General features: G+C 28.7%; 3 protein-coding genes and 1 long non-coding RNA gene across 4 annotated transcripts; 2 read left to right on the forward strand and 2 right to left on the reverse strand.

Annotated features, from left to right (window-relative positions):
• Positions 1–12,324: 12,324 nt before the first annotated feature.
• LOC148237116 (lachesin-like) lies at positions 12,325–151,915 on the reverse strand. Its single transcript, XM_088182366.1, has 11 exons — positions 151,720–151,915; positions 133,989–134,228; positions 57,855–58,009; positions 52,576–52,783; positions 28,118–28,288; positions 26,358–26,486; positions 23,170–23,308; positions 22,662–22,813; positions 14,375–14,449; positions 14,243–14,299; positions 12,325–12,767 (listed from the first exon to the last, which is right to left on the reverse strand). The coding sequence occupies exons 2-11, from the start codon at positions 134,095–134,097 to the stop codon at positions 12,589–12,591; spliced, it is 1,374 nt and encodes a 457-aa protein (XP_088038492.1). The 5' UTR covers positions 134,098–134,228; positions 151,720–151,915; the 3' UTR covers positions 12,325–12,588.
• Positions 17,337–18,711, forward strand: LOC148237117 (uncharacterized). Its single transcript, XM_088182339.1, has 2 exons — positions 17,337–18,063; positions 18,136–18,711. The coding sequence occupies exons 1-2, from the start codon at positions 17,456–17,458 to the stop codon at positions 18,701–18,703; spliced, it is 1,176 nt and encodes a 391-aa protein (XP_088038465.1). The 5' UTR covers positions 17,337–17,455; the 3' UTR covers positions 18,704–18,711.
• A 16,285-nt stretch (positions 151,916–168,200) lies between the features above and the next one.
• Positions 168,201–170,159, forward strand: LOC148237118 (uncharacterized). The gene is made up of 3 exons (XR_015809109.1): positions 168,201–168,518; positions 168,622–168,873; positions 169,200–170,159. It is a non-coding gene; the product is annotated as an uncharacterized LOC148237118 (long non-coding RNA).
• A 5,701-nt stretch (positions 170,160–175,860) lies between these two features.
• On the reverse strand, positions 175,861–178,279 carry LOC148237119 (odorant receptor 4-like). The gene is made up of 5 exons (XM_088182457.1): positions 178,201–178,279; positions 177,171–177,270; positions 176,996–177,100; positions 176,206–176,361; positions 175,861–176,136 (listed from the first exon to the last, which is right to left on the reverse strand). The coding sequence occupies exons 1-5, from the start codon at positions 178,239–178,241 to the stop codon at positions 176,080–176,082; spliced, it is 459 nt and encodes a 152-aa protein (XP_088038583.1). The 5' UTR covers positions 178,242–178,279; the 3' UTR covers positions 175,861–176,079.
• Positions 178,280–275,434: the final 97,155 nt, after the last annotated feature.

Genomic DNA, 275,434 nt, shown 5'->3' on the forward strand with positions numbered 1-275,434 from the left:
GAGTTATTAAATTTTAAATTTTATATTAAAAATTCGTGCATATTTGCTATTATATTAAAAAAACAGATGTATAACGAATTAAAGACCATAATAAGTATTTCAATATTTGCTTAAACTTATATTATTAGTATATCTGAATCAAAAGTAGTGTACAATCATTTTTACTACTATTTAGTTAAGTACAAATTAGTATTTAAATGTGGGGTCTAATAAACTGTTACCAAAATGATCATCCATCAACTTGGAAACAATACAATAGCGTAAAGGATGAGACCACACAAACGCCCTCGTTACGACCAGAAAGAATCACATAAATAACACGCAAGTGTTCTTACTGTATATATTCTCCGTCATTGAAAGACTATTTTTTGTGTCGAAACGGTCATAGAAAACAAATAATCAACCGATCCACAAGATTTTTATTGCATTATACAACCTTGAACAATGCCCATCGAGCAAATGACACTTTCTTAAGGCGTATACCTATTTCGCTGTTCTAAGAAACGTGTACATCTATTGGCTGGACGATCGCTGCATGATTGTAATTTGTTTCCAAGTTCTGCAGCTCCTTTATGTAAATTAATTCATAGAAAGAAGTTGTAATTAAAAAAAAAACAATTCAAATTATTATAAATAAAAAATGTAGAAGGCTCAAAAAATTACAATAAAAAAATTGGATCCCCATATAATATGCAGCCTAAGTCCCTTGCATCTGTTACACTGCCCTGGTGACCATCTCCGTATGTCCCTGACAGAAATAATAAACATAAAATTGAGAATATGTGTACATAAATTTATATTTTCCCTTAAACAAAAATCGTTTGAGTTAGGCTAGGTTGGGGTACGATAAATCGTAGCCTAACCTAACTCAGCCTAACTCAATTCCTTATAAAAACACATTTTGCCTGAAAATAATAGGTTTATACATGGAATTTACTCAAAATTAAGAAAACGATAACTTTTGCTACTTCGATTATATCATAATTTTTTTGCCAAAAAATATAACTTCTAAGCGTCTCATTTATGTTTGTTAGCCAGCTATATTCACTATTTTGTTTCAAAATGGTGGCTATTTAAAAAATAAAAAAAATCGTATCTTAGTTAAAAAACATTTTACGAAAAAAAGTAGAGAGAGTAAAAATGTTTTATATTTAAAAATAAAGCAAAATTAAAATTAAAAAAAAATACTTTTTTTTTTATTTTTGTCAAATATTTGTTTTTATTACATATCACTGCCGTAGTTTTAAGCATTTTAATTTTTTTTCTAAAAATAATTTTTTTTGCTAAGTTTTTTAACCATGTTAATTTTCACTGCCGGTTATATCGAGTTTTACACCTCGGATTACTTTTTCTATGGCAATATTGAACAAATTACACGCTAGAGAATCGCCCTGTTGTAGGCTGTTGAGTGTTCGCAAAGGTTTTGATAGATCATTTTGTACTCTTACTTGGCATTTGACAATTCTCATTATGAGTTTCAACAAGGAGATCAGTTTTTTTAGTACACGCTACCGTGTACTCTTGCGACGAAAAAAACTACGAATTCCTAAATACCTACAATCGAAAAAAGAGTATCGTGTCAAATATAATATTAGATTACTGTAATTTAAATAATATTTTTAACTCATGTAATGAGTTTTTAAAATAATAATAGGGGGGGAGGGGTAAAAATTTAGTTTTTGCTAGGTTTATACAAAACCATTTACGGTTTAAACTAACCAGCAGCATATCGTTAAGCATGTATACATTACCTTTTTTTACGTAATTAACGTGTAATACTATAATTCCCACCGACACGTGTATAATGAGCTTCGTTGGTGATCTGTGTGAGAAAATTTTGTATGATTACCACGTGAACGTGATGTAAACGTAACGTTTAAATATTATTTATAGCTGCAAAATATAAATTATTAACACAGCGTACGGAATTTTGTGTATAATATAACACACAAAGGTGGTGTAGGTTGGCTCTAAAATAACGCCTTCGTGTTTTCATTAAAAGTTTTCTAGTTTGACCTGAATTCTCAAGGTTTTAGAATAGCTTTGCACATGGTGTTGTGCTAATGAATTATTGTGAATTATTAAATTTTATAAAATTGAGACGTTAATGTGAAAGTTTTTAATAAACTTATGTTCTGATAAAATTTGTTTTTTAATTATATATTGGCCATAGTTTTAAAAGCATTGATTTAAAATAAGAGGAAGTTAATAATCCAATATTTTTTTATTATTAATATTTATTATATTTTTTTACAATATGCATAAAAACCAACATTATTCTAAAATTAAAATATTAGAGCAAAAATATTTTTTATGGCAAATTTTGCAGATGAATTGACATTATATATTATAGTAAAAATAGTACATATTTTGTTGATTGAAATATAAATATATATTATTTACTGAGTTATCGCGATTTCCCAGATAACACCCAGAATTCAGAACATGCTTATAAACATCTCTCGGTTGCAAATATTTTGTCTCGGATCAACATGAAAGCTCATTACACGCCCGCCGGAAGGTATTAAGCTTTTAACGTGAATTACGTAAAAACGTGAAGTGTGTGCTTTACGTCGTGCCGATTAATTAAAAGCGAATGGGTCCGTATTGTTTTAGAGCTTTTCACTCGGACTTGTCCAATCTATGCGGATACACGGGTAACGGCCTCCGCAGGATGCTGGGCCCTTTGTTTCCGCCGGTGCCTCTCTGTGTGTACTTTTAATGTTATTATTCAGGGAGATTGTATCGTCATTATGCAAACGACTGTCGTGTATTATGTCCGGGACGACGGTACTTTCACGCCCCTTTTCCTGCGTTTTTGCCAATGAATTCGATGTACTGTGATGGGCTGAAAAAAACACTGCATTAGAACTGTCTTTCAGTTAACATAAAAAGATTATTCGTTGTTACAGATATGTAATTAGACCTTTATTATCAATTACCGAACTATTTTTCTTAAGCTCTCGTGGTACTGTAGATACTTTTCAATCCGCCACGATCAATACTAATGCATGGAAAACCAAACTAAACTAAATGATTATTTGCAGATTTTTTAAAGTTACAAATAGATAACTGGATCCCATTGTTTCTGCTACTTTGTTACATTACAAATATTATTGATCTGCTTCTTAAGCCTTTAAGCGTCTAGTTTTGAGACAAATTTTCACTTTTCTAAATTGTAGCTGGCAGATCTCTCTTGAGCTTTAAGGTCCAGTGAAGCCGCCCATGCAATCATCTGCAACGCTGCACAGGATATCTTGCGACATGCACAAGTTAATTAAGTGAGAGATGCCCACTGAGCCTTACCTAACCTTTGAAGGACTGCTTTGTTTGATGCGTATGTGGCAATTGATAAAAACATCTTGGCTCTAAAATTCTTACTTCAGAGTTCGCTTAATTATTTCTGTCCTTGTCCCAAGCTGTCTGCTATCTTGTTACTATTTGTGTTGTGTATTCCCATTCATCATATGCAGCTACTGACTACGAAACAGCAGTTGTATATTTCTGTAGGTCGATGAGTTTTTATAGTTTTCAAATGGGTTAAAACCATAACCAGATACTGGGTTTTTAATTAAAAAAACTAACAAAAACGAAAACATTTAATAATTGAAAAAATCGAGTCTGCTGCGGAGACTCTAACTCATGCATTTTGGATTAACAATCTAGACCTTCCGGACTATTTCATGTACATGTAAAAGCATATATTCTCACGTGTACCCGCCTTCTGGGATGATCAGACTTTAGGTTTCGTGGCATCTATGTGTAATAAATAACGAATAGAAAAAAGAATAATTAAAAGTCCTAAAAACCAACCACGACGCTGTTTAAATTGAATATTATATTTTATTTATCGCATATAATTAAAAAAAATGTTTTCGAAAAAAATTTTACGATATTTTTATTTGCTATTTGACTATCTGAAAATATGCACCTTTCACCGAAGTTGTAAAATTCAAGGAAAAAACCTAGACCATCTGCTGGAGAAGATCCATTACGACTAATAGGTACATATGTATATGTATACTAAACACAATAATTGATTAAAATACTAAATTAACCCAACGTCTTGGCTCATTTCTGACCATAGATATGGAAATTTTTGATATACAAATATAAATCATATGTGTAGGTTTAATAATATGTTTATGAATTTTCTTACAGATTAAATGAATAAACCATCAATCGTTTAATTAACAAAAATATATTATATAAAATTCGTTCTAAGCCGACATTCGCGATAAAGTGTAGTTAATAAAAAAAAAGGTCTGATGAGCCATATACTTGCCCTATAACTGTACGCATTTATTGCAAGTCAAGACAAAATTTAATGAACCCTTACAGAACAAATCTAATGATAACTTTAAAATCAGCGTTTTATTTTAGTAAAAATATATGTATATCGTACGTATGGGGATGGCCATACTTTCGTATGTACGTAATAATTAATACATAATAATGTTTTTATTAGCTGATCATATCAATCGTCATTATGCTCTAGCACATAAAATACCAATTTTATCGCTTATATCTCATGAATTTTTATTCTTTGTAAATTTCTCACATTTTACATATATTTTGTATACCTGATTCCTAAAATATTCATTACTTGATTTTCTCTAAGTATTTTTGCGCTCTTATGATGTGTTATCTTTTGTCAAATGCTAATGTAACTGTCTACGCATTTGACGCACGCTATTTTGTTACAGCGCTACTTTGGTAAACGCTCTTATGACGCAGCGCTCTTTTGACGCACGCCCATTTGTCCGCGCTCATTTGTGACGTTGCGATTTCAATCTTATATCAAAAAGTGCATTCTAAAAATGTTCTGGGATTCAGCATAAATGCTGGCATAAATCAACGCATAGTAAATATAAAATATTTAAGTAAAAAAATATGAAATCAGCACGCAAAGGAAGTCATAAAAGCTAAAAAAAAATTGTATTAATATGCGTGTAGCTCATTTCTCACCCATTCCAACCATTATTAATTTGTCAATCTAATCATCTCATTATTGTTAAAATTGCTTACATCCTGAATACCTTACCTTATATCGCTAAACTGAGGTACTGAAGCGGTCCGAGCCGAGCAATGTAAATGAAGGATAATATCGTCAGCCGCAAGGGAACGCGTTTAGTTAAACCGGGAACGCGATTTTGTACTAGAAGTACTAGTACTAGAGCGGCTTAGTCGTCTGACAAAAACTGGTTGCATCCACTTCCCCGACTGGCCTAATGCATTTTCCGTAATAAAGCTAACAACTTCTGCAACGGAAAACCGGCGGATATATGACACAATTATGCATCATTGAGAAACTTTCCATATTACAAGCAGTCAGTCTTTAACAACTACAAATGCATAGCTTACTACTAAATAAATTGCTTATCAAATTTATAAATTACAGTTTTTTTAAATATATATATAAAATTACTCATTCTGCGATTATACTACACATAGTTTCGTAAATAAATATTTTACGTGGAAATATTAAAGACCATTAACCGACCAACGACCGAATGAAAGACAAAGCTAATTATAGCACAGGACAAACGGAAACTGTCTCACAAACAATATACTTTTGTAGAACGATGGTCGAGGTAAAGACCACACTTAAAACGATTATAAAATAGATAATTGAAAAACCCAAAGCAAGAATATGTTATCTAAATTAAATATTTATACATTTTCAAATTTTTCTGTATATTTTGAATTTATAAAAAATATACAAAGTTAAATAGAGAATTTTTTTCAGTCTTAGTTGTAAAAAAAACATCTTACTGATTAATAGAGAAAGAAATAAAAATATTTTAATCGACGGGCAAGGGGGCAAATAATTTACAGTGCCAATTTAAATCCTTGTTGTCGATTAAACTAACATCAACACAAAACGAGAGGAACCTTTCACAGCTGATTTTTTTTAACAAAATAAAAAAAAAACTGGATTTTTGTTTCTAATTTAAATAGCATGTCTTTTTAAAAAGTTGTTTTAATAATAATATATAAATATATATTTGCAATATATTACTGTATTACATACATTTTTCATTTATAAAAAATTCTCGAAAATTATCAATAAATTTGCCATGTCTAGAATTCTCATTTTTCAATAAATGAAAATTATCGAGAATTCAGAATGCCTAACAATAACGAATCATTAAAAACCAATTTTTTTATAGTACCAATAAGCATCAATTTTTTTTAATTGAATCACAACAATAGACTTTTATAACAATATAGTATTTGAGCTCTGAACTTCTTTCAATTAGTAACAATAAATTATACTATTTTTTTTAATTGAAATAATTATAAATATATATAAAAGTAAAGGCTTAGAGCAATGTAATACAATACATTCAAATTACGAACGGTCCGCATTTAAATGCATTGTGTATAATTGGAGCTGCATTGTTATAAATTCTCAGGTGAATTCATCAATTGCATCTTATCGAAGATCCAATTTGTTTATTCAACGTGCAACGACTGGCTCTCTGTCTACCTCTCGGTGTATATAACTTTTATATTTTGTTTTTCCCACTTGTTCTACATGCCCGTGATACGAAACAGTTTTAACAACAGAAAGCTAATAGCCTTTCTTTGTATAAAATCACATAAATAATAAATTTTGTTCTAGTACTACCTTTTCAATTGCTGGTTTTCCAATAAAATATACTTGAGTTGAATTTAAATATTTATTTATTATAAATTCATAAGCGTTGGACTTACTACATATGCTTCAGTTACATACATACATACAACTAGATACAAATAACTATTTTATTATTATGACTATTTGCGTGATGTAGCAGTTACATTGCTTTAGTTATGACGAAATTAAGGTTTGATTAATATTTTTTTATATTTTGTACGTAAAAAAATTGCTGAAAAACAGCAATTATTTTGAAAAATTGAGGCAGTAAAAAACGATAATAATTAGAAGTTGCCATATATTGAAAAAATAAGTTTTATATGATTTTAAGGACCAATATATTTACCTCATAAACAACGACAAAAAGTATCCAGAATTTATTTTCATAAAAATGTCATCAAAGATGCCATAAAATCTATTAAATTCTGATCAGATAATGCATCAAAACAGTGTACTAAGTTAAACGTCACCTTCATGTCAAAAGGATCAAAAAGCTTGTTAAACCATTCCAATACTGCTAATATATGTAGCGCTAAAAGCATACTGACTTCGTGAATATGGGTTGTGTGGTACATACTTCATAAGTTTTCGGTCAATAATGAAAGTCCAACAAGATTACTGGTAACTTCAAGCACATTGTGTATGCAAATTGTATATTCTGAGTTATATGATAACACAAATTTTAAAAATTTAAACTTATAAGAGCTATAATATAGCGTTTTTAGAAAAAAAAATATATCGAAAAGGCTAAAATATAATTTCATATGATTGTTCATATTTTTTAATGTTTTTATTAAGCAACATAAATACATATCAATTTATTTAAATAAGCAGTGTATACTATTTTTTAGAAGTTGTCATTTCTTTTGTTATCTATTCTTCCTTAATGCTTTAAAAATCAATGCATATATGATTTTTATAGATATATGATATATAATTATAAAAAATATCTTCTTAAGCTATTTAAACAAAAATATTCTGTAACTATTCAAACAGTAGGAAAAATATTACTGATTTTTAAAAACTTTGGATTTGACTGTTCATAGCAAATCCTTTTTAATTTTAATTTTGAACTATAAACGTCATCATTTCAACCACCTGCACGTTTTTTTATAATTAAAATGACATTTTTAACAAGCAAAAATACGTCCCGAGAGTAAGCACACAACAGTATTTTTCATAACAATGGAAGAGAGACCTCTTGACCAAACAATTACGGTAATAATTTTAAATATTACACAAGACGTTATACCACTAAAAACCTATTCTATGTAAAAAGAATTTTTTTAAAAAACTACGTTGTTTGAAAAGAATGCACGTGAGATAATACTAATCTATATCTGGACCGTTTAAGTGTAGCTAAGAAGCGATTTTGGCAAACATTCTCATCTACATTCCAACAAAGCTGTCTTGTACTAGAATTATAAAATAGATGATGCTCATGGTCACAGAGGCAGAGACGCAGTGAGATAGGTGGAAGACAGGCGAGAAGAGACATCACGGATTCACAGCAACAGAGACGAACCAAAAGACACCAAGAGATAGAATCACGAAAATACATCACGACAATTTCAGCCGCTCTATCAAAATCACAGCCAACAATAATACAACTCGGCACGCCAGGAAAAACTTTCTGAATTCCAAGACCTGGAATTTTTAATCGACATCTACATGTTGTTTATATATATAACCTAAAAATAAAATAATCTCAGCTTGTATTTAATTATTTAAAAAAATGTTGAAATTATACCTTTGGATCCCACGTTCACCATTGCTCACTTCTACTGTTTATTTTTAGGATTATTATAAGCAAGAGGTGTATATATCTAAGCCAATCAATAAAAACGAGTTTAAAGTCACCATAATGGTAGTTATTGAAACAATACCCGACAATCAATAATAAGGTCAGCTTTAGAAATAATAATAATTATGGTAAATAAAGTAAATTTATGTTACAACGGAAGATAAAATTATTTTTTAAAAATAAGCTTATATATATTTAAACTAAATATTTTTATTACCGTCTATAAAACATTTATTTATATAGCTTTGAAGAGAAAAGTATTTATCTTTAGTTTAATGTTCACAAATATAAAATGAAGCTTCCTTCCGCTCTCTTATTTACCAGCTGTAGTATCTTTGCATAAAAAACCCAGTTGCAGCGGCACGGCATTAGGGCGCTTCCGGAAGTGCATCCGCATGGGACTTCCGACATCCGCTTTTGATTCGTATACGATCGAAACAACTCGAATTTAAGAACTTTATGCAAATCAATTGGAGCGACTCGGGTATAAACTATTTTATATGAGTCAACTTTCAGATACAACAAAGAGTCAATACTTATTTATTAATATTGAACTTTCAACAATTAGGTAATTTAATATATATAATGCCTAGTTCGTAAATATTAGTATTTATCTCATAAATCATTTAATACAATATGTATTTATTTATTTTATAAATATAATATGAGGCGCTAAGATTAAGGGTGAACTAAACGAGTGCCTATTTTAGAGTATCAATAAACGTATGAGCTCTATTACCGTAAGTGGTTGTAGTAGTCTACAACTACTTTTATATCGTTGTAGTTTACAACTACTTTTTATATCCATCGGAAAATTATTTTATATTTTTAAGCTTTTATGGATTAATTTTAAAATCGATTGATCGTTATTTTATTTGTTAAAATGCAAGACTTAATTTGTTATAATTCCTTGATAAAAACATAATAAAACTACTTGATATAGTTATGTCGATTATCAAAAGATGTTTAATTGTCACGCCGGTAGTATATAAGCGCATGTGCTGATCACATATTTTGTTGGATTAGAACCACTCGTAAATGCACCTTACATATAGACCTTAACAATGTAATTTAATAGAATGTGCCTAAAAGGTATTTAAATGGCAAGTGCTTAGTGTCTTGCCTTGTCTGATCTGTTAGATCTTCTAAGGGTTTTTATTAATAGTAACAAAAATAACATAATCTGTTTCCAACCCAAAACATCGCTTTGGCATAAAGTTTGAGAAACAGAGCAGCTTCTCAATCTCCAAAAGAATATTTAAGCGTGTAACGAAACTTTCAGTGTATAATTCTAATTGTAATGTGTTTCTTATGAGAATATTTTAAAAGCTAGAACTTCACTTTTCTTTCACTTCGCTTTCGACTTGAAACACACGATCAAAGAGTTTTGACCGAAACTTTAAAAGAAGATCGTGAAAGCAAATCTAAGAAAAATCATGAGTTCAACTCAATCTTTGCAGACGATTTAGAGACTTCGTGAAGCACATAATATTAAAAAAATAATACGTACCTATTATATAAACATAAATTCCCTCTTGCAGCTTTAAGGAATACAACTATCAAATAATAATAAATGAATCTTTGTTGAGTTCACTCTTACTATTCTCAATGCCTCTAAAGTGTATAAGCTCCTCATTAAAAAAAATATGGCACTTTATATTATGAATCCTCCAAAGTTGAAAAATCATCAAACAACATGAATTTGTGGCATAAATAAATCTTTGATAACATACAACAAGATGTACTATAAAGATTAGATATATGTTTTCTGCTTTAATTATGTTTTTTGCAATATTTATTGCTTTATATTTGTATTACTAGTTCTTATAAATTATTTTAAATTCTATTTTTAACACGAATTTTTGTGTTTTAGTTTATATTCATAGATTTTTAAAATAAAAGAAGTTTCACTTAAAATAATACCAAAAATACGTAACTGGATAAGTTAATACAATAATAATCGGATATTTGTAGCGAAAAATATATAATAAAAAATTTAAAAGTTAATATAGGAATGTATCTCTTGATTCATCATTTTTTTATTACATCATCACAAAAAATGACAACTTACATGTCACGAGTCAGTTGCTCCATTTATCTTTTATCACCCTATAAACTACATTAACATAATTAATTTATTCTTAATAGTGAAAAAAATAGTAAAAAACAAAGATGTATATGGTACTTAAAATAATATTTTTTTATTATTTAACGTTTAAAAATTAAATTTAAAATGCACTTTTTTGATATTTATTTTTTAAATTAGTAAACCTTGAACTGTGAATTGTGTAGCAATAAAATAAAAATGTTTTTAAAAAATGATGAAAAACACTAAACAACTTTAAACTGAGTGAGATATTTTCAGGATTAAATATAAGCGAAAAAAATTTAAGATAATTGTGGAAATAGCTAATTTGCGTACAAAGGCCAATGTATAATATACAATTGTAGTTGAAATTAAACAAAATTTTAACAATTTAAGGGTTAAATATTAGATAAAGCAATTAAAATAAGGATGGAATTAGTGAATATGCCTAGGAAGATATAAGATGACAGGGTGTAAGTAGCAAAGAAAATGTTTTTGTTACATAGAGACACAAATATGATTTCACTACTTTAGTAAAATATTAGTGACATCTTTAGCTTTATGGAAAAATAAATATAATACAGTAAATACGCAGTATAACGAGTGTTTTTGCATGTATTTTAAATAAGGAAATGCACAAATTTTTACACACAGTTCTTGTAATAAATAATATTTTAAAAAAAAACATAATAACATAAATTTTTTATAGGCATACACGTTGATGCGACTATAAGGATTCATATCCCAGCTCATATTTAACTTAAAAAACTATAATATCTTTATTCAAACAGAGTTTGAATAATGTTTGAAAGCAAAAATGAAATGCATCATTGATAAATGTTTCTACGAGGTGCACAAGACTCTTAAGCTACATGTCACAATTTACTTAAAACGAAGTAAAATAAAAACATAAATCAGCAGCTTAATCTGTTTTATATTTTTAATAATAATATGTACCCATATTATATCATATTTTCAAAAGCTTACAACCTAGAATAATTTTGGCGCATCTAAATTTTGCACTGAAATTATTTTAGATTTTTATTTTAGAGCAATTTAACAGCAAGATTAAATTTACTCTAAATTTAACACGTTGTTCTTTATATCCATATACTGTTGAAAGTTATTATATGTAATAATATTTTATTTATTAAAACATTTATTTATTATAGAGTAAATTAATAATATAATTTATTACTTCTTTCAGGCTTAGATTACAAATTATAATATTTAATTCATAAGCATACAAATACTTTTTGTGATCAAATCTGTATGTATTAAAAATATGTTATTTTACATGATATGTTAACTTATTTTCATGTTAATATTTCACAATTACCTTTGTACATAATAAAACACGTTTAATAAATTACTACTGTATAACGTAACAAATAAATTTTAATTTTCTACCGGGAGGGATAAAGGATCTCTGAAGATACTACAATGTAAAAAACAACAACAAAAAGGTTAATTTTCGAAAAACTACTCTTCTCTTAGCACTTTGCCTTTGCAGTCACTATTAAACGTAACGAAGAGCCCGAGCACTAGTTAAACACAAAGCGACGTTGCTGATAGGTTTTAATTAAAAACAGTGCCTTTAGTAAATTATGTCAAATAGTAAAATATGTCATGACAGTATAAGATCTTATTTTAATTGAAATAAAACAACTTTGTATTTAATATCGATATGTTATTCAATTAACAACATCATAACAAATACAAACCGTGGAAGGATATGTCTTTCATACATTGTTTTACAATATATATTCAATAATCTAAATATTACACCTTATGTACATTTTCATATTCATTGTAAATATAAACATCCATTATATAAATTAAATAATAATTATTAAATTACTTATTAATATGCGTTAGAATTTTCATCGTACATTTATTACAACTATCATTTTATAAATAGTATTACGTATATAATACATAATATAATATAGCATTATATTTAAGCACTTTTTATATAATAATGTATCACTAGCACTATTTTTTCAGTCACGTATTTAGTAGCAGTCATTGTATTTATGTATTTTTATTAGTTTATCAGCTGATATTGATACGCAATATTGAAGCCAATATCATTGAGGTTAAGGTTTGCGTTATTGAATATCTACTAACACCATTCGATTGCGAATAGACGTATTCTTTTGGTGAGCTGCGGTCTATTGAAATAATTAGGTTGTTTTCCACTGGATCTTCTGTCGTTGTAGTTCTTCTTGAACCTTAAAAATAAAAAATAAAGATTAGCTATCATTAAAATTTATTTTAAAGATTATTGCTTAAAAATATGTGATTTTAAATATTTTATCGAAATAATTGTGGACTGCTATTTGTATAAATAATGCTTAAAAAATATGCTCAAATTTTAATACATAAAATATTTTAAACTAGACAATTTTTTTTAATAATTCAATGAAACCGTAATAGCTTTTTATTTTTTTTTAAATATTTGACAAACTGTTTTTTTATTAATTTAATTACTAATTGTAACGTATTGGGCTAACGCCAGCCACATTGCAATTAACAAATACTAGGTGTCAGTCTCTCACTATCGTGAGGTACCGTAGCTAGTAGTGTGCGTAAATGCCGGACCCCCAACTTTACGGGTTTTATATTTTATATTTTATTTCTGATTCGTTCTGATTTTTTTTATTATATACATATTTTTATTATTTACATATATTATCGATATTCACTGATTAAGATTTATTAATTATTTTATTTTTATTAAATGATTTTTGCAGCGTTATAAATTTCTTTGAAACGATATTTAATAATATAAATTAAAATAAATGTTATCTAAAAAATAAGTCTAGGGTAGAGCTATAACTTATTTTAAATATATAACCGGTCGTATCATTACTAATAAATTCGTTAAAATAATATATTGCAGATACTGTTACGTGTAATAAAATAAATAATCTTACAAAGAAAGGTTAAAAAAATAATAAATGAGTTAAAGTGCAATTTAATATACATAAGTAATTACTTAGATTATAAAAAAACGATGCAAATATGTATGTACTTTTAAACTTATGATTAACAGCAAAGTCACAAAGCCTATTTGCTCAAAAAAATTAAAGCCAAATCAGTCTTTTACAAAATAAATTTATTTAAAATAAAACTAAACCAAAAAGTTTAATCATCATTTTTTACAAATATTTTACAGTTCATTATATTATTGTATTCTTTACAAATATATATTTTACCCTACAAATCTATTTATTATATAATTGTAACCTCTTGAAATTATTATTTTAATAGTTTACATATTTATGTGGCTTACAATTATTTAGAGATCATAGAGAAATATTTTTTTCAAAAAAGAGATGCATTTTTTTTCTATACTTGAAACTTCGTATATATGTATTTTGAAATGTACGATTTAGATTTTTTTTTAGCCATACTCGAGCGAAAATATATTTTTATTTATTTATATTTAACACCCTGTATACAATTTCGAATCTGAAAGCGTGCACGAGAGATATAATATGATATATACGTAATACTTTGCCGCAAATGGCGCATTTCCGAGATGGGTACGAAAAGATAGATTTGTTGGTTTATCGAATACGAGCTGCGAAATCGTACATACACATATACAGGGTGTTATGCGCTCATTTATCAGCCGGAAAGTGCATTTTGAACGCATTTAAAATCGATTTAGAATTTTTCCAACTCAAAAAATTCGACTCACCAGGCGTCGTCGGCGACGGGAAAACTTTTCTCCTGGTGAATTGAGTTGTGGAAATAGCTGGAATAAATATATACTTTTAATATACCTTAAATTAATTATAATATAATTATTTAATGATGATTAAATACTGACTTGTAGTTGTTGTAGGGGTTGTCATTGTAGTCGTGGTAGTGGTTGTCGGTGGTTTCGTAGGCAGTACTTTTATTTCTAAAAAGAATATAGTACACATAAATAATTGTCATATAAGCATTTATTTTATTAGAATATATGGTTTAGGGTCGTAAAAACAAAAATCAGCACAATAAAAGTAGTTATCAAGACACATTGTTCATGTTTATTACTGTGTACATTAAATAGACTATTACGGTTTTATTCCTGATATATGACGGTAATATACGAATGTAAGTATGTATATATCTTAAATATACATTTTTTTTTAAATATTCTACAACTGAGTGTAAAAATAATCATTTGCTCATTTAGCATCATAAAATGAATTATATAACTGGGCATACAAGGTGTAATAAAAAAATTACAACCATTTTTATTTATTTCAAAAAGTATTTATTCATTATTCAACGTTGAGATTTCCACCTTTTAAAGTGTTTTTTATTTTACTATCGTTTCTTTAAATCAGCAAAACATTTGTACTTTTATTTTACGACATTAGTTTTCTCCCGAATAAAAATAAAAATTAGTAGTAAATTTTGAGCCGGCGTGGTGATGCAAAATCCAATTATTGTTTGTCCAAAATTCTGGTCCCTTTCTTGAAACGGTGTCACGCAAATTGTATAAATATTACAATAAAAAAAAACATAATGAACCATACCGCGTTAAAGTTAAAGAAATCAGTAAAAATAACCTAGACATTCGACCAAACTTAGCGTGTTTTTTTTTGTATTGATTCTTCAGTGCACTTCCATTGAGACCAAATATGCACGCCAAACTGTTCTTGCTAATAATTTAATTTTTTTGTACATTTTATTGTCAATAAATTTTACTTTTTTTATTATAAGGCGTCATGTTCTTTATTGAACCTATTCTAAATCTTATATTTCACTGATAATATTTTTTTAAGTTGAATAATGATATTGGTTTTTAATGTTATTATTTTTTTAATTGTTAAGACTGTGAGTTATTAATTTATTGCTTTCTAAATTTCTTAGCTTATTTTAATATATTTTAATAGTTATTTATCCTGTAATACTTCTTTTATGGTTATCATTTTTAATTAACAGCTTACTTCATAGCGATATAGACTGATAAATAAATAATAGTTCTTACTACACGTCTTTATCCTTTAATTATATTTTTCAAATATTATTAAACAAACTTTAAACATGGCTGTAATGCAAAAATATATATTTAAATATTTGGGCTATTGAACAAACATATCAAAATGTCAGTATAAAGAGCTTGCTGCCATTGCGGCCCTTAGGCTAATACTTAATGGATAAAGCGCACTTACTACAAAAAATAAAATCTTAACATACAAACAATTAATCAGACTATAAAAACACTATAAAAACACCAGTAATACTAAGTTTTGTTAATTATATAAATAATATATAATACATCTTTTTATAATAATTTAAAAAACACAAACTCCAAAAATATTTATTTTAAACCAGATAAAACTATAAAAAAATAGTCTCGTGTACCAGGGAGTGCCATAGAAACAATCGTAAATTTCAATATTAATTTAGAAGGAACGAATAAGTTTAGAACATATAATGGTAATAGAACGTTGAGGAATCCGCCCCCGCATATTAAATTACATAAGCTACATACGACAGACCAAATTAGTGATACAGTATTTATTTGTAATTTAACCTAATATAATTTTAGAAGTAAAATCGTATGAATGTTGGTACAAATGTATATTTGATATTAACCAAGCTTGTACTTAAAAAGACATAAACGGCAGCTTTGAAAGCAAAAGTCAGATACAAATTGTTTAAATATACGTTGCTGATTTACATATTTTAATTTTACTCTAGTGTCTTATTATTTGCTTATAGTGTGAATAAGCCGCGTTTTATTGTATGGAATTTTATAAACTAGATTATAAGTCACTCATTCTTTGAATATTATCTTGTTACAACTGACATCATCTCTCAAAACTTTTATGCCTGCACTACACTCTCTGGAAGTTTGCCATGGTTGGCCAAGGATGGAGAATATAGTGGGTTACTTCGGTCGAGTTCAGTCTAAAATATCTCGGAAGTTGTCCGAGGTTACCGAAAACAGGGGGTAAAGTGGGGGTAATTCAGTCGACTTGACTAGCTTCGAGCTCTTCCTAACATTGTCGGCAAACGGATCGAAGTCAAAGAAACCGAAGTCGAAGCTGCTCTTTCGCTCTCTCGCGTGTTAAGTGATGAAAGTGTGAGAGATAATGATATAGTTTTTCGCAAACTGAGATAGAACGAGTAGCTCCATTCAATTTCAGTATGCACGTAGGCGTCCTATGGTTAACACGCACGTCGAGCGCTGCATCGTGGTCATGTGGTCAAGTTATAATACCACATCCTTATCGGGGACTTCAACAGACTTACTGACATCTTTGAATATTTGAGGGCACCAAAAGCGATTAATTATATTTTTGACAGTATATTATTCTAACAGATATTGTTATTATATTTTTTTTTATATAAAATTAAATAATTAGTGGACTTGATTTTGTTAAAAAAAATCGTTTCGAATATCCTTATGGATTTTCCTAGATCGGTTTATATAGATGTCACACCATAACGAATTTTTATTCAGAATTGTTGGCGACAAATTCTAGGATAGTCACAGATGTGGTGTTCGTATTCTGAAGTATCATTTTTATGCGTTATAGCATTTTGCAAAAGCCGACAAAGATTTTGCGTAAATTGAATATTTACGACCGAAAAGTTTTCATTGATATTGTATTGGTGAGTGCCCACACAAACTTTTATAATTATCAGTAGCGTAATTTTAATAATATGACAATTTAAAAATTGCGATTATTTGGCACATGTTTCGATCGCGCGCAAAAATGCCAGCTGTACATGACAGCAACCGCCGTGCGTACGTCATATGAAATTTGTGGCAGTGTGGCAGTCCACTCTGTGCTGTTGACGCGAGCGGTCGCATTCGCGCTTCGCTCCGTTATCGTACGAAGGACACCCCCGCTACCGTTCTGCAACGATAGACACGCCCACTGCAATTAGCTACAAAGACAGCGCCATGAAGAAGGCGCAGACGCGCAAGCGTTCTCTTGGAACGTTGAAGGCGTACCTAAACGCCTCACAATCAACTTCAGGCCTGCCAGACCACGAGTGGCAGGTACCCAAAAAGACATCGAAAGTTTCCCAGGATGCTAAGATGCCTCCGACCACGAGCCAAAACAGGTATGAAAAGCTTCCCGAAGTAATCGAAAGGAAGCAGCAGAGGATACCGCCTGTGATCGTAGAGATCACGGGAACACACCTCCAGACGATCGACTTAATTAAGTCGATCACAAAAACATCGAACTTCTCGTTGCGATACACGGGAAGTGGCAATGTGTCAGTACTTTGCGCGTCGTTTGAAGCACGCGCGTTGTTAATGGATGGACTGAAGGGCCAACGCGCCTTTCACACATTCACCGCCGACGACGATAAAACAGTGAAATCCGTGCTGAGAGGGCTCCCAGAGGTCCCCACCGAAGACATTGCCGCAGATCTCGAACGTCAAGGACTTAGCGTCGTCAAGGTGACGGCAATGAAGACCAAGACCGAGAAACAAGGAGACTCCAGGCTCTACCTTGTCCAGTTTCCGGCTAATACAACAACGAGCACTATAAGAAGCATCCGGTACGTTTGCTTCACCAAGGCCACGCTTGAAAAGTACAAGCGTAATAAGTTGCATTTAACGCAATGTTTCAGGTGTCAACAATTCGGCCACGCTGCAAGAAATTGTCAACGAGCTCCCAGGTGCGTCAAATGCCCCGAAAACCACGCCACGAACGAGTGCTCTAAGAAGGACCGAGAAGCACCCGCCATCTGCACTGGTTGTGGAGGAGACCATCCGGCCAATTTTAAGGAGTGCCCTCGTAGGTTAGAATACCTACAGAAAACTCAGAAGAGACAACAGAGACCGACTCCCACTGTTCACTCGTCGCAGCCGAACAACATATTCAACCTCGAGCAAGCGCAATTTCCTGCACTGAAACCAACGAAACCAGCGTTGGTAAAAACCTCAACCACCCCAGCAGTGATCTCATCAGCCACTTCATGGAACGCCCAGGTTGGCGCCGCACCAGCACCAATAAACAAGGCGCCACAACGTCCCCAAACCAGGCAGCCTGAGGAGCCCCTCTCAGACACAATGCCAACTTCAGAGCTACGCAGGATGTTGCTCGTCCTTCAAGAAATCAGGACCAAGGCTGGAAAGTGTGCCAGCAAAATGGAGATCGCCTTGATGATGGTCGAATATCTCGATGTGCTCTTCTAAGGTGGGGCTCAACGTTTTGACGTGGAATTCACGCGGATTCCGAAATAAAACTGGAGAACTGGAACTGCTGATCAGTGAGTACAAAATTGATATTGTCGTAATCACCGAATCTTACCTCAAACCACACGTCAACGTTTTTATACCGAACTTTGTCTGCCTCCGGAGGGACCGTCTCTCAAGGCCAGGCGGAGGGGTCGCGATATTTGTAAAAAAATCAATTAAACACGCGCGCATTACAACAAACACGACTAATCTTGAAACTGTCGCGATACAAATTAAACACGATAATAAATTAATAATAATTGTCGCGGGGTATAATTCTCCCGGTGACAGGTTGCTTCGAGGTGACCTAGATGATGTGTTTCGTCTTGGAGAATCCGTGATATTAACTGGAGACTTTAACGCGAGACACATGCATTGGGATTGCCCCGGTGCGAATCGATCCGGTAAATTAATATTTGATTATTTACACGATACGGACACTACTGTAAATTTTCCGAAATCCCCAACGCATTATCCTACCAACCACACGACTCCGTCAATTCTGGACATAACGTTGGTCAAGGGTAATTCCCGGATTTCAAACATGCACTGCATCCAGGCTCTGTCCTCGGACCACCTTCCAGTATTCTTTACGTTGGACGGTGAGGTCGAGATGGTGTCTGAGGTCGTTTTCAATTATGCAAAGGCTGATTGGAAGCGATTCAGAAGCATAGTAGAGTCTCGGGTATTGATTAAACGACAGAATTATACCTCAAATGACACTAAAACTATTGACGATGATATTCATTACTTAACATCCGTGATCGAGCAGGCCAAAATATCATCAATTCCGTCGCGTAAAAATATTTGGAATAACATAGAACTCACCCCAGAAATAATTAAACGTATTAAAATTAAAAATAATATGAGAAAGCAATGGCACAAAAATAAATCGCCCCAACTTAAAACTCTAATTAACAAACTAACTGATGAAATTCGCGTTCAAATTCAAAACATCAAAAACGCTTCGTGGTCGCGTAAACTAAAAGCTTTGAAACCGGGAGATAATTCCTTATGGAGAATGACGAAATCGCTTAAAAATAAAAACTCAAATATACCACCTTTAAAAACCGGAAACAACGTAGCTAACACGACTCAGGAGAAGGTCGAGATTTTAGCTGAGACATTTTCTACATCTTATCAACTTACGCAAAATTACATTGACCAAAAAACCCAAAATAAAGTAGACCGGGCAATTAAAGATATCAGTAAAACTCCAATAGATAAAAAATCCATTAACCAAGTCGGCATATCAGAAATTCTTAGTATTGTTAAACGATTATCAAATAGAAAGGCTCCAGGTATAGATAAATTAGAGAATATATTGATTAAAAACCTTCCTTTTGTTTGCTTTAAGTACTTAAATAACATTTTTAATTCATGCTTATCCTTTGGATATTTCCCAATAATCTGGAAAACGGCAAAAATTCATCCGATAAAAAAACCTGGCAAAGCAGATAACATACCAATTAACTACCGCCCGATAAGTTTACTTCCCTCATTTAGCAAATTATTTGAAAAAATTATATTATCTCGATTAAAGGAATCTCTTAATAGCAAACTCATTAATGAGCAATTTGGTTTCCGCGAAAATCACTCGACTACGCATCAACTTAATAGATTAACAGAGCACATATCTGCCGATTTTAATATGAAAAAAAGTTCTGGTCTTTTATTATTAGATATGGAAAAGGCTTTTGATACAGTATGGCATGATGGATTAATGTATAAACTTTTAAAATATGAAACTCCCTATTACATTATTCACATGTTACGGTCTTACCTGAAGAATCGAAGCTATGTTGTTTCGCTAAATAATACATTTTCGACACCGCGTAAAATACCAGCTGGTGTTCCTCAAGGAAGTATACTTGGCCCGTTTCTCTTCATTCTATATACTAATGATATTCCAATGTTAAAAAATACTAAACTCTCAATGTACGCTGACGACACTGCAATCCTTACTAGTTCTTATGGTCTTAAACCTATTGCAGTTAAACTTCAAAAATCCCTTGAAAACTTAAAAAAATATTTTATGAAATGGAGAATTAAAATTAATCAAGACAAAACAGAAGCAATAATATTCACTAAACGTAGACAACCCTTGCCTGCACCCATTAAAAGTGAACAAGGGCATAACATTGAATGGAGAGCGAGCGTTAAATATCTGGGAATACACCTGGACTCCAGACTAAAATTCAATAAACATATAACTGAACTCCGGTCGAAAGGGCTCGGCGCCATTGCGGCTCTAAAATCAATATTTAATAGAAAAAGTGCGCTTACAATAAAAAATAAAATTCTAGTCTATAGACAATTAATCAGACCTGTTTTAACTTACGCTTGTTCAGTGTGGAGTAACGCGAGTAATAGTAATTTTAATAAACTTCAAGTAATTCAAAATAAAGCCATAAAAATAATTTATAATACACCGTTTTATACTAACCTTAAAAAACTCCACACCAAACATTTAATTCCTACCATTAAAGAATACTGTTATTATCAAACCGAAAAATACTATAAAAAAATCTCGCGAGACCACGCAAACCCACTAATTTCAAGAATCGGTGATTACGACAAAGCAAAACTTAAATTTAAATACAAACATAAAATGCCTAAGCACATATTGCTTTGATGCAGTTAAGCTCATCACAGTGTCATCAGTTTCAGGTCTACAGGGCTAGGTTTATTTACCTTTGTATGTGTTTTATTTTGTATATTATGTATTTTGTATAATTTGTTTTTCTCATCTGCTTCATTCTTTTCCAAAATTTTTTTTTTTTTTTTTGGATTTTTTTTTAAATTTGTAAAAGGTTTTATGTATTTTTCCTTTAATTTAGTATATTCTCGTATAATTTATTATTCTTTTTATGTTATTGTATAACTTAACAATTTGTAAACAATGTAAATGGTTATGAACCAGTATTGTGCATTTAATATATCTGTATGCTATTTTACCTATGTCTATTTAAGAAATAAACTTTTATAAAAAAAAAAAATAAAAAAGTGGCAGTGTGGCCGCTACTCGGAAGTCGGCGACATCGGCCGACTTCAGTTGAACTTCGGTTCGGACAACTTCCTGAGAGTGTAGTGCAAGCATTAAATATGTTTTTATTACCTACATAAACCCGTAAATAAATAAATGACCGTTCGTTAAGAAATCATATGCTTTGCGTGCTTTTTTATATAAATGGAAAGAACAAATTTGAGAATTATAGTATAAACTAAGACACAATTGTAAAAATATAATTTGTACAATACCTAATTTTTTTTTATATGCTTACTGGCTGTAAAATAAATCAGCGTCATTATTTACTAACAATAAAAATAAATATTTTGATAAAAATATACGTCTTACAAAAAATTAATGAGCAAACACTTGTACATGCATATTACATAATCGTACCTTTGTTGCAAACAAATTGTTCACTGTAACAATTTAATATTTAACATTTTGAATTATAAATGCGTAGGCGTCCAATGAGAAATTAATACCTTGTATAAAATTCTTCGAAAATAATCTTTGACAGAATAGCCAAATTCTAGAGTTTGTTTACGCTCGAACGGAATACTTTGTTGTCTTGCCAAAGATTACTTTTTCTTGATCAAAAAGTCGACTTCCGCGCGAGCCGATACGAATCGCGTTTTAATATTTTATTATAAAACACCTTTAACTTTGTTAAATTAAATTCTTAAACAAGATTTACGAGTCCCCTGCTTAATGTCCTTCGTTCCCCCGTTCCTGTAAGACGAATGTAAAGAGGAGCGAGGCAAATGAATTAAAAAACAAAGTCCTTTGTCGACTTGAAAGCTTGTTTCCACCCGAGGGAATTTATCACGCGACTCACCCACTTCTCTTCTCTTTTGCCCCTTTGAATATTTTCGTCGAACGATCAACGATGAAAAACCAACTCACCGTACAATCGCACCGTGCCGTCCGTTTTCCCTAAAGAGTTCGTAGCTACGCACATGTAGGTGCCCAGATCTCGCTTGCCAAAGTTGACTATAGTCAGTTGTAGATGGACTTTGTAAGGACCCATCTTGATCTCGCTGATGGTGTGCTTCTTTCTGTAAATTTAATAAAATATGTACTCTGTAAAAAAAGAAGATAATCAAAATCATGGAAGAACTTCAAATAAATCTTATATTTATTTCAACTTTTATATTTAATATCTGAAAGACTTGACGAGAATGTTAAGACTAATATCAATTCAGAAATTTCTAGGATTCAAGTAGTTTATATTCAATTATTTATATAGTCTTGTGATTTCTCGAACTCTAGACATTTTCGCCTCGTCTTACAGCATCAAAAACACCACGTCTCTCTGCGTCAATTTAGCAGATTGGTTCTTGTGCCATTTATTGCAGTACGTAGCTAGTGGACGCACTTAGCGAGAAATGAGATTGTCTTTATCCTCACTGACCCGGATAGAAGCATGTCTCCTCTATTCTTGACCCAGTAGTTAATAGTATTGGGGAAAGCTTCCACGTAGCACTCCAGCTGTACGTCCGTCCCCAGGGGCGCTCCTAGCAATTGGTTTGGTACCTTGATTACCGGTGCAACTGCCAACAAATAATACAATATTGCACTAAGACGTTCGTTTTTGTAACATTAGACAATAACCGTAATTATAAAAATCAGTAATTATATCTTTCAGTTGTGTTAAAAATTTCTCGAGATAAACAATGACACTATATGTATCAAGGATTTGTAAAAATATCATTACTACTCTTATCATGTAATATAATTATGTTACACAAAAAATCATATTTTTTTAATTTATTCGCTTTTTATTATTTAAGATCGTTTATAGTGTTAAAATATTAAATATCTGTATTTTTACGTAGCTTAATTTTAAATAATCATCACAATATTCATCCGTGAGATTAGAAAAATCTAGTTAAATCTAATATGTGATAATTGATTGAAATTATATTTATACAATAATTATTAATTTAAATCTTGCTGATTTTATTAGGCGGTTTTATATTTTTTATTTAATATATTTGATACATATTTGATTAAATTACTAAATTGCTCTATATTTGTATTTTTTATACATTATTTGTTAACCCTTTTATGTTTCGTGATAGCGACTTTGATGAATGGTGAACGTGTTTATCTCGACCAAATAAGTTGTATAATCAAAGTCATAATGTACGCCCTTGGCATCCGGCCCGTTAGTTTTTTACATGGTAGAAATACGTAAAAGAGTTTATAATATACTATTATAGTTTCAGGGACAATCTAAGCAAATATAAATTTTGCAAAATATTAATGCTTCATCTTTCTTTGTATGGTCTTATAAACGTTGTTTGTTTACGTTACCAATTTTCTGTGGTTCTGTTCTTATTTCGCATTATTTTTTGAAATTAATTTATTTAAAAAGCTTTTCATTTAATATTTTTAACGAAAAATTATGTAAAATAATTACGCTCGATTAATTAATTGGAAATTTACATAATTTTAGAGGCAGAAGCCTGCGTTTTTAGCAGTTTTAAAAATCTTATAGTGGTTTTGAGAAATCCACATTAATTCCAGATGGTTTCGTTAAGGTTTTATAAAAAGTCCAGAGTGCTTCATAAATATTTTATAAAAAGTTTCGTAATTTTTTTTCTAGAAAGATTACGTTTTCTGTCGCTATTCATATTTCTTACTAATTTTATCTTACACGTTGATCTAATACTGATTTTTTTATTGGTTTGATTAAAAAAACGAAGATCTATAAAGAATCTTTGCACTTCTGTACTTAATTTGTACGTCTCTTTTTTACGTGTCCAGTAAATATAATTTACATATAAAAGCTTATAGCAATTTACATTTCTAACTGTTCTCGTCTCGTGTTTTGTTTCAATAGCCATTTCTTCAATGATTCAATCTATAAAACGCACTTCTTTAGAATAAGATTTCCAATGTGATTTTTTTATTATAGTAGTTTAAATAAAACTGCGGAACGTTTCGAAGAGTTTCGTAAACGTTCTTATCTTACGTTTCGACAAGTCTGTAGCGATTTCTATTTCTGGTTTTTCTCATTTTTTATATAGTTTAAATTGCGTTTTTCCTCAAGTGCTAAATTATAATATGTATTTCTTCGAATGACGATTTCAAGCGCAATATTATTAAAAATCCTCATATTTTTACTTTTTTAGTAGTAATTTACACAGTTTTAATTGCAGAAGCACACATTTTAATTGTTACATTTTTTAGTCAAATATATTTTAGTGGTTTGAAAAAACTGCATCGCTTTCTGAAGGTAAGCATCCTTTACTTTTATTTTTCTCGATGGTTTTTGTCATCTTTCGTTTAGCTCTAATTGCAGTTTCTATTGAGGTTTAATTTATTAAACACGTTTGTTCAAATTACGCATTTTAACGCAGACTTGTAAATAATTTTCTACTGAATATTTAGAGAAGCACCTAATTGTGTTTATATTTTTTTTTACCACAAAGTTTTTTGTATTTTTCGAAACCTTTACTTTAACAAAATATTCAATTCAGCTATAAAAATTGCAGTATTTTTAAAAAAAAACATTTCTGTTGCAAGTTTTTTTTTGCAATAAAAAATATAATATTTAGACTTATATTTGAAGTTATGCACTATATTTTAAAAATGTATTTAACTTTATTTCAACACAGGTTATAAATAATAAAATCGATTTTAGAAAAATTAAATGAAAAGTATGAAAAAATATATATCATATTTTTTTTTTCTTATTTTAAAACATATAATTTAAAAAGGCATGTTCTTTAAAAAAATTTTAGTACAATATACATAAATAAGCAATTTTAATAGTTATTTTAATACCGAATTGTTAATTAGTTTTTTGATTTTTATACTATAAAAATTAATAGTTTTATTGCAGACATTAATATTGACTAAAAATATATTACAATATATTTGCATAATAAATACCAATTAATACTAAAAACTGATAAAAAATAGTAATTTTTTGAGTCACAACCTAATTAAAAATCTGATAATTTTACATACAACATTGATTCGAGGTACACTGTTTTAAAGCTAAGAACTGACCTCTCCTACTAAAATAAGTTAAAATCATAAGTTGTTTATTTGATTATATGATTTTACATACTATATGTATATTCATTTATATTATAAGTCGTAAACGTCACATGACGTTTTATGGTACAAGTTAACGGCGCAAAGTCGTTAATTCAAACGTTGCGGCGAATTTAACTGTCGGAATGATAAAATATATATTTTATACATATATTATATAATAATATATAATATAAACGCGCCTCTTGAACGAGCGGCAATTAAAACCATTTTTGACGAATTAATTATTTGGGGATTGCTGAAATTTAACTGCGATTTGATTATTGCGCATTTTTTATGACTAGGCGATTACCGCTTAATAATTTATTTAATAGATATAATTAACGCTGAACCATGACGTAAATGTAACTAAAGACATTTTATATTAAATTGTAATTAAGGGATATCTGGAAAGAGGACTGACCTTTTCAAGTAAATATTAATAAGCTTCTAAGATTTCTTGAAAAGGTCAAACGATGCTCTGAATATCTTGAAGCAATTATTATATTTATATATTTTGAGATAGTTAAGACTAATATGTGTAATACTTACAATTGACATTTAAAGTTATCCTTTTACTGACAGCCGGAGGCACGTCGTTAGAAGCTATGCAAAGATAAGCGCCCATTTGTTTCCTGTCCAACTTTACCAAAGTCAAACTATCTCCAGCGAAAGTGTCAACTAAAACATGTAAAAATAAAGTTGTAAATAATACAAAATGGCATAAACCTTCCGTTGAGCTACAACGTCAGTCACAGACTAATTTATTGCATGCGTCAGTGGCGACAAACATTTTTAATTATTTCATTGTCAAATGCATTCGCTTTGTTCGAACAATTAAATCGTGCACAACAGGTAATGTGTATTTATTGTTCGCATTAGCGTAGCGTGATGAATGTTTTAGTAGTGCGATCCAAAAGTGTCGTGATTGATTTATTTTATTTAACTATTTGCACGTGAGAGGTATGCTCATGATAAATCGGAGTCAACATTAAAACTAGATAATGAAATAAAATATAGTGATACGTCATTGTCTATTTTTATAAAGGAAAGAAAATATATTTTTTGGCGTTTATTTTCTACTGAAATTTTTAATTACACTTCCTTATATTATACAACAATACCATAATTAAAAGATTGTAATTTTTGAGCTGATCTTTGAAAAAAATCTTTGTAAATAAAATTAAAGTTATAATAATTATTTTTTTAAATACGTCTTTTACGTCAAAAACTGTAGCCTTTTAATGTTTTTTTATGACTTATTAAAAAATAAATTATTAAGTGATTCATTTTTAACATTTTTTACATTATATTTATGTTTATTGCAGTTTTTTATACCAAGATTGTCATATCAAAAAAATAATTTTTTAACATTTTATTTAGTCAAAAAGCACTTAATAAAGTATACATTATTTTTTAACCAAATATATGTCATGTTAAATAATCAAGTTAATACAGTTTTTGATTCGTCAAAAAATTTTTTTTTAATCTTTTAACTTGCTGTCTATTATTTAATTAAAATTATGGTAAGTCAAAATTGATATCGAAAAAAACTTTGCTTACCTAAAAAATTACAAACTCTTGTACTTTATTTTATTTACTATCTTTATTTAATTTAAGGTGCAAATAAATTTTGTACTGATATTTATTTACCGCAATAACTCCTTGATTACTTGAATGCAATTTAGATTTATAGTTTTGGTACACAAAAATTAAAGTTAAAGTGGTTTTGGACTAAAATAAAAATGATAAAACCTTACATTTTTTATTTAAATAATATAATAAAATTTGCGTATTTTGCAGTGAAATATATTTCTTAATAAAAGTTAAATTTTACAATGTTATACATTAAATCTAGAGATATTTTTTATTGCATTTAATCAATATTACAATATTAATTATTTATGTATAAGAATAAAAAATTATTGCTAGCATATATTTAGTAATTAATATTAAGACTATAAATGATTTTCTTATTCTAATAATTAATTACAATAAAAAAGCTACTCAGTATGAAAGCTCAAGACTTTGTTAATTTCTACTTGTCTTATTTATTATATTAGAGCTGCCATATACACTTATCTTTTTAGGACTATTTGCATGAAAAATAATTCTAATACTATAAAGGATATCTTATAAAACTGTCTAAACCACTTTCAACCACTTAATTTTCCTATGTATGTAGGTATATTACATTGAATGTGTAGATTGAAACATATTATTTCGCCGTAGTGTATTTTCATTTAATTGGAATATCTTGTACGTGCTAGAGCGACACGCGCTTATGGGGTAGTAATTGAAAAATAACAAACCTTTGACAATCTCCCTGGGCCCCTTCTTGAGCAGCAAATGCTCCCCATCTTCCCTCCTCCACAAAATTCTAGGTTGTGGTCTGCCGGTCGCATGGCAAACCATGGTAGCATTGTCACCTTCTTGAGCTGTGACATCCCCTGAGGTTTCACTATCAGAAATGTCTGGAGGTACTGTAAAAAAATCAAATAATCTAATTAATTAAACGGTATATTGAGTCACAGCATTTACTAAATCAATTCCTTTTAAAGTTTGGACATATCTACATACATGATTTTTTTTTATTTGGATTATTCATTAACACATTTTTATGAATATTGATTTTGAGCAGTGCTATTAAAAATTGTACATATAAAAACATACAATAAAAATCCGAATTAATATATTAAAAATATAATTAGCATTTTTAATCTAACTAAATTTAATTGCTAACATTAAGTTTATTTTTAAAACTTTGAATAAAAAAATGTGCGATGCATTTTTATGTTTTAATGAATTGTGAAAATTATTTTTAGCGCAAGATTTCGAAGACAATTGTTTATAAAAATTATCTCACTCAACAAACACAAATTTAAGAAAAACCTACCGACGCAACTAAAGATCTTCAGTTGGGATCGAATCATTTACAATAGCTATAAATATTTTCACGCTAGGCGTAAGCTGAAGTAATATATATTATAAAAACAAATATTAGAAACACAACTGCATTTTGATATAAATCAATGTTTCATAAAAATAGTTTCGAATGAAGATGTAAGCTAATGAATTTTTATAAAGATGTAAATATTAAATTACAGAGTGTCACCCATAATATATTATATTTAAATATAAATTTCTAGCATACGCCATTTATATTTATATATTATAATAGTATATAATACCCATGTAACCGCAGAGGGTGTATTAAATTTAATCACATAAACCCACAACGGTTTTCGCAGGTCATCGCGTCATTGTGCGGTCATTTTTTATCTGACAAACTTCCCCATTGATTCTCCGATGCAAAAGTTATCAATATGGCGGCGCCTTTACGTCAAAAGCATAATGAATAGTGTCGTTTGAAAGGAAAACGCTTCGTCACAATATGATCCATGAGCCAAAAACTTTTGAATCTTGTACATGCTTGACAGTACCCAAACACTGTTGATATGAGAACTTTTAGTTATTTATCATTGAATTTTGAATATTAAAAATTATGTATTAAAGTTGTGATGGAATTAGCATGTTAATATTATATTAAAACCAAACTTAATTCCAGTAGAACGGATATAGCAATATTTTTTTAATAACTACATGGTCACTGATATTAAAGTAAATCAAAGTTACAAAATATATTTTTAAATTCTTTTGAAAGTTTAACCTTTAGAAGCCCAAAGGGATGAACATATGTCATGACTAAAATGATTTTACCATTACAGTCTAAAGACATCTATATTGTGCCAACTATATTTTTCATTCTTACAGCCATTTTAAACAACTTGATGATGAAGTTTCCAGTATTTTATTTTAATAATTACTCGGAGATACTTATATCTGGAGAAAATATTTTAAGAGCAATAAGTTAATGTTGACGAATCAATTGTCATATATTTATTATTTTTTATCCTATTATGGGTCTACAAATTCACGAGGACTAATTACCCTGAATGTTTTATTTTAATTAATAGTCCTTCACTTGTACGATAGATTTTTCATGCTAAAGGATATCATAGATAAAAAGTAATCCAACTTTAGTTTTTGAACTTTGTTTAAAAAACACACACAAATTTAAAGACATGTATTTTCGGAATTTTTTTAATAATCAAACATATGATGTTCTTTAAAAATGCTAAAAAAATATCAATTAAATGACCGCTTTTGGACCTTTTACAGCAGCTGATTTTTTCAATGACTTTTTCGAACATTTCAGGCGCTTGTTTCTGAATGTTGGGTTTTATGTGCTTCAACAGCAATAAATCGCATTTAGTTGTCCCTTCTTTAATTTGGCCAGAAAATGCATGTCATTTAATAAAAAAAACATGAATATCAATGTAATCGAAATATTAAAAAAAAACATTTTAATGCAATTATATCAGAATAAATTTTCACCGGTAAATATATATAATATAAATATTTACCAGTGAAAATATAATTTATATGGCAGGTGCTAGTAAAATTATATGATTTCAACTTTTTCATACGCAGTAATAGATACATTTATTTATTTAAATGCAATGTATAAATGTTACAGTTAATGTATTTTTTTCGGTGAAAATATATTATCACTAGTAAAGTCCAAATACATTTTCACCAGTAGATATATATCTTTCACCAGTATATGGGCACTATGCTGCTCTAAAATTTTATAAAACTCTATTTGACAGTTGCGAAACGTTCATTTTAGATTCAAACCCTAAAATTAATTATATTCTTAGAAATTTCATTAGGTCAAGTCTAAAATATTTCTCTCATGGAAAAATGAGCGGAAGAATAAGTAAAGACAGATCTTGCATATTGCTCCATAGTTTATCTGTACTTCGAAATTACAATATATTTAAAGAATATGATATCCTTACCAATATTACTACGAAATTCTGATATAAGAGTGTTGGTCAAAATATATTCAAATCAAATTTTGGTCAATAGGAGGGCGCAAAAACAATTATCACTTCTCAGAAGTCAAAAATTCACGTCAAAAGGAATAAAATCGTGTTGGCGCTGTTGCAGTGGGAACGCTCGGTAACGAGCGTTCCCACTGCGACGGCGACGGCACGATTTTATTGCTTTTGACGTGGATTTTTGACTTCTGAGAAGAGATAATTGTTTTTTGCGCCCTCATATTGGGCAAAATTTGGTTTAAATATGCTATATTTAATTCTCACTTATTGTAAGTCGTAATATTGTTATGAAAAGATTTAATATGAACACTATAAAACCAATTTTATTTATTTCATTGTGAACGCCTCTTGAATTTAGCTTAAAAAATGCATGTCATTCAATGAAATACTATAAATATAAATGAAATCGAAATATTGAAAAAAGGACTATTGACAAAACAACTTTTGCCCTCTCCCCTGGAAAAAGTTGAAATAACGTTGCATTTGACTCTTTGAACACGCGTGATTATTGACATCTGTCTGATTTACAGCGCTGCCAAATTGGATTACTCTGTATTTATTTTTCTTAAAATTATATTTAACTAATACAATTAGGTCTAACACAAGCAATAAAAAATACGCAAGGGAGAAGTTGTAACATATAAATGAAAGAACAATAATATTATAGTACATATTTGCAAAAAAGCACAAAAAAAATCGGCACGATGTGGACTAAACATGTCTTATCAAATATATATAAAATCCTATTTATGTAAAAAAAAAAAATAGTGAAAAAAAAACAATGGAGATGTTTGAAAACGTAGTTTAAAATCATTCAGAAAATATCATATGATTGACAAATATAACCAAACATTAAATATGTAAATATGTAAGTATTGGTAATGTATATTTATAAATATATTTAGTGTTTCATATTAATATATGAAAATTAAAAATAAAACTTCTTACATATTATTTACATATATCATTTATTTTGTGTATACCCTGTACCCGTTCTTGATGTTGGGACCACTACCAAAAACGGATCCCCAAAGAATCCAATGATAAAAGAAAAAATTTTTGTTTGTTTACTATTATTATAATTCACCTAACACCAATATTTTAAATCACACGGAATTTATTTTTGTTTTTTTTTTAATTTGTTAAATAAAAAAAAACAATAGTTAATTCCGTGCGATTAATAATATGTTTCTAACCATTGGCGTTAAGTTAATTTATAACAGTGAATAAGCAATTGCTTTTTTTAAATTTTTTTCCGGTAGTAGACCCAACATCTGAAACTGGTACAGGGTATACACTTAATAAATGATAAATAAATAAAAGCCAGAAAGCTTTATTTTTTTAATTAAATTGGATCATAGTAGATGCAATAATAAAAAAGTTTTGTAATTAATAGAAAGATATTATTATAAACTACTTTTTTAACGCTATATACTTGAGAAATAAAATAATGTTTTAAAAATACTCGGCAATGAATTATAATTAACAAGTTTTACAGTATACGTATTTAATAATATATTAAAATATTCTTTCGCTATTTTATATGCTCTGGTGTTTTAAATTTAATGTTCATATAAATAATAATAAAATGTTTCATTAATGATAAAATATGCGATAGCTCAAAACTCCGCGTAATATATTTCACAAATTTAAATTTATATAAAAAATATTATAAAATAAACCTGTTCTTAAAATTACATAAAATTCAAAGAAAATATAGCGACAAGTTCGTAAGAACGATATATTTTAGGAATTATAATAATATATTTAATGTAATTCTCAGTTTTTGAATTAACATCATTAAAAAAAACATTTATAAATTTTTATTTTTATAATATTATGTATAATGAATATAAGTTAAATATAAATACTTTATTTAAATCATATTATTAATAATATCAAATAGAATAATATTGTTGATAAATGTGAAAATAGCATTTGCATAATTACGACATAGTGGTTTTTATATAAATTTGCCCAAACCACATTTTTCACAGTATTCTCTAATTAATCATTTGCGGCAAATCTGTTTTTTTTTGGGTTAATATCTTAAATGCTTTAAGTTATTTTTTACGTTTATGTAGTTCATGCTATATGTATGTTTATTTAAACCAAATACATAGATATTTATATAATGAATTTTATATATATATATATATATATATATATATATATATATATATATATATATATATATATATATATATATATATATATATATATATATATATATATATATATATATATATATATATATATATATATATATATACAAATAAAATTATGTAAATTAAAAAAAAAAATTTTAATTATCTACAGCTCATGAGCTTATAAGAAAATAAGAAAAATATTTAATTTGTATTGATCTTTGAAGTTTAATAACTTTTTCTTAGACATTATTTTTTTATTTGATTTTTGCATATATATAATAAATATTAAAAATATAAAAGCAAACAGACATAATAAATGTATTTTTACCCAAAAGTAGGGTAAGCTAAATTATACGTCATCTATTTTTATATATTTTAATGTGCCCACCCTAATTTTAAGAAGTACTTATTTTTATTTAGAACATGGATATCTAAATATAGCTAAATTTTGGGCTACACTTAAGCGCGCCTTTCTCGATATTTTTTACTGTCGCATTTTATGGCCTCCGATATAACGTCTCGCGCGAATTTATCTTTCTTTCCCGAATTCGCAATCGGTTCAAAGTCTTCGCGCCTGCCTTTGTTGCGATCGAAAAAATGGCTACCGAAGTAAAAAAAAACACCAGTATCAGTATGTCTTCCGTTTTTTTTAAACGTCAACGATGCTTGAAATCTGTTTAATGGCGCCTGAAAGAGGCCCGTTCGCTTCGCTACAGTCAAATTTTCTGTGAAGAAGTGATAAAAATTTATCGAAAATATCATTACGGAGCCCCTCTATATACCGATATAATGCTTATATTAAAATTATGCCTATCTTCATGGTACATAATCCTGTGCGAAGAAAAATTAATATCGAAAAGATCGATGTTAATGGGAAACACCACCACAAGTTAATATTTTTATACTTTCTAAAAACGACTTTTATTTTAATAAATTACACCTAAATCCAATAAAAATAAATTTATAAAATCAATTCATATTTACTCATGTGTGTATTTAGAACCAACACATATTTAGAAATGTTATTTTAAATTTTAATTCAATCAATATTTGTCAGTAAAAGAAAAATAATTCTTCAAAGAAAAGCTTCTAATAATATTTTTTTTATAATACTGAAAAAAAAATGTAATATTATTTTTATGATAGAATTAAACACATGTTTTGGTATATTCTCAACCGTTTGATTTATAAAGAAAGCACTCCAGTTTCTATGAAAATAATTTAAATAAAGCTATAAATAATTGTAAGGAAAATAATATTCTAAAAATAAACGATTAGGAAATAAACCTTTGCTCTGAAAAATTATTAATATAACTCGAATGAATTAATGTGAAATTTTCGTATATCAAAGGAGTTAAAATGTAAAGCAATATATTAACAATTTTTACTATATTATTATTTATTCTATTCTTAATTTTAGTTTAATATCTTTATGTATTATATGTTCCTTATCTAATTGAAAATGTTGATTCTAACGATTTCACTTTATTTTAAGACAAAACTTATAGAATATCTTCAATATTTTTAAAACAATTTTTTGTATTATAAATACAGTGTTTAAAAAAATATATAACTGTTTATTGAATATTTATATTTGTCAGTATTTATTAAAATTAAAATGATTTGTCAGTATTCATTAAAATTAAAATGACGTTTAAAGAATCTTAATTGCATAACCAAATAAATCTTACTTTCTTCAACAATAATTATATTAGATTTAATATTTTCTAAATATTAGAAATGTACTGATTGTTTAGATTAGGTAATTTAAATACATTTCTACAGCTATATAATTATTTAATATAACTAATATAAAAGATTAGATTTCTAAATAGTGGCTTTTAAAATAAAAATATAATAATATTTTAATTATGCATAACTAAAATATATAATTTCCTAAATATAGTACTATAAATTAGTTATATATGACAGTATCTATGAGTTGAAGTAGCTCATAGAGCTCATAGAATCATTCCAACATTTATTTGTAAGATTATGAAAGTCTAGGAAAAGCATATTCATGATGCTTGATTAGAATTATATGTATATTTTATTGACTAACAATATCACATACACAATAGAAGTTAAAAAACAGAGATTTTATTTGAGATTCGAACGCAGGTCTTTCGTGAATTAATCGTTGACCATAGTACTTGTCTATCGTTCTGATAAATACATAGTTATGAGTAAAAATATGCAAGTTTATGAAATAAATATTTATTTTCAATAAAAAATAAAAAATATTCAATTAAAATTCTATATACAAAAACCGTATTTTTTATTAAAGAAAAATCTTTAATTAAAATAGTTTTTAATAATTTAAAATAAATATTGTGTAACATAAAAGTTGTAGCTCAGTTAAGAGATATCTTTTAAAAAATATTTAATATAAAAAAAGAATATTGGATTAAAAAAATAAAATTAGGAAAAATATTTCTTAAAATTCACTAAATGAAATTGAAAAAATTGTAGTTCTACTTAAAATAATTGTAGAAAAAAAGTAAATGACCAAAATTGTATATAGTAGTACTAAAGTGCAAAACTTTTTTCGATCGTTAATGTTTTTTTTTCTTCAAAACTTTTTTGGATATCGTCAATGTCATTTATAAAATCTACTTTTTCAACCATCATAACATTTTGTCTAAACTTGTTTTTGGCTCTAGATTATACTTTTGATTTTTTTAAATAGAAGCAGGTTTTATACATATACTATATTATAACACATACAATTACATACTAAATTAAAAAAAGTGTTTAAGAAGTCCATAGACATAAAAGTAAATTTAAAGCTTAAAAAAAGATCTAAAAACATACATAATATAAAATAAAATAGAACTGAAATTTTACTTAGTTTATAAACATGAAATAAAGCCTAAACGTCGGTACTGTAAAATTACCTTCATTGCAATATTATTAGTGAGCAACCCTCTTTCGTGTAATTTTATGTCGTTTATACATATATGTACATATTGTGTATATACAAAATATATGCCCAATATTCTTAGTCATATCTGTGCCATATTGTCAATTTTGAAGTTAGCGATGAGCGAAAGGACACGAATATTAAGTTGTCAACCTTTGTCAAGTGAATAATATCGCAAGGGTCTAAATGCCAATCCCTCAGGTTTGTCGGTCAATTCTGGAGACCCAAAGCCGCTAAACTGTTCCTTTGACGATTGCCTAGACACACTCGAGACTGGTAAAAGTTTAAACCTTTGTCCGTAAGACACGTTCGACATTTGCGGGTTTATCGATATATGTTTGGTTCGAGTATGTAATTTTGAGCTCTATATTGTTGAATCAATGATTAGGACTTATCAATGTCACAAACATTCCAAACTGAATTATATATGTATATTTATCGTAGAATTTTAGTATGAGGCTAAACGAAAAATATTAGTGAGGAACATTGACAAATATATTCATAAAGATCTGGAGAGCAAAGATAAAATAAACTTACAATTTATATAAAATATTATCTTTAGCAATAAGGAGACTAGAAGGTTTATAACATTTTGTAAAAATAGTTCAATATATATAAAATATATTTTAAATGTTGTTAAAGAATAGTAGAATAACAATTTTATGACAGTATAAAATTTATTTGATAAAGTTGTCGTTTTATTTAATTTTTGTTTTTGACTCAAATGTATTTAATTTGCTTCTAACAAAAATAATCTTAGAGAGTGATGGGTCTTTTGACTGATAATTTGAAAAATGCATTGATAAAATCGATAATTTTGTTCTCAGAAACATTCCTTGTTTATTTAAGCCAGGGTTTCCCAAACTTTTTCAGCGACGGAACACTTGGCAAATCCGAAAATTTTGGCGGAACACTTAGCTTATTTTTTAGGTTGGGTAATTCATAATAGTATAAATAAAAATTTAAGAAGTGTTATTAAATTTATTTAATAAACATAAAAATACAAATAAATAAAACTCTTAATGACTTTGATGATTTTGGGTTCTTAAATTACAATTTTTTTATATCAGGCACAATATATGCAGTTATATTCTCATATCTGCCGTGGCCTCGAGTATATTTTGTATTTTGTGTTTTTGTTGCAATATATTTAAAAAATCCCACTTCGCATAAATACGTTGTGAAAAATGTAAGTAAACAAACCAGAGCTTATTTTGACACATTGTGAAAGTCTTCAGTCAGACTCGCCCAGAATCATTTAATGGCTGATCTTTATATTTTTATTTCAAACCAGAGTCATAAATTAAATTAACTAAATTCTCATTATCCCTTGCACTTAAGCCCACTGATTTAACTGTCACGGAAAATGGATTCCGAACCCAGATCGTCCTTACTAGTTTTCGGAAAATATTCTGAAAGAGTTATTTTCAAGTTATATAGGTGTTCTAAGAATACTTGTGAAACTTTTATATCAACTTGAAAATTCAATTCATTTAAATATTCATACAAGACAGGAAAACAATTAAAATTATTAGATTCAACCGATAAAATCCAAAATTGTAATTTTTAATCAAAAGATTCAATTTTATCCCTCATATTAAAAATTGTAATGCTTCCTCTACACTCTCTGGAAGTTACCGAACCAAAGGTCTACCGAATACGGTCGAGGTCGCCGAGACATTAGAGCGGGCAGACCTGAGCTCGACCGAAGTAGCCCCGAATTAACACATTATATTTTCCGTCCTTGCCCAACCATGGTCTACTTCCAGAGAGTGTGGAGGAAGCATAATACTTTTTCCTTGTAATGATAAGTTTACATCATTGCACTTTGTAAAAATATCCGCCAGATATGCAAGATGTATCAACCAGGAAGGATTTGTTAAAAATTTGATAAAATGATGTTGCAAATTATTTTGTGCCTTCAAGAAGACTAATAATTAATTTCGAAGTTCATAAAGTCTTAATAGTGCTTTTCCTCTGGATAGCCATCTCACTTCAGTATGTAATAAAAGTGCTTTATGTTCACTACCCATTTCATCGCACAAAATTTTAAATAATCTGGATTGTTGTGGTCTAGATTTTACATAGCTTATCATTTTCACGGCTTCTTCGTAACATTTTTTAAATTTGTGAAAATTTTTTTAGTCAATAGTGAATGCCTATGCAAAATACAGTGACTGCTAGTAGCTCTTGTAGCTACTTTCAGGATACGTGATACAACACCTTTCATTTTTCCTACAATTACACGAGCACCATCTGTACAAATATCAATACACTTTTTCCAGCATATCTCTTGTTTTGTAATGTAATCATTAATACAGTTGAATATATCTTCTCCTGTAGTTTTTCCATGTATATATGCACACGTGAGTAAGTATTCTTCAATACTTTTATCATATGTGTGACGAACAAATACCAATAGCACAGCTAGTCCTGCGACATCTGTAGATTCATCCATTTGCAATGCATATTCACTGCAAAGTCCAAGTCGACGAATTACCTCTAGTAGAAATATCTTAATGCGTCGTAAACCATTTCATTTTCAGTTTTAGCCATTGTAATCATTTGATATTTGGACTTTTCTAATGAGTCACGTTGTCTCTTAAAAAATTGCATGTCTTTCCTTTGTAATCAGAGTGTGTCGTTTCGAAGTGCCTGCGAAGTTTAGCTGGAGCCAAAGAACTGTTTGCGAGTATTTTTTGACACAAAACACACATTGCATCAGGAGCATCTGAATTGCCAATATACGTAAATCCAAAATTTACATAACTTTTACCGTACTTCCGTTTTGGTCTGTTCATAGATGACACTTGTTCTTTAATATTCGATTTTGAAGAAATCACAGTTTTTGGATTATTTTCTTCTTCGATGTAGACGTATCAGTAAAAGTATTTGGCCTTTCTTTCGTCAAATTTCCTGTTTTCAATCAAAGATCCATGGGTAGTTTTTGAATAATATGTAAATTCTGTAATATTTTTTTTTGTCAAAATGTAAAAAAATCTGTAGCAATCAGACTAAATTAATGTATAAGAAAATCGATTTATTTTTATGCAAACTTTATTTAATTCATTTACATTTCCAAAAGTATACACCAAATCTTGTTTTAACGCAATAAATTAGTTTCAGGAATTAACACGTAGAATTAAAACGCGTAAAAAATTATCCGCAATAACTTTTTGTAAATTTGACAGATTGGATCCCAAGATTGAAAAATCTTGTATAAAAATCACGTATCACATAAGTGAATTTGCGTAAATTAATCGTGTAAAAAGTGGCATTCGTAGCACCAAAAAATTGCATAAAAGTGACATCACATAAATAAAATTCTCATAACAAGCACTAATCAAAGCACTAAGTGACATCACATAAATAAAATTCTCATAACAAGCACTAATATTGTGTGATTAATTAACAAAAAAATATTGTTTAAATTCGGTCAAATTTTAAAGTTAAAAAAAAACAACACTGACATATGAAACTTTTCCCTCCAGAATTTATACACATCAATGTTGAATATTTAACACATATTTTTAAGTTTCTTTATCAGATTTATGAACAATTTTTATGTATTAGCGAGACTAACGATATTTTTAATCTACTCTAATTTTTTGTGAAATATCTATTTAGGCTCCGCGGAACACCTATTTTGGATCCGCGGAACACCAGTGTTCCGCGGAACATAGTTTGGGAAACCATGATTTAAGCAATTTATAATAATTATGGAAGGCTTGAAATGATCTTAATATAATTTATCAGCACTGAATTGTGATAAAAAAAACCTAGACGTACGAATTATTATATTACAAAAAATATAAATTATTTTAAAATACAACAGTGACAATTCTGGCCGTAAATTTTTATAAAGTTGTTGTGTGTCGATTTGGCTTTTACTGGATACGAGTTCAGGTCCAAACTTTCATATATTTTAAAGTCAAAAGTGCAGTGGAAGTGAGACCTTTTCACGACCGTATTCCGGTTTATATGTACTTAAGAAACTGGAAGGAGATCAGTGGTTATCCTTTTTCCAGATCCTTAATAAATTATATTTTTTTTGGGTTTGATAAAAATTTATGTTTTCTCTGATATTATATTATTAGACTGTTTTAGCCGTTTAAATAAACATTTCATCCCGAGAAATAAAAGGAGATGAAAAATCTTCTTCTTTTCTAACATTTGTGATTTAAGTAGTAATACAATAGAATCTCTGTTTTTAACTGTTACCAAATTCATTAAATTCTGGGTTGCATTAATCTGGCTACGAATAAAGTACCTCTTAAAAACAATATTGTACTAGCCCATTTTTTTGTTTAACAAATTGTGATTAATTTTATAAGGGGCGTATTCTTTTTTCATTTGTGACGTTCACATTAAATCCCGTTTTAGCATTAATTGTGGCGTACAGAAAATAAATCGTTTCATTGTCATTTAAAATTATTTTTTTTATAGGCCGCTAAAATGCAGTTTTTAACTGTACTAAAATAAATATTTAAAGAATCCTGTACAAAAATTAATTATGTACACTTTTTGGACCATAATCAAACATGTTTTGCAATCATTAATAACAATAATAAATTTAAGGCATCAATGGCAGATCACAAAAGTTGTAGGAGACAAACAAAAACTAAATATAAGACAGTTATTTAAGAATTATCAAATTATTTTATAGCAAAAATACAGTATCTGCGACAGAACCAACAAACTACCCTCTTTGAAAAGCAGTAAAAAAGTCACTGCGAGAATCACGCGAGAAAAAATTAATGCTAAAAGATGGAAAACTATTGCTCACTTTTTATATTATTCCGATAATGCAACATCAGATTACCTATTATTTAGGTCTCTTAGGTAAAAAAGTAATAGTGTAAGTGAAGATTTAATATTTATTTCTGAATATTTAAACTCACAGCTAATCAACTTTTAAAATTGTGAGATTAAAAACTGTGTGGCGACCACACATATAGGCACATTTAGAAGAGCGATTGTCTCATTGTTAATGACCGTGACCAAAAACGTTCATTTATTGTCCTTTTTATAAAAATCTTACTATTTTATAAAATCTGCGTATTTTAAATATAAAATAAAACTAAAAACAATTTGAATTCAAACTCATTTACAACGCTAGATAAAATTCATCGAAAGCCTTAAAATCTTTACGGTCGGTCGTAAAGACAGATTGTGGGTTATTCTTAGACTATAACGACTCATAATTATTCATACGTTTCGAGCGTCTTAGTATTTTATTAGGCGGTCGTTACGCAATTTATTTACGGTACGTAACGAAACGTAACTCCGGTACGTGAAAAATTGATTCGAAGTCAAAAGCGCATTCATAAAATTACGATTGTAATAATGTCCCGCCCTCTTGCTTGATTTACGACTACATCATCGGATATTAAACGGTGTATTCATATTCGCTTAATAATCGTGGCCCGAAACGAAAGCCGTAAAATAAATACACATTTCTGGCGGGGTAGATTCGTGAGGGTTGTTATAGCAATAAACTTTGCTGGAAATAGTTTTTTATTGATGGAGCACGGTCCTCGGCGAAACATTTGCCGTTTGTCTTTATTGGATATCACTCTTTATGTATGCATGCATATAAAACGGCAACATGGCCACCATCCAATATGGACGACGATAACATCTTTCCGAAATTATACGTTTTCCAATAAAGCGGTTATTTATCGGCAACTGGCAGGCGTTTGCTACGCGCGACAAACGTTCGACGGAAGAAAATGAAATAAAACATATTTTTTTCTAGATAAAGTAGATAGAAATAGTTTACAATAGAAACTACTCATTTAATTGTGTTATTTTTCATTCGAATACTATATGTGCCAGTTTTATATTTAGCATTTAAATTATATCTACCTGAGCTCTTAAAACTCATATTAAATTTAAAAAACTAAAGCAGTGTATTTTAAACTCAATGATAATGCTCTACTAAAGAGTTTATCTGTGTAAATTAAGAATCCTAAAAATATTGTTTTTATTCTACTATAAACTACTACTCATTCGCTATTATGGTAAAGAGATATTATAATTTTTTTACCATATTCAAATAAGCTGAAAATCTCTAAATGGTTTGCTTTACATAGAGGTTTCTTAAAATTGAACTGCTTTATATTTTTTTAATTTAAAATATCGAATAAATTATTAATTGCACGTATGAAGGTTACAGTCCCTATACAATCATTAAGACTTTCTAAGCAATATTTTTTACAAAATTCTAACGCGTCTGCTACACTATTACTATTATTATGTTGAGTAGCTAATTTCACATTCATTTTTTGATTGTGAAAGTGAATGTGTTTTTGCAATAATTTGTTGGCAAAGTGCAAGTTTTTCATCCTGTAATTGATGATGGTATATTATAAAATTATATTTAATATTATTACTTAAACTATCCCTAAATATTTGTATGCATGTGACACAAATCTAAAAAAAGTGCATGGATGCTGAAAAGTAGTTTCAAGATTATTATGTTGTGAATTACAGCCTAAATTTTTAATCATAGAAAAGTGAGCAGGACAACTGTTACACAAACCACATATGTATTGAATTCATGTACTTTTCTTACAAAATAACTGTAATAAATAATCCTTTTATGTGTCTGATATTCCATCTAATAAAAAATATGCTACCGTTTAAGCACACAATCATAAAAACTAGTGCTTCTTTTGCAATCGCTAAGCAATCGCCGTCTATGCCTGTACAGTCCGTCCAAGATATGAACGCTCATCGTCACAGTATTGGTGAAAAAATATAATAAGGTGACCATGTGAAATTACAAGTGCAATTAATTTTTACTTTTTTAATTTAATTTCTTGAGGAAAGTGTAAAATTTCACTTTCAAACTTATTTTGTTTATATTTAACTAAAAAATATTGAAGCAGTTTTGGTATTACTCTCTAGGTTTAATATCTGTTCAATAAAATATTTTTAAAAATACCAATAGAATATTACAGGAATTGTTTTATTGATTGCAAAATTACATACCATGACAATAATTTATAATAAATATATGACACAATATAATTTTGAATTCAATTTCCAACGTATGGTCGACCTACCCTTAAAACAGCCCGGATTTAGTATTGGTAACGTTCTTCTATCGGTGTAAACAAATTCGCGAAAAACTGTGTATGTATGCATGCATGCGTACACGCACCCTTATTTCCAGCGCTAACATCTTGAATGGACTATACTCATGTCTATGTAACCATGAAAACGTTTTTCATCCCACTCGGTAAGTTTTTAAATCACGATTTCATCTATAACTAAATTGAGATTTTATTTTTATTGCTTTAAATGCTTCAAACGTAAACCCTGAATCTCCGTTTAAGTTCTGATACCATTAACCGATGGTTCCTAAGTGAGGCAGGTTAAAATTTAAAGTTTTTCGAACATATTGATAAGCTTCAGAAGAATAAAAACTTAGTTAATGAAAACGATCGAACTCGAACTGAATACTTCGCTACTTTTGAATTGTTCTTTCTATTTAAAAAAGTTGACAACTTTTTGAATCTTGACATTGATGGGAGTTGAGATAATGGTTGGTTTTTAGAGTTTTGTTTTGACTTTTAATGAAAAAAAAACACAATCTGACTTCAAACGGTCCAAACAGACGACGCATTTTACAAAAGGCTTCCACGAAGGACGTAAAATATTTTCAAGCCATATTCTCCGCAATTTTGGTTCTAATGCCTGCACTATACTCTCTGTAAGTTGTCCAAATCGAAGTTACAACTGAAGTCAGCCGAGACCTACGACTTCGAGTAAGCGATCACACTGCCACAAATTTCATATTTCATTCACGGCGGCCGTGAATGACGTCCGGAAGGCGGCTTCTGTCACCTACAGCTGGCATATTTGCGCGCGATCGAAAAATGTACCAAATAATCGCAATTTTTAAATTGTCATTTTATTAAGTTTGTGTGGGCACTCACCAATACAATATTAGTGAAAACTTTTCGGTCGTATATATTTAATTTACGGAAAATCTTTGTCGGCTTTTGCAAAATGCTATAAGGCATAAAAATAATACTTCAGAATACGAACATCACATTTGTACTATCTTAGAATTTGTCACCATCGAATCTAAATAAGAATTGGTTATGGTGTGACATTTATATAAACCGATATAGGAAAATACATAAGGATATTCGAAACGATTTTTTTTAACAAAATCAAGTACCACTAATTATTTAATTTTATATGAAAAAAATAACCCACTATATTCTCCGTCTTTGGCTAACCTTGGCCAACTTCCAGAAAGTGTAGTGCAGGCATAAAGGAAATCCAAAAAACGTGTAATCTTGTGACAAAATATGTGACAAAAATATTTACTAATGAAATACTATTTTCATCATTTATATATTTAATTTACTATTAAATATAAATGCGAAGTATGGAATGCGCAGCTCTAGTCAAATGTGCGGTTACAAGCACTGCCGACCTCGTAGGCGCACAAACGAGGTGACTGACCGAGATTTTTTAGTACGCGTCGCCGCCTCTATTTATTTTATTACTCTATGGGTATGACGGTTTGATTTATAAACTATACAGAAACAAAACCCCTAACTATCTGCTTCGTTAAATACGCTTATATCTGAAAAGTAGAAGCTATGTTGTTTTAACTGAATAATAAACACTTGATCCCGCGTAAAATTCTAGCTAAAATTTTTCAGGGAAGTTCCTCTATTTCTTGTAAAAGAACCATACCGCAAAAAATTAAAATACAGTTATTTTAACTAATTTTCTTAAACTTATCATGAATAAATTACAAAATCTTCCGATATCAACCGAAAATCAACCGAATCAAAACAAAAGCAATTATTTTTACAAAACGTAGGCAAAGTACGCCACTACCTCTTCTAAATTAAAAAGACAATAGCGTAAAATGAAAAACAAGCGGTAAATACTTTGTCTTATACCTATACTTTAAGCTAAAATTTAATAATCATGTTTTGGAACGTCACTCTAAAAGGCTTGCTGCCATTGCGGCCCTTAGAACGATATATAATATAATAGAAAAAGTACGCTAACTATAAAAAATCAAATAATTAGACACATTTTTACATTTGTCTGTCTGATGTGAAGCAACACCAGAAATACTATTTTTTTTCTTAAATACAAGTCATTAAAAAAATATGTAATACACATTTTCATTCATTAGACCTTAAGCACCAACAATTTAAGAACAATGTCATTTTCATACCAGAAAATATTATAAAAAAATCCCGCAAAACCACACTAACGCACAAATCTTGTATATCAGTGACTACGATAAAAACAACCCTTAATTTAAATACACACACAAAATTCCAAAGCATATTTTGCTTTAGAAGAGACAACATATTAATTATTCTAGTTTCTCGATAAATTTACTCAAATTATCACATAATTTTTTTTTTTCATAGTTTTTGAATTTTTCTTTTTCTTTCGCCTAAATTGTGAAAGGATTTTTAATCAATTATTTTATATTCTATTTTTTATCAAATTGTTGCTAATGGCTAATTGTAAATATAAAAAAGGTTATAAACCAGTAACATGTATATTAAATATAATTAATATGTCTCTAAAAATATTTATTTTATTAAAATAAGCAAAAAAAGTCCAACTAGTACTATTTGTTACGCGGTTAATATTGAATAAAAATCAACATTTAATTTTGCAAATTAATTATGCTTCGTTTGGCAAACTAGTATTTTTTTCGTTATTTTTTGCGATTAAGTGAATTTTGCAAATAAAACATTATTTTTTTTATATTAAATTATATTTTCGACATACTTATAAAATGCCATACTCCGCAATATTTTTTATACCTTTTTTGTAGTCAATATAATAACAAAAATACGTTAAATGCTGTGAGATAATAACATTGAGTTCGGTAAATGAGTTTTACTGTATCATAATAAAAAAGAGGCTTTTTATAATTAGGTTTTAAAAATATTTAGTAATTGATTTCTTCTTTTCGAGACTGTGTTAAAAAGTTTTAACTCACTTAAATATATTAAACATATATATATGAATTTCTCTGTTTAAATAAATAAAACTAGCACAATATAGGTACAAGTTATATAAGTTGCTGACTATTGATCTACAATATAAGATCTGGGTTTAAATCTCTTATGAAATTGAATATTTTTTAATTTCTTTTATTTTCGGGAGATTGGAATTAGTGATTATTTTATAATTTTAATTTAGATCGATCATTACAGATTAGGTCAATCTAGATTTTTCTCATGAATAAATATCATATTGAATTATTAAAATCGAGCTAAGTTCTACAATATATATAAGGTATCAAACGTTATTTAATAATGAGCTAAAAAAATAATATGCTTCCAGAAAAATTTGTTTTGAAATTCGTGTCTGAAAATCCTTTTAAAATACATATAGACTTTGTATAGTAGTGATTTATTTAATTAAATAAAATAATCTATACAAAAATAATTCAGATTTAGAGGTAATCTTTTGACTCTTTAATGAAGCTTCCAAATATAACAAATTATTTGTTTTGGTTTTTAATCTTTATTATTTACTTCTCTGCAATTAACTTTCAAATGTAATCATCAGCGATTATATTGAATATACACATACTACGTCTAATTATTGCACTCTCAATTAATTAAATTGATATAGCATTCAGCCAATATGCGAGCGATTCGAGATCAAAGTAAAATCTTGAAATTTTCCCAGTACTCGATTCCAAACTATTCTACCGAACAACCTCATAATATTGCACAAAGACACTAAGTGGTTTGAACATGCCAATTCAATTAAACATCTTTGCAATCACGAGCGAAGATAGCGTCTCCATTCGTACTCTTAAAGTTAATATTGTTGAATGAATTTCAATAACAAAACCGATAATGCACGATAATTCGTCCATGAATATATTATATGATACGTATATATATGTGTGTTTTATGCTTATAAATTATAATTACTTAACGTGCGTCATTATGGAATTTGATGTATAACTCCATAACGAAGTTACAGTGCATACGTTAAATTGGCAATTAACCCATTAACGCGTTTTCGGGTCATTAACGCCGAAGGAAGTCGTAATCGTAATAATAAAACGATACTCTTTGAAGCTTATGATAAAATAACTAAAAATATATTTCGCAGCTTAGCACGTGTCTCGTAAAATATTATACGATGTACATATGTATACATATTGCATATTTTGACTAAGAAACATATATATTTAATTTATATATTTTGAGTTTCTAATATTTTGCATAAATTTATATAATATAAATTTGCAAAAAAATTGCTTACAAAAAGTTCTATACAAAATTATTAGTATATAAAAATACTGATTTATTTAGTATTTTTAAACTTTTTGCTCAGACAATATACTCAAAGTATTTTTTTTCAAAATCGGATAATTGCTATCAAAGAAAAAAATGTTATCTGGTGTTTATTAAGAAATAATAATATTAAAACAGATAATTTAGTAGTATTTACTAAAATACATAGATAGCTGCGAATTTATTTATTATTTTATGTTTATTTTTAACTTCATTTAAAAGTCTTGCACGAGTAAGAATAAATGTCACACTTTTTTCATTATGATTCTAGACATCTAGTCAACTCATTTTATTAGGCATTAATTCCGCATTCAACGAATTCACTAAGACTATAAATTTAAAAAAACATTACGGTCCGTTCACGCATTTTTGCGTGATAGCAAAACTTTGCGTACGTTCATTAAAAATAATGTATCTTAAATTTGTCAAAAAATATTGTAAAAACGTAACATAGATTAAAGTTTTTATCGAGAGATTGCAATATATACATTAATAGTTATTTCAGAAGCTTGAAAAAATTGTCCAAAAATTCCACAAAAATAGCGGACCGTAACCCAAAACAATATGTTGGACTGATGCTTTCCTTACTTATACATATCATGAACTATGCTTTGACAACATTACATAAATTTCTTCCAGGATATAAATTTCAACCTTGAGCCATCTTTCCTTTTTTTAAATATTTTCATATTCATTTTCTTACTTCGTTTAACAGCCACGACGTATGTAGTTTTATTCTCACGTTCCGCGCGCACCATTTGTTTAGGAAATGTTTGAAACCACATTTCGCATTTACCATCTTTCACTGTAGATTTGTCACATTTTTACGGCTACTTTTATGTGACACGGTTGCGTTTTTACGGATTTTTATGTATCGCCTACGCGAGTTTACGGGAATTCACATCCCGTATAAATACTACGTTACGTGAAAACGTACTATATATTACATTATAAGCCAAAGTCGCTCTTTACTTATTACGAACTTCAATGTATCAACACTCGTAAATTTTTGTGCTGACCTAGCTGTCAGCTTTATTTTTTATATCTTGAATTGCCAACAATGTTTAAGTCACGTACAATTTATCTGAGTCTCTTCAGCTCCAGGTATCTTTAAAAATTAGAACCAGGAATAACGTGAAGAGAGAAGCGGCTGTTTTTTTGAGCTTTTTAGTCTCTCTCGATTGTCGGCGAAGCTCCACTTGGTGTAAATATGGTTTGAATCTCCTTTGTTTCAAGTCCGTTCCAAATAAAAGTAAAGTATGTACGCTATGTATGAGCTAATTTTAGCTGTGATTTCTTGTTAACCGGTGGGTCAAATTGAATTTGTACAATTTTGTCTGCTCCCTTATTAGAATATGTGCATTACTGTTTGAATTGTTAAAAATTTGGCAACCTTGCACTTGCTATTTTTCATTCAAGCAGTTTTTTAGTGTTATACATTACATACCCTCAACAATAATACTCATCTGTTCTATCATAAAGAAATAACAGATTCTTCTTTCATACAAAATAGCCTATAATAATTAGATGTACGAGCCCTAGTAATTTTTTAAATGTTTATGCTAATGCTACTATATAATATAGTATTTTTTTGCTTATTTTACTATTTTTGAAGAATTAATGTACAGAGAATATTACAAAATATATTTATATTTAATGAATAATAATTTTTTTGTATGAATATCTAAGTAATTTCTCATTAACGCACCTGAGTTCCTGTATAAATGTTTATGCTTTCATGAATGTACGTTATGCTGAATAACGCCAGTCTTCTAAAGGGTGTAAATATAAGCGGGCTTTGTTGGGGGGCAGGCTCTCTGGTGGTCTAAACAGCCACGAAGGTAGCTGGCGCAGCTATAGATGCCAAATGTCGGTGGACAACGGCTTTTCATTCTTAGTATACAGGCAGAATTTTTTAGGGTGGATAGAACGAGGTAGGAGCTCGTTCAAGTTCAGATGATTTTCTTCCATCAGTGATGGAAGAAAAAAACTTCATAAAAGTACTGAAAAATCAATAGAGCTTTATCGTGAGTCAGGAGATCGTAGAAAGGAAGAAACATTTACAGATGGTGACAATAGAAAAAGTTGTTTTATAAATACATCTAAAAAATTTTTTCGGAATTTTAAAAACCAAGCAAAAATTCTTAAAAAAATTTGCTAAAGCTAAAGCATTGAAAGATTAAATTCGGTAAATATCTTTAAATGTAACAAATCAGTCTCCTTCTCTTTAAATTGCTGTAAATTAGTCTTGCGACATAAAATACCCTTTATATCCACAATATATACATCTGGGGGTCCTAAATAAGAACTTTTAGGATTATTGTTACTTGAAGAGAATGACATAGATAAATCTGTCATTAAATTCATGGATAAAATCACTTTATTTATTAACATTGGGTGAAGAAAAATTATCACGATCTAATAAAATAATATTCAATATATGTAGTACTAACGTTTTATTGTGTAATCCACTAAATAGCGCTTTATGCACAGACATTTCCAGAAAAAAATGTAAAAGTTATGGAATTGGTAATTGAGATTACCAAGAAGATTATGATAGTTACGCTTTAAAAAGTTTTAAAGCGAAATAGATAGCGAATATTATGAACTACTCCTTGACAAAAAAGTGAGTTGGCTTTCAATAGATGAAGTTTCAAAGCGTTTTGATTTTCAGCTAAATAAAATTAGAATATTCAGAATTGATAGAAGATCAGTGATTGCAAAACATATATTTCATATTAGATATCACATCAGAACTAAATTTCCTAAATTATAAATTATAAGGAAAATAAAACATTACGTTCTAGATGCTCATAAAAATAATCTCATTCGAAAATAAATTTTTATTTTTCCCTTAAGATTTGGAGAAGAGATTATTGAATCATTTCAAAGAATTGTATAAATATCATTTAAAAACAATGCCTACATTAGCACTGATTAATTTTGGACAACAATATTAAATATTAAGAAATCTTTCTTAATTCTAGCATTTGTATTTAATGCGCTAATTGCAAAAGTCAACAAATTAAATTTTTCCCAAATTGATATTGACACGAGCATTTTTGAAATACAATTAGTGAATTTAACAAGTAGAGTTATGGAGCTTTAAATTTGTTTTAAATTATGTTTTGGCAGTGATGATGAGTGCTTAACATCATGATAACCAGGGACTTGCAAGGTCTGGCGCGTAACTTCTAATTTAAAGAGCTATTTTTACGTTACTGGCATTTCTCTTATGTTATGAAATATATCGACTAATTTTTTGAAACGGCTAGATAATGATCTAGTGTCCAAACTTCTCTTTTTGTTATTCAAGTGGTCGTTATTGTGACCACTAAATTGTGACAAATGGGTCCAGTGGTTAAAATCCCCTACACATCTAACTTTATAATCTTTTTAATATATGTACATACATATGTATATAAAGATGATTGTAACAAAAAAAATACTTGGCGTTAAAAAATCTTATTGGTCTAAAAAAACACTATTAATTTTGAAATATTATCATCGTCACCTTGAAATATTAGTTAAATATTAAATGTTTATAATATTTTATAAACTTAATCAATTTTTTTTATAAATTCATATAGATAAAAACAAGAATTGTGAAAAAGTTATTATTTACAGCAAATAAAATATTATATTTTTACTATTCGCTGAAATATTTTTCTGCGTGTATCATATTACCCACATGATTGACAGCGTGTGAAAAAATATATATAAAATATATGGAATCAGACCAATTAAATAATCCAATCGCTTTAACGATTCACTTGCACAAACAACGAAAAAAGGGACCAACTGTCGCAATCCGCCCAACATGCCACTAACGAAAAATGTCGACAATTCACGGCGTCAACGTTTTTTGACAGCTGTTGCTGTCAAAATCGACGCAAAAAATATATACATGAGCTGGACCGTTTCAGCATGTAATTTTTCCAGGGAGCAAAAATACGAAAAGTTAATTTAAAATAGGACGTACAAGTATATATATAAATATATAAATAATATATATAATCCTTTTCAATTAACAATTTAAAGGATTAACTTGTGATTCTAATATCAATCGTTTTAACCGCTTAATTTTTCAATTAAAATCGAACACCACCGTAAGATTTATTTTACCAGTACAAAGTCACAAGGTACACGCTATAAACCAAAAATGATTGAAATGTTCGTCGCCTTGATAAAAGATAACACGTGTCCCTCAACTATTGCAATTGGCCGTCCTACTGAAAGTGGCCGAAAAACAAAATCTATAAAAATACTGGAACGCGGTCAACTAAGAATCACTTCCCTTTAGACACTTTCAAACACATAATCTGAGAACTTCCTAACTACTGACACCCACACTTGAACTTTCATATCGGTGTTTAAGGCATCCGAATTTTAAAAACCATCTAATCTGTGCTTAAATGAAGAGGAAACCGATTTAACTTTAGACAAACAAAGATCACACAAGCCGCTTCTCTCTTCACATCCATAGCTCCAACTTCTTGCGCAACATGCTTAAAATTTAATCACAAACCTTGTTTTATTTTTTATTTAATAAATAAACCCCCTAACGCGAAAACTGAATTCTAGCAGACCGCTTGGAAGACCGCGACTATGCAATATAATGTCTGTCCAAAGTACCAAATACCAATTCTAAATGCACGTACAGCTCTGCAATATTAAATTTATTACAAAATCAAGTTGTGTTATTTAAGCATAAAACGGTTCTGTACACTTAGCGTACGTCACATGGCATAAAAATATATAACGCCCTGTACGTGTCGCCCCTGCAAAATTAATAACGAATAATTAACAACTCTGTTTTTACGATTAACGCCATCACGCCCTGCATCGGCGATACTTTCGTTAGGTGCAGTCAAAAGTTTACTGCCGTCGATTATGAGCTTTTTTTATAGCGTCCGGTACATGTTTAGGTACAGCGGCGCCTCGTTACACAGACTGTTAAGCGTAAACCTTATTGTGATTTGTGCCGTTTTACGATGACATTAATCAAACATTTGCCATAGAAAAAATAATCAAATCGCATTAGATAATTTACGGCTAGATTGGTGATCCATAGTTAATCATCGATCGTGAAAGCTATATGATAACTACATATTGTAGTTATGATGAAGTTAAGCGGAAATAGTTTAATAATAATAATAATAATAAGTCAATCAAATTTACTTAGTGTATTACGTGCTTTACACACTTACAGAAAAACATTTAATTTAATATTATTTTAATATAGCTTTTTGCTTTTTAAAATATTTATATAAAAACTTATAAATAAGAGTAATAAATAAAAATTTATGGCGAAAAGCAAAAGTTTGTGTTTTAAACCTATATTTTTTTAAATGATATTTTACTATAAATTTGTTGTCAAGTGCAGACGAGTATATATTAACAATTTATTAGAATATTGGAAGGCTAGGAACGCTTTAGTTAAGACGGAAAGTGCAATTTTCCACTTACCATGAACGTCTATGCATCCCAGCTGCTTTTTCATGTTGCTCGTGTTTATCTGGCACATGTAACATCCGCGATCGTTCTCCTTTAGCTGCCTTATCCTCAGCTGCCATGTGTCAGCGCCGTCCTGAGCCACGCTGATCCTCGAATTATGAGTGACGACCCTAGTGTGTAGGGTCAGAATCGTCTGGTCCTCGGCTTTCATCCATCCAACCTGAAAACAGAGCAAAATACAATTAGACCATCGCTTCAAATAAGCTCCATGCTACGTTGATAACAAGCTTTCGTTTCGAAAATTTTCCATTTTGCCATTCGGTTACAATTCCATTTCCGGTTTAGAGTTGCATCGCGTGGCAGTGAGCTAACTAGATTGTGCTAAGTTCATTATCAAACGCTCGGGATTTTATAAATAAAATTCTATTACTGTTTTAAATATTTAATATCAGTGCATATTTAATTTTTGGGTTTATTTAAAAGGTATGAGCCAATTGCTGCGGTATGCGACACGGCACAATACAGTAAAATAAAATTTTCATAGCACTTTTACTTGTTATTATATTTATTAATAAATTTTCTCTTGAATATTTTGCCACAACAAAATTTAATTTTTAAATATTTTTTACATATGGTTTTACTCTAATGAAGTGCTTACAATTTATTATTTTAATAAAGTTCGGGAATGTAAAATGAAAATGAAAATTTTATAATTTAGAAACAATTTTATACAGAAAATACTTTGGGGTAAAAAATTTTAGAAAAATTTTTAGAGCAATTTTAAATATAAGAATTTGTTTTTTTTTATTTAAAATATAAATTTTATTTCATTTTTAAAAATTTAATTGATAATAATTAAACAGGCAATAAACCATTTTTTGATTAATAATTGAAAGTTAATAATATATATGATATTTAGTGAATAAATTTATATATATAATTAGCAACATATTAATTGTTTTTTTAATATAGAAATACACTAGTGCAATTTATTAAAAGTAAATTTATTAACAAGTTTCGTAGAAAATTAATAATAAACTCAACTTAAATAAATATTTTTCTCTATTTAAAACAGAAAAATATGAATTAATATTTATTATTATTAAACAAAAAAAAGAAATCGTTTACAAAAAAAAATACGAACGTCTTTCGTACATTACTTTGTGAGAAAAGAAAATGTACTGTTTATTATGAATCTGTATAAAAATTAAGAAAATTATATTTTTAAAAATGAGACCTACTATCTAGAATTATCTTTTTAAAAATACAATAAATACAAATTAAATAATAAATCTAACAGTTTTAACATTTTAGTCAAAACCTCTAAATATAATTTTATATGTTATAAATTATAAAAATACAAATCTGTGAAAATTTATTTTTTATGAACTACTTTTTAGGAACATAATAAATTATTTTGCACAGTGACAATCTTTCTCTAAGAACTTTTTATTTGTTTAATAGTTCTTTCTTAAATTTTTTCTAATGTAACGCTACTGAATAAGGTACAAACTCATCAAACAATTCTAATTCTGCCTATCCCTCGCTTCCGCTAGTTTTCGTAAGGAGCACAACTCAACGGTCCCTAATTAATTCGCTCTCGTTTCGCTCACTGAATTTATGATGGTTATGCGAAACACGTCTGCTATGCGTTCAACATATTCTATGTATGTATAATACACAATATGGTTAGGTTATGTACTGCTCTCAACTAAGTTTTGACACACATTGCTCACATTGGAGGGTGCAGAAGGTTCGTTTCGGGACGTTGTTTTGAATTTCAAATCGCGTGCATACAAATTGAATATATCAACGGGAATACAGTCATTCGGAAAAATGTATGCCCACAGAGTTTCCAACCCTCTTTCACCTATAAATATTTTCCTATGGGAAGGAGGCAGAAAAAGTTTTCCCCTTGCAGAATTTTTGCAGACGCTTTCGCGGAAAACGGGCGGAGAACGCGAAATGACTTGTTTGTTTGATTGCCTTTACGCGATGCCGTAAATATTTCGATTTAATCTATTTTTTTATTGAATTGTTTTTTCACTAATACAAAAACGTATCAACACTAGCAAAAACATATTATTTATAAAAGTTTCAGGAAAACATACATGTTCTATTTATATACATCTATTCCCCTAAATTCATATATTTTTTATCAAAATAATATTAAATGGGAAAAAATGTATAGTTGTTTTAACATATAAGTTGCAACACATACATTTTAATTTAAAATACTGCTTATTAATAAATATTCTTGTTTTTATCTCCGCTACTTTATTTAATTGCTTCTAAGAATATTTTAGTAATAAAAAAAGGAATATCTTGAGCTTAAAACCAGTCATTTCATAATAAGCAAATAATCCCCAAAAATACAAGCATAAGCAGGACTAAAAGTAAATCTCTTCAAAAACAACCCAACGACTCAATCAACTAAAATGCTTCAATATTTAATTTTTCATTGTTTCTTACATTTATTAGTTATACATATTATGTATGTACATATTGAATAATCCCGAAAGTAAGCAATCGCCTGCCATATTTATTGTGTCAACATAATTTCATTTCGCCTGGAGCGCTATTTCCTTTCAATTATATTATGTACGTCCTTCCAGCATCCAAACAAGACTTCGGTAGACCGAGTGTGTCAACACCACCCTACACCCTTGTATTGAGATAAGCTCTGGTGCACCAGGTGAGCGTGTGGTGTTCTTGATTTATTACAATACGGTAACACAATATATGGCACGGTCAGTCATAGGATGACGCGTTTAAATACTTTACAAAAATTAAGCATCTATAATTATATTCAATTTAATATGGAAACACGTTTATTTATATGTTTATTTAACAATTCCTTGAAATACTGTAGTTTTGGATTTTAAAAATGTTTGAGAGACACGATTGTGACCTTTCCTGATGACCGTTAAATCCGACTCGCATAGGACTGTCGCCATCCAGCTCCCTAATATGCTTTCATTGCACATTGATCTATTCAGTTAACTACAAGGAGCTGGTCTGGTTTATTTTATTTAATTTAAATATCATATGATTATTTTTAAGTTACATCAAAATCACGTTGATCATAAATTAAATTTATTAAATCAACGTATTTTTAAGATTCTCTACTGTCTATAGTCTCCTTACTAAGATGAACAGAAACCCATCTTGCCGCCATTGCGACATTTAGACTGATATTTATTAAAAAAAAATCGCACCAACTATAAAAAAATAAGTTTTAATCTGTTGTTGAGTACCACCAGTAATAATATTATTTTTTAAATTACAAGTCGTGCAAAACAAAGCAATGAAAAATTTATACTAATCTTTAAAAACTGCATATTAGCCTTAAATTAACAATAATTTAAAAACACGGTCATTTTCCGACCATTAAATACTATAAAAGTATCTTGAAAAATCAAATTAACCCATTAATTTGGTGTATCAGTGACTACAATAAAAACAACCTTAAATTAAAATACAACCACAAAATGCCAAGCACATATTGATTTAACCCTTTGAGTAGTAAGTTAATTTATACATCTTTTTTAATTTATTAGTCAGTTAATTTGATGCATTTTTTTATAGCTATTTCTGTTCTTGTTATTTTACTATAGGCAGCCCTCGACTTTCGAACGTTCGACTTTCGCACAATTCGCTATTTCGCACATTTAAAAAAAACAAATTTTTTTAATTTTTTTTTTTTTTAAAAACGTTCTTATAGCGGTGAATCTTTTGCTTTAATCGAACGATCGTATGATACAAACAGGTATACGATAAGTTCAATTTTGAAAAATAAAAATTTAATTAAAGAATACGTTCAAAATCGTGGAAAATCAAAATATATTTTCACAATCTTTAATGATATATTTCCAAAAAAACACAGCAAAAAAAAACATGGATGAAATGGAAAATCTTTGTCATCGTAGATCGATGACCAACATCAAAAAGATGTCCCTCTGAGTATTTCAATTATTCAAGCAAAAGCTCTTAGTTTGCACAAAGATTGGAAGGATAGATTAAAAAAATATTTTAACACGGTTTTTCAAGCAAGTAACGGTTGGTTTTACAATTTTAAAATGAGGTATTCTTTTTATAATATTAAATTTACTAGAGAATCGACTGATGCGGATAAAGATGCTGCAAAAGAATTTATTTCCTAATTATCCAAAATTATTGAAGATGTAGAATATTCCTCTAGCCAAATATTTAATGTAGATGAGACAGGTTTATTTTGGAAAACACTTTAACAATGAAAAAGATTAATGAAGCCTTCACGCGCCTTGACAAATTTTTAAATATTATGGTAGATTGTGATCCTAATAGAGAACGCATATCTCAAGTGCGTGGGGCGATCAATAAAAACATAGCATGTTATAAAATACTATATGAAGAAAAGAAAAATAATGGTGGAAAACAGTTAACTTTTGATAACTTTTCAAAGGAAACACCCGCAAACCCGACTTAAACGTGTCTCTTAAACGCCTCTATAACATATTATATTTACTTGATAAGTAAATATTTAAAATACACACAATTTCAATTTTTTTTACTTCCCTCGACTTTCGTACATTCAACATTCGCACACATTTTCAGGAACCAATTATGTGCGAAAGTCGAGGGCCGCCTGTATTATTTTATATTGCATTTATAGAAAATTATTAGAAAAAAATCAATGATTTTTAACTTTTTATTGCTTTTATTTATTTTACTAGTCCCTGTAATATTATGTGTTATTACTTTATTTTACATTATATATTACTTATTATATATTATTTAGCTATTGTGTATTTTTTTATAAAATTAATATGTTAATTTATTTTGTACTCTTTTCTATAAAAGTCATTTAAATAAAATTAAAGTGAATAAAAAAAAATGTTGCAAAAGTTGAATGTTTTTTTTATATATCTTCAGTTATATATGTAAATATATAGCTATCTGGGGTACCTCACAGCAGTAAAAGGTCGACCACCGTACATGTACGGCGATAGCGCTCAAAGAGTTAAAGGCAACAAAATATCAATAATTCCATTTCCTCAACGAAATTTTTCCAAAATATCACTTAATTTTTTTTTTTTTTCTGTATTTCCATTTTTTGCTTAAATTTTTAAATATTTGTTAATTTTTTTCCTTAATTTTTTACCAGAAATGTTCTATTTTATATTTTTATAAAATTGTAGCTAATAACTGATTGTAAACATGAAAATGTTTATAAACCAGTAACATGAATATTATATATAATTAGTATGTCTATGAAATTTTAAATGGTAATATAGATGATAAAAACTTACCCTGTAAGCTCCTAAATTTGTAACAGAACAACTTAGAACAGCTTCCCTACCCACAGCCACTGTTACGTTATAGATAGGTCCTAGAAAGTCTGGATCGACTTCTGGAGCTGGCGTTATTGGAGAATTTCCAGACGATGGTGTCGGTCTGAGCTCAACTGAAAATAAAACATGTTATTTTTAGTGTCGATAGAAAAATCAATTGTGGGTGAATTCGATAAAATGAGATCCATATATTGCAAAATTGTTTTACATGATCTTATTATGTTAAACATATGTATAAGCAAATATCATATAATACAAAATCTGCTCACGTGTAAAATTTAATTTGCAACAAATAAGAGACACGCGAATCTCAAATAAAAGCAGCAGAAAAAATTTTTTTTTAATAATAATTCGATGGAGCGTGTAATGATTATATGAAAATTGCTAACTGCGAAATCAAAACGCATCCAAATTGAATTACGATTCGGACCAAAAATCGGAGCAATAATTCGCGCAGTCAGGCAATAACGGTTAATCGGCTTGTATCGCCCAAATTGGTCTGCGGCCGTAATTTAGTAATGGGAAAATAATGTTGGACACTGTGGGATAATTGTGAGCTTATTTTGAAGTACGGACTGTGATTAAATGTAATTTTACAATTTTGTACGGTAGCAAACTCAGATATATTGCATTAATATTTTGCATCTCAAATGCATCTCGAAAACAGCTCTTTAATAATAATATTAATATTACTAATTCTGGGTACTTGAAATATTTATAAAAATATTATATTATATATAAACATATATAAAATACTAGGAGTTGTACTTTTTTGTTTAATCAGCTCGCGCATGCAACAAAAATGCGCGTACTTCTCCATAGTTTTAATAATTCTGAAGCAACAGAAGATGCAATTAATTTACAAAAGTACTAATTAAACGGTAATACAAAAATATCTAGCAAATGCGCAATGTTACTTGATCCTTAAATATAAGAGTGTCTTGAATGCCTATTAAATGTCTATTATATCAGCTGTTACACATTTACTCAAATAAAGAGTCATATAAATAGACTATGACCTTCAAGGATAAGGAAAAATACAGCGAAAATTTTATTTTAACAAGTAAACACAGTCCAATTTCGATTCGGAAACGCGGCAAAAGTTCGACACGAGCCATTTGCGCTTTTACAGAAGCTCATTGCGCAAAAAAAACACCGACTGAGACGAAGGGAAATAATTACGCGAAGCTCTACGAAGCTTTAGCTGTGCTACGGATCGTTTTGCGGTCCGCAAAGTTTCGACATCAAAATTAGTTTTGCCGCGGTGTTATTCGCTAATTAAAACGTATCTGGATCGATTTTTTCACGTAGTTTTTAGTGACTAGTGATGTGACGGTTTGTGAAATTTGATTGGATTGCACTCGGCTTGTTTGCCTTTTGAGCGTTGATTGCATTACACATAGCCGACAAATATTTACTATCAAAATATGCAATTAACCTATGGTTACTGATTGGCGTATTGCGAGAGACGTCTTTGTTTAATTAAGACAGCAATTTTACAGTTGCCTAAACGGCGGTGCATAATTTAAACGCGGTCTTAATCCAAACTCCTATTACATTTTATATAAACAAGCCTCTGTTCGATTGTTAGTAAAGACATTAAGTAAAAATATATTAAATTTATATTCGAATTAATATAGCAGACCTTTAAAAGCTGTGAACGCACCATCGCGTTAAATCAGGTGACTTTTAGTATAATACAAACTGTCAAATTAACGAAGCAATATGCTTTAAATCTTATATATGTGAAAAAACAATAGATAATAAAAAAAAAATATTTCAAATAATATGTTTCATTTGTTTCAAAAAAAACATTATTCAAAGTTATTTTGTAAGTCACAAGGTACGTTACATAGTTACCATTTAATGTTTAACTTTAGTTAGATGTATTGTATATATTGTATATACCGGAAAATTTTGCTTTTTCTTCACTCAATTCTAAAGATGAGTGAGTAACATTTTCATTATTGTATTGTCTCAGTCTATCTCATTTACTTTACACATCTAAAACTTGTCTATAAAAGAGTTTCTTGAGTTAATTTTGTCTGACAAATATTGTGTATAAATAATGTAATGAATTGAGTTTTATAGGAACAAAACAAACTAAATTGGCCCAATCATTTTATATGTATATTGTTTGCATTACATATGTTTGCTTACTTTAGATGTTTCTAAGAAAAGAGCTAGTGAATATCAACAAGATTTTTAAAAAATCTTGACATTGATTGGTATCGCGATTTTACGACAGGAAATACTTATATTAAATATTACTATGAAAAAATACTAATATATGCAAAATAAAAATATTAAACCATAGATTAACAAATAATATGTTATTCGTATTACTAATATAAAAACATAATCATATTAACTTATTAAATAAATCATGAAAGACGAAAATTATTGATGGAATAGCGTTCTCCGTAATGTCTTGAACTAGTAACTTAGGTTGCGCGTTCGAGCCCCGGCAGCGGAACTCGAATTTGTATTTATAAAATTGCGCTATTATTAAAAAAAAACTGACTCCTAGTATGTAACATCTATTGATTATAAATTGTGTAGTACATAATAATTTATAATTAATAATATAGATGTCACCGATTTCTATATTATTAATTACTACTTGTAGGTATAAATTATGTCTGATTGACTTACTCAGTTAGTGTAGATTTGCCTGTTGTAACGCATTGGGCTACGCCTGTCAGGTTACAACGGAAGATTTTATAAAACTAATTTGGCATGAAAAATAAATTAAAGAAAAATTTTATTTAGGCACCTTAACACTAAATAGTAATTAAAGATAGAAAGTTTTTCAAGATAAAAAGATTACAACCAAAATGTCTGTTATTTCTTAACCCTTTGAACGCGTTAATCAAAAATAAAATTTTATTGTTTTTTTTGAAATATGCAAATTTCACCTTGATACTGTGTTTAAATGTTCTGATTTTTTAATTTTTATTCATTTAAAATGATATTTTATGTTTATTCACAAAAAAAAGTTTTTCTTGAAAAGCATTTTTTTTTACTGATTTTTGCGTAAAGAGATAAAAAAATCAATTGGGCGACTTTAATCGCTTTCCGCGTTCAAAGGGTTAAAGTAATATTTTTATTAAGATAATTTTATTTCAAAGATAAATTCATTGTTGAGTTATTTTTTTTAATAATTGCTTATAAATCCTTACTAAATATTAGGCGCGTACGGTGATGTACATTTCCTTTCGCTCGCTCGAGTGTTAAGTGATGAGAGCGAGTGAGAGATAAGCGTGCGTTACATGCGGAACGCATGTCATACACGCTTATCGCACGCACGCATGACCTTGAAGGAATGTATCTCACCGTACGTGCCTGCTAAATATATAATAGATATGTTTCATAATAATATTTTTTTTAATATTTGTAGAGTAATAAACATTAATCATTGAACATAAATAGTTGTACATACATCTTGTAAATTTCTATTTTGTGAATTCTTATCTTAAAAATCAGCAAATTTCTCTAGAAAATTATCATAGCCTTTTTTTGGTAAAAATTAAATTTGGACGAATATTTTTTTTTAAACGGCTGCATTTTTTGTACCACTGCATAGAAAAGGGTTAAAATGTTAATCTGTATATTAAAATATATATTATTTTAATTTGTCGGGATATTGATCTTTCACAGTCGGGCGAAGCATCGAGCAATAAAAACATTTATGCATAGCTTTGCTTAAAACTAGCCTGAAATTATTTAATATATTAGTTTTGCATTTTAATTTGTGCTCGTATTCTCAAAGAAATAGGAACATAGAAGAGAAGACCCAAGAGCGGCACTTCCGGCCTCTGTCCTTCGAAAGTCATCAACAATGCGAGTCTTTGTTCGCCTCGCCGGCCCAAAGGGAAAACTTTCTCGCCGCCCAAAGGGAATCTAATGAACCGGCGAATTAGTGTTTTACATCTTGGCTCGTTTTCGCGAAAATTTTTGAAAAACGGCCTTACGATTACACGCCCCCACTTCCTTTGAGAAAACCAAGGGAAGAAATTTCCCTTCTGTTACTTAATTCGCCAACTTTGCAAACCAGATGCGCCTGCTTTTAATTCTATAACTTGACTAACTAATTTTCTTGCCTAAACGATAGAGGAATAGCCGCCACAGTAATATGTAATAAATTACCATCGATCAACTCTAATGCTCTGCAATTATTACATATAAAAATATTAATTTAATTCTTACGTATTTTTAGATTTTATAAGATGCAATATTTGTTGAACATTTATTTAACGAACGTTAGAAATACCCTTATTTTATTTTTAAAATTAACTTAGAACAAAATTAAATCTGTCAATCATTTGATAATTTATTTACTTACAATAAAATCCTGTTTTTATATATATTTTTTCAAAAATGATTAATTCAGTCTGACGTTATTTGCATATTTTATCAATTCGAATCTGTTATAAATGTATTCATAAAACGTATTATTATTAAGCTTCTAAACACTTTTTGCATACGACATTTTTCAGTAGGATTTCATTTTGCAAAGTTATGACACTTTTAATTTTTACATTTGCCGCCATTTTATAAAAAAAAATATATATTTTTTATACAAACGTAAAGGGGGTGCTCTGTCGTTCTATACTACACTAAAAATTGAATTTTTATTCTTTAAAACCAAGCAGTTAAGAGCGTTAACTCTTCTAAAAGTCTTGAAATGCCTCGTATGGGGGTCCGATCGAACTGATACATCGCTTGTTTTGAAGCAAAAAGCTATTTTTTTTATATTTTATTTTGATGTAGTTTAAGCTTTTAAACGTTTCATGTATAGCGATCTTTTCGTTAAAGTTTAAACCTACTGAGTTACGAGTATTTAAATTTTTATACTTATCGCCATTTTGCAAAAAATTGACACATTGGATTTTGCTTACAAACATACACAGGATGCTTAAGAATTCTACACTGTCACAAAAATTCAACTTTTAATATGTATAAATAAGCTCACACTGACCTTAACTATATTGCAAGTCTTATGAGCGTATGTATGGTGGGTCGATCGACTCATAACACTAAACGTGTTTTGGAAAAAAAATAACTTTTTTTTTTAATTTTTAATTTTTTTAAACGGTATCGTAAGTATATTCGAAAGCTCTATTTCGTATCAAAAATTCAAGTCTTTATCTTTAAAAGAAATCAATTACAAGCGTTAACTATATGCCAAGTCGCATAAAAGCTCGTTCGGGGGCCCGGTCAATTTACCGTAAGACTCGTTTTTTAATAAAAAAAATAAAAACAAATTGTTTTTGAATGCAAATTAATAAACTTTACTTATGAAAATAATGTAATTGCTTTTTTTAAATACCATTTCAACAAACTAGAATTCGAAATCTTTAAAATTTATTGCAAATAATCATGTTTTAATGCAGACCAGAATCGTGAATTTATGTACTTCGTCTTGAAAAGGTACTGCCAAATACAAACATAAATCCCCAAGCATATGATTTTAATTGACTATATTTGTCACCAGAAATATACGTTGGATATTTAAAATAAATTTAAGAATATCGGTATAATATTTATTATCAAAAGATTTATCTCTCATTTAAATTTTTGTTCATGTTAACCCTTTGCGTAGTATCGCCGTACATCTACGGCGGTCGAACTTTTACTGTTTTGAGGTACTCCAGATAGTTATATATTTACGTATATAACCAAACAAATAATAATTAAAAAACATTATAATTATATAATATTTTTATTAAAATATTATTTTTTTGTAATTTTAAAAATTACAAAAATATTATTTTTTATAATTTTATTTAATGGAAATGATTTTTATGAATATTAATATTAATAAATTATAGAGTATTTTAAAAAATGTATACTAGTATATTATTTTGTAATACCGGTAGTACCGTACGTCAATTTTTATCCCAATACCGATATTATCGGTATCGCTACTACCGGTATTGCAATCCCTATACACGACTTGTGAACTGACTATAGTTACAGACTCATTTTCTTCATTTATTTTTGTGAAAAAATGAGCTTTTATGAATAAATCAGATTTAAGTTCTTCCACTTTTCTTACCGTTGCGTTTTTGGAAGTTATAATGACGAAGTATACCGTATTTTTTAGTAGACATAATGCCATCGCACAATAAACATAATGCTTATTTAAATTGTTACCAAAACAATTTACATTATTCTTTGCTTTAAAAGCGCTACATTTGAGTCATCTTTTCTGAAATTAAAATAAAAAAAAAATATCGCAAAAAGCGTTATACTCTATCGATTAATTACTGCTAAAGTCACAGTGGAATGCGAAGAAATATTCTTAGCTTTTGAGCCAAAATAAAATAGTTTGCCGATCTTTGATGTCTAAAATTTTTTTTTTATAGTTTAAATATAATATTTTTGCTTGCTTTACCTACTTAGTAGTTGTTGAGAATAGTGGATAATAAATTACAGCACTTTGAATCCTTGACTGCTTATATTATCTACATTTGAATGGTTTCTGTAATTAGCTTGAAATATAATACGCAAATCGGTTAAGAAATGTATTACGAATATTCCGGTTAAGCTAGTTTAATTAAATCAGATACCCGACACCATAAAGTCATATGCCACGCGCACACCTTACATAATCTTGTAATATGTAAAGACAGGTAATTTTAAACGTACTTTTACGACTAGGGCTTATTGGGCTGGAAGAAAGGTCGCAAATCCCTTTAGTTTTGTATCAAATATACGGCGGGTGGCATAAAGCAAGTCAGAGCCAGGGAATAATCTGTGATGTTTTCGGGCACCGGTCAAAGGGACGTTAGGTCTCTATTGTCCTATTTCCGAAACGGCCTTTCTAATGCCCAGACGACATAAAACGGAGAGACCCGCCGAAATAAACTTCAATATTGCGGACGATATTCCGCGTTTTTCATCTTTATGACCGTCCGTGGATGATTTCGATGCGAGACAAGCGGCATGAGTTAACTTGTGCTTTTGGAAAATGAAAATTTATATTATTTTTAAGCAGCTCAATAGAGCAGTATTCGAATCTTATGCCTTAAAAGTCATAAACAATGACAATTTGATAGTCCGCACGAATATCCTTACATAACATCTTATAGAACATCACATCCGAAATAAAAACATTTTCCACAAAAACATTTTATTCGATATTATTTTTTTGTAAGTGAGAAGCTTTACTATTTTAGGCCTCTACTTGTTTATATGTACATATTTTTTTAAATCTTTCTTTGACCTATATTTCTGAGAAGAAAACCTATCCCCTCGTAAATCGATTCTTTGCTCACTCTCGCGATTTATCGAATTAAAGGCATTCCGCCAGAGCATTTGTATTTATATAGTACATTTGAAAGAAAAAAATAAGCAAGGGTTTCTCTCGGCCCTCAGAGCCTTATGGCACGAAAGGGCCGAAAGGATCCGTGACGATAATACGATCCGGGTCGTATTAATATGTAGAGGATCGCGACGCCTCGGCCATTTGCGATGTGGCCTCGGTTCAGGCAAATTGCCTCGTTTTCCACAGAGGGTTGCAAATTTTTCTCGTTTTATTATATTGATTCATACATTGTGATCTTGCAGAGAGATTTTTTGTGCATTTTAGCTTGAGATATATTGAAAAGGGTTCATTCGATATTAGGTATTATGCTTATAAAGCATGATTGGATTGTGCCGTCATAACCATGAATTAGAATTCTATATAAATTTATAAGACACTCTTTTGAAATATATTGTTATTACTATGGATCAGTATAACTTAAAAAATAATATATATAATAACATTCTCAATTTATTATATTTATTTTATGATTTTGATCTTATTGCTCGACTGGTTATATATTTATGACTACACATCTTTTAACATAAAACGTTGATAATACTGATATTCTAAATAAAATACATAAATCTGTTTTATGCTTATCTCACCCAATGCAATTAAAAATTACAGTTTTTTCAGCAGTTAAGATTTATGGATGTATATAAAATGTGATAAAATACATTGCATTTCATATCTAAATATAATTAGTCATTCATAAAAACCGATAAAAACTTAAATAAAATATTTCGATTTTGATACTATTTTTTCTATAATAACAACAGTTTAATAATTATTTTTTTTTACAATAAAATAAATTAAACATAATTGCCTTATACGATTTGTTTTAAAATTAATTATAATTGCAAATTTGTCTTTCGAAATGAAGGGTTCTACGTTTTTAATGGTTATGTTAAGTTTTTTTACTGTAACGTAAAAATTATGTTACACTTTTTTAATTGCTTTAATAAAAAAATGTTATGGCTATATTAAAAGGATAATATAATCAAGATAAATTTTATTCAAGCAGAATAAAATATTTTTAAGGTCACAATATTTTAAAATGGTTTACAGGTACTTAACAATTTTTCAACTTTGTTAATCATAAAGTTAATAATATTATATCATCTAAATATTTTTATATAATATATATTTCTTTGAAAGGTATTTTTTTAATTTGATTGTATATCAATGAATTTAAATTTACAATTACATAATACACTTTCCGATCAGTAGTAAAGTAATTTTAAATAATTATAATTTAATACTAAAATCAATGAGGTACAACATATTTCCAGGATTCTAACCCTAAGGGGTGTAACGAAGGTGGAAACTAGTGAGACAGACTATGATAGGCTATATCGTTATTTTCCGAGTGGTGGTAGAGAAGCTGGCGCAGGGATGATGTCCGTGTAAGATTGGTATGGAAGTTCTGAATGGGGTGGCAGCGATAGTATGGCGGAAATTGATCCCTCTGCTGCGGTGCTCGTATGATAAAGTCCCTCTTAAGATGTGAGCGTCCATGACGGTATGTCGTCCGCAGGCGGGTGTAAGTCTAATAGTCTTTTCGAGTGTCTGCCTGTGAAGACCAGCCTCATGTATTCATGCCTGCGAAGCTTACATATCAATTACAATCATGCGGCGATTATCCAATCAATCGTTACGCTCGCTTCTTAGTACAACGAAGTATACAATTTGAAAAAGTGACATATGTTTGATGAACATCTATGAGGTAAAATTGTGCAACGGGAATATTATGGCTTCATTATGCTTTTTTTCTTCCGGTGATATATTGTTTCCCGTGACTATTTCATAATAAAGAAATATTCATTCAATGAACTGAAGAATCCTTGCGTGTTATTAATAGGGAAAACCTTTAATTCTAGTCGTAACGAGAGTCTTTATGTAATTCCACTATTGTCTGGTTTATCCTTATTGATGAAAAATCACTTATTTTTGAGAAGTTAATAAAGCCTTGCAGCTTAGATGTGTTCTTAAACCACTCAAAATTAAGAGGATGTATGGTTTTTAAACGACACCATTCGGAAAAAAAATATAGCTATCGATAATGACGTTCGCAGGTGTAAAGAGGTTAAGAAACACCGATTTAAACTACAACGGTAACAGTTTGGTTATAAAAAAGCTTTTAATATTTTTTTATTGCGTTTAGAACAAATCACAAACATAATTTATTTATCCTTTATTAAAGCTTATTGTCATACGCGTTAAAAGCACAATAAATAAAATACTATTAGACTTTACGACCCGCTGATAAATATCTTTGTTATACAGAGAAGTGCTTTTTTGTATGTGACGATTAGATGTCTAAATGATTAGTTAAATGCCTGTTTACAAATATAAATAAGGTCAGTTAGTGGCAAGTCCAAAGATACCGAATCTCTTCTGGTTATGCAAATATTCTAATAAATAATCTGATAAAAATAAATAAATACAAATACTACCCCAAATCTCCTAAATTGATCGTCGCGTCCAGAGTAGGCAAAAAAATTCTTCAGTAAGTGCATATTATGCACTTCCATTCGGTACTCGCTTCCGCCAGCACTTTTTTTACCTGATATATATAATCCTTACTAGCATATAAGTTTTTATTAAATAAATGATAGAAGAAGAGTTTCGCAGTCTAGCGAGCAAATCAAGAACAATAGAGCTTATGTAAAATCAATATTTGTTATAGGAAACTGTATATTTTCGAGTCTCAATTTGGGACTTGATTTTCTTCAAGAGGTCGCAAAAACAGGGGTGGGGCAACTTGTAACAATAATGTATCAAACATTATACCAGTCAAATAAATCATATACATACACTATAATTCATCGGAGTATAAATTGCTTAAGACACCCTCGCGCCTACGAGAGCGACCCAAAGAGCAGTTAACGCCCTCACGGGACTCGAACCCTCTCCGCCGCGTCCGAAGATTATTATTACTTTGTTTACAAATTAATTCCGAGTTGGCGAGCCGCGCCCGAATCCCGTCGCCGTTTTTGCGCGACATTTGCGGTCCGAATGGAATTTTCACACTAATTACCCGAGAAGAAAAGCTGACAAGTCGGTCGGGCGCGAGTCTTCTGTCAACGCCAGACAATTTCTCGAGAAAATCTTCCCTCGCAGCCGAGTGAAGTGAAGCGAAATGCCAAAAAGCGAAACGTTTTTAACACATGCACTCGTTCATGAAATATTGCGTTAATTCCTGCCCGAAGAGAGCTCTATCTCTCTCTGCCTTCGTCTCAAGAAAGTTCTTTGTCTTGGCGAAGAAACTTTCGTGTAAATTATTTTCCGTAATTAAAGTCAACTGAAGGCGCAATCTCATTAGAATTATGTCACACAAAACAATAAATTTGCTCGATACTTATCGTTAGCTAAAATATTATTTTAAGCCAAGGTTATATAATAAATATTGATTGACGTTTGATCAATTTTAAAATATTATTGATGATATTAAAAAGTTTATTACAACACCAAAGGATAGGAACAAGAATGATTAAATAAATATAGCTTTTGCTGTTTTATATGATGAATTGCAATTAATTCAATCGGTAAAATAAATATTTTAAATTAGCAAAGATTTTAATTATGAAGACTTTACCACGTATTAAAATTTGCATACTCAATTAAATGTAATTAGGGCAATTAATATTTCTTAAAACATTTTTGTGCTTTTTATATTTAAATTAAAGTTTTTTACTCATTCAATATCTGATTCGCCTTTCTTGCTACGTTAACTTTAATAAAGACACATAAAAAAACAGCTAAAAACTGAGATTTTTATATATAATAAATAGAAACTGTAAGAAAATAAATGATTTGTCTACAAATATGAATACTATGTATCGTGCTACTTTGAAGAAAATCTTTTAAATATACACATATATTTCTGTATGTATCAGTGTATATAAAATACCTGTCTTTTCTCAGTTTTTTTAAAGTTAAAATGAAGATGTAAAAACACCACAGTGGTCACATTCTATAAATTAAATATTATTTTAATGCTTTGCTATAAACAAAAAAAAATATTTTATCGCAAATAGATTATTAAAAGCAAGGTAATTTCACATTTACCCCTTTAACTTTAAGCGATCGTCCCTGAGATTTATTTATGTTCTGAATATGAAAAATTAAAACATCTTAGTTTCTGGGAAACTTAATTAGCAGTTTTTAGATTAATTTAACTAATTAGTGTGGAAAGTAAATAAATTATTTAATTAAATAACAACTATTGGTTAATAATAAATATTTTAATTATTCGTTAATTACTTTCATAATCACAAGCCTTTTTAATTATATAAAATATATAACATAACACTGTGCGAATTACTGATCAATGAAGGCATCAAAACAATGCTTAAAGTATTACCTAATACATAATCTTAAGCGTTTTTAAATGACCAAAACTAAAATTTTATCGAATTTATTGTATATTTTTTGGAACGAATTTGGTATATGAGAAAACGGTGATTGTGCGGATTTGTATTTAAATTAAATAACTCAAATTAAATTAACCATGATCAAATTATTTAACTGATTGAAATAAAATCTATGGGTCGTAAAACAACAAATACAAAATGGAAATATAAACAGTTTTTGAGATAATCGTTAAACGATAATAAAAGGTGGATCTTTCGAACATTTTGATTCATTTCGCGAATTTCAGTCATAGTAATAAAATCTTTGTGTCTTAAAACAACAAATACAAAAGCGTTAAATGATAATAAGGGTGGGCTTTTTCAACATTCAACGAATGAATTCTGCGAATTTCAGTCATAGTAGATACAGCCGATAAACAATATATTTACAAATGTTTTTCAAATTTTTTTTGAGAAAAACTGCCTCATTATCTCGTTTTTAGAAGCAAAATAAATTTTGGAGCAGCACTAATAAGCTATGTATACTGAGAGAAAAATATTTTGCTTAAATATACAAATTATTTTATTGCGATTTTGTTAGTCTTTTCAACGTTTTGTTTCGTTCAACGAACGAATTCTGTGAATTTCAGTCATAGTAGATACGGCCGATAAACATTATATTTACAAATGTTTTGTCGAGAACAAGCGCCACATTTTCACACATTTCGAAACAAAATACACATTGGAACAGCACTAATCAATCGAGTATACCTACTGAGAGAAAAATGTATCGTAAGTATACAAATTATTTGATTCAGATTTTTTTAATTTTTATTCGAGATAGTATAGACAAATATTTGATCAATTATTCGAATATTCATATAGTTGAAAATCAGGCGAAAAATTCGTATATACGAATATTATAATATTTGATTGAGAATCCTAATATTTTATTCTTAATTTAAAAATCTATTTTTTTATCCTAATGCTTTTTTAGGAATTGGGATATGATTTGCTGAGTTCTAGAAGAAAGTTGTATGTAATATTTAAGCTACTGAAGGGTTCTGTTGACAATTTAACTACATTCGGGGAATTCTAGTTTAGGGTTCCGGAACTTCTACGAGAAACACGATCGCATCCTCTTTGATGTCCATTTTGTTTAACTTGTTTATATTATATTTTGTATGTATTGTAATAAAACAACATTTTTTTTGTAACTAAGTAACCTCTTAGGTTATGTTAGTCTCAATTTAATTAAAATAAAATATTTAATAAGAAGTAATTCCAATCTCATATACACGATAAAAATTTGAAAACAATATGGTCCATATAGGATTCGTCTATCGTGCTAGTTATTTTTTTTAAAGACAGAAAAATAACACATTAAAAATTACACATTGATGTAATAACACTTTTGTTCCGAATGCTTATTTTTAGTAGCAGGAACCTGTGAATAAGTTATAATGTAGGAATACTAAGTTTGTTAGCTCTATGAACACACGACATATGCATCAACATTATTAAAATGTTTTTGTAATTAAGAGAGAAAGTTTTTAATTAAAAATCACATCAGTCACTTCTCTAATACACCATATATTACATTCCAAAGTCTACCGTTAAAAATCAACACCAAAGAATCGCAAATCAAATTGAACACAACCTCGACCCGCTTCACGCTCCTTTGAGCAAACATTCCCATTTAACGAACCGTTTTTTTCAATTAAAATGCACGTCCGTCGTTCGATTCACGGTTATTCCTTTTTATTTTTTCCCGCCCCATAGGAAACCGTTTGCAAATTTCGCCCCGGCGATAAGATCCAAAAAGGGCAAAAAAAGCGAAGTTGTAGGGGGCGGCGCGGTCGCCCGTTATCTGTGCATTTATCACGCCCCAGTGTTCGTAGCTGTCTCGCTGATTTACAGATAACCGACCCCCTGGAACACCCTGAAAACCCCTCGACAGCATCTCGGTGGTGTGAACCGTGGTATGACCCACATCCGAAGGGGTTAAATGCACCGGGCATTAGACGCCGCGCCAATCCACTTAGCTCGTCGGCGCGGGACTTGCAATTCCACAAATTTAAGCGAATTCGAAGGATCTCGTTAACGGACCTCGACAGTGTTATATACAGAAGATAATATCGTAAAATTTAAATTTTTATATTCCTACCTATTTTTTTTAATTAATAGATTCATTTTTAGACCACAAAAGTAACCCCGTACAATTAATTTGAACAAGGCAAAATCAGAGTGGTGGAAAATATTTTTAAACATAACCCATAAATATTGACCCCCAGCATAGTTTTTATTTATTTATAATTTTTGAAGCACCAAAACCAAATATCTATTAATTATAAATAGTATTCTGCTACAGAAAAAGCAAAAAATATTAGTAACAACTGCTGACTGATACACAAATCAATATTACCTTTTTTTAAATTTAATTAAAGTAATAATTAGTATTTTTAAAAATAGTTATAAGTTCGCTAATTATGTAAATTAAGTTTAAAAGCATAACTACTTTTCATATGTTATACTAATAAAAGTTATTTTTTTTATAAATTAAAATCCATATATTTTATTGCTGCTATATAATACTTATTTTATTATTACTAATAAAGATTGTTACTACTCATTTATTGATTTGTTTTTGTCGTATTTTTTGAAAATATACTTTTTATATTTAATATTGGTCTAAGGGTCGCAATAGCTAAGTTGATTTGAATAAAAAAATCATCATCAACAGATTTATATTTTGTAAAAATAAATAAAAATATTTTATATTATCTTTATATTATTACTATTATTTTATATTTTATTTTACCCTAACATTTTTTAAATTTACTTGATTTATAGTTTCAATGTTGAATGATTTTTAAAATGCTTATTAAAATGCAATTTACCATTTATAGGCTTAAAACATAACAGATATATACAATATTTAATTAATTTATAGCTTAGTTATTAAATGTAGAATATAATAATGACTTTACAATTAAATATAAAAGCCTAATTAAGGTTTAAAATCGCAACGAGTTATTGTAGTGAAGTGGTTAATATTTACTATTGAAGTTATAATTTCACTGACGTTTCAGTGGAATCATATAAAAATACATTATTACTACACATATAATTTAAATAAAATATGCTGCTCTGAAATTTCAATAATTTTTTTTTATCAAAACGTCTATTTGATAATCAAATCTAAGTCTTACCACAACAGATTAATCAAACCCAACTTATAATTAAATTATGTTTGAGTAATTTTTTTTAAATAATCAAACCCGACATTGGATTATTTCGTTCAGGGTTATTTTATTATTTTTTAACAAAATAATGACACGATTCTGTAAATATTTAATTAAGTGGTAGGTTTTAAACAAATACAGTTTAACGGTTACTGAGCAGTGAAATTGTAAATCATTTAAATAATTAATTTTTACTTGAGTTAGTTAACATATATTTTAGCTAGTGAAAATATAACTTCACTGGTAATACATATTTACTTTAACATGTATATACAAATTTTATTTACTATATAATATTTTTGTGGACAATTTTTTATGACGCGTAATTAAATGCAATATTTTTGCTTTTATTTGCTTTATAAAAAAATAATAAATAAATTAGTTTTTTCTTGACATATCAACAAACATAAAAATGTCCAAAAAACGTTATATGCAATAAGAAAACACTGACAATGTATATTTAATGTTGCAAAAAAATTAAATCATGTCTGACAAAGTTTTGTACACATTTTTATACATCTGGTTTTTTGCCTTTATTGGGAAAATAATTAAAAATTACAATAATAAATAAGCTCTAAGGCTAGCAAAAAAATAACTGCTTTTTTAGACCAATATATAATATTTTTTTATCGGGTAAAAATACATAAAGTATATTACCGAAAATTTAACTTTGATACACTCAAAATCATTTATCAGCTAATTTTACATACATAAATTAATTATTTTATACTGTTATTTGTTTAATAAAAAAATTAGCTACTGCTTATTAAATATACGTCAAAATCAATACTCCCTTTAATAAATAATAAGTGATTCCAAGAATTGTAATTAATGTACTTAAAATTAATCCGTTTTATTAAGATCCTTTGAACGAAAATTGTGTGGTATTTAATTAACGTGCCTAAGTGATCAATAACTAAAAATCAGAAAGTCGATAATTTATAAATAAGTTTATGTATAATATCTTGATTTATTTTCGTTACACCGCATTATGTGGTATAATTAAATTACTTTGCGCTATGTTAAGTATCGCGGTTAACCTTATGACCCATTCCCAAGAGGCTAGTGTAGAATGACTAACGTAAAAGGAAATTTTTGAGGGTTGTTAGAAAAGTTGAGCTTGTGTTTTTATATGTTTTAAAATTGTCTTCGAAATGTAAGTGTTTTCTAGCTAAATACAATGTAAAAAATAAAGGGAGTATATATTATATAATAGTATTACTTTTTTGTTTACACGTGTTGATATATTCTGGAACACTGTTATACCTACACACAATCATAACATTGTTTCAAAATACATGAACTGTATTTTAATTATTGTTTTGCATACCGCAACAAAAAATATATCTAAAGTCAGTCACGGCAAAAAATCCTGACTTCTGCGCGATACAGCGTTTATATTACAATACGTGTAAAGATAACTAAAACACAATTTATGCCCGTTTTATTTATGAACGAACCCTTTGGGGCCCAGAAGGGCACGCACGACGGGCAAGAAAAAAATAATTACACGGAATTACAAAACAAAGAAAGGTCTGAATCGAATCGCGTATATATTTCATCTCATGCCGTGATTTATTGCCAAAGAAATAAACAAAAGGGTGCCTTTCTCTGCCCCTTTAAACGGGATAAGTTATTAATGAAAATATCAATACAATAACAAAGCGATTACGTCTTGTAAAATTTCAGAATACTGATAAATATATTGTAGATTTTTTTTAATTAAAATAGTTTTTATTGCTGCTTAGCTGTAGCTCATTAATTATTATGGTAATCCGGATGAAGGTGGTTTCCGGCCTGCGGAAATTTCGTTAATAATGCATAACCGCGGGAGTATTTCGATTGCATAGAGAGTGATGAAAACGATTAAAATATTTATTTAAATCTAGAGGAAAACTTTTTTAATAAATTATTCATTAATTTAAAAGTTAGAAAGTTAATTAAAAACACTATTTTTTTAGTAAATCTGTAAAACTATTTTTTGTGGAAGCGAATCTAAAATATATGTAGTATATTTATTTATTTTTAATGATTTTTTAATTTTCTAAATTGCGGTTAACACTATAAATTTTTATTTTCTTAACATTTTTAGTGCCAGTGGGTGATTAATCAGTCTTCCATGCATATGCGAAAAGTGTCATAAACCGATTATATTTGATCACTGATATAATTGTTAATTTTACTACGACTCGCGTGAATAAAATCAGGTAGCAAAATGCACTAAATTCGATTTTTGTCGACGGTATAGTACTAAAAAATAGATGCGTGAACTCCCGTAAGCATAAAAGTACTTCCTAGCTATTTTTAAAATAATAAATTAAAATTTGTAAAAACATTTGATACAATCTCAAAATTAGTTTTTTGTGAATAATTTTTATTTTTTTTATCTATGTTAAATTATATTAAATGTGTTTTTTTTTAATATAACAGTATTTTGTATTAAAAAAATAATAAATAAAAAAATCTTTAAAATTATTTATATTTGTCAACCAAGTATTTGACATTGTTAGCGTATACCACCCAAATAAGTGCGGCATCAAAAGGGTTAAATAATCGACAGGTGTTATATATAGCTTTGCTAGTTATTTTAATAGACATTTTGCATTGAGATAATATTATCATTATTGAATTCAATGAGATCCTTATTTTAGTAATATTAGAGTATATAGAAAAAAATATGAAATATGGTAAATTTTTTTTAATTTTTATTTTTTTAAATAAATTAAGACCATCGTGGCCTAACAGGTTACCCTAATGCGCCACGATGGTCGAAAACAAATTTTAAATTTATAAAACATAAAAAAACGTATATATACATAAATATAACAATACTTAAGCATAACAAAAAATTATAAAATAATAAAATTAAATGATACAAACTGGATCAGATCCTCGTAGCTAACATTAAATAAGTCAATATGTAATGCCAGCGTATTAAGGAGCTGGATGGCCACAGCTATAGGCGAGTCGGCAAGTGTGGATGTCCTAGCCCTAACGGTCATCAAAAGAGGTCTCGATCGTAATTCTCGAAAATGTTCCGGAACCCAAAACTGGAATTCCTCGAGAATAGCTGGATTGTCGACAGCACCTTTTAGTTCTTTGAAAAAATGCTTAGCGACATACAGCTTTCTGCGAGAACTCAGCGAATCATATCCCAGCGCTCCTAAAAGAAAGGCGCTGGGATATAAGTATGGATAATAACCAAATGTCCTTTTGTAAAGGTATCTTAAATACATTTTTTAAATTTTTTCACTAAAAGTGAATATTTGGCTATTCGGGGATTCCAAATTATAGATCCCGATTCAAGAATGCTACGAACTAAGGTGTCATAGAGGATGCGAATAACTGACGGATCGTCAAAGTGAAAGGCATTCCTCATAACAAAGCCGAGCATCTTGGAAGATTTATCACAGACGTCGTGTATGTGTAGAGAGAACATCCATTTGCTCTCTAAAGTGATTACGAGATCTTTAATGGAAGTTTCGCTAGTCAAAATGTTACCACCGAGATGGTAGAAATAAGCTGATGGCGAACGGGATCGAGAAAATGACACAGTATGGCACTTTCCGACACTAAAGGGCAGACGGTTAATGGAAGCCCATCTCCACAAAGAGTCTAAATCACTTTGTAGAGAGAAGGAGTCCACAACAGATCGAATGCATTTATATAATTTTAAATCATCTGCGTACAGAAGGAAACTTGAATTTTTAATTGCTGTATTTATGTCATTAATAAATAACCTAAAAAGCAGTTGTAGCAGATTGGATCCTTGAGCAACCCACGAAGGGGTAAAATATTCTTTTGACAATCGTCCACCATAGGTTACAAACTGTCTACGATTGCTTAAATAACTCGAGAATAACCGAGTTAAATTATCCGAGCAACCGAGGTTCGACAATTTTTTTAATAATAACCTATGACAAACTTTGTCAAAGGCTTTCTCAAAATCTGTATACACGACGTCTACTTGAATAATAAAAGTTATATCAGAAGTACTGTTTGCGTATTATTTTCGCTTTGTAAAAATCTTAAAGTTACCAAATATTTTTAATATAATACCAAATATTGATAAACTTGAACAAAAATAATACAGTTTCATGAAAATATTTTTTTTTTATATTTATAACTATCTTATATAAAATTAAATTTACTATTTTTTTAATTTATAAAGATTATTAGATACGATTTTCTTTGTCTATGATTTTGTTCAATATAATAATGTATACTCTGAACGAAAAACAAAACATATTGTAATTTATGGAAATGACGTGACGTGAGTTTCAACCTTTTATGTGCCAAAGTACCTTGCTAGCCATTGCTATTAAAAATTACAAAGGCACAAGTTGCTGGTGACAGTCCTGGCGACAATGAAAATTCAACATTTAATTTTCGTCATTTTATGAGTGTAATAATTTTAAACGTTTCTCCATAGATGACTTGTACCATCATTTCAGAGTATAAATGCAATTTTTTGCGAGAGTTTCGTAGGAAGCTCGTGGTGATTCGAGCCTTCGTACGGTGCCCGTGGCATACAAACGGTTAAAACGCTTTAGACAAATAGTATAATTAGTTATAAATTCAATAATGTTGAAAAAAAATAGTAAATCAAAAAATATGTACAAAAAGGTCTTTGAGTGCTGGCATAAGGGACGTGATCGCGACTCTCTAGGGCAGCTGAAAGTTACTGAGCATTGACAGATTGTCGACACTGCCCTTTATTGATGCTGTTGGTTCAAAAAGTAATACTCTATTAATAAACATTGTTTACTAAATTTTCTAATTAAAAAATCAGTGTTTGTCGTTCGCGGTTTAAACGCACAATGAAGAGAATGCTGCTCGTCGTGCCATTGAGTAATTTCCGTACCAAATCGGATAAGGACCCGAACGCCTGCCAAGCGGGGACCATACGAGACCATTAAGGGGCCAATTACGCCAACGATATATTGTCAATTTTCTGCTACATAAATGCCATTACTTAAGGCAATAAAGTGGAAAAGTGCAGAAGGCACCCCTGGAGGCGTTTTCTTGGGCCAAGCGTCTGTTTGTCATCAGATGGTTAACGCAGCTACATAAAGTAGAGACGTAATTTGGAACCTATTAAAAAAGTCTTTAATAAAAATATATTACTGTTTATAACAACTTTACATATTTATTTAATACTATGATTATCAAAATTTATTGCACGGCTAAATAAACATTTTAGAAAGATTTGCTCGTATTAGAAAATACAAATAAAAATATTCAATATAATAAAAAAGCGAGTATCAATTTGTAAGAAATTCTATTATAAGAAATATCGATTTCAGCCATAGCAGTTCGAAATCAAATTCAACGGGAAATTGATACAAATTAGCGGAACAGCCTAATTACAATTAAGACTTTTCGAGGTAGTTTCCAAAGTTTTTTCATTAACTCACCCCCTCTACCACCCTTCTCCTACTCCATTTGCTGCTCGGCGAGTTTGTCTGACTAATTTATCGGCTTAGCATTGTTTGATAATTGTTTGAATAATAAAGAGATATTTTAAAAGGGCTCGTTTTTGTAATTTGTCCCTTCTCGCGAGATATCTCACTTTCAACGCAACGCGCAAAAACAACAGAGGCCCTCTCTTGTTGCCGCGAGATATTCATGAATTAAAAATCGAGAGATGAAAAGCTTGGGGATGTTGAGAAGTTGTTATCGTGTTTTTTTGTGTTTTTTTAAGCATAAACATGATAAGACTAAGTGGTTTTATAATTGATGTTTTTGGTATATTTTCTGTTGTCTTTTAAGGGATAATTAACTTAAGACTTTAGGTGATTGATTTTAATATCTGGTTTATATTTTGTTGCTTAGATAAATGTTTATATATAAATAGACGCATTTTAAAATAAAATTATAATAAAAAGGGAAAACCTTTTATGATATATGTATATATAATATTTTACAGATAATTTAAGCTAATCATTAGGATCACATTTTATATCAAATATTTTATTACCAGCTGCTCATGATAGTTGACATTGTTTATTTACTATGTAAATGAGATAATAATCAAAATATTGTAACCGTAAAAATATTATTTTATTATTATCTAAAAGTCAAAGATTTACATTTATATCTATCACATTTTTATACTACATACAGAATTTGTAAATATTTTTTTTGGGTTAAAAATAATTTAATTTTCTCCCTGAGTTAATTTAGTCTGTATTGCAAGCACTTGCTCTTTAACCAGGTCACTGAATAGCCTTTGGTGTTCACTTTTCTAGGAATAAACTTTTTTTTAAATACAAAAGAAATTGAACAACTGATTATGTTTTACTTCAATAAACAAACTAGAAGGTTATCCCAGAAAAAATCATATTAAATATGCCCAATCTCATGGAAAATATATATTAGATGTTGATGTTTTTTTAACCTATGCATATGTGTATAATACAGTGTTAAAAGTCTGTAATAAATAAGATATTAATAGAACAAATTATATATATCAATGTAACCTACTACATACATATTTATTAAAAAATAAATTTTTAATATAGATTTAAAGTAGCTAAAGATATTTAATTTTGCTTAAATATAAACCTAATAAATAAATAATATAATGATTTTAATTAATGTTATACTGTATAATGCTTTGTATATAATCTATGATATTATATTATTGTACCAATATATCATAAACAAATTTCGAAACAATTAAGGTAAAATTTGTATTAAAAATATAATGGTATTTATGGTCTCCCTGATTAATATTATATATTTAATACATATCTCTCTGATATGTTATGAATATATAATGGTCTTAATGGTCTCCCTGATAACTTTATGTTAAATACTCTCAAATATTTTTTTTTTAACTTGCATTAATTATAAAAATAGCTTTGATCTTAAAATATGCGCTTAACCCTATGAGTTTGTGATTTTTTAGTATTGATTGGGATTGAGTTAATTTCACGTATATTTCCATAATAAAATCTGCTGTTATTTATTTATTATTATTAATTTTGGCATTCATAGTAATTAATATTAAAAAAACAGTGATTCTATTTCTTTTATTGTTTTAATTTATTTACTACTTTTTTTCTATTATTACTTTTTGTTAATTTATTATTTATAATTTGGCTTTTGTAGTTTTATTCATATCAATACAGAGGCTTTCAATATTTTTTAATAAAATCAATATGAAATTTTTTTTGTTATGCTAATTCATTTCATAATGCTATTATTTTGTATAAAAATCATTTGCAATAATTTTATTAAAAAAAAATATTATATAATTATATTTTTTTTATTTCTTATTTCTATAGTTATATATAGGGCATTCGAACCGGGTTGAACCGGAACCGGGCACCCGGTTACCCGCCATGTTTTTGATGAAACCGAAAACCGGGTAATTTTTGACGGGTATCCGGTTAATTTCATTTAAATAATTTTTTCCATTATTTCAAATTAAATGGAAGAGCCGAATCGGCGTTCTTAAGCGACTAACGTCTTTGAACGACAAAAAAGGGACAACACTCAGCGACCTATAGATTTCGAGATAAACGAATGCATAGATAATAATTATTTTGAAAGGATGCAGTTATAAATAAAAATAAATTTTAATGCGTTGTAGGGTGAAAATATAACACATTAGATTCGTTAGTGTTTTTAAAATATAACTTTTTACAAAAAGAACATCACTAAAACTTTGTTTCTCTACCTACATATAATACATATAATAAATACAATCATCTAATTTCTTTTATAATTTTAATAAAATTTATTTCCTTAGTATTTTTCATGTGCAATTTGTATTATTATTGCCAAATATGTGTTAAAATAAATATTTCGGTTTTGTACTGTTACACATGTATGTAGTATGTAAGTATATGTATATATGTACCTACCGATGGATTGTAAAATAACTCGATTGAATAAAGTATTAATAATTACATGATATATTGATTTTATTTCAATACTCTATTTTTAAAAAAATGATAATAATTATTAAAGTTAAATTAAATATATCACGTGATATTTAATCAAAGATTCAAATAAAACAAAAATTGGACTTTTAAAGGCTTATAAAAAATACCCGGAACCGAACCGGGTACCCGGTTATTTTCTGGGAAATACCCGTAGAACCAGGTAATGAATTAGTCCGGGTAATTGGATGCCCTAGTTATATTTATACTAAATATAATTTATTTAAATACATAACCAACTGGCGTACCTCAAAACAATAAAAGATCGACCGCCGTACATGTACGGCGATACTCCACAAATGGTTAAAGATAATATTACTATAATATTACAAGTAGTTGTCAAAAAAACGTTTGGTGAGATATCCTTTCTTTGCCTCGGTCATACATAAAGTAACGGGTGCGAGTGAGAGAGAAGAGTATGTCTTATATGGGTGACAAGACGTCATTATGCTTTTCGGCATTTACAGTAGGCTTTTCTGGTTTGTATCATTTCATTTAAATATCTTATATTTTTTTATTATTATATACTATGTATTTTACTATTGTTACACATATGTGTAATTTAGTTCTAATTTAATATTTAATATAAATTTAAACATTAGAAACTGAGCTTTTATCGACAAACGTATTTAATGAAATTTCTACAATACAATATATATTAACGAAATCTCACACAAAGCGCTTCACATTTGACATTTAACAATTTTAACATCGGTCCGGTTATCTTTTCAGGTTTACCGCCCGCGGTTATTGTGTCCGCCGATAAAGGAACTGTAGTTTGAACCGTGTGTAGTCCGCTGTGCGATTAACCACGCCAGATTAACCGCTTCACAAAGGGTATCGCACGTTAATCGGACATAATTATTTTCACTGTATTTGCATTTGACTGTCGTCGTTACGATAAACGGATTAGTCCTCCATACGCTATCCCGTATGTGTGTGTGTGTGTGCTTACTAAATTTAGGGACCTCCGGATACGCTCTGGGAACGGTCGGTTTGACCACAATTAGCAAATGCTCATTACATACGACCACTGGTGTTTGCATAAGAGACCTACGGATTGTACTGCGTATTAACGTAGTACGTGCACGTGATCGGACCCGTGAAAAATGCGCACGTAATTATTGCGTGAGAACCGTAGAAAACTAAAACTCTAAATCGGATTAGTGGCTAATTGGAAACGGGAACCTGTTCCGGTTCCGGTCATAGACAAAGACAACGGACTGATAAATTATTAGCGTGTTCGTGTTGTTCATTTGCTGATTGTCTCGGCGATGTGTAATTAGATTGCTGAACAAAAATGAATGGCATTACATTCTAAAAATAACAAGTAGTATATATTAAAAAATATTTTTTTATGGTTTTAAATTTTAGAGTAAAAAAAATAATGACAAGTTGCATAATATTTAATGGATCACTTGTGTAATATGTGTAATTAGTAACTCAACATTTTTCGAAAGCATTTAATTGCCTATTGATGTTACTCACAATGTGCTCAACATTTCTAGCAACCGTTCTCGCCGAAATCCAGATAAATTGAAACAAGGCCGCAACAATCAAACACGACTCTATTGATTCTAAATTATTAAAAAGATATTTTTAAAGGTTATTAAATTAACCACTCATTTTTCTTATTTTATTTTTATTAAAAGAATACTTTATGATGTAAAACCCCGTTTTATCTGGTCATTGTGAATATTGTGTCAAGTTCTCAGCTTGTTTAGGACGATGTATATTTAATTATTTTAGTACAGATTAAAGGTCATTGTACAATAAACATATATGTTATCATATTTGATAACAAAATATTTTACACTTAATTATGCTTTAAAAGCACGACATTTGAAGTTCACTAGTTACTTTTTTCTAGCTACTATAAAAAATTGAGGACAAAATATCGCAAAAAACGTTATGGTGGTATGAAGTAATAAGGGCACTATATATCATATTTTAAAATTAAAAAAAAATTGAAATGTCAAATCTAGCTTGCATATCGTTATTTGCGGGCCCTTGTTATATGTTATTATTTAATAAACCTTTAAATTGATTTTATTTAAAACTTATAAATACCTATTAACATATCAAATATATTTAGAGTCAACCCTCAAAAAAAATTATTTTATATATATTATATTCTCTATGTTTTTGCTTAAAATATAATTTCAATCTCTCCTTAATCATGACACCATTTTCCCGCAATATAAATTTGCTTGTACTCTAGTGCGCTAAAGAAAATAATACGAATTCCTGATTATTTTTTTATTCAAAGACACTTTTGCAACCCCATTGCGTTTATTGAAAGCTCAACGGAAGCATATCTATTACGCCCTTAATCCAATACAGATTTTCCGATTTGTAATTTTCAAAAGTCCCTCCTCTTCCTTGCATGAATAGGAAAAGGAAATCTAAATCATAACCCATCGCGGATAAGCAATCTAAACAAATCTAACCTAACCGAGTCGTTAATTTAATTTCACAGCTAGGAAGGTTTTTGTGTCCGCGGCGCACTTAGCCATTTTTTCATCATAATTAGAATTCCGTCCCGGTTCTCTTTTGCGATACAAAAAAACCTTTTATACAAAGGGGCAAATTAGATTATCCGAATTCATTCCCCGGCCAACTTTTCCAAATCCAATTAGAAACATTGAATTCTTTGTCACGCGACTGTCCCGTTCCATCTTTCGGCGGATGCTGTGTGTGGATATTCACGACACGAAAAACTATTATCCGCCATCTCAATTTCTTTTGTGGGAGCGATCGGGAATACACAAAAAATAAATAATGTGTATATAGACGGGATATAAAATCACGTGAAATATTTATCGGGTGGCGATGTTAGGCACGCGCTTGGAACTTTTGGAAAGTTTGAAAATATCGAAGGGAAAAAAACCTCTAGTTTTGAGAGCGTGCTTTTGTCGGTGGATCTTTATTGAGGAAGGAGTTAAAATTTGTTGAGAAAACTTAAAGCAATATTCGCGTTGAGATTTTTAAATCATCAATAATTTATTCTATAGTCAAGATTTATGTATTAAAGCTATCGTATATTGAATTTTATACAAATGTATACAAATATGATATTTGATTATTTTACAATAAACTTCTACTTTATTTTATTATTCAAATATATATTATTAAATATAGCGAAAAATCATGCGTTGGTTAAAATACAAGAAGCAACGGCGAAACCTAAATAGTGATATGACGCAAAAAAAAAATCGGTGCAATTTATGCTATATTGTATATATTGTACAAGTTTAATTAACAAAACAACGAAAAAATTCGTATTTTTAAAACAGCTGATCATTTTACATAAACACTAAAACAAATAGCATTAAATGACTTAACTTTGTGGTACCTCTATTGTTGCAAAACCTTTCATCAAACCACTCCACGAATAGGTAGTAAAAACTACAAAAGCGACAGTTATATGTTTACATAAACATTCTTGACGTTATACAACTGCAATCCCAAAAAAAACAGTACCGTGAACCATCTATAAATATTGACAAAAAATATAATGAGTATAGAAGGGAGAATTGCTAAGCTTCTTTTATTTATTTGATAATATATAATGCTGAAAGCTGCCGCAAGGAAATATGTTACTTTCTGCTTAAAACTCAACTAGCTATTTGACCTTGAACTTGTAACCAGTGAAGCTCACACCAAGTATTACATCAATTTTTGTATGACTCCCGTCAAATATTGGTGAAAAATATTATACAGTGACTGCATTACAATTTTCAGTATTAATAAATTTTAAAAGAGCTTTTAAAAATGTGAATAAAAATGCATTATATTATAGTGAAAATTTTGTTAAAAACAGACAGTCGTTGTTTTTGAAAAAATCATCCCCAGGATTTAGACTTATTGGGAACAATTGATTAGTACTGAAAAAATTTGATTGGGGCAGTGCTTTTAAACTAACAAATAAATATATAAATACATAATAATGAGAGTATTTTGTAAAGTCTTATTGGAAAAAAAAAGTTTTGCTAAAAACATATTTAATAATAAATGCTTCTAGAATTAGTTAACTTATTATTTCAGTGATTCTTGTTGCAAATAGTTGTTTTAATCGATTTTTAATATTATATTATATAAATAAATTAGCTTATTTTAAGCTAATATTTAAACCTAATTTGAAGTAAAATAAATCAATGATTAATAATTCAGAAAATGCTATATATTGATAGGAGTATAGATAAAAGTAGCTCAAAAGATAGAAAGTAATTCAAGAATAAAAAAAATTATTAAGAATATTAAAAATTCACATTATGTATTATTAAATTGCTTAATAAAAATCTACTGTAAAATATGTATACATAAAATCACACATATTTTTTTAGTATTAATTTTAATTATACAGTATTAATAAAGTTATGAAAAAATAATTTATTATATAAAAAAATTACTGACTTTTTATGAAAATGAAACTAAAAATAATTTCACTGTTTTTATAAAAAAAAAATATTGACGATAAAAATTTTTAATTATTTAATTTGTGTTATTTTCAAATAAGTCAGATATAAGAAACATAGCTTAGTTAAACTGGTATCAAAAAAGGTGTCGGTTTCTGCAATATTACCCATAAGATAATTAACTTAATATTTATAGAGTATTTAATAAAATTTATCAAAAATAAATACACATATAGTTTTAAAAACAAATTGATAAGTATCTAACTGAAGTTTTTAATAATATTATATATATACGAGTATTATTTATTTATTAAAGAAAAGTTAGTAAAAATCTCTTTGACCTAAATACATTTGTAGATACATTTGATATCTTAATTTAACTTAAATAATTCATGACTTTTTTCTATTAGAGAGTACTTTTTTTTAATACTAATATTTACCTAGTATAAGTGGTAAAACTTTACGAGTTGCTTTCATTGAATTTAGTCATCGTTAATAGGGCGATCCATAGTCAAAAGGAATGCCGTCTCGGCGATAATTTTACATTAAAGCGTCGACTATTTCCGAGTAACGGGAGAGTGCTTAAAAAGAAAGTTCCACGAGGCAAATACTTAAACAAGGCGTAATGAAGTTCACTTAAAACTTTACCTCTGCCAAGGACTTGTCAGGTTTCGGTTTTATTTTTCACAGTAAAGTAATATCGTTCATAAATAATAATAAAAAAACGATATAAATACGTGATAATGTAGTAATAACTCTCATCATGCATAATCAAACCCTTTTGTGCAAAATTTTCGCAGTCCGTTCAAACTTTTAAATGAAAACTTGTTAACTGACTATACACAAGTAAAGTTTGATGAATTTTTAAGTGCTTATCCACCGAAGCTCTCGTGTAAAAAACGACGTTTCTCTCATGCGAAAAAACTCTATTGCATCATGCCTTTGTAAAAAATTAAAAATATTTTATTATACAATATTAAAAAAAAAAACACGATTCTTATACGTAATACGTTTTTGATGGAACAACTTTTCGGCATGATTTAATACAATTATTTTCGTACGTAAAATTTGTCGTATAAAAGTTTACATTATAATTAAATGTGTTAGAATAGCCGAACATAACGTTTAACGTGAGAATTTACGTTGTGCGTGATGAAAATAATTAAATTAAATTTTTAATAATAAGACTTTTATGCGCCTAATTTGAGCTAAAAAGATGTAAACGTAAAATATTTACTTACATAGTCCTATACATGTAATATTGCTATTTTGTATAATTTTACAAACGGTCTATGATATAATTGTTTTTTTTTATCGTCTTTGGGATATTGAATATCATTTTATCAGAAACAAAGTTATTTCATTAACGAGATATGCTAAATTTAATTTTAGTAAGAAGAGATATTCTATAATTTATTTTTATTTCAATAATACCGTTGACTATATTACGCGTCCATGCATGTACATAACAACGTTAATCATATTAAGTTTATATCAATTTCTCGTTTACATAATAACATTTAACCGATGCTCGTAGCTTCGCAGCAATTTGCACAAATGTATGTATGCGCATTTAAGTGCAAATTTGCGACGCGACGACAGTTTGCAACATTTCGTTTCGCATAACTAAACTCAAACACACAACACATACGTATGATTATTATTTATTTTTCATAACTAGACATTACAAAATCCCGAGCTTTGCTCTTGACAGCTAAGGTTATTTTTTGAACGGTTAGCTTTTATGTGAGCACAAGTTTCGTCAGGCTGAAATTTGATTTTCAGAATTTTCACGCACAGTCGAGTTGCACATATATTAAGTTTAAATTTTCTACTATAACGAATATATACAATATAAAATATAAATTTAAAAAAAATTAGAGTTTATAAAATATATTATTTTAATTTTTACTCTTTAACTACGTAATTACATTATTGTTTCATAAATATTTAAATTTCTGATGAACACTGTGAATAGAATGCATATAGGATAAATAACATTTAAAATATTTTTTTTACATTTAAATTAATTAATACTTAAATATGTAAATAAACATATAAATTGATTATATAAAAAATATAATAATAAATATATTTACGAGTATAATATGAAACCATAAGAGCTATATTTTCTGCTCGATCCTTTTTTAATTAAAATTTGTTTATTCATATGTAATTTAAAAACACAAGTCAAAATAAGGTACAAATAAATCTTACGTGACTGGTTTTATGGCTAGCTAATCGCTTAGTAAACTCTCTAAAAATGCTTATTGTTTTTATAAGATTTTAAGAATGAATACTTTCTCTTATAATAATGTAAAAAAATATAAAATGCAAACATAATATTTTATTTGCTTAAACTATTATATATAGATAAGATAAATATTAATATTATAATGCATAAATTTACATCAGTCTATATAATTATTTCGATAAGATTATGAAATATATTATAATATTTTTAAAATAAAAAAAATGAATACCATAATTCTGATAAATCTGAATTGTAGTTTAAAATTATAAATAACTACTAAATTACAGAAACGTCATGAAATAATAAAAAATATAGGTTTGAATGATTCGCCAAAATTTCTATTGCTGAGTCATGCCTTATCTTGCCACTAGAGCTATTATAATTTAAATTATGTTTTTACAATGGTCTTGGATATTATTTTAAAATAAAAAATATGCTATTATTTTAATAAAGGCTTTACAATATTTAAATGTAGGGACTATGACCGTTAAAATATTTTTATGTTTTATTTTTTTCGTATTATTGTATTGTGGCTATTTGATCGTTGCAAGAACTCTTTAAAAATGTTTTTTTTTGATAAATCATATCATGACATTTATACTGGCTACTGTGTATTAAAAATTGTGCAAAGGGTACAATATACTATGTATTATCATTATACAAAAAAGCATATAATGCTAACATAATATAAATAAATAATACTCCAATAAGTTAAGCAATAGTTTCCTGGATAAAATGAATTGTGACTAATAAAATATTGCCTTATAAAACTATTCCAGAATTTACATTAATAAGTCAATCCTTATCTCGCTACTAAAGCTATTCAAATTAAAATTAAATTTTTGTGGAGATCTTATAGTAAATTTTAAAATAGTAAATATGTCATTATTTCAATTGGGTTATACAATAAAGTAAATGTGGTAACTATAACTCTAGAAACATTTTTATGTTAAGTTTTAATTGTTTTTAAAAAGTAGTTTATCATTTAGAAAACTATCTTTAAATGTTTATTTTTGAGTTCATAAATATATTTATACTGAATACTATGTATTTTTATAGTGTAAAAAAAATGTAAAAAATATGTAAAATAAACGTAGTACATAGAACAAATACTTTAATAAATTATACTATATTTTTATGAATAATATTAGTAGTTAAAATATAAAAAAATAAACTATAATTTTAATATATCTTAATTAAATTGACAGTTAATAATAACATGAAATAATATTTAAAAAATCATGAGATAATTTTAATTTTTAAGTCACCCCTTATCTCTATTTTAGGGCTAATAAAATTTAAATAATATTTATACTGAGATTTTAAATTTAATTATGATATATCAAATGTATGACTATTTTAATAAAGCAATATAATTAAGTGAATATTGTAAGTATAACCCTTGAAATATTTTTATGTTTTACTGTAATTGCTTTTATTTATGTCTGAGTGATAATTTTAAAAACACTATAAATATGCATTTTTTTTAATTATTAACTATAATTATCAAAACATTTTTATACCATATACTATATCTTATTTTTTATTGAAAAAGCATTGAAATACTACATTACATAGGTGTATTATTATAATGCTAAACCACAAATTTTATTCATTAAAATATAATTTCAGTAGACCATATTAATGTCACTATGAAATACATACATTTACATTTATGAGTCATCCCTTATCTCGCTACTAAGGCTATCATAATTTTAATTATGTTTTAACAGAGCTCTAAATATAATTTAAAAAATATATATACACAGTGAAATCTCAGAATAGAAATAGAATTTGCAATGTTTTTGATAAAAACTATAAAAAAATAATTAAATAACAGTAAATTAATCAAAACAATTTTAATTTTTTGCTTGAAATTTATGTTAAATCATAGCAAAAAAATATAACGAACTGTCACAAAAATTCAGATTAAGATAAAATCAATTACAAGCAAAACAATTATCATATTAGCAAACTAACTATACAAATATCTTAGATTCAATATCACGAAAGTAGCAAAAAGCAATTAAAGCAATAACACAAATATAAACTTGAATAATAATTATTGGAATCTCGTAGCGTCGTTTTTAAATTTGCATCAAAATATTTCGTTATACTGAGATCAGTGTTCGTACCAATGAAAACATTTTGTATAAAAGTTTTTTGGGGACAAATTTAAAATGCGTTTGTGAATTTCGTTATTTCGGTATTCGTAACAAAGAGATTTCACTGTATTATCTTGTAAAATGGCTATGCTATAAAGCTACTGAAGCTAAATCATGTATTTACTGAAAGAATAAATTAAATTTTAAAATGCATATTATAAATTTACTTTAATGGGTCTATAAAATAAAGTGAATATGGTGACACTTTAAGTTTTTTTATATGTTTTATTGTAAGCCCAATTTATTTAATATTTTTCGTCGAATTTAATGACTCACATATACTTATATATTATTTTCAGAACCGATTTAAATATTTTAATTAAGACAGATTGTAAAAATATTGCTCTTGAATTTTATATTATAACATTTTTTCTGTAAGAATGTAATTCATTTAATAGCTAAACCAAAAATCGATTTGATTTTTGTATAGATGATTTTAATTACAATATTTATCTTTAAAACATTTTACTTTGTGTGTTGTTGATTAAATTACCCATAAATTTATCTAGATATCCTAAAATCTTTCACATCCTATTATTCAGCTAAGTTGTACACGGATAAAAATATGATTTTTATATTGCTATACCTTTGCTGATTTTAGGATTAATTAGATCAACAATATTTAAAATAAAATATTTACAACAACAAAAAAATAAATAAAATAATGAAAATCGTTTATACAAAGAGCGAATTTTTTTGGTTTAAATATTTAAAGAAATTCATTTTTAAGTTTAATAGCTTACTAAGAATTAGTTAAATTTGTTCATCATGTCATCGTTGTGTTTCAAAATAAAAGTATTATTCAAAAAAATAGTTAAATTAATATGTAAATTATTAAAAAGTAGTGTGTTACGCGTGTTACTAGTTTTTTTCATTACTATTTGGAAATTTTTTAAACATATTTTTTAAAAACATTTTGTAATCTTAATATTTTATAAACTTTATATATAATACAGTAACTGCATTTTTTGCTAATTTATTTTAAATCAATTATCTTACTACAATGAATACTTAAGTTATACACATATGCTTGTACACAAATAAATTTAAGCTAAATTGAAACCACATATGTACGTTTACAATGCATTAAACTTTCCGGTATTTTATAGCTTTTCAAATGTGTTACTTTCACATAACTTGAGCACATACTACAACACCATAAACAATCTCGCTAGTGTTAAACGGTTCAGCATCCAACAACTATTTCACACTTTAATAGCGATTTCGACACACACACAAACTTCGCATAGACACATCAAAGGCGACAAACTTAAAACTCCATAACCGAGAATTGCTCCAACTTTTGACTTTAATTGTGAACATAAACAGTTTTGTAGTATTTCGACAAATTTGATTCGCTCACAATTAATTTATACTTATAAGATTGATTTTATTTTGTCTAAATATGCTCATAAATTAGATTATTTTAATGCATTGTTAGCTAGTTAAAATATAACTTTAATAAAAAAAATATTTTATAGTATAATTAATCAAATAGATTTTTTTAATATAATGTATTTAAATGTGCACATTTACGCAAGATTTCCTCTTTTTTAATAATACAATACAAAATAGTTTAGCTGACTCGAAAAAATAACCATTCGCGTGATGCGGCGTGTAAGAACGACTGAAGCTCGAATTCAGCCTTTGAAAGCTCTTCAATGGGAAAAAGTATATTATAAACAATGGACCACTTCAGACAAAACGGAAATAGGATCATAAGTTTACAATTTTTGTTCAAAATACTTTATACGACTTCAACGCAGCTCTGTTGTATATTTTTTAAGGCGTCATTGTTTAAGGTTGCTTCGTGCGCGCTAATAATAATGATTCCTTCTGTAATATTTATTTTTGTAATTTTTCTGACGCAAATTTTGTTTACGTGGTTTGCCTGTTTATGCTGAAAAATTGTAGGAAATTTGAAAAACGTACACGTAAAAATCACACGTAGGTTTGATTGACTGTTTCGACGTGCGACCGATATTGAAAATTTAAGCTTTGCCTTTTTGATAAATTGAAATTGAAATATAATTTTTGTAAAATAAATACGGGACTTTAAATACTAAAATAAACATTTTGACGTTAAATCTTATGCTTTGAAATTAAAAAAAAATATATTTTTACCATCATTTGCTGCGTAAAATTTTTTTTGTCGTCAAAAATATACATATATTAATGTCTTAGTTATTCTAATAATGTATCGCTTTTATAAAATTGTCAAAAATTTAATATAATATTTTTTAACCCCAATATTTATTACAAACCCTCATTTTAATATTTACGCCACCTTTGGTGCCTGCCATATTTTACAATAATTCCCAATACCATCTGACATTAAAACATAAATTCTCTTTGCAGATTATTGAACTCATGTTTGAAGTCTATAAATAGGCGGTGGACTTTATGTTGTATTCATACGCTTTCTCCATGGTTTGTCACATGAGGTGTATGTGGATCTGATCGACCGGAAACCACATTGACACTCACTCATTACTGTATTTGCTCAATGTGCTATATAGGACGGTTGAGAAAGCTTTGCCATTTCAATATAAAATACCTTGTTTAATAATAGTATTAACATATCACTGACTATTGAATTTTAATTTTAATTGATTTACTTATATGCCTAAGAAAAGACAAAAATCAATTTAAGTTTAACTTTATGCAAATATTCTGTACTTTTTATATATGTAAAATACATTATAATGGGCAGCAAAATATATTTAAAAGTAGTGCACGTTAAAATATATAAACTATGAGGAGAAAATTCACAAAGAAAATGTACTTTTAATTTATTTATCAATTAACTACAACAAAATATGAAAAAACTGTTAAGGTATTCATTGCATAAAACTAGAAAGTTAAAAAAGCTTAAACGCAAAAAATAAATACGTTAGAATAATGTTTCGTTTAATATTGTATTATGCATTATTTGGGTAATTTTTTTTGCAACTTAAGCAAAATAAATATTTTTTGCTAAAAAAAAAATTATTAATTGACATTAAAAAATAGTCTAAATTTAAAAAAAAAACATCTTCTTTCAAATTTAGACCTTATTATATTTTTGAGATTTTAATATATTTTAGATTTAATTAAATTTCCAAAAAAAAAATTGTATTTTAATTGCTTTAAATTGCTACATTTCAACCGTGCAGGTTTTACTTTTAATTCATTTATATCGGCTATGATTGCCATGGAAATTGTAGGTACTGAGATACAATAGGTACAAAAAATACCAATACCAGAGAGATGACCTCTCGAAACCAATTCCACCGACGCCGCTCATTGCTTAAATGAATCGAATTGAAACCGTTCGCGGAAAATCCAATTTGCATATGCGATTTTATCTTTTTTCGTCCAACTTTTGCCGTAGGCCCCAAAATTAAAGCTTTCGACGCAGGGTGGGAGCTTTCGCCGCCACTTGCCGTTCGGTTCCGTTCCATTAAATTAATTCAAGTTTCTTGCAATCCTGATCCTTTGGGGGTCTCGAGGTGGATTATTGGGCGAAATCAATCTGGTAGACCTGGCCGATTCAGACGTCTGATTTGGCGAAAAAATTTATACATCTAAAGCTTTTTTTCGACGGAAAGTTTAATGGTATCTACGCTTATCTCGACCGCCGTTTGTTATATCCACTTTATGTAGTATTATGGAGCTTCGTTTAATTTGAAGAAAAAGTTTTGGATAGTCACACGTTCTAGGTGAAGTTTCGGAAATTGTTGGAACGATAAGGGTTTTTTTTTAATTAACGTGATCGAACGTATTTAACGTGAAAGATAAATTCAGTACGTATTTTTTATTAAAAAAGTTAGAGTTTAAATCATTATAATTGTAATAATATAAATACTTTGCTCACTAAGCTACGTAGCATAATAATTATAAGAAGATCAAGAAGGTTGCTTTATTTTCAGCGTAGGTAAAAAATATGTGAATATAATATTATATAATATATCAACACATATACAACAATATAAATAAATATTAAATAGGTTTAAATTATTAATTCTAAATAATAATACATATAATTTTTTAGAGAAAAAACGAAAAAAAAATGCGAATGTTGACCAAATCAAAAGGTGAATTTTCCTATTCAATTTTTTTTTTAGGAAATAACTGACGTTAAATATAGTTTTAAAATTTTCTATAATAATATATCCGTTTCATATATTTCTAACTTTAAAAAGTCTTACTCAAACATATAAACTCAATTAATAGTTGAACTTTTCGTTCAATTTTTGATTATGCAAATATTCAATTAATTGAATATATAATTCGACCAGCTTTCACAATTTCCCAAACTGCCGAAAGTGTCTTATTTATACTGCGAAAACACACATTTAGACAATCTCTCAGCTAAGCTTGCCTCTTTGGTATAATCACATCATACGTATTCCCCGAGTCTACGATATTAAAACAGGCTCGTTACTGAAAATGCTTCTCCGTCTCTAAGTCGCCTCGGATTTATTTCTCTTGGCGTTTATGCAAATGTCAAACTGTTTTTACAACCTTTTGCGCATATTGTTTGATTACGACATAAATCGCCCTTGCAAAATGAAATTGTCATTGTTTACACCCTTTAAGATAGGGCTCTCAGAAAACATTACATTGTGACATTTTAAGAGGGAAACTTGAATTATGAAACATTTTTTATGGAATAATTTGTTCAAAGTTATTATATTAACAGCTAAAGAGCTATTTAATTTTAAACTGTAAAGGCCTATAGAATTCTGCTGCAAGGCTTAAATAATTTGTAGATATAACTCATCAAAATTATTTAGTATATAACATAGCTTGCTTATTATTATTATTTTAAAAATAATAAACATAGATTTTAGATCAATTTAATTAATACTAAATAATTTGAAAATAGTCATTAAAAAAATAATACAGAACAATTTATGTATTTATAAAAAATCACTATAGCTAATTGGATTATGGGTTTTACGAAAATTTAACTTAGAAAAAAGATTTAAGCAAATGTTAAATATAAAATTATATAAATTATGAAAAAATTCCTTTCCTGTCTAAAAAACAAGTTTTTAAAGAATAAAAAATCAGTATAAAAACATTTTTTAGTATTTTTTTTTATTTTTATCGAATAACTAGTCTCTGAGAATTTTTTACATTCTTTACCGTATTTATTATTAGACTTTTGTCTTCAAACATCATTCACAAAAAATATGCAAGTTAATCAAATTTAAAACTAAAAGTTCGCAAAGAACCACTAAAATCGGGCAAAATACTGAATCTTCATAATTTAAAGAATAACATCTGGCATGTTAATCCAAAAATATTTATTCAATTTATATAAAACAAATAAAATATTTATGCATTTATATATACAAGGGGCAAATAAAAGTCAACATGGCTGGTTCAGAAAAATATATACGCTTCTTAGCCTAAGCACTTTGAAGGACTTATCCTTAATCTTGTGACGTCACGAAAATCCGCAACATAACTGTTTGGCCTTCATATAAATTACATTAAAAAAATGTTTAGGATATGAAACGAAATGTTAAATATATAGATATTTAATGTTATATTAGTCTTAACATGTTTGGCAACTTAACTCATTTGGCAGTGGCATTGTGGCAGACTCTTGAGCGCGCGTCACAATGGCTTTCTCGCTTATTTCCTCTTATAAGGCCGAGAAGTTAGTTCAAATAGTTATTCGGCCTTTTTGGGCCGGAAGTGCGCAGCCAGTCAGGAAAATGCATTTCCATAAATTTCCGCCGAGTCGACTTCCGGCGGTGTCGGCGTTTATTGTAAACTTTCGCACTCGCGCGCGCCGCTTGCGAACCCCTGGCTGAAGCAGGAAGTAGAGACTTTGCTTTGCGTGTCAATAGGTTTTGGGCCAAGTGTTGGAATTTCGACGCGGGCCCTTTGCAATCGAAGGAACCCTACAAACAAAAGACGACGAGTGTCGCAGGACAATGGTTTTTGATGTCCATGGAATTTTGTAAATTAACATTTTTGTACCTTTTGCCCATGAAAAATAGGGTTAGCAAATATTATCAGATTTCAGCAGAAAATATTGAGGTATCGTTTCTAGATATTTTGTTACATTATTTATAATAATATACCTAATTTTGTAATTTAATATTGCTAAACAATGAGCTATCTTATTTTTAAGTCAACACTCGTTTAAATATCACCAGTTTTTTTGGCACAGCTTTATTATGTATTTATATAATGTCTCTTAGATAGCTAAATATATAATTTTCAACCCTATGCTTCATATTTTGATACAAATTGGTTTGATGAGTCATGTATCTAAATCCCAACAGGAAAATTCAATGAAATTAATTAGTAATTAAACACCTTTTGTCAGAAATATATCTCTTTGAACGCCACACACACGACAAAATCAAATTAATTACTCGGTAGTACTTTCAATTAGTTATGTAATTAATTAGACACTATCAAATGTGCGCATATGTGGTATGGTAGTCAGACATGTGGATATGTCTGAAACACTTAATATAATGAAAACTGAAAGTTATGCTATCGCACGTCGTGACCCCTGGACATCAAAGCGATATCGTGTTTGCTTTCCATTCACAAGAGCCATCTAGCAAAAGGGACCCTGTCACCGAGAGGTTTACAGGGGTCCACCTGAAAAGATAGAGGACAAAGGGCTCTGGAAATAACCGACTGTCTTCACGATCCTGGCAAAGAATACCAATAGATTGTGAAAAGAGTGCGCACGGAAAAATATATGCGAAATTCCGCCCTCGAATAAAATGGGCCGTTAAATAAACAAGGCGGACCAGAAAAAAGATTTGAGGTCATAATTTTGTTACGAACAAAATCGACTCAAAGAATTTCGATTAAAATATTTTTCAAGTATCATTTCTCTGAATACAATACATCAATCAATAGAATACTATACGTTCTTTGAATTTTAAGTCACATAAAAGCATTCTATAATGTATTTATTTTTCCTAAGTGATAAAAACCCTTGAATAAAAAATATTTAATGTAAAAAAGTACAAGTTCTTAGCCAAATTCATTGAGCAAAACCTGTTTTTAATTGCTTTCCAGTTATTATATATTATATATAGAAATGCATAGTTCATATTAAGATGGATATGATATTTTTTAAATCGTGTTTTTCTTATGAACGACAGTTTGAAAAACACATGTTTTTTATAACAAAGTTTTAGCTAAATTTATTAATTTTCTTTTGCAATATCAAAATTGCATTTTCGCTATAAATTGTGATAATAAGTATATATTTTATTAATTAATCTCAAAACCTTTTAATTAAATACTCAAATATATTATATACAGATTTCGCGAAGGTTTTTAATAACGTAAACGATTCAATCTTAATTCACAAGCTGTCGATCTTGAGGTTTTAGATTTTCTAGAGAATACATTTTTTCACATGCTAAACGTAATAATAACCTTTAAAAATCTAGTTTTACAATGTAACAATATTTTTATATTACTATATTTTCTGTTACCAATTAAATAAAAACTTTTCTAAAGACTAATTATCAAACGCTGTCGCTTGAGTAGTATATAAATCCACTAAAAATTCAGGTTCATAACTAAGTAAAAGTCACATTGTTAGTTAATGAAATGCTAGAGGTATATATGCATTATTTAAATTGACCATCAAAATAAAAGTAAGTCTCATGTCATTAGTCTATTTCTACCGACAACTGTAATTGTAAATATTATACCATTCTATCAAAAAGTATGAGAGGTTTTCTAAAATCATTCATACTGACAGCACATTGGAATGACAATTACCAAGTGCAAGGAAGTCAAATTTTCATACGGTCACGTATTAAAAATGTCCCATAAAAAAAAACAAATATAGTTACAATTAAACCATTGTGACTAAAATTGAGTCAGGATAGCATAGTCCATCTTGGATCTTAGCAAAAAAAATTTTTTTTAATAAAATGCACTATCAATAAAAAATGATTATAACTGCTCATATATTAAGTGTACATTATATTATATATAATATTATTATAATATACATTAAATTTATGTCCTCAATTTTAAGCGACTACTTACTTCTAGATTATATTTAATAGTCAGTATTTATTTATGTCTTAATGAAACTCTTAGTTGCGTATTAGACCTACGCCTGCCAGGTTATAACAAAAAAATTTAAAAAATGGCAGCAAGAGATATTTAGTTAGGCAGGTTAAATGTATAAAAACGCATATTCGGAATTCGCTTCCGACAGTACTTCTAGAAACCCTTCCAAATAATTACTCTCACTCAAGTCCCAAGAGATTCATCCAAACTCATATCAAGTGTAGCTACGCTGGCAGAAAATACAAAAAAGCAACCGCTTCCCTCTTTACGTCAACCCTGAAGGGTGACTTAAAATTATTGCACAATAATATTAATTAATAAATAAATTACTTTGTCTTTTGTAAAAATAAAACACTGACTCCTAGCCTATGACAAAATAATAGATCTAAATATAATGTCGTTATTCAATGGATTGAAGCAATTTTTCGAGCTAATGGTTTTGAGTCAAAAATCGCAAAAATATTTTTTATATGATAAATATCAAGGGATTTATTTTAATTAATTAGACGGGATGAAAAATTGATGCTTTATTTAGAACGTCTATGAGTCAAAACTGCATGTGTCGATTAATAATTGTTTGATATTTGTAGGGGTGACCACCATGAATAATAGTATTGTCTATTGAGTATTTTCTACCTGTTAAAATTTTTATTTACTAGAAAAATTATGATAATATATAATAAAACAATTCACTAAGCTCTCATAAAAATGTTTATCAAAATCAAACATTATTTTAAGGTACTTAAAAACATCATACATTAACCTTTTATACTTTCTAAGCTTTAATCTTGTTCAATGGTACAATTAATTATTGCGAAATCATCACATATTTTTTTATCTAAAACAAGAAGGTTTTGACTTTCTAATAAAATATTTATAAAGATAGGTAAAGTAAAAAAATGTTTTGCATTGTTCGCATGTAAATATATTTGTTTAATTTTACTTATAATATATAATTTTTAACTGCAGACCGCATTGCCGTTAAGTTATATATCTTAATAAATAATAAAATCTCTCATAATTGATATTTTTATCTTAAAATTAAAAGTATTGAATCATTCGTACACTTAAAAAAATCAAAATCAATGGTTTTGTCCCTTTCTATATCTATTAAACAAGATATTAAATATAGAAACACCAAGGTGAAAATAAAATATATTTTCAGATATGAAGAGGCTAAGGGTCCGGGTCAAAGTTGTATGGTAATATAAAGCACTAATATAAAAGTCCGTATCTAACAAGGGTTAACCGCACTCGCAAACATAACCGTAAGTTCACGTGCAGAGAGTATCGGTTAAACCTGAAACCTAAACCCACGCATAATTAATTTGTTAGTCTACGTTGATCGTTCAGTCGGAATCGTTGTTGTTTTTTTATAACCATATGAAAATAATGTTTTTAATTAAAATAAATAAACGTACTAATTAAGCGAAAACCTTAACTAATTGACAATTTACACAACTGAATTACTCGTTAGAGTTTAATATTGAATTGAGCAAAATAAGTCGTCGTATTTTTTTAAATTAGAACCATCGCTGAATACTAATGCTAATCTTTTCCTAATTAATGTTTTACTTAAACTGTCTTCTTGTAAAGTTTTAGCATATAATATATTCATTTAGAGTACTAAACTATTATGATGAAGTCTTTATGTATTTTTTATCACAACTTTGATAATCATTAATTTAATTAATTAGTCTAAGTTAATAAATCTAGCAACACGGCTTGCACAGACATCGCCAGATTCGTCCTTATCCCCTGGCAACACAACTCCAGTAATCCCTTATATAGGCGGGGTAGTTTTGGCAAGTGTGTACAAGGGTTGTAGCTCTCGACGCCGACGGTGTCGTAATTTAAAATTGTGCATGCTGCATAAACACAGTTAGATCGTTACTGTAAAGTGTGATCAAACCACTAATTTGCGTTTACTGAAAACACTGACTCGACTCTGCCAAATTTAAACTTTACCGAGAGTCGTCATAAAATTTCCACGTATATGATAATAAAACTACCCTAATTTAGCAAAATTTCTCGCTTAGATTGAAATAAACCGCAAGGTTTAATGTTGATAGTGTCTATAAAAATGTTGAAGTTTAACTAGATTACAAGTGCTTTAATAACATTTAACTATGACGTGTAATTATTTATGTAGTAAATTATCGATGGCAATTTCTTCCTTGTACATTATTAATATCCATTGTCAGAAATTATGTTTGCTCAACGCGAGATTATCTCCATAATTCTACATTGTACAACCGCTTATTGAATCGAATAACCGTAGAACAACAAAACGAGAACCAATCAGGACGAAATGTGAGACGGTCGGTTTATACAATGAAAAATATATTATAGTTAATGTATGTACTATAAATACTGATTACATATTTACTCTCATTTCTTGTTTATATAAAGTTTATAAAATTTATCAATAAAGTTTTTGAATATTGTTCCCAAAAAATCATGGATTTATCTAATGTATGTACAATGATTGTATATTATTAGAGAATATGTATTTTCTTATTAATATGTAATCAAAATTCATCTCGCTAACAAGCTTGGTTATTATTATAGCATCAAAGTAGATGCAAAATTTAATTATATCATAAATGACAAAACTTTCCACGGAAGATACTGGAAATTTGTCTTTGCTGCGTTGAATGTAACATAATGTAACGTGTGTATTTATTTTTTATATATAACTACAAGATTTTGTATGGTTAAAAATTACTAAAATCAAATATTATTATAAAATTAATTAATAAGTCATTCTTTAGACCATTTCTAATAAATAAAACGACAAATCAACTCGTATCCTAAGTAAGCTTAAACAACAAAAGAGATATCTCGGGAATAAACAAATACGTTAATAATTGTCAATATTTCACAGAACAACTATTAGCACATCCTTTCTGAGACGTAAATCACTCGTAATCACCCATATGTAACAAAAAAAAACTACTAGTTGTGTTAAAACGACAGGCAATGCGTTCTTCCTTGCACAAAAGACTATTGTTATTTTACCCCTTTGTTAACGATGGCCGGAGTGGGCATCTGGTCGTTTACTTTTAAGGAGTAAACACATTTCGTGCAAGATAAAGTGTAATTTCCCCGTGAATATCCTCAAATGTAATTTTCCAAACTGTTTCAAACCAGCAATATAAAAATGTCTGACACTTGGTCACTAGAGGCAGACGGGCAGATAGAGCAAGACGCAACCAGAGATGCCAGCGCTAATTATAAAAACACATCACGGCAAATCACAGCTGACAATAATACAACTCGACAACGATTTTAAATACCAGCCAGATAATAGCATTTACATTTTCAAATATATTATATATGTAATAATTAATATAACCCGAATGTATTTCAAAAATTAATTCCATTTTAAAAAAGCTTAGAATGAAAGTAAGGAGATAAAATAAGAAATAAACATATTTCTATATCCAAGCGAAATTTTTAAGATAAAAATATTTTTTTAAGTAAGGATCAGGTATATTTAGTCCCGTCTCTTTAGTTAACAATTTTTTAAGGTTGAGGATATTGTTTTGTTTGTGAACATTATCAAAATAATTTCGAATGTCAACCAATCTGCTTATTGCACCATTGTAAAACAATTGCTCCTGTTACGTGTCTGAATTGATAGTAAGCGATATTTTTTTCCCAGTAAATTGATCCGATTAAATTTTTTAAATCTACCCTTAACATTTAATCAACAGTTTTTTTTACTTCCACTAAGTTGTGAGTTACCATTAATTGAAAATAAACGTTTGATTGTAGCTTTTAATTATTTTATTGCTGATTTAAGAATATTTTTTATTAATTTATTTTACTTTGATTTTTTATAAATAAATCGAAAGTTTAGTGCAATTTTCAAAAAGTTAAAGAAAACAAAGCATGCTGCAAACAATACAATGAAATGTTAATCTGCAAAAGATCAGTCTCCATAATGATTTTAAAGCAGTTCATAAAATTATAAATTAAAAAAAAAATTTTGTATAAGCCCTAGTTGCTACCAATAGCACCATAATATGGTCCGAATACACATTAAATGATTAGAAAGAAACATAGAAAACATGTATTATTAAATTAGTTGAAACATATTTATATTTAACCCTAGATTTTTTTAATCAAAGGCATTGATTTTTGTGTGCATTCGTTTCTTAACCAAATTTTAGTACAGCGCAAACAAAATATCAGATCTACAACTTTCGTTTCTCAAGACTTACGCACCATTTCCAATCTCGGCAAAAGTCCACTAAGTTATTAAAATTTACAAGTATAGATTAACTTCGTCGAAACACAATGAATTAATTGTGGTAACCGTTCATGTCCGCGGTCCGCAGATTCTCTCTCCCTGAGCTAATTTGGGCTATGTCCGGCGTTTCGTGAGCAAGATGGTGCGGGATTCCCTTATTTCCACCTGGCCACGCTCGGCTGATCCAGAAGGGTTCGGAGTCGGGAGTTTTCCGTGACAGGGGCGGATTGGGGGAGCACTAAATAAATTAGTCACTATCGCGAGGAGAGAGGGAAGAGGGAGTTAAATTCCCAAGCCGGTTGAAACTTGCGCAAACGGATTGCGGCTCGGCCGATTGTTGTTGTGAGATTTGTGGATTTCACATAATTAGAGTTTCGAAAGTGAATCTAGCTTTAGAGCCATTCTCGGACACCATCTCGTCTGATGAGTTTAAACGGAGTTTTAAAATTACCAATAACAAATTGTCTCATTAGTGTTGAGCCTCTAACAAATCTACTTTTAATTCTGCTGATTTAACCAAAGAAAATAAATATATAAGGTAGTCCAAAAGACACTTTTTGGCGCAAAAACAAATTGATACTTAATTTTGAACATCTAGAACCGTGACATATATAAATAGTAAAAAAAATATTAAATTGTAGCGAAAAAATGTGTATGGCTTAAGTAATCTGTATAGTCCATCCAAGATGTTAACGCTCATCATCATTATGTTGGAAATAAGGGTGCGTATACGCATGCATGCATACATATATAGTTTTCCGCAAATTTGTTTACTCCGATAGAAAAACGTTACCAATACTAAATCAGGTATGTTTTAAGGGTGAGACCATACGTTAGAAATTATTATAAATTATATTTTGATTATAAATTATTGTCATGTTGTGGTATTTTGCAATTAATAAAATAATTCCTGTAATACTCTATTTAAATATGTATTAAACAGATACTCAACCTGGAGAGTGATTTCAAAACCGATCTCATGTTTTTGAGTTAAATATGTGTATAAATAAACAAAATAAGCAGAAAAGTGATGTTTTACATTTTCCTCAATAAATTAAATTAAAGAAGAAAAAATTAATTTAACGTGTAATTTTACATAGTCACCCTAAAATATTTCTCACCAATACTATATCGATGAGCGTTCACATCTTGGACGGACTGTATATGTTACACTGTAATAATAAAACATATTACTTATATTAAATAATAAAGCAAAATGTTAAAGTTAAATATAATATTTTTATGCATACATCACTATCTGCAATCATCATTCTTTTTTAATATCTATAATATATCCTAAAACCGTCCCATTAAGCGAGTTAATATGGAGATTTGAATATAAAAAGCCGGTCGTAAAATTTCACCATAAGCGAGAAAGAGAGAGAAATTCAAAGGCTTTAAATAAGAATATAAAGGTCGGTGGTCGTTTGTGTATTTATGGCTATTATTTCGCCCATTCTATCTGAGGGTGTTAAATTAAAATTTTAAAAACGTTCCGAAGAATGTGAATGCTTCGGCTACCTCGGGACATATTGCGCGACGGCTAATGTGTTTCTTTGCTTGCAGTTTGGCAATTAGCCGCGGTCCAAACTTTTCTAATCTAAATCGCTAGAGAACACAGGAACAGAGAGAGAAGGGAAGAGAGAGAGAGCAGGAAAATCCACACAGAGCAATGCTAACTTTTAACTGACTGCGAACTTTCTTGATTTATAGATAGCCGTAACTCAAACTAGCTCCGGTTGGTAAGGGAGTGGGAAGCGAGCTCCGAGCCGCTGTTTACCGGCGGAGGTCTCAAAGTGAAATTTTAACGGTTATAAATTTATTTCGCTTTATTGCATCACACCGCCTGCTAGTGAGTAGCATGTAAAGTTGTCAAGAACAAGATTTTAACCAAAATACATTAGATCGAATAACAAAATGTACATTATTCCTGTATAATTTTATTACTTACTAGCATTTGCTTTGTTTCTATGCTGACTGTATTTTTTTACATTTTACCTAAATATTTAAAAAAAAAGTTTTGCCTTTATGATAGTTTATTATTTTTATTATTATGTTTTGCATTAAGTTAAGCTATTACTGTAAATATTTAATTTTAATAAGTAAAATAGTTAGTATTGTTGGTTTGTGTACTGTTACTAAGAAAGGTACGGTGCAATGTTAACTCTAAAAAAAATATTAAGGATTTTTTGATCTTATTTTTCAGTGGATCAGACGCAATTTAATTATTTATAAATATATATAGTTCACAAAAATATAGCACTGGCTAAACACAATTAAAAAGTCTTCTGTAAACGTTTACGGAGCACATTATCTAGGGGTGCAAACCCTCGGCGATGCGTCATATAAAGGCGGTTGTTTGTAAGATGCGTTTTTTAAAATCTAATCTCTAAATAATGTCTCAATCTATGAAAGCAGTATCTGTTGTTTCAGGGGGCCTTGATTGAAACCCTTCTCCGGAATACCCAACAAGTGTTGAGCTATCTGCGGTAGGAGTATTCAAAAAAAGTAATAATGTCAGCCCTATGTATATCTGGCTAGTTCTTCCGTCTCGGGTTGACGATTACTGGCGCGTTTTAAAAAGAACTGACTACTAGGGTTATTTTAATATTATTCTTGATTCTATCATATTAAATATATATCTCACACAATTTTCAAGATGCAAAATTCTCCGGCTAATAATATATTTTTCAAAACCAATTTTAAGATTAAGTGGGTAGTGAGAGTTGTGTATCAAAAAGAAACAGAAAATTCCTATTTAACAATCCGATAGTATTGTTTCACAATGTAAGTTTTATGGCACATTTCGTTTCAGCATTCTCAAACACTTGCCATTTAACAAGAACATTAGAGTATTTGCTTAAAATACATACGGCATACTCGGGAGATGATCGTACATAAAAAAACAGTTATTGTTATTATTTACCGTCAATGATTTATATGAAAGATGTGGGAAGAGATTTTTTTTATTACTCAATATCAATTACACAAAAAAATATTTAATTAGGTAGTTATTATTTAGTATTGATTAAAAAGTAGCAATAAATATTTATTGTTAACTTTTGAAAATAAGAGAAAGGCAAATTCTACTTTTACAATTAGGTGATTCATAAATAGAAGATTATACAATTTTCATTCAAAATTTCACGATGCTCTCAAGTTTATAATCCGCGAAAGTTGACATCGATCGGAACTTTAAAAAGTTTCTGTTAATTCTTTGATTCATAGTCAAAACACATTTTTCCTGTTAAAAATATATTGAGACGGGTGAGCCCTTTCACGTGTTTTTACGATAAGCAAATTCATATATTTTATTTAAAATATTTTAAAGAGCAATAAATAGGTATAAAACATGCCGCACAAACTTAATAAACAATAAAACCTAAAAAATCTGATTTGCGCTTATTTTACAAAAAAAAAAATCTTTTAATAAATCATTGTACATTCGATCAAAGTTTATGGCTTTTGGGTAATATCGCATTAATAAATAAGCATATTATGCATTATTATATACTATTACTTTTAAAATAAGAAATATTTAGTAGGAAGTTATTAAATTTAAATTAGTTTATTAATCTTAACAGTTTTACAGGATGCAATTACTTTTCTAAATTAAAATCCTATAGTATTTTGCTAAGTGCATAAATAATGCATATAACTTTACTTAAAAGAAAAACCATTGAATTTGTCGCAGCGTGCTTAAAATAAACTGACAACATTTTACTAAAAGTAAACGTTTTCCTTTTGCAGGATATTTAAAAAAATCTTGCTTCACACATTCTTTTATTGAAAAAGCCATAAAACTCAACACATTTTTTATTATAAAACACGTGTTTGAAAGCAATGTTTTTTGCACTCACTGCTAGAGATATAAATGTGCTAAAACGTAATGAATAATTGAATTGCGATATGACGCTAAAAATTTTTTTTGTAAGCAGTCGATTCAAAGACAATATTGTTGAGCACTAAAAATGAAATTTAGATAAAGAAATTAATCAAAATCATCCCTGATTGTTACAATGTTTAGACAAAACCTCAAGAGTTCTGTATGATTGTGTGTTTCTAAACAAATAAGAGCAATCAAAGTCAACATGCGAATCAAATTTTAAAAGACCTAGAAAGTGATTATGAGAACAATAAAAATAATTATCTGCTACTATTTTTCGAAACAAAAATAATAATTGGCCTCTCTTTCGTGAATCTAAATAAAAGACGCGAATCACTAATCGATTGACAGATTTAAACGCGTCTTATATAACAAAGCAGAGCATCTTAAAATATTGAGATTTGGATAGATTTTTAAATTTATATTGAACATTATTTAAATACTTTTAGTTAATAAGAGAAGTCTACTGGCAGTAAGGATCTGTAGAATGACATGACGTAATTTTTTTATTGAAAGGGTTGTCAGAAATCACATTCACAAGTAATCGAGATCGGTCTGCAAGGATAAGTCGGAAATAATTTTGATACTTCTGAACTCTTTCAAGTCATTTTTACAAGTTTTATGTATATCGACAAAAACCTAAAAACTCAATCAAAATAGTATCTACTTGAACTCACGTATCAAGGGATTAAGTCGGAAAGGTTGGTGACAAAAACCATGCTGTTGGTCTGCGAAGATTTTTTAAAGAAGCAGTATCAACAACAGTCGTGTCTCTTAAAAGCTGCGCCCCCAGAGGGGCCATTTAAGACCTAAGCCGATGAAGACTGAGCAATGTACAGTTTTAAATACTGCTGCACTTTTCAAATTTTTTTACTTTAAACAAAGAACGCGAAATTATTAAATCACAATAATAATTTATAAAACACAGAAATTACATAAACATACAATTATGTGATCGTTCTTGCTATAATAATTATTTAAAATGTTTGAACTGCATTTATTTAAAGATAAAAACTCATAGGTTATAATATAAATTTAGTCTTATAAATCACTGTAAATATAGGTAATATAATAATTGTGCAAAAATTTTGTACAAAAAAAATACTAGAAACCATTTTAATGTGTATCTTGTTAAATTAATAAAGGCTGACTTTAATTTCGTGCTGCTCATACGTTTTAGTACGAATGCACAAAAGCTTCGTCGAGAGCTTTTCACGCAAGCACATACACATACATACATACACACATTTTCATTTAATAAATTGTACCATTACACCGAAAGTGCTCCATTCATCCAACTAGGCCCCCACGCGAATTCTATCGCTCATTGTCCTTATAAATAGTGGCCGTGGAAGTTGCAACCGGGCGATTTTTCTCTGAATCGAAGACTTCAACCCAGATTTATGTCCTGGCGCCCTTTGTGTTGGGCAACATCGAACCTCAAAAAGCCCTCGGAGCAGTCTTATAGGAATAAGCGTTGATGTAGCGCAGCCGAGGCTCAAACGTAATGTACACCATCAATTCGTCTTAATTGCGTAAATATATTACAGGGCTTCGAATGTGGCGGTGCAATTTGTAATTCGGCGGTGGATTAATGAACGATATTCGAAAATAATAGGGTGGCAACAAGAGGCGTCTTTCAAAATATATTGTGGGTGAAAAGCAACCCTCTACCAACGACGGAGAGATGAGATGGATCTTGCAAACAATCCATCTGTTTGTTATAATACTTAGTCATGTTTTTGGTAGACGAGAGACTATCAATCATTCTTATTTTACACATTTTTTTTAATTTCTAAAGTGGAGCAGGGCGTGTTAAAAACATTGAATGTAGCACGTGTAGATGAGTAATTTTAATAATTTTATTTACAATTAGTATTGTTTTAAATTATATATATGAAATAAAAATGTCATCATAAACATAATTGCTAATTGAAAAAAACTTGTTGTAATGGCCAAAATTTCATAAAATACACATTTCTGAATCAATATTGTGCAATTGTGGACTTTCCTAAAGGTTAGTATTATTTTTCCTATCTTAATCTTTCTGAAGGAATTTATTATAATAATATTTCTGAGCATACCAAGTTATTATTCTTTTCGGTATAATTAAAATACAACTTCGTAATAAAGTTTATACATTCAATGTTCTATTTTTTTAACATTCAAAGTCTCGATACTTTCTATATGCTTTTTTTACCATATAATTATGTATGCCTGAACCTGTTTTTATAATTTTTAACTTTTCATTGATATATTGATATTCGAATATTATATCATATATTTATTATATTATATATTCGAATATTATATCGTTTAATATTCGATATTTGCATAGTTAAAAATAACGAATATTTAGAAACTCTATTGGTTATGCATATATGGTATAAAAATTGGGTACAGAGAATATCACATTAGTTTAAGAACATTGGAACATATTTTTTACGCATAATCAGTTATTCATCATGGATTTATAATAAATTTTTTCATTAAATAAATTTTATTGAAAAATAAATTATTTTAATAAAAATCGCTTAAAACTCAACAATAAAATATTTTAAAATATATTATATTTATATATGTTTAAAATGCAGTAAAATTAAAATAATACTTTGGACGCTAACTTAAAATCATATTTTTTAATTTAAAAAAATTCTTGCTGTTAGAAATTGATCATATGTTTGAATTAAATAAAGTGTAATATTATGAATTAATATGTACAGTACCTTCATTGCAATTTACTAAAAAAATGTTCCTTTTAGTGTAAAAACGATAATTAAACATCTAGTTTCATTATTATTATTTTTTCTAAAATTAATCAAATATTTTTAAGCGATGCTGATGCAATCAAAAAGCTAATAACAATATTATATAGTATGTACAATTTAATATTATTAAATCGAAATTCAATACTATATTTATTTAAACTAGCGAGTGTGCGAATACCCGACCCTCAACGTTATGGGTTTTAAATATTATTTTTGCTTCGATCTGATTTTTTTTAAATTCAATGGTGAAAAATAGACATTAATATTTAGGATTTTCAATGAAAGTCAAACTGGTTCAATCTATAAAAAACTACTTAACACATTCAATTCATTTGAAAATAGGTTTACAACTTAACTAAATATTTTCATAAGAAAAAATTTTATATTATTTAACGTTAAATTTAATGATAAAACTCAATTTTGTATGTCATTTAAGATTAGATTAAAAAAATAGCATGATAACAATAAAACTTAACATTCTACAGTGAAATTTCAGTATAGCAAAGCTCACGGGACCGAAGAAAAAATTTCGGTATACTGAAAATTCGTTGCATTGAATGTGAGGAAGATGATATATTTTTATTTTATTTTTAATATCATATTACTGCAGCATCAAAATACCCTCTAATTAGATTGACAGATCGTTTTTTGTCTATTTTTAAGGATACTTTAATGAACACAATAAAATTTAATAAAAAAATATTTTATAAAAAATATATAATCACAAGTGTTAATTTAAGATGATTTAAAGTGATGTAGCAATTGAAATTATAGATAATATAATAAAAATTATAAAATATGAGTATGCCAGTAAGTGTTTGGTTATATGAATAATATATCACGGTTATTCTTACAAAATTACTATTGACTTTCTAGGATCAAAAATTAAAAGACAAACAGCAGTGATTTGGCAATTAAAGATATACTAGCCAAAGTTAATTAAACATATTACAATGATAATAATAATGAAAAATTTCATATTAGTACAGAAAAATCTCATCTCTACAGTTTTCGCGCGATTGTCGTGAAAGATAGTATCCCCCAAATATCAATAAATAAAAATACATTTTGTTATCATTTATATGATTTGATTGACATTAACATCAATCCTCATACGTACTAAGTATATATTTGCAATTTGAGTAATTATATTCAGTCAAACCTAACGAATATGTGCATTAAATCAGGAGCAATGATAATTTTTATATATTGTAAAAGGAAAAACTCACTTTTTGGTCTCGGAACTCAAAATTTGAAGATTTCAACACGAGTATTGTTTTATGATCGTATTCTTCTAATCCACACACACACACACACACATATATTCACAATTATAACACAACTAGTTAATTTGCAATCCGAATATTCATATTAAGTTAAATCAAACAACGCACATCACAAAATAATGAAAATTATTGTCTATTAGAAAAATTATACAACGCACATCACAAAATACCGTCGCGTAGCAAAATTGTTTAAAACTGTTGTTACGTTACTGTCAGCCATCTTGTTTTATATTTTAATGTTTATTTTTCATTGGTCGAAACAAGAGAATTCATTACCGAGAAAATTTAATTTTTATTTTTGATATTATAATTAAATACATTTCTTTTGTTTACGTGTAATATTTTATACACCGCTCATTCAAATCGATATTTTTTAATTTTAAAATGAGCGCGTCCGGATGTGGCTTAGAATAATTATATATTAGATCTAGGCAGATTTAATAGTATAGACATTGATCTAAAATAAGCATTAAAATTGCATCAACCATTGATTTGTAGAGCACGATTTGCGCCACAAGCGCCACAAGGATTAGAGACCAGAGAGAATCCATACATTCAAAACTTCACAACTACAAGAATTTTACTACCCTATCTACCTTAACTAGCAGTGAAATTAATTTTTGTTTCAACGTCAATTTTTTTTCGTTTGATACTATCGCCTGATACTAATACTTTAAATTTAACTATCCAAATTAGTCACGCCACTCTGCATACAATGTGTAAATAGGTTTAAAAATCACAAGATCAGATTGCTTCATAAGATTCCCATGTCATCTGGACGAAGTACCGTTACACGAAAGAGCATGCTTTATCTCTTTCTTCGTTGCATGCGACACCACTCCCACTTTTATTTCTAGGGGATCGGCGTCAGTTCTGGATTGTTAAATGAATAAATTTGATTAACCTACAATACCACTAACTTCATTCCATAATTTTACTATTTATGTATCTGATTTTTTTTAATTTTGTGCAGAATTTTAACGATATTTTAAATAAATATAATTATTATAGTCATTATTAAATGTATTCCTACTATTTTTATTTCCAAAAGCAATAAAATATTTATATTTATTATAAGAAAAGAGCATTATTATATTTATTTATTTATTTTATTTTATTAATTTATTTAGCTTAATAGCTAATCTTTACATCTAACAAATTTTAAATGAAAATAAAATGGTAAATATTTCTTTAGAAGCGCAGGGTAACACCCCCACGGTGTATGGCTGAGAGGCAAATAGTAATGGATTCTAATTAGAATGTAACGGTAAACCGTCGAGCTCGATAGGGAATCTTATGATACGATCCGATTGGCTTGTCAGGCAATCGGATCTTGTGATTTTGGTCGTCATAAAATCATACTTAACCACTCAAACGCCAGCAACTCATCGGTTCTTTGATGATTATTTTTTTTTAAACAATTTTTTTTTTAAATAAGTTTACGAATTATTTAAAAAATATTTTTTAATAATTGTATTTTATATTTATTAAAAAAAAATATACAGACGCATGAAGAGAAAAAACTGGTGACTCACTAAAAAGTCGCTGGCATTTATAGGGTTAAACAAATACACCTCAAATTCCAATAAAAAGTACAATGCGCATTGACATCTATACTTAAGAAGACAGAAATGATAAAAAATATATGAAGGAAGCTAATAATAAGTCCCGCTCCGCATATCAATATCATGATACAATTTCAATAATTTAAATTGCTAGAAACACTAGTATAAGTAATACTTTTTTTGTAAGTACACAGGGCAGTATTGTTTTATTGTTCTAAAGGAACGGTTGTATAGTTTACACTTTTATATACGTCATCTTTTTTAACTTTATTTATTTCTATTTAATAAAAAAAATATAAGCGATCAAAATTTTTTGCGTGTATTTGTTATTGTGCACTGAATTTTAAAACATTTAATTTTAATCATAAAACATTTCCAAAAATAACCGATTATATTCAATGGTTTGCCGTTTAGTATTTAATATTGAAATTCAATTTTGAACCAATAGAATTTTTAATACTTTTAAGTCACCTTACTATTAAAGTCACTTTAATGAATAGTATTTTTAAAACATATGCTTATGATTAAATAATATAAATACAGTGAAATCTCAGTATAGCGAAGCTCACGGGATCAAAGAAAAAATTTGGTTATACTGAAAATTGGTTATATTGAAATATTTTTGTTTTATTTTTAATTACCATAATACTTCAGCATCAAAATAACCTTTTACAAGGTCATTTCTTGTCCATTTTTAAAGATACTGTAATGAACAGAATAAAATTTGTTCAAAAAATGTTTTATTAAAAAAGTTTGAGGTTCGGCGAAACACATTTAATATCGCTTGTGAACACATCCGGCACACGCCAAATCAAGGACGAGCTGAATTTGGATCGTAGCGTTATTTTTAAATACGGATCAAAATAATTCGTTATACTGAGATTAGCTTTCGTTACAATGAAAACATTTTGTATGAAAGATTTTTGGGGGCAAATTGAAAATTCGTTACATCGGTATTCGTTACAAAGAGATTTCACTGTTTTAATTTATTACTAAAAATTAAAGCAAAAACGTAAAAACTAAAGCAAATCTAAATTATAATTTAAACAAAAAAACTCATTTTTTTGCATTAATTTACATATGTTTTAACCTTTGAGACCAAAGATTTATAACATATTTAAAAAAAATATTTTCTATGATCAAATTTAACAAAAAATAATTTGATTATATTAATAGAAATAAATTAACACGTAAAGACAAATATTTTTATATAATAAAATATTACAAAGTAGATAAACAATTGTTTGATTAATTGTTTAAAAATAAAATTTTAAGATGCAATTTTGCTTCAAAAAATATTATTATGAATAAATTTGATCTGGTTCTATGGAAGCTATAAAGCTATTTTTCCCAATTTATATTGTATTTAAATCGAGAAGAATGCATAAACGATAATATTAGAGTTAATAAAAATATGTCTAATATCCGTTTTTATATACACATAATTTCTGCCCTGTTATTGGTCAATTGCCTTGAGGGACGATTAAATAGTGCTTAATTTAAAATGATTAAGATTACCTTCACATTAAAAATCCAATGCAAGAAAATTATTATATGTATGTGCTATAGAGTAAAAAACATATCTGTCGAGAGAATAAGAAAAACGCCATTGCCTCAATTATCATGTGATGTGAATCGATGATTCTGAAAATAAACAGAAGTCGAGTAAGCGAAGTAGCGTTGTGAGAATAGAACAAAGATCTCGCTTTTAATAATAAAAAAAACATAGCTTGAGCTTATTTAGAATTCTGAGAAAATTATAATTTTATCTAGAACATATAATTCTTTTCTTCTGCATATGGAACAATTACATAAAAAAGACGCAGTGCAACGTTGTTTCACCATAATTGGCTGGTTCATATTGCAATGTCACTATTCGTGATTGTAGTTTTACTTACATTTACTCCGTAGTAGAAAATTTGAATATGATAATGATTTTCTTTCATTTTAAAACCGTACCACAATAAAAAGCAATATAAAACCTTAATTAAATCTTGACACTATTCGTTAATATAAATGAAATATTACTCCCCAACATATCCTCAGAAATGCTAAAAATATCCAACAACCGCCTCCATTAACGAATCATTCATAAAAACCGCTCTCTTCGAATAATGTAATACAATCTTGAATCTCGATTTACGCGATTTCAATGCGAACCTTCCTCGCTTATAAATTAGAGTATTTGTATGTGAACGTATACCTATACACATGCATAGGTATCCGGCGCCATTTGGGGCCCTTTGAACGGTGTTCACGTGTTATTAAAATACAATTAAGGGCGTGATATATCTGCAACTTTGCCCATTAAACTTGAACTATTAATTATTCGGCGCGAATTAGGCCCCGAGACGTTTTTTGCGTTCCGAAGCACGCTAAACGGTTCGGGGGTCTTCCGAGGAGCAGGAAGGGGAGTAATACAGTTTTTGGTGTTTTCAGTGAAAGCTATCGATTCGTCTTGAGCATTGGATGTTTTACCCCGAAGCCCGGATGTTTTTACTGTATAAAATAGCACAACACCATTTGCGGCGCGGCGAGCTTTCGAAAAAAGCTCGCGCAAACACAAGATCTTCTGTCGGAGGGGTGCTTCGGGCAAAGATAACATTTTATTTTTGGCGACCAAAATGTATTCGAATGTATATTTATATTGATACTCTTTATTTGTTTTAATGACTTGGATAAAAAATGTATTTGTTTTAATTAATATAGAATTAAATAAATACTATTGAATATATTTTATGAAAAATTGAAAAACAATCAATATTTAATTATATTATTGTATTAACCATAAGCATCAAAGTAAATAGGATGAGATGCAGAAACATTTTCTTTAAAGTTTGTAATTGTAAAAAGCTCTTATTTAAATTAAAATATATTCTCTGTATATATTATAAAAACGATTAATGTCAGATCGCTTATTTTATTATTATTATGAATCTTTCTTAGTATTATTTTGCTGAATTAATACATGAATCAAGCGTTTGTTATGCAATTTAATATCTATCTCACTGAACTTCTGTCCTTGTGATTAATTTATTAAGGCAAATTAGAAACATTTAAATCGTAAAGATAAGATTATTAGAATTAAAACACAGTATTGTATTTAAATGTGCGATAAAGGATCGTTTAAATAATTAATCACATGTGAACCTTAAGAAATATAAAGAGGTGTTTTAATATAATATGTTAACTACACTGTAAGTCATATATACAGTATCATAAATTGTAAATAGACTTTATCATTGTCGTTCTTTAGGAAGACTATTCCTTCGCCGACGACAAAGTTAAGTTATTTCAAGCATGAAGCGCTTTCATAATGGCACTAACGACGCGAGCCAAGTGATGTAATGTGTTTTGTTCCCACCTATTTAAAGGGATTTCTCTCCGTACAGCATCGCCGCTGAAATATAATAAAATCTTTCGCCAAAACCAAGTTTAAAACGTTACAATGTATCACGGTCGAATTGAACCCGGACACAATGCTCGGAGAAATTGATGAGTTCTTTCGGGCGAAAGCGGAGAACTTTGTAACCGAGACTTTGTGCTGCGAATCGAAAATGTTAATTTCGCTATTGTTGTTTTTTTAGAAGCGTGTCTGATTTGATATTTTTATTATTATTATTTTGTAAGAATAAATACAAATATATACAATTCGCTGTCATTCATTGTATTGTTGGCAAGTTCTTAATTGATTAGATTGATTCGATTCGGCGAAGCTCCCTTTGGTGCAAGTTTAACCGAACTCTCTCTATTTTAATTTAGAATAAATATGTTAGTTCAGTGATCAAGTCATGACTAAAGTTCGTATCTTAGGTTCTTGACAAAAATAATGAGGGTTTATACACCCTTACAAAATGGGGAAGGGAATATTACGTCACTTACAGTTTCTGATCTTTTGAGCAATGCCGATGATTTGGGGCGGAATCAGACTATTTTTATATTAACCAGATTGTATTACTATTTGGTGTATAATAGCGTTTAATTAGATTTAAAATCGGTACATTTGCTTTCTCATCGGTTTATTCTCTGGATTTTTTAATTCGGGAATGCTGTACGTACACAGCAGAAATATATAGCAAGAACTATTTTTATTTATAGTATTATACATTTAAATAATTTTGCTGCAAGTGCTTTGAAACGATACTCAGCCGAAAAAACTCTGATTCTTTATAAATACAAGAAACAAATTAATTTGGATGCAACAATTACAAGAAGTCCCAACAGGTTTAATCTTAAAAATAAAATCAAATACAACAAAAAAAATACGTAGCAAAAAAAACTGATTACATCTTTGAAATAAGCGCAAGTGTATATATAAATATATTAATTTATTTCATTTTTTTAAGCTTCCGGGGTAAATCTGTACCAACTAGATTAATCAATTAGACATGATTTTTATTTTTAAGTATGCATTAACCACAAGACTTTTTAATCTATGAATCAGTGACATCTAATAAAATTGATTAATAATTTATATATGCATTAAATTTTATATTCAATGGGTGTCACTTTAAGTATTGTAAGATAATAATTATTAAAGTAAAATTTTAGGACGGAATAGCGTGGTCCGTAACGTGTCAGACTAGTAACTCTGAGGTTTAGGGTTCGATACCCGACAGCGGCACTTGAATTTTTATTTATAAAAAATGCGCTAATATGAAAAAAAAATAGCCCCAGCTTCAGTGCCCTATTAGTTATAAATTATATTACACATATTAATTTATAATTATTAATATTAATGTCACTAATTCCCAACTTGTAGGTATTTTACAGATTTACCCCGTTGTAACGCATTGGGCTTACGCCCGTTAGGTTACAACAGAAGATTTCTTAAGAAAAATAATAGATGTGATACTATTTAAACGACTAAAACAAAAACTTCATATATCATATAATCAAAATTATTCACCACAAAAATATAAATATTTTTTTTATGAATTATAGCAATTTAAAATGTTACTACTAATTTAGATTATCCCATTTTTAGCAATTAAATTGAAATATATGTCACAATAATCATCATATAAACTGTATCATATAAGTTAAGCGCTAAAAAATTAAGACAATGGGTTAGCGATATGACGCTAAAAAAATTCTTTGGCACAATTAATACTTTTAAAACAAGTGTATATTGGTAAATCAAAATAACAAGGAAATGCGCATTTTTCTAAAAAGTCGAATATTTTTCAACAACACAAATAATTATATTGTTTATTAAACCTAAGTAGGTATTAAAATATATTGAAAAAATACTGGTACATATTTTAATAAAATATTTTGACATTGTATATAGTACATTCAATAGGTAAAACAATATTAAAAGACAAGAACGGAATTATAGCACTTATAAAATCGCTTAGTATTGATCGTAGGAAGCAAGAAAGATGTTTGAAAGGGATTGTTTTCATCTCTTCGATTTCCAGACTTTAATTAATTGCTAAATTCAGACCTTAAGCTCACTGTGTCGACTTAGTGTGAGCTATAGTGTCACATTAAATTGACACAAATTAACCTAGATCTTAAGACTAACACTGTCGAAGAATAGAGAAAGGCAGCGAAGCAGCCTTTCCTCTTCAATCAGTCAGATTTGGTTCTGTCATCTAAGTCACCATGAGTAAACTTGAGCCTTGATTTGACTTGAAGATACACAGCAGAGAGCCATGATATAAACAACTTATTTTCATATTATCCAAATAATTTAAATTAATAACAATGTTACGTCAAAATAATTTATAATATGAGCTTTAATAAACGTCAAGGATTGTATCAAACACTTTACATTTTTTTAATTTTTATTTTAGTTATAATAAATATAATTTATAAACAATATTATAATAAATTACTGTATAAAACATAATAATATTATATATTGTATATAACATATGCAATTAAATTGATTTTTTTAGTTTTTTCCCAGACCCAAAATTTGATAAAAAAAACTATACTTGACTAAAAAAAATCTAAAACATATATTTATTGCATTCAAATTCACACAATAATTGCGTACCTCATATATATTTTTAGTATACAAAAAAAACATAATATACTTAATAATATTTTAATTATTAAAAGAGTATGTTTGATTTCCGAAGCGAAATGAAATAATAAAATTTATAATATACAAAAAAAATTCATGTAATTACTAATCCCTAATGTATTAAAAGTATGTGAAATACAATTAAAATCCATAAAAGCAAACATTTACAATTACTGAGCATTAGCTTTTTGTCTGAGTATTGTTACACACCCGCTGTTAAACCCTCAGGCTCACATCTGTTGTAACAGCGATATATATATACAACAAAAATAATATCTTAAGAACCATTGTAAATAAATTTAATTGATATAAAACATAGTAAATTAAATATTTACAATAAAATAATAATATTGTAAATATTATTAATCAATACTATAAACAAAAAAAGTAATGAATATATTTCGTTTTTCTCTCATGTGAAAATAAATAATTACATAAATAATTGCGAACAATTGACTTTGATCTAGCAAATGTTACTTTTTAGTGTATCACCCTATTTATTAATTTTACAAATTGTATTTTTACAAATATAGCTGTAGTAGATAATCTATAATAATATTTTTATATTCTTAGAAATTTATTCATAAATATAAAAATATAAGAATTTTCTTAATATGTATGTTTACAATATTTGCTGTAACGAGAAATTTCATACACGGAACAGTAGTTTTATTATTATTTTCTTTATGGTAATAATATATACAAACAAAACACCTAATGCTACCATTATATACGTTTATAACAAGCACAACATTTACGTAAACGCATATACATTATCTTTTAATATCAAACGTGTAACAAAAAAAAGAACGTATTAAACGTATATTTTCATTCCATGTTTCGCATTCTTGGAATCGCTCATTCCTTTTTACCTCTCGTTTATACTACACATAATACAACATATCCCCAAGCCAAATCCCTACGATCGAACTAACGCGGATAGTGCGTAGATTGGATATAGAAAAAAAGGTTATACACTATTTCAGGAATATATACAACCATAATGGAAAAATGGTTTGTTTGTAAAGTTCACGAACTACCACATTCCACATTAAGTTGATGTGGTAGACATAAAAAGCATATATTTTATCTAGTGTTTATGCATAATAATTAATCGTATCTTACTCTCTACTAGGCTAAGTTACGAATTTGAAGAGTCGCGTTCACGTGTATACCTAGAAATTACCTTAATAAACCCAAAGATTTTAAAAACACTATTTATCAGTGAAAATATATTTTCAATAAAATCATATCAAAACACACTTTCACTGGTCGATATATATTTCTACCGGTGAGAATATAATTTATCTAACGAGTGCTAGCAATTTTTTTTTTGTTTTTAACCGTATTTTGCCAGGCGTAAAACATGTATAAAAGAAAAATTAATGGTGGTCTTTAACTAACAGTTAAAAATATCACTTGTTAACTCATGTACGTTACCAAAAAATTTTGTTTCGAAAAATAATCATAGGGACATCTGTTAAAGGCAAAGTTTTCTCATCATCTGCGTAGTAAATAACAAACTTCTTTTGGTTAGGTTTAGATTTAAACAGAAAATTGCCGTATTGTGTCAAATTAGGTTTTTTTTACATATTTTAAGGTAGCAAATAATTTCACTAGTGTCTATCATTTAAATTAAATATTTTTATATTGTAAAAATAATGTTCCAACAGATATGATTTCACTGTAACAGTTAGTAAAATTATATTTATATAAGTAAAAAAATAGCATCACCGAAAAATACACATTTACTTTAACATACATATATACTATTTAATAACATATTTATTTATTTTTAAATACAGTTAAGTTTTAACATGTTACTCTTGTTAATTGCTCATTCATAATTTTAAGTTTTAACATGTTACTCTTGTTAATTGCTCATTCATAATTTTAACTACAATATTTTATATGAAAAAAAAATCAACGTGTGATCTTACATAAACATATATCTAATTCTCTCATATGGGTAATAAGCTTTTCATTAATGTGAAATATAATATTAATTTATCGTTTAAATTAATAAAATTAAGCAAGTTATGTTTTTTTCGTACTCTATTTACTCAAATTATTTAAAAAAAAAAACTATTTTGCTTTAGTTTTTTATATAAATATTGTGAGTTTTTAATATAAATATTGTAATAGTACTGAAGATATTGGTATAAAAATTTAATTATTAATAATTTTGCCTTAAAAATTTAAGTTATCTCATTTATCAATATCAGGACTATTTAAATTGCTCGATTTAGTAAAATGTATCGATTATAAAAAAAATTATTTTAAATATATTTGTGGAATTTTAAAACCAGTTTTATATACCAGAATTAATATAATTTTATTTAATCAAAATAATTGCAATATTCACTTAATATAACACTATTGGGTTATTGCTTAAAAAAATCTGATAATAAATAAACGGATTAACTTATTATTGGGGCAATGCTTTAAAAGGAACTATGACAAAATTAATTTAAATATTTTCTCGGTAACACAAAATAAATTATCATATCTGATTTTTCTGATTTTTTTTTATATCAAAATACCAAAAATAAAATATTATTTAAAGCCGCTAAACTATAATAATAAGTTGAGTAACATGCAAAAAATTATTGTATATTATAGAAAAATTTGTATATATAATTAAACTATGAAAAAATAATTGTTTAATGTTTAAAAATAATATTTTTATATTATAATATCGTAATAAAATTTTAAATTTCAATATAAAACACAAAATTAACTAATAAATTGTGATAAAAAATAAATAAATAAAGATTTTTTTTGTATTCTCATATAACACAATAAGAAAAAATCATTAGAATTTAACTTATTGTGTTATATGAAAATTTAAATCTTTTAAAATAAAAGTCAAATATAAATTCTATTTTTTCCAGTAAAAAATTAAAAATAAAATTTTTGTATTAATTTATATATGTATTTAAATACGGAATAACGTCTCCGACTAGTAAACCTAAGGTTGCGGGTTCGAGCCACGGCAGCGGCACTCGAATTTTTATTTATAAAAAATGCGCTATTATTAAAATAACCGGCCTCATCTGCAGTGACATATATTGATTATAAATTGTATAGCACATAATAATTTTTAATTTATAATATAGATGTCACCGATTTCCAGACTTTCATTTTGGTGGTTAATACTTATTTGTAAGTATTTATTATGTTTGATTGACTTAATCAGTTAGTACAGATAATTTAATAAAAATAAAATAAATAAATATATGTAATTGAGTGTCACTTATTATGAGAATATTTATAAGTCGTTTATGCAATTTTTAATTTGAAATTCAATAACTCTGTAAGCTTTTGAAGCATTATTTTGTATTCTATGTATGAAAATTGCTATCGAAATATAAGTTGTTTAAGACTAATAAAATATTTTTGTCCCTCAAATTTTTTACGAATCGTAGCGACCATTTCAATCAGAACGCAAAACAATACACACTAAAAACACCACAAATATTGTCTCTGAACAAGCAATTTACCACCATAAAGCAACTTAAGATGCCAAATACATTCTCAAATAAAACAAGATTTTTTCGGTGCAGTGATAGTTAAAAAACATTTATAGTTAGTTACATTTCAGTATACTAAAAGATATGAAAGACCGGCGGACGAGGCACCACCGGTCATCGCCGCCACCACATCAGTTTTTCCAGAGTGCCGCCTAGTTTAAAGTCAAATAAATTGACTCCCACAAGTATAGTAATATAATAATCATACAAAAATAAAGATTAAAGTTCCACCCTAAATCACCTACATTTCTTAAATTTGGAATTAAATATAAGTCCGCTTTCCTCACTTTGACTCTTCGCTTCACTGATTTGAAATATAAGAACTCAAACTCAAATCAAGGTAAGATCAAATTAACACAAAAGCTCGAGAAGTAGCACCTTATAGACTTTTCCAACTAAGAATATTTATACATGTTAAAATAGAAATGTATCAGATTTGAAGATTACCCAAAATTAACTAAATTGCTTAGAATATCATTTCTAAAACGCTGTTATAACAAATCACTTTTTACGTATCACTAGAACTTCATTACTGCCACCAGAACTTATCATTTCACACACAATTAGGTATATAAGAGAATTTGACAACAAGTCCATATAAATAACTGCTTTCACTACAGGTGTATGATCTGATCCAACCAAATTTTAACTTTACGGGACTTTTAGGCATTTTTTTAACTACTGTAACAAATAATAGCGAGAGTAGTGTAGCGAGCGATGTAGTTGCTATTCTGACTATATTAAACCACACATATTAGAGCTAATACAAAAACTTTAAATGGCATTAGAAGTGTTATATATATAGAAGAGGGTAATACTTCAAAGGCGACAAGGTTAAGTAAGTTGTAAGTAACCCCGAAAAACATTGACTCGTAGCGCATTAAGATGAACACGAGCTAGGGGAATCTGATTGAAAGCGTTGACATTTTACGTTTTGTCAAATCTTAAAAAATAAGATTGATGGTTAATGTGGTGATTTTCTCAGAATAAGATCTCTAGATCACATTGGGTTGTATCGCCACAACAACTATAATACCCAAATAAATGTTCAGAAACTTTTTGAGCAACCTATGTATATAGAAATCGATTTGAATCGCAAGTAGATTGAAAAGGTTCAAATTATACTGTGAACGAATTAAGCCCTTCGCTTTACGCACAATGGCCGCGATGATTTTTCCATAACGGATTATTTATTTCGGGAAAAAATCAGTTTTCCATCTTACTCGACTGCTGATTGATGGCACTTGGAAATAAATGAACATCGATTTTTTCAAATTACAACACACCTCTCTCGGGAGTCCTTTGTGTCCCTTTTTTACGCCGCTTTGAATAACAAAGCGGTTCTTTTTTAATATTTCAGTGGTCCCTTTTCCATCTTTTCGCTCAGATGGGAACAATCGTCGTGTGGTGTGAACGACAGAGTGATTATCGAAATTTGATTGATGTTTTTAAATCGACAATATAATAACATCGGCAATTTAGTGTCGAGCCTGCGACTTAAACGATGTTTAATATTCAATTACACCATTAAATGAGTTCAGTAAAGCTTTACATTTTAATTATTTCGATTTAAGAATAGCGCTACTATTATTACATTATTCTTCTCTGGTATGTTTATTTTACATAAATAGTATTACATGAGTATTACTATGAAAATATTTAAAAGTGGTAAAAAAATTCTAGCATAATACTATTTAAATAAAATACTTATTACATAAAAAAACTTATTTATGAATAAACTTTCGCAAGAGCGAAAGCTTCATTAAGTACCGTTTGATATTCAAAGTGTCGATCTGTAATTGTATAATGTTTTTTGCTCTTCATTTCCTTGAATTTAAAAAATTCAGGCGATTCGCACGAGTAAATTCACAATCTTTGACAAATCATCCAGAAGCGACTCTCGCAGATTTAATGAGATTATGTGGTCGCTGTTTGAAGTCTTAATTTTATAGATTTCAACTCAGGCACCATGAAAAACGCTGACCGAGCTCTTTTATTTCGATAATCTCCTATGGGGGGTTTTATGAGTGTGTTAGTGAATTTGAGGCGAAAGCTCGGAAATGTGACTGTGTTTCCCCGTAGACTTGAACCGTCAAACTTGTTACGTTATCGCCCTGTTTTTCGCTTAAAGGAAAAAGATAAAGCTGGCACATATTTGTAAATTTTATCACTTTATCGTTTACGAGCGAGATTGACGCCGGTTTATAGTCTTTAAATGAGGTTTACTTTTCAAAAAAATGTCGTTAAAATAACCGACTTTGTATCGAGAATAATAAAAATAAATCAAGCAGAGGAACGTATTCGAATATCACTTCAATAATCATCATAATACTCAAAATAATGAGTACTTAATAATATAATATATGTAGATTCTTTTTTTTACTATGAAATGAATTTATCGAGAACTATAATTTCAATCAAAGTCAATTGTATCGATTCAAAGTATAAAAATATTTTTAAAAGCAAAAATAAAAAATATATATTGATACATTGTTAATAAAACTGTCATCGGTCCCTTGTCGCCGACGATAAAGCTCAAAAATACCCCAATTGATACTGATAAAGTACATACACCGGTTAATAATCAAACATAAATGTTCGATCATCCATAAAAAGCCATAAATCTAATCTGAAGAGGAAATTGATTTTTATATCAATCAAAACGGGCCCAAGCACACTTTTTAGGGCACATAAAATATATTGGAAATCCATACGCATTCGGCATATTTATCTATCATCTCTCGTAAATAATACTTTCGATTCTGATCAACAAGCCACCAGGGGTTCGAACATGTTTACCCATTGCTGGGTGATTTTAATACAAATATTTATGTATAAAAAATAACATCAACTACCTATTGTGAAAGACCTGTATTTAAAAAAAACTTAATTGACAAAGTGGGTTTTTAAAGTGGCAAAGTATTAACGCTTTCGAAATAAAAATTAGCTGCAAGAAAATCTTATTAATAAATATTTGATCCGACTTTTAGGCTTAGCCACAAATCAAATAAAAATAAAATAAACATTATTCTTTATTTTTTCTACCAAAAAAAAAGTTGTTTTTGTAAGTGTGATATATTACTTTATTTTTTTAATACACTTTATTAAAAGCACTCAACTAAGAAGTCTAAAAAAATAGCAAAATATTCGCTCATCGAATATAATATTGTCTTGATTTATGGTGGCGTTATTAAATTTTTAATTGGTGAAATACCCTTCGGGTACCATACCTGTGACCCACGTGTCGCCGTTTATGGTCCCACTTTTATGACACTATAACTTTCCAGATTTTCAATATAGATAATGAATTCGGCTCCTCTTGCGAATATAACCGGCCTATATGCCCATTCATATTGTTTCAAGACATTTATACTACAATTATATGTATTTATGGCACATATTATAAACCTATAAACTAGTCTGTTATTTCGAATAATGTTTTCCTTTTTAAAGTGTGCTACAATTTCATTGTGTATACTATGTATAATATGTATTTTATTTAGAAATTTCGTACTAGGGTAACATTGAGTATAAAATACTATACTATATTTGCATTAACACAGTCAGTTCCGGAGGTATCCATTTTATCATTATTCATAATTGAAAAATAAATGGCGTTTTGGTTTACTATTAGCTCTAAAGAACACGGTACGTTTGCTATATTATACTTATTATTACTCAGGCTAAAATTATTTAATTTAAAGCGATTAAACAATTCATAAATTTATTTGCGACAAAGTTTAGTATATAATCAGCACTGCTGCTACTAGCGGCTTAACAAATAAAATCATAGTGACAAATAAAACATGTAAACAACTCATTGTATAACCGTATATTAAAAAATAAGTTGCGAGAATTCTCTGTACTAATCAAAGTGAACGTCTCGAATCTATGAATTTAAACAAGTGCTGAAAACCGTAATCTTTAATAGATAATAATTTATTCAATGAACGTTATCATTATGCCAACATCATAAACACGATTCACACCCACCACTCTAACCCCAATTCTTTACATCACCATAAATCAAACCTCGCACACAATTGCCCATTGAAATATTAATCCCAAACGTGTACGCTAAATGCTAGGTAGTGGTGAGCATACAAACCTCACGACCCCGCGGACTCAAAGATTTCTAGAGCTAAGGGTTGAGTCAGGGGTGGTTAATTCGGGGGCAACGTGTGTGTCTTACACGTGCCGCGTCACGCCTCCCCTACACTTCCAGCTGTCAATGTGATCGCTAACACATTCCGCTAAACACGGATCGGTTGTTGAAACTCCGCCGGAAACCGTCAACCATTTACATTTACTAACACACGCTCTATACCTCCTAGAACATATTAATTCAATCAGAGGGTGTGTGCGTATGGAAGTGAAATGAAAATAAACCTGCGTAATTAGCGACACCTCTTAAGGTGTCACTTTGGTTTACGTCACAGGGAATCGACTACGGTTCAATGGCGTTGTATATTCAATTCAGAGAATTGCCGTTTGGTGGTTGTTACCTGACTGCTTACTGATTTACCAACGCACCCTGGCGAAACAGCAATCTCTGCGGTCTTGATTAATTGCTATTAAATTACAAAAGTCAGTTCAGAATTTTAATATTGTATTTAAGAAATTTCAAATCAAGATGAAACAGAGAAATTAAATAACACTTTAACGACATCTTTATTTTGTATATGTATTATATATAGAATCGCTGCGTTAAGAATGGACTGAAAATCATTCATAAAAATTTAAATAAAATTTATATCTAGAATGCAAACCAAAGGTAAAAAAACAACTCAACAAAAGGTAAGAACATATGTCGCAGAATTCGACAAAAATTATCATTTATTAATAAGGATGAACTAGATAATAGTGGGATCACACAAAACCCTCGTTACGACGCAAGGATTCTCCGGTGCATTGAATAAATATTTCTTTGTTACGTACCGGTCACGAGAAACAATATATCACCGGAAGACAAAAGCACCGTAAAGCCACAACATTCCCGTTGCACAATTCGACTTCGGAGATGTCCATCAAGCAAAAGTAATTTTCTATAATATATAAGTTCAACAACTACAGTAATAATATACACAAAATATTTTTTTAAACTTAAGATAAAACAAGTATTTTAAAAACATATATTATTTTTTTATTAAAATAATATTAACGAAAATATTAATTTGAAGAATTAAAACCCATCTAATGAATCAATATCAAAACTAAATTTGCTTTTGAATTTAACTCAAAAATATTACAAAACATAAATCTAAATAAATAAATTTATTAAAATTAAATAATAAGACAAAAAAATATATATAAGGTCGGAATAGCTTAGTCCATAAGATCTAGACTAGTAACCCAGAGGTCACGGATTCTAGCCACGACAACCGACTCAAATTTTGTATTAATAAAAAAGGTGTGCTATTAATGAAAACTGCTCTTAGCTACAAAGTGAAAAGTAATATTTTAATATATATATTTATTTATTTAAATGTCACTTATTCTCAAACTGAAAAGTCTAGAGGTTAATACTTATCTGTAAGTATTCCTAATTTATCCCGTTCTAACGCATTGGGCTTACACCTGTCAGTTTACAACATAGAAAATAATAATATAAGCATATTGAAATTCCAATTAGAAAACAACCAAAACTAGTTTTATATTTTTTTTAATTTTAAGTAACAAAAATTTCTGATAAAAATATATATTACCTAATACACATTTTTATAGTATGATCAAAAAAATATATTTCGTGTAAATATTTTCAAATTTACATAATAAAATATATTGGACAAACTCTTTTGTAACTTATTTTATTTGTTATATGTGTTTTTAAACATACAAATAAATTTTGATAAATAAAAAAAATATTTTCTGCAGAAATGGCAACTGCAAAAACGATGAAGTACATATAAAATAACATTCAAGTTACATCCGATTATGCAAATATATATTCTCAAAAAAAAGTCCGTGTTACCATCACTCATTTTTTTGCGAATCTAAACACACCAAAGCGCCATATTGCTATTACAAAATCAGATTAAATCAAACACGGGAATATCAAATTGTGTTAACATACACACGCATCCAATTGAAATCCTGATTCCCGAATCCCCGTGACATTACAATATCGCGAAATTTATTTTTCGCTTTAAAAATCCTACCCCGGCTCGGCCACGGATAAAAATACAATATTCAGTTGTCATCCCGTGGAATACCCGTGGCTCTGGGCTTGTCAAGTTATGTCAACACGCCGCGAGTTATGTCAAAAAGTTTCCTCTGCGATATTTCAAATATCTCCACGGCGAAGATAGATACGTAGTATATATTCTCGCGTATTTTTTTCTCTTTCATTTCGTCTTAGATTTCGCATATAATCTTTTGCCTTCCTGAGGGACAAGACGCAAATAATATTCGTTTGAGAATATATGATCAGAGGTATGTGGTGAAATTGTGCGACATGTTGTGATTTGCACGGGATCGCAATTAACGACGAAAAACGTGTCGGGTGTGTATTGAAATGTCGCTCTTTGAAGATTTATAATAATGGTGGATAAAAAATATGGGAAAATATTTTATTTTTCACACAAAAAATGCCAATTGTTATTCTGTATCTTTTACGCTTTTTATTGCTCTTAAATATCAAAGATGAATAAAAAAAAAAATCCTTGATTATTGTGAAGCAGATGTATTTTTATTTTAATTTATATTTTAACAAAATACGAGAATTATTTTATAATAAATAAGAAATGCTACTATATTTAAAGCATATGATCAGATACTTAAACAATATTCAATAATAAAACTCACATTGTTCTGCGTTGGCAGAGTTTAAAGTTATCGAACCTAGCGAGTGGGCGAATACCGGACCCTCAACTTTTTGGGTTTTAAATATTATTTTTGCTTCGTTCGGATATATTAGAATCTATTTTTGACATTTTAGGACAAATATAAAATTAATTTAAATATTTGCATCCCTGCCAAATTATTATGTCATTTTTAGAAGCCATGAGCGAGAAATAAGATGACGCAAGCGAACAATAAGGTACGCAAAAATGTAACCTAACTTCTCCAAATAAATAACCGATTGCATCACAATCATTTTCACGCGTAAAAGATAGTATCCCCAAATATCAATAGATAAAAATACATTTCTTAGCATTTATATGGTTTGATCAACTGTACTAAGTATATATTACATGTTCACGTTTAAGACGTACCTGGTTTATTTGCAATTCGAGTATTTTTATTCAGCAAAATCTAACGTATATATGCATTAAATCGGAAGCAATGTTTATAAAAAGATAGAAACTCACTTTTCGACCTCGGAACTAACAATTTGAAGACTTCAACACAAAAATTGTTTTATGATTGTTTATCTAGTTCAATAAATATATTCTTTTAATCGTCACACACATTATGTATATATTGAATTTATAACACACACAGTTAATTTGCTATTAGAATATTTAAATTTAGTCTAATGGAACAAAGCACATAACGAATTAATGAAAATTATTGTCGCGTAGCAACATTTTTCTAATTAATAATAATTATTTAAAACGGTTGTCACGTTACTGACGGCCATTTTGTTTTATATTCGAATGCTAATTTTTTATCGGTCGAAACAATAGAATACATTACCGATGGCTAAAATATCAATGGAGCAAATTAAATTTTTATTTTTATTATTATAAATAAATATATTTCATTTGTTTACGTGTATTATTATATACACCGTTCATACAAAACAATACGATTTACAAAGTAGAAGATTTAGCATAGAATGTTTTATTTTAAACCGCAAATAAATAAAATACAAAAAAAAATTACTTATTTTAGAGTATCTCTACAAAATAATTGTTATAATAAAAATAGGATTTGTATGTATTTATGTAGTCCTTATATTAAAAAAAACTTTAAATAATGATATTTATACACCCTATCAAATGTAAGTCATGTATTAATAATTTATATAAAAAATTTTGTCATTTTTATTCTTTAAAAAAATTGAAAGTTATAGATATATTATTTCAGTATTATTGTTGAATTTTGACAAAGGTTAAAATATTGTATTATATATTATATTTATAATTTAAATATTTTACTGCAAAGAATTGGGTCATTAAAAGTAATGCCTTCGAAGCAAAAAAATTCCCTATAAAAATTAAGACGTAAAATCTGTACAGTGTATACTTTGCTTGACTTTCAGGTGATATTATTATATTTTATAATACATCAGTATTCATAACCATCCTATACTTCATTAAACAAACCACTACAATGTAACATCCGATAATTTCGAATTAATAATCAAAGCTATCAAATCTGAAGTGTCTTGATGCGTAATCAAGTGTTTCTCTGTTTTAATTAAATTATTCATAAACTTGGAAAACACATTTATCACGATTAACATCGTTTCCCTTGCACAGTATCAAATCGGAAGAAGGCTTATTATAATTAATTATTGCTAAAATTATTTTTAAACATATTTCTGCTGATTTGGTTGTATACGTGAGCTACCCAATAATTCAGTAATTGATGTTAATAATAATTTATATGAAAGTAATTTTATTGGAGAATAATTAAGGTAGTTAATATAAATATTATTGTAAAAAAATTATATGAATATTCATAATTATACTGGACATAAAATGAAAACTAATACACCCCGAGTTCATCACATAAAACTTTCGTCATTAAATTCTTTTGCTGTATATTTTTGAGCTTTGAAGTAGATTATTAATCATTCACACATTTATACATACAGACTGAATTTTCTGTATTTTCAAATTTTTTTAATAATACGTTAATATTTGCATATAAATATACTGAAATTAGCTTAGCAAACTTTACTGAGATTCAATGTAGATATATTAGTGCTTACGTTTAGTGATATTACATCTGGATGAATTGTCCTGAATGAATATAAAAAATATTATTATAGATATATATCGTTTCTCTTGCGACAAAGTTTAAAAAGGTAAATACGAACCTGAGACTGGTGCAAAGGGGATGGATTTGCATTGGACGCATGAAAGAGCGCACAAAGGCAAGCTGACAAAGCAAATTTTAGTTAGACTTAGCAGAGTCTGAGCAGGAAAAAATTCAAAAACACAGATGCCAAAGAACGCGCATATTTGAATTGTAAAGTGCATGGTGACAAAAAGTTTGGCAAATAATGGTATAAACGGCAAATGTAGAAAGTTTCGCGTAATGAGACGTGGCGGCATACGGGGAGACCAAAGCAAATATTTAACTCGCGAAAGTAAACCAGCAGCTTAAACCGACGTCATGTTAAGGTTATTTTCTTATTTTTTTAGAAAAAAATATACATTTTCTTAAAGAATATCTGTATATCTGATTTGCCCATAAATCTTATTGATAATGATTTTATTAAATTAAATAAAATTAAAACCATTGTAACATTATATCACGATACTCAAAAAAACATAGTATTATTTAAATACACAAAAAAAAATGTAATAATAGTAAGATTAAAAATAATAAGAAATAAATAAAAAACAACATAAAATAATCATCTGCATACAGAAGAAACCCTGAATTTATAACCGCCGTGATTATGTCATTAATAAATAACGTGAAAAGCAGAGAGCCTAGGCTAGCCCTTGAGGAGCTCCCAAAGGAGTGAAATATTTTTTCGATAATCGGCTGCATATAAAAAAAATTAAATTCAAAACAGGTAAAATATATATTATTTTTTGAATAAAAATATAAAAATAAAACGATTGTATAGTACAGTAGATAGCATTGTATCTAATTTTATAAAATGCAATATTAGTATTATCGCGCGTCTCAATTAAATATGCCTAATAATTATAAAATATTAAGAATAAATGTTACACTCTTTAAATTCAATAACATGTTATGAATAAAATATTTTTCCGTGAATAATAAACATAAAAATATAATTTAATGTAATATTATTTGCTTTTTCATTTTAACGATTTTACTTTCAATATAAGTGCCAATGTCTATATATTATATAATATAACGTTACCGTTTGAAATGGTTCATTTTTCGTTTCAACTTACTACTTATTATTACTTTATGAAGACCGATTCGCGTACTTTAATTTATATATTTTTCCTCCTTTAGCCTTCAGCGATTTTAATATTTATATTTCATAAAAATATGGAATGAATGAAAGACCGCAAATTTATAAGAAAATTATGGACATATAAAATTTTCCTTCCCGCACACATCTGTAGAAAACTAAACATATTTTAATAAACTACGATAAAGACAGAATTAATGGCATAATCGATAATTGCATTTATTCAGACAAGTTGTCGGCTCTTCACTGCCGTGAGGTACCGCAGCTAGTGAGTGTACAAATACCGGAGCCTCAGCTTTTTTAGTTAAAATATATTTTTTTTATTCGTTTTGATTTTTTTTTACTGTCATTATATATAATTAAATTACTGTGTAGCTGTTCCTTATATTGTAGAGTATAAATTTGACTAAAAAATATACTAGACTGCATGTATTTATTGTTAAATACTGGTTGTTTTAGTTAAAATATTAAAATATAGTAGTTGCTCAATTGATTCCATCTTATTAAATTGATATTTCTGCTATGTTTGCATTCCATAGATATGCGGTTGATCTAAGCATTTTCAACCGTTCCCGCGTTACTGTGTTATTTACGTAGTATGTGAACGACTATTTGACAACTATTAGATAATGTAGATTTTTTTATGGACAAACCACGTGATATTTTTTATTTTTTTATTTATTTTTTTTAAAAATAGGTTTGCAACATAGGTGAATATGAATTAAACAAAACAATTTATATAACAAAAAAGTTAATAAATAGCATCTGTTACACACCCTTTTAAAAATTTAACATTAAAAAATATTTCATCGCACCCTTGTATATTTTTTTATTTTTAAATAATTTTCCGTTGTAACCACCAAACTAAAAATCTGGGAATCAGGGACATTTTTATTAATAATTATAAATTATTATATGTAATATAATTTAAAACCAATAAAAAAAAATATTATTATATTAGCGCATTTTTTATAAATAAAAATTCGAGTTCCGCTGCCGAGGCTCGAACCCGCAACCTCAGAGTTATTAGTCTGATAAGCTACGGACTAAGCTATTCCATTTATTGCAATGAAATTACCCCTTAATAATTTCCATACACCGTCTGTGCGCGGCGCTTTTTTTTAAGGAATTAATAAATGAGTTTTTGATACATATACTTGTCCGGTTACTTCATAAAATATATTGAACATGTTAATTTATACCTGAAGCTTTTTTTTAATTCATAAAACATAGCATATATGTCGAAAATTTCGTGTAAAATTGAAAAAACGTTCTGCTATACAAAATATGGTGATTTACATTATATTGTACAAAATTATGATAAGTGGCAAACAATAATTTTTTGAAAAATATATAATTTGTATATAGCTACAACTGTTTTTAAGCAAACCTGAAGAGATGTTCATATTTAGACAAAGGTTTTAATATTCCGTTAGAGTAATTATTTAAACAACTGTAATATATGGCTCAAAAGTTAATGACAGCTAGATCCGTCCCGGCTGGAGCTATCAAACGCGGTGAAAGGGTTAATTATATGTCATTGATTGTATTGAAGCGCATTTTCAGTATTTGAATACCCGCTTTGTTGAAATCTAAATGTATCTATATCAACCTAATATAACTTGCTATATTGTTATGTTATATAAATTTAAAAAAAATTAAATATATAAATTAAATTTTACACCTTGAAACACAAATTAATTATTAAATATTTTTTTATAGTGACAATTAACAGTTACACTATAAGTGAATTTATAATAAAAAAAATGTTTTTTTTATTTGCTGATGAAAACGTGAAAAAATTTAGAAAAAATAATAACATTAAATCTCAAACACTCAATCTGTTACTCAAAATCACTCGAAAATAAAGGTTTTATGTAATTTAAAAACTAAATAATTTAGGGAGCATTGTATTTTTTGCGTTAATTCATACACCTTTTTTAATCAAATGTGTGCAGCAAAATATTTTTTAACTAATATAAAAAAACTTTAAAAGTTTTCAAAAATAATAAATTTTTAGTCCCCAATATAATAAAAACTATTTTTTATGTTAAAGAACATATTTTTACTAAATCTAATTTTATTATAATAAATTGTGTAGTATTGTTTTAAATATAATAGTAAAAGAGATGAAGAAAAAAGTGCTACAGTTGGTTTCTTATCTTGGTGGTTTTTAATAGCAATACTTCTGAATTTTAATCGTTAAAGCGAGCTATTACTATAATTTTTAAAGAAAGTAGAAAACTACATTTATTATTACCTGTAAAAATATCGTTTTATAAAAATATACAATTTTGACCATATCAAAACTAAGTCCAAATATTGTAGGAGAAACAACGGTAATGTGATTTTTATACTCAACATTAATCTATCTGCCGGTTAACGTGTATAAACCGATATGGTTAACAGAGTAACAATTTGAACGTAGAGCCTTTCAACTTTGAAGCGAACGCGTCTGGAAACGTAAGCGACGTTTTAGAACATTTATTTATACGATTCATGATATCAAAAATGTTGGTGATCGTTTTCTATGTTCACCTAAATTTTATTTAAATGTTTTAGTTGACGTTAATAATGGTTTTTGCTGATCTCTTAATGAGTAGGAATGATCTAACAATTTAAATGCAATTTATAACATTTGAGTATTTGTTTCGATACATCGAATGTCACTCTTACGCCGCCCCCTCATACTCAATCAGAAATATATGAAATATTTATTTCAATCGTAAATTTTCACGCCAAAAAATAATAAAAAAACAAACCGAATCACATAGGCAGTTTATCGTCAGTTGGATCTGAAAAAAAGCCCAGCGTTTCCCTTCAGGAGGGTTCCGATGATATTTACGAGCGGTACATTTGCATTGGCAGAAAAAAACAGTACTACACAAAAATACGCGTCGGCACATAAAATAGATTACTCACCGTGGACGCTGGCCACCAGTCCTATCGTGATCCACAAGAAGTGTACGACCACCCTGGCCATTACTCCGAGGGTGTTGAACGATGTCCAATCTCCGCCGTGGCACACCATGTTTTTTTCGCTATTTTATTTTATGACTACACCACAAAAGTCACCTTCGATCCTCCTGTTGCGGCACAGCTCCTTGTTTTATTGTCCGGGTTGAGATTTTTACACATAGCAATTGAACCGCCCCGCGCTAGCTATAACCGAACAACAGATTTATGGTCCGGGCTGTAGTAATTCCATCGAATATCTCGCGCGCCAGATCGACAATAAATAACTATAAATTCGGAAAGGGTTGCCGACCTATATTTTCAATTTTGCCATTGTCGATATGCTGTATGAACGTGTATATATATGTCTGTGTGAGAATGTGTGTAACAAGCAGTTTATCATTATCAGCACACTGATTGGATTCTATTCATTACGCGCTAGTAAGGTAATTAATAAAAACAAATATTAACATTGATGATATTTTGCCGTCGGCAAAAATTGAGGTATTTGTTCCCGCTAATGAGCTAAAGTTAAATTATGTTATCTACTATTCATAGTTCAGCAACACATTTTTAATTTAGTTCCTGTGTGTATAGATGTTAACTAACGAGATTTTCAAAGTATTTTTATTTCATTACAAATATACATTTCTTTAACATAGTAATTAAAATGTCAAAAAAACAGACGAAAGACTATAGTAAAATATTAAGATTAAATTATATAACCCGGACTCGTAGCCGACATCCAATAGATCAATGTGCAATGCTTACGGTCTTAAACCAATCGCGATTAAATTACAAAGCTCTTTTTCTATCTTAAATAAATATTTTGAGAGATGGAAAATTAAAATCAACCGAATTAAAACAGAAGCAATTATTTTCACAAAACGTAGAGAAACTCTGCTGCCACCTTTTCAAAAGGAACAAGGCAATAACGTAAAATGTGAAACAAATGTTAAATAACTAGACTTACACCTGGACTCCAAGCTTAAATTTAATTATATATTTTAATCTTCGCTCAAAATGGCTTGCCGCTATCGCGACTCTTAGACTGTATTTATTAAAAAAATATAAAATTTTAAAATATAAAAATGAATCAGTAATACTATTTTTTCTAAATAACAAGTCATTTAAAAAAAAGTTACAAAAATAATATATAATATAACTATTTATTACTTATTATAAAGAAATGCATAATTGCCTTCAAATATCAACAATTAAAGAACACTATTATTTTCATAAATATTTTGCGAAATCGCACTAATCCACTAATCTTGTATATTAGTGACTACGATAAAAGAGAATCTAAACCACTCTGTAGAAAAAGACTGCAACAGATCGAATACAGCTAAACAATTTTAAATCATTTGCATACAGAAAAAATTGAAATTCGTAACTGGCATATTAATGTTATTAATAAATTGAGTAACCGCTGAAAGAATGAAATATTTTTTCCACAATCGGCCATTATATGTTATAAACCGTCTACAACACATTAGCCGAGTTATATCATCTGAGTAACCGACGCACGGTAGGGTATTTGCTCGATCAGGGTGGCCAAAAGTCGATTATGAAAATTTAAGGGCAGGTAAAATAAAAGTTGCCAAACACACAATATTGTTTTGACTAAGTACCATTTTTTAGTACTTTTTTCTATTTTTTTTTCTTATTTTGAGTTCATTAGTTATATTTTTTAATGTAGATTTTATATACAATATAAAGCTAAGGTCTTTCTCTTTATGATACATGTAAAATTGGCTGCGGATTTTTGCGGTTTTTAACACATTGCATACCATTATTCTTAAAAATGAGACGGGCGTTGGCCGCGAAAGTTAGGACCTAAACGTTTTAAGCTATTATAACTTTTTAATTAGGTGACGTGTTAATGTCAAATTAAAAAAACAGTTTTATAATAATTGTTATTTTTTAATAATATGATCACCATGGTAAAATCAGTAAACCTCAAATTGTGGATCGCTTACTAATAAAATAAAATAAAAATTTGTGTAGAATCACCAAATATACACAGAATTAAAAATGAAAACAATACCAAGTACGATAAAATACTAGTAAAATACTTTTTCTTGTTAAAAAAACAGCAAATATCAAACTTTGTGATATATACAATTTATTTTTTTATTTTTAACACTTGACGCGGCGAAATTCTCACGACCGTTCAACACGGAATTACTCTTCTTCGGGCCTATAATTTAGGAAATACTTTAAATACTTATTAAAATAAAATTGCATAAATTATTTCATGAAAAATAAAAAAAAAAGTTTTTTTTAATTTTTTTTTTGAAAAAAAAGTTTTTTTTTCTATAAAGTATTTTTTAACACCTATAATATTATATATTTGACTAGGAGCACTTATGGAATCAATTAAAACCGCCTGAATCGGGCAAATACCCCACAGTGCGACGCCCAAATTTGTTTTTATCAATAACCATTACAACATAAGGAGCTCGTGTATACCAACTTCCTATTGCTCAATGTTTTTAATACGCTTTTTTTAATTTTTTAAATTTGAGCTACACTGTTTTTTACTGCATATGCTGTGTATAGTTTATTTGCGATCATTAAAGGTTGCATACACATTTTTCAGTCATATAATAAAATCACGTCCGAGCATAAAGTAAGTCGGTTCGGTTCGGATTTACGCCCAGCTTCCGTATAATAAAAGAAGCGCTAAACACGTGGAAATGGTGCGGAGGACTGTAATAAAAAAATGTTACTTTTTTCGAATTAAGAAGAAACAAGTTACAAACAAACGCATACATATACAACAAAAGCGCAAAATTGTGTATGTAAATATATGCGAATTAATGGACCGCATCCTCCCGCCGGGTTTTAACCGGAAAACCCCATTAAAGAACGATATTTTTAAAACTCTTCACCAGCTGCCTCCAAGGGGATGTTATGATATAATTTATTATGTTTGCGCTATGGCTGTTGGCTCAAACTTTTTAGCACCTTGTATTTTTTTTTAGGGATTAACCAGTTACTGGAAAGTCTTCTATTGGTGAAAGCATTATTTTAATTTATGTAAATGCTTTGAAGAAATATAAATTATAATTTTTGATTATATATCATCATATTATCAAAAAACTTGATATTTTTGTATTATTATTTAAAGCTCATAGAGAATATCTTATATGTATTAAAAATAAAAAGCAGTAAAACTTGCAACATATCAAAGAAGTGGTCACCAATATTTGAAATCGGACATGACACCGGAATAAGGATATGTACTGATTTATATAAATTATTTAATCACAACACTTGGTTCTGCAAAATATAAGGCACCTTAACAATGCTTTAATTATCTGTATCTCAAAAAATATTCAAAGCCTTTAGCTTTGGCCATAAAACCGATTCAACCTATCGTTTCAAAATCACATTGCTAAAATTATATTTATTAGAAACAATCCGGCTGCTTAATGAAGTAGTAGTAGAAATACAGAGCAATCACTTTTATCGAAAAAGAGTTAAATTATTGTTAGATTCTGTCAGAAAAATATTTGAGTAATACATTGAAATAATGCGCGAGAATAATTAATAATTATTTCAGCTATATAGCTCTTATAGATGTGCTTTCTAGTTCATCTAACATTAGGAATATTGTAAGGAATACGATCATGTACTATTATACTATTAGCGTGCAAGGTTCAATTTGATTTTCAATTAACAAGTGTCGCGTTAAACCCTTACGACGCATTGCTACCACTCGAATTTGATATTCAAATATTTGTAAATCGATTTGCTACACATATGTATTAATGGCATTTGCTATACAAACATAATTTAATGATTTTAATACAACTACTCCGGCAGAAATTCCGAAACTTATTTATATTTTACTTAACTCAATTAATATACCCGTGTCGCTTAAAGTTGAAATAGCGAGTTAGCTATTGTATTTCAACGTAAATTAATTATTTAAAACGTCTATCGAGTTCACGGAGAATTGAAAGTCTAGACCCAGCTTCATAAATAAGCTCGCAAGTATAAATCTTGGCATCAAATTAATCTCTATTTTAACGTGGCGTTGTCAGCAATAGCAGTTTCCGTCCCTGTTTGAATACCCTTTCGCCACAATTTTCCTTTTAGCGGCCATAAATCGTCACCGTGATAAGTAATCAGAGCCAAAACAGTTCCGGCGGAAGTACCTTCACCAGGATATCCTAAATTTGTTACACGACCGCGGCGGCTGGATGGCAGTCGTAAAACGTTTGTCGTTTTATATATATTTTTTTAAAACTCCTTGCATATTTTTTGCAATGTAATAAAATCCGCTTAACAGGATCTTATTCACGACTATAATTTACAGTTAGTTTTAAATTATAATACATTATAAACGCCCTACATCTTTTCAAAAGCATATATAAATTTATATGTTTGGAATTATTAGAGTTATTAAACTTAATATCAATTTTATCCATAGTGTCAGATTTTTTAGTGTTATTTGTTTTAAAATAAATAGAATTAAAAATGAAGCAGTATCGACTATCAAAGAGCATTCTTCATTGCGTTTCAGTATTGACAGTATTGTCAAACTGACTTGATATTAATATTGAATTTAAACGTGTAACAAAATCGTCATACCCTTGGTTATATAAAATACAAAAAAATATAAAAAGAAAAGGGCATTAATAAAGTAGTATCATTTTTGAATTTTCATTTTAAAAAGTACAAAATATTTCTATATTTAGGTATTAATTAACTTGGCATTAAAGATCATCACAGCTATCAAAATATATCGTATGACGTAAAAGAGCAATTTTATTAATATAATTTAATAATTTATTAAAAATATTTTTTATATTATTATTTATTAAAAATGCTTTTTTATAAGAAAAACTAATATCGTACTAATTAACAAAAAGTTTTCCGTATTTATTACTCATTGAAAATATTTGTTTTGCATATTGTTAAATTAAATTTAAAACGTATTATTGTTAACTAAAATCTACGTAATTTAAAACCAAATATTGTTGTACTTTATAGAAACTCTTTTTTATTAAAAAATCAGCAGTAATTAGTATATTATATATGCAGACTTCAGAAAAAATATGAATTTGAATAATGATAAGATAATAGCATATTAGTGAATCATAGTTTAAAAATTTCATATTTATTTTAAATAATCTTTTGCAATATTGCAGGCTTTAGCTAGCCAAATGCGATACAACCTAATCTATAACTACTTAGTAAGTCTTGAGATATTTAATTCATATGTCATTACTTAAAAATCATTTTTTATTTTCATTTTCGAGGTTATAAAATATTTATGCATTTTGCTATTTTATTTTGGGTGATAAAATAATAACCTCAAGTCAAGATCATAATAATAACCTAAACCTTAAAGTAGTGAGTTAATTTATATACATTTGTTAATTTATTAGTATACATATGGAAGTGAGTTAATTTTACGTATTTTTCCATAATTTTTTTATATCAAATCAGAAGCTCATAATATTTTTTATAAAATTAATATATAATATTTTTTGGTAAATTAATTTATTTTATACTCTTGAATTTATTAGTATTATTTTCTATAAAAATCAATTAAATTAAATCTAAATGAAAAAATGCTATAAATATTTAACTATATAAGATAAATGAGTAAATATATAACTATCTATGATACCTTTAAACAGTAAACGATCGACCACCGTACATGTACGGCGATACCGCTCTAAGTGTTAATCAAAACAATTTGCACTAATAATAAACATACTTCAAGTCAAATAAATTATTCCACTACAAATAAATAAAGAAATATAAGGCATACATAAAAAACATTTTCACTTGTATTATTACTTTCCACTATAAAACAGATACTTTCCACCATAAAAAGATACTCGATCCTTACATCTGTTATAGTTGCGTAACGTAAATTTTCTGTTCAAACCAAAACCTAACCTAAAAGAACCCAAAAATTTCGCTTCCTTTAGGTTGTATCAAAAGTAATAAATTTAAAATGAAAACTTTCTTTATTATATGCTCATGTACCTAGAGGAGTTATTTCAGCTTTTTCAAGGGAGGGGCAAAAGTTGGCTATGTCAGTGGTTGTTTTTAAAATATTTAGATTTCATTAGAATTTATAGTATAACATTAAATGATGCATTTTTCTGTCCTAGTTCAAAAGGGAGAACCACGGTGGAAATAAAAATACACTAAAGATTAAAATAAATAATTATAATCTATGTTTTTCGTGTATTAGTTACCGATTTTTACCACTGGTATATCGTTCTGGTAAATAGAGGTTATGGGAATCTTATATCAATCTTGTTTAGTAATAAAAAAATAGGATTGTCAAAAAAACCTTCTGACGGATAATCAGTTATGCATTAGTTTTTTAGACCTAATAAGATTTACTGCTTCTGAAAGTATTTTTACTACTAGAGAGACTTTGATTCACCACTTTCAGCCTGAATTAAAGCAATACATGAAACAGTGAATGATTAAAGAGTTCACTGATTAGATAAATATTTTTTAAAAAAACACTCTTGTATAGCTTTAAAAATAAAATATAAAGATTTCTACAGGTTTTAGATAATAAATGCGATTAACGATAGACTCATTTCAAATTAAATCTTGGAAAAAAAGTTTTGGTGTCTCTTAAAGAGAAAAAATCAACGTATAAAAATAATTTCAAAGTTCTTTAGAGATATATTACAAAGAAAGTAATACTTTAAAAATTATTTCATTCATTAGGAAAGATTTTACCTCCTAATATTAAAAGCACTTATCTATAATATGATAATGCACAAGGATATATTTAATGACTCAATATAAAAATATCTAAAAGTGTGGTTGGAAGTTTAAAAGAACAAAATAACTATTTATTTACAAATTAGATAAATAAAAATGAGCAAAAAAAAATATTAAATAAATTTAAAACACAATAATAGAGACCAAATAAAACATACAACGAAATGATAAACAACCTCGACGAATTTGATAACCACCCTAATTTTTATAATTCACGTAAATAATTACGTTAATTCTTTTGAGCAAACAACCCAAGCGACAAACGCCTTTGTCAAAAAAATATGATATACGACTTGAGGCATTGTCACAATACGATTACAGGCATTAGTGTAAGTAAAAAGTTTATCCTCTCAACTTGGAGGCTGCGTCATAAAAAATACACGTCCAAGCTTATTGTGGTGGAGCCGTAACTCATATGGGGCCCCGCTTATGCTTAAGGTGCGTTTCCTTCTTCTCTCCCGAATGTAAAGTCGCGACAGCAAAAAAACTTTTACGGCCCGAGAGTTATCGACGCCATTACATGGCCCCTCCAGGACACTATATAAAGCCATTGTGTCCTTTGGCTGCCTGAGAATGGGGAAGAGAGTGGAGAAGGAATCGCCCGGGAAAAGGGCAATGATGATAATGTGCAATTAATGCTACTACGTTCGCTCTCGGCTCTTCTTTATCGCGAAAAAACGTAATCACGTGATCGATGCCCGGGCAAATGGGCCGTGAAATCATGCGTGCAAATATCAAAATACTATGTGTTTATTTGTGAGATTGTGATTCAGCTCATAAATATAAATATATGCAACTTAGTAATTGTAAGAGAATGACCTCAAAGGGATGTACAACAACAATAAAGCATACAATAAATAATGGACATCTCAGAGTCAAAATTAACTGCCTGAGATTGTTTGTTCTCTGAGACTCTCTCTGACTGTCTGATGTAACAAGATGTCATATTTTTTATATTCTTTATTTGAGACAGCTCTGACGAATTACAGATGCGGATGTTGGTGGGCCAATTGCATTGTTTGCTGCTCTTACCAACGAAATATATTTACGCTTTGAAGTAAAACTGAAAATGTATAACAAAATAAAATCAAAACACTTTCAAAGACCGTTAATAATATTGCAAGATGACAATAGTTGTTTTTGGGCAAGATATACGCTAGATTGTTTTTGGGCAAGATATCACTAGATCTTGCGAGTGATTAACGCCACAGAACGGATGTGCTAACAGGTGTTCCGTGAAATCTTTAACACAATTGCTCAACACTGAATTATCTCCTCTATTATTAGACCCTCTGTCAATGCGAGTTAGTATTTCCTTTCCATAATTCCATAATGTTTGAAATAGCAGTTTTAATGACCTCAGTTCTAAGAATGAGTACAGCACAACATACTGAATAGATTCAAGCTTAGAAAAAAAATGGTAATGAAAAACCAAAGTTTTTACCTAAAAAAATCATCAAAACATTCGCATCATATAATGCCAGTGACCCACCGGTTAGTAACTTGTTGATTTTTTTAAAACAAATTAATGTTCTATTAATTACAAATTATTTTTTATTAATAAAGATTATTGTAGTAACTTCATATATTAATAAACCAAGTATTTTATATGTAGTTTTAGAAAGAGATACCGTCGCGTTAAGAGAAATACTAGGTGTCTCATAAAAATTGGCTGGCGTGTAAAGGGTTAAAGCAAAATAATAGCAAAGGTAGATTTGCTGCACAACAGCGATAAAATATTATGTTTTTTCATATTCCACTGTATTTGTGTGATTTTTATGTTTTATTGTATATACGAATATATTACGTATAAATAAAAACATGATCTATAAGTAATACCAGAATACCTTAAATACAAAAATTATTGAGTACTTGTGCAAAATAGGGATTTATCTTTCTTGAATAATAATAAAACAATTATTTTAAATAATAATTGAGATTTTTTAGAATAAATTAAATTATATAGATTAATGCATATCAATCAAAAATTACACAGAACACCTCATAAGCTCCAGAAAAACTACCCTCTTACGCGTAAATAATAGCGATAAACAAGGCGTCTAACTTGCGTAAAAACCACTATTGTCATTTACCTCTTGCATTAATCATTTTAAAAGTTCTACTTTTAGTTGCTACATAATATAAATAAACTGTTATCAGATTTTCCGGCGACTATTTTGTTTAACAAACCTTACTGGTCTTACATACAACCGGAAGCGCTTATTCATATAATGAAAAACTAATACATAAAATTGTATAAATAATAAAATAATCATCTGATTTTTAACTAAATATATCTTAGATCAATAGCTTAGAAAAAATGTATGTTTTGATTATTAAAGCGATAACATTTAAACAAACTTTATTGTGAGAAGCATTTTTTTAATTTAATTTTTGAAAACAAAATATTTATAGAATATGTGAAAAGATTAAGACAAATTGGTTATTAAATAAAACATTTAAAATATATTGAAAAATATGCATAAATCTTAAATTAATTCAGCTACAAGATATTTTTTTTTTTAAATATAATATTAGGATTTTATTTTTAATAACACTAATGCACTAATTAGTGAAAACACTCAAGTCTCATAACTAGATGGATATTTAATACATATGACAATAAAACTTAGCAAATAATAAAATTTTCAAACGCTATACACAAGTATGTACAAATATAAACAATTTTTATACTAGAAATGAAGAAACAAATTTAATGAAAAAATATTCAACGACATGAAAAAATTATTAATATAAGATAAATAAGTCGCTGACTATTGACCTGAAAACCCATGGTTCGAATTTCATAAACACTTTAGTGAGGTTTCTTAATTTTTAATGTATCTAAGAGATCAGAATTAGTGGTTATTACATAATTTTAATTCTAATCGATCATCACAGATAATGTTTACTTTTCTAAACTCACATATGAATATCGTAATGAATAATGAAAAAATGTAGTTAGGTCGTACATTTAGTTCATAGGAAATGCTTTATACGTATTAAAAAAATATAAAATGAATTTTTAGAAATAATAATAGAGTGAAATTGAAAGCAAAATTTCTTTTTCAAAAAATTATATATTTCAGGAATCGAAAAAACAGTAACATAGTATTTAATAATGATGTGTTAATACTAATACTATTTTTAATCAAAAATTAATATGTTAATATTACGTAAATAATTTACTACTGGTTAAGATACCTATCCGTTAATAATTCAATCGTACTATTCTGGTATTGAATATTAGTTAAAGTAAGGTGTATTGATATGACTTAATTGAATTTTCACACCCCATCTCTTCTTTTCAAATACAATATTGAATTTTATTATTACGTACCTTATTTGGAGGGTGAAGCCCTGTTTAAGGAGGCAGATTCATAATTCAGAAAAGCGAAAGCCCATGTGGGGCCATGCCTTATTTTGGGTTTAACTTACCTTGCGTTCATATAGATATTTATTAACACACACGGCGTTTTATATTTATTTAGTTTATATTCCGGGCGCAAAAGGTGGAATTTACAAACATTGAGATTAACTTTATCTAACTAATTTTACTATGAAAATTATGGCACATAAAAGGTTTTGTTACACTATGTATATTTATATAAACCGCGATTCTCGTTGTTTTAATAATAATTATCATTGTGAACATCGCATAGGATAGCAATCAAATTAAACAGTAAGCAACAAACAAAAAGCGCGATTTAATTATGTCGCGAACTTTTAATCAAAAGCTTAAAGCGAAACCAGTGACTGCGCGTGACTTATATTTATATTTTATACAATAATATTCAACTATCATAGCTAGTCAAGAAACCCGTTGTTATTGTTCTAAGGTCGCATAAGTTTCACAAACGAGTTCTAGACTATAAATAAGGCCAAAGATAACATCTCGCTGACGCGCAAAATTCATACCGAATTCAAACGATTCTCAGCGCTTCTCAATCTGGTCAAGGGAATGGGTGAAAAAGCAATACGAGCAACGAAAAGAAAATTAAAATGGGAATACACCCACGGAAATACGCGAAACGGGACGTGTAGCTTATATTTTATTCAAGACAATCGGATACCGATGTTTTGGTGCGTCTGTGTATTTGTGGTTATGTGTATGTGTCTGCCTTATAATTTTGTATCAATCAGTGGGATACGACCGTTTTTGAGATAATTAGAGAAGTTGAAATTGTCGTTCGTTACTGCTGATTGTGCGTTTTAAGAACCTGTTAAATATTGAATTTCTTCGGATGAATATTAAATTGAAATTAAAGAGCGTAAAATTACAGAGAATTGTGGAATGTTATTTAGGATGAAATCGTTTATAATGGACAAACCTTATATTTAAAAATATATAAAATAATATTCATAAAATAATATACGGTTATGAATTGTATTTTGTGAAACTTTTTTTATTTTCTAAATTAAAGTTTGTTTTTCTCTAAAAACACATAACAACCTAAATTATTTAAACAATCTGTATTTACTAAAAAAATATATCACAAGTTGCCTAAATCGTTTTAAAAATGATCCCAAAGTGTTCTGGAAATACATTAACACTAAACACGCTGCTCAGTCAACGCCCAAAGTGATGAACTTCGACAGAAAAATTCGAAAGCCGAGAAATCTTTCGAAAGCCGAGAAATTCCTTCCAGAGCTTCCAAACCGATTTAGCAGTTTTTCGGTTAAATCTAAAACAAACCCGGCTAATTTGACTCGGTTTACTGTTTTATTAGAGTTATTTTTAAATTAAATAAATAATAAGAATTTTTCTTGAATATTATAAATAATGCAAAAAAACCATGAATAAATTATTCAGCGAAGCGACAACAATAATATTACATTTTCTCAGAAAAACCAATCCAAAAAGTTTTATGTCATAATGGTACACCCTAAAGGCGGTGCTATTTTTTGGAGCTTAATAAATTCATTTAGTTAAGGTTTTGGTTTGAACAGAATATTTTAGGTTTTGGTTTGAAAATAGATAATTGATTTTTGCGCTCTCCTATTGGTTGAATTTTGGTTTAGATAGTTTTTATTTAATTCTCACTTATTATAAGCCGTAATATGGATAAAAAGGGGATAGATATAAACATAAATACATAAAAGCTGATCATTTTAAAAATAAGTAAATGCAATATAAAGATTTTTTTAGAGGTTCGTATTTTGAATTAGCAACACTTTTTCTAGCGACTGCCAATTTGCCAGCTAACAGCTGATTTGTGCTCGGTTTGGTTTGCTATTTCACTATGAATAAAGTTGCAGCAGAACAACGCTTGCAAATTATGCAAATTTATTTCAAAAATCGTGGCATAGTTCACAAAATTTGCACTACGTCCATTTTACTGTCGACATAAATGTCTATCCGAGCAAGTAATTTAAATAAAAATAGACCGTTTTCGCACAAGGCATACTCTAATTGATAATACGCATCCGCAGAGACGTCGTACAGTGCACACAAAAGTTGTTTCTGCTGTAGAGCGTGGTATTGAGGAGTAGCCGAATGAGTCGATTCGCCAGCAGTTGGATTTGTGTCCATACACTTAATGGAAGATTTTACGGAAAGATATTAGTTTACGAGCATACAAGATCGAGTTCGTGCAAGAATTAAAGCGGCTTTTTAATTGTGAATAAGCCGAAAACGAGATTGTTTTTGATCCTCATTTTCAACAAAAAATGTTGTTCAGCGATCAAGCTCATTTTTGTTTGAATGGCTACGTCACAAGCAAAATTGCTGAATTTGGAGTGAATAAAATCTACAAGATATTATTAATATGCAATTACATCCACAAAAAGTCACTGTTTGGTGTACTTTATGAGCTAGTGGAATCGTTTGTCCATATTTTTTAAAAAAGAATGCTGACCAGAACGTTACAGTTAATGAAGAGCGCTATAGATCTATTATTACTGACTTTTTCGTTCCCCAATTAAATAGCATTAATGTGGAAAAGCTTTGGTTTCAACAAGATGGCACAATAAGCCACACAGCGCGCGCCATAATCAATTTATTTAAGGAAACATTTGATGAACTCCTAATATCGCGTAATGAGCCTCCAAGATCGTGTGATTTAACACCTTTGGATTATTTTCTGTATAGATATGTGTAGTCGCTATTCTACGCCGATAAATCAAAAACGCTAGACATCCCAGAAGCCAACATTCGCCGCGTTATTTCCGATATACAGCCACAAATTGTGCTTCAATCGAGCGAGCCGCGGCGCTAATCATATTTAAAAACTAATGGTATAAAATTATCTTTCCATTATCGTGGCGATTACCACGATTTTTATGTGTTTTATCAAAAAAATACACTCTTTATAACTGGGAATAAAAAGTAAATTTTCTGTTATCGATTAAATAAATTAAGTAAAAATATAAATATTTCACTTAGACGTTAAAAAATATTACATTCCGAATATATGATAATAATATCACTTTTTTAATGTTTAATTATTATAATACAATTTCCGTTTAACCGCCCATATTTGACGCTCCTCCCCCGCACAGCTAGCGCACATATGAACGAAACAAATTTACAACGATATTAAGTGTGCCATACGTGATAAATTTTTACGTGTACACTCGCAATTGTAAATTCGAGGAAAATACACCTGAGAGCTCTTAGGTACGATCGAGTACTCTGTGTATGAAATTGCAAAGTTATTTTATATAGCTACGTGTACGTAACCGTAAACGTTGATACGCAGCAACAACGCGAAATGACGACGACGAATTTCCCTCTCAGACGACGAAATAATAAATTCGCATAGTTTATGCTTTTACAGTGTGGATATATAAAAAGTCGTTCTTTTTTCGCCGTGCTGGCGACCGCTTGTCGTAAATTTTGATTTTGGACCGAGCTCGCATCTTCTCGTTCGAATATCTCATAAAGCATTGTTAAATAAAGTTCGGTGGAGAAGAAGAGAATGCTTCTTAATAGACTTATTGTTTTGAAATTGTAAATAAATGCGAAACTCTCTCAAATATCACTTTTTGCCTGAACTTTGCGTAGAATGCTTAGCAACAGTTGTTTATTATTGTCTCATTTAATCGCAAAAGAATATATTATTATATTAACATAATAACTGTTTTTGGCGAAACGCTCATTTTGTTGCATTTTGCGCTCGTAATTTTGCGCTTTACTTTACAAAAACAAATGAAAATAGTATTCATGAATACTGATAAATATTAACAAGCAACTTATTACCAATATCTGACAACAGTAAAATCTGCCTACAAGTACATCTTTATATTTGATATTCAATCAGTTTACAATAAAATAAAATTAAGACCTAATAAATTTTAGTTAAATTGAAAAAAATAGAATAAAATTACAAATGTAGTTGTTATAATTCTCATCTGTTCTATCGCAGAAAAGTGCCAAAAACAATCATGAAAATGTGTGAATTAACTTCCACTGTGGCTTTCTATTGTTCTTTGATTACAATAGTTTTAGGCCTTCCTCGAAATTAATTTTCGAGGTTTATATTCCCAGAGCGAATATTTTTAAGCCATAATTGAATTGTTCTCTGTCTATCACACTCTTCCTAAAACTTTTTTTTTATCACCACTGCGTTATATCCCAACTTTAATTTATATTTATAAAAAATAAGTCATGATTATTTCAAACTGATTAACTAACTGTAACTATATCTAAACGATATCATATAACATATAGTTGAACATACATATTGAATGGTCGATAAGCTTATCTTGTATATATGGTAAATTTTGAACGAGCTCGATTCCGAAAAGTTTTTAGATAACCGAAGTACTGATATTAAATATTAAACTTTTATCCTACTTGAAATGTCTTTGTTTCATGTTTCAAGAACAAAAAATACAAAATCTAAATAATGCTATATTTTAATAATTAAATTTATTAAAATAAAGATATAATTTAAGAATGATTAAAAGACACTAAGCTATTGAGTTACAGGTCTATACTTTAAATACAAATCGTAAATTTTATAGTTGGCTCTTCTGTACACCTAAATAATAATAATATATTCCAATCGCGATCACAAAATATGCATTTACTACGGTACATAAAAAAACACAATTTAAGCCCTATTGCGATAGGAATATAAAATGTTTTAAATAACAAGAAATATTTCTAAGAATAATTTAATAAAAAATTATATTGAAATGTCTTTTAAAATACACTATCAAAAATGTATTATAATATTAAACATTACATATACATACTTATATAGTACATACAGATGTACATATATATTATATGTCATCCAAACATTCATAAATACACACTTGAACATAGATTTATTTTTATTTGCTCAACTCAATGTCTAACCCTAATTTAAAGTCAATATAGACAAAATCGATGTAGATTTTAAAATCGAGAGATTTTTTACCGCGTTTTGTAGGCGCCATGGAACGACGCAGACGAAAACCGTGTTGCTATATATTTATAAACCATATGTTATTGACACACGATTTATGACTTTTGCACATATTCACGAATCTAAAAAAGGTGAAGTTTTAATTAATAAATTGATATACTAAAAAGAATAAAGGAAAATAACCTAAAAATATTATAATATGAAGCTTAAAATACAGTTTTTTTATTAAAAAAATGCTTATATTCTGTGCACAATTATTTCTAGAAACTTTTACTAAAAGCACGATTCAAGACCTTTTTAGTGAAGTATACTTATTACGAAATGCGACGCAAAATGTGACTTATGAAATATTTTTTAAAGTTTTTCTAATGATACATATTTTTATATATTTATAATTGGAAATAAATGTTTTCCTATTTAAAAAAAAAATATTTATTTTTCATTAAAACTTCCGTTTTAATCTAACAGGCGTAAGTCCAATGCGTTACAACGGACAAATCTGTACAAACTGAGTTAGTCAATCAGACATAATTGATACACCAAAATCTGGGAATCGGTGACATCTTTATTATTAATTATAAATTTTATGTGCTATAGAATAATCAATATATGTTACTGCAGCTGGGGCGGTTTTTTTTTAAATTAGCGCATTTTTTATAAACAAAAAATTTAGTGCCGCTCAAGCTCGGAGTTACTAGTTTAAGACGCTACGAATTACGCTATTCCTTCGTACCTATTAGTATTTCAATAATACACCTATATACCAGGCGCGATCGGCGAGATACTCTCGCTCGCGCTCGCTCATGTGATAAATGATGAGAGTGAGTGAGAGATAAAACTGTGCGTTACATGCGTTCCGCATGCCCTTATCTCTCACTCACTCTCGTCACTTAACACGCGAGCGAACGAGAGAGAAAGTAGATAACCGCCCGAGCCTGCTATATACATGTTACAAGTCCGTTAAATAAATTAATGCAATCTTGAGAGCATCTACCTTATCTTTATTATTTTGAAAAATTGTGATTAATATGTAATTTACAATAAATTCATGTATCGTTGGAAGTGAGTAAAACAGCTGTTCTGAGAATTAATGTTGTTTTAAAGCCGATATTGAAATATAAGATCAGATGTTTTTATTTTTCATTTGCTTAAGGGCAAAAATTATATAATTTTGTATTGAATTATAAGAATCAGAATTTCAATGGTTCCAATGAAATTAAAAAGATTTTGAAAAAATACGTGTATGCTACTTCGTTGCCTGTGCGTGCCGCATACCGTCGTCGTCGGCGAAAAATGTTTTTATATATATTTATAAACGTGGTTTTATTGTAATGTATGCACGCTTGGTTATGGAATTTTTAAATTCTTTAACATATTGCATCAAAGTCAACGCGTTCATTAGCTTATCAAACTGTGTACATATATTAATCACTATACAAAAAACTCAAATATTATATAATTTAAGCTATTATATAATATTTTATTAAATATGTTCATAAAAAAAATAATGAGCTGTCGTAGGATATAACTGTTGTAAATTGAAAAGCAGTACAATAGATTAGTGGTATAAGTCGATGACTAATACCTAAAGGATCTGGGTTTAAATTCTATATCAACCCCTAGTTGGTTTCTATCATATCTGTGAGATAAGAGTTACTGATTATTATATAATTAAACTTCCCATTATGGCGGATTATAGTTATGCATATATGGTTTAAAATATATGCAAAAATCAACATAGCCATAAAAATTACAAACACTTAAGCCAATAAAAAAAACAATAAGAATGTATTCAAAATAATGTAAAAAAAAGCTTTGAAAAAATATAAAATACACTAACATTAATAAACTTGTTAATTTGTTATTTTTTTTTAATGCACTGCAATTGACAGAAAAGATATATTTTAATATACATAGAAGAAAATTAGTGTATCTTTAAAAGTTCACACTTTAAATCTTAATTAACTAAGTTGAAGCTATGATTAAATAACGTATATATATATTTATGCTATTACCTATTAATAAAACTATTGCTTTTAAAATATTATATATCATAAACCTAACATAATTTATGTAAAAAAAATGTTTTTTTCAAAAAAAATTTCTACGTTTTCACTTTACATCTTTTTTATATAACTTATACCGATTCCATTTCAAATATTAAGCCCTTGTAAATTGTTAATAAGAAATTAAGTTTAAGTTTGAATATTTCAAAAAGCAAACATGTGTTGGTAAAAAATAAATTTATAAAGGCATAAGTGTATCATAAATATATGGCACTTATGCCATTACATAAGCAATTACCAAATAATTTATTTTAAACTTAAGTGATGTGTAAGTCTTATGTATAAGAAAAACCTTTCGAGATATATATAAACAATACAGAGGGGATATATTTATTCCATTAAAGATATCTACTTTAATATCAACACAAACACAATACTTCTAGACAGTCAATTAAAAAAAAATTAAATACAAATTGATAAGTATTACTCAATATACATTGCTTCAGTCAATTTAATAGCATCATATTCCCTCTATATGTTACATTTTAATATTAAAACCTGAATCACTGGCGCGAAAATATTTGATAGTATTGATAAAACACAAATCTAGCACAAAACACGCGTTAATCAATCGGCGAAATTCAACTTGAAAGTTAGGGTGGAGCGCCCAATAGTTTTTCCATATTTTTCCCGAGATTTTTTTATTGTTTACGTTTACGTGTTTACGTGACGCGCTGCGGCCGGCGAAAGCCTCCGCTCAGTCGCGGGGCCCAGAGGCTACTGGCTCAAGCTTTTGCGGCTTTCCCGGTTTTCCCGGCTCGTCAGGAGCGCATATCGGGGGTCGCGGTCCCGTTACATCCATCATCGTCTCGACCCCACCGTCCATTTTTATTTAAATTAATCACACGACTGTCATAACTCATCCTTTTATAATTAATTACGTCTCCTCTTTTGCGGTGAGTGGGGGGGGGGGATTCACGTATTTGCATTTTTAAATTAAGACCGCTTCGAGATTTCTTTTTTCACTCCGAGTGAAATATTATGTGAAGATTGGGGTTTTTTTGCTGGAAAATCTGCGAGAATTTGATAATTATGGGTGTAATTTTATTTTATTTTAAATTGAAAAAGTTTAGCTATTCATTAATATTAAAAAAAGCGTTTAAATTTCATATCAGGTAGTTGTTTTTAGTTGATTATTAAAATTGGTAAGGTTTGAAACATACTTTACGTCCACAATTTTTCGATAACTAATATGCTATGAAAGTGTAAATAAAATCGTTTTTTTATTGATCTTATTAAATACATTAATATATATGATATTATTTTTATACCTAATATGTACAACCTAGCTTTATTTAAATTGATCACCAGAATAACAATATGTATAATCAGAATAATCGTAATCGATCGATCGTAATTATAAGTATTTAATATTCGCTAATTTCGATCTCTTAAATACATATCAAACTTTATAGAAATTTAAAAACACAAAGGTTCATATTAGATTAAAAATTATTTATACTTAAAAGAACCGCTTTTAGTATAAATCAGCTATCTTAATACATTTTTAAATATAATTAAAAATATTTTTTTAGTGAGCCTAAATCTATATTATTTCACGTTTTATATTATTAAATGTCTAAAATTACATTAATCAATAATAATAATGGTAATATACAATATCTCTCGTCATATTTTATCAAAAAATTATATTGTTTATATTTTCAGAATATATACTTTTGAGAAAATAGTCTTAAGGACATGATTTAATTCTAAGAATTTATATATTAATATTATCATAAAATCGTATCTCGCATCCGCTGCTTGTTTTCAACCTTACGTTGAAAATATTTTTTTCTATATCTATGGGAAGTTACAAAAGTGATTTTCATTTATTTATAAACTATAATAAAATATATTTGATATGTTCGTTATATATAATATATTAATATATATATATTATATATTATTACATTTGTTATATATTAATATATTTGATATGTCTGTGTATATTCGTTAGCAAAATCCAATGTGTCGATTTTTTGTAAAATGGCGACAAATATAAAAATGTAAACACTTGTAACTCAGTAGGTTTGATTTTTAACGAAAAGATTGCTACACATGAAACGTTTAGAAGCCTAAACTACATACAAATAAAATATAAAAAAAATAGTTTTTTGCTTCAAAACAAGCGATGTATCAGTTCGATCGGACCCAATACGAGCCATTTTGAGACTTTCAGAAGATTTAACGTTTTGGTTTTACAGATTTAAAATTAATTTTTTAGTATCGTATAGAACTAGCAAGCACCCCCTATACGTTTTGTATGAAAAAAATATATAAATTTTTTTTACAAAATGGCGGCCAATGTAAAAATTAAAAGTGTTATAACTTTGCAAAATGAAATCTGACTGAAAAATGTTGTACTTAAAAAGTGTTAAGCAACTTAATTTGCATTTAAAAATAATTTTTAATTATTTTTTTTTATTAAAAAACGAGTCTTACGGTATATTGACCGGGCCCCCGAACGAGCTTTTATGCGACTTGGCATATAGTTAACGCTCGTATTTGGTTCCTTTTAAAGATATAGACTTGAATTTTTGATACGAAATAGAGCTTTCAAATATACTTACGATACTGCTTAAAAAAATTAAAAATTAAAAAAAAAAGTTTTTTTTTCCAAAACACGTTTAATGTTATGAGTCGATCGACCCGCCATACATACGCTCATAAGACTTGCAAAATAGTTAAGGTCAGTGTGAGCTTATTTTTACATATTTAAAGTTCAATTTTTTTGACAGTATAGAACTCTTAAGCATCCTGTGTATGTTTGTTAGCAAAATACAATGTGTCAATTTTTTGCAAAATGGCGACAAGTATAAAAATTTAAACACTCGTTGCTCAGTAGGTTTGAATTTTAACGAAAAGATTGCTATACATGAAACGTATAGAAGCCTAAACTACATCCAAATAAAATATAAAAAAAATAGTTTTTGCTTCAAAACAAGCGATGTTTTCGATCGGACCCCCATACGAGCCATTTTGAGACTTTCAGAAGAGTTAACGCTCTTAACTGCTTGGTTTTCAAGAATAAAAATAAATTTTTTAGTATCGTATAGAACTACCAAGCACCCTTTATACGTTTTTTTTACAAAATGACGGCCAATTTAAAAATTATAAGTGTCATAACTTTGCAAAATGAAATCCAACTGAAAAATGTCATATGCAAAAAGTTTTTAGAAACCTAATTTGCATTTAAAAACAATTTTGTAAATATTTTTTTTTATTAAAAAACGAGTCTCACGGTATATTGACTGGGCCCTTATGCGACTTGACATAAAGTTAAAAATGTTTTGCCTTAATTCTTAAAATATTATTTTTCTCTCATATTGTTATTAATATGTTATATTTTATCATTTAAGATAAATAATAAAAATAATAAGATATACTTTAATTAATTTAATAATAAGTATTCTTGTATAAAATTTTTAAATGTAAAACCTATACACAATTGTATATTATTATATTAAAAATGATTTTTGTGCTTTAAATATATAATTTCTTATTTATAATATTTGTATTATTATTATTTTGATACTTTGGCGGCCAACATGTGTCACAAATACAAAAATAAGTAGTAATAAATTTTAATTCTGATGAGTCATCCATATAGGGTCAGAATAGCGTAGTCCAAAAAGCCTTAAATAACAACACAGATACCATCTACAGCACACAATTTTATATTAATAAAAATTCACTAATAATAAAAACTAGCCCCAACTACAATGCGACAAATATTGAATGCAAATTTTTGAACTTGATAGTTTATAATTAATTATATAGATATCAGATTTTCATGCCTTCAGTCTAGTGGTTAATACTCATTTGTGAGTATTGTTTGTTTCTGATTAACTTTACCCCATTTATTATAAAGCATAAGGCATACAGATTTAAATCTCTAAAGAAGCCGCTCTAACAGGCATTTTAAGCAACAAGCAACACGCAGTTGAGTCACGCTCACCACTAAGGCTTATCTTTGCGTTAGTTAAAACCATACAAGCCCCACATAGAACCTCAGAGTACTCGCAAAAGGTTCGCCGTCTGGGCTTTGCCCTTAGCAATGCAGCCTTTAAACGATAATCCTTAAAACTTTGCCACATAAATTATGCTCACAGACCTTTCATATTATCATGGTCACTCAACGGTTGTTTCGCCGCCAGTTCAACATTAACCGTGTAGCATCATAATAAATAATTTAAATATTTTTAAATCTAAAAGCCTAAATATTATCTTAAAACGGTAATTTAAATGCTATTTTAATATTTTATCTATGTTTTGCCAAATTAAAAAAAAAAATTGCAAAACTGTACAGCAAAGAATTTATAAATACAACTAAAAATGTTATTTAATATACTAATCTTATTTTTTATTATTAAATATTGTTATACAGTGTTAGAAATGTTACTGCGAATCATCCATTTAGTACACACTCGCATTGTTGCCACGGTGCTAATCCGCACCGATTAAATCTCACAATCCGAAAGGGTTGCCAACACAACCATACACCCCGATCGATATATTCGGCCGGCGATCGCAAAGGGAAAAGTTGTGCGAGACTACACGACGAGTGTCTGAAGTGGCTGTCATCACTTCTTATCGGGTCTATGGCAGTTCGTCGTAAAATTATCTCCATCCTCATGGCGGTTATCAACGTTTCCCTTCTCGGCTTGTTTGCTAACGGTACACCATTCAAATACGAAGTCAGAATAACGACCGACACGCAGAATACGAGAAAACGACCCGATATCGTTATAAATGTGAAGGCGGAGCTCTATGCGTCTAATTTAATATGGAGTCGCATGAATTACACTACAACTAGTGATTCTGAGAAAAGAAATAAAATATTTTATCTCTACATCATTATAAACTGAGTCATTGTTTTTTTAATCCATTCGATACATTTTTACGCGTTCTGCACAATACGTTAGTTTGCAGTGTTATTAATTACTGTATTACGCTAACATATTTAATTACATGACTGATTTTATCTACATTCAATTAAAATTATGGAAGAACAGATAATAGATATGAAAGTATTTTTAAATAATTTAAGCTTACTGAAAGTTTTTAGACGAAGCAGTAGAAACGAAAAGAATAAATTAGAAATATGAATATGACTGAAAAGTAGATTTATAGTTTCATTATTTTGTTCTAAATTACCCATGCAAAATTTTACCACGAAAATAAAATAATTTAAATTATAAATTAACAAGATTTTAGATTATTATTAAATATAAAAAAAATCTTGCTCAATTGCAAAAAGGGACGCTTCATACGACCTTAAATGAGTTTTGTCAGCAAGTAAAGTGCTATTGTGAGCGTAAAATTTTCGGAACCCAAAGCGTTATTTTTGATTAATAATAACCCTCGTCATGCTGAAAACTTACTTTTGAATTGCGCTATCCTTTGAATGGCTTTGTACATTTAATATAATGGTTCTATTTCAGTCAATAGATTGAATCGCATTGTATTTAATATTAAAATATTGTGATAATATCTTATCACATCATCATAAATATTGTATATAATCAATAGCTTTGTGGAGCCAAATCTAATATTTACTACATATTTAATACAAGTATTTACATCACAGATGTACAGATAATAATGTAAAATATTTTTTATAAATAATATTACGTATGGTAAAATATCAATTAAATTTATATTTTTGCTATCGTAAAAGTCATGTGTGTATATTGTATATAAAACAATATTTTATATGGAATCAATGAAAAATAATTTCCATTACCTGATATGAAATAATTTATATCGCATAAAACTTATTTTTTTATATTATTTTTTTTACATACCACTATGTATTATTTAATAAATTAATGACACTTCCGTTATATTTTTAATAGATATAATTTCATATTTTTTTTTAAAAATATATATTCTGGCGCAGTTTTCTCATTTATAATAAAAATATAATAGTGTCGCTAAGAGTGCTCCAAATCCGTTGAATTTAAGAAAAATGTTTTCGCTTTAAAATTAAAAAGCTCCTAAGGGTGTTTTCTTTCGATTAAATTAATCTCAAGTGAGCCCGAATCCAAAGGAGTCTTAGAATTCGAGACAAAACTGCAACGAAAGAATTCCAACTAAAATATAATAAATCATATCTTTAAAGCTGGAGTTGGCAAAGGGGCAGGACGGAAGAGGGGCGGGGTAAGAAAACTTTTTTACCATTTCATCTAGAATAGCATCTCTGGTAAAAGTTTACATTTGTATTACTTGCGGAAAATATTTCTGACTGGAATGTACGCGAGAAACTGACGAAGTTTCTGACGTTTAACAAACATTTTTATCTTTCACTATTTAATTGTTTCCATTTCTTAAGTAAAAATATATATAATACACATATTATATGATGAAATGTATTTGTATTATAAAACTAAATCTAAGATTAAAACTTTTTTATTTAATAGGTTATGCCAGACCATCATTAATTTTCTTTAATTTATTTATATTTTAAGAATTTCTCAAAGGTGAAAATCACTATAGATAATACAAAGTATCATTTGTGAATATATGAATTAAAATATCGCTTATTTATTATTATGACAATTCGCTCGGTTAGGTTTACCATACTTTATGTGAGATCGTCAGCCATTTATGAGGTTCCTACAGATTACTCCACGTATATTATATGTACAATTCAAAAGCGGTTTTACTTTATATTCAAAAACAAAATTAGCAGTATTTCATCTTTCAAATCGAAAACGTTTGACAAGCACTGTGGTAATTTTTCATATTCAGCAACGCAGATGTTTGTCGCGAAATTGAATTCGGTTTCGATTGAATTCGTATGAAGGTGCGGATGCAGTTGTCGCTCGTAACATACGACGATATTACTCGACCGCAAAGCACTCACCTCAGACGTGTTAGTGTGTAGTCTTACTCAAATGTAGATGTAGCTTTGGCAAAAGTGTAGACTGATGTATGGCCCGCGTCGTAGACTATTGATCTACGTATATGTATGTATGTGCCAGTCGCGATTCGTATGTAATGACAAAATGCGCTTGAGCACCTGAATTTTTTTTATTTTTATCCGTTATAAATAATAAAAAAATATTTACTTAATTTGTGTATTTAATAAAAAATGTATTTTGAGATACCTTACTCACATCTTCACTAGTCAAATAACAGAAAAAAACATAGCCAATACAAATCAAGAGAAGACGGAAATGCTAGCTTGTGCATTTTCAAACAAAATATCATCGTATGAGAATAATCCTTGAAGTTAAATTAGAGTATTGTACTGATTTTTTAAATGACTACTCTCAATGAAAAAAGTCTTAAAGCAACATAAGTTTATTTTATTTAAGATCATTTGTTGTAGAATTCATAAGTTCTACCTGCATTATTGCACTAATCTTAAGTATCCCCAAGTGGAAACCATATTTTTTAACCAATGAGAGACTGTAGTTAATTCAAGAATGAAATTTAATTTAAAAAAATATATATATATAATATTAATAAAATAGACTGCGTAATAAGAATGTCCATTTTTTAGTATGCTACAATTTAAATGAAATGACTTTTATTAATAACTTTGCTGATGTGCTTGAACATCACTTTTTAGCAATACTTTTAGCAGTTCATACGATATTAAATAAATAATAACAAAAAATCTAGTTCCACTCTAAATCACTAAAATTAACTGGATGATAAAGGACTGGAAAATACATTGGACCCTCCAATTTTAAATTATTGTTTTATTGGCCACTAAGTCACTTATTTTAGGCACATTAGTAAGAAACTTAACCTAGAACTCACACTTCGCCTTTGGTTTTTAATAAACAAAAAATTTTCTGTATTGCAATAAGTGGAGCTACAATAAATCGACCAATATGACTTATAGTCCGGATGAAACAGTAGATTTTGCATTACCTTTTGCTCTAGTTCAGCTAAGCATTAAATAAAAAAAATGTTTCATTAAGTAGACGCTACGCCAAGAATGCAATCAATGTTCCTATCAAAAACGCACTATACCATATTTGCATTAACACAGTCAGTTCAAAAGCTATCCATTTCATCATTATTCATAATTGAGAAAAGAGGTGGCAAGTTTGGATTAACGTACTATTAGATCTAAAGCACACGATATACGTTCGATATGCTTATCATTACTCCTGATTATATAATATTTAAAACAAAATAATAGGAATTAAAATCATTACTATATTTTTTATATTTATCAATCAATCGGATTTTTAGAAAAATATTATATATAAGTCTGTAAATTTTATTTGATTATAGACTTTTTGTCGAATATGACGTTATCTTTTCGAAATTTATTTTTATCACTGTCCCTTTGTTTCAGTATCAAAGTGCGTAGCTTTTTCAGCATTGCCCTTTGAAATATGTATTTTATTTAATACATTGAAATGCACTATTTGTATAAAAGGTAACTTTTTAAGTATAGCTTTGAAAAATAATATTTACATTAAAAATATTTATTTTCTGATATTTTTGTGGGTTGCTTAAAATTAAAATCACATGCGCTTCTTAATTAAATCATCTCACAATTAAATATATAAGTACAAGTTTCAGATAAAAATTCTACATTTCTCATAAATTTATATAAATCTGAATGAAACATATTTTAATAAAGACGTCTGCGCACAGCGTGTTTTATTACTGAACAATTGTGAAACCAATTGGCTCAGAACTAATGCATATTAAATCAGAGAAATTAACTTGAGTGAATTTTATATTTCATCTCAATAGTCTCGTGTTAATCGAATTTCATATACACGTTAGTCGTACTGAATTAAATGGATTAAATCTAATTGAATCTAGGCAAGACAAGTTAAGACAGTTAGCGTTAGATTTATATATACAATGTATTATTATAGATCGTTTTAATTTATATTATAAATAATAATAAATATTTTGTATATATTAAAGTATTAATTTAATACTAATTTAGAATGCATTGTTGCAAATGACTAATTATTGCAGAACGTCTAACATGCAAATCCGCTGGCTTGTTAACTGATACAATTACATTAACTTCCGATATATGCATTGATGCGTCTTCCTCAAGTGACATATAATATTGAGTAATACAATATGAAGTTAGTTATTGTGTATAAAATATTTGTAATAACGTCTTTATAATTTATAAAACTTGAGATATCACACTTTTTCAAAACTATTTAATCGCACTTAAATTTATATTTTAAAAGTTACTTCTTTGCTAATGAAATTTGGATAAAAGATGTTACTGTGAATTTGTTCTTTTGTATACAGTGCTTCGCTTCAATTGAAACTTTTGACTACCGATCCTCGATTGATTTTGTCAGAAGTTTTTCAGAAATTATTGATAGTATTATCTCTTTTGCGAATGCACTTTCATTGATTTTATTGTAAGCTATATATAGTATACGATATCTTGAAACATAAAAATTGATTTCAAATTTTGTTCGAAAGTCACGTAACGAGTTAAATCAAACGTTCAACTGTAAAGTCCAGGTTTTTTTAAACGGTAGTTATTCAGTGAAATATTTCAGTTTGTTGGCAACGTAACACGGTTTTTTACACGACCAAACCGTGTTGGAAAATTTTGTTGTGCCCTAATTACCCCCAACGTACCAACACCGGCTACCAGACATTTTAATTTTTGTCCCTAATGCGAATTGTTCGCAGTTTGTTTTCGTACTAGCGAAACTTTAAATACGATGTACATACACAGGATGTTGCAAAAGTACACCATCAATTCGCATAAACATCTATATTAAACATTTAGTGGCATGTCGGCTTACCTTTGTGTGTATGCATGTTTACACCGTAAACACGACAGTTAATGCAATAATGAGTGCAAATTTATTCTGAATACATTAACTCACGTGAGTCTTGACGCGATTGTGTACCGAACTGGATATTGACTAAACAGACCTCTCAATATCACTAATTCCTGTCAACAAACATTTGAAAATTTGCATACATGGAAATGAAACCCGAGAAGCGTGCATATTGCCTGCTAACAATTTTAAACGTGCGACCTACTAAGTGTATTATATTACTAACTTCATCTATGAATACACCACTTGGTGAAATAATTTATCTCTCAAAGTTTAATAATAATCAAATAACAGAAAACCAGAAACATAAGAAGTGTCAAGTTCGTACAAGTAAATAATCCAGATAGAAGCTCCTTGTTGAAAGTGAATTGATTATGGTATGTTCTAAGCTTACATATGTACCTTCTTAGAGTTTTTAGTTGCTAAAAATTAAAAAAAAAAATTTTTAAATATTGTGTTTAGTTAAAATATAATTTAAAATTAATTTTTTTGTCTAGTTAAGAAAAAAAAAATTGTAAACTTAAATATTATTAAGAAAAATTAAAACCGACCTTTAATAATGAATCTGAACTAAACAACTATTGATATATTTCAGGTATAAGTTTTTTTTAGTCCTTTTTATACATACAATAAGCAGCGGAACATTGCCTTCAAATGCACCCACTTTCTAAGTAGTACTTTCACAATAAACATTAATATTCAAAAGGACAGATTGTAATTTTTTGACGCTGCTCCGTTTGTGTTAAATTTTATTTGCAAATTATTGTTGACTTTATTGCTTTTAAATTATTTAAAAAATATTAGATATGAGAGGAAATATTTAACGAATGTAAATTAGTAGTAGTAAAATTAGGTATTCGATATGAAAATTCAGATCAAATAAGCAAAGAAATAACGAAAAATCAACAACAGCACAAACTGAATTCTATAAATTTAATGTTTTATCGGTAATTTGCCAATTAGATTTAATGCAGCAAAATAAATAATACAGTCAGCTTCATGTTGTTATGTCTCGAATCTATCCCGAAAATATTTTTTTTAAATATGTAATTTCAGTAAAATTATAGCGAAATACGTTTTCACCAATAGATATATATTTTTACTAGTGAAAGTAAAAATTATCTGATAGGTGCTAGTAAAATTACATGATTTTAAATTTTTTTTATGTAGTAAAATACATATATATTTACATATTATTTATTTACATCCGATGTATAAATTTTGCAGCAAATGTGTATTTTTAGTAAAGTTATATTTTCATTATTAAGTCCAAATATATTTTCACTAGTAGATATATAAATTCAACTGAAAAGCGATAATATGCTGCTCCAAATGTCTATGAAACTCAATTTGACAGCTGCGAAACGTCCATTCGCTGTTCAAACCCAAATCTATCAAGCCCAAAATACAAACTAAGCCAACTCATATCTCAGGGGAAAATAAGCAGAATAATAAGAACAGACATTGTATTTTACATATTGTTCCACAGTTTGTCTACATATCGATATTACGCTATATTTTTAAAATACGATATCTATCCTTACCGATATTACTATGGACGTATAATATAAGAGGGCTGATCTAAGTATATTCAAAGTAAATTTTGGTCAATGGGAGAGCGCATAAACAATTATTACTTCTCAGAAGTCAAAAATTCACGGCAAAAGCAATAAAATGGTGTCGGTGCCGTCGCAGTGGGAACGCTCGGTAACGAGCGTCGCACTGCGACAAAAAAATTATTTAAAAAGTAGTGTATGTGTAGTAGTGAAAAAAATCAACAATAATGATTGTTTGCTAAAAAATTGATAAAATTGTTTTAAAAATGAATCATTATTTAATATTAAAAAAAATCTGTGGAAAAGTATCAGTTGTAAGTGTTGCAATTTTTTTTTTAATTTTTATACCAAATCATTCCACTAAAATATATTCCTATATTACTTATCATTCCAAAATAATTCTATGAGAAAAAGTACGTATAAAATATTAAATCTGTTGTTTGAATTACAACATATTTTTTTGTGATTATTATATGTGCTAGGGATGTAATTTATTTTTATTATTGCTCATTTAATATTTATTTGAGAATATGGTAAAAACAAATATTCATTTAGCAAGATCCCTAATATTCTTCATGTATCTTTATGCGTCTAAAACATAGACCATAAAGTCAGCAAATGTATGTTAAGAATATCCTGGATGGCATGACGCACGAATGTTTCCATTCTAGGACCTTTGAATATTAAAAGAAAGACTTTCAACAACGTGCATGAAGCGAATTCTCCGTTTTTGACATGTTACTTGTGGAGGATACAACCGAGGATAACTAGTGGTTGGCAGCGTAGAAGGGAGAAGCGGTAGAGGAAGATCCCGATGCGCTAATCTAACCAAATAAAAAACAATGGACTCCGGGCAGCTGAGTCAATGGAAAATATAAGGAACGCATTTTGTAATGTACATCTATCATAGCATATCCTTATTATTTTTAAATTTCTGTGCATTACAATAGTAAATTTGAAATAGTTATTTTAAATTATTCACAAAATTTTAAACATCGATTGTTTAGGAACATATTGTAAATAAAGGTCTATTGCACGACAAAAAACAACGTTTACATCATAATATAAATAAATATTATAGCAAAACATTTTCCGAAAATATCAAATTGCTAATTTGATTACCGTTGACCCTGGAGCGAAATTTTCCGGCTGCTTTCACGCCACATTTTCCCGGAAGCGTTATTCCCTTACACATTGCAAGAACAAGGAGATACGCGTGCCCTATTTTCTCGCCACACCGGAGGGAATATTTCTTGCTGCTTCAATAATCCCGCAATGAAATAATACCCGGATTGGGTTACTGTTACTTTTTGGCGCCACTGGTCTGCGCGTCTGATGACGCAATCACTAGGATGGGTCCCTAGGGATAGGGGCAATTTCATACTCTATCGGTCACCGCCGGCGACATACCTACACACGCCGGATGATAAGACAATGTGGACATGTGCTGGCGAGATTGCGAGCACAATTCGAGAACCTCGCCTTTGCACCTTTGTCACCTCTTGGCAGCATGTGTCTAGAATTTGGGTATAAATTTATATCTCTGGGATATTTTATGAGATATTTTATGTTGTGGTTAAATTTTATTAAAGCTTTATCATCCGAAGTATTTTGAAGTATATTTTAATTAAATTAGATTTCGCTGCAATTTGAGTTTCGTCGAATGATGAAATTTTCTCACTTTGCTATCATAATTAAAAATGATGATAAAATACTGTTGTTTATAATAAAAACCGAAAATATCTAATTTTGTGACCTATACAATCAATTCCAAATTTTTACACTTGACGGTCAAGTTACGCAGCGATATTTGCACGACACCCAACTGTTCAATTTCGAACAAACGTAACGTTTGCCTATGGCTAAATGCAATCTTTTATTGTTTATGTATTATTATTTTATATTTCTGTTATAATTTATGTATTATTATTTTATATAGTATATTTAATATAATTAAAAATTATCAGTGATTCTAAACATTTTATTGCGTTAATATTATATATTTACCACTTTTTGTATTTTTACCACACGTTACGCAATGTGTTAAAATAATGAAAAACGCACACTTACTGTATACTTCGCATCCAATAAAGACTCGAACCACCAATGTGCTTGGATAGTTACACAAATTAATTGAAGTTCTAATTTTCGCAAATAATCCCCGTCGCACGCTCCATTTTTAGGAATAATGCCCGGTATTCAATGTGTTGGTAATTGAAAACATGTTGAGAACAGTTTATTTACTTTGAACAGATCGGGATCATTTCAGGTCTAAATATTATAATATTATAAAATATCACATTTGGGATTGATGAATCTGCATTTAAATGCCCACGATACCTCTACATACATATATATAACAGAAAATAATGATAAATAAAAAACATTATATTTTATATTATAAAAATATAAATTTGATTTACTGTAATTTATTTCTTAGAAAAAAGTATCAATAAATGAAGGAGTACGAAATAAATAAGCATTACAAAAATATATTGTAAACCTAACAAAATATAATAATGCAAAAAGTTGTAAAATAAATTAACGCAATTAAAAGTTGAGAATCACTGATTATTTTGTTATAATGCTTCGGGTTGATAATATGTACTTAGATATTAGGTCTGGCTCAACATTTCGTTTTTTTATGCGGTTACCTTTGAATATTTTGGGTTTTTTGTAATTTTGTAGATAAGAATTTCAAGAAACATCTCTAAAAAAATTACCATCTTTACCTGAATCAACCCGATAATGTGGGGTTTTTCGTTAACATTTTTAAAACAGCGTGCGTTTAACCTAACGGAAACGTTACATTTGTTCGAAATTGGACGGTTGGGTGTCTTGCGAATATCGCCGCGTAAATCGACCGTTAAGTGTTAAAAATTAATTAAATATATTTATATATTATTGATACGTGATTCGCAATTTGGTGTTGAGTGATTTCACTATTTCTAATAAATAATATGTGAGATAATTCTATAGAAAAAATTATATATATATATGTAAACATACATCTTGAAATGAATTTATTTTACCTGAGTTTTGAGCCTCTGGAATTTAGAATTTCTACTTTTTTGAACTATTTTTAGTTAATATGATATTAGTAACATCTGTAGGTAAATCCCTAAATAAATACGTTACAGTAAATACACAGTTTACGTGGGTTTTTTTCGTATGAAGTTAAAATGACGAAACGCACAAATTTGTGCACACCGACGCAACGGAAGGTTTCTGAAACGCACAAATTTGTGCACACCGTACGCAATGTGTTAAACAATATTTTACTCTTTATACTAATCTTAAAATAATTTAATAACAATATAAAGCAATGACAAAATAACACTATTTTCTTATTTTATTAACTTTGAATAACGTATGTTTGCAAAACTGAATGTGTAGAAAAAAATAAGTTTAACACTTCGCGGTTCTAAAAAAACTTCTAAGATAAACTAATATTTTGAACTATTTTTTTAAATAAAAATATGTGTTGACAAAGCCATTTTATTTTATTGTACTTAAATAAACACAAAACCCTTATATTCTACACCTTATATTTTTCTAATGTATAATATAGTAACAATTTTTTTGCTATTAATAATAAGTTTAAAAATGTCGAATGAGATTCGACAAAGGATTGGAAAGGGTTAATATAATATATTATATTTTATATATGCGGCTTAATCTTTAATATATCTGTCTATCTATATGATATGATTGTTAATGACCATCATAAAATACGAATGGTATAAGTCGCTGACTATTAACTTGAAAGACCTGGGTTCGAATATCATATGGACTTATGTGTTTTTCAATTACTATCGTCTCTGAGATATCAAATTTAGTGATTACGTTAGTCGATCATTACAGATTAGGTTTACCTAAATCTCACGAATAAATGTTATGATTATTAAAAATAGAGCTAGGTCGTACATATTAGATATTTAAAATTCTCTAATAACGAACTACTTCAGCTCGTAGAGAATATCTTTATTTTTATTTAACCCTTCTGTTGTAACCTGACAGACGTAAGTCCAATGCGTTACAACGGGGTAAATCTGTATTAACTGAGTGAGTCAATCAGATATAATAAATACCTACAAGTATTAACCACCAGACTGAAAGTCAAAAAATCGGTGACATCAATATTATTAATTATAAATTATTATGTGTAATATAATTTAAAACCAATAGATGTCACTGCATATGGAGCCGAATTTTAATAATAGCGCATTTTTTATAAATAAAAATTCGAGTGCCGCTGCCGGGGCTCGAACCCGCAACCTCAGAGTTACTAGTCTGAGACGTTACAGACTTTATACAACAAAAATAATGCAAAAATATAAGATAAAATATACTCATGAATATTCATTATTAATGCTTTCTACTTTAAACTAATTTTTCAAAATAAAATAAAAACATGAAAACTAATCTTTTGTATCAACTAAAACAAATTTTCAAAGATTGACTTATCGTTTATAATTAAAATTTATAAGCAATTGATATCTAAGAAAATTATAATCATGAACCAATGTATTAAATTAAGGTACCTGATATTATTTGCATATTTAAGGCTATATGTAAAACTACAAGATGATTCAATTCAAGCTTTTTATGTTGGCAGCACTGTAAATCAGATAGCTGTAATAAAAAATATTTTGAATATATTTTAAAATTTTATTTTGTGTAATTTTCTTTGGAACGCGTCAGTAAATGGGATTTTTACAAACACTATATCAATTGTTAATGACAGTGCGAATAGTACTTATTTTGAGACCCCCCTTTTTTTGTGGAAATGTTTTATTTTTAAGTTAAATTTTGAAAAATTCTATAATATAAAAAATATAACTTTGAATTGTTTTAAATTACCAGCGTTTGCGAAAATTTAATTACACCTTTTTCTGTGTGGAGAAACTAATACAAATCCATATTATTTATATTATATTTAAAATCCTTTATAAACTAAATATATTTTTCTTAAGATAAGAAATTATATTTTTTTTACATATTTAAAATCAATTTCTCCCGCGCCAAAACCGGGACGTATGACAACTCTCTGTCATCTGTCAAGCGCGCGTCGCACACAGTTTTGTGCAATTAAATATACAGTGAAATATGTTACAATCACATCATTTTTTTACAAAGTGTTAATTAAAGATGATTCAAAATAATCTAGCATTGGAATTATAGACAATATAAACAAAACTTTAAATTACGAGTGTGCCAGTAAGTGCTTGGTTAATGAATAATATATATTAAATTAATTTTAATTTTTTTCTGTATGGAGAAGTTAATACAAATCTACATTATTTATATTTTTTGAACTAAATATATTTTACTTAAGTTATAAAAATATTTTTTTTTAAACTTCATGATTTTTCTACATATTTTGATATGTATTTTACAATTTAAATCGATAAAATCAATTGCGTCGTTCGTTCTCAAGCGCTCTCAAAACCGGGACTTTCCCGAATTCTTAAATTTGTTTATATATGACAACTCTTGCCATCTGTCAAACGCACGACACGCGCAGGTTAGTACAATTAAATAAACAGTGAAATATGCTATAATCACAAAGTGTTAATTGAAGTTGATTCAAAATACTGTCGCACTTGAAGTTTTAGACAATATATACAAAATTTTAAATTATGAGTGTGCCAGTAAGTGTTTGGTTATTGAATAATATATCACTATTATTATAACAAAATTACTATTGATTTTCTAGAATCAAATACTAAAATATAAACAGCAGTGATTTGGCAATTAAAGATATGCATAACATATTACAATGATAGTAATAATGAAAAATCTCATATTAGTGTAAACAAAAAGTTACATTTAAACCACTATATGGTTCATTTTCAGAAGCAATGAATGATTTAATAACATTTACGTATAGCAAACAATTAAAATATGATATCCGTTAAAGAAAAGATCTACGGTAAATTGTCGTTTAAATTTAATTTATGGATTATATTAGTAGTAATAATGTATTCAATGTATAACTCCTTATAAAGGTCTAATTGATAATAATTTTTTTTTAGAAGCAACGATAGAACAATTTGACGACCTATATTGCAACAACGTAGAATTGGTATATATAAACAAAAAGTGAATCATCCCACGTTGAAGTTAACGTCAGCAAATATTATCTTTTATAAGGAACATACAACATAAAATTATGTTACTGAAAGAAAAATGATTGCAGAAAAAAAAAATTGATAAAAAACCAAAATTTGCCACGTCGGAATTTAAAATAAGCTACTCTTTGATATTTTGGCTATTGATTATTCTAGGTATGCAATTACATATTTATAATCATTGTGAAATGTTGTCTATTAGATAACGTCCAAGAAACTGGACATTTATAAGCTGGCCGTCGCTCGGAACGGAACGATCTATGTAATTTTTTAGATGCAATAATGATTTTAATTTATTTTTTTTATATACTTTTGTGTATTTAACAACTCACTTACTACCCTAAATATTATCACTAATTATTAAATTAATTTAAAAATTCAAATATTTGCATCCTCGACAAATTTATTAAGTCATATTGTCAGTATAGTGTTTAGATTTTAATTATTGTACATAATTTTGATTATTTATAATTATTTTTTAGAAGCCATAAGCGAGCAATATGATGACTATGCAAAAATGGAACTTCTTCAGCTAAATAACCGACTGCATCACAATCATTGTCACGCGATCGTCATGAAAGATAGTATCCCCAAATGTCAATAGATAAAAAATACGTTTTAATATCATTTATATGATATTTGACCGACATTAACATCAATCCTCATATGTACTAAGTATATATTTACAACTCGAGTAATTATATTCAGTTAAACCTAACGAATATGTGCATTAAATCAGAAGCAATAAGAATTTTTATATATTGTAAAAGGAAAAACTCACTTTTTGGCCTCGGAACTCAAAATTTGAAGATTTCAACACGAGTACTGTTTAATGATTGTATTCTTCTAATCCACACACACACATTATATATATATATATTCACAATTATAACACACATAGTTAATTTGCAATCCGAACATTTATATTCAGTAAAATCGAACATTGCACATGACAAATTAATGATACCGTCGCGTAGCAAAACTATTTAAAACTGTTGTCACGTTACTGTCGGCCATCTTGTTTTACATTTTAATGCTTATTTTTAATTGGTCGAAACAAGAGAATTCATTACCGAGCAAATTCAATTTTTATTATTATAATTAAATACATTTCCTTTGTTTACGTGTATTATTATATACACCGTTCATTCAAAGCGATACGATTTACGAGTACAAAATTTTAAAATGAGCGCGTCTGAAAGCGGTTTAGAATAATTATATAAGATGATAGTGACTTATTCAAAGAACCTAAAATCTGAGCAATTACATGTACCCTAAGGCCAGTTTCACACGTGCCGGATAGATTTGCCCGGCACCGGGCCAGCGTTGTGTAGTGGGGTAGTACCTTTAATTGACTTTATTAAAGATTAGCTTATATGACTTATCTTGTTTTTTTTAATAACATTGATCTATTACACTATTTTTATTAAATTATTAGTTTATATAGATAAAGCAAAGAAAAGTAATATTAGTTTTCACTATGTTACCAAAAAGATACGTGTAGAAATTGTGAAAAATAATTGTAAAATTTGACTAAAAAAATAATCAATAGTTCTATTAAAAAATCCAGGAATGTTAACCACATCATGTTTAAAATATTTTGTCAATAATTGTCATTTATTTTAGAAAGTATCTGAAAAACCAAACCTTATCAAAAAATGTAGCGACTTCAACTGATGTTATACATTTCATAAAAGTATTTTTTCTCCATATATAAATTTAATATATTATACGTGAAATATAAATAACTGAATAAATTTACAAAGAAAAACACATAAACCCCAATAAGAGTTTTCCGATTTTGGAGCACCACTCTGAATATATGTACATAAATAAAAAATATATAATTTCATTTTCTGATACAAATTCACAATTACCACTTGAGTGTAGGGTCAGACCACAACAAATGTTTCGAGGCCATGTAGGGGCACTTATAAAAGCAGCCCTGTGGGCTGGCAGCAGGTATAGCCCCACAAGTACTCAAAAGTGAAACCCGGTTTATTCTATTATCTGACCCAATTTTCAATATTTCAGAATTTGTTGGTGTACTCTTAATCCTTACATTTTAATTTGACGGCATTTGGAAGAACGTACATATACATAAGCATTGTATTTGTATTATTTAATTAAAAAATATTTTATTAATGCAACAAGCTTTTATCATTTTTTTAGCAATCAAAATTATGTGACTTGCTTTTTAATTTAAATTATATTGTAATATATTATTTATAATTAAAGATTTTTTAACTATTATAGATATTGTAAAACTATTTTATCAAATAAAAATCACTTTATCTTACATGTTGTTTTGAGACAGGTAGTCCAGTTGTATAATACAAATATCCTTATTAAACCGAGATAATAAATAAAAAATGTATATATGTAATATATGCGTTTGATTTAAATAAAAAAAATGTGAATTTTTTTTTAATTTTTATCTTTACTGATGTATTTTAGCATTTAATTTAAAGGTTTATATTTTTCTCTGCAAAATTAAGCGATTGAGATACATAAACAAAAATATGCATATGTACCTAATTTGAGTAGTTTACGTATAATTAAGGAATAATAAATAATGGCGAGTTATTTATGTTTAGATTTGCACGTTTGACGCTCTTTCTTGAACCCAAGACTGCAGTAAACACTTGGATGCAGATCATTAAATTTCTAGAGTGGTTCATCTTTTAATTTTATATAAATAGTAATTCGCACAGATAGTATCTGTCATGATCAATGAGACATTTGCTGAACCTCTATTTGTTTATATTTATAATAAGTTAAACCACTTTTTTGGTTTAACTTATTACAAATATAACGAAATAAATAAAGGCACCGATAAATATATAAGCAAATAATTAATCGCGTCGACACGGTTTTATTGCTTTTGACGTAAATTTTTGAATTCTGGGAAGTAATAATTGTTTTTGCGCCCTCCTATTGACCATAATTCGATTTGAATACACTTTGACTAATACTCTCATATCAGAAGTTCGTTGTAATATCGGTATGAATAGCTATCATATTCTTGAAACATAGTGTAATATCGAAGTGCAGACAAACTATGGAGAACAAGATATTTTTCTGCTTATGATCCCTTATGATTTATATTTTGGACTTGATTTAATGAAAGTTCTAAAACTATAATTATTTTTAGAACTTTCTTTAGGTTTAGGTTAGAACAGTAAATGGACGTTTCGCAACGGTCAAATTGCGTTTCAGAGATATTTTAGAACATCATATGAGTTCACTAGCGCCTGTCAATAAAATTATATTTTCGCTAGTAGAAATATATATGTATCTACTAGTAACAATGTATTTGGACTTGACTGAAAAATATATTGCAACAATAAATATGTATGAAAAAGTTTAAATCACCTGCCAGATAAATTATATTTTCACTAGTAAAAATATATATCTACCGGTAAATGTATTCCAATATGATTTCACTGAAATGACTTGAATATTTCTGGGATAAATTCAAGACTGTTTTTTTAGATTTTCTTTGAGAGATAACCCAATAATTTATGGTTCGTAATCAGGGACGTCATTTCAGCTTTCTCCAGGGAGAGGGGGGCAAAAGTTGACAGTTTTTTTTAATATATTGATTTTATTAAAATGCATAGTATTTCATTAAATGACATGCATTTATAGATTTGCACTTTGGCAGCCGTAGATCACTCTTAGTCGAGCTTTAGAAGACAAGCAGCACTCCAGCTTCAATATTTAAATTAGTTTGCAAGCCATGTAATTACCATAGAGTAACCAGGAGCTTAACTCAATATATAAGGCGATTCTACAACACAAAGACATACCAGAGATACATACGTGGTCAAATAAGCCTTAGTATCGCATATATTAACTATATAATAAACAAGAAAATGGATACATAAAGCCTTAATATTTTTTTATTATTTATTGCCACTCAAATGTTACCATTTGAAAACCTCTGAAGGTACTCCAAGAATATCTTATTTTTTAGTGCATTTCAATACTAGAATAACAATGTATCTAGCAAACAGTCTTACTAAGAAAACCACAAAAGGGAAATCTAATAGGACTGTTTTTAACTCCCACTCCCTTTTCGAATACCTGAACGCTATTGAATTAAAATAAATTTACAACCCCCTCTTTCCATAGGACCTAGGAGCACCACCGCACCCGTTTACTCTCATCCCCGCCTTCGATATTTATACGGTGTGTTCCGGCTGCGGTTTTGAGTATACCAATTAGGGTTTGTGTAGGAGTGATTAGGGTGAGAGGCGTAAATCAAGAGCGCGGGGCTTCCGCACGTTATTAACCGTGGAAGGAAACCCGTTGACTTTATGATTTCAGGCCGGGATCATCATTTTGTGCGTGGATATCGCAATTCGTGGAGATGATAATTAATTTCGCAAAGCACAAGATAAGATATCGAAGATAATACACAAAACGACCTCGATTGCTTTTGTCTTCGTATATAATATGCATAATACATTTTATATGTACACATACGTATGAAGATGAATCGATAACCCAATTTCTCCATGTTTGATGCAAATTCCTTTTTCGGAGCTTCGTATAGATTATGCATCTATCTTGTGAGAGAATTTCATTGACGTATTTATTGAATATCTATCATTAATAAAATATGTTACTGATTTACAGAATTTGATTTCAGTCTATAATTTAAAATATATTAAATTTGTGTTGTGGTGCTTCCGAGCACTTCCAAACACGTCTAACAATTATTTTAAACATAAAAAAGTAAATACTAAATCATTTTAAAAGTGTGCTAGCATCATCACGACAGATCACACCGACAATAATTCAACTTGACACTCCAGCTAAAACTCCCTGACTTTCACCATTTGATATTTTCAGCTACATTTTCATATATATGTGGTATTGTATTTATGCCTAATAAAATCTATTATGGCTACAAATTCAAATTTCACAAACAAATCTACAAACTGCCCTAAAATCTTCTGATCACCCTGCTACATCCTACATATAATCAATAGCATTTATATATAAAATAAATCTAGCATCATCCTTTATTATTTTAACCACAATGTAATGCAAAAATGTTCATCTCCGAGTGTCGGCACATTCTCCAGTATCCGCCAAAGCCGTTATATTGAAATGTAATATGTCTGTCTGCTTTGGATGCTAGTATTATACCAACCCTCGGCGTTGGACCCATATTTGGTTCACCATGCCACACATTCGCACAAACATACACACATACGCCGCGAAGTTTTCCGCCACAGAACAACATTTGGAACCGCATTGTTTTATTAAAGGTCACCCTTAACACGCTTTGCGTTTTATGAGCGCTCATAAAATAGCGAGATTTACGCTCGCCGTCCGCCTTACTTGGCGCTTTTTAACATTTTTGCGTAATAGATTATAGCCAAATGAAGACTTACGGTAATTGCTGGGTAATTTTATAGGCCACTTCGAGAAATTGCAGGTGAGAAAATTGAATTTATCGCCGGCGACCGAGTGAAATATTGTGTGTATCGGGTTGGTTCTGGTGAGTTTATGCGCGCGTTAAAAACGAAAACAATTTTATTTGCTTTTATATTATACTAGGACAGCTTCAGCAAACCTTTTTCAAAATATGGGTTAGTTGCACCGAATCGTGATCAAAGATTTCCACCGCATCAGACTGTAACATTAAATATTAATTATATGCATATAATAGTCATTTTTTAAGTACATTAGCCCCCCTAATAACACGGTAAATTAGGGTCGTGTTATTTGGGGGCGTGTAGTTGGGGAACTTGAAAATACTTTTTTGCAATACGTAGAATCAGGTGCGTGTGGTGAAATATCCTTCCTTTTTCTCGCTCACACATAAAGTAACGGGTGCGAGTGAGAGAGGAGAACATGCTATTTTATGGATAACCAGACGTCCGAATTCACTGTCGTTGAGACAGTTAAGTGTGAGGTATTTAAGTAATTGTCTGTCGGTACAAAATTATTTGAGAAAACTTTATTCCAATAAATATTAAAAAATCATTCAGTATAGTAGGTGTGTACTGTGAGAAACACTTCCTTTTGCTCGCTCGCGTGTTCAGAGACGAGAGTGAGTGAGAAGAAGTGGGCGTGCGGAACGCATGTAACGCACGCTCTTATCTCTCACTCACTCTCGTCACTTAACACGCGAGCGAACGAATGGGAATGTATCTCACCGTACGCGCCTGCAAGATAGTAGTATTTTTGAAAAGCAAAAAAACATGTTTTTTGCTTAAATTATAATATTTGCTTGGCATATTTGAGGAACTGGAGTGAACCTTTAAACAAATATAAAGTTTTTATTTGGATGTTATTGAAAAACCACCACACTATAAAAAAGTTCAAAAAACGGCTGAGTATCTATCTGATTTAGGAATCGAAATAAATGAAAATGACCTTTGAATCAGAATTCTGTTCTAAAACAATATATTACTAAACAAATAGAAGATGACCAAACAAAGTGAATAAAAACAGCATGCAATGATAAATGAACCAAATTTTCTTCATTGTCAAAGTAGAAGAACAAAAAAATTAATTAATTTTTTTTTTTTTATTAGCATTTTCTGCACATAATGCAAGTACAGATAAACTCAATAATTTACAAACAAACTATATCTTGACTCACACAAATAAAAGTAATATCCAAAATCAATTAACGGAAATTATTTTAAATTTTTTTATTTTAAAAATATATGATAATTGTCTAGACTTAAAACACAGGTGTCGTGAGTTCGAGCCACAGCAGCAAGCTCGTATTTATATTTATAAAAATGCGATAATATTAAAAACTGGCCCTAATAATCATTGTCAAATACAGTCTGGTGGGACCACTGCTTCAAGTAATACTGCGTATTTACAAAATCAGTTATCTCTGAAAACTTTGACCAGACTAAGAGGATAGTGAGCATCAGTACGTACTCTTAATTGGGTGAATGATTATAAGATAAAGCTTATCTAGTACAGCATGATCTTGTTAAGAGGCTCAAACGTCTATTTTATTTTTTTATATTTTTTTGTTGATGCTGTTTTAAAATCATACAAGCATTTAAAATATAGTTTCTAAAAAAAATAATATTACAAGATACCGATAAAAATATGGTTATTTAAAACTTTTTTCTATGATAGTTATTGAAATAAGAACCATTAAATACTACATGATTTATTACTAGCACTACCATCAATGTTACACAATGTATTCTATTTGAGTATAATAATTTATTATTCATCACCAATTTTCATCGCAAATTTATATGCATATTTTATATTTATTCATTATCTTTCAAAGTTTTAGACCTGTCATTGTAATTTAACTCATAATTCGTCAAGAAGACTCCTTCGAAACTTTAAGAGAAATTTTATAAACTAGTTATTCGCAACCGTTCTCAGGAACGCATAATAGGAATACGACGCTTTGAGCACCTAAAAATTAAAAAAATCATAAGAACACTTTAATATTAAAATAAAATATTAAATTAAAGATATTCACACCTTAATGAAAGTGCCTAAGGAGAGCGGAACAAATCTACCAGCCGTGAAGACAATCGGTCTTTGCGCTCTGGACATCATAATTAACATATTTGTTTTTATCATCTTGTTCATCTCTACCCAGTCGCTCATGTAGATTGATTGTGAAAGTCGATTACTCTAAAAACAGATTAAAAGTTACGCTAGTAAGTTTAATCAATTCATATAGCTGTTCTTAAGCTTGATGAATAGATTTTTTAACTAGTAATGTGCTTCTGTAAACCGACTTGCTTTGAACATACCCCCCACCATGAAAAAAAATACTTTAAAAGATGCTTATTTTAATTTAATTATTAAATCAAGCATTTTATGAACTCAGATTAATAAAGGAAGAATATAAAAATAAGTGTCATACTTCTGATCTCTAAAAATACAAACTCTTACACCTTTTCATTCAAGGCAAGAGAATGCGAATGAGCCCTCTGTTCTTATTCAAGACAGCAGTAAATATGATACTTATACATATATAAAATGATTGTCAAGATCTAATAACGGATTAAGCAAAAATTAATAATCAAGGCACAAAAAGTGGATATTCTCAAACCCTCTAATGAAAGTGTTCCTCAGAAAATATATTGATAAGATTTAAAGTGATTTTTATTTAATTCAAAAATAATTCATCGATTTTCGTGTGAACATTTTCTTAAAAATATTAGTAGCGAGTTTATGACTCTGTTTAATCTTGGAACAGCTTACAGCCCGCCCTATTTATTGTACATATAAATAAACATATTGCGTAGGTTTATTTGTTCACCTCGGTAATAATTTCGTTGCCAAAATAACAATATACCGAGAGTTCCCACATGGTACACAGTAGAATTATTGAAGACGTAATGCGGCTGGATACAGGAGAATTTATCTGAAAATATTATAACATTTCCGTATAGTATTAAAATTTATAACTTCATATATATTCACGACTCGCGTACGTTTGTCACTATCAAAATTGAGAAGCACACCATCAGACAGCTGATGAAAAATTGGAAGAAAATCATAGTTGAGAATATCCCCTGGATTTCAGTGTTTTGCCTGTAAGTATATTATTTGTGGTTAACATAATTATTAATGACATATAGCAAAGCTTGTGTATTGGTTACAGTTGCTCAACCCTTTGTGTGCTTACACAAAATTAATTTGTCAATGCTCCATCAAATTTGCAAGCAGCAATTTGTTCTGTTTGTCGTAATAATAACGGAGCTTCTAAGCAGCAATTTCGGTAAATTGTTTTCGATGCCAGACGCCTTTCAATATGATTCCATCACCTTTGATGCTCCCACACTCTTGGAAATAACAAATTAACAATAATTGCCAATCTTGTTACGATCCGCAAATCACTCGTATGAGAGGCGACTTAATTAAATAATTATTCAAAGACTTCCAAAGATGACGAGACGGATTGTTCAAAGCACTAAAAACCACCATGTTTTGTGACGGCCTGCCATTGTAAAATTATTAATATATTGCAAATCAATTAATTTATACAATAATAGTATCTAGAATATAACTAAAATAGCTTATTAGTAAAAATCAAAAAATCCTACTGCTTGGCAAATATTTTATTTATTTTACTTTTATATTTATGCATGAGTTGCCAAAAAAAATCTGGGGGTATTATTTGCATTAAAAATATTTATATTTGTTTAAAAGAATATGTATGTTAATACTAGACACAAATAAAAAAATATAGAAAAAGGACTTAACTACTTCCTTTTAATTTTTTTAAGATTTATTTTCTGTAAATTATTAATAAAAAATATTTTTAATAAGCAAAATAATATTTTATCTCTCTGCTGCTAAGCTTTATTTATTTTTAATTTAAAAAGAGCGCCATTATTATTTTGTACAATAAAATAAGCGAGTTATTTAAAAGTTAATAACCACTTAGTTTTAGATGAGTTTAACCTATTTTAAAACATAAAGCAACTAAGACTTTTTAATAAATCAAATAAACAAACAAACCTGATTATTGCCTGGTGATGTAAGGCACACTTCTTAAACATGATCAAGGAATTTATTTTTACTTCTTCTTCTGTAGGTTTTTTACCTAAAAATCAAGTCCCATTAAATCGTATTTTTTATTGTCATCTATTTGAAACACTAACCATCCAAGTAAATTTTTTCCAATACTCTTAAACGTATTGTTTCAAGAGCTTTTCTCAAAATTTTCAACTGTCCACCCGTGTGTATCATTAGACCCATGCATATCTAAAAAATATTATCACTTAACTAGTATTCCATTAAAATCAGTATTTTATTGACTTACAGTGTCATAGACAAATATAGCATTAGCCGACACGAAAAACCAAAAGTTAGTCAAGGCATACGAAAATTCATAAAGGGGTGATTTAGAAAAATCATAAGGCAGCCAATTCACAAACGGTAAAGCTGGCATGCTTACATTACCAATGTATTCGATCTAAAATTGTAATGAATGTTTAAAAAATTGAAAAATTGATATTTAAAATGGTTAAAAATTACATACTTCTCCTCTCATCACAGCATCAATATCGGACATTACTAATATCAAAATCAATCCAAAGCAAACAGCGACTTGTATATTGTATAAGAATATGCATTTCTTTATTATTACGTTTGGACGAAAGAATGACGAAGATTTGTATCTAAAAATATTTATTAATCAAAAAAAAGAGATGAGATATACAAAATTAAAATATGTAAATATTAATAAAAAAAATATGTTGAAAAAGAGGTGTAATAAATATAATAAAAATAAAATGTAATTAGTTGTCACGCTATAAATCTGACTAATCATTGAAATCTTTGAATGATTAACTGGATTTATCTATTGTATATATTAACTGGATCTATAATGTATTATTTTGCAATATTATATTAGTTAAGTTAAAATAATAAATAAAAAGACACGCATTGAAAATTTAAAAAAAAAACAAAATATATGTATAATTATTAATCATTATACTAACGTGAAAATCTCAGATTCATAAGCCACCATTAAATTTTCTATGGTTTTATTGTAAAAAACATAAACGACTAGTTTTACACATCCCATTATCATTGCTAATGCCACGGAAAATCTTGGTAGCATATCCATCCATCTTCCTAACTGAAATTGGACTATTGTGTCGACTATGAAGCAGATGTTGTAAGGTACAATAGTAGTAAAAACAATCTAAAAAATAGAACAAAAGAAGATCATTTCATTAAGGTATTATATGTATATATTTTAATATAAATATTTAAATATATATACAAGCTTATACTTTTATTTATTAAACATCACTACACAAAATTTCACTTGTATGTTTATTTTTATATGTTACTTACAAACGTGCCGTAAGCTTTGTAAAGCACGTTCAATTTCGGGGAAAGCTTTCGGTTTGGCCACAAACCCCAGAATCTCAGCATGGATTTTCCGAATTTGAAGTAATCCGTCGGCTGTAAAGTATCTTCTGCGTTTTTCTTGACCTCTTCTTTCATTATTTCTAACTTACCCTTCTGTGCGGTTTCTAGTATAGGCTCTTTAGCGTCCATGGTGTTCGAGCGAATGATGACGAGCTTAGGACATGTGGCTGTTTTAAAACGTACTTACGAAAGGAGTACAATCAACCTATATGACGGTGATACAATTTTAAAGAAAAATTATAATAAAATATATTTAAAGCCTATAACAATTTTATTAAGTTTTTTATTTAAATTAAAATGACAAAATTTAATTTTGAATATATGGTATTTATAAAATAAAATATTTAAAAATCAATTAATATATATAAACAGATTTTTTATTAGTGTATATATATATATATAATAAAACATAGTTTTAATTAATTTATAAACTTATTCTAATCGTTATTATAAAAATGTCTTAGGTGCTTGTTATGAGGAGCTGGTCCGATTAATGCAGGATGATACACTATTTTTGTATGTATATGCTACTTTCACATTAATATATTTTTAAATATTTATTTTTACTATTTTTTTTGGGTAAAAAACAATATTTATATAACTACAACCAAACTGTCAATACCACCACCATATGGTTTTAATATTAAAACAAAATTTTCACAATATAAGCTCGGCGCTTAATCTACATCATCCGGCAAACACACCTACAGCGCTTTTTGTGTAAACAAAATTTATATACGTATTAATGCTCAATATTCTACTCATGTTTTTACATATGCACACAGATATGTACTCATATTTTGCATGAGAATTGATACGTTAACGCAGCGCTTTCCGAACTTTTTTTATTTAATTTCTGCAAAACAACTCTTTTAAGCAATTAATTAACATTTTTGTGCGCGATTTTGTTTTTTTATGTTCAAAGTTTTTAAATATAAATTGTTAATAAATTCACAATTAAGTGTTTAAATTAAATTTTAATTTCTGTAATATTAGTATATCTGTACATAGGTTGAATTATTTCATTTATGTGACTTCTTAGCTAGACCAAGTCCGACGTAAAGTGGGAAGCGGCTGCTTTCTTGGTCTTTTAAGGATCATATTGATTGATATTTGTCATTATTGATACAAGTACGTTTGAATTCTCGTGTTTTTCAATTCAAAAATGATGTTATTTTTAATTGCCAGTTGAATTTTCGAGCTTAAATCAGAATTGTTGTAACAATAATTATAAGGCTCCTTCGGCTGTTATTAATAATCGTGAGACAAATGTCAATAACAGCTGTTGCTACTTTACATGAACAATATAAAAAAAAAACATTTTGAATTATCGAAAAATAAAAAAATCTCTAAATCGTTTTGCATTCTGCGGATTCCCATGCGTAATTTATTCCTATAGAAGCTGGATTTTAGAACATCAATGTAAAGATAAAGTTGAGCAATAGAAAAATTTTTGGTCATTCAAATACTTTCGATCTTCCGAGAAAGTATGAATATTTTCAAACATCTGTCACGAACACCTTTTTTATCTGAGAGTAAGCAAAACTATTTCGAGTTTGAGTGTTAAAAATTTGTGAATAATTATTATTATTCCCAGAACCATATTTAAATCTTACAAGTATGCATATTAAGCATGAACCCACCTTTACTTATGCAGTGTTACAAAAAAAGGCAGTTGTTGTAAACATTTTGAAAATATTTGTACAACTTTAATTTTATACAATAAAAAAGCTTTATAAAATTTCTTGAAAAATAAGAATTCTCAATTTTATATTTTTCTCAAAAAAACTACTAATCTGAATACTCTGAATCAAATATATTTAATATTCAAACAAAGTTCTCTCAAGACGCGTTTTTAAGTCCACGGACATTAAGCTGTTATTGCAATATAAATTATGCATAATGCAGCTCATGAACAAAATTTTATAAACTAAAATTACTCAAATAATGAGCTTTTTTAACTTACATAGAAAACCAAATATGTATAATAATATTAAAAAATACATAAATATTATTTTTTTTATTTTTTGTTATGGTATTTTATAATTACTAATATTTTTTCTTTAAACTGCTACTGGGGTGCGAAGTTTTTGAAGCACTGCGTTAAAGCTTTGTAATCGTTTAGGAGCCCAAAGCATAACGCACACACCCAAGGGTATTTTTTTATCGCTTTTGATGTTGTTACATTTCATTTGCAGAACGTACACGAGGATTTAAATTAAATAAACCGATGAATGCCACGCGAGAGAGCGGTATCGAATAAATAATTTTTCTAACGCCCTTTGATCGCGGTCGCAAAACGAAATTAACGCCCATGAGAGATACACTAAACATACGTATCATATATGTGTATGTCTATAATATTAAATTATATAACATTCGTTTATATATCAAACAATTCTTATGTTTGTTAAATACTGTAACGAAATCTTTCAACGCCAATATTCAGGTTGATGTTATCTATACTGACATTGAGAAAGCGTTTGACAAAGTTTCATGAGTGACATTGATTTTTCAAACGGTCTCTTATGCTTCTATGCAAGAATTTGTTCGAGAGTAGTTTTCTGATTTTCATTAAATTCTTGGAAAATTGATTATATCATGTCTTTTTAGTGAGTGTTTTAGATCCTCGGCTTTTAAGTCAGTCTTAATAAAATGAACACTTTAAAGACAAAACTATTAGAAGTATTTCACAATATAGGAAAAATGTTTTCCTTAGAATAATGTTATTAATTATTATTTTCTAATTATCTTAAAATACTAGGAGTTAATTTACATTCACTTACATATGTATTTGTATATTAATTTTATTTTAGCAATTAAAAAGCGGTCATAATATGTGTAACCAGTCTTTGAGTGAATTAAGGCATTCCGCTTAAATGAATGGCACAAAGGAATTAATTTTTATATTTTTATTTCTCAAAGACCAGAGAATGTATAATATAGATGTACATATAAAAAATATACATATTTTTTTTAATTTCTTATTTCAAAGAGATTTCTTGTATTTCTATGTAGATTTCGAAAATGCTACATTTATATTTTTTCTAATATATTAAATGGAGTTAATCGTATAAATTTATGTTAAAGATTTGTATACATAATTATTTTGTTTTATGTAAATTTATTTTTTATATACTTTTTTAATATTTTTAACACATAGATAACTAATATATAAATAGCATAAAAGTTTTAAATTGTGTTTTCCCTTTCAATCGCCTGTTAATAAAGTGAAGCACATTTATTCACATACATAATGTATCCATTGGTTCAGTGATTAGTTCAAAAATTATTACCCTACATTGTTTGTAATGAGACAAAGGGTCCAAATTACCGAATTCCAATTTGATTACAGCCGATAATGCCCGCGTGTACTAATACTTGTCATCAGCGCGAATAATTAAATCGAATAAATTTTATAAACCAGTCGTTTTCAAACATTGCGAGTGTATGACCATAATAATGGTAATGATACGTTGTCAGCAGCAGGTGTTTTTGCAAGGGTGTCATTTGGAACTAAAAAATCCTTCTTGAAAAGAAGCTTATGTAATTAGAGACGCTGCTTTTTAAAAGGGCTCAGGCTGTTCTACGAATAATGTATTTTTTAATAGACCGTAATTAACGGCTTACGTTAGAGAGCTTTACTATCCCACGGTTAAAATACAGCTGTATAATTATAACGTAAAAAATAATAACTTCTTTATAAACGTACTCTGTGTTTGTTTATAAATATAGTATATCATTAATTAAGAAAAATTTTATAAATGGGTTTTTTATTATTTTTTTGTAATATACAAAAACATACTAAAAAAAGTTAAATGTCTAAATTTATAACATTAATTAAATTTAATTTATCAAATGTTATTAAACAAAACAGACAATGTGTTTTTCTTTGTATCTCGCTTTTACCTGAAACTCATTGTCGGTTAGATAAGGTTAATTTATATAATACATAACTAAATAGTATCATATACGTTAATAATCTAAAAAAGTAATTTATTAAGATAATACATTATTGAACCCATTTAAAAATAGAAATGAAATAAAAGCTTTTTACATATAGGAAAAGCAGAAAAAGCGGAAAGTAATGTATTATAAGTATTTTTTTTAATAATTTTTTTTCACATACAAAAAAATTATTAAAAAAAATATATATACAATTTTAATCAGTAAAATAATTTCCATTGCTTTTTATTACTTTTCTCCAGCGATTAGGCAGCTTTTCAATCCTTTTCTTATAGAACTCTGCAGGTTTTTCTCTGCAGAATGATTCTATGTGAATATCGATACTGTCAAATGAATTAAAATTTTTATTTTTAAGGGTATGTTCTAAAGATCTGAAAAGATAGTAGTCAGATGGTACGATATCGGGGGAATATGGGGGATGCTGTAAAACTTTAAAATCAAGCTCCCTGATTTTTTCCTGCGTGATCCGTGCCGCGTGTGGTCTGGCATTGTCGTGCTGCAAAATTCGTCTTTGATTGTTGACCAAAACTGAACGTTTTTTCAACAGCTCCGCTTTCATTCTGACTAATTTACCACAGTTTACCTCTGCGGTAATTGTTTGACCAGGTTTTAATAAATCGTAATGGATGACGCCAATAATGTCCCACCAAACACAAAGAAGGAACTTTTTTAAGGTCAATGAGGGTTTAGGGGTAGGTATGGGTACTTCGTTTTTTGAAAGCCATTGATTTTTTTCTTTGGATTGTTGTATAGGACCCACTTCTCATCGCTTGTAACGATCCTTCTCAGAAATGATGCCGTTTCGTGCCTAGACATGAGCGACGAACAGATGGTAATTCGCTGCTCAATGGCCGTTTGTGAAAGTTCGTGCGGTACCTGTGTTTTTTTCCAATGCGCGGTCGTCCAAGGGCAGCCAAGCTCCTCTGACAATTCTTTGATGGTTTTTTATTTAAAATAAAAATAAAAAAAGTTTTATATTTATTTATTTTTTAAAATCATTTAAATGTTGGAATAGCGTAGACCGTATAATCAGTCTGGTAAATGTTAATAAAAAATACGCTAATAAGCAAAGCTGCAAAGTGGTATGTATTAATAATAATTTAAAATATAGATAATACTTTTTAAGTATTTATACATATGTCACTGGTTCTTAGACTGAAAATTCTAGTTAAATAATACTTACTTGCAAGTAATCATTATATCGAAACGAAATGTTTGATTTTCGTTATTCCTATACACGGTCATAAAACTTATATAGTCAGGCAATATTTTTGAAATGGCAATCAAACTTTTGTCCCTTTTTAAATGCAGCTGCGAGCTTAAATTTTTACTAATATTCTTCAGTCTTCTTCAAAGATTCGTTTGTCAGCTTAATGTAACAAGAGTCAATGTTTTTATTTAAATACTATAAATCAAATGATGAGATATTGTCATTTTTTGCAAAATACGAATAAAACTGAGTATAATACATCATTTAATAACACATTTTTTTGTTTTTTTAAAATTTGGCATTATTGATTATTGTAAATAAAATATTTTTTTAATAAATACCGCAAATCACACTATTGGTCTAATCATAATTACAACTGCCCTATCGATTTCAATTATTAATAATCTATTTATTCGTTAGTATTTGATTAAAGTGTTAACCATTTTTATGAATAATGTTTACATTCCAACTGTTGTAGTTCTCGCACATCTGCGTAAGACGATTTCCATATTCATACATTTTTTCAACTTTGTGTGAAAAAAAGTCCGTTTTATTTTGTCGCGTCGGCTGGAGGCTGATTTGCATATATTTAATTCGGGGTTCGAGTCCGGCCAAATCCTTTGGCCGCGTCTGTAAGCTCGCTAATCCCGTTATAAGTCAGCGTTAATCGGCCGAATCAGATCCAAAGCTCGATGGCAAAAAGCTCGTTTGGTACACAGACAGAACACGTCCAATGTTTCGCATGTGGGCGAAAGTTGATCAAACGAATGTGGAAATTCAAGTGCATACCTAAAATTATATTGCTTGATATTTTTTTCTTTATTTATATTAAAATTTTAGCCTTAAACTCGTTTATCTATTTATACATATTATTATTAACTTTAATTTGTATAATATAATCTAGTTTTTATAGTATTTGCTGATCTTCGCTCGGTATACAACTAAGAGCTATTGTCAAAACAACGATCAAATGCACCAAGAGCTTTGATGTCCGGTTTCTGCATGGTCAATTTAAAAGGTCCAATTATATTGCACGACAAAGCGCGACTACATATCGCACGAATGACCCTTCAAATGTTGAACAAGTTGGACAATGACATATTGCCTCATCCAAATATACAATATAACATATATTCCAAAGGTGCGATATTTTTTATTTTTTATTCTAGTACAAAACTCGATAATTAAAACAAATATTATTTACAAACTTTTAGAACCGCCATACCCTGCCAAAGAATTTTTATGAACTTTTTGGAAATATTTTAATATTCTCTATGCATATTTACGACATTTCCATACGTCATAAATAATAACGAGAGCCTTCAACAATACGCCGCATACTTCGAATTCGCTATATACACATTCGCGTTAGGTCGCGTTATTTTTCGTCGTTAAACCCAAAGTCGTAATTCAGTCTCGGTTGTCCGGATTTATAATCCGTCTAAGTGGAAAAGTTATCTGGAGCGAGAATGTATGTACCCACACATCCTTCTACATTCATACCATATACGTATATAATAGCTTCGAAGTTCGAGGCCCGCACGTCGGCGACGATTTCACGTTTGAAACTCACAAAAGACGCCATTTACTCGGATGCCGAAAGTTGAGGTCCGGACGTGCTTCCGCGAGAGACCCTATAAATTCGACCCTTGCCGATTATTTTTGTGTACACGCCCCGGGCTAACCGTTATAACGGCGAATTACGGCGTTAATCGCCGTTCGAGGGTTTGGATTGGAGAGACCGTACCTGTATCGACTACAGGCCAAGATTTATGAGCGTTAAAAGATTGTTTTCAGTGAAAGCATATATTTGAATACATGCTTATTGACCTTGTATGACAACGGCATGTTACGATCTTTATGTTCGCTCACGTATTAAGTGACGAGAGTGAATGAGAGATATGGGCGTGCGGAACGCATGTAATTAAATAAATTACCAGAATAAAGATTTCATCCGAAAAAAATATGTTTTTTCTTCACTGTCGTGAGATACCGAAGCTAGCGAGTGTGCGAATACCGGACGATTAACTTTTTGAATATAAATAAATATTATTTTTGAATCGTTCTCATGTTTATTTAAATGTAATATTTAAACCACTGTGTAGCTGTGCGTTATATTGTATAAATGAAATGAAAATCGCACATGCGCTTTTGAGAGATAGGCGGTTGCTTCTATACTATATTTGCGTTAATACAGTCAGTTTCATCATTATTCATAATTGAGAAAAAGATGGTAAGTTTATGTTTACGCCCCTAAAACTTATTATACGGATATATGTTCGACATACTTATCATTACTTTGATTGATTGATGAATATAAAAAACATACTAATGTTTTTATATCTATAAATTTGCTTAAAATATAAACAGGAGTAATGATACGTGCTTTAGAGTTATAGTAGGGGCGTAAACCTAACTTGCCATCTTTATCTCAATTATGAATTATGATAAAATGGTTAACTCTCGAACTGACTGTGTTAACGCAAATATATTATATTACAGTTTTGTCCGTTACTGCGTAAATTTGTGCACTACATAAACCACTACTTCTGAAATAATAAACTATTGGTCAACATAGTTTTATATGTAGACAAACTACTTAACATTTTGAATTTATTTGAAAATAGTGTTACAATTTATCTATAAAATGACAAAACTTATTATTGCATATTATTTAAAAATAAGTTTTCTACTTAAAAAACAATATTAAAACGTATTATTATTTTAAACAGTTTGAAGCTTAGTTAAATATATAAAAGAAATATCATCTGTTATTATATATTACATTAAAAAATATATTTTAAAAAGTTTATTATATTTTTATCCTATTGACGCTACAACACAATCAATGACCTATATTTGTTGCATTGTGATCAAGTATAGGTAATTGATTGAGTTTAAATTTCCGCTTTCCTGCAATCCTCTTTATTTTTAATATAAATATAAAAGTTATATAGATGCTTTATTGCTATGTTATATAGTTGATCTAAGATATACAACTTACAATACTCATAAAATAAAATTTTAACCATAAAAACATTTTTTTAGTAACACTAAATAGTTACACCATAACTTTAATGTTATATTTATTTATTTGTTGTAACCTTACAAGCGTAAGCCCAATGCGTTACAACGGGTATCTGTACCAACTAAGCTAGTTAATCAGACATAATAAATACCTACAAGTAAGTTTTAACCACCAGACTGAAAATCCTGGGAATCTGTGACATCTATATTATTAATTATAAATTATTATGTGATATACAATTTATAATCAATTTATGTTTTTTTAATAATAGCGCATTTTTATAAATAAAAATTGAGTGCATCCGCAACCTCAGAGTATTCTCATATTTAATATGTTATTCAAATCATTTTAGAAACTGCTTGAACTACCCCCTGTATTTCCCATAAGAAAGAAAAGTTAATATTTAAGCAGCATTTTATAAATATAATAAATTAAACACTTTTATTTAAAATACAAAAAATAAATAAACTACCAAAATGAAAAAATTTCAATGAATGAAAATTTATTTATAAAAGTTAAACTTAAAAACATGAATATATGAAAAAACAAATACATTTAGATGCATTAAGATTTTAAAAATATTTTTTCATACATCCGTACAAGGTGCAAAATTACCAATCAATCTTTATTTATTTTGCTCTTTACTGATAATATTTTTTTCCAAGATTGTTATACCAGAAAAATGTAGATCTAAAATATTACAACTGTTGCGATTGCTTGCCAAACAAGATAACAACGTTTTTCGGTCCCACTTTAAATATAACCTTAATAAATATAGAAAGCGTATTTTCTACGTTTATACGTTTCTATATGCTTCCAAGAAACTCCCTCTATTGTCCATGCATTAGTGATAGTTTTAAGTCAAACTAGACAGTTGATCTTGGGGTCGTCAACCAGAACAGAAAGACAGCGTACTTTTACATATTTTTTACTTTTCTTTGAATGTCATTTATTAGACCTACACCTCAATGAACCACCATTTGAAAAGCTTTTATCAGTCTAGACCTATTAAAAACCCCACCATAGGTGGCCCATCGCTGAGCTTTAGACTTCAGCCGATCGGGCTCCAATTTAAGCATTCTTCAGTGAGAGAGTACAATTGTGGTTCTTTGAAACTGCACCCTCCATGCTGCATCCACGGAACAAGGTCTTAAAATGACAGTCAGAAATCTGTGCCACTAGTTTTTTATAAGAACGATGACACCAAAACAAACACTAGACAGTGTTCTAGAAAATATGTTCCACCAGTGCATTATTTTTGTATGCTATATATATATTATACAAATATTATTTTAATTTTAAAATAATTTTTTTTTTGTAATCTGCGTAAACCCTGTGCGTTATAACGAGGTAAATGAACTATACTATTTCATAAGTAAATCAGACATAATTAAAACCTAAAATAAGTATGAATTTTAATTATAGTGTATTTATTGAGTCTATTGCCGTAGCCTGAACTCTGCCTCTGGAATATCAGTCAAGACTAAATGGACTAGGCTATTCCAATGTGTTAAATTATATCAATGGATTAAAATGCGCGTTCACCGATAACTCAAGATCCTCATATACTTAAATATACTAGCGAAATATATGACAGTATTATCACATTGCTGAGTATGTGAAAAAAGTACTAAATATATCAATCTTTATATCTTACTTTTTTTATTTGTATTTAATCTTATAAAATAGTATACAGTTAAAAATCAAATGTATTTTCACAATTGTGTTAAAATATGTAGTGTTATGGAGACATTGATTTTATTTTCACTGAAAGAGACAACATCCTTTTCCGGCATTACATTTCGAATGCGTCTATTCTTAGACGCTCTCTAGGCATATGGGAATATCGAGAAAACCAATAATTTAATTAGACGCATTTTGGTTTTCCCTCTTACCTGAGAGCTTTTTTCTTAACAACAAGAAGTACTTCGCTCTCTGGCCCATAAATGATGAAGCTAAATTCGAGGACGCCACAAACTAGCGCGGTATAGATAATTTAATTTATATACCTAAATATTTATTTAAAAAAGAGTTGTTTCAAGATGTATTATTATATTTTTCTAGAGCTTAAGAGTTACCAGGTTAAACTTAAGTGTTCTCTTTAACTGGAAACTTTAAGAAAAAAAATGTAAATTTGGATTTATATACTTTTTTTATTCGTAGCGTAAAAAAACAAATAATAATATTTCTTCTCGTTTCGTATGGCGTGGTATAACTTGTCTCGGAGTTTGTTTCGAAATTTCACCGGCAAAAAGGGCAATGGCGTAGTCTGGTGAGGAGGAACAGCAAATAATTTGCATCTGTTTACCCTATAAATATTATAATTAGCTACCGGATGAAACTTCTTGCCGGCGTTTAGTCGGAACTGAGCATTTCTTCTCTTCTATGCTATTTATGTACCGATCTTATTTATGTGCTCGCAAAAAAATACGCTCATGGTGAAAAATAACGACGCACAAAATTGTCTCGTAACCAAACTTAATTGAATAAAACGAGGATGCATACTGACGAAAGCTCAGATTTTTTTTAAATTTTCCAACGATAGGATTTTCAAATTTAAACTTGCCGCAAAATAATTTCTGAGAGAAAACATATATAAATAATATAATATATGTAATAAATTGATTTATTTATTATTATTTTCTAAGTAATCAAAAATAGAATCAACCTATGTGAAATCAGCGTGCGGTCTTATTTTTGCTACTAAAGTTTTGTTGTTTAATATAAATAAGACATCAAGAGAAAAATAAATAAACGCTTATTTTTTTTACAAAAATCCATCCATCAAATATTTAATGTTTACCTTTATAAAGGTCATATTTATTTCAATGTCAATAATAAAATCGATAATGTTACTTTCGCGATTAATTTGTATGTATTTAATTAAAAATATATTAAATTTATACAATGAAAATAAACTTTTATCGCAGCTTTCCTCGCTTTTCTTCATTACGATTTTTTAAATTTTTAATCATCTTAATTAGTATCCAACCGTGAAAAAAAAAACGAAAAAAGTTAACGAGAGTTCGACACGAATGTTAATGTTACGGTTCTACTTTTTTTAGAAAAAGTACTACTACTGCACTACATAGTAGTTATATAGTTGTTTTTCACCGTCCACCGCTCATTGTTTCCGGCCAAGATTGCAACCAGGTTTAATTACCAAAAAGAGATGAGAAAACTCGTTACAAAGTTGGAGCCAATGCATTGTTGGTTTTATTGGTACTTTTTTGAATGGCGCCCCAACAAAACGGGGAAATGACCTCTATTGTAAAATACGAAAAAACTTCAATGGTTTATGCATCGGAAACTTTTATATAGAATTGACAAAAAATATGGCAAAAACCTTATAATTTAATAACTGAAAAAATAATATTTTTCAACTTATTTAAAAGTTACTATAAATATATATTTTTGTAATCAAGAAAATGGCAGTTGTCAATTTTTATAATATATTTTTATTTGTATTTTCTTATACTTTTGCTTTTACCAATATATTTTTTACGTCAATATAATCTCTGCAAAATATTATTTATAAACATTTGTATCATAATTTTGGCATAATTCCAATAATGGTTGTGTAATATTTTGCTCCATAATTCTCACAATAACTTGGCGTTTCATACCGATTCTTATTTTATTTTGTATTTCTGTGTCGTAAATCTAATAAAGTAAAATATCACTCAGAAATAATGTAGCATTTTTTAATATCGCGCATACAATAAATATATTTTAGTCAAGCAAATGTAGCGGTAAAGAAATAATCTTCAGCTACATTCGTGTCTGCTATGACACTTCTTGTTTTGTAATTGGCATCGTAGAACGAAATGGTCTCGGGGCATTTATGTAAATGGATACAAAAGTTTGAGCGCGACTGCAAACGTAATATGCAAAGCAACACTATATAAATATTAGAATATAATACACGAAGCTTTCGAGAGTAAAACAACACTTTGTACAGAAAATCAATTATGCAAGATACAATAAAAATATCATACATATTTTTACTTATTAAAATAGTGATCAAATACAAAATTATTTATTAGTTAATTTAGCAAACTAAAAATAAAGTTTTTTAAAATCACTTAGCTACTAATTGAAACAATTAAAGTATTAGTATTAAAAAATATTTAAACCTAAGTTTTAAAGCAATAAATAAAAAAACAATAACATACTTTATTTAAATCTAAAATTAATATGTATTTTTTTAATGAGATTGATATGTAATCCAGACATTTAGAAGAAAGAAACTATAGCTTTTAAAATCTCTTTACTCTTGACAAGAATAAAACGACTCTCGCAAAGTTTCATTTGAAGGTTAAATTTAAATTTAATGTCGAAGTCGTTAAAGCTTCGAGCTTGTTGCAAATATGATATTTATTCAAGTTGCAAGTCAGACGTCGAATTGAAATCTAACCTTTTGTTCTGCATACTTTGCAGTTTTAAGTGTATATATATATTATTTTAAAGAATACATTTAACTGAAAATTTAATAAAATAGTATTCTACTACTTATCTTACATATAATTATTCTAATCTGCTTCCGGACGTGCATATTTTAAAATTAAACATTCCCTATGTATATTTAAATTGTATATCTTTGTATGAACGGCGTATAATATTACAAGTAAACAAATGAAATATATTTAATTATAATTAATAAAACTAAAAATAGAGTTGGCACGATGATTTTCAAGCCTCCGCTAATGAATTCTTTTGTTGTCAACCAATGAAAATTAAGCATTCAAATATAAAACAAGATGGCTGACAGTAACGTGACAACAGTTGTAAATAATTTTGCTAAGTGACAATAATTTTCATTATTTTGGTATGTGCGTCCAATGTTCCATTTGACGGATTGAAAATTAACTAGGTATGTTATAACTATGAAAATGAAATATATACATAATGTGTGTAAGGATTATAAGAATACATTGATTAAACTAGATAAACAAGCATAAAACAACCTTCGAAATGAGATCTTCAAATTTTGAATTCCCGTCGACGGGCTCCGAGGCCGAAAAGTGAGTTTTTGCTTTTACAATACATAAAAATCATTGCTTCTGATTTAATGCACATGAATTCCATAAAAACTATATATGTTTTAAAAGTGAACGTGTAATATATCCTTAGTATGTATGAGGATTGAATGTTAATGTCGATCAAATCGGCGCCGTCGTCGTGAGAACATTATATATATCAGCCAACGGACAGCTTATAAATGTGTACTTTTTTGGATGTTATCTAATAGACGACATCTTACAATGATTATAAATATACGATTGCATACCTGAAATAATCGATAGCCAAAATAACTAAGAGTGGGTTATTTTTAATTCCGATGTGGCAAAATATGTATCTACGTCATGGTTGTTTATCAATTTTTCTTCTGTGCAATCATTTCTCTTTTGGAACAGCCAAATTCAGGATATTCTGTTACATCAAACTTATGTTGTATGTTCCTTATAAAAAGATAATACTTGCTGACAGTGACTTATGTTTATATATTCCAATTCTACGTTGTCGTCGTATAGGTCATCAAATTGTTCCTTCATTGCTTCTGAAAAATAATTAGATCTTTATTAAGAGTAAAATATTGAACATATTATTACTACTAATATAATCCATTCATTAAATTTAAACAACAACTGAAGAACAAAACAAAACTATATAGTGGGTAAAATGTAACTTTTTCTTTACACTAATATGAGATTTCTCATTATTACTACCATTGTAATATGTTTTATTAACTTTGGTATGTATATCTTTAATTGCCAAATCACTGCTGTATATCTTTTAATATTTGATCCTAGAAAGTCAAATAGTGATTTTATTATAATAACCGTGATATATTATTCATATAACCAAACACTTACTGACACACTTTACCGTAGATTCTTCAACTGATAAGTCATATTTTAATGGTTTGCCATACGTAAATGTTATTAAATCATTCATTGCTTCTGAAAATGAACTATAAACTATACCATATGGTGGTTTAAATGTAACTTTTTGTTTACACTAATATTAGATTTTTCATTATTACTATCATTGCAATATGTTATGTATATCTTTAATTGCCAAATCACTGCTGTTTATTTTTTAGTATTTGATCCTAGAAAGTCAATAGTAATTTTGTTAGAATAATAGTGATATATTATTCAATATCCAAACACTTACTTGCACACTCATAATTTAAAGTTTTGTTTATATTGTCTATTTTATTTTATTTATTTATTTTTTATTTTCATTTTATTATTTTAATTTCAATGCTACAGCATTTTGAATCATCTTCAAGAAACACTATATAAGAAAAATGCTGTGATTGTAACATATTTCACTGTTTATTTAATTGTACTAACCTGCACGTGTCGTGCGCTTGACAGATGGCAAGAGTTGTCATATATAAACAAACTTAAGAATTCGGGAAAGTCCCGGTTTTGAGCGCGCTTGAGAACGAACGACGCAATTGATTTTATCGATTCAAATTGTAAAATACATATCAAAATATGTAGAAAAATCATGAAGTTCTAAAAAAAATATTTTTATAACTTAAGAAATATATATTTAGTGCAAAAGGGATTTTAAATATAATATAAATAATGTGGATTTGTATTAACTTCTCCATACAGAAAAAAAAATTAAATTTTGGCAAACGTTGGCAATTTAAATTTATATTTTTTAAATTATAAGATTTTATGATTTATTCAAAATATGTTTTCAACCCTTAAAATATATATTTTTTTTTGGATTTTAAATATTTTTAGTTTATTATAGATTTTAAATATGTTTAGTATATTTTACATTTTAAATACAGTGAAAACATTTCTTGCAGTTAATATATTATATATTAAAATTTATAATGCTGCGCAGAAAAAACCTATACTTTAAAAAATATATAAATCATAATGCATATTTCTTTATAAAAATAGACAGAGGTCCCAAAATTATTAATATTTTTAAAGAACATATTTTGCTTACTGTCTACTTTTGGTCTAAAGCAACTGATTAGGTGGTCGATATTTTCAGTTTATTGTTCTTACTAATTAGTAAATGTGATTATAAACTGGCTTTTATATTTACATATAAAACATATAAAAATCTTTTTTAGTTATAAAATAACTTATGGTTAACTAAAAAACGTTATTATTGCCTTAACGCTGCCACCATTCACTATTTAGGGTACTAATAATTATTATTCAACATTTTATATTTGAGCTCACGCATAGTTTGGGTGATTATTATACATGTATGTTACAGTGAATATGCATTTTACAGTGAAGTTATATTTTTACTAGTATACATTTATATACACTTTAAGAAATATATGTGTATCTATCAGTAAAAATGTATTCTGATGTAATTTTACTTAAACGTGTTGAAAAATATTTTATCTTACAATATATATATTCACTGCAACTGTATAAAAAATATAGCTGCCTTCAAAGATCAAGTTAAACTTTGAATTTCAGACGTCGTATCTGGGTTGACGTGAAGTGAGAAGCTGCTGCTTTATCTAGCATCTTAGTTTTGTCGGTAGTAAGATAATAAAATTGCATTAACTCAAAAATAAAATTTTGAATAATAATTATAAACACCCTGAATAGTGAATAATGGCAGCAAATACGCAACTTTATTGCAACAACGATAGATGGTACGATAGTAATTTGTTTATATAATATATATTTATTGCTATATATAAATAAATATATACATAAAATTACATTGAGCAAAATCCAAAACTAAAGTGGACCGGACCATTAAAGTATATGAAAACCGCAAATAGATAAAAAAAATCCATTAACAAAGTCGGCTTATCAGAAATTCTCAGTATTGTTAAGCGATTATCAAATAAAAAAAGCTCCAGGAATAGATAAATTAGATAAACCTTTAAAAAAGCTTTTAAAAAACTTTCTCTTGTATTTTATATGTACTTAACTAAAATATTTCATTGATGCTTATCTTTTGGGTTTTTCCAATTATCTGTAAAACAGAAAAAATCCTCCGATATGAAAACCTGGCAAAGTAGTTAACATATCAATTCACTATTGCCTGATAGTGTAAATGCGTAAGATGCAAATTATTTTAAAAAATCATATTATCTAGATTAAAGAAATATCTTAATAGTAAACTCAATTATGAACAATTTGCTTTCCGTGAACATCATTCGACTACGCATCATCTTAAAAGACTAGCTGTTTTTTTATTGCTAGATATAGAAAAGGCCATTGACACAGTATGGCATGACGGTTTAATGTATAAACTTTTAAAATACGGAACTCTCTATTATATTATTTATATTTTACGGTCTTAACTAAAGAATCGCTACGCTAGGTACGTCTTCGTTACCTTATAAAATACCGGCTGATGTACCTCAGGGAAGTATACTTGGGCCGTTTCTCTTTATTCTATATAGTAATGATATGTAAAATTTAAAAAATACTAAGCTATCAATGTACGCTGACAATACTGCAACCCTAACTAGTTCTTATGGTACCTAAAATAGATGCTAAAAACATGTATCTCTAATGCTAGATTTTAATGCATTAATTAGGTTTTGAAACAATTTTTTTTAAAACGAAGGCTTACGCTTGTTCTGCTTTTTAGGCCCCAAATTGCGAAAAAGAAACCTCAAGTAATTCTTCCTATATGTTCTTTCTTTTTTTCAAAACGGTTTCGGCAAAAAGGAAGGTGTTTTGACGTTGGTCAATTTATTAATTGATACATTTTTTAATTTTTAAATAATAAAGCCAAATACATGAGTCGACAGCAAAGTTGTCGTTTACATACCTCTTTAATTTTTTGCAATATACCTTGTTTATTTCAGTGTTAATATTATTTTCTTTGCGATAATGGATTGAATCTGTGTATACATGACTAGCGTACACATTCGATTTTTTTTTCGCAGGCTCTCAAAAATGTCAAATCAACAGCAAGGAACTTTAAATAGAGATAGCAAAAGTCAAATAAAACAAAGCTTGAAACTCGAGCGCACATTTCTAGCCGATCGATGTGTTCATCTCAAAGTTTCCAGATAAAAATCCGATCCGGTAGAGTGTTTAACAAGAGTCGGTCTCTGCCACAGGCATCCGTCTGGTTGTAGTAGGAATCGTCGACATGTTAGTAAGAAAACTTTCGCATAGTTCCCCGTCCCATCGTGTGCTCTTTTTGCGAATCGCGGCAGTGGAAGTTGCAGTTTTTAGTTTTGCACAAGCCTCAGACTCACAAACGCAAAAAGGTCCCGACCTCCGCGGATTAACGACCCACAAAATGGGGTCACATCCTTCGGCCCGACTTTGCATTGTTCTCGCGACGGTGACCCGTGACCGACCACCGATGCATTGTCGTATGTATGTGCGACCCATAATAAAAATGCTCTTTTAGGATACCTTTGCGAAAATCTTTTCTGAACTATGCATGCATAAATGGACGAGTAATGAATGAAGCAACGTTTAAAAATACAAAAAATATTGTGATTTACGTTGTACCATAAAAAATGTAATGATATTAAAAAAAATCAACGCCATCTACTGATATGAAAAGTGATTTACAGTCACCGCTTTATAATTGAATGCCTGATCTAGCCAAATAGAGCCTAATATAATTTATTTCTTCTTGAGGGGCCCGACTCTTTCACCTACTCTTTTAAATTAATACTCTGAAACCATAGTAAAAATTTCACTCCAGTGACAAAGAGAAATAAAAATCAACGGCAAGAAAATTAACAATATTTGTTATGCTCAGGTCTGCAGAGATTGGAAAGGTACAAATTCCCAGGGCCCGTTCTCCTTGAGGGACCCGACTCTAAAAAATATCTTATATTATAATATAAGATATTTTTTATATTATCATTTCATGCAACTTTCAAATAACTTTTAGCTATTTTGTTGTATATATTGAATTATTTTAGTAAAGGTGACTTATTGAAAAAAATAATATTTTATACATTTGTGTATAGTCTATGTATTAGATATTAAACAATAATCTCATTTTTTTAAAGCTTTCCAGTTTTCTTCTTTTATATTTGGTATAGATTTTTTTTATATTATATATGATACTTCTTCTTCCACTTATTAGTAATTAAAGCAAAATCTCACATATTGCTCTATAGTTAGTCTGCACTTCGATATTACACTATGTTTTAAAAATATTATAGCTATCTTTACCGATATTTGTCGAAGTGTATTCAAACAGAATTTTTGTCAAAATTCGGTTTAGATGTGCTTCACATTGCGATGGCACGATTTTATTATTTTTTCCATGGATTTTTTAGTCATATATTAAAATACTACGAATACTTATAAATTTTAAATATTAAAAAAACAATCACTGAACCTTAGAAAAAAGTACGAAATGTAAAAACAATATTCTGTTTATTTTATGGTAAAATCGTTACGAAAAACACTGTTTTTTTGTCGATGGTTTCATCACAATTAGCTCACTTTTTATCATTTTTTTAATTCACTTTTACAATTTGATACATATGCTCTTCATAAAAGATCGGCACATAGTAAATCACTGAACATTTAAATATATTTTGTAATTCACTCGTTAAATTTCTTCAGTTGACTTTGAGTCACATTTTCACAGTTTCTTTAATGAAGTTGGATTGATCTTTAACTTAGCTTTTATAATGTCTGCAATTATAAATTGCATGATGGTACTTTTAGAAGCCGTGTAAATTTTATTTCTGATGCTTTTTAATTTTGTCCTTCTTGGACCAATCATTAAAATTGTATCACTCATTTAAATTCCAATGGGTTTTAATATATAAAAAATAATATAACAATTTAGCCAGTAGCCATAGATAACGCCATAAAGAACATTGACAACGCTATTGTCATATTAATATTTTACTGCGATTATTAGGATCTATTCTGAACTGTACGGATTTATTAGCATATATTTAGATTTTTTGCATCCATTTAGCAATAATCATAAAACACCTATATTATCAATAAGTTAAAGAAAATATATTTTTTTACAAATCAATCCTAATCAAAAAAATTGCATCCTTATTTTCTAAATATCTTTTGTATAATAATATTTTTTTTAATTAAAGAACTATAATATATTTTACGAATAAGGAATTATCAATAGAAATATATTTAAAATGGTCATGATAATCTTTACATATTTACCTTAATTATTTACTTAAAATTTATCAAATTGTAAAAAAATATGTGTTTCTTTAAACATTATTAATAAATAATAAATCGGGATTTAAATAAAACCATTATTAATACAAAAAAACGTTTATTTACAAATTAAAGCTTATTGAGTCTTGTACATCACAAAGTCTTAAAAATACATATTCAACAATACAATTAATACAAAATTAAAATAATTATAAAAAATAGTTTTCACTGATCTAAGTGCTTAGTACGAATTTCACTACAAGTATTATTTTAACTGCGACTTTTTATTTTATATAATATAAAAATTGCTTCATTGTAAAATATCCCAAATACTTTAACAATGCTCAAAAATAGTATCAGTGAAACTTTTAAATATTTATTATATAAATAAAAAATATATATTCAAGTCATAAATAAAAAAAAACTGTTTGTAAATCTAAACAAAATTGCTGCAAAAACATTTAATTATACAAACTAAAATTATTATTGGACGTTCAAAATATTATTTTTTGCTATTAATATTATTATGCTTGGTAACTATAAAATTTAAACTAAATCACAAATTAACTCTAACATATTATACATAATTTATAAAGCTTTCTTCGACTTTTAATATACACAACCCTTACGCTTATATTAATTATTTAAAGCTTTTTTAGTCTTGTACATCACAAAGTATTAACAATATATGTTATAACAATACAAACAATACAAAAGTAAAAAAAAATTAATTAATAACTTATTAACTATTATTATTATCTCAACCAAAGCTTTTTCTACATATTAAAAAAATATATAGAATAAAAATAGCTTCATTGTAAAATATCAAAAATATGCATACCATTCTCAAAAATAGTATCAGTAAAATGATTTTTTTTATTGTTGTTTTCTTTATTTTTTAATTTTTTTTATTAGTATATACGTAAAAAATTGAAAATATATTCAAGCTCACTGGTCCACAAAACCTATCAAAACTTTTAGTTTGTGAATTCAAACATTATTAATATTATACAAAAGCATTTAATTTATCATACTAGAAATACCTTTGCACGTTCGAATTATTCTATAAAATTTAAACTGGATCACAGAATTGCTCAAAAACATTATACAATTATTAAACATATTATATATTATAAAGCTGTTCTTCGACTGTTATTACATACAACCCTTACGCTCAAAATATCCCTCCACCCAAAAACCTATATTACTTACTTAAAGCTAAATTAGTCTTGTAAATCACAAAGCCTTAATTTTACAAGTTAAAACAATACAAATAATACAAGAGTAATAACTTTTAAAAAATGTAAATTGTCAGCACGAATTTTGCTACAATTATTATTAGAATCACCTTGACTATTTTTTTTTATTCTATATTAAAAAAACATATATAAAAAATAGGTTCATTGTAGAATATCAAAAATATGCATACCATTCTCAAAAATAATATTAGTAAAATGTTTTTTTTTATTTTTGTTTTCTTTATTTTTTTATTTTTTTTTTTAGTTTATACGTAAAATATTGAAAATATATTTAAGCTCACTGGTCCACAAAACCAATCAAAACTAATAAAATTTAAACTGGATCACAGAATTGCCTAAAAACATTATACAATTAATACATATATTATATATTATAAAGCTGTTCTTCGACTGTTATTATATACAACCCTTACACTCGAAATATTCCTCCACCCAAAAACCTATATTACTAACTTAAAGCTAAATTAGTCTTGTAAATCACAAAGCCTTAACTTTACAAGTTAAAACAATACAAATAATACAAGAGTAATAACTTTTAAAAAATGTAAATTGTCAGCACGAATTTTGCTACAATTATTATTGGGTTCACCTTGACTAAAACTTTTTAATATATATTAAAAATACATATATAAAAAATTGGTTCATTGTAGAATATCAAAAATATGCATACCATTCTCAAGAATAGTATCAGTAAAATGTTTTATATTAAATAGATAAGTTAAAAATTTTGAAAATATATTCAAGCTCATTATTTTAATTTCAAAAAAAATTATCAAAACTTTCAGTTTGTAATTTTAAAAATTATTAATACAAAATCACATATTTATACAAACTAGAAATACTTTTGCACATCAAAAAAATTATTGCCAAAAATACGATTATACTATAAAATTTAAACCCGTATCACAAATTTACTAAAAAATGTTTTATTATTAACATACATATTATAAAGCTATTCTTCGACTGTTAAGGTTCACAACCTTATGCTTGAAATATGCCTATACCCAATAACATGACTTAAATAAAATGTTATATATTTAGTCTTGTACATCACAAAGTCTTAACATTACATGTTACACAAAAATGAAATAGTTATAAAAAATTGTTTCAACTGAAGTTTTAAAAAATCTAAATGACCAGTAAAAAATTTGCTTCAATTATTATTATTTAAACTAAAACTGATTAATAAATAATAAAAATAGCATGATTTTAAAATATTTTATATAAATGATGTTTACTAAAAATAGTTTCAGATTTAAAAACAATATTTATCGATATAATGCTGGTCTCGTACGTGATAAAATTGAAGCTGGATCATAAATTTACTAAAAAAACATTATATAATTGATGGTGCACAATATAAAGCCGTTCTTAGACTGTTAATATCTTATCCTTCGACTGTTATTTTCTTATTTTTTACCATACGCTTGAGATGTTCCTCCATTTTGCGCTTAGCTATTCTAGTTTTTGCTCGGCACTTTCTCGAAGCGAATGTATTCTTCCTTCTCGCGTCGTTTTGGTCAACGTTAAGGAAGTTCCTAATCATATTAGGATTATATTTAGCCATTTCTTTTTTAATTTCTTCTTCGGTCACCTCTCCCTTGAAGTCTTTAAGAGTTCTCATTTTATTGCATGCGTTTGCAGTATCGTTTGAAACAGGTAGATTTCTTCTCTCAGAAACATCTTGAGAAGACAATTCTTCGACATGTTGCTCGACGCTTTGTTGTACGGTCTCTAGCGTTACAGAGTAGAATCTGGTTCCATTTAAATTCTCCTTATTTTGTTCCTCATCTATTTTTTGTATCTCATAGTTTGTCTCATTCAAATTTTCCAGTTTTTCTTCTAATTCTTCGGTAACGAATTCATTGAGGGGAGGCAAATTTTGCACCTCTACCAAAATTGAACAATTGTCAGCGTGATGTTTATTCAGCTGAGAAAAAATAATAAATAAATAATTAGATAATGGTGAAATATTGAATTGAGTATTTTAAAAATAAAACTAACCAAAGCAATCTGATCAGTAAGATGATTATTTGCGGTATCTGTAACTTTGTTAATTTCGACATTTTCATGCAAGAAATATTGCTTAAGAATACGTTTTTTCCAATGAACATGAACCTAAAAATAAAACACGTATTATTAAAACGATTTACATAAAAGTTTACTATTTTAAATAAATATTTGCAACTTTAACAGTGATTTTTTTATATATTATGTATACCTCAATATCAAAATTCTCTGTGATTAATGATTTAGAAGTTGTAGCTTTAAACAAACTGGATTGTGACTCAGAAATACGGTTTTTCACTATATCATTCTGGGTCAACTTCTGTTGGTATTTTATCTGTAAATATGTAAATTTAAAATTTAGTTATTAATAATGGCATAATAAAATTGAACAGATTTTTTTTCATTATCACAAAAATACGAACCACTGTGCTATCAGCTTGGCTTAGATTTTTGCTGCCCATTTTAGAAGAACTAGATTTATTATTAAAAACTTGTTCTTTAATTGTCATTTTTACATTCAATAGCTGAGATTCTTCCATCTTAAAATAAAAACAAAAACATATTAAATTAGCTTTGGGATTAAAAATAAATACACAGATTATTATAACGATTTACACAAAAGTCTAATATTTTTAATAAATATTTGCAACTTTAATATTGGTTTTTTTTTTATATTTATACCTGAATATCAAAATTCTCTGTGATTAATGATTTAGAAGTTGTAGCTTTAAACAAACTGGATTGTGACTCAGAAATACGGTTTTTCACTTTATCATTCTGGGTCAACTTTTGTTGGTATTTTATCTGTAAATATGTAAATTTAAAATTTAGTTATTAATAATGGCATAATAAAATTGAACAGATTTTTTTTCATTATCACAAAAATACGAACCACTGTGCTATCAGCTTGGCTTAGATTTTTGCTGCCCATTTTAGAAGAACTAGATTTATTATTAAAAACTTGTTCTTTAATTGTCATTTTTACATTCAATAGCTGAGATTCTTCCATCTTAAAATAAAAACAAAAACATATTAAATTAGCTTTGGGATTAAAAATAAATACACAGATTATTATAACGATTTACACAAAAGTCTAATATTTTTAATAAATATTTGCAACTTTAATATTGGTTTTTTTTTTATATTTATACCTGAATATCAAAATTCTCTGTGATTAATGATTTAGAAGTTGTAGCTTTAAACAAACTGGATTGTGACTCAGAAATACGGTTTTTCACTTTATCATTCTGGGTCAACTTTTGTTGGTATTTTATCTGTAAATATGTCAATTTTAAATTTAGTTATTAATAATGGCATAATAAAATTAAACAGATTTTTTCATTATCACAAAAATACAAACCACTGTGCTATCAGCTTGGCTCGGATTTTTGCTGCCCATTTTAGAAGAACTAGATTCATTATGAGAAACTTGATCTTTAATTGTCATTTTTACATTCAATAGCTTAGATTCTTTCATCTTAAAATAAATATAAAAACATATTAAATTAGCTAATGCAGAGACGTGTGTTGTGATTAAATTTATAATATTGTACCTCAATATCACAACGATCAGGTTCTGTAGTTACTGATCTGGAACTATGGCAGCTTTTTTTAGTTGCAGAAACAATATTTTTAATTATTCTGGTGGCTTTTTGTGTAGTATTTGGTTGACAAGTAACCTAAAAAATATATAAATCTTACAATGTGTTTCAATAAATTTAACTAAAGATTTATTCAGTTAATTGGTGCTAAATTACAAACCGTAGTGCTAGCTTGGCTATTAACTAGCAAAGAATTAGCATGGTTTTCAATAAACCTTTTGCTAATTTGTACCACTGCTTCTGAACGCGATTTCCTTATCGATCGCGTTTGAATACTTGTACCCTTTTGATTTTCTTCCTGTTGTGCTATAATTTCTTCAGAAAGTGCTTTCGGCATTAAACCAAAATTAAATAGGAAAGCCATCTTGGCCTGCTGATCGTTCAGATTGCTGCTAGTGGCCATCGCAATATTGAATGGTATCTGAAAATTTAAAGTTAAAAATATATGTGGAAAAGCAATCAAATATAAAAACATATTTTTATATACACATCTGCGAATTTAATTTTATTATATAAAATAAATTATTAAATGATAGAATTCTGCACGAAATAATAGAATCATATTAACATATAATGCTGATACAATACACTGAAGCGTACCTTTGTTCTATTTGTAAATATGTAAAAAATATAGACTTATTCATAATAAACGAATATTTTTTTAAACATATATTTTAAATAAATACCTGTATAATCAGTAATGTGATCCACGAATTCACTTGACACTTTATCACTAATCAAATTTCACAAAATACACACAAGATTAGGTAGCCCCATACAAGAGCGTCACTCTTCGACCGAGCTAATTTATGACCAGGGCGCAACTGATTGCAATTTCCGCCCGGGGTGCTATTACCGCCAATGCTCTTCGGATTTGGACAGTGGTGGGGGAATACTACAAGATAACCACGCCTTTTAAAATTTAATCTACTTTCAAACATAAGCAGAATTTGTTAAATTATAATTTGGAAATAACTTGTATTGGGTCTAATTAAATTATAATAAGCAAATATTACTTGTGTTTTTAAAATACTTTGTTATTGCCATAAACTAATGATTGTAGTATTATTTTTCATTCTGTTTATGTAATTTTAAATATATAACATATATTATTAAGTAATAATTTTAATCTAAAATAATTGATTTGGTCAGCATATAACGCATACGGCAACCTCACTATCGCCTCTGCTTTATTTCTTGTTTATTTAATTAATATATTTTATTCATCAAAGATTTTTTTCTTAATATAATTTAATTTTTAAATTACGGCATAACATATACGATTTTTTATTGTATTAAAATAATTTACAAAATACACTATTGCATTCGAATGAAATTGAATATGCTTTGCTATGTAGTATGTATTTCAATATACATGTTATTATAAAACAATCCATACAAATAAATAAAATGCTATTATTTTATCGAGCAACAATAACAAAATCCCGTACAAAATGGAAAGTTTGTGTTATCTTGTGCTATTCCGGCTAAAGTCAATTACCAAGAATATTCTCCCGTCATTGGTTAAATTGTATCGCGAAATCTAAGATAAGAGAAATGGGCGGGTCTAAACAGCGACTAAGTAACCGCAACCTCGCAGTCGCTTCTGCTGTATGTTTTTTCCTGATAATATAATTATTTATATGCCACTTTCTAAACACTAATAACACATAAATATGTATGTAATTTTAGTATATGAAATATATGAATATGAAAAGTTTATGTTATAGTAGGGTTAATGGTTAAAATGTATTACTAAATCTAAAATGAGAAAACGGATGAGCCTAGCGGCTACCTCGCGTTCGCCTCTGCTCATTTTTGTTGTTAAATAAAATTCTTTTTTTTTTAAATCAAAAGCTACTATTTGTAATTTTTTTAATATAGTTTAAGTAATTTGCAATATATACACTCATTGTAAAATAAAAAGTATTTCATAATACTTTTTTGAGCTAGATGGAATATATTTTTAATGAATTTATTATTTTTTACTATAAATTATGTAGTATGTGTTTGAGCAATAATTTAATGATAGATAATATGCAGGCCTGCCAAAAGGGGGGAAGGGACAAATTCCTATGGCCCGTTCTCATAGAGGGGCCTGACTTTGGAAAAAAGCATAGTATGAATATATGAATAAAAAATCTGATTTGAAATGTATGTGCTGATGTATTTATAAACTAAATTTTGATTAATAGGATAATGCAAAAAACAATTATCGCTTCTCAGAAGGCAAAAATCCACGTCAAAAGCAATAAAATCGTGCCGTCGCCGTTTATTTTATTGCTTTTGACGTGAATTTTTGCCTTCTGAGAAGCGATAATTGTTTTTAGCACTCTCCTATTGAGCAAAATTCTATTTAGATGTGCTTTATACGATTCTTTCTCGTAATATTGTCATAAAAATTCTTCATATAAACGCTTGATAATCGAATGTTTTTACTGCAATGGCACGATTTTATTGCTTTTGACTATAACTTCACTATATGGCAAAACTGAGCAGCAAATAAAACACAACTAATTAATAAGTAAATATTATGAGTAGACATTTTTAATACCAAATTAAAATATTTCGCATAAAATATGTTTTATTTGTAGCATAGAAAGTGTTAACTCGTACCTATTATTATTTATTCTATAAATTATATTACGATGTTAAAAAATATATGAAATGCCATTTTTGTCATGAGGCCCGGAATCATTGTTTTCGCAGGGCCCGGGTAAACTCTCGACGGCCCTGATAGTATATAATCACGGTATTAAAAATAAGTTTGTATAAAAAGTGTAAGTTTTTGCGACAGGGTTGTTATCGGTTTAATTGCATTGCCAAATCTAAGACGAGCTAAAGCGTGGTAACCCTATGGTCGCTTCGGCTAAATGTTTTTTTATAAATAATTTTAATAACAGTAATGAAATCGACAAATGCATATGGAATAAGAACTATAATATTATCCACTATATTTAATTAATATTAAGCCCTAGATTTTATTTTTATAAAAACAAATTTTAAAAGGAAGCAAAATTTTCTGAATTTATTTTGTCATATTCTGTGCTAAAATATCATAAGATTTATAAGAACAAAGTAGTAATTTAAAAAAATCTTTATCTGCGTTTAAATCAGCAGTAAAAAATAGTTTTGATGTTTTTTTATCATATAAAAAACACAGCTTAATGGATTCTGCTTAATCTATTTTTTAGTGTTATCTGTTACACCTTAAATTACCTTAAATAATATATAATAATACTCCTTAGAATAAAACTTAAAATAAACATTTGCAAACAGTAAACGTCTGTGAAATGTATTTCAGCTTTATATAGTTCCGTTTTTCTTTTCTGCGGTTAGTCTTAATAAAATATCTTAACTTTCGGAATATTATAAACCTATAAACTTTCTATTTCTTTCACCAAATGCGATTCTAATATGTCACATTACGCGCGTTCTGCTCATAACAAAACCACTTTGCCACGCCCGGCCGCAACTTTCACACCGAATAAATCCAAATATGATGAATTTTTTCCCATTGGAAAAATCGGTCATAAATCGTGCATGTCCTTATGCGCAGCCGTTGGCCCTATATAATATAACGGCTCGGGCAAATTACGTGCGAAACGGTCAAATTGATTTTTGATCGAGTGCAGGTCCGGTCTTTTCTATTTGTCTCCTCTTCCGCAGGACCTGGCGCGTCCTTCCGTGCATATTATTCCTTCCATCTGTTCTAAATCGCAGTTTGATGACCTGGCAAGGATACGCCGTAAAGTATTACCCGCTGTCGGTAAATTTATATTCCGGTCGGGCGCTGCGCCCCCTTGTCCCTTGCATTTTAAACGTGGAGGGCCCCACGGCGACGTACGTGGATCCGTTGATCGTTTTTGGACACTTGTGATTATGAGTGATAATTTGAGATAAAAAATGTGAGTAAATGGAAAGACAATTTAAAAGATCTAAATTTCAGTATATAATAATGTTTTATGCAAGATTTCACTGTGTGATCTTTGAGGATGATATATATACAATATTGATTTTTGATTATTTTGTGGAATGTTCACTTCTCTTTTATTAATAAAAAAATAGTAATATACAGTAAAAAAATATACATAAATCAAAAAATATTATTATAGTTTTTATATGATAATCTTTCTCGGTGCTTGCTTTTTTATCGAATATATATATATTTTTAAATCCCGATAGATAATCAAATTTGTCGCCATTTATCACAAGATGTGTTTTTCCATACTATCTCTGATCTGGGTAGGAATATTTTAATACATCAGTTGATCGGTACATTTTTTTTTTAAAAACAATAGTTTTTATTATGTTATTACATAATATCATAAATAAAAAAAATATAAAATAATATTATATATAATTGTCTTAATACGTCGCTTCTTCTTCCAGACGCGCTCGATCCAAAATTGAAACGCTCTACGTTCAAATTGTTACTCTGTAAATCGTATTGCTTTGTATGAACGGTCTATATAATAATACACGAAAATATTTATTTTAATTAATAAAAATAAAATTTAGTTTGATCGATGCATTTCCATGTCCACGGTATTGAATTATTATGTTTTTGATTAGAGACTGACGGTCGATCAATGTAAAAATCAGCATTTTCAAACATAAAACAAGTTGGTCGGCAGCAACGTGACGGTTGTTTATAAAAATAATTTTCATTAATTTTCCATTTTAATTTGACTACATAAATATTTAGATTGCAAATTAATTAGGCACATTTAAACTATAAAAGTGAAATATATACATAGTGCGTGTTAAGCTTAGAACTATACTCTGATAAAAATATATAAACAATTAAAAAAAAAATTTCAAATTTTGAGTTTAGTCAAAAATTAATATGGCGTAATATTATATCAAAAAAACCATTACAGTCGTTTCATTTCTAGGGCATCTAAATATTATATCTACGTTAAGGTGCTTTATCATTTTTTGTTCTTTGCTATCATTTTTCTTACAGAAATTCACTTAGAGCAAATTTAGTATGTTCCTTATAAAACAAAATACCTGCCGGTAATATGAGAAATAAAGTAAATAGTTAATACATAGCATATATTTTTTCTTATATCCCAGTGTCTTTCTTGATTTTAGAAAATATTCTGCAACCCAAAATTAGAATTCCTCGAGAATAGCTGAATTGCTGACAGCACCCTTCAGTAGTTTAAATAAAACGACATACAACTTTCTGCAAGAACTCTGCGAATCGTATCGCAACGCTTCTAAAATAAAAGTGTTGGGATATAAGAACAAATAATAACCAAATATCCATTTATAAAGGTATCTTAAAATTTTTTTTTTAGCTTTTTGGGGTAAAATGAAGTATTTAGTTATTCGCGAACTCCAAATTATTGACCCATTGTTCCAAAAGGAAGAAAGATTTGCCGCCCGCATTTTTTAACTCAATTTAATGCATGAATAAAAGTAAATAAATAAATTGGATACGGTCTTATTGTTTAAACGATTATTGTAGTTTAAAATACGAAATATTCGTAATAGGACGGATAATTAAATATCAGCCACTTAAGTCAAAATTCAACCTGCTTGTTTATATTGTATCCAAAAATAATATAGACAATAATAATTTTAACATCTTAATTCAATACCTTAAACGAATATGTTCCAACTCTTGAATCCTTGGACTTTTTTTTCAACAATATATTACACCATAAACTTTTAATTAGATTGAATGAACGTCTATCAGAGAAGCTGACTAAACAACGTTTAAATATATACTAAATATGACAATTTGGTCCTTCCCGTTTTATACGAAAAGAAAGTTATTGGACAGGGCGGTTATCGGTTAATGTGCATTGCTAAATCTAAGATAAGGAAATGAACGAGCTTAAACGTCGGATAATTAGAGGTCCCTTTATGGTAGTTTCGGCTAAATGTTTTTTTCTAAATAATTTTAATAATAGTAAGGAAATCGACGAATGCATATGAAAGAATAACTTATACATTATTTACCATATATAATTAATATTGAACCTTAGATTATCTTCTTATAAAATCAAATTCTAATATAAAGCAAAGTTTTTTGAGTTCACTTTGTTATATTCTATACTAAAAGATCATAAGAGCTTAAAGAGCAAAATAGGAATTAAAAAATCATTATCTGCGTTTAAAACATCAGTAAAAAAAATCTTGCTAATATAGTTTAATTTTTGTTCCTTTTTATAGTATAAAAGACACAACTTAAATGATTCTGCTTCATCTATCTTTTAGAGTCATCTGTTACACCTTAAATTACCTTGAATGATGAACTTAAAATAAAACTCAAATAAAAAAATTGCAAAGCATAAGCGTGCGCTTATTCTATTTGTATATATGTAAAATTTGGACGTATCCAAATTTAACAAATATTTTTTTTAATACAATTTTTTATTAAATAACAATTTAATCAGCTATATTTCCCGGTTTCACTGTACACTTTATTACTAATTAAATTTCACAAGCGCGCGTTACTCGTCAACTGAGCAAAAATAATCTGGGCGCAGTAATGCTTGGGCGAACTGATTTGAAGTTTCGCCCAGGTCCCATTGCCGGCAATCTGCTTCAACCCAGTACAGTGGAACTAATACTATTTTAAGTCCAGGCCCCTAATATTTTTTTTTACTGAAAAAACACAGGCTCACAGCAATTTAAATATATAATTTTAATAAGCCAATAATAAATTACAACGAAACAAAAAATATTTATAACCCAAAAAGTTGAGGGTCCGGGATTTGTACACTCACTAACTGTGGTATCTCACGTTAGTGAAAGACCGACGGCTAGTACAAATATATCTATATTAAGCGATCCACGCCCCTAATGATTTTAATTTACTTTATAACATAAGCAAAAATTGTTGAATTATAATTTTAAAATAGCTTGTATTAGATATAATTATTTTTTTAGCAAATATATAATAAATTAGTCTAATTATAAAAACTAGCTGTCGGTACCTCACGACCGTGAGGTACCGCAGCTAGTAAGTGTGTGTGAATACCGGACCCTTGACTTTTTAAAATTTATTTTGCTTTGCTCTGATTTTTTTAAATAAATTTCACTATTTGGTTGTTGATATTCAAAAAATAATTTAATTTATAACTATTCTCTACAATGTATAAATAAATGTAATAAAATGTATTTTTTTTTTGCATATTTTATTGATATTCATCGGATAAGTTAGTTCAGTTAATAATTTAAGGCTTGTATTTTTCGATTCAAAATTCATTTCGTATTCATCTCGATATACATCTGTAATGATTAGTCTTTATTCAAAAATGAATATATCTTGTATCAGAAATAATTATTTTTAAGCAAAAATATAATAAATTAATCTAATTACAAAAACTAGATGTCGGTACCTCACTACCGTGAGATACCGCAGCTAGTTAGTGTAGTGTGTGTGATACAGGAATAAAATATTTTCTACGTACGCCAAATTTTGCTATATTTAAACATAAATTGCAAAATCTTAAGATGAGGTTTTGTTGACAATTATTTAATTTTGCAGAATTCAGAATTTTTAACGCTTTATCTAGCACAGAAATTAAGAAACGGCTAAAAACGAAAATCATTTTTTTTTCGCAAAAATTAGGAATTAAATTTTTTTACGGTAGCTCAAAAATTAGACGAATTAAAAGTTTAAACTTTGTAAGTTAATCAAATTTTTCGGTAGTCCTTCAGTTAGGCTTCAATATGCAATAAAAATCATATTATTTGTATCGATGTACCATGTAATTTTAAGATTTTTAATTATTTAATAAACTTTTTTCAATAATTATGATTTTAACTTGTATCTTAATTTATTAATAATTATTTCAGTGATTGAAGGAACACATTAGTATTTTTTTATTAGATCATACAAAAAAATATTTGTGGTAACTATATGAAAATTATTACTATTTTGAAGATATTTTAAGCTTGTTTAAAAAATAACATGTAATTTAATATTGCTAATACTCTTTTTGTAAAATGTTTTTAAATATTATATGAGAGATATTTGGAAAATAAAAGTGTTCGTTACTTTTTAACATAATAACGATACACCTTAATGCAGTTAATAAACCTGAAAACGAAATTTTCTAAATCGTAGTCTTACAAATTTTATATTTATAAGTTATACTTTCAGTAACTCTAACAAAAATAACAGTTCTGGATACTGCAGGAGAATCTTAAAAATGTTATTAAATTACACTAGTTGCGCTTTTAATCCTATATTTATAATTAACCACAGCAGCAGTTTTTTCTTTTGCACAGAATGAACGGTTCGCTGAACTATCCTCTCGGGATTAAAAAACACTAAGTACAACATTTCTGCGACAACGGAAATAAATATTTGATTTAATTTTCATTAGTATTGTATATTTTTATGTGAAATGTCTAGTAGTGGAATAGTTGATATTTAATATAACAATTGCAAAATAATTTTATAGTTTTTCAAATTACTTACGCTTCTCTTCTAAAAATGTACTCACGATTGCAAAATTCAATATACTGGTCCATAAATTAATATCTTGGACGTAGTTCTCGTCCGCAATACGATCTCGGAATGGTTAATCCTTGAGCCATTAGCCGAATTAATATTCCGCGGCCCAATCGACGAAAAATTTGCGAATCCATTAAGAATTCAACCCATCGGCGAATTTTCCGCACTAATGAAGATGGATCGGCAGTATGCAAAAATTTTACCTGCCCGGTGAAAAATTTCATCAAAACTTCTATCTGTTTACTAGAGGTGTGTGTGTGTGTATGCATGACGTGCCACATCTGCACTCCAGTTTATAATCTTAAGAGCGCTCGCAAAAATATGAAGAGGGAACGAGCGGAGTGCTTTCTTGTATTATAAAATTTTCAGTCAACCTTTTGTGTATTAGCACGAGAGCCCGCTTTTACTGTCCGTGCCTGGGCACACGTGGCTATAGTGTGCGGACCTTAACCCTGGAATGACCGTCCCGAAAAGACCCGTGCTTTGTCACGCGGCGTGATGGAGATAGCCACTTTAGATGCATTTTTAAAGTGCTCTAAGGCAGTACTACTCAAAAAGTGTATTACTGAATAAAATTATTTTAAAAATTTGTATAATAATATATTACTACATATTTTATATAGAATAGCTAATAAATTAACCAAAACCTAACTACAAAATATTTAATAAATTTGTTAAGCAAAAATATTATTTTTATATTAAAATTTTAATATTTCACATCAAAACAAAATGTAATATTAATCCGCTGAAACTTTGTTTTGCTTCGTGCCGATTACCTTACGCAAAACTAATCAAAGTTCAGACAAACTTGTACCAAGATTTAACAATACAATATTGTTTAAAGCTTTCCGAAATGTGCGCAAATACAATACGTGCTCTTGCAAATTTGATACATTCCCTTTCTAGACTAGAGAAATTCAATGCGAATTTTCGGCAACTTCAAGCTTAATATGCGCAAAGTTCAGACTGACCAGAGTTTATGCAAATTGGTCTCCGCTGTAAATCTTATTAAACACTTATATTTAAATTATGTTAAAAATAATCTTAAACTTATAGATTGTTAACTTTCTTCTTAAGTTACTATCTACCGATCTTCAATATTAGCTAATATAATATGATGAAATATAGAGATACAATAACCTTAATTTTTGTTAGCAAGTTTTCAAATATTTACATATATAATTTACGAAGAACAAAGAGTAAGTTTAGTCAGTTGTTGTTATCTCTTGCTTGTGAAGTATAAAATATGTATTATATTTGTAGATTTCAATCAATCAAAACTTTGTTTATGTTATGTATATATTATATATGTAAATACCGTTAGTAAATAAAAATTATGAATATGTATAATATTGTTCTAAAACCAATGTGTAAAAAACACTGATGACAACTTTTAAATAATTGTGAAATATTAATAGCATATTTTAAAAAACATTAATGCGACTTTTGCAGACAGTTAGACACCGTAAATCTAATAACAGTTTATTGTACAGAATATATAATTTATTAAAAGTCTGTGTAAAAAAATATAGTAATTATCTGGCGGCGAAGTCGAATTTGTGAGTCTTGAAAATCGAGAGATAACAGTAATTTAAATTTCACCGAATGTCACATCTTTTAAAATGGTCCAATAGCAATTTAGAGCCAATCGCAATAAGGTTTTATTTTACTTCCAAATCACCCTCTTAAGTGAAAACTGTTTAAAGGCGACCATCCAATAATTACAAAGAATAAATTAAGCAGTGCTTTTTAACCAAATATATTTTATTGTTTTCAAACTATTCGTTATACAGATATTTGTCAAGCTATTCATAAACTAGTTCTTAATAATGGTGAAATATTTTGAAATTTTAAAGTTCTTAAAACACCAAAAAGAAAATTTAATGACACATTAGTGTATTATTTTCTTAGTATTTTTGTATTATAACAACGCTTATATTTTTTTTATTAAAGCCTAATTTTTCTTTTTATGCTTTTGTGAAAATAACCTTTTTATTTTTATGTTATTTATATCAACCATGGATATAAAAAACAAAATAGTAATAAATAAAAACTTTGTTATTGCTTAAATTTCAGAAGTTACTCAAATTTCTGAGCTAATATTTTGCAGCTGAGGACTTTCCTAATTGTTGGTATTATTTTTTTATCTTTTTCAAACAATATAAATATAATTAAGTTTAAGTGTGTAAACTAATTTTTGGACATACGTCTTGTAGAATTTTTGGCAAAAAATATAAATAAAATTAAGCTTCTAAACACTTTTTGCATACGACATTTTTCAGTAGGATTTCATTTTGCAAGGTACATTGGCGGCCATTTTGTAGAAAAAAAACAAATTTTTTTCATACAGAACGTATAGGGGGTGCTCAGTAGTTCTTTACGATACTAAAAATATAATTTTTAATCTTTAAAACCAAGCAGTTAAGTGCGTTAACTTTTTTGAAGGTCTCAAAATGGTTCGTATGGGGGTCCGATTGTACTGACAAATCGCTTGTTTTGAAGCAAAAAACTATTTTTTTATATTTTATTAAGATGAAGTTTGGGCTTTTAAACGTTTCATGTATAGCGATCTTTTCGTTAAAATACAACCTACTGAGTTACAAGTGTTTAAGTTTTTATACTTGTCGCCATTTTGCAAAAAATTGACACATTGGATTTTGCTAGCAAACATATACAGGATGCTTAAGAATTCTATACTATCACCAAAATTCAATTTTAAATATGTATAAATAAGCTTACACTGACCTTAACTATATTGCAAGTCCTATAAGCGTATGTATGGTGGGTCGATCGACTCATAACACTAAACGTGTTTTGGAAAAAAACTTTTTTTTTAATTTTTTTAAACGATAATATAAGTATATTCGAAAGCTCTGTTTTGTATTAAAAATTCAAGTCTATATCTTTAAAAGGAACCAAATACTAGCATTAACTATATGCCAAGTCGCATAAAAGCTCGTATGGGGGCCCGGTCAATTTACCATAAGACACGTTTTTAAAAAAAAAAATTTTCAAATGCAAATTAAGCTTCTATTTTCTTTTTTTTCGTACAGAACGTATAGGGTGCTTAGTAGTTTTATACGATACTAAATATTTAATTTTTAATCTTTAAAACCAAGCAGTTAAAAGCGTTAACTCTTCTGAAAGTCTCAAAATGGCTCGTATGGGGGTCCGATCGTACTGATAAATCGCTTGTTTTGAAGCAAAAAACTATTTTTTTATATTTTATTAAGATGAAGTTTAGGCTTTCAAACGTTTCATGTATAGCGATCTTTTTGTTAAAATTTAAACCTACTGAGTTACTGAGATAGATCGACTCATAACACTAAACGTGTTTTGGAAAAAATTATAAATACTTTTAAACACTTAAATAGTCTTGATACTTTGACCTAGACAGTAAGTTTACTTTATGGCAACACTTAGCAGCAAATAAAATATGTCTAATTATCAAGTAGATATTTTTAATAATTTTTAATGGCAAATTAAAATATTTAGCTTTAAATATGACTTAAGAAAATATGTTACAACGGTGTCAAATTTTTATATTTATTTCTAACATAGAAAGGGTTAACTTGTATCTATTATTATTTATTCAAGAAATTATATTACGATGTTAAAAAATATATAAAAATGCTATTTTTCTCATGAGGCCCGGAATCCATGTTTTCCCAGAACTCGGGTTTGGTTCTGACAACCGATTACGTGCTACTGTAATACGCGAAGAAAGAGAGTAAAAATATTGTATATATTTAGACAAGTAGTGAAATAAATTTGTAATTGGAAAATGAATAAAATTAAAAATGATGATGATTATGAATGAGTTTGAACTATCCTGGACGAAACCAGATAATATAGTTAGTTATACACCTATCTTGTTGTCGTTGTTGAATTATTTTTTTGCTTCTAGTCTGTATTTTTTCTTGTATATTTAAATTATATTCAACCAAATATATTTCCAGGATAACACACGTTAACAGTATTAACTATAAGAGTAGCGCGCTTGCATATAGAACCAAATTAAATCGGTCTAATGCGATATATTCATGTGAAATATTTATTTTTCCGCATCGCACCACCAAATCCCAGCTCGCTTCTTCGTCCCGTCGTTACGGCGCATAACAAAAAATAAAAATAAAAAAGGCACACCGTTGACCGAATAAAACTATGAATTTTTCACGTGGCCGAAAACGAGTACAAAACGCAAACCTTGTTCCATCTAACAAACCGTACCTTTGCATATTTACATAGGCAACAACGGTTTTATTAAATGTACACAAAGATGCATCTCGTTATAATACTACGGGCTGTCGTCGTCTGTCGTAAATTTTGCAGACCCAGGCGCTGACCCAGATTTTATTATGCCGCCCCTATGTTATGAGCTTTTGATCGTAAAACGGCAATTGTAACAGACGTTATTAGGCTACTTATTAAATTTTAATACAGCTACGGGACAAAAACTCAGGGTTTAGCAAGTTAATATAATTTCATATATGTTCATTGCTTTGATACACATACATCGGGAGTTTCACGTTTATTTGGGTGCTACTTACGTTAACTTTATTTCCAGTTACAAGTAAAATTTTATTTATCATTCATGCCAGACCGTAAAACGTACTAATTTTGTCCCTTGAATTTATTAAGATTTAAAATATATATATTGAAATACTACAGCTACACAATAATTTTAATATTTTATTTCAACCATTAAATTTGAAACTAGATGAAAATAAATTAGAACGAAGCAAAAATAATATTTAAAACCCAAAAAGTTCATGGTCCAGTAACCGCACACTTGCTAGCTTTGGTACCTCACGATAGTGAGATACCGACAGCAGTCATACTTAATTATTTCGAAAAAATCTTTGCATCTAGAACTTGTCTACAAGATTACTACTTCCGACTTGAAATATCGTTGAAATACCATAGTCCGTAAGCTCTAGACTGATAAATTAAAGGCTGCGGGTTCGAGTCACAGCAGCAAACTCAAATTTTTAATAACAGCAATAGCGGCAAAGTGGCATTTTTGTTTATAAAAAATATTTTATTTATTTTATTCGATTGATTTACTCAGTTGCTACAGTTTTACTCCGTCATAATGTTTTGAGTTTACGTTTGTCAGGTTAAAATGTGTTTAGCTAAACTACGCTTTATCATCTGAGATAACTTTTAGAAGCCCGGTAAAATAATTAAGTTATATATTCATAATTTGTTCATTTTAAGTTTACCAATTTTATAATTTCATTAATAAAAATGAATACCAATAATGTTAATCCAAACGTTTTTAGTTAAAATATATTCTAGCTCTAATATCATATAAACATATTCTCGCTTTAAAATGTCAAATTATTACACAGGTGCAGTAGCACGATAAACTGGTCATAAAACTCTTTACAGTGCTATTTTACTGAAATTTTTCTCGAAAATATCACAGCATTCAAATTACTTTGTTAATAAATTGTGCTTTAATCACAACCACCGCACATTATTAACAAATACCGAATAAAGCAAAATAAAATAATTTTAAATCACTAATAATTGGTTTTACTCAATAAATTGCGCCGATGGTTTATCACCGAAGCGTTCATTGTTTTTTTTTATTATTCTTTTAATCAATACATTTTTTTTAATTAACAAATCAAACACTGGCTACGTTTTTCGCATTTTTAAAACAAGCTCGCATAAAACACTCACCGACTGAGGTATTTTAAAAAAATATCCGTTTACAGACGAAGAACAGCGCATTCGTAAAATAAAAATCCCACCCCATGGTAGCAGCGGTGCTTTGGCCGAATAATGAAAAGAAAAGAAATTAAAAATCTCCCGTCGTTCCGACGCTTTATAAGCTCGGAAGATGGCAGAATAAAAAGCTTAGCCCGTGTTAAACTACATTATATTCTATGTAATAAATATACCTGCTTTCTTCGTCGTTACTATTATTGAACCCGTATTAATTAACTAGAATCACACCCGTTCCTTAATTTACAATAAACTAACCGAATAATATGCTTTTCAAATACCACCTAAAATAAGGTTATTTTATTTTTATTAGATTTCTATTAAAAATAATTCGATTTGTATGTATTATACATACAAATTCATTATCGTTAGTTTTTAATATTTTTTCTAAATAAATTATTTTAAAATCAATAATAATTAATAACATTATTACATTCTATTAGGATATTTTGATACATAATATATATACCACAACTAAAGCTTAAGTTATTATTACATATGTACGTATTTTTATTAAATAGAAAATGTAAATATTTTTGTAATAATACGCTATCTATAATATCAAAAAAATATATGCTCCGTTTTATTAATAGGCTTACCATAAATATTTTTTATATAATATACATGCTGTATTTCCTAAAATTGAAAATATTTTACATTTTGTTTTACCAATAATAATTATTTTAGAAGCCCAATCAGACACTTATATTAGGAGCAACAGTGTGAAAAGCTTATTGCAATTGTAAAAGCTATTAATTAATTTACCAGTGCGATCGATGTATGGTATATGTCGCTGACTACTGACTTGAAAGACCTGTGTTCGAGTTCCATATGGACCTTAGTGTTTTTTTCAATGTATATTCTGAATTAAATATTATATAATATAAATCCTGATGTATTATCACAGATTAGTTTTACCTATATTTTATTATTCTGACGGATAAATATCGTGATTACTATTTAAAATCGAGCTAGGTCGCACATATTAGGTATTTTGAAGATTATTTAATAATAAGGTTTTTTGGCTCATAAAGAATATTTTAAAAAACAACAAAAATTACAACAATCCAATTCAGCTAAACTGTAATAGGTGTATGCATTAAACACTTGAAATGGTCTTTTATATCAGAAATCCTATAATAACTATCAACTTTATTATACCCTATTGTTAAATATGTACATAAATACTTTCTTTAAATAAATAAATTTTAAAAATAATTTTACTACTACATTAAATTATAAATATTATTAGAAATGATATGCATAATATATTGATATTATTAGTTATTCTTAAGCAAGTATATTTTTAGTTAAATTGTTGTGAATTTTTTTTTATTGATTAAAATATAAAGTGAATTCAGAAATTTTTATTTAAAAATGCCTTACATTTGAGGAACACAATAAATTACAGTGCAAATCAACTATTCAAAAATATTGTGTAAAATGGATAGTTCATACAAATATCAATTATTATTTTCAATAAAAATAATTTAATATTTTTAATAAATATAAAAATACAAAACAATCACAAATTAAGCTTTTTTTTAATCTTACTTATACATTTACACAATCGTGTTTTAATATCCAATAAAAAGTATTTGCAATCTAGAAAAATATTTTATCACAAATTAGTTTTATTCTAATACCTTTTTCACACATCTTAATAATTGCTTTGAATACATCTTAAGAAAATAATCCCTTAAATTAAAATTTTATAGCACATATAGTTTGGTATATATTATATGTAATAGGTGTCGGTATCTCACTATCGTAAGATACCGCAGCTAGCAAGTGTGCATATACCGGACGCTCTATTTTTTCGATTAAAATATTTTTTTAAATCCGATTTTAGTATTCATTTGTTAAAATAAATATTTAAATTATTGTGTAGCTGTGCGTTATAAAGTATAAATATAATAAAAATATACACTGCATATTTTATTGTTATTTACTGGTTGGGTAAGTTTTTAAATATTGTCATTTTTAATTTAAGCGTTATTCAAATAAAGTATATACTAATTATTAGTTGGTTAAACTATCTAAAACAATATTTATTTAAAAATTAAGATGATTTTATGGTAATTTTTTTTTATAATAGATTCTGTTTTTTTTACTGTATGCATATTTTATCATTTCTATTTAAATGAAATATACTCTACATACATAAAATAATATAGCACACACTATATCTACAAATATTTTATACAAAAGATAAACATTTGTCTTTAGTACAACTTTTGAAAAACATATTGTTAATAGCAAATTTTAGTAATATAAAAATTGCGGTAAAAATATGAATTTCTTCGATTTTAATTCTTAATTCCATAATATTAGGGCATTTAAAATATTGGTATCTCTTTTACTTAAAACATCAAGAGCATTTTAATATTTAATTTAATACAAAAATATCTGTTTCTTTCCATATATATTTTTAAATAAATATTTACTAGCAATTTTTATACAACTTTTTCATAAGTAATAATAACCCATATCTAAATTCTTAATTAGCATTATTTTGAAATTGTATCTTTTTCCATCACTTTTTAAAAATAATGTTTTAATTTTTCATTTTGCTATAAGGACATTTCTAAATTTCAGTTTTAAACTAAAAATCCCAGACAAGCTATCAACATGGTTTTACTATAAAATCTTATATGCCTAGCTAGTATTTATTTTAAAGATATTTTTTTCGCATTTTATTTTTACACTTTTCCGGGTATTTCTAGAAATAGATTCCAGGTCAATTCAGATCAGAAACACTATTTTAGCCACTAGAGAGATTTTTAAAGCTTCAGATTATTTATTTTTTAAAACAGAAAAGCATTCACCTTGAAATATTAATGATTCAATGATTACATGAATTGAACAAATAAATATTAACTTTTACATTTTTTGGATTTTTTTAGTAAAATAAATCGTTGACGTCTTTTCTTATAAGTATATCTGGTATAATAAATAATTGTTATTTTACTATAATCATTTATTTAATATTAATAAATACATTATTTTAAATATTAAATGTTGACTTGACATTAAGGAAGGCTTATTTAAAAAAATTATCGCATAGTTAAAAAGCATTTTTTGTATTAGTAAACCGCATAATACTAGGAAGAGCTTTTAAATGATATGGACTAAAAAATAAGATAACGCTTTTTTATATATAAAAGCAACTATAGGAAAAAAACACATTCTATAAAAAAAAAAGAGAAATCTATATGGCAAATAAAGGTTATCAACTTCTATAAAAACGAAAATATAATTGTTAAATATTTTTAAACATTTTTTAATATAAATATAATTTTCATTAGAAAATATAAATTTGAATATAAAATATTCTAAAAAGTTTTTGTTATAACACAGCTGTAATTTTACAAATACATTTTCTTTAAAAAAAACAGTGACAAATCTTTCTCCTTACAAATATTTTAAATTAGCATATCTTCTTTTACATTGTTATTCATAGCTTTAAATAAATATATTATAGTATCAGAATCGTTTTTGTTACTCTCATTTAATCCGGCATGGAATCAAAAATAGTAGCCAGAGCTTTCTATAATTAGCAAAGCATGCAAAATCACACTGTATACGGATTAATAATAATCCGCCCGAAGCAAATCTCAAGTAATCCGCCCAAGCGGAATAATTGAAACACAACGAAGTAAAAAGCAAACTACTGGCCAGGGAATAGAATAAAAAGTTGCCGATTTAATTGAACGAAAAAGAAAAGGAGCTTGCATAAAAAAAAAGCCTTTCGTCGATGTTGACTTTAAATTTGGCGAAATGCTGCTTAAATCTGCTTCGTAGATTGCAAGGCTTGCATTGTTTTTAAATGCGATTATGCAACGAGCAGAACAAGCGTCGGAATAATATCCGAAATGAGGACTTTTGGGCATCTCTGCTAAACCGGATTACCGGAAAACACTAGAGCGCTGAAAACTACGGTCTACGTCCGTTGCGAAAAGGAACACTCGGAAATTAACGAATTAACAATAATTCTTTGTAGAAATGAAATAATGTAGTTTTAAATAATTTGACAATGACTTTACTCTCATATGATTATTAATTCCTAATTTTAAAAGTACGATACGATGGTTTTAATCATGAGGGTTGAGTATACAAAATTACAAAATTTTACATTTCAACTTTCTTGCTCTATCACTAGATATCTAGTCACCTTGAAAAATCATTAAAACAATTTAATTTATGTAAGTCAGGATCAGCAAAAAATAACCGTAAAACAAGGATCATATTTTTTAAGCATACCCTAAAAATATACGTATTGCATAATACATAAATATTATTCGTAACATGAAAATATAGATTATTTATTGAATTTAATATAAATTTACAGTTTATATATTTCATTAAACTCTACCACATTTCTTATTTTGAATACAGCAGCTATTTTATAATTTAGTTCAAATTGAAAAAACTGTGTAACCTCTTTGACATTAAAATGTATTCTATTGTATGTTTTTTTACCAAAGCTCAATACAAAATATTCAAGAGCGGGTATATTTTTTTTATTTACCACATAAATAAATACTTTTATTACTTCTTTCCCTTAGAAATTCAGACGCTCCGTCAAGTCCAGCGATTAAAGGCAAACATTTATATTTAATTTGCACCCAGGGGTGACTTCGATATGATTCGACTGCATCCAGCAAGCGAATTGCTCGGCTGACTTTGTGCTCTTTCCGAAAATAAAAAAATAAAACAGACACACTTAGACTTTAAAATTAAATGTTAAATTTGCATAGTGCTTCGCCTCCTCTCCAGACGGGACGTAAAAAAGTCTCTATTTAACGTTTGAGTATATTTTTTATCCATATTTATTAAGACGGACCCTCGACTTCTCGATCCCGGGATTTATACATTTTCCACTTTTTTTCCTACCCCACTTGTATAACCATCAGAGGGGTTCTTGAAAAAATTAGATTTGCGACTTACAACACACGATGGTCGGCGGTAACGAATGTAAATTGTGTCATTCGTTACAGCGCGAATTTTGCTGGAATGCCTCTCCGGAAAATCGCATTATGAATCTACTTTACGTAAAGGATAACGTAATATTTGAATTCGTACGAAAAACTAATGTTCAAAAGCTAAAATGTAGGATTTTAATTTTATTAATTTTGCAAAATTTTATCATAGTAATAATGTCAGTTTTTAAGTGTATGTTATGCTATGTTATGTTAGGTTGAGTTGGGCTAAGTAAATTTGTTAATTTGTAATTTTTTTCTGGCAACAATATACTGGGATGAGTGAACCATTTATAATTCTTAAATAATAAAACAAATCTTTTATATGTGCACTAAAAATAAATAAAAAATAATAATTCAGACAGTCAATATTAAATTAAAAAGATTAAAAATTACCGAAGAAATAGACAGATTCAAAATGTTAACCGCAGCAATGGTTGATGGCGAGCGATCGTAAATACGATGACGTGTTCTTGTGCACATGCGCAACAAATTTCACTCGCCACTAGCATGGCGCACGCGTATCGACTACGCGAGCCCGCTCTTCAGTCGGCATATGCCGTTCTATCGAAGAGGGTGTGTTTGCGTTTCATCGTATTACAATCTTAAGGCATGCGCTGCATCTATCGCATGTATGGACAGCACGTCAATAATATATATGCACATTATTATTTCGATTAAATAAAATAATAACAAATATACATCGCTTTTAAATTCCTAATAAAACATTTTTTTATTTTTATAATTAAATACTATTTAACCATATTACGAAAATCAAATATTTTAGTTTAAAATATACGTATATAATATAAATTATAACTCTACATAATAATGGACAAAAAATAATTTATTAAGAACCGGGTATTGAATTTGGGCTGATATTTGGATGCCCAAGTATAAGTCAACCTCACATTATCGTCACATATCTTTACTAAACATCGTTATTTTATCATATTAGCAATATGTGTACAACATATAAGTATTATATTATATCGCATGTTTCGTAAAGTCGTAAAGCATTTTCCGGAGCATATTCTGCACTAGCCGCGAACACATCCGGTGAAATGTCGACACTTGGAAAGTAAAGCTTCCGAAAATGAACGTGCTTTGAATATAAGACGCCCGAAATACCTGGAAGAGAACCGACTGTCAAAAAAGCCCCGAGAAAGGACCATATATTATAGGTGCGCCCCGAGAGAGTAAAAAAAACGCACATCGGCAAATGTCGAGCGTAAAAACACACAACGGAAAAGGATATCGAACCCACTTTCAAAAAGAAGAGGCTATAAAGCGAAAAGATTTTTGCATGATAACTTAGCAACTATAAAAAATATAAATATAATAAAGTGTAAATTTGCTAGCTCCACTTTTGGGTAAAAATGACTATACGATGTTATCTTTTGTTATAATTTGTTAACCAAACCAGAGAATCTTTTTAAAAAATAATTCTCACTTAGTGATTATACAAGGCACACAATATCTTTGAGCTCTTAAATTAATATTTTTTTACAGTCTTTATTGCATATGTTTTGACACTTAAATCAATTACCACTTATGTGCAATAAAAACGCCGCGCCCTTCATAAGATGTTATTCCACTTACACAATTGTATCAAAAATTTAATTGTACGGTGATAATTAAGATATCTAATTACTAAAGTGTATGTTTCATAACAGGATAATATATATACGACTTCAAACTATTTACTAAAAGCATATTTATGGACTTACTTGATATATATATATATATAAAAGTATCGCCGAAGTGGGCTTCATTTACCGTTTCAGTCAAGCATTTCCAAGATTAATGGGAATATATTTGAAAAGTATCTCGAAAGCATCATATCGCTGAATGAACGCAAACTGTATACTTCATAAAGCTCACTCTACGTGTTATGACGGCGTGCATGAATAGTAAAGCTTACCTTAGGGCAACGGAAATGGTCATTAATTAAGCACCGTGTACACGTGTACATTTTACACTCTGTTGTGTTTGGGCTTAAATGCATAAAACAACAACACCACATAGTATATCTCATTCCTAGGTACATAATGTACATAGGTACATACGCTTCGGCAATATTTCGAAATTGAGTTCAAGATTTGTTTCGGGGTAAAGTGTAAAACGAATCATCATTGTGAGCTCATCTGCTCCCTTTTTTACACCTTTGCCTATCACCGGTTTATAGTAGGCGTCGAATCGTTGAATAAATTGGACTCTAGCATAGGAACAAAGATCTTGCTTTGTGTGAGAAAATGAGATAAAGTCTAATAGAGAAACGGGTTTTCAAAAGCGCATTGCTTTAAGGTAAGATGAGGTGAATCGTAAATCTGTTTCAGCTCTGAGCATTAATTTGTTAATTTAGTAATGTATTTTGAGCTTACAGTGTATTAATGTTAGCATAGCAATAACTTATTCAAATTTAATGTTTATATCATAATGTGAAAAAATACAAATAGATTTATGTTTCAACTAGTCTAAGTTAAAAATATTTACTCTATATAAATATGTTTATTTTGCTTTATAAGTACAATATTAAAATTTTTTTTATTTATACAAATTTATTTATTATATAAGAAAATATTTTTTGGCCTTTAGTGCATGGGTTTAGTAATTTATTTAATTTTCTATACAACAATTAAGTGATGTTGTTCATAGATGCGTGTGGGCTCAACTCTCGATTACATCCGTCGAACTAAACCAGTGAATACGAAGAGAGAAGCGGCGGCTTCTGCGTTTTTCGCTGATCTAAATTAAAGTCGGTCCACTCTTGGTCCAAGTAGAAGGGCTCTTTAAGATCCGATACCTTGAATGTAAAAGTGTATTTGAGAATATTTTAGAAAAAATTTTGTATGAAGTATCTGAAAGAAAATGATTCTTAGTTGTCTGTGTTCTTGTAATTTTATATAGTATGTCCTCTTCGTGTAAGGTTTTGTTGTTCGTCCGTTTTTGGTGGGATGACAAATTATAAAAGGGTAGCAAATTTTTATTTAAAATAATTTTCTAAAGGTCGATAAACAGATAAACGACGGTCGTTTTAATGGTTAACCTGTTACCTTATCTAAAAACGACGGATAAATTGTTTTTTTATTCATAGCACATACCGTATGATTTAAGCCGCCAAATGTTTCTCATGGTAGTGTTCCGTTTTAACAAAGATATTTTTATTATACAGTTAAAACGCTTTATCACAATCCATACCTACCTTTTTATGTCTTAATAGCCTAATTTAATCCCTAGAATATTTAAAAAATGAACCAGACATAATAATAGAACAATGGCATATATGCAAAGCATAATCTTTACTTATCTGTTTTTTACTTTTTTTATTTTGTATATTTGTGTTTTATTTTTATAAAATCGTAAAAAGAGCAGTTTTTTATAATATATTATTATATATTCGTGCATTGGTAAAAAAATATCCATATGCGAATAATATTATTTTTAACGCTATTCTAAACAAAAATAGACAATTTTACTAAAAGTATATTTAAGCCATATTGCGATAGTTTTTGCATTAATTACAATTTTTTTATAAATGAATTTATATAAGTATTATTTTATTTTTATTTGAGCAATATATAGTATGTACTTTATTTTGGTTAAATTTTCACATTTTTTTATCAGACGTATAAAGTATCACAAATATTTAATACATTTTAGATGTTTCACGATTGGTACTAAATAGTGTGACTTTTACAGTCAATAAAAAAGTACAAAAATAATAAAAGTTAATTGTATAAAATCTGAGAGTCTTTGCAGGAGTCGTCAATGATTGTCGGTGATTCGTCAGTGATTGGTGATATGATTCGGCTTCACACGTTTTATTATTGTTTTTCGAGGATGCTTGGACGAATAAGAGACCACAGTAAATAATAGCGGTAAACATTCTAAAACTAAACTTCTTGAATAAGGCAGTTAAAAGTGGCCCGTGATTTGAACAATCGTCCAATAATTACAAAAATGCGTGTGTCTTGAAATTCAGTATCTAACTATCACTTTATAAATATTGTTAAAATATATTTATTTATTTAGTGAAAATATTTTATAAGTAACAGTTTTTTCAATTTTTATGTATTTTTCTTTCCCCCCTTTCTTAGCAAAATCCTATCAACGCCACTGTTAAAACCCATAAACGTAAGATTTTAATGCCTACTTTCATTTTTTTAATATTTGTGAGATATTTAGTATTTTTTGATTTATGTTTTTTTTTAACGTCTAACCGTCCTTGTTTACATGACTTCTAAATATGATTGCTAATAGTCCCACAGATGTACTATTTTAAAGGTTAAACTAGACTACGAAGAACATTGTAGCGCATGTAGATTCTGATGACTATTTAATTAAACGACCTTTTTTGGAGAGCTGGCGGGGACGCTGCGTTCTTATCCTTGGCCATGGCGAGAGAGAGTGTGTGTTTCCAGTTGTTAAAAATAGTAGCTTTTCAAGTTAAGCGGTGGTGTGGCAACACTGGGAACTGTCAGAACGCCGCCACAGTATATTCAAGTAAATAGTGTATGGCTCCACGTAAACTGCTAATTCAATCGTCGCTGATCGTCTCAAATATTTAGTTCTTAACCAAAAAACAATTTAAAAGCTGTATTTTTTCTCACGTCTTCTTATGTATAATTGTTCCAAGGCGTCGCTTTCGCTTCTTAAATTCGAAACATTCTATTTAATTTTTTACTTTGTAAATCGCATCGCTTTGTATGAACGGTGTTTAAAAAATAATACACGTAAACAAAGGAAATGTATTTAATTATAATAATAAAAATAAAATTTGAATTTGGTCGGTAATGAATTCTGTTGTTTCGACCAATGAAAAATAAGCATTCAAATATAAAACAAGATGGCCGACAGTTTTAAATAATTTTGCTTCGCGACGGTAATTTTCATTAATTTGTCAAGTGCATTGTTCGATTTGGCTGACTGACTGACCAGGTGTGTTATAACTGTGAAAATATAAACATAGTGTGTGTGTGTGTGAGGATTTGTGAGGATTAGAAGATACATCTTCAAATTTTGTTCTCCGTCGACGAGCTTCCGAGGCCGGAAAGTGAGTTTTTTATTTTACAATACATTTTCATTGCTTCTAATTGAATCCACATATTCGTTAGATTTGATTGAATATAACAACTCGAATTATAAATATATACTTTTTTTTTATCTATTGATATTTGGGGATACTATTTTTCACGACGATCGCGTGACAAAAATAGATATTTTCAGTCGCTTTAATATAAAGTTAAACCCAATATATAGTTTATCTACTTGTCACTGTATAAATAGTCAAAAATTGCATAACGGATATTTTACTATTTTATACCTCGTCTCCTTTGCTTATCTGTGTGCGGCATTTATACGAATTTGTTTTTAATCAAAATATGGGTGGTTTTGTTGTTATATTTTTTTTTTTTTTTTTTTAATTTATTAACATAATACCGCATGAGTATAAGATTACTCATTCTACGGTTACATTTATTTTACAGTTTCATGTCTACATACACATATACATATATCCATACATATGCATATATACATACAAATATACAAACAATAAACATATATATACATTTTTTTTTTTTTTTTTTTTTTTTTTTTTTTTTTTTTTTTTTTTTTATAGTTCTATGAATTTTTTTAAAAAATAATTTTTAATTTCTTTAAAGTTATTTTTGATTGATGTTGGTAAATCATTATATGTTTTGAAAGCTATATATTTTAGAGAATTTGTTCCAAACTTAACAGAAAATGGTTGAGGGATGTGTAGATCATATGCAGATCTAATTTCATATTTGTGTAATTCTTTTCTAATATTAAATTTAGTATTTATAATTGAATTTCCCTCTATCATTTTTTTTGTTATAATTATTAATTCATATTTTGGAAGGATAGTTATAGGTAAAATTTTTGTTTTTATATATATGTCTTTAGTGTGAGTGTCAAACGGTAAATTTAATAAATTTTTTATGGCACTATTTTGAATCACCTGAAGTGATTTTATTTTAAACTTACTTGTAAACCCCCAGACGCAAGACATATATGTTAGATGACTATGAATGTGTGAAAAATAAATGCTTAATCTAGTTTTATATGATAAAATATTTTGAAACCTGTATAAAATTTTTGACATTGGTAAAATTTTTTTTATTATATAATCAATATGATTATAAAAATTTAAATTTTTATCTAACAGCAGACCTAAGAATCTTATATTATCACTTTTTGTAATTAGAGAGTTATTTACATTAAGAGAAATGTTAACATCATCATTAAATATCATATAATTTGTTTTTTTTTCATTAATTGTTAATTTGTTTAGTCTCATCCATTCATTAATATGGATCAAATCATTCTGCATGTTGTTTTGCATGTCTTTATATGTTTTAGAGTTATATATTAACACTGTATCATCAGCATACAGTTGAATCCTTCCTGTAAGTTTGCATAGAGTTAAATCATTAATGTACAAATTAAATAGTAATGGACCTAAAATAGAACCCTGTGGAATTCCACATTTGACCACCTCATATTCACTTTGGATACCATTTATTACTACTACTTGTTGTCTATTATTTAAATAGCTTTTTAATAAATTTAGTGTTGGTCCAACTATTCCAATATGGTTTAATTTCTTTAATAGTATGTTATGATCTACTGTATCAAAAGCTTTTTTTAAATCTATAAATATTGCTGAAGTTTTATTTTTATCATTAAGGTGAACATGACGTATTTTTTGGCTAATGTTTAAATCTATTAACGGTCGTTTTATTGTCGAATATGAGTTTACCTTTTAGCGAAAACCGCTTTGTATTATCTAAAGAATATATACATTTTACGGCATTGATATTTTAGGACAGCGTTTCCCAACCTTTTTTGGCTCGCGTACCACTTGGTAATACATCACGCTTAATTGTACCACTTCGTAAAAATGATTGTATTTCAAGAAATTTGTTATTCTATTTGCATTATAAATTTTATAGGGTGACTATTTCCCAGAACTCAATTTATTTAAGTTATAAAAAATACCATAGGTTTTATTTTTTCTGATAACAATGAGACATTTGAACTTAGGATATCAAATTTTTTTTAAATAAAAGTTGCCGAAACCAGTACATTTAAAGAAGTATTTTTTAACATCTAATATTTATTAAAAAAAAATTACATAGAATTAAATTAAATTATTTGTTTAAAAAAAGATATGCGCCGCAGGCAATTTTTTTCAAAAATTATCGATATTAATAGAAAATATATATATAAAATAAATTAAACACGTTAATGTAAAAATTCTTCTGATGAAAACAATTTACGAAATTTTTTTGCGAAATTTTTGTTTTAAATATAATAATATTAATGCAATTGTATTTAAAAATATTTTTATTACCGAAATTTTCTATTTATTATCGAAAATAATAGTTATGAAAGTGTTGCTTAAGAATTTAATACATTGTTATCAAGTTTAATTTTTAAACAAATTTTACGAAAATATAATCACAATAATATAAGCAAAATAAATTTAATGAGATCCTTGTGCTTGTTTCGAAGAACATAATTTTTTGAAATTTGGTTCAAAAGATGTGAGATATACCCTTCAATCTACACCTGCGTCCAATTTGTTTCGATACTTATTTGTTAAAAAAACTTATAAAGAAAAAGCTCTTTCTACTAATTCCGTACTAGTGAACGGTAATAAGAATTTGAGAGCTTTTTCAGAAAGTTCTTCATATTCTTTATCGCTGTTTAAAAATAAATGAATTTGATTGTTTCGCTCCAATTTTACTTGTATAGTTTTGTCACTTGATAAGTCTATTAAATTTTCTTTATTTTTTATTGATAACCATGAAGCTTTTTCTAAATTTTCTGCATAGAAGGTTTGAAATCCAATTATTATCTTTGTTTTCGGGTTTTGGAAAATACTCCATGAAAAACGATTTTAATCCTGTTAAATGAACTATTATATGTTCTCGTAAATCTTGAGACAAGCTAACTTATTTTCAACCAAAAAAGTATGTAGAGTTTCGAATACTGCCGGTTGATTGCTTTCGATACACTGTTTCCAAAAATCTAATTTACTTTCTAATACTTTCAATTTTATCATTAACATTAAAGATCGTCATCGAGCTTTTCTGAAAAATTACTTTTAGGAAAAATACAATAGTTTAAATGATATTTTTATGACTGATTTTTTTTTTATTTTTTTTGTCCGCCATTACTGATTATTTTTCGCGTACCACAGGTTGAGAACCACTGTTTTAGGTTTTTATATTTAACTTGACATTGAGTCTTTTATACCAGTGCTTCTCAAATTGGGGGCTTTGGCCCTCTGGGGGCGCCGTAGGATTTCTCGCTGGGGCCGCAAAAATTTTCAGTAGAAAGTACAAATATTAATTTATGAATATTTTTCCACAAAATTATAGGAGCCGGGAATAAATTATTTTAGATTTAGGGGCCGTGACATATAAGTAATTGGGAAGCACTGTTTTATACGATACCATTTGTCATCGATGAACTGTATTTTTAAATACATAGTTGCTATTTTTTATTAGAACAGTCTTTAGAACAATATATTTTGCTAATTTTCAAAAATAATGTAATGAAATTATAATATAATTAATACCAGACAGAAAAAAAATTGCTTTTAATAAACAATTTTACGGTTCAAAATAAAAAAATTGACATGCACGGTTTATTTTTAATACAAAATAAATTTTAATAAATAATTAGAAAATTTATAAAAAAAATTATTAATAAATTTAAATTATTATTTTAGATAAAGATACGCTCTATTTTTAATGCTTCAACACTACACTCAGCTTTCGTTTTGTTTGTTTTTTTTAAGTATAGCAGAAGCAAATATCTGCAAAGTTTCCGATTGAAAAATCAATGACGCTTAATATATAATAATCTGAGTCAAAAATAAAAACGCTCCAATAACTTTTTTTATCTTTATTAAAATATTTATATATATAGATATGCTGCGACAATATCTTGCCAAATGTCATAAAGTCAGTGCAAAACGAATGTCAAAACTTTTTTCCGCTGCTCAAAACATTAGTTTATCTGATATGTCACTAAGCTTAATAACTCTGCTATTCGAATTAGAAAGCAGTTATAGACTCGATTGTCGCGAAAGATGAAACAATTGTGCTTTCTTGAAAGTAAACAGATCTTTTATAAATCTAAAAGTTAACGAGAACAATTCTTTATCCGGTTGTATACGCAAGTTCACCCATAAAGAGATTCTCACAAACCGCTCGAGTCTGGTTTGTATCCTTTAAATTCCCGTTGGATCCCGTTAACACCCCAATGCAGTTACGCTACGTTTTTGTATACTTATATGCCTTCTCCAAGCACCGCAACGTAACATTATTATATTTCCGCCTTACGTGGAATTTCGCATTTGCATTACTACTAAAATGCATTCATTAATTAAACCATCGTAGCAATGAAACCGCATAAAAGTATCTATTGCATGGTATGTTATTGAATTTAAGCCTCGACAAAGGGTGTGTAAAGGATACAGTTCAATAATAACGTGACCATAAACGATACCGTATCACGTATAAATGATTATTGGGTGCATGCATAAAACAATTTATGGGTTTGTATTAACAAAGTGATAATTGCTTCATAATAATTTTCTCAATAGCAGATATGCTTTAAAAAAATATTAAAATCAAATTTGATACCACATCTTTCAGACCTCTTACAATTTGCTTAACATTTAATTTTCCTATTACATTCGAATGCTTTTTTCTCACAGTTACAAGTATCGTATTAAGATTTGCTGACTCCTGAAGCCCCAATGTTCACATTCTCGTTGCCGTAAAAAGGAATGAAGTGATATCGTTTTAGGAACGGGTGCGAGTGCAAAACTTGAAGCTTCAGCACATTTGACAAGTGCTTGCACAACGCCAATTTAGCGAAGGTGTTTCGGATCGAATTAAAACGTGGAGGTAATAAATTAAATTCTGTCTGTGACAGCCTTATGGTAATCTATATTTTTTCAAGTGAGCGTTTCTTAAACTGTAAGAATAAATCTAAAAATACAAACTAAATAGATCTTATTTGTGAGAATGATTGGATTTAGTCAAAACTTCTTGCTCTTATTAGTCTTTAGATATTTACTACTAATGACCGCTTTTTAACTGTAATATAAATATTTTTCTTTGTTGGTAAATGAATTGCAACAAAGTTAAATATATGCAGTTCATAGTTATTTATTTTTTAATTTTTGATTCAGTCCTTACTATTCTAGTATTAGTAGTAACAAAATTAAATTTAACAGGAATTAAAGGAACCCTCAAAATATATTTATAAAATAAATAAATATACTGATATTATCATTATATATATATATATATATTTATATATATATATATATATATATATATATATATATATATATATATATATATATATATATATATATATATATTAAATAGAAATCTCGGGATTCATCGCGATTTTCGCAAACTTTCTTTCTATATTTCGGCTGCGATACTCCAGCCATGGTCACGATTCCCTCTTCACAACTTACGCATACAAATAAAAGTTTCAGTTCATGTTACGATTTCATGTTATTGCCATATTACGGTAGCTTCAACACTGCATCATCCAACTGGTAAGGTTTGAGCGCGAACAAAGAACCTGCACGCGCTGTATAATCTGCGCATACACGGGATGATCCCATATGAGTCGGGTCACGAGACAAGGATGCGTGACACGCTTCGCGAAGCACGAATCGCCCCACCAAGATGCCCGTAAAGCTCTCAAAACCGTAACGACCTATCCGACTAAGCCTGAGGTCCAGCAACAGCTTTACATGTGTCGTTTATACGTATATATAAATACACTACGTGTGTCACGTAATGACGTGACGTAAATATCACCCAAAGTAAGCTTTCGACGGAGGTAAAAGGAGCATTCTGAAAAATTAGATACGGTAGACTTGTTTCATATTTCTCCACTCATACTTGCTCCACTAAATATATTAAAGTATTCTTAAAATCATATACATATATATGAATTTTTACACGGTTTTAAGGGTTATTGCGGCATCTTTATTACACCACGCCCGTGCGTTGCGATCTTCTACACTGTTTTACCCCACCACAGGGACGATACTTGGGAAGGAGATAGGTCATGACATTTCTTCACTTTGAATTTGTGGCATTTGATGAAATACTATTAATTTTAATGAAATCGAAATATTAAAAAAATATTTCTCCTCCCTCCTTACCCTGGAAAATGCTGAAATGACGTCCCTGGTTTTAAACTCGTTGAGCAACCTTTTTTTTAATTTTCTCCGTCTGTGTATGGCATTTTAAAAGCGTCAATTTATTTGACGCAAAGCAACCGCTGTTTTTTAGCGAAGAATGGCTGGAATCAAATGGTAACGTGGTCTGTGCTTGGAAATATGCTACTGTATAAATCCATTAAAATGGATTCCAATATTGAAATATAAATGTCATATTTACACTACCCTCGCGAGTGTCATGCAACTTCAGACAATAACGCTTCCGCCGATATATTTGACTTTGGGTACTACGCAATTAGCTAGATATTCTTCTCCGACTCTTTGACGCACGTTTAAGATACTAGATGGCCCATATGATTATTTTCAAAAACTATCACCTTAGAAATTCTAGAATATTTTAAGTTTTTATTATATTTTTTATAATAACAAAGTTTGATTTATCGGACCAAATGACTTTCGCTCAAACTTCTGAAGTAAAACTCAAGTGAGCAATAAAAAACGACAAATTCCTTTTTTAGTTTTCAAAATTATGGTTAAAACTATCTGCTAAAATATTTCGGTCAGACTGTGCACTTGTAAAGAGCTACACACCATTTTAAGGGATGCCCCATTCTTATGGACAAGGCTTTAGTTACGCACATAAACAAAGAAAAATACTCACTTCAACACATACTCACGCAATTTATTAGCCAGCAGAATTGCTTCTTTTTTACTCTCCCGCACTTGACACTGCCACCCGACACTGAAACCTCAATTTTATAATCGGATCTTTCCTGCATTTTACTGATTAATAAATTCACATCACTGGGTATCAAATCCAATCATTTCTAAAACAAACTTTTACCTTAAAAAAATATTGAAATATATAAATTTAAGTTTAAGTAAAAAACATTATGTTCCAAGCTTATTTTATTTGATGTTCGCAAACATTGGATCATTTTTTGTTAATATTCGAAACGATCAGCGTATCGAAAGCACTTTGGGATAGAAGGCACCGGATGCTAGCAAAATAGAATGGTAATCATAAACGACGTCTGTGCGCAATTCAATTCTGTTGCAGTAACACTTTCCGACATGCAACGTTTCGCCCCCCTTACATTTGTGGCCGTGAAAAGAATCCAATTTGCCCGAATGGCAACGTAAAACGAAACGTTCTTAATAAGGTGAACGCACGAAACGAAAAGGCGTCAGACGAAAAATAGTGAGATTGTGATCGGATACTTGTTGGCATAGCGATATATCAACGATGAATACGGCACTGCCTTTTAATACTTGCTTCAATCGTTCCTTTGAAATTATTTATTTTTATTAAATCTGATAGACGTAAGCCCAATGCGTTTCAACGGGATCTCACTATAGATACATTTAGTCAAAATCAATTTGTTTATGCGTTGTCAATGCTGCTAGCCATCAATCATATAAAGGGGATTTTCGCGAACACACTAGATGCGTAATTTCGATATTAAACTACAAATTTTAAGTAACGAACTTTTCTTTTTTATATAGTCATTGGTAAAGTCTATATTTTTATCAACTTTATTGCACATTTGCCTCACCTGCACCAGTTGAACTCATTTTTCACTCACAAGCAATACATTATCTTATCGCTAGACCAGATAGGTTATATCAATAGGGCAATTTAAGAATCCATTTTACGGCCGAGTCCATAAACGACGACAGCGAATTTACGATGCAATATTATTTTTACACTTCGCCGCTTGTAATGTTCCATTAAATTTTGTAATAGCCCACTAATGGCTGCCATACGTCAGACAGACCGCGTGACACGAAGCCATGTTTGCCATGTGATTATCGTCAAAATTTGCATGCGGTGACATTTCGACTCACGGTGTTATCTTTCAAGTCAGGTATTTGAGGCCTTAGCCCATGTTAGGGCACAGCATAGCCTACAATGTCACGCACTAAAGCCTTGATGGTTAAATCCGGAATGTCACAACAGGGATAAACGGTGGTTGTGGCGAGCTAAAAATAGCTTTTGTGACTTGCCGATTCAAAGCTGTATTAGTTATGATGGATAATTGTAAAATAAAAAATAAATAAGGAGGATGTTGAAAAACAAATTTTATAAATAACACCAAAAAATCATCAAACGTCAGAAATTTCACGCAATGTTATCAAATCGCTTTTGTAAACACAAATCAGAAATTTTAAGCACACGTGTGAAAACAAATTTTTATAACTCATAAGCTCTCACGAAACGTTGTGTTTATTAATTGTTAATTAAACTAGGTACTAATGTAACATAGACAACCTAAAAAATCTACAAGTTAATTTCAGTTTTTCAAACACAAATTAGCAATTAAAAATACGCTCCCAAAAACGGTTTTTGGTAGCATAAACACTGTAAAGATAAAGTTTAACTACTAAAATAATAACTGCTAATTTAACTTAGTCACCCTAGCGTATCAACAAGTAAATTTCAGTTTTGAAAATACACATTTAAAATCACGCACGTAAAAAAATATTTTAATAACTCATTGAGTTCACTGATTGTGTTATGAACCACTATTGTTACTTAGTCATCTTAATATATCAAACGCTTCTCCTGCAACAAGCTGGCTCATAAATAATTTCTCTCTATAACAATTTTGCTTTCGAGATGATGTCAGGTTGCATTTCATGCCGATTTTTAATCGAACTCGATTAGCGTCGCCAAAGCGGCGTAATGCCGCGGCGGGCGCCCACTAATGGAATAATACGTTATTTATAGCCTTTAGCGATTGTCCAATTTGTCAGATTTATCTGTGTTTTCCCGGTTTTCAATGGGGTCCTGTGGGGCCCCCGAGCTCGCGCTAATTCGGCGTTTTGTTTGCCCCCGCCGTTTTGTTGAAAAAGTGCTTTCCATTTTTCATACGTAATAATCTGGCGGAACGTCGCATCGTTCGGTCAATTCAGAATACTGGTATATATCATCAGATTTGTTTGTAATATGATTTTTGTTACATACATATATAAATTTCATATTGCTTTATTTTTTCAAATATAACTTTATACTTAACCATATCTTTAACGTAACGGAATCAGAATTTTTTATGCTTTATAAATTCCTGCGTTGTCGCCAAGCCAATATATGTGTTATAAGTGTTAATTGTGTCATACAGGAAATATTAGCATCATATCGCTGTCCATAATTTAAAAATAAAATTTTTAGTGATCTCAAACGCACATGCCTGGATAAAAAAAATGCATTAGCATCTATGGTTATATTACAGGCTAATTTTTTTAATATTAATATTCATAATTTAGCATAATTATTATTTTCTATGCACAAGTTCTAACTAAAATATGTTAGTTTGACACTTTTACATATAATTAGTATTTTTATGAATAATACAATCTTAATGTTAAGTGTGATAAATTTCTGACGGCAGATGTGACTGTAAAGTCGTTGCAGGCTGCTGTCGGTCAAACCGTGGATACGGTAAATGTGTTACTCGATAAGTCATAGAGCGTTGCTGAGGTGGGAGCTACAATAAAAAAATAAAAATGATACCTTTATACATTTTTATATGTTCATATCATACTGAGCACATTAATAATTTAGTATTATTTAATTTTATTGCATTATTAAACAATATTTATCATGTAAGAATTAAAATTTTATTTCTCAGTAAATTATATTCGAAGATCGTTAATTATTTTTTTATTCTAAAAATAATATGAATATTTTGATTTGACATCAATTGTCGAAATAGCGCTAGACATTTCGATTTAAATGAACAAAATATAATACACATTACTTATATTCTTGACTCAAATTGCCAACTTATAATAATGGAAAAACTTTAAACTTGTGCGAGGTGGCTAAATTTGTTTTTACTCAAAAAGTTGTTATTTTGCAAACTCTTAAAAAATGTATGTTCAATATTGTTCGCGAAGCACTTTTCTTTGATGTGTTCTTTTTTTAGAGCTACGTATAAGAATTAATTTGTTTAATAGAAAAACAACATAGTTTGCATACATCGTTAGCTTTCTAAAAGTAGGTAATAATTTCACATATTCTATATATTACGTTATAAATCTAGTACTGTATTTTGGAGAAAATGCTTTAGCCGAGCCGGCGGCTCTCGAAAAGTCCGGTCTCACAACTAAAAGTCTTTCCATGTCAAACAAGTATTATTGCCAATTCTTAGAAGTCAACGATAATGGGGTACAAAGGCCAAGACCTCTTCTTGCTTTGGCTTTCGCATTTTATTTATACAAGCCTTGAGCTCCGAAATGCGCAATGGCAGTAGTTTTTGTTTTCAACAGTAAAACTAAAACTGTTTTTCTAATCGAGGAAGCATTTTCCACTTTCAGTGAGTGCAAAGCTCTCTTTATATTCCTTGTAATATATAATAAAATAAAGCATGGCAATATGCTTAATAATAGCATAATAATATTATATTTGCATGATTTAATTTAATGATGGGTTGATAATTAGTGTGTCCAAGAAGCGATGCTGTTTATTTATTTTATTAATTTATTTAGCTAATATAGCTTATTTTTACACTAAACATATGTATAATACGTAATATAAAGATAAACATAAATACCTCATATTAATATTTATTTCTTAATTTTTTTTATTTCATTTAGGAAGCCCGCTACAGTTTTATTTTTGCGGATTGTCCTTAAAATATTATTATACAAATTCCCCTGGCCATAATTTTTTTCTTGTACCTAACTATCCTTAAATTGTCTCTATTTCTAGTATTAAATCCATGTACATCTTTATTTATTATTAAATACTTATTAATATATTCGCAAAAATCTTTATCTGCGATTCACCAAAACTGTCGCATGAGAATTATAATAGTGACACTTATTCATTGAATGGAAGATATAAAACGATGTTACAGTAGCAGAGATAATGAAATCACAGCCGACAATAATACAACTCCACATGCCAGCGAAGCCTATCAGACTTCTAAGGCCTGCTATTTTAACTCCATTGTATGATAGTGGCATCTACCTTCTCTATATATGTTTATAAAATAATTTTTTTTATGATCTCGTTGTTGGTTGAAAAGCTACATTCCTTCAGCCTTAAAACACTTCTTAAAGTACCTTGTATATTCATAATCTAGAGATTCTGGAAAACTTCGTTTTTGGGTGCCACCTAATTAATAGCGCTTTTGTTCCTGAAAATTATTTGAAATACTACATATAAAAGACAACTTTCGGATAAGCACAGCTTTTCGATTATTTATCTATCTGTCAGATAGTATTGATTTATATTTCTCATCCACTTGAAGTTTGTAGATGAATTGTGGCTTTAATCGAATTGTTTCATAAATATATATTGTTTTATTATGTAATATATGTTATTTAACAAATATATTACATTAGAGATATATTAATTGTATTCTACGGAATATCTTGTTTCTGTCATTGCTCTTTTTATCATTGCTTTCAAGCAATAGATGTCATCGTTCTGCTCTCTCCTGTTTTTCCTAATAGCGTTACTTTTATTATACACAAGGTAAAGGTAAGTGAGATCTGAAAACAACCAGACAGGTGTGCTGCTCGCTCAAACGGCCACACAAGGATCACTTGTTTACATATTATTATACCATTCTCCATTTTTGTCTAGAAAAGGTTACCAAATAAAATTACACCGCCTCAATAACCCATTAAGCCCCAGCGTATGTCTCCCTAAAGCGACTCGTTCTAGGTAAGAGACGAAGGTGTTGCGCGAATTTAACACGCCGCTAATGAGGGTTTAGCGGCTGTTAGATGATAAGGACCGACGAGGAATTGCCACCAATTTCTGTGTATGTGTTTTGGTGAGAATTTTCGTAAACGATCTTAAACATTTTGACTGAAAAGAGCGACACGTTTTTGTTGTGTATATTTTTTTATTATGTACTTATACATAATTGTATACACAAGGTGTTCTGCTTACAATATATTTTTATTATAGAATAACAACATAAACATTTTTGATAAATACATAATTATACTTCTAACTTAAAATATAACAATTTCAAAATGATTACACTTCACATTAAAAATTCTTTGTATATAAGAAGTATTTAACTTAAGGAAAGTTAATTTTTTAATAAATATACTATTTTTTTTGTATTGTGACCATATTAAAAAAAATAGTAATATAAATAATTATAGACAAACCCCATATTAATTTTATTAAATATATAATTTTAATTGATTCTAAAAATAAGATTAATAAAACACTTGAATTCGCTCGAAATTAATACAATTTTATAGTATAGTTCTGTTGATAAATATGGCTTTAAATGTGCAACTTTTGATATATGTCAGATACAAAAATATTTAGACGAAAGAGATCATGTAGCAACTTTATTTATTAACCTAAAAAAAATGCTTGTTATACTTCGTATTATTATTGATTATTTTTAAGATTTTTTCTAAATGGAATATTGATTAAATTGTTCATTTTGTGACTCCTCATACTTAAACTCTTTTTTCCTGATTTATGTGTATGATTTATGTTAGGAACGATCAACTGTAATATGTTGACATTGAATTAGCATATAAATCACCAAAGCACTTTTTTGTCTTAGAAATATTTTACCTAAAAACTTGTTATTATCAATATGATTCATAACCATTTGTCATACTTATCTTGTACATTGAGATCACTCATTTTTAGGTTTTACAAAACAGGCTATAAAAAAATATTTAAATTACCAATTGACACACTTACTTATATGAGATTACGAAAATAATAACCGTTCATATAAGTTTCATAATCCATTAATAATATATTTATGATCTAATAAATATTTTAGAAATTCTAAATTATAATGAACAAATCAGCACTAAGACATAAATATATATGAAGATATATGTTTATATGTTTTTTTATTTCCAATAAATTTGCTGATTTCTATAAAAATTTCGTACAACCTTTTTTGCTAAGAATATTTTTTTATAATGTTTTTTTAATATTACAAATATATAAAAATAAACCACTGCATAAAATGGTGTATCCGTGCCAGATGTTTGAAAATATGCATGCTTTTTTAGAAGCTTTTAATAGAGGTTGGAAGTATTTGAATGGCAAAAAATTGTTCACAATTTTTACAAATACTCTAAGCAGCATTACCTTTGCTTTGGTGATCTAAGAATTACATTAAGTGGGAATTGTTAGATTGTAAAAATGTATAAAGGTTTTCTACAGAGTTACACCACAAATATCTTCTGTGGGCTAATATGTTTTTTTTAATAATCCACGGACAATTTTTTATCTTATCTTGTTCGAAATAATAAAATGTTATTCACAATTTTTTCCATGATTCGGGTATTAATAATTCCCAAAATTCGTTCGTAACTCAATTCTATGTAAAAAAAAGTATTAACAATAATAAACTGTGGTATTAAAAATCATATATTATACAATATATTGCATACATTTTTTATATAATATATAAAAAATTCTCTAGAATTCTCGAAAAAATCCAGATGTGAAAATGAGAATTTTCATTTTTCGAGAAACTAGAATGTTTATTTGTATATGAATATATGTATGTTTATATGAACATACTTTGTCATGTAGGGTATTCCATATTTAAAAGTATTTTTCGTAGAATTTCTGACCTAGAGGTACTTGAAAAAAGTTTAATAAAAAAGTGACATCGGGATGGAATTTTCTGTTATTACTATTCAGATTTTTTTTAATTAAACAGAGTACAGATTTTTTATATTCTGTATATTCTTAAAATTATATTTGCTAATCCACTACTCATATTCGCCAAATTTATTTATGTGAATTGCGCGTTTACCCAGCTACGAACGGAACACAAAACGTTTCGCGCACGCCCACACAAAACGTTATCCCTTATTATTACTTGAAAACATCAAAAGCTTCCGTACCCGAAAGCTTGTCAAAGTTTCGTCGTCGGGCTTTCTCTAGCAATTCGGCATTGTTTAATAATTGATTCATCGACGTACAAACTGTGTCTCGGGGAAAACAATGCCGCGAGAAGGAGAGGCCCGGAAAAACTCGGATGGCATTAGCACAAGTGGGAAACCCCAGGTGGGAAAACGGCAGGAACACTCTTCCGACCCTCGCTACTATAAATAATGCCAGCCACTTAGGGTCTGCGATGTGCTCTTGCCTATTATCGTAATAACAAAAATATCCTGAATCCTCGCATCGTAATTACGGTGTCCTGCCTTAACGATTGACATTACACCAAAGACCTCAAAGATTTTTAGACACTACTTTTTTAAGTAAATCGTCAAATATAAATATAATAAAAACATATTATTTTTATTGTCAATCTCAAAAACATAAGTAAATCCACTTAATCAAAATAAGATGAATTGGTCACTAAACCCTTTAGTGCAAACTATAAAACTATGCAAAGCCATTCTCGCTTTACTCCGTAAGACAGGAGAGCTTAACCTTTTTTACTAGACCACCTTGTAAATGTAAAACTGTACGACCGTTGTCGTGAAAACTCATTCGACTAACGACCAGCCATCAACGTTAATCTTGGCTACTGCTACTCGGCCAAACTCCTTACGGTGTCCTCTTGATTCTGCATCCACGAGAGAACAGACAAAGTCTAACGAACCGAGATGGTAATCTCAAACAACTACAATATTACGAACTGGTCTGTAAACACAGCGCTAATCTTGAAACTCCCTATGCAATCTACATACAATAGGCTATAAAAGACCCATCGATACGCCTTATCCCTAAATTCCAGCTTAACGACAAACGATTCCGATGAGTTATAACGGCAGAAAGAAAACGATCCGTTTAACGGCTCCTGATAGATTCGGTGGTATTTAATCCGCTGTTATTAATGGTTATTTGTTAGCTCGGTTAACGACGCTCGTAAACAATACGCTGGTGTGACAAAAATTCGGTACAATGGCGTAAAAAATATATTAGATTAATCTGACGGCATTATATATTTGAGTGTGTGCCGGTCGGGCAAAAGAAGGCGTTAAATCATTCGGAGCTGGGGTAAAGTAACATAAATTATCAGGTGAAAAAAGCCAAATGCCCGTCGTAGGCCTTATTTATGTCCACCCTGTATTCATTCCTCACGGGCTGGTGTCTAAGATTGATTTTTTAACTTCTCGGCGGTGAAACGTTGCGAAGATCTACGATCTTTGTTTGAACGTCTCGAGAATTAACTGATTCTCTGACGTTATTTGATACTTTTATCTTAGGTATATTCCATATCAATTGTTACTTTACTTATTTTCTAATCAAACATTATCTTTTATTTATAATAATATATTATATTTATTTCAAAACTGATTTATAACCATTTTTATACTTAGATTTTTGCTATTAGCAACAATTTTATCTGAAAATCTAAAACAATTAATACGTGTTCTTCTTTAAGGCAATATATCCTTTGGCGTTTTGTGTTTATATGTAAATATAAGGTTGTTTTTATCACAGTCTCCGACACATGATATCAGTGGATTAATCTGATTACACGAAATATTTTCATAATATTTTCTTGTATGGTTTTTGCTTGTCAAGTTTGTAATTTTTTTTTAATTATGTTTATAGTACTATTTTGCATGACTTTCAATTCAAAAAAATAGTATTAATGTTATTATTCTAAACCGGACAGGTGTACGTTAAGATGAGTCTAATTAGGATATTATTTTTTGTTGTAAAAACATTGCTCTAATGGCCGCAATGGCAGCAAATCTTTCACAGCAAAATATAATTTTTTTAATTAGTTTAAGATTGGAGTCTATGTGTAATTCTAGTTTTATTTTTTACGCCTCTCAAAGTATTTATTTTATATTTCAATTTTTTTTAAATCATTTGCGATTGGTTTTAGGTAGTAATCACTTATAAAAATAACTACATTATTATCTCTTAATTTTTATTTTATCTTATCACCTCTTAATTTAATTAGAAAATAAATGTATTTTATGAAAATATAAAATAAAACAATTTGCAAAAAATCATAGATAAGAAATATTTTTATAAATTTATTTTAATGCAAAAAATAAATCATTATAAATGAACGATTTTATTCAGTATTTATTCTCAAAAAACTTTAAGTAACTAGTTTATCTTAGCAATTTCTTAAAAAATTTAGTAATTCCTTAAAAATTGTTACTAATAAATTTGATTTATTTATTAAATTGTAACGCATTATGCTTACGCCTGTCAGGTTACAGCGGGATAAATCTGTACCAACTGAGTCAGTCAAGTAGATTTAATGAATGGTGGTCAATACTTACATGTAAGTATTGACCACCAGACTGAAGGTCAGAGAATCGGTGTTTAATACAATTTATAACCAATAGATATCATTGCAGCTGGAACCGGTTTTTTTTTATTAAGAGCGCATTTTTTATTATAAATAAAAATTTGAATGTCGCTGCCGGGGCTCGAAACCACAACCTCAATGTTACTAGTCTGTCACGTTACGGACTACGCTATTCATGAAAATGTATTATATTATATATATAATACTTTCATATTTTGAGGAACCCCAAAATTTTCAATACTATAATCACTGATTATCAACTAGCGAAACTTTTTACTAATAAAATATATCTTAACGTTTTATGTACAATTATATATATTATGTATTTAATTATATATTAAAAGTACCCGGTTTTATTCTATAGTTACCAACTGAAAAAAAATGCTTTTTTTTTTAAAAAAAAAAGAGTTAAATAAAGGCTTATTCTTAATATTTTTATGGATATATCGCATTTTTTTTAAATCTGTTTTTAAAATGTACGTCAAAATTGAAAATTCTGATATATTAGTTTTCATACACACACAAAGCTAATAACAGTTTATTTTATAAACATATAAATAATCATATACATATTTATATAGAGAAATGTAGATGCGCTTTGAATGGCAAAGTGAGAGAGTCTTCACTGGCGTGTCGAGTTGTATTATTGTCGGCTGTAATTTTATGATAATTATATTAAAAAGCCGGCTCTAGCTGCAGTGACATCTATTGGCTATAAATTATATATATCAATTATCAATATAGATGTCACTGATTCCCAGACTTTCAGTCTGATTGTTATTACTTACTTCTAAGTATTCAATATATCTGATTTATGACTTTCTCAGTTGGTACAGATTTATACCGTTGTAACGTATTAGGCTTACGCCTGTCAGGTTATAACGGAAAATTTCATTTGGAAATACAGTTAAATACTTTGGCATGACCCTGAACACTGAACGTATAAAAAAGAAAAGAAAAGCTATATTGATTTATGGGAAGATACTCCATACTAGAAATATACAATAAAAGCAAGATATACAATTAAATCCTGAAATTAGTTTTGGTCCACTGCATACAATTCTGGGGATGCGGAAAACAGTGCCATATTAAATTTAATAAAAAATTTCAAAATAAAGTGGTACGAAACATTGTGAATGTTCCGTGAAATGTTTGCGATAGAGAAGTGCTATACAACATTAAACGAGCACGTCAACATCGAGGCAGCAAACTCCTCAATGTGAACAACTTGAAAAGGCGGTTGAAGAGGAGTTGATATAATTATCATTACTAAAACTCAGTTACTATTGTAGTGTAGAACAGTAAATTTTTGGATGCCAAATGGTGTACATAGTGCTTAAAACATTATCAAATATCATTATCATATACAAGGCCAGTTTTAATTCAAAAAAATATTTTTACGATTATCACAGTTATTTATAGTTGCTCACAGTAAAAAGTAACAACTTTTTCCGGATATTTTATTGTTAAATATTTTAATTATATTAAATACAAATAAACGGAATATTATTTAAATTAAAAATGTATAATTTTATTCCTGACGAAATTATGTCATTAATTACTGTATTATATAGAAACTTGCTAGATTTATATCAAATACTAGATACATAAATTCACTACTATTGCCAACTAATTGAATGAATTTCAGTATGTTGATTTTTAATTGGTAATTAGCAATGCATAGAGAAGATGTATAAACATATTTTAAAATCATAAATATTAAAAATATTCGGAAGCAAAACTTTAGCTCATAATGTCATAAGTTAAAAAGTCGTAATTTTTAATAATATAATTTTTGCAGAATCGCTCAAACTCGATTAACGAACGCAAACACGATAAATCAGTTTATAATTGATTGCGTCGTATATCCAGCGCTCCCGGCTCGATTTATACTCCAATTAAAAGTTTAATTGCCAATGATTTTTATACGTGTAACGTACATACGCTTCATAAGCGCAGAATACGCGAAACGCGCTACGAAATATATTTTTTAATTTAATGAAAAGCAAGTGAGAAATTTGTGACATTTTTTATTGAATTTAATTAGTCGGCGACCGCACGTCGGTTAGGCTAACCGCGCGGTTGAATTAGCCACTGCGCGTTTAACCGCGTCGGCCGCAATCAGACGAAAACTCGGATTTATCCTCATCCTAACATCTTGAGCTAGCCGAGTGAAGATTTACGATTCACGTAACGGCGACGAGAGATTTACGGCCTTTTGATAATCACGCGATACACAATTTAATACTCGTGCGTTACGGCCGTAAATGTTACCGGGTTACAAGAGGGGGAATGTGTACGACACATGGGGTTTTATGTTTATTTTAAATTTACCCCCTGGGCAATAAATTGCTATCGTTTTCAATTACGTTAGCGTGCGCGGTAGGCCGAATAAGACAACGGATTTTTTTAGAAAATAATACGCAAAATAATAAGATATTTTTCAGACTAGAAAAAATGTTTTTATTTAAATATAATTTAAAGTCATTTTATTGTTTTTTTATTAGTTATAATTTATTTTATTCTTTAATTGAAATAAAATGAAATATTACTAAATTATTTTAAATTAAATTAAAAATTACTTTATTAGTATTATATATATATATACAATACATTCTGATTATCCATTGTATTTAGAGAAAATATAAACCTTTTTTTTTATTAAGCTACTCAAGTACTTCGCTATGTTTATTTCATGTTGTAGCTTCTTCTTCTTCTTCGATTGTATATGGGTATATATTTTTAATTCTCAGGGAATTCGCATAAATGTTTCTGCGCTCAGGTGAGATTTATAACGTCGACGATAAAAACATTTCCCGGACCGGGGAAAACACTTTGGGATTTTTCACGACGGCCGGCCAGCAGTGAGGAACCTTTTGCCACTTTGTGTCCGGTCGGATTAAGCCCGATATTTTTCTGGGGGTCGTAAGGGGGTAAGTCGAGATTATATTTTTTTCAAAGCTCGAAACGCGCTGTTGACATTTTTCACGTTTTATGGAAGATTTTTTTACGTCAGTCGTCTAAATATATAATATATACAGGACGTCTTGAAAGATAAGCACGTTTATTAACAGTCCCTTAAATTTTTGTGAGCTCTAAATTTTAAACGCCAGAGAAGCAAAGTAATTCTCATTTCAGTTGTTAAAAATACATAGTTATTATTACTTATTTAAAAATCAACAAGCTCAATAAATTGCTTCATTTTTTTTTTAATTTTTCAAAATAGTTTTTACCTTTATTATTTAATCTATATAAAAATATATACTATATTTCACCCTATGTAAACTTGTAGTAAGATTTAATTGTATGCTGATGATAAAGTGCTAATATATAACTCTAAAACATATGCACAGAATTATACAGAGGTTTTTTTATTCTAATGCGTTTATTTCAATAACTTAAAAAAATTACAGACATGCTCAATTCACATATATAATACAACTGTGCTAATTAAAAATTTCATAGGCAATATTTTACGAATTATATTATTAAAATATATTCTTTCCTTAAAACTTGTTATTTTATAATCGAGTACATCTGTGGTAATAATTTACAAGATATTTTAACTTGTAAAGCCTCCTTAATTGCACGTTAACCTTTCGATGCTAATTTACGTATTATATTTATAATTTTAATGTATCAAATTGTAACCGCAGAATGAGATTTTTTACTCATGCTAAACTACGTAAATAAATTCTTAAAAATATCATTTCAACCTAATTTATTACTAATATAATAATATTCAACTTGTAAACATTCACACATTTTGGATTTCCTAAATTCATTTAAACTACGTCTAAATTTCTTTCCTTATCATCAAATGTTTGTCTGATATTTCATACACACACAATCCCTATTTCTTTAATAATAATTTACAAAACATATATATATATATATATATATATATAATATTTCGACCTTTTATTTATCTCTTAATAATAAAATGGGCAATAACTCTTGTTACAAACATATGATTGAAACCAATCGGATGGACACAGTGACGTCCGTTAATTCGTCGAATTTGATGGATATGATTCTGCAGTTATTATTGGTTAGCTTAAAATCTTTCACATTTTTACATATAACGGGTTTTTTAAAATAGTAGCATATAATTATGCATAAATATACTTGAAAATATAACTCTATTGTTACAGTTGTGAAATGTCTAATTGCTGTTCAAACCCAAACCAAACACAATTAGTTGTTGAACTTTCATTAGATTAACTCGTTTAATTTAGGTTTTTGTTTGAAAATGAAATATTTCTCAATGTTATATTTTTTATTGAATGAATATATATTTATTTAATGCTCATTTTTTAATATTTTGATGCACAACTCATTTGTTTGAGTGCACGCTACAAATTAAATATTTGTTAATCTAATATTTTTTATTAAAGATAGATCATTTATTTAAAGCTTAATATTATTATTGTAATGCACAAACAATAAATTTTATGTTTATTTAAATTTACATACATTTTAATGGCACAAAATGTTTATTTAAATTTACATACATTTTAAAATAATTCTTAATTAAATTTAACTCGATCGCTCATGTACGCAATAACGCTAAGTGCATTTTTTTCTATGTAATATTTATATCCACAATTGTAACTGAAATATTATCATACAAAAAAATGTTTTTTAACAAAGGCATTTGACACAATAATTTAACAAATTCTGGAGCTATTATTGAGTTGGTCTGCAAAAATTTTTCTTGTCATAAAATAACAAGCATAGAATAAACATTTATAAAACCGCAAAGGAATTGGATTAGTTTTTAAATAATGAATAGCACAAAATATTTTTCACTTACCTCGTGAATCTAAGAAACAAATATTTCTTAGACAATGGGAGAAAAGAGTAAGTGAGACTTTACTTCAATTGAACTCACTAAACATATGACAAAAATACATTTGAATCAAATGTTTGTTTAGTGAACGAATGAAGGTAAATTTTTGGCAACTCTTAAATTCTAAGCGGCGTAAACAAGCATACATTTTAAGGGGCGTCCATACATAATATTTTTATTAAGCTTCCGGTGACACAACGCTCCCCGCGGACGGGCAGTAAAGTCGCTCGCCCCATAACGTATTCACGGTACCAGCGCGCCGGCCCTGGCGAAATTTTATTTTTGAAATATTTCCGCGACGCCGTCGAATAAAGAAGCGCAGATTGGAGGGGCCAAACTGCACCCGAGGCGGCCCTTGAGCGGCGGCCATCTTGGCCCCCCATATTCAAAATGGCCGTCGTAAACATCGACATATTAATTATGGCGCCCTCACTCTACGGGACAAAATTTAATCGGACGACCCTGTCGTTCCGCGACGTACCGTTTTCGCCCCTACCGCTCTACGCCACTGTCGCCGGCCATGGCGCGGCATTAATATTAAAACGTGCCAAATTGAAACACGTACCGAATCGAACTAATTTCGCCGCGAAATGAAAAGAAGCGTGAAAAAACGTTGTTTCGATATTGCGTACGACAGCAGTACGTACACGTATGCGTAGATCCAATACGGCGTACGAATAAATGTTTTTATCAATTGGACTACGTACATGTTCAATCTAAATATAATTAATTACATTCTTATGGGCTACCATAAGTTATGGAAACACTAGAGTAAAGGCATAAATGGCTGACCGAGAAGTAAAATAACTTCTATGAGTATTAACCAAACGGATTACAATTCAAAAAGCTAACATTATAAAGCACAACAACCGTTAAGGATACAGTCTGGGGGCGCAGACCCTTGGCGACGCAGTGTGCAGGTCTACCATCTACGAGGTGCACTCTAATGTCTTTTGTCCTCTGAAGCAGGACTGCCAAGAGATGGGAGGGGGCAAATTTAAGGGAAAATAAGCTGAAAAATAAGTATAGACAGACATCGCATCCCATATATTGCTATATAGTTCGTCTGCATTTCGATATTACACTATGTTTTAAAAATATGGTATATATCCTGACCGATATTACTATGCACTTCTAATATAAGACGGCTTATCAAAGTATTTTCAAACCGAATTTTGGACAATAGGAGAGCGCAAAAACAAATATCACTTCTCAGAAGTCAAAAATTCACGTCAAAAGCAGTAAAATCGTGTCGGCGCCGACGCAGTGGGAACGCTCGGTAACGAGCGTTCCCACTGCGACGGCGATGGCACGATTTTATTGCTTTTGACGTGAATTTTTGACTTCTGAGAAGGGATAATTGTTTTTTGCGCTCTTCTATTGACCAAAATTTGGTTTAGATGTACTTCAATCGATTTTCACTCGTAATATTGTTATAAAAAAATTTAATATAAATGCTTGATAATTGAGCGTTTTCACCGCGATTTTATTCCTTTTGCTCTGGACTGAAAATTCACTATATGGCAACACTGAGCAGCACCACTAATTATCAGATAAATATTATTAGTAGATATTTTTAATGTCTAATTAAAATATTTTGCATAAAATATGATTGTAGAAAATATGTCGCAAGGGTGGCTTATTTTCATTTTTATTTGTACCATAGAAAGGGTTAATTCGTACATAATATTATTAATTTAAGAAATTATATTACGATGTTAAAAAATATATAAAATGCCATTTTTGTCATGAGGCCCGGAATCTTTCTTTTCCCAGGGTCAAGGTTTGCTCTAGGCGGTCCTGCTCTGGAATGGTACTGACTTTTCACTGACCCATGAAGGGGTCCATTCTCCGTGTATGAAACACTGGGTGCTGACGAAGGCCCCTCTCTGTAGGTTGACTTCTGTGTGGGTCCGTCCGGCCAAGGACAATGCTTCAGCGATGGGCTATCTGCGGGTAGATCTGTAAATGCTCATTATTAATGAACAAAGGTTTAATCATAATGTTCATATCAACGCATATTAATTTAAGCAAATAGTATATAATCATACCAAACCCAAACATTCAATATACATGTATCATACTATATACGTAGTTATAATACTAGTTTTGTTTTATTTAAACTAAATATAAAATGCATTAATTAAGTTTATATTAAATTTCAGATAATTACTATAAGTAGTTCATTACTCAATATTTTTTGCGAAAAAATACTATCTAGTGTCTATATACTAGATAGTATTTTTATATAATATACATCATTAAAAATCTATACGTTTAATGATCTATATTTTGAGCTAATTTACTATTTTTCTAATGCTTTTAAAGGGCAATGTAATTTATTCTACGCACACTATATAAGCCGACTGCTTCTGAATATCAAATTGAAATAAAATCGTTTTGTAATTCAATTTTTCGACACATGCTCATTCCATATATCAGCACTTTGATACACGTGACTATTTTAATTAATGTAATTCCAATATAAGCTTACATATACACATACATATGTAACAGTAATTCTGAAACATTTTCAGATTTACGAAATTTTAATTTACTCTTCTTGCAAACTATTATATAATTGCATTAAGCAAAAATTTCAGCAAATAAAATAATAGCATGATAATGATGTTAATCTTACGTCTGAAAAAACATATTTATTAACAACTTCTTCTATATAAAATCTAGGTTATAAACATAATATAATACGTGTTTGTATTATTTTAATTTAAACAAAACTATTAGCCACCCATGATTCAAAGCTCTATTAATTTCTATTATACATCATCAGATATTTTTTACAATTTTTACAGTAATTAAAATCAATAAAAAAAAATGCGACAATTGCGATTCGACAACGAAGAGGTTCTCAAACTACTACATAATATTCAAATTCGCTACATTCGTCCGCGGCGGTTGTGTCTCACGTCTCTCCATACGTGATGACAATAAGCAAATCTTTTCAAACAAAGCGTGGCTTTGTCCCTAAGGACTGCACACATACAGGCTTTATCAACATTTGTTTTTCACTTGTTTTTACAGTCGCTCATTTAATTATGGCCGCGTACGAGGCGAATGCGAAAAGCGTCCTGCGCGAACGGGTCAAAAATTACCCTATTTATTTTAGGAAAATGCGTATAGGACAAATTCAATTTGTTCGTATTTTTTATATATATATTAAGTTACCCAAAGCGCGTGCGCGTTTCTGGAATAGCGTATTACAATGTTGACTCAGCACGCACACTATTTTTTTAAATCCTATAGTGAATTTGTAGATATTTATACAAAACAATATAAAATAATTCTTTTACTATAAGGGTATTTAATTTATTTTCTCTTGCCATTTTTAACAAATAGAAAGATTTTGTAACAGAATTCTTACCTTCTTAATCTTACCGGACCAGTCTCGTAGCTATGGGTGTCGGGCCGCCCCGGGCGGCACATGCTTGGGGGTGGCATATTTGCGATGGTGCTTAACCCTGAATAAACTAAAATTTATGTAAATCTATGGATACTAATAGCTTAACAATAATCAATTTATTATTTTAATGCACCCTGACCCTGCAAAAAATGTATGGGGGGGGGGCGGCAATTTTGCGGGGCGGCAGGATTGCCCCGGGCGGCACATACTCCAGCTACGCCACTGTGCCGGACCAATACGTTATATTCACAGAGCTTACATAATTATAAAGAAAATATTGACAGAGAATTAAAGCTTGATAAAAGCTCAAATTTATTATTGTTTTCTCTTTGTGAGAGAAAAAATTGGCTTAAATTTTTAGAAAATGCACTAGAATCAACTGCATATCTCTCGGACGCGATCTTATCATATTTATATTGTGAATTGCACAGCTGCGCAATGGTTCAAATGTCATTTCAATCATTGAATGAGCAAAAATAATATTTAAAACCTAAAAAGTTGAGGGTCCGGTATTAGCACACTCTCTAGCTTCGGTACCTCACGACAGTAAGGTACCGACAACCAGTTTAATTAATTGTATCGTATTATATAATTGCAGACTTTATCCTGTATTACAGCAATAAATACTGTAGAATATTGTAAAATATGTTTTTCATCTTACATATATGTATATTTTTATACTATCCTACTGATCACAAGAGGCAAAATGCATATACTATTTTCCCGTAGTTTTACCGAAGTACGCCCTTTGCGCCCTTATTACAAGACTCCACCTGCACACAGACGCCCTTTTGACGCCGCCGCCGCCGCTTTTTGTGCATATAATCAGTGTGCGAATCAAAAATTCACAAGCAATTGCAAACTCCCCAAAAGAACTTTGCGGCGCTCGGCCGGATTCAATAGGCGCCAATACGGTGAAGCTGCTCAAAGGGGCACACGTGCACATTCAAATGGATCGAAGACGTTTCTCGGGATTTCTTGTTTTCCCTTTGAGCCAGTGCATCGTGACGGGACACGTACACGGCTGTCATTATCCAAATTCGACTAATCCCGTTGGTTGGCTGAGGAGTGGATTAGCGACGTTACTCGGGAGACGGTTCATCGATCGTTGTCGGAATGGATGGAGTATCTGAAGGTTCAAATATATGAGATGGTCGAAAAGTTCGCGGATGGAACGGAAAACTTATATTATAATAACGAAGCAACACGTCTGACATATAAAGAAAACTGCTATTAATCAAGTGGCACAATATAAAGAAGAAAGTTGTTGATGTATGTAATAAATCTCTTAAGAAAGAATGGGTATTTTCAGTTATGGGTGTCGAGTAAGTGTACTTAGTGAATCGAATAATTATGTAATAATTTGTCAGTGCTCATCAATAATCAATAAACAAAGTCACGCGTATCGAGTAAGAAGAAGTAGTTTCTGGGTAAGATCCAGAAAAGTGAGACAAAAAAATCTTGCTAATTATTAAATCAGTTAATTATTAAAGAAAAAAATATATTTATTAAATATTAAATTTAAGTAAAATAAAATACATAGTAATATATTTAAAAGAATTTATTTTTTATTTATTTATTATTTATATCAACTACAAAAAATGCAGTTTCAATTATACATACAAAAATCAATTGTAAAATTATATTATAAAAATAGGATTTTTATTTTCATATTTTATTACTACAATACTTAAAAAAATATTTTTAGAAAGACAAATAATAAATATTCCTGCTATTGGGAATACTTGCTTGCTTTCCGTTGATGTTGGCTTGATTACGAGCAAAAATTTACATTATCCGATCCCGGTTAGTTGCAAATTCCTAATTTTTTTTCGTTTAGAACATTTGATATTTTTATAAATAACTTGCTGGTTTATTATTTGGTATTTTAATTAGTTAGTTGGCAACGTCATAATAATAAAATCATCAGCAGTTTACTCTTCGTCATTTATTTTAGTATCAAATGATGAACTATCTTAATTATAAAAAGTCGTTTTAATAAATCTTTGCCATCATTTAAATATGTTTTTAGAGCAACTTCAAAAATAGTTTTAATTGAAAACATATTTAAAATTTTGTAAAAAATGTATTTCAGCTGCAAATTTCTTCTTTATTGAATTTTTGATTTCAGCGCTGATAAAATTATGCAACTTTTAGACAACTTTTTTAATACAATATCAGAAAGCCTCGGAACACAAGATAGCACAAAAGTCCAAAATTCTCGAAAATAAATTCTTTAGTTGTGTCTACACAGAATCTAAGTGCGCTTAAATAAAAATTCTGACGTAGAGTACAAAAGTAAAACTAATATTTGAGTCATATGACTCTTCTTAACAGCTCCTATAAGTCTAATTTTTAATTACCATTTAAACTAATTTGATATCCACCTCTTCATCACATCCGCTGGCATTAAAATTTTATATCGCCTTAGTATGCCATTATTCGCGACTCTCTATGGCTCTCTAAATCTCGCAGCTGAAAGTCACTAAGTATTGACGGATTGCTGACACCACCCTTCAGCAACTTTAAATAGTGCTTTATAGCGTAGACGCTACGCCAAGAATGTAATGAATATATTTATATTTATTATCTTAAATATTAATTATATTTTAATATACTATCCATTATATTAAATTTTTAATACTACATTTATTATAAAAAGAATGCTCATTATTATATTAGACTACTTACTATGACTGAAGAATTATTAGCTACCTCAAGTCTATATTATAAAAATCAATATGAACGTTGAAATATAGTAGATTTTCATAGATTCTGACGAAATGTAAGCACATACATAGAGCAACAAACTTTATAAAAACTAATAATATATTGCGGATTTAGAAAAGCAGTCTTTTTAACAATCTTACAATAGATTTCTATATGTTTCTTCAAAGAAGATTATCAAAACTATTATTAGATTTCTTAGGCATCGGTCATATTAAATAGTTTCTTAGATAAATTACTTAGTACTCGCATAAGCTCTGGCTCAGTGGTCCAAAATATATTTGCATGTAAACAGAACACGGATGTGTTTAATCTGGCGTGACGGATAGATCGTTAAATTGAGAGTGTTGCATTGGACGCGATCAAATAAACCGCGGTTTGTTAACCATGCGCTTTGACCAGTCAGAAACAACCGTGGATAGCATGTTGGCAGGTGTAAATTACTCTATTACCCAAAACCGTTGGTTAATAACGTTTATATGAACATGACATAATGTTTAATATAAATTATTTTAATATTGCAAAGGAGCTCGACAAAGAGATGTTCTATCTCCGAGTTTGTAAATTTATTACATGAATTTTAAAAATCATTTACTTATATGCGAGGGCTTTTCTGAAAAAAAATCTTAATTGTTATATCGAAAATATTTTTTTAAATATATCTCGTCAGTGAAATCATATCATAATATATTTTTTCCGGTAAATATATATTTTTACTAGTAAAAATATAATTTATCTGGCAGGTGCAAGTAAAATTACACGATATTAATTTTTTCATATATAGTAATATATACATTTATCATTTATTTATATGCGATGTGTAAATGTTAGTGAATGTGTATTTTTTAGTGAAGCTATATTTTCACTAGTGAAATCCAAATACATTTTCACCAGTAGATATATATTTTTATTAGCAAAATATAATTTAACTGTTTATCAAAGTACATTAAAAATCACTTATAATATAAGTGTTTGTCAAAGTATATTTAAACCAAATTTTGGGAAATAGGAGGGCGCAAAAACAATCATCACTTCTCAGAAGTCAAAAATTCACGTCAAAAGCAAATCATGGGAACGCTCTGTAACGAGCGTTCCCACCGCAACAGTGACCATTTACTGGTCAATTTTGCACCCCCCCTCCCTCCCCTCACTCCCTGAAAAAATCTGATATGATATCCCTGGGATAAATGCATTTAAAATATAATATAAAAAAAAATTATATTTCATATACGGTTTTGAACAGAATACAAGACCAACAAAAAAGGTTGTTTTTCGATTTACATGCAATTAGCCATTTTGACGAATTATAATAATCTGTCCTGAAGGGATGATTTTCATAACTAAATATAATATTCTAATCGATCTAGAGTGAAATTTAGTTTAGTAGTCAATACATAATTTATTGCCAATAACAGTTATTTTTTATTAAAAATGTTGCATATACAACGATTTTATTTTACAGACAATGGTTTCACTTATAAAGGGTCACCCGGGTGACATACTTATGCTATATTAATGAAAGTGAACTTTATAGGCAACAATTATTTTTAAAAAATTAAGAATATCAATATCTGAAACTTTTAATGCTTATTTGGTTTAGAAATATAACTTTAAATGCAGCAGAATATTTATTATTTATTTAAAAATATTCTGCTGCTATATAATATTTATTTTTAAATGGTCCAGGAACTGCGAAAATACATATTAGATACCGTTATGCTTAAAATGAGTAATATACAGTTAAAATTTAGTCTTGTAGCTATAATACCATTTAATACTAATAACAATATCTTGATATTACGCCGAGAAACACAAGTACTCGCGCTAGATTACTCTCGGGAAATATTACTACTTCAGTCCCAGACAGTACTCTTACATAGACCAATAAAGGCGCGTCTACATCCAACCAATCAATTAAACAAGATCAGTGTTATCCAAACACAAATAACAGTAATAAAAATTGATTTAATAGATATGTGTGTGGATACAGTAGTACGTAACTCGGTCGTTAGGGAATAAGGTCGCTAACGATTCGCCGGCCAAACCGATAATATTTTAACCAGCTCGTCGATGTGGATGAAATCCAGGGGTATCTAATTAGTGGACCGCGGCCATTCAATTACGAGTCTGGCCCTGCGTCGGGCGCCAAACAAACGAGTGACGTTTGTTTGATTTCGTCTAATTTGGATTGGGCTCGAAATGGCGATTGGACATTCGAAATGGAAGATCACGATCGTTTTGATTATATCTATGCCCAAAGTGCAAATTGAAATTACTCGAATGAAACCGTAGCATATAAAATGACTGGTACAACATAAATTTTTAAATATAATTTAACTTCATTGTCAATATAAATATACAAAAACATTTTCTAGTTGTGAGATACTATGTATTGTATTTAATTAAGAACTGGTCGAATGGTCGCATGAAAGCATTTTTCTTTGATATTTTAAAGTTCGTCTTGGTCGATTCAGCGTAGCTCCGCTAGCTGTGATTTTGACTACTAAACTAGAAACAAACTGGTAATTCTGTGGACAATATCTGAAGGTTTCTAACGGAAGTTTTTGATAAATGTGATACTATACGGCAGAATTCTGGTTTATAAATACCCTTTAAAATCACAGTGGTATTTAACACCCCTTTTAGTTTAAATTCTATGAATTTTTTTAATTATTCGGGGGTAGAATACATATTTTATAATACTAGCTCGCTCAACGTCGCGGCGGTAGATTGGAAATTTAATACAATTTTCAACGTAGTTATCCTTTGAAATATGCAATTAAATGATGCATTACCTGCTCGTCAGATATTTTCCACAATGACTCTTATTATTATATGGATAACATTTCAAAATTATTTTTATTTGCAATATTATCTTTTTAAAGTTGAGTTGATTATAAAATCATCAATAAACAATATATATAATTTTATATTTTTTTTAGGCATTTAATAATGCTACGATTAATTAACCCATTATAGATATGACATGCCATAAATTCTCCATACAATATTTGCCAGAGCTAATGTAATAATGTGGTGGGAAGTGCATCAGCCACAACCACAAATCATACCTTCACCGGAAGACTGCCAGTTAGATAGACATCCAATTATCCGCATATTGAGTGCTGACCGCTGAAAACAGAATTTGTCGCTAAGCATTATATATTATATTAAAGATAATTTTTAATATATTTATTCATTCTTCACCTGCAGATATGCAGCCATTCAAACACTTCCATACACAACACAAAGCGCCTGTTGCCATGCAATTACTCAAACACAATGACATTTAATTGCATATATCTAGGCGTTTTTTATTAAAAATCTATTTTAAATAATATTTTCATCACATTATTGAACTGTTTATGGTATATCAGATAACGACACTAAATTACTCATCATTAAACTATAGTAATTCGACAACAATATAAACGCTTGATGCGTACGTACTTTATTCAATTACGCCAACGACCTAGATGGCATTAAGGCGAGATCAATGATCACTGTGAGAGATAACTGAAGAAGAAGGACGACAGCTAATGTCTGATTTGACATATAATAGCCCTTGTCCGTCCATTGACACCAATTCTTGACACGGCTCAAGATCTTGGAAAATTGCGATCTTCCGCATTATATGTTTATCTATGTTTCTAATGATTTAATATCTCAATGTTATTTTTTTTATTTTGGGTTAAAAATATATAAGGGATACATCAGGAACGTCATTTGTGAGGGGACAGGTGGAGTCATTTGCCTTCCTCCTCCTTGAATTTTGTTAGAAAAATTCATGTCATTTAATTAAATAATATACAATAATAATAAATGAAACATAAGTTTTAAAAAAAGCTTAATTAACAGTCTTCAATCTATCTCAAAAATATTTTTTTAAATATGTTATTTCAGTGAAATCATATCGGAATACAATTTCACGGGTAGATATATACATTTACCAGTAAAAATATAATTTATCTGGCAGGTGCTAGTAAAATTATATCATTTTAACTTTTCGTTATGTAATAATGTATACATTAGGTTTATAATAATTTATTCGAATTCATATTTTTCAGTGAAGTTACATTTCCACTAGTGAAGTTTAAATATATTTTCACCAGTAAATACATATTTCTGCTAGAGATAATATAATTTAACTAATAAGCGCTAATAAAAAAATTATGCTGCTTTAAAATGTCTCTAAAATATATTTGAAACGCCATTTTCTGTTCAAACTCAAACCTAACGTAATTACAGTTTTAGAACTTAAATTAGATCAGGTTCAAAATATAAACTAAGCCAAATTATCTCTCAGGGGAAAATAACCGGAAAAAGAAGTACAGATAGATGTCGCATCTCGCATATTCCTCTATAGTTTGTTCAATTTAATATTACCCTGTTTAAAAATAAGTTATATTACACTGTTTTAAAAATATGATAGATATTTTTACTGATATTACTAGAGACTTCTGATATGAGAATATTGATTAAAATGTATTAAAACCAAATTTTGGTCAATAGGTGAGCGCAAAAACAATCGCTTCTCAGAAGGCAAAAATTGCTTTTGACGTGGATTTTTGACTTCTGAGAGGTGATAATTGTTTTTGCGCTCTTCTTCTAGTCAAAATTTGGTTTAGATATGCTTTACTCGATTCTCATTTATTGTAAGTCGTTATATTGCTATAAAGATAGCCGAATGTTTCCACTGTGACGGCACGGTTTTATTCCTTTTGACGTGGACAAAACTTGGACAGAAAAATTCTTGTTATTTTATAAAATACTATGAATCTTAATAAAATAGAAATATTAAAAAAACGACCATTGATTGTCAAACATTTGACCCCCCTCCTCCCCGAAAAAAGCTGAAATCACGTCTCTAGAATATATATATTTAAAATATAATATAAAAAAAAGTGAATCATGGTCTAATTATGTCATTTTGATTAATTCATAATCTATCTATTTATTTTGTTGTTTTAGCATTATTATATATCTACTTTAACCCTTTGCGTCCTGTTTTTACTGGCAGTTATTATGCCCATAAAGTCTTGACATTTTGCTAAGGTTATGTTAAATATCTTAATATCAATAATACTATAAATAAAATTAATTATATTATTAAATAAATAAAACGTAATATATATATATATATTAAATTAATATCAATTAAATTCCATTAAATTATAAAAATTAAATTTTAATAAGGAAAATTTTAATTTTAATAATAATAATTTTAAAAAACAATATATTTTTTAAGAAAATATTTCATATTTTTTTTAATTAATATATTATATATTTTAAAAGTAATTCTGCCAAAACAGAATTTATTTTATATAAACATTTAATAAATAGTTTTTTTATATATTTATTGAACACTATATTATTTATTTAAATATATTCATTAAAAATGAGAGCAAAAGTTATTAAAAAAAATATTTTGAAATCTATACTTATGCTTCAAACGTATAAGTATAAATTTTGAAATGAATGGTGTTGTAAATCAACATAACATGTTTGAAAGTACATATATACATATGTAGCATTAAAAGATCAGATACCAAGGTTGTTGTTACGACCAAGTTATATGGTTAAGAAAGGGGGTTTACGGCTCACAAGTGCGTGGTCAGAATCGGTACTTTCCTTTTCCGACCGCCAAATAAATGCTGAAGCGATGTTTTTAACTTAGATTTTGCCGCCCTCAGAAACCAACTTGGTTATAACTACACATATATTTAGCGTATTTTCTATGAGCTCGGGTCAAGTGAAGTTACGCCGACCATCTACAGAGACTGAGGAATCAGCCGCTTCTCTCTTCTCGTCAGCACTGGTCCAGCTACAACGTTCGAAATTGGAGTCCAGTCTGATCTTTAAAGACGAGATTCTTTAGTTGCAAACATTTTTCTATTTTGGAAGTATAACAATCCTCACATTTGTTGAAATTAAATTCTAGTCTCCAATTAAAACAGTATCCATAATTTTATCAAAAATCCAAGAATGAATTTGGATCACTATTTGGAGATATATATGCTTAACATAATAATATGGGTGTTTTTTCCACCAATCACCTTGATCTCCAATAAATTAATTTGACCTTAGTGATTAAATTTATTGCACAAAATTTAATGGCCATATTTTGACTGTTGTAAACAACATATAATATATGATACATTATTTGTAAAAGAAACAGAACCAAGTATTGCATTCTAATGACAGCATTTAAAAGCTCATTTTTTAAGAAATAATATTCATAGTTATTGAGCCACAGATGTAACGATAACTATTTTTTAAAAAGCCTTCAAACTAGTATTACCAATTACATAATGGTTGGTATGACTTAACAGTGCACATTGTGTTTGTAATTACGTTGTTATATAACGTACATTCGCAATCCAAATGCGAATTTATACTCGACCTAATTCACACACTTACACTCGTTTTTATTTGTTTTAGAGCGTATACGGGTATTACCCGGGCAGAGTAAAAGCGGTGTTGGTTTCCTGAAGATAGGTAGTGACGTCCGGCGAGAGACAGGAAAGACCAACTATCGCGTTATCTCTCGTGTACCTTTTGTGCCGATACCGGATGCCGTGGATGTACCATTCGGCATGTCCACCAGACACATATACACAAATATTAGCGTAGAGAGGAAATTTCATGACTAAATTATAGAGAAATTATGAAAAACGTTAGAAATGCAGACAGTTGTTTAAAATAATTATTATTTTTATATTTGGCTCACCAAGTGTTTCTGCTCAAGAGATTTAAATAGTCTGACGGGAATGAGTTATGGAAAATAATATTTAAATACTGAATGTACTTAAATACAAATGAGTATTTGTAGTTAAATATTTAATATTCATATACAATGAACGGGGCGCGGGGCCCGCACCCGCGTGCGAGCCCGCCAGAATTTACCAACGGAAGAGTTACGTCAATGCCAAAATAAACTAAATAAATACATATAAATAGGTTTGAAAAAATCTTTATTTAAAAATAATATTACAAAAATTAGTGCAAAAACAAAATGAGTAATCGCTAGTTTTTAACTGCAAAAACAAAATGAAAAGCATTAGAAAGGCCCTAATTAATTTTAATATAAATAATATTACAGCATTGTATAATATAAATTTTCTTTAAAATTGGTTACATATTATTGCTAAGAATAAATATGTTAAATGCAGAGAATATTTGGTATTTTAAATCGGATATACAGTGCTAAATTTATACTGTAAAGTAGTGTTTTTAATTTAATATAATCGCGATTTACTTTATTAATTTATTTATATATTTTTAAAAAAAAATTTATCTAATTTAAAGTATAGTATTATTTTTAAAATACATAAAATTATTGCTATATAATTTTTTTCATTTTCTAAAAATACTGTGTAAAATATTTCTTATGGAGAAATCAGAAATATATCATATATGAAATAAATAAATGGCGTGAAGCAGATTTCATATATGTTGCTGAAAACAAATGTCATCGTTCTTGTTTCACAACCTCCCATTATTGTCATTATCTCATTAGTTCGTTATTTTCTTTTCTTTAATTGCGAAACAAACACTACGTCGATTTCACGGAAATCCCCCGCCTTTTTGAGACAACTTTGCCATTGTTGCGTGAGAAAAATCTCTCCGTTGACTTTGCAACATTTATGTAAATTTATATTTGATTTTTTTACAAAGGCTGTTTTATTTATACATCAGTAAATATGTTTCTTTCGCAAAAATGAATATACCTAATTTTAATATATGCGACATGTATTATTTTCTAATAACTTGTAAACAAAAAAATTATTCACGGACTTGTGCATATCATTCACGATATATTGGTATTTTAATGCATAATTTAATATTAATACATTATATCAGCAATTATTATAATAAAAATTTAGTTAAATGATGGTTACTCTACTAAAAAAAATATTTTTCAGTAGAGTATTTTTGTTATTTTTTTTATAATTATTTTTTTGCTTAAAAATTAAATATTTCTTGCAATAATTTAATAATGTTATAAAATTAGTATTTTTTATAATTTTACGTTAAACTTCGCATATTAGAGCCAACCGCTTATTTGGGACGTTTAGGGTCTAATGTGTCCCGATTGAGCGGAATCAACTGTGTATATTATATGTACATATATGCATAATATATTCACGAAGCTTAAAATAAAACATTCAAATTACGTTTCTATTTATTTCATAATCAAAATAAAGTGCTACTCTTGCCTTTCAATATACAATGAAATGATATATTTTATGCTAATGATAATCTACTACTGTATTATTACGCATATAATTACGCAATTAATATTGTTAGGTTTTATATATGTATATCCCCATATTAAATATTTTATGAAATGCTTATTTCATTAAAAATATAGCAACGTATAATTAAAATGATTTACAATAGATACGACACTTTCTAGATTTTTATATTATTAAAAGCGTAACGCTTCTGCTTACTGGATTGCTTAAATCAGATAATCAGTAGATATTACATATTTTAACATCAATTAATTGTTGAATATAATCTTACAGTAAATTCAGATGTAGTAGTAACACTTCGTACATCGTTAATGCTATTTTAATAAGTGAAAACTCCAGATTGCGCAAATGCTTTTGCAAAGCGCAGAGTATGGCGAAAATTAGAAATTAACGACGGAGTTTTCGAAATGAATGCTTTGAAAAAAGAGAATAGTTTTTTAGCAGAGCTAAATGAAATTTGAACAATGCGCACGCGTTATTTAATACTGAAACTTTTTCAAAGGCTGAAAAGGTAGATGAAATATGCACAGTAATTAGCGAATGCAATTTTCAAAAGAGTTCTAGAAAAAACATGTATTTAATTAGAATTACAACTCATGTTTTTTCACAAGGTAAAGTAGTGAATATATAAAATAATGAAAAAATATATTTTATATTTAATCACTGCTTTTATCCTGTGGTAAAATAATATTTATTTTTAAATTAAATATATGTATATTAACTGTTCGTATTGGATCAAAACTATGTGACATTTGGTTAAAATAAGAGTTTTTTGCCACAAAGATAATAACAAGATATTACAAATAAAATTACAAGCTGATTGCACACTATCGTTTTGTCTTATGACTTTTCAAAATGATTGCTATTATTGATATTTATGTCATACGAAGAATGACAGCGGCCTACAGCATTATTAGGATAATTTTCCTATGAGTCAAAATGCATTAATGCATATAACGCAGCGCCGGCGCACACAGCGAAAGCGGGTGCTTATTATTAAATAGTAGCGAATATTATTGAAAAGCATTCATAATGTTAAGATCACAAATTTCATCGGTTATTAAATCACCGGTACAAAAATACATATAAACATGGCGCACGCGTGTCTGAAGTCCCGCGAGCGGTGTCTGCGAACCAAGCAGCCGTCATGAAGTACACCCGCATTCTTACGAACACCTAACGTACGGAGTGGATATATGGCTTACTCGCACGACGGTGTATATAACGCAGAACAAATCCGGACTAGACTATTATTTTTCTTTACGGACTTATTCGATCAAGGACATACGCTTCACCTTCAGTTTGAGCATCAACTTAAGGATAAGCGCTCAAGAACAAGCACCGATGACTTTAAGAATGACCTATCGACGCAACCGAATATTTACTTTAGGAAAATAAAAAATAGTATTGCATTGATAAACCAGAACACAGCAATAAGATACTTTATTCAGAAACTTTATCCAGAACAACCAATAAAATAAATACCATTTTTTCATTTTTATAGTATAGTTATATTATTTAAAATAATCACGATTTTATAATAAAAATCCATAATTTGAATTTATAGCGTAAAAAATTATTATGTTTAATTAACAATCATAATCAATATAATTTAATATTAATTTTGATAGTTTGAGATGCGCTGGAAATGTTTTAAAAAATCTATAAATAAAACATTGATACGATTACACATCTGAAAACTGACTTATGCGAAAATCTTTTAAGGATTCAAGATTTGAATAAAATTAATTTTAATAGCTTAATATGTTTTTTCTAGAATACGCGTCGACGCGATTCTATAGATTTAAATTCGAGCATATTTTTAAATAAATTTATGGCAAATATTGTTTGCATCATTTATATTCATATGTTTAATAGCAACCATTTAATTTGTAGAAATAATAAAGAAGAATAAAAACATGTTTCTATGATGACGTGATTTAATCTTAGCCCTCGTCTAATTACATATATTATATAATTGCCCTAATTTCGCAACGAACATACATGCTCAATCCAAACTTTGCCACCGTAAGGGCGACTGATTTAATTCATACGATATTCAATTATTAACGGTGCGCGACTTCTGGCACCCTCTGTGTCTGTCCAACTTCCGGACAACTCGGTCAGGGAAATCAGGAAGTGGAAATGGTGCTTATCACACAACTAAAACACTATCCATCGCCGTATAATGTGTTACTACATTTACATAAGATTCTCTGAGTATAAAAGCAAACGCAGATATATTTTTTTTATTACTTCTTCGCCCCATTTTTTATTGGAAAAGGAAACGTCTGTCTGACATTCAAGCTATGTCTAAAATCGAAACAGGCTTTCCTATGAATTTTTATTTCATACGGATATTGTAACATATAAAAATACACAAAAGATATATTTTAGTGCTGCTGGAATTTCCATAAGAATCTTATATCCCACAGAATTTATCTTATGATAATGGCGATCCAGGTGGGATGTGAGTGAAAAATTCGACACCCTCAGGGGCGGAATCGCAGATATTCTATCAATAATATATGAGAAATATATTACTATTATATTTATGTATGTACATGCATGAGTATATTCAGTATGTTTTAATAGTAAAGTTTGCAACGAAGTTTATATAAAATTTAAAGCGAAACTGCTGCAAGTTTAACCTTGTGATTTATCTGGATCTAGAAATTCTTTGAAGCTACTGGCGACGACTCTAAAAGTTTCCCTCCTATATATAATATCAACATCTATCGTTGATGTTTTCCATATTCTGCGTTTATTTCTTATTTATTTTAAAATTAAATATATATTGTATAATGATCTATACCGAACTGAAAAATATTTTTATGCCATTCTTGTTATACATCATTATAAATATATAGATATTTACATAAATGTTTAATGTATAGGTCATTCATAAATCATCCCAATGATACATATTTCCTATTTGAAAATAATAATTTATACGTTTTCCTATGAAAACGGACATAATTCATCTCAGTCAAGAAGCATAAATAAAAATAAAATAAAAAATCTTACGTAGAAAGCATTATTGCTCATTTATAAGAGAATACTAACGTAAAAATATATATATATACTATAATGGTTATCTATAGTCGTAAATTATGTTTCATTTGCATATAAGATATTGTATCATACCTTTTCACACGTCAATATTCTGGTAATTAAAAACTATTTTTTATATATTATTATTTTTTATATCAGAACAGCTTTAAATATGGTTAATAATATGCACTCTTTTAGATCTGTGGTTGATACGCTTAGTGCAGTTAGCTAAATTATTCCAAGTCGTAAGCGAAGTGGTCGAGTTTTAACTGAAGTTTAAACTAAATACCGCAGTGTTATGTCTTTTATACCCTCTAAAAATGAGTCGAGCTTCTCCGTGTCATATAATGGACCAAGAAACATAATTGGCTCTTTAGACGATGTGAAATGAGGGTATGTAAAATTTTTGTTTCACCTTTAAAATTATATAAAAATCTAGACTGCGTCAAATATTTATTAAATACATTTGATCTAAAAAGATTAATTTCTAATATTTTTAAATTTAAAAATTCTAGATTTTCCAAGTTGACATTCCTGTTTATCATTAAAAATTCGTACAAAAATAATTGGGCCACCATATTAGAATTTACGAATGCGTGTCGAGCAATGGAAACGCTTGTTAAAAAACACAAAACACACCCGATATAAACAAAATCGCACGGTGTCGAGGGGGCTACGTCGAACGACGCCCGGCGGGGTTTTGCCGAACGTCCGAAATTTCAATTTGCTCGATTCGAATTTGCAGAAAGGGTCTCTTCCCGATATCCTATAGGTAAACGCTGTGAATATATTTGAATAAACAGGATAATAATACGGGTCTCGGCCGGATATACATATTTCATACATAAATGATGGTAGGATATTTCTCTTTCGTCGTTGCGCGCCGATTTTTTATTTCATTTTATTTTTTATTGCTTTATTTTTATTTCGGAACGTTTAATAACTCCATCTCAATCACTTGTTTTTTGAAGAGATTAACAAAAATATATATATATATGAAATTGAATACATTGGTATATAAACATAAACATTGATCGAAGTTATATATAATATAAAATGTGATGATCAAAATGAGGAAAAAATAGTAATGGATATAATAACTTAAATATGTCATGTTAGTCAACTGAACCACTTTTTACTAGTTTATATATATTTTTTTGTTTTAATAAAAATAAATATTTTAAAGCGAATACTAATAAAAAAGTATAAAAAAATATTTGCCAACCTAGTTCTCAAGTATCTTGTGAGATTGGATTTTTACTTAAGCGACTTCTGAATTATATGCTAATTCTTCCGTTTGTTCCCCATCTACGTTTTCTATTTCTTCTTCTGAATCTTATTCTATTTAACTATTTACGTACAATGAAATCTTATTCATCAGATGTGACGTTATTTTCAATATCAAGATCGCTATTTTGGCGGTTCAATTCTTACTCCATATATTTTCGAGTAACGGTATAGTTTACGATAAAGCATTGAAGAAACCGCTTGTGATGCGATCAAATTTCTCGGAAAACTGTCTCAGGTATAAAAATACCATAGCGCACACATAGTTTTTATTTTCAAGACTTTTTAAACCAATACAAAAGGTTCGTGACATATAGGATCTACATATCATATATAAAATAAGTTACTCGAGAAAAATAAAAAATTGGGGGTAGCCAATAGACCCCACCGGCACAGCTGGCTTAAAACTACTCTTATTACCCTATTTTGTATTTTTTGTAAAATCGTCTTATTTAATCAATTAAGCATTTTTAATACTGTTGCACAATAATTTAAGTGAAGCATTACTGTAGGAATTTTTTGTATATATATATTTAAAAAAATAAAATAAAAAATAGTATAAAATAAACATATTTTTCATATAGTATCGTTTTCTCCGAGCAGTGGTGGAGAAACGGGTGCAGGGATGATGTCCGTGGAAGATCCTCAGGGGTCTTGTAGGTGGCAGTGCCAATGTCTGGAGGCAGTTCCTCTTGCTACGATGATCGTGTTCGGAAGCCTCAGGTCGTATCTTCACGTCTGTCAAATTTAACTTAATTCATTGAATAAATTTTGCTCTGCCATATATTTAATCTACATATAATAAAAGAAATACCTAAAATATCATATATTTAATTATAATATAAGTATACTAGCTGTCAGTATCTCACTGTCGTGAGGTACCGGAGCTAGTAAGTGTGCGAATACCGGACCCTCAACTTTTTGCGTTTTAAATATTATTTTTGCGTAAAATTAATGTTGTCACGTTGCTATCGTATTTAAATGTTTATATTTGATTGATCAACAACAAAAATATTCATTACCCAAGGCACGAAAATCATCGAGCCAACTCAATTTTTATTTTTATTAATTATAATTAAATATATTTCTTTTGTTTAAACGTATTATTATACACCATTCATACAGAGTGACACGATTAACAGAATAACAAAATGTAAATTGAGTGTTTTATTTTAAAGTGTGCGCGTCCAAAAGCGGTTTAGAACAATTATATATAAGATAGTAATGTTTATATTTATTTCTTAAATATTAATAACTTAATAATACTTATTTAAAATATCAGTTGCGTTTTCTTTTAATACTAAAATCTTGCACCCAATATAAAATATTGCTAAAAATATTACTATAAAATAGATCAACGCACTCTAGGTTTCTGATAATACCAACTTATCTATCCAAAGTATTTTATAAGCGCATATCACCGAAAAACTTTCTGACTCTTCGATGTGTTCATTGAAATTTTTCAAGACCCAACTCAAGATTCGCAGATACAAATGGGCCTCTTTGTCCTAAAGAATATATTGATATTCTTTTTGTTCTCGAGGGACGACACAAGGATAAGAAAGCTAGGGCTTAGAAAGGCGGGCGAGGGGAACCCGACACATCTTTTAGTTTCCTCAAACAATAATTCATCGGTCCGAGGAATACAATATGACAGCGGCACGTGAGGCGTCCGCGAAAAGCGCCATTTGAACCGTTGTATTTTTTTCGCCAGACCATAAATATATTTTTGAATCGCAATTTTGCACCTCCCTTGATATAAACGTGTGCGGATAAACGAAAAGCCAGATGCGTGCATTTTGCGTAATTCGCGCGATAAGATAGAGTTGACAATAACTTCATAATATTTTTAATTAAAAACCTTTAAAGTAGATTGGAAACTCCAGTATATCCGCTAGTTTATAAAGCCTAAGCCACAGCAAGTTTTGTTTGTATTATACGTTTTAAATGGACACGTTAATTCCTAATTCTACTGAGTGTGAGATTTGTATAGTGATTTAATTTTATCTGTATGAACCTTTTTATATTATGAATATGTAAGATAATTAGTTCTGCACGACACTTGTACGTAGATTACCACCGAGAGAAGGCGGTACATCTAATTATAAAACATAAAAAATATACCATTGAAATCAACAGTTTCTTATTATATTTTTTTTTTTGAGAATCCGACACAAATATATCATCCGGTAAATTCATTACAAGGACCAATCGTGAGAGTCAATGCAGTGTATTTTTTTTAAACATACAGAAAAATACAAAATCTATCATAGTCACTCTTTTCCTGGTTTTTTGTTACTTCTTTGTTTCAAATGAAATTCCACTCCTAATTATCGTATAAAAAAATCTGAAATTTTTATATAGTGAATCATTGTAACAATTTTGCTGAAAGATATACATGCCATTTTTATACCTATTAAAAACGCAATTTTGACACAGAAACAATTTTTTTAAGATATTTAATCTCAACTGAGTTTGCACAGAAATGGAATAGAATATTGTAAGAGAAGAGATCTGTTTCATTTGTGTACAGTATCATTTTTTATTTTTGTTTCGGTCTTTCAAGCACATCGGAAAAGAAATGTGACAACTTGGAAGTAAAATAAATAATATATAATAAAAATATAATGGTAGCGATACAATGAATGCAACGCATCTTGGCCTGTCGACATGTTCTCGCTTTTTTTCGCCAACAAAAAATGACAGATATCGGTTGGCAATGTTTGGAATACAAATTGAATTTTATGCTGTGTCCGCGTCAGGGGTAGCGAAACTTTTCGCGTAAACATTTCCAAACGATTGATATTGGTTGTTTCGAGAGGAGGAGAGAAATCAGAATTTAATACGAAAACTTTCGGTTTTTATATCTATATAAATAAAATAAGACTGGTTGTAAAATCAACCAGGAGCGAAACAAACATGAACTATATAAAGTACTATTATGTGTAGTAAGAATTTATCCACAATAAAATCCCATTAATACTATAGTTTTTTTTTCTGTCCACATTTTAATCATAATTTTTTTATGTATATATTTTTATTATAATGATGAATAAATCATATTAATGCAGTTAGTTTTTTACAAGCATATTAATTTTTTGGCGGTTTTATCTAAACATTAAATAATTTTGTTTATAAAATGAACCATTAATTTAATTTTAAATGTATATTTTTTTTTAATTATAGTGATTTTTATATTTATACAACTAGTGCAACGAATGCATACTATAAATCTAGTAATTTATAAAAATCTTTAGTCTTAAGAATTATTTAAATTTCAGTACAAAAAAGGGTGTAAAAAAATTTTTTATTTTAATTTTTATAATATTTTGCTATCTATTTACTTTCTTCCTTAAGATTTTTTTCCGAAACTACATTTGTATTTTTTAATATATTATAGTTATTTTTATAAAAAATAACAATTATTTTATTCTTTTTTAAGTGATTTAACCTTTATTATCTTTATTCTAAGAATATTTTTAACTGAGTTACGACTTAATTTTAATTTTTAATTAATTTTTTGATTTTTAATTTAATTTTTAAATTTTAATTTAATAATTTAAATTAAATAATTAATTTTTATTTTTACTCATTTTAAACAATATAGTGGATTAGATTAAAAGCTAAGATATTAACAAGAGCTATTTATAGAACAATATTCATGTCGATATGATAAAAACTACGGCAGTTATCATATCCTCAAATCCTCCAAAAATTTTTTATTTTAATTTAAAATCTATTTTAAAATATTTTTTATTTCCTTACTTCTTCTGTAAGATTCTTTTAACAGAATAACATTTTTTTAATATTTCAAATAGTCGCCATTTTTTTTTAAATAAATTTAATATCGATATCAATTATTATTTTTTATTAATAATTTCAAAAACCATCACAGATGACAAAAAAATGTATAAAAAATATTTATTTGAATTACTATTTTTAAACGTTTTTTTATATTTAAAATAAAATTTATTTATTTATTATACATTTTTCGTTGTAATATGCAAGGCGTTAGCCTAATGCGTTACAACGGAGTAAACACAATCAGTAACTACTGAGCAAGTAGTGGGACACAAATCAAACTCAATGATATACATATATTGTATTGCAATCAATAGATACCACTTTTCAGACCTAGCATGATTTAATCCTAATTTTACATCCGAGAGATAAGGAAAATCTTTGAAAACCTAAACTGCAATGATCGATCGGAATTAAAATCTTACAATAATCACTAATTTCGATCTTTACTATTATTCATATAAGATTCATATATGAATCACAGATTTATACTACTGGTCTATGTTGATCGCGGAACAGGCTGACTAGTTAACTTAAGTATATAGATATAATAAAAACTACGGTAGTTTAAATATGTTTGAGAGGCCTCACGTATTAACTAAAAAATGTTTCTGCAAACCTGCATGCGTGCAATTTTCTTTGTACGAAATAATCACTATGTTTGCTAATTTTATTTAAAAGTGACTTCATACCGTAGATACTATATTTGTATGTATGCGCTTAGATACGCTTGGATATGATGGGGAGTGTTTGGAATAGTTGTAATAAATTTATATTTCTTACAAGAATCTTTGCATGATTGTTGGAGCTAATACAAATGGAGATTTGGCAACCCTGCACTCGTCGTTTTCGCATTCTTTGCTTGCTGCACTTAATGCAATACAATAATAATTGTAAATGATCTCAAACGGCTATTTGAGATGGTAATCCTTCGTACAAAAGCAATTTTCGGGTCGTAAGGAGTAAAAGCATTTTTGTTTATTGCGCTTTTAACGTGAATGTGGAACAAGATTTGTTTTTATGATAAATTAAAATTTGTATTAAGTGCTTCCTATAATTATCTGGACCGTCCTAACATAACAATACAATTAAAACAACAATGGTTGGTCTAACCGAAGATAATTATTAGGCACGCAGACTTTCGAAAATCATCAATTACAAACAAAAAAAACTTTTAAAACTTTTTTCATATTCTACGAAACTCATTTAAGAAAAACACACCAAAAAAGAGTCTCGCTTTAAATTAGCATTTTTTTTAAATTTTTCTTTGTAATTATCAGAAGGCTATATTTTACTTGCTTTCGCTTAAGAGGATGATTGTCTATCAATTATCCTCATATTTTATTTGAAATTAATTATCTTCGTTTAATAAATTAATTAAATATTACTGTAAGTTTTATCCGAAAGAATAATAAATAACAAGTTATTTATTAATTAAGTGTATATTTAATTTATAAATTGTTACAGTTAATCATTAAAATTTAATCAATAATATTTTAATTTATTTATTTAATAATAAAAATTGACAAAATTTATTAATTAAGTATCATATATGGAACATCTTATGAATTCTTTCGTACCATAATTTGCCTTCATCCCATCTCTATCGACTATAATGCAATACATTGTAGAACTTTGTTCTCTTCAAAGGTTTCTTAGTGTTGTTAGCTTTGAAATTCAGCCCAAAAATCGCTGGTTCTCAAACATTTTACTTTGCTTTAGATATGTTTGCGCATAAATCAACCGGGTCGCGCAAAATTGTATATTTAAATTCTCCCACCGTAATTCTGGTTTAATTGGTCAGGAGCGGCGGCAGGTGGCGCATCAATTGAAAACTCGAAGCATTTCCAAATTGTTTCTTCGCACTAGGGACAAAGCCCTAATCTGAATTAACTGTAATAGCGCTAAGCCCTAGAACCCTTAAACCATGGGATTAGCGTGTGTAGCGTGCGAAAGCGCGATGATTAAAGTTGGATTACTATGTATTTTTTTTTATTCATTTTCAACTCTTGTTAGACTATTAGCCTGAAAACTGACATAATTAATTTTAAGACACAAAAAAAATTAACTTAAATTATAGCAAAAGACTATGTATTATGGCAAGCTTTCTCAAACTTTTCCTGCTATGAAACACTTCGTAAATTATAAAAGCTTAACGAAACACTTTATTTTGTAGGGTATGTAATTACATAATCAAAATTAAAATAAATAAGAAAAACAATTGTTTATTTACTAATTATTTAAAACATAACACATTATATATAAGTTAATGAATTCAATGATTTTGCGTCCTTGAATTTCAAATCTTCTTGAAATCAGGCATATTATTAGAAGGTTGAATTCTTATATATCTAATAAATTTACCCAGACATTATTATTATATCAGCCAAATGGCTGATCCATGTAATTTTAAAAACTTAAATAAATAGTATATAAAAAATAATAAAATTATAATTAAACGAGCGAGTAGTATTAATTTTTTTACGTTTCTGTAACTTATAAAGTAAACGAGCAAATCTTTAGCGACACGCGTGTACTCCAAAAAGCATCTAAAGACACACCGCATGAGCAGTGGAAGATGTTCCAGAAGTAGGTCAAGTGCAAGAAGTGGGAGTAAGCTATTGCGTTTGTACATTTCTACGCTACATATGAGGAACCAAATATGTATGATTTGAAGTATTAAATATTTTTTTCTTAACCGCGTAAAATGTGAAACAATGTAAAATGAGTACATTCTATCATATATATATAACTTAAAAATTTAATATATATCTTTATCGATCATTCATACTTAGATATTGATGGCGCGATTTCATATTTTATATTTTATAATAAATTAAATTATTTGAAGTATATTCAAACCGAATTTTGGTCAATAGAAGAGCGCAAAAACAATTATCACTTCTCGGAAGTCAAAAATTCACGTCAAAAGTAATAAAATCGTGTCAGTGCAATCGCAGTGGGAACGCTCGGTAACGAGCGTTCCCACTGTGATGGCGCTGACGCGATTTTATTGCTTTTGACGTGAATTTTTGACTTCCGAGAAGTGATAATTGTTTTTTGCGCTCTTCTATTGGTCAAAATTTGGTTTTGATGTACTTCTTATAAATCGTAATATGTCGTAATCTTCTTCTCGTCGCTGTCGTAATCTTCTTCTAAAATGTTATCAATTGTGTAACGAACAAATATGAATATGATAGTACAGCCAATTCTGCGACAAATGTAAGCTCATCCATTTGCAATGCATATCAACTCAATAAATTCACTAGAAACATCTTTGCTGCGTAGTTAAAACACATAGTAACTACAGTTGTATTGCATCTATTTTTTTTGGCAGACTGCTCGTTAATATCGCATGACACTATGTCTTTCATACATGGCTTAATGAATGTCTTTACAATTGTATGAGCTTCACCATTATGTGCAAAATGGTAACTCATGCGATAAGGTGTCTTTATTGCATTTTTATTTTTAGTTTTACCAGTTTTGTCTC

The sequence above is a fragment of the Plectrocnemia conspersa genome, unplaced genomic scaffold, assembly GCF_051122295.1.
Source record: "Plectrocnemia conspersa isolate PC_06_02 unplaced genomic scaffold, ASM5112229v1 ptg000003l, whole genome shotgun sequence".
NCBI lineage: Eukaryota > Metazoa > Arthropoda > Insecta > Trichoptera > Polycentropodidae > Plectrocnemia > Plectrocnemia conspersa.

What these genes read in the sequence shown, in the direction of transcription:
- LOC148237117 (XM_088182339.1), top strand. Translation starts at nt 17,456, where the DNA reads ATGAAGAAGGCGCAGACGCGCAAGCGTTCTCTTGGAACGTTGAAGGCG. An exon ending in AGCACTATAAGAAGCATCCG is followed by an intron (nt 18,064 to 18,135) that starts GTACGTTTGCTT and finishes GCAATGTTTCAG; the next exon opens with GTGTCAACAATTCGGCCACG.
- LOC148237116 (XM_088182366.1), bottom strand. Translation starts at nt 134,097, where the DNA reads ATGGTGTGCCACGGCGGAGATTGGACATCGTTCAACACCCTCGGAGTA. An exon ending in CAAATTTAGGAGCTTACAGG is followed by an intron (nt 52,784 to 57,854) that starts GTAAGTTTTTAT and finishes CTCTGTTTTCAG; the next exon opens with GTTGGATGGATGAAAGCCGA. An exon ending in CGGCACGGTGCGATTGTACG is followed by an intron (nt 14,450 to 22,661) that starts GTGAGTTGGTTT and finishes TATTCTTTTTAG; the next exon opens with AAATAAAAGTACTGCCTACG.
- LOC148237119 (XM_088182457.1), bottom strand. Translation starts at nt 178,241, where the DNA reads ATGTTTAAGAAGTGTGCCTTACATCACCAGGCAATAATCAG. An exon ending in CAATTTTGATAGTGACAAAC is followed by an intron (nt 177,101 to 177,170) that starts GTACGCGAGTCG and finishes TAATATTTTCAG; the next exon opens with ATAAATTCTCCTGTATCCAG. An exon ending in GCAACGAAATTATTACCGAG is followed by an intron (nt 176,362 to 176,995) that starts GTGAACAAATAA and finishes ATCTGTTTTTAG; the next exon opens with AGTAATCGACTTTCACAATC.